The following is a 269888-nucleotide window of genomic DNA, read 5'->3' as shown; positions in this document are numbered from 1 at the left end:
CACATCGGGCTCCTTGCTTGGTGGGGAGCCTGCTTCTCCCTCTGCCTCTGCCTGCCACTCTGTCTGCCTGTGCTCACTCTCGCTTCTCTCTCTATGACAAATAAATAAATAAAATCTTTAAAAAAAAAAAAAGAAGTCGAATTGTGACGAAGACAAAGGTAGAGAGGTTCATAACGGAAAATGATGGGGAAATGAGCACTGCCTCATTTGCACACAGATGAGTCCTTAGATAGTATTAATTCTGAAGATGCAAGGCAAATTGTGCAACAGGTAAAACATGATATGCCTACACTTTTGACAGCAAGAGACTGGAAAAGTGATTGATGGGATGGAAAACCTTTGAGTATGATGCAAGAGACTATGCTTTTAAGTCAGATGCCTTCTTACCTAATCTTAAGTCACATAAGACCAAGTGTTTGTTCTAGAGCTAAAGCTTAGAATGGTAAAATATGTGTTTTGGGCAAAGTGTGGTTCCATGGGTCCACAGCACCAACCAAATATTTATAACATCTGTGAGTTATGAGGCATGAAGTTGCTAAAGGGTTTTTTTTTTTTTTTTCAGCATAACAGTATTCATTATTTTTGCACCACACCCAGTGCTCCATGCAATCCGTGCCCTCTACAATACCCACCACCTGGTGCCCCCAACCTCCCACCCCCCACCCCTTCAAAATTCTCAGATCCTTTTTCAGAGTCCATAGTCTCTCATGGTTCACCTCCCCTTCCAATTTCCCTCAACTCCCTTCTCCTCTCCATCTCCCCTTGTCCTCCATGCTATTTGTTATGCTCCACAAATAAGTGAAACCATATGATAATTGACTCTCTCTGCTTGACTTATTTCACTCAGCAGCTAAAGGGTTCTTAAAACAGTTGAAGAGATTTTCTAAGAGGGAATTACCTACCCTCAATTTCAAAGTGTACAAAACATGTCCATTTTTTGGAAAAGATGCCATGGAACATACAAGAGCAAGGAAGAGAAAAATAGATTTATTTTAAAGTTGTAAAGGGTTACCTATCTCACTCTTTTGTGAAAACTTCATCCTGATACTGTGGGTTAAGCCTCTTATTAAGTTTGAATGTATATAAATATGGCCATAAGTACAGCCATTTGGAATTTAAACCCTTTGTGAGGGGAGGAGGAGCTCCTGTATCTTGGTTCCAGGAAAGCCATGTCCTTACTGGAGGCTTATTTGAGTTATGGTGTCTTTAAGAATACTGATTGTCGGGGGAGCAGGGAAGTGGGGTGTGGTGGAGGCCCATCTGGGTGGCTCAGTCAGTTAAGCATCCAACTCTTGATTTCAGCTCAGGTCATGATCTCAGGTTTTTGGGATCTTGCCCCGCATCAGGTTTCGTGCTGAGGGTGGAGCCTGCTTGGGATTCTCTCTCCCTCCCCCTCCCCCCCAAAAAAAAAGAAAGAGTCTGGTACACACAACCATTTACCAATTGTGTGACTTTGGCCAAGCTACTGAATATCTTAGCCATAGTTTCCCCTTCTGTAAAAAAGGCAATAATAATGGTACCCACACAGGGCTGTTGGGAGGTAAAAACAGTTGTAAGGGTACCTGGTACACAGTTAGATATTATTATCTGAACTCTTGAGGGTGTTAAGGACAGAGCTTGTTTTCAGTTATATTGTGCAAAAGAGGAAAGTGGAAAGAACACATAAAAAAATACAAAAGTGGGGCACCTGGGTGGCTCAGCGGGTTAAGCCTCTGCCTTTGGCTCCAGTCATGATCTCAGGGTCTTGGGATGGAGCCCTGCATGGGCTTTCTGCTCAGCAGGGAGCCTGCTTCCACCCCCCTCCCCTGCCTGCCTCTCTACCTACTTGTGATCTCTGTCAAATAAATAAATAAAATCTTTTTTAAAAATACAAAAGCAAATAAAACAAAACTAGGCACATAAAAATTTTTACAGCACCATATTCCTGGGGAAGGGGCAGTCAGTGATGATATTTTAATCCAGGTTTCCAAAAAAGCAGGACCCAGGGGCGCCTGGGTGGCTCAGTGGGTTAAGCCGCTGCCTTCGGCTCGGGTCATGATCTCGGAGTCCTGGGATCGAGCCCCGCATCGGGCTCTCTGCTCTCTCGGGGAGCCTGCTTCCTCCTCTCTCTCTGCCTGCCTCTCTGCCTGCTTGTGATCTCTCTGTCAAATAAAAAGAAAAAAAAAATCTTAAAAAAAAAAAAAAAAAAGCAGGACCCAAGGTAAAGTCTTATTTGATGGCAGTTCTTTAGAGAGTATAACCCCAGGGAAGCAAGAGTGAGGGGGAAAAGGGAAAAGAAGTAGGAAAGGAGACAGTAAAAAACCCAGAAGATGAGAAACACTGAGCTGGTCACAGCTATGCAAGGGAGAATGCTGGCTGTTCCATCTCACCTGATGTCTCCATAGAGGACTTGGGGGACCATAGTGTTTTGGAACAGAGGAAGGAAGAACAAAGTTTCCTATTTCCCATCAGTCAAAGGTTATTGCAGGAGATATGAACCACCCCCACCCCACCACCCCCATACTTTTGAATCCTGCCTCCTTCTACTCTAGGCAGCTGCCAGGAAAGCCAGATCCCTCAACAGCACTAGCATTATCCATGCATGAGCTGAGCTAGCAAGTGAATGGGAGCCAGTAGCACTTCCCAACTGTGCACCTGCAGCTCAGCAGTGTCTATCACTTCTGGAGCTACAGGGAAGCTCCCTTCCCCCACTGCACCACCACCCCCGCCCCGCCCCGACAAAAAAAAAGTTGGGGTTTCACGGCATTAAGTGAGACTTTATTAAGTCATATTCCAAAGCAGCGTAAGTGACCTGGAGCAAACAGCCTCAGGACATCAAGACCACTACAACCAAGGCTGCTGCTGAGTTCAATAAGCCTCCCTTCAGTGAAGATTGAAATATTCCTTCTGCAATCTAGGACAATTCTGTTGCAGTGCAGTAATGTTCTAGATGGTAATCGTAGCTTTCAACAGAAAACTATGCAAAGGAAATCCAGGGAGGCATATAAACTGGGTTCAATAGAGTGATAATGGCAGAAACATGGGAGGCCCGAGGCATAAAAGGCACTGTGAAGTAAGAGAAGCCCTTCATGCTTTCAAATACTAAAGGCATTTTAGGGGTCAGATACTATAATAGGTGTTATGATGAAAGATAAACAAAATAATCCCTCTGTCCAAGACCTGAGGAGCTCACAGTCATACCACAGTAATAAAAAGGTAGTCCTTTATTTCATTCATTTATTCATGCTTTGTTATTTAATAATTCCTGTCACCAACAAATGCGGGTTCTACAACCTCTCTGTGGTTAAATCATTAAGAAAACAGGTTTGGGGACGCCTGGGTGGCTCAGTTGGTTGGACGACTGCCTTCAGCTCAGGTCATGATCCCGGAGTTCTGGAATTGAGTCCCTCATTGGGCTCCCAGCTCCACGGGGAGTCTGCTTCTACCTCTGACCTTCTCCTTGCTCATGCTCTCTCTCACTGTCTCTCTCTCAAATAAATAAATAAAATCTTTAAAAAAAAAAAAAAGAAAGAAAACAGGTTTGTTTCAAGAAATTATTGCCTTGGATACCTGGCTGGCTCAGTCAGTAGAATGGATGACTCTTAATCTCAGGGTTTTGAGTTGGAGCCCCATGTTGGGTGTAGAGATTACTTAAAAATTTAAAAATCCTTTTAAAAAAGTTCTTGCCTCAAAACATTAATATCAAGTAACTTTATGAATAATTTTATACTTCCCATAATTTACCTCCCAGGAACTGGTAAATACTTTAATATTTACATGAACAATGCTCCAAAATGTGTTTGCAGTGAAGAAGTGGAATAATTACAGGAGAGTTTGTGGGGACAAGTCTTCTGACATGGAAAGGGAGGAAAGCAGAAAGCTTGGAAATGTGGAGGTCCACATCTCTATGTCACATTCTCAGAGGCACATTCTCAGAAGGAAGATGATGATGAGAGTTTAAAGCTGTCTTTAAACTAAACAAATTTGTGTTATTTAGCCAAAATTGATGGACTCTTTACTATGTGCCACAATTTAAAAAAAAAGAAAAGAAAAGAAAGAAAACACGTCCCATGGCATTACATTCTTACTGAGGAAGTTGATGGATGTTATGTGAGATAAATAAGTAAAATAGGTCACGTGTAAAATACTGATAAATGTTAAAGGGGTTAAGAAGGCAAGGAGGGTGGAGGTGACTTTTGAGTAAAGACTTGAACAAAATGAAATAGTTCTATGGTTATCTGGGGAGAGAGGATCCCTGCAAGCAGAAAGGTTTTAGGGAAATGGTGTGTATGACTTGTTCCAGGAATAGGACGAAGGTAAGCATTGCCAGAGTAGACCAAGGGAGAGAATAAAAGAAGCTATAAGAGAAGTCATGGGGACCAGAAAATGGAGGGTGTTACAGGTCATGGTAAGAACTTTAGCTTTTTCCTCAGAATGAGTTCAGAAACCAGTGGAAGCTTTTGGATAGTGTTAATGCCTTCGGACATCCTTTTTCTGCTCTTTCTTTCTTTTTTTTTTTTTTTTTTTTTTAACTTCTTGCTTAAATTCCAGGTAGTTCCCATACAGTGTAATATTAGTTTCAGGTGTACAATATAGTGACTCAACACTTCCATGCAACATCCAGTGCTCATCACAAGTGCCCTCCTTAATCCCACTACCTATTTAGCCCATCCCCCACCCACATCCATGGGCATATTTTGTTATATAGCATCACTCTAGTTGCTTCATAGTGGGAACAGGAACAAGAGTTAGGAGCCTCCTGCAACAGATGGAAGTTTGGGTCAGAAGAGTGACAGAAGTGATGGTTTAAAGTGGTTGAAATTCTTGGTAAATATATTTTTTTAAGATTTTATTTATTTATTTGACAGAGAGAGAAAGAGATCACAAGTAGGTAGAGAGGCAGGTAAAGAGAGAGGAGAAAGCAGGCTCCCCACCAAGCAGAGAGCCAGATTCGGGGCTCAATCCCAGGACCCTGGGATCATGACCTGAGCCGAAGACAGAGGCTTAACTCACTGAGCCACCCAGGTGCCCCGAATTCTTGGTAAATCTTAAAGGTAGAATCAACAGGCTTCATAGGCCAACAAAATACAATGGTGTATTGTACAATGTTGAGAGCAAAATGAAGGATAAGGCTGAAATTTTTGCCAGAAGCAACTGGAAGAATGGAGGTGCCTCCCATGGAGAAGACTGTGTTGGAGGCAGGTAGTAGTGGTGGGAGAGGTTTAGAAGCTCATTTTAGGGTAGGTTCAACTGGAGATGCCATTAGGCATCTGGGTGAAAATATCAGTGAGCAGTGTGGTATACGATCCTGGAGTCCGGAGGAAAAACCCATGCTGGAGACTTCAGTTTAGGAGACACCAATGTATAGATTGAATTTAATGCCACAGGATTATTCACATGTTCTCTAAATGTATCCTTCCTCTATTATTCTTCATGCACTAAACAGGTGCAAATAAAAGGAATAGTACTTATCACAGCAAGGAACAAATTTATAGACTTCACTACCCGTAGAAGTAGTACAAAATAAATATTTAAACAATTCCAAACAAGGAATGTAGTTCAACTGATGATCAAGTGATCCAAAGTGACTTTATTAAGGGGAATTCAGTAGTTCAGGTTTACACAAATTGCACTCCTCACCCAAAGTTTGAGATGTCAGAGTGTACTTCAAAATAGATAAAAGGGGCGCCTGGGTGGCTCAGTGGGTTAAGCCTCTGCCTTCAGCTCAGGTCATGATCTCAGGGTCCTAGGATCGAGCCCTGCATCGGGCTCTCTGCTCGGTGGAGAGCCTGCTTCCCCCTCTCTCTCTGTCTGCCTCTCTGCCTACTTGTGATCTCTGTCTGTCAAATAAATAAATAAAATCTTAAAAAAAAAAAAAAAATAGAAACAAAGTCTTTGAAACCCACCAACCCTGGTATTGGTCTACATTTTTTGCCTTTGATAAACCAAATATGCCTATATTGGTTTGCTAGGGCTGCCATAACGAAGTACCACAGACCAGGTGGCTTAAACAACAAAAATTTGTCATATAATTCTGAAGCTAGATGTCCAAGGTCAAGGTGTCAAGTAGGGTTGGATTTTTCTGAGGCCTGTGAAAGAAGGCTCTGTTCCCCTTGGCTCATAGATGGATATCTCCTCCCTGTCTTCCCTCTTATGCATGTCTGTCTCCAAATGTCACCATTTTTTAAGGACAACAGTCAAATTGAACAACCTCACTTTGACTTGATTACCTCTGTAAAAACCCTATCTCCAAATAAGATCACATTCTGGAGTACTGGGGGTTAGGACTTCAATTTATGAAGCGGGGGGACACAATTTCAGGCCATAAAAAGGCCTATTAAAATAACAAAGCTAAACTTCAAGGTTCTCTTGAAGTTTAAATGAGTAAATACAATATCTGAGATAGTCCTGGCACCTGATAGGCAATCAAATGTAAAGTAGCAGAAAATATGGCATAAAAAGCAATAGTGATCTAAGTATAATCCCTAAAAGAACCTTCTGTTAACATGGTACCAGACATGAATTGGTTATAAAAATAATGAAAATGTCACTTACCCTCAGAGCTAACCAAAAGTTGCCGCTGTAAGTGTGTTAGGTGATCCTAAGATCTGGAAAATGAGTTAGGTCTTAAACTTGACATGATACAGAGTCAAAAGTCCACCCAACAAAAAGAGAGTCTTAATTTTTCTGTGTGCTAATTAAAGCTCTTTGGTTTGCAAAGGACATTAATTAGTAACACACTTTGTGTTACTAATTACACAATTACTAAGTGATTACTAATCAATCAACTGATGGATCACAGTTATTAATTGATTATTAATGCTGGACTCTGTGCTACTTGCAGGGCATCAGAGGTTAAAAAACGGAGAATGCCGGCTCCCAAGCAGCTTTCCTTCTAATAATGGAGACATATGAATAAAGATTTAAAGAAAAGTATGATGATACTGTTGAAAATAAAATGTTCCTTTAGTACAGCCTGCCAGGGAGCTGGGGAAGACTCCTTATAGGAATAATAATTGAGATGGGTTTCAAGGACAGGAAGCTGTTACCAAATCTAGGACTAACTAGAGGGGCACCTGGGTGGTTCAGTCAGTTAAATGTCTTTGGCTCAAGTAATGACCTTAGGGTCCTGGGATTGAGCTTCCTGTCAGGTTCCCTGCTCAGCAGAAAGTTGGTTTCTCCCTCTGCCCCTCCCCCAGCTAATGTACTCTCTCTCAAATAAATAAATAAATAAATGACCTTTTAAAAAAGAGACTAGACAAAAGAGGAAGAAAAAGGCATTCTAATCAAAATAATATCATCTGAACTTTTACTAAATGGATAAAGTAAAATCTTAAAGAAGAGTAAATGTACAGTCTTTGAAGAACAACCATATTTTGCTCAACAATAGCATGTAAATAATTGAATAATAGACCATGGCATTGTATGGCCTCAGACTCATTGTGTGTGTGTGTGTGTGTGTGTGTGTGTGTGTGTGTGTGTGTACATTTTAACATCAAACCACTTCAAAAGCTCTGAGTATACCCTATTATAATTTGAAAGATTTAAACCTAAAAGCAGATTTCTACCTAATGATCACTGTGGTTGGATAGATAGAAAAAAGACGTAGTGATGTACACACAGGAGCAAAAATGGGTGGCAAGGGATCTTTAGAAAAACTAGCAGTGTATTAATTTTTAAGTAAGAGAAAGAAGTAACAATGGCAACAAGTTTTCTGAGAATTTGAGAAGTGATATTAATTCTTTCGTTGCCAGGAAGTTCAAAGTGAAATTGGCTGTGTGATTTTAATAATCATATGGGAACTTAAACCTATATAACAGCTTACTCTCCTTTCCTTTTTCAAATTCCTCTGTTCTATCAAAATGGTGGTTCTCTACATAGAACTCGAGAATGAAAGGGAGAGACAATTGAATTTGAGAGAGAGTTAGCTTGAAATGTCCTTGATATATGCAGATGCAAAAATATAGTAATAATTTCAATCTATGACAGAGCTCCCAGAGCACAGGATGTAGACCTCTCCTCTACCTACACTGACTCTCTGGTACTTTCATCTGCTCTCATGGCTTTCTTTCTTTTTTTTTTTTCTTTTTTCTTTTAATTTATTTATGTGACAGAGAGGGAGAGAGATCACAAGTAGGCAGAGAGACAGGCAGAAAGAGAGGGGGAAGCAGGCTCCTCCCTAAGTAGAGAGCCCATTGTGGGGCTGGATCCCAGGACCCTGAGACCATGACCCGAGCCGCAGACAGAGGCTAAACCTGCTAAGCCACTCAGGCGTGCCTCTTGTGGTTTTCAATGCCATCATCTTTTGAAGACTCCCAAACTCATTTCTCCAGCTCAGAGCTATCTTGTAAACTCTGGACTCATATTGACATCTCCACTTGAATATCTAATTAACATCTCAAATTCACATGTTCAAAAACTATCCTTCTGATATATTCTCCAAAACCAGTTTCTCTTTATAGTCCCCATCTCAGTCAATGACTGAGACCTTTCCTCTCATCCCCACATCTAGTCCCCCAGCAAATCCTCTTGACCTTTGAAATAGAAAAATAATCTGACCACTTTTCACTACCTCTACATCTACTGCTGTGGGCCAAGCAAGTTGAGTGGCCAAGCAAGTTGGGTTACTGCAGTTGCCTCTTGACTGGCTTCCCTATTCTGCCCATGTCCTCCAAAATCTATTCTCAACACATCTGCCAGAGACCATGGTATTTCTCAAACAGCCCATCTTTCTTGGAGCAAAAGCCATAAAATGGCGGCAGGGTCCTGTGTTATTTGACTCCAATTACATTTCTGACCTCTTATCTTATTGCTCTCTTTCTTCTTTAATCTGGAGGAGGCCCAGGGTCTCCCCCATCCTGGAACAAACCAGATACACCGTTGCCTCAGGGCTTTTGCATTTGCTTCTCCTTCTGAAATGTTCTTCCAACAGATAACCACGTTTGCTCCATCTGTCTCCTTCAGCTCTTTGCATAAAGGTCCCCTTCTCAGTGGGGCATTCGTCCGTTGAAGGGCATCTTGGTTCTTTCTACAGTTTGGCGACCGTGGCCATTGCTGCTGTAAACATTGGGGTACAGATGGCCCTTCTTTTCACTACATCTGTATCTTTGGGGTAAATACCCAGTAGTGCAATTGCAGGGTCATAGGGAAGCTCTATTTTTAATTTCTTGAGGAATCTCCACACTGTTCTCCAAAGAGGCTGCACCAACTTGCATTCCCACCAACAGTGTAAGAGGGTTCCCCTTTCTCCACATCCCCTCCAACACATGTTGTTTCCTGTCTTGCTAATTTTGGCCATTCTAACTGGTGTAAGGTGATATATAAAATCTTTTTTAAAAAAAATATGGAGTGCCTGAGTGCCTAAGTCAGTTAAGGGTCTGCCTTAGGCTCAGGTCATGATCTTGGGGTCCTGGGATTGAACCCCAAGTAAGACTCTGCTCAGCGTGAAGTCAGCTTCTCCCTCTCTCTCTCTTTCTCTGCGTGCTTGCTCTCCCTCTCTCTCAAATAAATAAATAAAATCTTGAAAAATAAGTAAAATTTAAAAAAATTACAAAAATTAAAATAGAATAAGTCACAATGAGCCAAAGGGTGGAAACAATCCAAATGTCCATTAACAGATGAAGAGATTTTAAAAAATGCTGTATGTACGTAAAAAGAATATTATTCAGCTTTAAAAAGGAATGAAATTTGACACATGCTACAACATGGTGAAACTGTAAAACATTTTGCTACATGAAACAAGAGGACAAATACTGGGTAATCCATTTAGATGATGTATCTAGAAAAATCAAATTCATAGAGAAAGAAAGTAGAATGGTAGTCACCAGGGTCTGGAGATGGGGAAGTGGGAAGTTACTGTTTCGTAGGTAAAAATTCCATCGGGGATGACAAAGAGCTCTGGAGATGGTTAGTGATGATGTTTGCACAACATTGTGAATGCATCTAATACCACTGAATTATAAACTTCAAAAGAATTCAAACTGGTAGATTTCATTTATGTGTATCTTACCACAAAGAAACCCTCAAAAAAAAATATATATATATAACAAGAGCCTAACAGTGACCCAATAATTCACTTTTAGAAATTACTCTTGTGGCCACCTGGGTGGCTCAGTCAGTTGGGCATCCAACTCTTGATTTTGGCTCAGGTCCTGATGTCAGGTTGATGGGATCAAGCCCTTCACTGGGCTCCTTGCTCCCTGGGGAGTCTTCCTGAGATTTTCTCTCTTCCTCTGCCTCTGCCTCTCCCCCTGTTCATGTTCTAAATAAATATATAAATAAGAAATTACTCTTGTGGAAATAAACCCCAAATTAAGCAACATGTTTATCAGAATGTTATTTGTCATTACAAAACAACTTTTTGGAAACAGAATAATGGTTACATAAATGACGGCAAACTTCTGCTAGAATGGAAGCTCCCAGACTCTGTGTACCAGCCTGCACCCCACTTCATCTCCATCACCTTCCTGTGCTTGGTATAGAGAAAAACACCGCACGGGTAGTGGCCGCATTAATTAATATGGTGAAATGTTTTGTGTAAGAGTATTTAGGAAGAGTTTCATGACATAGGAAGGGGCTTGATATAATACGTTTAAAACGCAGGATAAAACTTGTATATACAATTTGATTTCAACTTTGTAAAACAAGGATGCTTTTTTATGGGAAATAATGAATTCCCTTATTGTTTAAGCCAGTCTGAACTGTGGCTTTTTATCACACCTGAAAGCATCCCAACTGATCCTTGCACCCACACAAAGAGTTCACTCATAAAGAGTTCCTCATGCTTTTCCAAAGCTCATTAAAGACAGACGCAGAAAGTAAAAAAAAGTAATGGTACAATTAATAAAAGCTACCTGACAGCAAGGAAGAAAACGGAAAAAATATTTAAACAAAACATGAAAAACCTATTGCAGTACCATAAAAACACAGCCAGCTGGACCATTTAGAGGAGGATCAGACAGTTTTATAATAGGCTTCATAACTTTTTAAGTTATTCTTATAATAACAGATATCTGTAATAATGATCCTGAGTCACCAATAATGATGCCCTATTTGTGTAATGTATTCTCTTTGAGAGGATGGTGCATTATATAACACAGTTTAGAAGGATTTTCATTAAAATGTTTAAAACATTAAAAGCTCCAGGACTTATATGGGTATATGATATGAAATTCTTCTGGAAAATTCACTTAGATAGAACTCATTTTCCCAATGTTGTTAAAGAGAGATGAAAAGTTTTATTTGACCATCTAAAATTATTGTATTTATATTGCAAATTGGGTTTTCCTAAAATCTGGAGTACCTACTGATCCCTTGGGATGGGAGGGAGGACTTGTTAAAAGTGTAGTTTCCTCAGCCTTTCCTCCAAAGAGTCTAATTTAGTGGGTCTGGAATGGGGTTTAAGTAGTGGCATTTTTAATAGACACCCCAGATGATTTGATCCAGACATTCCAAAACAGTGCAATCAAGCTATAAAGACTTAACTTAGGAATTGCTAGAGCAATCTCTATTTTACCAAGCCTCCAGCTCAGATCATATCAAAGTTTGTTACTTGGCCCAAAAAGAGGCAGATAGCCTCAAGGCTCCTGGGTGGCTCAGTAGGTTAAGCATCTGCCTTCGGTTCAGGTCGCAATCCCAGGGTCCTGGGATGGAGCCCCAGTGTGGGCTCCCTGCTCAGCAGGGAGGCTGCTTCTCCCTCTCCTTCTGTCCTTGGCTCTCCCTGCTTGTGCTCTCTCTGTGTGTGTCAAATAAATAAACAAAATCTTAAAAAAAAAGAAAAAGGTAGATAGCCTCACTTCTTAAATTGAAAGAGAGTACTAACCTATCTAAAACAACCTCCTGCATTTTCAAGGGAGTTGTAGACCATACCTACCCTGACTTTAGTGAATTTTTGTGATTCCATTTTTAGCCTTAAAGAAGTCCTGCTCTGCTATTACTAATATTTAAAGTTTGGGTTAACAATCGACCTTATCCCAGATTTCATATTTAATGTTGATAACAACGTAATCTATGTTATTAATGGCCTCTCATGTCAGTACAACATTTTTCCTTTTTTGTTTTTTTTCCACCAGAGTGCTTCGGCACCACACTTCCCTCCTTTCTCTGACTCCTCAAATTATCTAATCCTACATCTGAAACCTTGGTGGAGGGTGGGTTATTCGTAAGACACTGGGAAAAACATATAATGAGTATAGGGGAGTTTCAACCAAATGTATGGCATGACTAAAACATTTGGGGAGACAGGAATCGACTTGGACATGGCATTGGTATTTTTTAAAAATAAGCATGAAGCTTTAAATGGTGTCATGATACCACTTACATGATGAGCATAAAATAGTCAAACTCTTAGAAGAAGAGAGTAGAGTAGAATGGGGGATGCCAGGGGCTGGGGGAGGGGTAGGCAGGGAGCTATTAGTCAAAGGATGAAGTTTCAGTTATCCAAGATGAGTAAGTCCTAGAGATCTCCTGCACAGCATAGCGGCTGTAGTTAACAATACTGTGTCATATACCAAAGACTTGCTAAGAAGGTAGACATTTTGTTAAGCTTTTTTATCACATCAGCAGCAGCAGCAGCAGCAGCGTCATAAAAGGGCAGGAGCAAACTTTTGGAAGTGATAGATAAGTTTACGGTGTAAATGATGGTGATGACTTCAGGGGTATATACTTATTTCCAAGCCCATCTAGGTATATGTACTAATAATCATGGACAGCTATGTGTATGTTAAAACATTTTTAAAAATGAAAAGCGTCATGTGAACACTTACCAAAAAAAATTTTTTTAGTACAGGAATTATTTTATAACTCAGTGATTTCTATGACATCATGTGTCTGCCAGTGTCAAAAAATTTTTTTCCTGCTTCTTCTCATCCCCTTTTTCTTCTTTATGGCAAGTCTGTGATTGAAATGAACATCTAGATACCCAGATATGGGGGTCTACCTTCATTTTCTAGCCCCGCCTCGGCCTCGGGTATCCCTAAAAATAGGGTTACCCTCTATAAGAATCTGCCTTTTCTGGTACCTGTAAATTCTTTCTTATTTTTCCTGTACCATTTATTCATTTACTGAGAGTCTCCAACATACTATGTTAGGCATAAAAACGTGCAGATAAATAAATATACTCTATCTTTGGTTTGCTCACACCCTAGGGGGTAGAAAACAGACATAGAAGCAAATAATTACAACACACCATAATAAATATTGTAAAAACAGGCTGTTGCATCACAGGAGAAAGAGTGACTAATTCTGCCTGGCCAGTCACAAAAGGCTTCTTGAAGTGGGTAATATATGATCTGGGTTTTGAACAGGTCAGGAAGGAGGTAGGAAGGTAGGAACAGGTAGGAAGCAGGTAGTTCAGGTAGCACATACCCTATGCAGGCATGGAGAGAGGGGAGGGCCTGGAATGCTTGGTAGAACAGGTGGAAGTTGGTGACCAACTGGATATGGGAAATTGAGGGAAGGGTGAGAATTGCAACTGTTTCCAAAATTTCATTCATTCATTCAGTTTAGCACCTACTCTGTGACAAGAGAGTGACGGGATGAAATTTCACGAGGTGAAAAGGCAAGCAGAAGGGGAGAAGCTGATTTGGAGGATGAGATCAGATGTGAACACATTGCCTGCCAGTGTCCTACGTGGCCTCCAGCTCCCTGGCCTGTCATACCCCCAGAAACGTGCCTGGTGAGAGGAGGAGCAGGTCCAGGCTGCCGACAGGGGTAGGAGCCATCAGCATGAGAGGGCCTGGACATCCCCAGACACACAATTTATGGTGCCCAGTGAAAAATAAAAATGTGGGCCCGTTGTTCAAACAGCAGGAAAAGCATGCCATGAAAGTCACGGAATATACTTAAGGCATTAAAGTGCAAGAGTTTCCCTTTCTTCTATAGTCTCTCAACGTGTCATGGAGGTTTTTACTTGCTGTTCAATGTTGTTCTAAATAAATAGAAATTTAAATTTGTTGGAATGAATTTTGCCATGAATCTGTATAGTGTGCAATGCCAGTTCTCAATGTAAACATCAGAACATTTAACTTGGAATCACTACAATTGCACAACGTAATTTCTTGGCTTGAAATTGAGTCACCCTAGAAGGTGACTCAAGCTGGTCAGAAGAAATGAACACAAGCCAGATCCAGAGAAGTTAGAAGGAGGAAGAAGAGTTTCCCCTGCAGCACAGTGTGGTCCCAAAGGATTTGGGGATACTCGTAGGGCGCCTTCAGTGCCGAGCAGGTGTCAGGGCTTCCAGCCCGGGACTGGCAAATCATCCTGCAGTTGGACCGAACTGCTGCTATGTTCCCCCTGTCACTAGTGCCCAGGCCAATGTACCGCACCTCAGACGGGAGCCAGGAAGTCAAATCAGGCATCTCCCCTTTCTACAGGCCAGCTGTCCCAACCCACAGCAGACTGGCAACCCCAAGGGTATCTCAACCTCTGTGCCAGGATGGGCTAGGTATTTGGATCAAGAGTGGTGAGGGGCTGGCCTTATCCAACTGGTCCACTGAAGGATTGGTGCTGCTGGCAACACTGGTGGGGGGTGGGGGGGCAGCCACCACTGTTGGGCCTCGCCCCGAGATGCCACAGGTTAACCTCAACTCTCTTCACACCTTCGCTCAGATCCAGGTCAGGTGAAGAGAAGCAGTCTGGGCAGGGGTAGGGGAGGCACGGTGGGGGGGGGGGGGGGAGGGTGTAAAAGGTCGAAGAGAAGGAGACCAAGAACCCTTCCCAGGGAGGCAGAGGAAGGAGAGATTGTACAGACCTGAGATGCCAAGCCTCTGGGATATGCTCCGTTGTCCCATCAGACTTCACCCACAAGACACACACTCAAAGATATTTTGAGAACTTCAAGACAGCAGCTGCACAGCATTAAAACCCAAGCACGGAGGCTTTCTGAGCGTGGGCTCCTGGGCAACCACATGGCTTGCAAACCCATGGAGCCAGCCGTAGCCTCACGACATCACCCAAGAGGCTGAGAAGACAGAAGAAGGCCAAGGAGGAAGACTAGGGAACCCCAACGTGAGAAATGTGGGTGGGTGGGGGGAGAGCAAATGCAAGGCAGAGATGAACAGGTGGGAGAGAGAGAGAGGTAGGCCCAGAAACTAACAGAACTAGAGAATCTTCTACTAGGAGGCAGATCTGCAGAGATGTTTACTGGTCCCACAAGCATCTCGGAAATCTGAGGCAATATCTAAAAATTAGAAACATTCTCACAAAAACGAAGCTTAAAAAAAAAAAAAACAAATCAAGAGATTTCAACCATGCTGGGTCTATAGGTTTCCGTGGCCAAAATGGAGCCAGAGATGAGCAGCCGCTGGTCCCCTAGAAGGGGCACATGCCCCATCCCCTTCGCCCTCCACTCGTGACAGGGGTCCACTCGTAGGGCCGCACCAGACCCAGTTTTACCCATTACTGTAGGCACACGAGTCGAGAAACCCGGGTCTGTCCTGCTGTGTCCAATGCCGCAGAAAGGGCAAGGGCAAGGGGCCTAAAAATAGGTCACTGGATTGGGCAAGTAGGGAAACACTGTAACCTCTGAATCGGAGCAGTCTGAATGAAGCGGTGGAAGGGAAGCCAGATGGCAGTGGGCTGGGACGTGAATGGGAGGTGATGAAGTGCAGCCGGCAAGGGGAGAGGCTCGTTTTTCTCAGATTTATTTTGTCCTAAAGGAGGGTGATGGAAAAGCAGTTCAAACCCACCTCGCCATCCGTGTTCCTCCCGCATCCTCCTGCCCACGTGCTTTATAACTGAAGAGAGAAGTAAAGCAACATGACTTGGAGGAAGATCTCTGTTTAAAATTTTACATTCTAGAAAAACAAAAACAAAAACAAAAACAAAACAGTTCAAGACCAGCAGTGGAAATTAACTGGGATTTTAGTGTCCCCTGTTAGCACATCATACTCAAAGATCCCAATTATGAGTATTTATTGCTGTCGGCATTGGGGGTTAGGAAAAACAAAACTGAGCTGTTTCAGACTAATTCAGAGGGATTTGTTTTATTTTATTTGTTTAAAGATTTTATTTATTTATTTGAGAGAGCAAGGGAGCACAAGCAGGGAGAGCAGCAGAAGGAGAGGGAGAAGCCGGCTCCCCACTGAGCAGGGAGCCCGAGGTGGGGCCCGATGCCAGGCTCTTGAGATCACGACCTGACCCGAAGTCAATCAGTTAACTGACTTTTTTGTTTTATTTTTTTTGTTTTATTTTTTGTTTTTTGTTTTTTTTGTTTTATTTTTTAAGCTTCCTTAGAATATTCTATCTTAGGGCAACATAATATTTTACAGCAAGTTCAGGAAAAACCCGTTCTGTCTGTATGGCAGAACAACACCGAATTACACATTTAGGCGCTCCTTTAGAAATGGAGAAAACTATTTGACAGCCCTATATATTTTTTTAAATAACAAGTAAACTGTTCACATCCTAAGCCATTGTGTAGAATAAGCAACATTCCTCCTTTCAATTGTTGAATAAACTAATCTTAAAATAAATGATGACATCTGTTTCCACCTACTGCACCGTTGTTTGGATGTTTCACAGGCGTGTTTGCTCATACAGAATGTAATTGAGAAGGCTGATATTTTATCAGGAACATAGTTAGGCTTAGACCAAGCGGGTTCCATATTTTATGAAGTGTCTCAGTTGGTCAAGTATACCCTATCCCCAAAGCAGAACTTACTGGAATTTTGAAAGCTGGGCACCTCTTGCTTGGTGCTATGAGAGGTGCTCTCTTCTGATTTGTTAAAGGATTTCTGTGAGGCGATTTAGGTCAAGGTTTGGAACCCTTGCAAAGTCATCAGATTTTCACCGTGGCTTCCGCGAGCCCGTCAGAGCACAGGAAGCCTGCCTGCTCCCTCCGTGGCCTACTCTTGCCAACGACGTAGAGTGTGGTCTACAAAGTTCACCAGAGGCTTGTGAGAGATGCAGCTCTCAACACTTCCTCGTGTGCGTGGATATGATTTGGTGACTCTGAGTGAATGTCAAGTACATGAGACAGGATACACTTATTTTTAAAAAAAATAACAAGGGGGGGATTGTATAATTCTTCTGTCTGTTTCTAGTGAAGCTATGGAAGGCGACTAGCCTTGATTTAATAAATTGCTGACATTGTTAAGGAAAAGCCCTAGCCTAACTGTAAACCCCGTTAATCTACAAATTTAAGCGTCATTCCCTGATGTTGATAGGTAACTTGAGCCTGCACAAGAGGCTTATACGGTCTACATGAAGTGCAGGCTTGCAGGTCAGGAGGCCAGCTCTGTACACATGACCCCAACAACTGGTCTATCCTAGGCTTGGATGAAGAGGGATGGGGAGCTCATGGGCACATCGATGGGGGTGTGGGAAGGGAAGGGCTCTGTGGTAGGCACAGGAAATGGATGCCAACAGGGCCAAGAGGATGGAAAAATAGGTCATTCTTACTTTCTTACTTCCTCATTCTTCAACTACTCTTTAGCCATTAGAAACCTAGATTCTGTCCCTACAATATCATTGAAATTGATGTCTGCAAATCTCATGGAATTTTCTTCAACATTTATTCTCCTTAACACTTTGCAGGAGGTGACTATTGTGGCAAGTCCCATATTTCACAAAGTCTTCATGAAGGCTCAGAACTCTCTTGGTCCCCCTGCTACCTACTTGCCTGCTACTTTTCTACCTCCTCTCTCTCTCTCACCTCCAACACTTTGTCCTCCTACACACCTGCCCACAGGCATCCTTGTGGGCCTGGCTTCCCTTACTCTCACCCTTAGTTATCTCATCCAGTATTATGTTTTTGGTTCTCTCTTCTATGCAGATGACTATCAAATCATGTTATATAAACCTAGATTCTTTGCCAAGTTGTAGACCAATGCCAATGAGCAGTGTAGAGGAAAGAGCTAGAAAATTGGAATTGAAATCAAACGAGATGACAGGTGAAGATTCATAGTGCTATAGAGGCTGATTCTTTTCTACCTGCCACAGCTTCCAAGTCACTTTAATTCTGTCTCCCCCACTTCTCCTCATACCCCTACCTTTCTCTCAGTGAAACGGGGAGAAATGTGGTGTAACTGTTGATTTCTCCCTTCTCATTCATCTCATCCAACCCAGTCCACAGCTCTCTAAATACTATATTTCTACGAGGGTTTGGATCCTTCCGCTCCTTCCTACTCATCACACTCGCCATTAAACAGAACAGCCTCCTTGAACACAGCTCTAGTGGCAGCACCTGGCTGCAGGCCTCAGTGACTCTCCTCTGTTAATCAAAACCAGGGCAGATTCTTCCACCCCGTCTTTGAGTTCTTCCATGACATACACCTACTATGCCTCCATGGCTTTTCTTCTCACCCCTCTCCTGTTTGATCACCCTGCCCCAGCCAAACTGGACGATTTCTCAAATATCCCTACAAACTCTCTCACCTCTGGGTTTCTCCTCATGGCAGTTCTCCCTTACAGAATGCCTTTCTGTCTTTACCCCTTTTCTTGATTTCAAGGCAAAATAGGTCTGCGTTTGGACAGGAGAATAGAAGCTGCTTTAGGGGAGCACCTGGATGGCTTGGTCGGTTAAGCATCTGACTTCAGCTTCAACGTGGGTCGTGCTCTCGGGGTCCTGGGATCAAGCCCCATGTCACACTCCATGTCCAGCAAGGAGTCTGCTTGCCTCCCTCTCACTCGTGCTCTGTCTCTCTCTCTCAAATAATGGATAAAAACTTAAAAAAAAAAAAGAAGAAGAAGAAGGAGACCACTCTAGGTGTTTCAAACACAGGGAATTCCATGCAGGGAATCAGTTTCAAAGATGCCAGAAGGGTTGGAAGAGCAAAAGGGAGGAGGAAGGGGGTTTTGATGCTGAAGGAACATAAAAGAAGCCACAGCTAAGCACAGTCAGGCTAAAAGCCCTGAATCCACACCTGCTGCTTGTGCTACTCGTCTGTTCTGGATGGGCCAGAGGGCTGCTGCCTGGACCAGGCTGTGGCAGCTGAGATGGGGCATTCTGCTGGGGCCCCCTCTGCTGGAATCCCACTCCCCCATCCCACTCCCACCCCCCACTGCTGCAACTCCAGAAACCCACCTCCTCACTCCCGGAGCCCAAGCAGGACTCTTTGGCTGCCTGTGGATTTCCCTCTGTGCCCAGACGGCAAGAGAGTCTGGGAAATGTCATTTTCAGACACCTGGCCCTGCCTCTCCAGAGCACAATACAGCAGGGCAGGTGGGACAGCGAGGCAACAAGTGAGTACCTGGTGGACAAGGGCCCAATTCTGACGCCAAGTGTTTCCCAAAGGCGTTCTTGACTTTTCTCTTTTCACCTCTTCCCTGGCTCCTCACCCACCCCAGCTAAAAGAAACCTCTCCCTCGTCCTCGTCCAAATTGTATTGGTCTCTTTGGCTCAGTTGAAAGTATATCCTTTGAGGAACCACTGTGTCCCCGGCACTAGGCTAGGTGCTGAAATTACAACCGTGAGTAACACAGTTGACTTGACTTCCACTCCCCTGGGGCTTCATGGAGTCTACAGTATAGCTCGAGAGACAGACAGTGAAACAGGCAATTACAATGTAGCTTGCTAAGCACCAAGATGAGGGGTACGAGAGTCGGAGTCCACAAGAAGGATGTTTAAACAAAACTGGGAGGGCCAGGGAGTGCTTCCAGAGGAAGCCAAAGTCAGAAGCCAAAGAGGTCGGGGTCAGGGGAAAATGCTCTAGATGGAAAGGCATGTACAAAGTCCTGGTGGTGAGACAGGGCAGGTCAGGGGGGAGAACCAGAGTGTACACAGAGCAGCCAGCGCACAGACTGTGAGGTGGACAAATAGAGGGTGATGGGGGAGAGACGGGGCTGGAGGAGGCGATGGGTGTCACATCCTGCAAGGCCTGGAAAGCCACATCAGAGGGTTTGGACTTTATCCTGGCAGCAATGGGAAACTACTGGAGGTTTCCAGTAAGGATGTGACATGATCAGGTATTCTTTAAGGAGAGTTGTGTGGAAATAACCTATAAGCAGAAGTCCCATGGTCCACAGAAGCTGTCACAGCACCAGCTCCCTTTACCAACTGCCCCATCTGTCTCAAGGCGCTTTAGAGACATTTGATCTCCGAAAAGCTCATCTTTCTTGAGAAATCTCATTTTTTTCCTGCCACCCACTGTGTGATTTCACTTATCTGCCATTCCGAAGAAGGCAAAACTAGGACAGAAAGCAAATTGGCAGTTGCCAGGGGCCGGGAGTGGCCACAGAGGTGGCCTACAAAGGGGCACGAGGAAGTTTTTTGTGATGATAGAAATGGTGTTTCATAGGACTGGATGTGTCAGAACTCACGGAAATTGGCACTGACAAAGGAGATTTTTCTGCTTATCAATTGTGTTTCAAAAGCCTGACTGTAAAAGAAAAGAGAGTATCTTTCCTCCCTCCAGAATCTTGCATGGACAATGCCTCCCTGATTTCTCAGTTGTGCTACCTCCTACCTTGGCATTTGGGAAGTCTGATTGCTGGTGTCAATTTTTTCTCTCTTTTTTCTTTTTTGGGAGGGAGAAAGAATCCTAAGCAGGCTCTATGCCCAGCACAGAGTCCAATGCAGAGCTCGAGCTCGAGCTCACGACCCTGAGATCATGACCTGAGCCGAAATCCGTTTAAACAACGAAGCCACTCAGAAACCCTTACTGATTACTGGTGACAATTTAAATCCACCTGTTCCTTGATTCTTCTGTCTCATTGTGAGTGTATAGAAATGCAACTGATGTCTGTGAATTGATTTTATATCCTGCCACTTTGCAGATTCCTGTATGAGTTCTACAATGTGTGGGGGTGGAGTCTTTTGGGTTTTCCATGTGGAGTATCAAGTCATCTGCGAAGAGTGAGAGTTTGAGTTCTTCTTTCATGATCTGGATGATTTTATTTCTTTTTGTTGTCTGACTGCTGAGGTTAGGACTTCTAGTACTATGTTGAACTAGAATGGGGCTAGTGGACATCCCTGTCGTGTTCCTGACCTTAGGGGAAAACTTCTCAGTTTTTCCCTGTTGAGAATGGTATTCGCTGTCGGCTTTTTATATATGGCTTTTATGATATTGAGGTATTTTCCTCAATATCATAAAAGTCATATACAAATAGGACATAAACTGAGGGTTGCTGGAGGGGAGGAAGTGAAGTGATGGGGTAACTGCGTGATGGGCATTAAGGAGGGCAAGTGATGTGATGAACACCGGCTATTACATGCAACTGATGAATCACTGAACTTTACCTCTGAAAGTGATAATCAACTGTAAATTAATTGAATTTAAATAACACAAAATTAAATTTTTAAAAAATTGGAGAAAAAAATCTGTTTGCCAGCAAGGAAAATCTCTCCTTGCTTGTCTCTGTGTGTCTGCAATGATGATTCAGCTCCTCGAGGATGATGGGCAGAACTTCCGTAATTATATTTTGATTGTTTTTCCTGCAGGTAACTCACCACTCACTAATGTTCAGGGAGTATATTTCAAACCAGAGAAGTGATTTCAGTTTTGATGGACTCATCCATAGCCTTTGGACTGACTTCCCTCTGGCTTCTCTGGTGCCCATCCCGCCTTTTCCTCTTCTTTTATTTCATTTGTTTAAGCCTCCCTATGTGCTACTGTACAGATATGAAAGGTTCTAACCAGGCGGCATGCGAAACTAGGTATCAAACAAGAAGACAAAACGACTAATTGTCTCAAATGTGGAAAGTAAAAAGAGGACGAGCATTTCCACCATTTTGGCAGGGAAATGAAGGCAATCGCAGATTCCTGGAGCATTCTCCCTAGTTGGACAAGCAGCAGCCTGAAGCCTGGCAGGGACTGCCAGTGTGTGTTTGCAATGTCAGAAGCCTGTGATTTTAAAAGATATCAGGTTTCTAGAAAAAACAGAAGGCTACCTTTAGAGGATCAGGGAGGGATTTCCCACCCAGAGTGAGGCCCTAGGGTGAAAGGATTATTTTACCATAGTCATTTGCCAAAAATCTGATTTCCCTGAGTTGCACAGAAAGACAAATCACATTTTAAATAATCCAGTTTTATTTTTATCTTATGCCCTGGAAAAATCTGACACGTGGAATTCTTGATTTTAACTGTTAGGTGTTTAACATCACCCGTGGGTTGCCCAGCATGTAGAAATATTTGTTGAAATTACTTTCATTCCAATAAAATGACCAACAGAATAAGAAGATCAGACACTTTGTTTTTGCTAAGCAGCTTGAAGTTGGTATACATTATATACCTGGGATATGTGAGCCTTATCATTTTTATTCCATAGCATTTTGAAACTTAAAGACAGGCAAGAGCAACCCGTTGCCATGGCCAAATCTGGCCCACCACCTGTTTTTGTCAATAAAGTTTTATTGAAACACCACCATTCCCATTTGTTTACATATTGTCTATGGCTGCTTTCCACACAAGAGCAGAGTTGTGTAGTTTGGCAGAGACCACGTGGCCTGAAAAGCCAAAAATATTTATTACTTGACCCTTTACAAAAGTTGGACCACTCCTACTCTAAGAGACATTTCCAGAACCAGTTTTCAGAATCGTCATCTGTCCTGTGCTCAGACATTATTTTTGAAGCTAAGAATGGAAAGGCAGAATCTGTGTTGTGATAATCTCGCTCACTAGTAGAGATATTTTCTTTTTGAATGAAAACTAGGACAAAAGTTAATTAAATTATTGTGTTTTTTTTCTCCTTGAAAACTTCTTAGGCAAAGTTTTCAGTTGGCCTTCTTTGTGAAATATAAAATTTATGCTCATATGTCTATGTATTTTCATGCACCTCTAATGGTAAATAACTTCCAACGTCTTATCAGAAAAAGCAATCACTCCTACACTTTTGTGGGGTTGTTGACATTTTGGGGTACCAACAAACATCTAAAGATCCTTTCTTCACAGTTAGAAATGGACAGATGCACATATATACAAATTTGGGTATAATTTCAAGAGTTCACAGGGGTCTGAAGCCTCCTTGGACCGTCCAGGTGAATTACTTTATGGTAGGATGAGTCTCCACAGACGGAACTCCGGGCACCAGCCACTTTGAGAAGGGGACTGTGGAGGGCATTGGGGTGATCCCGGCAGATGTGAAATATTGCACCTCATAGGCAGTCACTGTGTTTTTCAAAACTGAAGTCTTAAAGGGTGTTTAGGCTACAGATGCACATCCGTGTCCTGGTTCTGTGTGGTCACAGATACAAACAAAAACTTGAGGCATTGTCTGAATTGCAGAAGCTGTCATCTGGTGGTTAGGGGATCTCCAGGAATAGAACACAACTGCCGAGGTCAGAGGGGATAAACGTCCTGGGAATATGCAAACACTGCACAGCTCAGAGAGTTCCATGAGGGCCCCACACTTCATTGCAAGGACCTCTCTCTTATCTCTCAGTTTTGTCTACACATTAGACAAATGTAGAGTGGAAGTTAGTTTTACAGAAACATCTGTTCTGCCGAGGCAGATGTCATGTGCACTTCCTATAACTCAAGTGACTACAGGATCACCAGGCCAAGTTAAAGACAAGAGCCCAGAACTCTCCGGCCAAGTGTCCGCTGGCACGCTGACCCACCACGCTCAAAAGGGCTGGCCAAACATGGGTGTTTATCATTTCCTTGTAAGTATTGTTTATTCATAGGTGGAACAGAGCAGGGGGATTTGCAAGCACTTGCCAAGTGGAATAAACAGCTATGTAAATCTTCCCTCCAAATTAAAATGTGAGATTGTTACTCTTAGGGTCAACTTCTTACCAAAATCTCTTTTGTGGACCATGGCTCCGCTAGGGGTAGGGGTGGGGATGGGAAACCATTACTGGATGAAATGGCCCAAATCACGGAAGCCCTGTTCCTTGAAGCCAGCTCGTGGATGCTTCCTGCAGTGTTGATGAGTGTGGAAGGAGTGCAGAAAGAATCGCCAAAAGCTAAGCTCTTGATAGGCATGCTGAGATCCTGTCCCAGTGGAAAACTCTGGGCTGGCCCTATGTCAGACTACCTTGCTTCCTAGATTAATTCCCAGAGTGCAAAACCCCACCTACCGGGTAATTAGACGCGTTCTTTGTCCACAGGCATCACCAAGTGGACGCCTGGATCCAACATAGCAACAGGTTTTAGTCCTGATGACGTAAAAATAAACAGAAAATCATACCTGTTTCTAATAAATCTTTATCTTGAACATTTGGTGAGTCACTGCTGAGCCTTGATAATTTCTCTGCTAAATGAAAATTGTCTCTGCAGGTAAATGATCAGTTTATCCTTTTTCCTATGAAAGGGAGGGGAAATGGGGTGCCTGGGTGGCTCAGTGGGTTAAAAGCCTCTGCCTTCGGCTCAGGTCACGGTCCCAGGGTCCTGGGATCGAGCCCCACATCGGGCTCTCTGCTCAGCGGGAAGCCTGCTTCCCCCCTCTCTCTCTCTGCCTGCTCTCTGCCTACTCGTGATCTCTGTCTGTCAAATAATTAAATAAAATCTGTAAAAAAAAAAAAAGGGAGGGGAAAATTGGAGAATTTCCCAACTGCACAAAGCACCACCCCCCCACCCCCCTACCCCCCCGACCCCCGCCGCCAATCTTCCTCTCTCTGTGAGACTGCAGATGTGTTACCTGAAAGGAACTGGGTTAGGAGTTAAGAAAGTGGGTGTTGGTTTTACCTCCCCAGTTGCTGAGTGGCCTCAGGCAAATCCTTTAACCCCTCTTGGGCTTGTTTCTTCAACCATAAAAAGATCACTTAGGAGGAGATGATTTTTAAAGAAACTTCCTGCCCTAAAATGTGATTGTGTGAAGTTTGGGAATACCTTGGGATATTCAAAAGAACTTTAACTCCCACAGCGGGAACAGAGTCCCAGGAGAGACATGGCGTGTGTAGTTTAAACAACTGAATTGCAATAAGGCTTCCCATTAAGGCATTTGGTGCGGGCATGTACTTTATAATAACCTTCCCAGGAGCTCATTTAAAGCTCCATTAAAAAGCAAACATATTTTTCAAAATGAGCTCCTTCTAATTACCTGTTATTTGCGTTTTGTGTTTCTTTCCAATCTTGAGTTCTGGGCATCTACAGATGCCCAGGCCAAGTCTGGAGCTCTCCAGAAAGATAATCTGTTTGATAAAAGTTGTATGTATAAATGACCAAAGGAATATAAACTACAAGGATTTGTCCTATTCTCCCTCCCTGTCCTGTTCTTTCTTCCCACTCTTCTGCATCACAGCCTCTACCATTTAAAACAGTAACATAGGGGCACCTGGGTGGCTCAGTCAGTTAAGTGTCCTCCTTCAGCTCAGGTCACAGTCTCCAGGTCCTGGGATTGAGCCCTGCATGGAGCCCCCCACTCAGCAGGGAGTCTGCTTCTCTGCTTCTCTATATCCCCCTCTCCCCAGCTTGTGCTCCCTCATACACTCTCTCAAATAAGTAAAATCTTTAAAACAGTAATGTAAAAGCTAACATTTGCTCAGTGCCTAATTGCCAAACGCTGTTCCAAGGGCTAACGCTAAACACAACACTTAAAATATTCTAAGTCCTTTCCATTTGTTAATTAAGCAAATTCTCCCTAAATCCTGTAAAGTGGGTATTTTTCTTGTCTTATTTACCAACGAGGAAACTGAAGCACACAGGTTAAGGAACTTGGCCAAGGTCACACTGCTATTAAGTGGCAAAAGCAGGATCTGAAGGTGGTCAGGCTCCAGGATCCACACTTTGAACTACTTGACCATAATGCTTTATACTGGGGCATTGTATGTTCGAGAAGCAATGTTCTATAAGAGGAGTTTTTAAAATGTTGTTCCATCAAGTATTTCGCCGTCTAAGCAAAGGCTAATACAGTGATGATTTGGAATGACAAAATAATTTCCATTTGATTCCAATGATTTCAGCCAAAAAGCAACAGTCACAAAATTGTGTGGAACCGCTGCAGGTCTTTCTGTGGTTTCTTTTCATCCCATAGTGCATTTCTGGAGAAACTGCCAGAAGCGTCTACTTTAGACCAAGCCAGAGTTCACAAATCAAACTGCCTCCATTTAAGGCAGATGAGGCTACCGCTTAGGAAGCCGACATTAGTATCTCTGGTCGGTGTACATTAAGTCGGTTTGGGAGCAGTGATTATAATGGGCACTCCTTGCATTCACGCACATAGACCGGTGATTTTCTTTTCCCCGTTTCTGGAAGAGGAACCTGAGCCTCGGAGTGCATGGTAATTCTCCTGGGCGCCCCCTACCTGGTAACAACCAGGACTGAAGAACTCTGACTTGCAGCATGGGGCCATTTCCATCCTACCCCATAAACCCGCAGACATCAAACTTGCTGCCAAACCAGGTCTCAGAGGACTTGTATCCAAGTTCTTTCTTTTAGCAACCCCGTAGATATGTGTCAAGTGGCCTTTGTCCATCTCCAAGCCCAGGGGCATTGTGCGATCCTCAAAAACATGTGCTTGGAGGTAGTGGTGAGTAGGTGGGTGCCCGCCTCACGTTTTTGACCCAAATGGTGGATCTAGTCACTAAGATGAGAGATCTTTTGAATAGTAATACATTTAAAGCTGAGTATTTTAGGGGCACCTGGGTGGCTAAGTCGGTTAAGCATCTGCCTTCCACTCGGGTCAGGATCCTGGGTCCTGGGATGGAGTCCAGCATTGGGCTCTCTGCTGAATGGGGAGCCTGCTTCTCCCTCTGCCTGCCGCTCACCCTGCTTGTGCTCTCCCTCTTTCTCTATGTCAAATAAATAAAATCTTTAAAAAAAAAAAGCTATTTTAATCAAATGCAAATAAAGTATTTTCGGTTTTTCTGTTCGCGATTTATTGTGACAGAACTTGTGGTGGGAAGAGAGTGCTTATAAGCGGTTGTCTGTCTTGATTGACCAGAGTTACAATGGGAAGGTCAAGCTATCCTGGTTAAAGTTAAAAATTAGTTACCGTTCCCCACGATACAGTTGAATAAGCACATTAACAGTTTATAAAAGAGGTTGTGAAATCTTCTAGGGGGAAAAAATATTATGTAACCCATTTGAAAGGGGGAGACTTCCTCACCCCCCCTTCTCAGGAGGGGGCTGAACTGCACGACTGGGCGGTTCATTCCTATTTCATAACTATTATTAGTTCTCCAAAGGGCTTATCTTTTATTGTTAATATCATTTCTCTCTGAGCTGCTTTCTCCACTCTGTAGTCTCCATCTACGTCACCACCCACACCTAGAGCCATTATAAACATGTCCCCAACACCGGGCACTAATCTTCAGTAAGTAGAAATAGCAAGGTCTTTTCTGCCTACCAACAGGGTTATAAACCTTGAAACGTCAGTATGCCAAGCCTTACTGGATTTTGTTGTCATGGTGGTTGAATATCCAGCTGAAGCGTACCTGACAAATCCATGTGGACATTCACTGTAACAATGACTTCCAAAGTGAGTGTTTTTTAAGCTGTATTGAAGAGCATTAAGAAGTATTTAGGATTGTAACAGCCCTGTTATCCTAACAGTCTTCTGATCTAGAATTAAAAAACACAGAAGTAGTGCCATTCCTGTGTGTGTGTGTGTTTTTTTTTTTCCTAAATAAGCTTTAAGCACTATAAGCAGACAGTAAGGGCATTAGTATATATAAGCTTTAAATTGTTTTAAATATCCTCCTTTTCATTATTGCTGTCATTGTTACCTATGTTTTAGGTTGTTGGACAAAATTGCTCTGATACAAGCTTTAAGTGCTTCTTTTGATTCTTTTAGAATCAAAGCTTAAATCAAACCTTAAAGCACAAGCTTTAAATGAGTCTTTGATTCTTTTAGAATGTGAAGTTCTACCAACAATGGGAATGACATTTTCCTTTTATGACAGAAATATGGTCTTCAAATGAAAAATCTTTTTAAAAAGGTCAAGAATTTGTCCTTTATATTCTCTCAGAGGCAATATAGACAGGTGTGAGTGCCAGTTCCATACACGAGCAAGGACACTGTAGCTGATTTATTTAATCCCTTTGCATCTGAGTTTCTTCATTTATAAAATGGACATAACAAAAGAAGTTGCTTCAGAGAGTTGATGAAGATCAATAGGTTGTTTATATCCTTTATAACTCAGTAACATTTTATATGGCTTAGCTATTATTATATCCTGTTACTAACCGTTAATGTTTATTGAGGATTTACTTTGTATGAGGAAGTCCTGTTACAAGTGCTTTACTCATCTTATCTTAATGATACTGTAAAACCCCTATTAAATAGGTACTATTATCTCCGTTTTACAGATGAGAAAAGTGCACAGAGATTTTCAGCAGTTTATCCAATGTCATACAACTATTAAGTGATAAGACTGGGTTTTGACCCCAGAAAGTCTGACTGTAAACCCATTTTAATTAAGTAGTATAACTACACAATAGTACCTCTCAAGTCATTCTGCTTAATTCATGGAGGTTCAATGATACAGAAAATTGTCAGAAAAATTCAAAGCAATGGGCAATGGGTGTTTCCAACCAAAATGCATTCACTAGGGCCTAGAGGTGTTTTTTTTTTTTTTTTTTTTTGCACATATAGAAAATGTCATTGGAAAAATAACTGAATGTCTGATAATGAGGCATTACCTTATCTATCCAGTTACTCCTGAAAGAAAAGAAAAACAATTCCAAACCTTAAGATGGTAAGAGGTAAATCAAGAAAATACAGAATATATTGATACATGTTTGCAAATGACATCCATTAAGGGGTTAATATAAAAAATATATAAAGAACTTGTTTTTTTTTTTTAAAGATTTTATTTATTTATTTGACAGACAGAGATCACAAGTAGGCAGAGAGGCAGGCAGAGAGAGAGGGGGAATCAGCTCCCTGCTGAGCAAAGAGCCTGATGCTGGGCTCAATCCCAGGACCCTGGGATCATGACCTGAGCCAAAGGCAGAGGCTTTAAACCACTGAGCCACCCAGGCACCCCAAAAATATATAAAGAACTTGTACAACTCAACACCAAAACAAAAAAACAATCCAATTAAAAAATAGGAAGAGGAATTGAACAGACATTTTTCCCAAGAGGACATACAGATGGCCAATAGACACATGAAAAGATGCTCAACATCATTCATCATCAGGAAAATGCAAATGGAAACCACAATGAGCTATCACCCCATATCTGTTAGAATGGCTAAAATTGAAAAGACAAGAAGCAAGCATTGGCAAGGATGTGGAAAAAAAGGATACTTTATGCACTGTTGGTAGGAATGTAAATCAGTGAAGCTATTGTGAAAACAGTATGGAGGTTCCTCAAAAAATTAAAAATAGAAATACCATATGATCCAATAATTACACTATTGGGTATTTACCCAGAGAAAATGAAAACACTAATTTGAAAGGAATGTTTAATCCAGCGTTGTTTACAATAGCCAACAAAAACGTCCATCAATAGACAAATGGATAAGGAAAATGTGGTGTACACACACACACAAGAATATTACACAGCCATAAAAAGGATGAGGTTGTGCCATTTGAGACAATATGGATGGAACTAGAGGGTATTATGCTAAGGGAAATAAGAAAGACAAATACCATATGATTTCACTCATAAAAGGAATCTAACAAGATTAATAAACAAACAAAAAGAATCAGAACTATAAATACAGAGAACAAATTGGTGGCTGCTGGGAGGGGGTGTGCAAAATGGGTTAAGGAGAGAGGTAGATACAGGCCTCCAGTAATGGAATGAGTAAGTCATGGGATAAAAGGCAGAATATAAGGAATACAGCCCATGATACCATAATCTTGATGTAATGGGACAGGTGAGAGCTACACTCTTGGTGAATATAGCATAATGTATAAACTTGTCAAATTACTAATTTGTACACCTGAAACTAATATAACACTGTGTGTCAACTATACTGAAATTAAAAAAATATATAAAAATACATAGGATCAGATTAAAAAAAAAAAAGACACCAATACAAATAGCCAACCAACATATGAAAAAAATGTTCATTTTGATTGTAATTAGGACAATAGTAATTTCCAGTGCGTGTGATCATGTGGTGGGACAGCAGAGGAACAGACTCAAACAGCCTCTGCAGGGCAGTTTGGTGACTTGTAGCAAAAGCCTCAAGCAAGCATGTCTCCTACCCAGTAATTCCACTTCCAGGAGTTTATTTCATATAAAGAAATGCATAAATGTGTTCATTTAAATATTATTTATAGTAAAAATTTGGAAACAACCTAATAAGGAATTTATTATACATATGACCATGTAAATTTATCCTGACCATGGATGTGTGCAAAGATTTATCAACATAGATGTTCATGATAGTAAATAGTAAATTTTAAAAAAAGAAGAAAGAAAAAAATGATTCCTGTTAAAAAGGAATTAAATAAATCATAAAGCACCTGCATGATTTGGAAATTATGTTACAGAAGTCCATAAACATGCATATGAAAAGACTCAAAGAACATACACTACAGGTTAACAATCATAATTTCAGAGTTGTAGTACTAAAAGCGAATTTTGCTTTATTTTTTTTATGTTTTCCAGACTCTCTGCGTTAAGTACTTCTATACTTCCATACTGGGGGAAAATAGGAACCTTCTAATAAATGGAAATAAATATTTATTTCAGTGTGAAAAAAAATTCTGGCCCATATGATACAAGATTGTAAACTACAAGCGACAGAAAACCCAGCTCAAACTGCCTTGACAAGAAGGATGTTACTGCTTTTCATACTTCAAGCATGGCTCAATCCAGCCCCCAGATAAAATTGTCAGGACTTGGTCCTTCTCTCACGATCTCTTAAACTTTCTCTCTCTCTCTCTCTTTTTTAAATTGCTTCATTTTCAAGAATGCTCCCTCCATAAACTTTCACATTGCAAATATGATGGTGCAAATATGCCTAAGATGTTTCTATCCTATTCCCCTTGCAAATTCTTCAACTGCCTTTTTCATAAGAGTTAAAATAAAAGTCCTTGATCTTATTTTCATTGGCCATCTTGGGACAGTTTTCTTATCTTTGATCCAATCAAACACTACCATGAATGGAATGCCCTGATTGGTTATGCCCCAGTCACAGGTCCACTGCTGGAGCCAGGAGGTGGGGTCAGCGGGGGTGGCAGGGAGTGAGAGTTGGGGAAGGGTGGTTTTCTAAGACACAGTGGAGTTCCACGTAGAAAAAGAAGAGTGTGCAGGATGCTGGTGAACTGTAACCACAATAACAAAGAAGCAAAAACACATTCACGATGAGATTTCAGTTTCTTTAGATGCTGGTGGTGCGTGGGTAGGAATAGCATTAGCAGCCTTGAATCATTTAGGTCTCTTGTGTTTGCACATGACAGAGAATCCAATTAGACAGGGCTTAATGAAGACAGAGAATTTATTGATTTACATAATTGAGAAGTCCAGAGGTAGGGCTGGCTTCAGGTAAGTCTAAGCCACCAGAGGATCTGGCTCTGACAGTCTCTCCAGTTTTCAAAGTGGTAGCAGTTTTACCTCCAAATTCCACACAAATCTCCTGGCAACTCTGGGCTTTCTCCCCCCAGGGGAACAAATTGCTGCAGCCAGTCCACACCTCACATCCTCACACCACCCCCAGCATGATCCAGGGACAGAGAAGCTGTAGCATTTTTCTATACAGGTCAGGTGATTGTCACTTCTGTCACTGGTCCAAATCAGAAGAGTGGGAAAGAAGGCTTGGTATTAATTCTTCCAGTGTTTGGTAGAATTCACCAGTGAAGCCTCCTTGTCCTAGACTTTTCTTTGTTGTAAGTTTTTGATTACTAATTCAATCTCTTTACTAGTAATAGATCTGTTCAGATTTTCTGTTTCTTCATGATTCAATCTTGGTCAGTTGTATGCTTTTAGGTGTTGGTCCGTTTCTTCAAGATTGTCCAATCTGCTGGCATACAATTGTTTAGTCTCTTACGATTCTTTGTATTTCTGTGGTATTAGTTGTAATGTCTCCTGTTTCATTTCTGATTTTATTTCTTTGAGTCCTTTCTTCTTTCCTTGGTATATCCAGATAAAGGTATTTCGATTTTGTTTATTCTTTCAAAAAAGCAGCTCTTAGTTTCACTGTTTTTTTTTCCCCTATTGTCTTTTAAAACTCTATCTCATTTATAATTTCCATTCTGATCTTCGTTATTTCCTTCCTTCTGCTAACTTTGGTCTTCATTTGTTCTTCTAGTTCCTTGAGGTGTAAAGTTAGGTCATTTATTTGAGCTTTCTCTTTTTCCCTAATGTAAGTGTTCAGCGCTATGAATCATTGGCCCAAATTGGATCACGAGTTCATTCCTGATCAGTCTGTGTGACCTAAGGAATGGGATGCATGGTTGGCTTGAGCCAATTATAGTCCATTCCTGGAGATGGGGGCCAGGTCAATCCCATCCTGATCACCAGTGAGAACAGAAGAACGGTGTATCCCCAAGGAAAATCAAAGGGGGGGGGAGGGGAAGAATCCATGCTGGGGAGGTAGATGGCAAATGTCTACTGCAACTCCTTAGGAGTCTGAACTGTTTTAAACTCTACCTGGTTGTTCATTTTTGAATAGGAAATATTTATTAAAACTATATCCTGCTTGTGGCTTCATGCAGAATATTTCTAACATAATTGGCTAGATGAAGAAGCATACATTGGTTGCAAATCTTCAGGCATATCTCCATTTTAAGCTTTTCAGATGTGCCTGCTGTCATTTAAAGAGGGAGAGAAAATTACATCATCCTGTAAACTGCCCTTCACAGCCCCAGGAAACCTTTCTTCTCTTGGGTTGAAATAACTGAAAAATTGTTTTTATTTTTAATATGTATTTTCATGAAATTTTGTTGAGGGAAACATATGGGGCTTTGAAATGTCAGCACACTGGGAGGAAGGCAGGAAGTGTAAAGAGTTTTGTGCTCCTGTCTCTTTTATTTACAGAGTAGGTTCAAAGTCGTGCAGGGTTAGCGAGAAAAACAAACATAATGATCCCTGCCTGCTTGGGATGACATCTGTCCACCAGGACAGTCACTAGCTTTGGGTTTTGAAGGGTTTTCGGAAGATGGCACAGGATTGGAATGACATGTTTTCATCTCCCGAAGAAAGTTTGCATGAGTCCTTTCAGAACCAACCTCTCCTGTGATAAATAAATGTGCCTCTGCCAGAGAAAGCAACGAGAAGACCTCAGCAACTGACAGCTTAAGAGCGAGGAAAAATAAAAAAATCACCAAGGCTAATGTCATTGCAAATGAGGGACAGCTTTGAAGGTTACACGATTAAAAAATGCTCCGCGCAGACAACAGCAGGGCTGGGCATATGATGTGACTCACTGATCTGTTTTCCCACGTGGCAGCTGCTGCACGAAAATCCCCCATCTTCTCTCTCATGAGTCAACGGAATTCTGCTAAAGGGTCATAAAATGGCAGTGAAAACACGTCTGCTACCAGGGCCCAGGAGATGATGGAAGTGGGGAGAGGGGGTCACCAAGGGAAGGGAAGTGGATGTATCAGAGGCCCGCCCACGTGAAGGATGGCTCCTCTGGAGCCTGGGGCACAACGGCAGATGGGGACAGACACTTCAACACAAGCCCGGGGTGCCCAGCCCTGGCTTCCGGGCTCCCAGCCACGCCTACCGTGCGTGGACTGCTCCTCAAAGACCTAGAGTCTCAGGCAATGAAGGGAAACTTCCTTTTTCGAATCCCGGATTCTTGCCAAGACCATTTTATCTGTTGGATTTTCTTGGTCCAAGACTTGGGTACTGTGAGATTCCATAATCATGGCTGAGTCCCCTCAAAGAAACAATTACCAGCTCTAAGGTTTATAAAGAGCATTTCAAAATCTGAATTCAACCCTGCTCACGTAAATGCCCACAGAGCACAGAATTATCCAGATTTCATTAACTGCTGAATTGATTAGTCATAAAAACGTCATTGTACTGGAAAACCATTTTAAGGTTAGATTTGATTTCACTTCGAAAGAACTTCTGAGTGGACACGATGACCTGATGAAACTCAGAGCTGATTGTAAATTCACTGAGCGCTTATTACCATATGATTTCCAAAGCAAAAATGCAATAGTCTTTTAAAAAATTCTCAGCCAAAATTATGTTTAAAATGGAAGATAGGTGCATTTAACTCAATCTACTAGGATGGAAGGTGGGACCTTTAAGAGAAAGGAGAGTTTGTACTCGAAGGCCCTTCAAACAGTCTGGAACATGCTGAGTGTCTATGCACATGCGTGCTTAAGTCCAAAGGTGCTCTCGGCTGTGAATCATATTAGAGCCCACACATTCCTACACCAAACGCAACAGTTCGGGGCTCAGGGCATGCACAAACCTGAGTAGACACATTCCCACTCATTTAGTAACTAGTCAACAGATATTTTCGTGCCTAGTCTATTACAGGAGGTGTTCTGGGGACCAAGAATTCAGCCACAAAAACAAATAAATCTCTGTACTGATGGGGTTTTCAGTCTAACGGGGCCAAGGACTATCACCAAATAAGTTAAATGTATAGTGTGTGAGGTGGTGGTAAGTGGTAAGGAGAAGGGTAAAGCAGAGAACGCGTATGAAGTTTGCAGTTTTAAACATAGCGGCACGAAAGGACTTCATGGAGAAGGTGTTATTTGAACAGAGCACTGAAATTGGTGAGAAAGAAAGTCGGGCTGCTATGTGAGGGAAAAGCATTCCTGGCAGAGGGAAAGGCAGGTACAGGTTCCCAGAGGCTTGAAATGTTTGGGCAGCCTGAGAAAGAGCAAGAGACCAGCACAGTAACAGAAGCGTCATCAAGGCTGGGACTAGTATTGGATAAGGTCAGAGAGCCGTTTGAGAACCGCACCAGGCTGGGTCTCTGGAGCCATCGTTAGGGGGTTGGACTTTATTCTGAGTGAGATGGGGAGCCATTGGAGGCGACAGTGTGACATGGCCTGATTTAGATATTAACAAGATGACCTGGCTACTGTGTTGGCACAGACTGAAGGTGACAAGCACAGAAGTGGGTTCATCATAGCATCTGCTGTCACTATAGCATGACTGGGGGCTGCTACTGCCATCAGTGTGGTGAGAGACACGGGCAGCTTGGACCAGTGTGAGTGTGGAATGCAGATAAGGAGGACTGAAGAGGGTGGATCTGGTTAGACGTTCAGTTCTTACCTTTTTTGTCTGTGTAGATGCTTCCCTCCTCATTCTCCACTCTCTTCAGGGCGCACAGAAGCAAAACAGAGTCAGGACAGGTGCTTTAGGACCTCAGAAGAATGGGCACACTTTTCAGTCATCCCCGATAATAGGGATTTCATCCTAGCTATCTTGCTGTCCACACACCATCTCTGGTCCCCAGAACCCTCATGGGCTTCTGTCCTGTTCAGAGCAAGGTGCTCACAAACAGGAAAGAAAAAAATTCCAGCTACTCTTGTTTTAGGAACCAGTTAGTTGTTGGGGATTTGTTTTGCCCTTGCTTCCAGCAGCAGGCTCCCAGGGAGCTATCGTCTGAAGAACACTTGACAAGCCAGAGACTCTGATCAGTGTGGCTTCCACACTGGGCCACAGCACTCACTGCTGGGACCCACGGGACTCATCTGAATCTGCTTTGGAGGATGTTTCTTCAAACCATGTTGGGCTTTTTCCCTTTCAATGTTTTATTTTGCTATAATTTCAGACACAGAAAAGTTGCGAGAATATGACAAAGATTTGTCACACATATCCCCCAAACGTTAACATCGACTACATTTGTTTTATACACCCACACACGTTTCTTACCTGAACTTTTTGAGAGTCTTTTGCAGCAAGCATGACCAACTCCTCCCATTTTGCCCAGGACCCTCCTGATTTTAATATTGAAAGTCCTGCCTCCTTTGGTTCCAGGCAAACTGAGACAACTGGTCACCCTAGCTACAGCCATGATGCCCACTTATCTGTAAATACCTCAGCGTGTATGTACTAAAAACAAGGACATAACTAACTATTGTATGGTTAACAAAATCTGGAAATGAACTTTGATACAAAAGCCTCTTCAATCTACAGACGACAAAGTTTTCAGATTTTGCCAATCTTCCCAATCAAGTCTTTTGCAAAAGAGAAAATCCCAGATCATGCATGGCATTCACTTGTCATGTTTCTTTTGTATTCCTTCATCTGGACCAGTTCCTCAGTCTTTGTCTTTTGTGAGGCTAGTATTTGTGAAGAGGATAGGCCAAACATTACGTAGAATGTCCCTCAGCATGGGTTTGTCTGATGTTTTCGCACAATTATATTCAGGTTACTTGTCTTTGTCAGGAATCCCACAAAAGTGAGGCATATGGTGTTGGTTTATCCCAGGAGCAGCTATATTAACTTTGATCACTTGATGGAGGGGGGTTTCTGCCAGGTTTCTCCCCTGTAAACTTGCTATTTTCCCCTTTATAATTAATAAGTAGATTGTAGGGAGACATTTGGAGACTATGGAAGTATCTTGTTTCTCATCAGACCCTCCCATTTGCTTCAAAAGCCATTGATGATTCTTGCCTGAATCATTTTTATGACGTTTGCCCATGGCTGAACTTTATTTTTGAATATTTTAACAGTGGAGAATCTTCAGTAGAAGAGTGCATGGGTTTATGGAGGAGAAAAGTTAGAGATAATTACAGTACAATGTAGCAGGGGATGGCAAGCTACAAGACCCTGGGTAAAAGCTAGCCCAACACCAATTTTGTAAAGTTTTATTGGAACACAGCCATGCCCAACTGCTTCCCTATTGTCTATGACTACTTTCACACCACAGTGGCAGAACTGAGAGACTGTATCAGAGACTATGTGGCTTGAAAAGCCCAGCGTATTCACTACATGGTCCTTATAGAAAATATTTGCTGACCCCTGATAAAAGGGGGAGGCCTCCTCTGAATTGAACTTCAGTTCTGTTTAACTCATAGGTAGGGAGCACTCATCTGCTCTGTAAAGCCCTGAGGGGTGGGTTACAGCAAGTAATGGGTGTTCCTGCCCCGAACCTGGTAAGGTATAAGGCTTCGGCACGTGAGTTACCATACATACTATGGAGGTGTCATGTCATGTCTTACTTAAAAGAAATTAACTCTGCTTTTCTTTTAAAGTATAACTATATATTATCAAGAAGGAAAATTACACCAAGATACAGTGATTAAATACAATTACTATGATTAGCCTGACCCAAATCTTTGCATGTCAAAGTATCGCCAAATCATATAAGAATGTCCTCTTTATTTCTAGCAAATCTTTGATACAACAGAACTCGAGGGATTAAAAGAATTTGAACCGCTTTCAAAATGTGTAACATAAGCGGCCCCTGGGTGGTTCAGTTGGTTAAGTGACAGACTCTAGATTTACGCTCAGGTCATGATCTCGGGGTCAGGAAATGGAGCCCTGAGTCAGGTTCCATGCTCAGCAGGGAGTCTGCCCGAGATTCTTTCTCTCCCTCTGCCCCTCCCCCTACCCCATGCTCGCTCTCTCTTTCAATAAATAAATAAGTCTTTTTAAATAAAAAAGTGTGTAGCATGAAGACAGAATCTGTTTTGGCACTAGATTCAGTAAAGATAAATAAAAAGGGTTATTGGGAGGTTGAAAGTATCAATTAGTCATTTACATGTGAAGTCACTTTTATTTCCAGAATGAGTCTTGTTTACTAGAGCTCCAGGCAAGATTAGGCTAAATTGAGTGTGTTGCTCAGAAGTCTCTGTTTTGCGATAGGAAGAGGAAGTTCTGGAAAATCAATTAAGAACTCAAAGTAACTTAATCTTGTTGATTGTTCCTTTTATGGGGAACACCCATGCCATGTAGTGCTGGAAAGACCAGCTCCTGGAAAAGATCAGGCCCAGCCTATATGATTAGAGAGTTATGTATGTTTCTGGTGAATTTTGTCTAAACACACACACACACACAAATCTAGATTTTTCTAAAGCCAAAGCAACAATTTTTTATTGGTAAAAGCCATCCATAGAAGATTCTTGCTTGAGATAGTGTTGGGATAAGTAGGCAAAAGAGAATCGTCAAAGAGAGTAGGCAAAGTAGGCAAAGAGAGTAGTAGGGGCACCTGTCAGGGTCAGTTGGTAGAGCATGTTGACTCTTGATCTTGGGGTTCTGAGTTTGAACCCCATGCTGGGTGTAGAGATAAAATCTTAAAAAAAAAAAAAGAATTTTCATGACCGATAGAGTTCTTACTAAAGATTATTACTTTATGCTCTAGCGAAGCATGAGACTTTAAAGCAGACAGAGCAGCTCCAAAACTGGATAGGATATTGAAGACTTGGAAGAATATAAAAAGGAAACCCCAAATAATTACAAAATGGCAGAAGATAGAAAAGGAAAAGTGGATTGATTAGTGTAAGACTAAAGCACATGAACTTCTGCCCAAGGCACTCACTGAAGTGGGTGATAGAAATTAAGTTCAGGCAACAAAGAACCACTGAGTCCTGAAATGGACATCTAGGAAGGAGAGAGGGAGAAGAAGACGTGCTCTCCTCTTTCAAGTCTCCTGCGGCCACTTCTGGTGTCACAGAGCATAGGTATCCTTTGCTCTAAACAAATAGTTACAGATTGCATATTTGTTTCCCCCCCACTCCAAATTCTTATTTTCAAAGCCTAACCCCAATGGGATGGTAGTAGGTGAGGCGGCCTTTGTGGAAGGGACTTAGGTTAGATGAGGTCATGAAGGCGGGGCCCTCTTGATGGGACTAAAACCTTTATTTTTTTATTTTTATTTTTAAAAGACTTTACTTATTTGACAGACAGAGATCACAAGTAGGCAAAGAGGCAGGCAGAGAGAGGAGGAAGCAGGCTCCCCACTGAGCAGAGAACCCGATGCGGAGCTTGATCCCAGGACCCTGGGATTATGACCTGAGCCGAAGGCAGAGGCTTTAACCCACTGAGCCACCCAGGCGCCCCAGGACTAAAGCCTTTATACAAGGAGGAGGAGACACAGGCTCTCTCTCTGTGATGTGAAAATGCAAGGAGAAGATGAGGGTCGTCTGCTAACCAAGAAGAGGGCCCTCATCAGATACCGAATCTGCCGACGACACCTTGCTCCGGAACTTTCCAGCCTCTAGAACTGGGAGAAGTAAATGTTGTTTAAGCCACTCCAGTCTGTGATATTTTTGTTATAACAGTCTGAGCTGAGACACAAAGCAAACACTCTTCTATCCAGAAGAGCTGGGGGAGGGGGTAGGTAGAATTTTCAGAATAACTGAATATTCTAGTTTCTTAAGAGTTCTGGAACTCTGTATTTCTTTAGAGTTGCCTAGACATTTTCACGTACAGTGACTGATCTTATTATCACAGCACATCCTAAAATAGGCAGTATCAGCCCTTTTTTGCAGATGGAAAAAACGAAGGACCAGAAAAGTGAAGGAAGGGAGGGTCCCAAATTAGCCAATCCATGAACCAGGGCCTCTTGAGTTCAGATCAGGGCATATCCCAGAGCATTATGAGGACTCTGATTTGTCACTGTATTGGTCCAGTGTGCGGGAGGAAGCAAGTGTTCACTCCAGATGGTTGAAATGGAGAGACTCTAATGAAGGGATTCCTTATAAGGTGTGGGCAAGGTGCAGAGAACAGCATGAAGTGGGTGCATTCAGATGTCTGCAGGACTGAGGAGCTGAAGGAGAAGCGGAGGGGATAGTCTTCCCCAGTGCACAGCATTGGAGCTGCAGATGTGAACTGGGCTGCTGGGCAGGAAGGGCCCAATGACGAACACTAAAGCCAGAAGCAGTGGGAAGAAACACTCCAGCCTCCCTCCCCCAGCCTTCAGTTCTCCAGCCTGTCCTTGCACCAGCCATCAAGTGAGTCAGCCAGAATGAGCTCATCTGCTTAAGTGGCCTCCCTGGGCAGAGGGCAGGATGGTGGAGTGTGGATTTACGAGGGGACAGGAAGAAGGCCCGCAATGAAAAGGGAATAGCCAGCACTCCAACTCCATAAAGGAATACCCTAAAAAACGCTTACTCTAAAATAAGGTTGAACATAATTTATATAGGCTTAGGCCCGTTATCCCTTACCTGAAGCTCCTTGAGTCAGATGCATTCTGGGATTAAAAATATTTTGTATTCTAGACAGATAATAGTGACATAAACTATATATTATATAATGCCCCAAACAGAAACTAGGTCACCGCCTGTCATCAAACACATTCATATGCTTGCAGCAAAAGGCATGACTATGTGCTCTAAGTGAGATAAATGAGTATAAATAACTTCTTAGCCCAGGTTAGTTTTTGCTACCAAATGAATTTTGGAATTGTGGACAAGGGATTATTGCCAGTAGTTTAATGTTCGGCAAGCACCCTAGGATTCTGTGGCTTTTTATTGTCATTATTATGAATGCTGATTGTCTTTCTTTCGCTAGCTTGTTATGTGTATGTATTTTTCGGGATTAAAAAAATGCAAGTTTACCTCATATAGGCTTTTAAAAAAATATTAATTTAAAAATAAAAGAACATGGTGATCCCCTTTGTGAAAGAGTCTCTGGCCTGGAAATGATTCAGGGCAGAATTCAGCTTTAAATAGCAAGCAGCCCGCTCCTTAGAATTTGGCTTTGTCGACAAAAAGTGGAGTGACACACTACTTCTCCTGAGTGGCACTGGGTACTATGTCCTGGATGGGCCCCTGACAGTGAAGAGAACATCACCCCCACTCTATCCCCTCGGACACTCAGCATGCTCTGGAATGCCCACATTAGCAGCACGAGGAATGGTTTCACGGAACTCAGTGGCGATCTTTAGTGGTAACTTTGTTGGCAGGCATTCCTGGTCTCTGAAGCTCTGAAAGACACAGTTCTCAGAACGACTTAACAGGAAGCCTCACCCATGAACAGAGGAAGCTGAGGAAGGAAGGAAAGATGGCAGTGCTGGGGGAGGGGCGGCATAGCGAACAATAAGCAAAGTCACATGGCTTGGGACTTTGTCTACGTGGTCAGAGGAAGCACCCCCATCTGCGCCTTCCTTGCTGCCCCCAACACTCTTCTAGGTACCCGGCTTCTGCTGGCCCAGATCATTTCTCATTTCCCAGGCTGACTCAGACATGTCCCGCCTCAGGATATTGTGTTCTGGAACGTCTCCTCTCCTTGCTCCTCATCCTCCCAAGTCCATTGCCCAGCTATCACTGTCCTTCATGACCTTCAGAGCCAAAGCTCCCCTCTTTGATGGGAAGGAATGACCGCTTCTCTCCATTCTGGCAGTCTGCATGGTCGTTTCGACTTTTCCCATGATGCTCACCCTATTTTACTTTGTGTTGGAGGAATTAATTGTCTTATTCCATTTCTGAAATTAAAAACTTTGTCCACTTACAACTTTTTCCCCATTAATTCATCAAGCATTTATTCAAAACTTCCTCCGTGTAGCTAGGGTGCTTGGCTTCAGACTTTGAAGATAAGTGAGAAAAGGTTCCTGAATCACAGAGCTTATAGTCCAGTGGGAAAAGGTGGGCAATAGGAGAACAGAGGGGTCTGGGAGCATGCAAGAGGGACAGGCTGCCCACTGGGGTGCCTGCTTGTGGGGGGCAGTAGAGGAAGACTGAAGCCTCACAGGCAGCTGGGAAATAGACCAGTGAATGGAGGGGAAGGCTGTTGCTGGCACAGAGAGAGCATGGCACGTCACCAGAGGCCTGAGGATTGAACTATATTCCAAGAACTGCAGGTCACCAAGCATAACTGGTACATGGAGGTCAGGCAGGAGAGGTGAGGCTGGACGGTGAGCAGCGGCCTGATGCTGAAGGGTCTTAGCAACCCTGCCATGGGATTCAGGTTAGTCCGTGGTGGCATCTGAGTGGCCTGGAGGGATGAGGCATCCGGTGAAGTCACAGATCAAGGTATGATCATCTGGCATCTCAGGTTGAGTTCCCACAGAAGCAGATTCTGAAACAAAGATTCAAGTGCAAGCAGGTCAATTGCGAGGTGATCCCAAGAACTGTAGGGGTGTGGGGAAGTGGGAAGGGAAGGTGGCCACCACAGGGAGCATGGACAAGCACGTTGTCGCTGTGAGTGTCTCTGCTCATGCCTCTGAAAAGCTGTAGAATGAGTTTTGGAGTCATTTCACTTGATGCGCAAGGTATTACCCACTGGGGCTCCCCTCAGTCTTTGTTCAAAGGTGGTTCTCAGGGGCCTATGCATCCCAACACTGTGGCCTGCCCTACATGAGGGGCCACGGGCACCTTCAGTCAGAGAGGACCTGGGGGCGCTTGAGGAGGAAGCCACTGGTGTAGATGGATTGTGTCCTATATACGTCTGGTTATCCAGATGAAATAATCTGGACATGCATGGCAGGTCTGGCAGTCAGGGCAGGAGATGGATGGCTCACACAAGGGGGAAGAGAAGAGAGCTGTTGGGTGAAGGCAGACTTGAGGAGGTGTGGGCAGGCGTGGCAGCCACGAGGAGAGGTAAGTGGCCAGGAGTCCCAGCACTCCGAGGCCTGAAGGCGGACCACTGCCTCCTCACCCCTCAGGCGGGACAGCCCCGAGGCTTGTTCTACAACATTGTTTTCCAGAGGTCTGAGCCCAATGTTCACCATAAGCACCATGGATGTCCCCTGTATTGGCCGCTTTTGCTTTCCCGGCCCACTTCCCCGCTCCCCTAACCGGCCCTATTCTATCCAGTTAACCTTCTCGGTGGGAGATGGTGAGAGATGGAATGGAGGAAAAGAGGTCACGCAACAGGAGTGTGATCTTATGGAGAAAATTGCAGCCCTGCGCAGGGACAGCTTGCCAGACAACAAGCTGAGGGCAAAAGCATCACATTCCTTCTCTTGCCCGGGCCCAAGCCGGAGGACGGGGATCTCCAGCGATGTGATGCCTCCCAGAGAAGCATCTCCCAGGGCACAGAGCAGGGAGGCAAATCAAGAAGACCCAACTCCTCTCTCCTGCCAGGATGCAGCCTTTAACCTGCACTATTCCGATTGGTATTTCTGCTGCCAAAGAACTCCTTTCATGGCAAATGCGGCTTTATCTGACCCCACTTTATACCTGTGAACGCCTTGTAATATAATACAGTATCTAAATTACTTTTCATTGACACCATACTTTTTCTTCTTCTTTTTTTTTTTTTAAGATTTTATTTATTTATTTGACAGACAGAGATCACAAGTAGGCAGAGAGAGGGGGAAGCAGAGCCCGATGCAAAGCTCAATCCCAGGACCCTGAGATCACGACCTAAGCCGAAGGCAGAGGCTTTAACCCACTGAGCCACCCAGGAGCCCCGAACCCATACTTCTTTTGCCTCAAAACAACCAGGTCAGCTGGGCAGAGCAGGTGTCAGTGTTCATTTCCTATTGATCCAGGAGTCCAAATCTTATCTTTAGCTTCAAAGTCCAGCATTCGCTCCAGTACACTATGTCCTTCCAGAAGTCAAGGTCGTCAGTGCTCAGCAAGGACCGCACTCTGAGTGTTTGCCATACATCTTTATAATTGTTTAGCTGGTACTCAGTCAGTAACCAAACTTCTCAATTTCTGAAGGTCCCAGTTAGCGTCAACTTTCTTGGTTTGATAACGATCTGACCTAAATTAGACGTGACCTAGGTGGTGCTACAGATGGTCTGTGTGTGCCCTCCACCCACCAAATTCATGTGTTAAAATCCTAACCTCCAGTGTGGTGGTGTTATGAAGTGCTTAGGTCATGAGGGTGGAGCCCTCAAGGGTGGGATTAGTGCCCTTCTAAGGGGCTGCAGAGTCCAGAGATTTCCCTTCCACCATGCAAGGACACAGGGAGTAGACAGGCATCCATGAACGAGGAACGGGGCTCTCACCAGACCTGGAATCTGTCGGCACCTTGATCTTGGACTCCCCAGCCTCCAGAACTGTGTGCAATACATTTCTGTTGTACCTGATCGATGGTATTCTGTCGTGGCGGCCCAGATGGTCTAAGGCAGGAGGGTACATTATCTCTCTTTAACTGTGGAATTTCATGGAAAATCTACTTGGACAGAGGGAGGCCGACAGAACTAAACTTGCTGAATGCCTACTGGGTGCCAGACAATTTGTAAATGCCGTCACTTTACAGATGGAGAAACCGGAGCCCAGAGAGGCTGAGTCACTTGTTCAAGGTTACACAGTTAGTAGGGCAGAGCCAGGAATGCAATCTGTGTCCCACTGACTCCAAATTCCATATGCTTCCATGTTTCAGTAAAGGTTTCCAGAGGATGACGGCTAAGAAAATCAATACTATTTTTTGAAACACGACAAAGAGGGTAAGGAATAATTTTGGGGTCCCCTGTGACACACGCATGATCCTTCTCTTGCAGAAACTCGTCCTTGAGCTGACTGTTGGCAGGCTGGGGACCTGGGCTCCGGAGCCAGATCACTACCATCCCGCTCCGGCTGGTCATTGGTCCTTTATTCACTGTGTAACTTTAGATGAGTTATCCAAACTCCTAGTGCCTCGGTTTCCCCACCCCCGCAAAGTAGGGTCAATAGTATCCTTGCTCCTAGACGTGTAAGGGACATTAAGCAAAGCTCAGGGTGTCTGGTGCAGAGTAACCCGCCAGGAAGATCAGCCATGAGGATGTCTCTGACCCATGACCCGTCCTAGAGAGTGTAGGGGTGGACCTGGAAATGCCGGGAGTCCAGGACCCAGAGAGAGACCCACAAGCGCCAGGACAAACAACCGCCGTTCCCTATGGGTGGAAGCGTCTGCACCCACCAAGCGAGTGGCACATTGAGGGGTGGGCGGGTCTCATCAGAAACATATTTTGGTCTGTGGTTTCCCTGAGGCATTTTTATCTTTCCCAAATGACCCCCTTGGGAAAATGAGGCAGCTCGATATATAAAAATAGCCAGGATGTGAGATAGGAAGTGAGAGGTTTCCCAAGAGAGGGCAGAGCCACGGTGGTAGGAGCTCGGAGTCAGTCCCGCACCTCCACGGGGTGGCCCCTCCTCAGGATTATCCAACCAGCCCAGGGATATGAACGACTTCCTCCTTCCTGGACAGAGACCATTGTCTTGAAGACAGTGGTGGCTCCTCTGTGTTGGTCTGACCTTGGCTGAGGCTGGGCAGTTACCGGGCTCTCCACCTCTACCTCGAGAGGGGGAAGGACTCTGTATCCCTGCTGTGTTTCCCAAGGGAGGGCTTGTCTGCTGAAGCCCCTAAGAAACTCCTGCGATGTTATAGGGAAAAAAAGGGAAGCTTTTGCCTTCTTGTGGAAATCAGAGTTTAGGGGAAGGAGGTGTCTGAATTATTCACTTACTCACCCACCCACCCACCAGTCACTGGGTGTTGTGTTAGTTCCCAGGGCTGCCCTACCGAAGTACAAATTGGGTGGCTTGAAGAACAGGGATTTATTCTGCTACAGTTCTGGATGCCCAAAGGCAAGGGGTCAGCAGGGCCACACACTCCCCGGAAGCTCTAGGGTTCAACCCTCGGTTGCCTCTCCCAGCTTGGGGTACTTGCAAGCAATCTTTGCATCCCCTGGGTCGTGTCTGTGCCACCACTGCTTCTGTCACCCCATAGCCTCCTTCCCTCTGTGTCCAGTCTCTTCACGTGGCCTCTTAAGAGGATGCCAGTCATCAGCTTTACAGCTCGTCTTAATCCAGTATGATCTTGCCTTCTCTAGTGGCATCTGCAGAGGCTCTACATCCAAATAAGACCCCATTCTGAGGTTCTCTGTGCCTTTGAATTTGGGGGAGACATTATTCAACCCAGTTCAGGTGTCTTCTTTATGCCAGATACCCGGCCTGGATATAGAGACGAATAAGTCCCCCCACAATGTCGCAGTCTACAAAAGAGGTAGACACAGAAGCAAGTTATCGGACCCCTCTGCCCTGAATGCGAGCTAATGCTTCACATTTATTGAGCACTTACTAAGGGCCTGCCACAATATACATTTTCTATCAATCAGTGAATGCATGGCTAAAGAACATGTGGGATTTTTATGACAGGAAACATTATTCAGCCAGAAAAAAAAGAAGGAAATCCTGCCATTCGTGGCAACATGGATGGACCTTGAGGGCATGAGGCTCAGTGGAAAAAAGTCAGACAGGGAAGGACAGACACTGTATGGCCTCACTTATTTGTGGAATCTTAAAAAAAAAAAAAAGAATTCAGAAATACAGAGAACAAATTTGCGGTTTTCAGAGGCAGGGGTTTGGGGATGGGGGAAGGAGAGGAAGGGGGTCAAAACTTCCATTTGTCAGATAAGCAAGTCCTGGGGATGCAACATACAGCATGGTGACCACAGTTGAAAACACTGGATTGTATATTTGAAAGTTGCTAGGAATAGATCTTAAAAATTCCAATCATAAGAAAAAAATTTGCAACTATGTGAGGGGATGAATGTTAACTATACTTATTGTGGCTATCATTTTGCAATATATACATAAATCATTACGGTGTACATCTTAGACTAATATAATGTTATATGTCAATTATATCTCAATAAAACCGGGAAAAATGTAAAATTTTGAAAATTAAAAAAAAAAAAGGTGCATTCAAACTCATATCATCCTCCTAGAAGGCCCAGGAGGTGAATACTACTATCCTTTCCGTTTTAGAGATGGGGAAACTGAGCTCCCCAAAAAGCTGTAGGTCGGAGCTCGCTCCCTTGGTTCTGGAAGCCAGGGCACGCCTCCCTGAGGAGCTGGCATGGAGGTAGAGACTGTTGGAGGAGAAAACAGGAGCTCTGGGAAGGCTGGAGGGCAGATGGGGCGAGCAAATGTTCCAAGCAGAGGGAAGAGCCAGCGCCAAGGCCGTGAGTCAGGCACAAGCTTAGCATGTGTGAGAAGGAGGGAGGAGGCGGCTGCCTCACAGAGAACTAACTGCCTGAGAAGCCAGGTGAGCTTAGACAGAGGGGCCCTGGGGCCAGACTTAGTCTTTGTAAGAGTCTCCTGGGCTGTTGCTGGAAAACAGTCCCCAGCAGAGCAGGAGGGGCCGCTGGCTCAGCTCAGAGCAGAGGTCAGGAGGAAGGGCTGGGTTTGGCTTGCTGTTGATAGGACTACTGATGGATGTGAAGAGGGGGAGCCGAGAAATCCCAGCTCACAGCCTGAACATCTCGGGGTGTAAGATGCCGCAAGGAGGTGAGGCTGATGAGGTCGGGCAGGAGTAGTTAGTTGCCTGGGTTTAACATGTGTGTTAGGCATTTGTTGGCATTTGAAGCCAAGGGACTGAATCTGAATGGGGCCTTCCCGGGCCACAGTCGTGTAGTTCCAGGGAACCTGGTTCCCAAACCTAGAGGTCCTGTAGAAAACTTTGGGGGGGGGGGCATGTTGGAAATACAGACTCCTGGGCTTTATCTCAGACACGCTGAGTTCTGATGTAAGAGCGTCCAGGAGTCTGCAGGGTTAGGAGGCCTACTGTCCTTCCGGAGTCAAACTTGCTTTCCTTAAGCACTTCCTCTGGGCCAACACTTTTCAGTCCTTGTTTTTTTAATCTCATAAGAATTCCATGAGATCCTTTCTCCCCTCCCTCCATCACAGATGAGAACCAGAAGGCTGAGAGCATCTCAGTCACTTGCCCTTGTCTCCCAGCAAATGTATTCAAGCGGCTGGGGGACGGGGAGCTGGGCGCCTCAGTCTGTAACCTTGAGTGCATTTCATGAATCTCTTGAATCTTCAGGCCTCTTTCTTTCAACCAAGGGCTTTCTCCAGTGCCTGGGGCTTACTTCAGAAAAGCGGTGTCCGGCTTCTTGTCCCGAGTCTGGCTTAGAACGTTGCAGCCGCCTGTGGATCTCCTCTTTGAGTAAATATTTAAAGCGGATTTAAATTTTTCCTCTTCAACCTTTCTAAATAAAAATAAATCTCGCCCTCTGGACTGTGTCCACTTGCTTCCCGTTTATTTAAGAGCTCCGTTTATCCTGCTGAGTGCCGGTGAAGTGGGGCCCAGGCAAACAGAGGATACCTGTGGTCAAGGAAGGAGAAGAAGGTTCTGCAACCCTGGGCTGATCGCCCCCAGCAACCCCCCCCCCGCCTCCCCCCCGCCCCGCCACCCTCCCCCCCCCCCGCCCCGCCACCCTCCCCCCCCCCCCCCCCCGCCCCGCCACCCTCCCCCCCACCACTCCCCCACCCCCGCAGCTGCTCCTGCACTGGGACGCAGCAAGCAAGCTTGCTACCAGGCTCATTTGCAACCCTTGCATTTGGCTGAGTTGCGCCCGCTCCCCCAGGGGACCAGCTCTGGAGGGAGTCACGTCCCAGGCAGATTCCCGGATACCGAGGTAAATGCTCACGATCTACCGTCAGGGATCACAAGTTGCAAACTTTTTAATGATGAAAAAAATGCTGTTTGTTTTCTTTTTTAGGAGTTAGATCCCCGGGCCCCCAGAGACAAGTCGACAGAATGAGAAAGTAAGTGACCACTGACTTCCATCTGAAATCATTTTAATCCACGGAATTCCAGAAAATTCCACTTTTCCTACTTCAACCGCGCCCCCTCTTCCCTTTGTTTGTAATTTAGTCGCCGTTTCCCAAAGACACGCAGCAGTGAGGATTCTCGTTCAGAAGGCCCTGCAAAATCAAAAATGAAAAAAGAGACATCGTGCCCCTCCCCTCGCCACCCTGTCTGTCCCCCTGGTTCTGCCAGAACTCCACCGGCTTGCCAAGAGCCACCCAGGAACAGATTTCCTGTCTCATCTGCTGCATCTGGTCGTCCACTCCTACTCCCTGTTCATCCCCCCCCAAAAGCACTGCTGGCCACAAACCGGCTGCAGACGCCGAGCTCGCCATGGCGCTGATCCGCGTGGCTGCAGCCGCCCTCGCTTCTGCTTCTTCCGGAAACGCAGAGAAGCAGCCGCCCTCCCTCCACCCAGCCAGGTGACACCGGGCAGCTCTCTGGTGGCAGGGCCACGTCCAAACCCCGCCGCCCAGGAAGCCAAGTCTTTACCGTCTATACACTCGCTCCTCTATTCCATGCCCGAGGCTTACACTTAGCTGGGAATAACCTCACCTCCGGTTCAAGCCACGGGAAAGTCAGGAGGCTTGGGTGGTATTTCAGGCTGAGTAATTGCCTTGCTGGGGTTGGGGTGGAGGGTGGGGTGCTGGCTGAGGGGATAATCCTTTCTGAGCCAGGGTGTCTCTGACTTGAAAACAGAGAAATCTCCCAGACAATAGGTGTTTGTCAGGTGCACTGAAATTGGCTACTAAAAGATAAATCTTTATTTTAACAGATGAGTCCTGTTTATTTTCTTCTTCCCTTACCCCCACCCCACCTTTTCCTTTTTAGTTGGTCTGGAGCATCCTCAATGCCTCCTCAGTGCCCCAGGCAACCTCTGTAGACAACCTACTATTTATCTGTTATGGACCGGATATTTGGGTTTCCCCAAATTCATATGTTGAGGTCCTACCTCCCAGAGTGCTGGGATAGGGAGGCGGGGCCTCTGGGAGGTACTGAGGGCAGAGCCCCCATGGTGGGATTAGTGGCTTTCTAAGAAGAGGAAGAGACCTGGGAATTTCCTCTCCCCTGTCCCGTGAAGATAAAGGCGGCCATCTGCTAGACAGGAAAAGGGCCTTTACCAAGAATGAGATCTACTGACACCTTGAACTGGGACGTCAGCCTCCAGAACTGTCGGAAATAAATGTCTGTTGATGAAAACCAGTCTGTGAGATTCAGTTATAGCAGCTGGAGGAGACCAAGACATTATCCTTTCGCCACTTTTCCTCCATGTTCGTATAATCATCCATAACCATCAAAGAACATCTGTTTAAACACATATATGTTTATCATTGTTTTCTTATTTTTATATTTTTCTGTATCTTGCTGTTTGTTTGTTTTCTCTAGCACCTAATGGGATCCCTCCTAATTCACTCAGGCTAGCTCTAAGTTATCTTTCTGAACAGCCACAAAGTGGAGTAGAACTACAGTTTCTTTAACCATTCTCCTACAGAGAATATTTACTTTGTGTCCAGTTTTTTGTTTGCTTGTTTAATCAACGTTTACAAGGGAGTGCATTTCTGTGAAAATACATCCTTAGGTCTTAAAGCTTTCACTCCTAAGGAATAGATTCCTGGGAGTGCAGATTCTGAGTCAGACATGTATGTATTTTTAATCATAAAAGATGTTGCCACATTTCTTTCAAAAAAGATTGCATTAATACATACTTCCAACCAGAAATGTACTAGAGTCCACACATCCTCTTTAGCAATAGGGATTACGGGTCCCCCATTTTTCCATCTGATCAGTGTAAATAATTGTCTCGTTGTGACTTTACTTCCTATCTCCCTGATCGCCCCTGAATTTGAGCCTCTTTTCATGCATGTGCTGCTCACCTGGAATTGCTTTTCTGTGAATTACCTATTCACATCCTTGGCTCAGTTTTCTGTTGTGCTGTTTATCCCTGACTTACTTGTTTTGTAAGAGTTCTTTGTATGTTATAGCTGTTCACCCCCTGATCTCTGGGTTGCTCCCCAGGCTAGTGTTTATCTATTGACTTAGTTTATAGTGGCTTTTCCAAGCCATAGCTTCTCATTTTTATCTCATCAAGTATGTATGTATGTACTTCATAGCTTCTGAATTTCCAACATTGATTAAAAAGCTCTCACCCACCATAGATTTTACATGTGGTGGTCCAGTATTGTTGTTGTTTTAATTTTTACTTTTAGATCTTCAATCTACCTAGAATTTATTTTGTGTATGGGGTAAGAGAGGAGCCAAGGCGGGGCTTGATCCCAGGACCCTGAGATCATGACTTGAGCTGAAAACAAGAGCCAGAGGCTTAATCAACTGAGCCACCCAGGTGCTCCTCATCTTTATTTAATACCCAATCCTTCCCCACTGATTGAAAAAATCACTTTTTAAAAACAGCTTTATTGATTTTCAACAACATGGATAGAACTAGAGAGCATAATGAAACGCTAGGCCAAATAAGTCGGAGATAGACATACTGATTTCACACATATGTCTAATTTAAGAAACAAAATAAATGAACAAAGAAGAAAAAAAGAGAAACCAACCAAAAAACAGACTCTTAAACCATACAGAACTCTAAACCATGGTAACCCTCAGTTACCAGAGGGGAGATGGATGGGGGTCTGGTTGAAATAGGTGATGGGGGTTAAAGAGTCCATTATCATGATGAAGACTGAGTAATGCATAAAATTGTTGAATCACTACATTGTACACCTGAAACTCATATAACACTGTATGTTAACTATACTGGAATTAAACTTGTAAAACTTAAAAAAAAAACAGTTTTACTGAAGTATAATTTCCACACTATAAAATTCATCCCTCATTAAGTAATTTGAGTAAGTCAACAGAGTTTTGCAACCATCACAATCTAGTTTTAGAACATTTCCGTCACCCCAAAAAGTTTTCTTGTATCTGTTTACTCTCTAGCCTAGGCAAACCACAGATCTGTTTTCTACGGCTATAAATTTGCCTTTTCTAGACAAGAGGAATCACTTTTGTCCTACTTGAAACTATAAATATATGGTTAGGACTCTCTGCTTTGTTCCATTGATTCACTTGTTTATCCTTCAACACACTAGAAATAAGAGCAAAGAATATGAAGAGTTTTTGAAAAGGAAATACAAATGCTCTTTAAAGAGCCTCAACTCACTCCTAATTAGAAGGAAAAAACAAGTACGGACGAAAATTATGCTGAGATACCATTTTTCACCTTTTAAGTTGGCAATAATTCAGAAGTTTGTAACACACCACGTTGGTGAGGTTATGGGCAAACATATTCTCATTCATTTCTGGTAAAAGCATAACCCTTCGGCATAACCCCTACGTAAGGCAGTTTGGCAATATTTCAAATGCATATTTCTGGCAATGGTACTTTTGGTAAATTATTCTAAAGATATATTTAGGAGAAAAGACGTGGATACACACACACACACACACACTCACATTGTAACAGTGCTTATAGTAACAAAACATTAGAAATAACCTGAACAACCAATAACAGGGAACTAGTGAAATAAATGATCATATATCTATACAATGGAAGGTAAAGCATCTAAAAGAGAACAAATAAGCTCTTTTTGTATTACAAATATCTCAGAGATTTAGTAAGTAAAAAACAGGATTCGGAGTGTATGATATGATACCCTTTGTGTAGAAAATGTGGAAAAAAACAAGATTCTCTATTTCTTTCTACCTATTTATCTAAATTCTGGAAGGATATCATATGGTGGGGGGCTAGATGAACCTGGGCAGATGTGGGACAAAGACAGGAGGAAAGTTTTCACTACATATTTTTTCCCCTTAATTTAATTTATATTAATTTTTTGCCTATTCAAAATTTTCTCTTTGCTATCCTCAGGCATTTATCCTTTTGTATACAAGTTTATCCGATTCTCACTTTCTCAATGCTACTGGCCTTGCAATTATAATCGTATTAAATTTATACCTTCATTTTGGGAGGATGGACTTTTACATTATGTTGTCTTCTCAACCAAGACTGTTAAGGATTTTTTCCATTTGTTAAGATTTGGGTTTAGATACTTTGACAAGATGTTATAGTTTGATTTAAATGTCCTTACTTATTAAATTTATTTCTAGAAAAATTTTTAGTTTATTGTGAATGAAACACTTTTCCCATTTTTTTTTCAAGTGCTTACTGTCAGAAGACAGAACATTCACTTCTTTTATTAATTCTAGTAATATTTTATAAGGTTATCTTGGATTTTCCAGGTATATAACCATATCAACAGTTAGTTTAGACACTTCCTACATTTATGTTTTATAGGTCCAAAAGAGCTGGAGATTGGTGATTTCATATGATTCAATATGAATGTTTGTTCTTGGTTTCCATACCTCTTTTGCCTGAAGTTTTTATTAGAAATGGCTGTTAAGGGGTGCCTGGGTGGCTTAGTTGGTTAAACATCTGCCTTTAGCTAAGGTCATGATCCCAGGGTCCTGGTCCTGGGATTGAGCCCTCTGTCCGGCTCCCTGCTCAGCCAGAAAACTACTTCTCCCTCTTCCTCTGCCCCACGCCCCCTGCTCCAGCTCTCTCTCTCTTTCAAATGAATAAATAAAATCTTAAAAAAAAAAAGAAGAAAGATTTGTCCTCTTCTAACATTCCAGTTATGTGAGTGAGTAAATTCCACATTTCTTTAGTAAGTTTGAATTGGGCTTCTGTCACACACCATAGGAGGAAACCTGATAGACACAGCAGGGGGTGAGACTGAAAGGTCTAACCCTCTAAGCACAAGCATGGGGCCCCTGATAACCAGCCCTCATCCTTTGATTACCTAGGGACTTTCCAAAAGCCACCTTTATTGCTCTCATCACTTAGGATATTCCAAGGGTTTCAGGAGTTCTGTGCCAGAAATGGGGACAAAGACAAAATATATATATTTCTTAGTGCAAATCACCATATGGCAGAGAGGATAGATACTTGTACATTAAGACAGATACTGGTCAGAGTAAAAGGAGAAATTTATGTGAATCTTGAAGATTTCAAAGAAATCTTATACTTATGTCAGACTCCTTAGGCCAACGAACTCTTGAATTTCTTGCAACATACAATTTTGATGTAATTGCTCCACCTTAAGGAAAACCCACCCCTGACCCTGTATTCTCCTCTAGCTATGGCCCTTTCATTTGACTTCCTGTATAGCTAAACTCATTCAAAGAGTGTCCACATTTATTGTCTCTACTTCTCTTCCTCCTAGTCTTTCCTGATGGGGTGGCCTTATCCATATTCTGCTCCTATTTTGCTCTTTGCTCAAGTCTCCAGTAGCTTCCATGTGGCTAAATCCAATTGCTAAATCCAATGATCTGCCTTCAGCTTATATGACTAATGCAGAATCTGATGTAGTTTTTCAGCCTGTCCTGGAAACACTCTTCACTTGGCTTCTAGGACCTACTTTCTGCTAATCTCGTCTCCAAGAGTGGGCACGCCTTTTCAGTTTCTTTTGCTTCTTGTTCTCATTTCCAAGACCACTTAGAATATGGGCCCTGTGGTCTTGCCCCTTTGATGTCTTCACTATCTACGTGTTCTGAGTGGTAATCTCAGCCACAGCTTTAAATGACGTCTATATGCTGACAACTTCTAAATTTATGTCCGCAGCCTGGACCTTTCCCTTGAATTCCTATGACATACTTGACATCCTCAGTTGGAAGTCTAATATGCATCTGACTTAACATACCCAGAAAGGAAACTCCTAATCTTTCCACAATAAACCAGTTTCTCTCTTATCTTTTATATTTTTAGGCTTCAAATTACAGATTCTTCTTTTACTCTTTCACACTAATACTCTACATCCAATCAATCAGAAAACGATCTGGGATCTATGTTCAAACTATAGCCAGAGTTTCCACTGGTACCATCCCAGTCTAAGTTTCCATCATCCATCATCTCTTGCTCATATTACTTACTATCTTAGGCTCCTAGCTGGTCTCCTGGCTTCTATTAATGCCCACTCTAGGCCATTTGCCACCCAGCAACCAGAGCAATCATTTCAATACTTGTCTTTGGTTGGAATCCTCCAATGGCTTCCCAGTTCACTAAGGGTAAAAGCCAAACTCCCTCTGATTGTCCTCTGGCCTTCATTCAATCTGGATTCTTCTACTCACTGCATGCCAGCCACACTGGACTCTGTGCTGCCCCTCAAACGGACAAGATGGACCAACCCTCTTGGTCCAAAATTCGTTCTCTGGAATGTTCTTTCTCAGCTCTGTACATAGCTTGCTCCCTCACTTTCTAGGTCTTTGCTTAAATACCACTTTTCATGAGTGCTTCCCTGATCACCTTATTTAAAACGCCATCCTCCTACCCCACTCTCAATATGTATTATTATTCCCCCATAATTAATTCTTTCCTGTTTATCACCATTTAATGCACCATGATTTAATGTATTTATTCACTTATTCTCTATCTTCCTACACTCTAGTGTAAGCTCCATGAGGGCAGAGATTTTTTTGCCTGTTTTGTTAACTGTTGTATCTCCTGATTGACAGCAGGTGATTACAAATGTTATTTGAGGGATGCCTGGGTGGCTCAGTTGGTTAAACGTCCGACTTTTGATTCTGGCTCTCGCCGTGATCTCGGGGTCATGAGATCGAGCCCTGCCTGCATCAGGCTCCATGCTTAGTGTGAAGTATCTTTGAAATTTTCTCTTTCTCCCTTTGCCCCTCCCCACAACTCACATACACTCTCTAAATAAATAAATAAATAAAAGCTTTAAAGAAACCTTATTTAAGGGGCGCCTGGGTGGCTCAGTGGGTTAAAGCCTCTGCCTTCGGCTCAGGTCATGATCTCAGGGTCCTGGGATCGAGCCCCGCATCGGGCTCTCTGCTCGGCGGGGAGCCTGCTTCCTCCTCTCTCTCTCTGCCTGCCTCTCTGCCTACTTGTGATCTCTGTCTGTCAAATAAATAAACAAAATAAAAAAAAAAGAAACCTTATTTGAGTGAATTTAATCAATGATTAAAGAATACATGACACCAGTTTGTTCTCTATCATTTAGCTCTTCTCTAACACATCTGAGGTTCTGTGTGAGAGACAACCAAGGGCCACGCAGGGGTTGGAAGAGAAGAGAGAGGGGAACAAGGATTTTGAGGCAATTATCTTGAGGACAGTGTGCTAGATGGATTTGGGAGTGGGCAGGAAGGCATGGGGAGCAAATGGGGAGCAGGTGGGCTAGTAGGAGCTTTTTGTAATAGTAAAAGTGAAAGAGAACTAAAGCTGATGTTGGGGGTAAAGCCTTTGTGACTGGGACAGAAAGAGCACTGCAAGAGAAATATCAACATCTCAGAGGTGGTTACTACTGAGGCCAGCTCAGTTATGATCCTTCTTTCCTTCCTCCCTCTCTCCCAACCAACCTTCTTCCCTCCTTCTTCCTTTCCCCCTTCCCTCCCTCACTCCTTCCCTCACTCCTTCCTTCTTCAATTCCTTCTTTTCCTTCCTTCCTATTCTATGAGGAATAGAAATTCCTCATAGGAGCAAATTATCTCAATGATTATGTGACTGGGAAAGAGAAGATATTATTTTTGCATAAATACCATATTTGGCTAAAAAAACCTATTTTGTCCAGGCAGTATGTCCTTGAAAAAAGCGGTTGTCTTTTATTTTTCTGCAAGAAACATAGAAATGTACTAATCAATGCCTTGGTTTATTTTTCTATGGTGCCCTTTTTGCCTCCCAAATACAAACTCTACAGCCATATAGTAAAAATGTATTTTTAATATAATCTCAATAATAATCTAAGAAATAAGACTCTGAACCGAGTGGAAGAAATCAGACAGACAAAGGAAAATGCTGTATGATCTCACTTATATGTGGAATCTAAAAAAGCCCCAACAGCAACAACCACAAAACCAAACAAAGAAAAAACCACTCATAGAAAAAGAGATCAGATTTGTGGTTACCAGGAGTAGGAGTGGGGAGAGGGGGAATTGGATGAAGGTGGCCAAGAGGTACAAACTTCCAGTTTTAAGATAAATAAGTATAGCATGGTGACTACGGTGAACTCTGTTGTATAATATATTTGGAAGATGTTAAGAGAGCAGTGCCCGAGAGTTCTCATTGCAAAGAAAGAAAAAGATATTCCCCTCCCCTCTCCTTTTTGGGTATCTGTATGGAATGATGAATATTAACTAAACTTATTGTGGTGATCCCTTCACAATACATGCAAGTCAAACCACTATGCTGCACGTCTTTAAACTATTCAGTGCTGTATCTCAATAAAACTGGGGGGGAAAAGGACTCTGGTCAAGGATCTTTGCAATCCTTAAAGATAATTCTGCCTCTCCCTTTCTCTCGCTCACTATCTATCAACTATCTATCCATCCATCCAAATATCATGATAAGGCAATTATGTTTATAGCACATTTATATATATTCCAGGCACTGTTAGGAACTCTGTATATGTTAATTCATTCAATTCTTGCAAAGACTTTATGAAGTAGACCCACTGTTTTAGAAACCCATCGTAGATTCTCAATATCTTAACAAATACAAGCTGTTTTCACTCAAGTAATAGTCCAGGGCTTATATTTGACAAGTGGCCTTCCACTTGGTGATTCAGGGACCCAGGCTCCTTCCATATGATGGCTCCATCATCCCATCATCCGTTAGGCACCCAGCCAATGGAATAAGACAGAATGTGGAGGAGCCAGGCCCACAATCAGGGCTCCTCACACCCCCTAACATTCCATTTAATAGAGAATTCAATCACACAGCAGACCCAAGGGCAAGGGAGGCTGGGCTGGGCAGAACCCTCTGGCTGTAGGGGAATTGCTGGCACATACCAGTCTGCCAAAGGTGGGCACGATGATGCTATCCTCCACAGGGGAAAACCAAGGTCTAGAATGTCCAGAAACTTGCCTGAAGTTCTACCAGTAACAAGTGCTGGAGCCAGGGCTCAAGCCCATGTCGTTGGCCTCCGGAGTGCGGCTCTTTATCACTGCAAGTAGGATGACCTTCCGCTGAGGTCAGCTCAAAGACACAGCTGCTCAGCGGACAAGGACAAACAACAGCAACAGAAGCAACAGTGTCTCCCAGACCCCAGACTGCTCCCGTTTTCCTGCTCACTCTCCACCTGCTGCTTCCCTGGAGCATAGGGCCAAGAGGGCCAGAACCTCAGCAAGGCGCTTGACCACCAGCGAGGGAGCCTCAGGAGTAGCACATGGCTGCCTGGGGAGGGCAGCGGCTTCCTCACAGGAAGTCGGTCTGGTAGGGGAGGGGCGCACCCGATGGACCAGAGGTGCTGGGGGGCAGAGGGCGCAAAGACTTCTGCAGTAGACTCTCCTGACACAGCTAACTTCTGTCCCTGGGGGCCATGTTCAGGATAACACAGAATGTCCCCTTATCGTAGGCTCTGTCGTGGGGCCAGGGCAGTGGAAGGGCTCTGAGACTACTTCCATCCTCTTCCCTGCTCTCCACCCTTGGAGGGACCTGCAGAGAATCCATGGTGCTCCTTGGGCAGAACAAGGTTACAGGTGATCAAGACCTGCAGGAGATCTTAGAACCCAAAGGAGCTGATGGAAACAATGGGTCCTCTCCTTGCAAAATGTACCTACCCCCCGAATTTTGCAGACTTTACAGACTTCCTGAAGGGGATTCCTGAACGAATGATTCAGATGCGCTGTACTCTGGGCTGTCTAGAGCTCCAGTGTTCCTTCTTTCTTGAAACCAGGGACCCCAGAACCGCTCGCCTTGCCTCTGCTGCCTCCTATGGAAGGAAACCTGGCAGGCACCTTCCAGGTTCCCGTGTCAGCCTCCCTGTGGTCGGCTTGGTGGCGTGAAGCACAGCCTGTCGTCGTCCCCACAACCCTGGGGGCCTCCGGTTGCTGGAACCGCGCCCACAGATCTGTGGGCAGAGGGCCTTCTTCTGCACGCAGCCCTGTGACAACATGAGTCACTGCCGACTGCTCTGATCCACGGGCAGCCTTTCCCCGTCAGAGGACCTTTAGGGGCCTCGTTTCCCTTTGTGCCAGCTCATCTTTAAACATCATTTGCTTCTTAACTGTCAAGGGAGGGTTTGGGGACACAGCAGCCTTCCCGCGCTCCCCCTGGGGATGGAGCGGGGAGCTGATTGTCACTGCCCCGCAGCTGTCCTGGGCACAGGAAGTCCAGAGGCTACTTGTCAGAGGTAAAGGGAACTATAAATATTATAAAAAATGAGAGCCTCCAAGTTCAAAGGAAGTCCGGATGTGGCCAAGGTCGGACTGAGGAAAAGGAAGAAAGCGGGTCCAGAGGGAGCCTTTCTGCTTCCCTTTGAACCTTCAGTATTCCTCACGGACCTCCAGGGAAAAGCCAGAATCCCTTGGCATTTCAAGGTCTCCCTGATTGACTTTCTAACCCTGTGAACCTGTGGCTCCAGTTAGCTTCTCTGAGGGACACTGCCTGTGCCTCCAGCTTTTCTAGGTTCACGTTCTCAGTATGCTGTTCTTCCAACAGATTGTCTCCTTCCCCCTTTCTGTCCACCTCAATCTGTCTTTTCTTAGGTCTGTTTTTAATTCCGTGTCTACCTGAAAACTTTTCTAGACCATTACCACTGGAAATAAACATGGTGGCTCTTCACTGAGCACCCGCCACGTGCCAGTTGCTTCACAAACCTTATCACATTCAATTCCCTCAATTAGCTTGCAAGGCAAGTCTTATCATCTCTATTTTATAGGTGAGGGAATTGGGTTTGACGGGGTTAATTGAATCTCCTGAGGTCATTCCGCTAGTAAGTGACAGAACAGCAGCTCTTGTCCAACTGGCTTCAAAAGCACTCTGTTACTCTGTTGTACTTATGTACCTATGCACGTGTTCATCTATCCATCCCCCCCCCCCACCACTATCCATCCATCCAACTGACCTGCACTTTGTTCTTCCTCAAACACCTACAAGGAGCAAAGCCCCTCTTTCCCTCTTCCAAAGTCCTGTGGCACTCAGTATCTGAACCCCTCCTATGGCAACCCAGTGTGGTACTTCTTCTCTTTTAGTGTAGACTTTATCTTATTAACTAATGCCAAGGCCAGGTACCCCTCATAAAGTCTCCCATAGCACTTTGGGCAGACTGGATACTTACTGACAACTGGCTAATGATTGAACGTTTACTCTGGTTTTATGGGCAGCTGAGAATAGCCATGTTCCCAGATGACCAGGAGCCAGGAGGTTGTGTCTTCAGGTGACCAGGGTCAGGGAAAGCCATTCACGAAAGGTCAAGAGACAAAAATGGGCTCTTGCTGGAGTCCTGAGCCAGAGTGTCCAGGAGCCCAGAAGAACCCTAGTTTTCAAACTCTTTCAAACTCTTTCAAAACCTTCTGACGGGTACACACTTCTGTCAAAAAAAAGTCTGCAGTGAGCATGGAACTTCTGCTTTGAGACTATAATCCCAGGAAATGTAATGTTCAGTTTCATAGATAACCATAATTCTTTTGCTTTCCATCTTGCCTGCCCCTTTATATTATAATGAGATTCTGGTAACTGGACTACGAATCCAAAATACTCTTCAATGGCACGCAAGGTGATATTTTTAAAAGCTCCTGGAGATCCTGGTCCTCTGTAGCACAAGGAAAAGGAAATGATAAAGTAGCAGTTGTCTGAACCTAACTGTGTTCCTGTTTACACAGACATGAATACACAGGCAGTCATTTTAAGTCACTTATAGTCATCCATGCACATAGGCACCATGTGTCTGTGAGTTGACTGAATGCTGCCTCAGTTACGCCCCCTCCCTTGAGCTGGCTTGAGCGCTCTTCTCCCTGGTCCTGGTTCCCCCTCATGCATTAGTCACACTGCACTGCAGCATGATCACGTGTTTACCTGAAGCCTTCCTCCACTAGACTGGGAACTTGGCGAGGGCAATAACCATGTCCTCCTCATCATTATCATGGTGAGAGGCAACATTTTCAGTGCTGACTGTGTGACAGGCATCATGCTGACTGCTCCACCTGTATTATTGGAATCCAACCCAAGCAATCCTATGAAGTAGGTGCTTTTACTGTTCTCAGGGGCCATTTTGGTTTTCTTCAGTCCCAACATGCATAGTTTGGCGAAGTCGAACTTATTGTGAAAGTTCTTTAAACAGAGTGAGCGAGAGAGAAAAAGATTTAGAAGAAATATTTTCCTCCTCTACTGCAAAAGAACTTATCATCCCCGAAACACAAACTTTTTGACCCGAATTGTAAAGATCACCAATACAAAGTCAGAATAATAACTACAGGGGGTACAGAGATAAAAGGCAGACTGGGTGTGAAAGTGACTAAAGGCTGTGTGACCTTGGGCAAGTTCCCTCACCCCTCAGAGCCTCAGTTTTAACATATGTGAAGTGGGGGTGATAAAATGGGTGTTGAGGTGTTCTTGAGTGTAGGCACAGTGCTTACTTAGCATGGCCTGTGACCCAAAGTTGGTGTTTAATAAAGTGTGGCCATTATCATTATTTTCATGATCAATACTCACCCATTAATATCAGAGAGAAATAAAACCTGAGGTTTAGCCTGAATTTATATCAAGGTAGTTTTTAACTCTCTACAAATAGCTAGCTAGCCAATGTTCCTGGAGGAAGAGAACTACTTCTCCCTTCACAAATTCAAAAAGTGCTCAGTATTAAAACATGAACTTGCTAGGGTGCCGGGGTGGGGGGCACTCAGTCCATTAAACAGACAACTCATGATTTCAACTCAAGTCTTGATTTCAGGGTGGTGAGCCCAAGCCCCACATTGGGCTCTGTGCTGAGTATGGAGCCTACTTAAAATAAAGAAGAAGGAAAAAAAAAAAAAAAAGAGTATGAACTTGCCATGCAAGAGATTTAAGGATACTCAAACATGTTATTTTGATCAAGAGTTAAGATCTTTTATGTCTTCAGAAGATTCATGGGACTCATTTTTGATTGGGGTCACCACAAAAATTCCTGTTCTGGGTCAAGACTTAACATGACCGCACAGAACTCTTGCTTGGCAGGAGTTGGAGGCCTTAGAAGTTCTGCAGGTGGGGGGAAGCAGAGGCAGACAGAGCGCCCCTGGGAATGTCTCTTGGGTATATCAGAAGACCAACTTTGGGAACGTCCGTCACAAAGATTTCACTTGTGCTTTAAGTTGCATTTGGGTGGTTTGCCCATTCACTGGCCCAGGCATTTTGCTAGTAGCCTGCAGAGGTAAGAGGGTGGTGAGGCCAGCTCCAGGCTGGGCTCCTGCCAAGTGCCTTGGGCAGTCACTAGACAATTTTGAGCCTGGGAGATAAGCGGCTTATACTACAGTCTGAAATCTCCCTGCCTTTTCTATACTGGGTCTATGGAGCACAAAAGTGCTCACAAAGACACAGCCTCCAGGCTGCTTTACTGGGAGAACCACTTGTGGTTAAAGGACCTGTGGGATTCCCGCCCTGTTGCTGTCAGTCACCGCAGCCTTCGTTACAGCCTGGGCAATGGAGAGGGAAGAGGGTCAGTGGCCCTAACCCCCAGCTTGATGTGAACAAGTTCATGCAGGTTATTTTCTATCCCTGGTGAAGATACTGAAGGAGTTCTTCCTAGGGGTGGAAAACAGGAGAGACAGTTTAGAATGAAAGCAACTGAGCGGCTAAACATTTCGATAAGGTTAACATACACAGCTCTCGGGAGGAAGGAGTGTGAGATTAGCTCTGATCTGGCTCGCAGAGGACCGGTACAGAAGCTTCGGGATGCTTCCTGGGGATGGCAGCCACCAGAAGGCGTGCTCCAGGAGTATTTCTGACACGGACTGAGCCATACCTCTTAGGGGAAGTATGAGGAGCACCCATTTTTCTAAATTAAAAACTGTGGGAGAATGTTCTTTCTCAATTTATTCACCCTGCCTCCATCCTCCTGTCTTATGTCTCTCTCAAATAGCTACTATTTTGACATTGTATTGCCAATCTTTACACTTCAGTTCAAAAAGCATACCCACTTTATTTCTCAGAGATGACAAGTTCTTTCGCATTCAAGGGGAAAAATAGGATTGGTTAATGTCTCTACCAAATTGCCTGTTTTTAAGTGCTTTTTTATCTTGGAAGAAGATGTTCCAATTTGTTCTGATCTTCCTGGTCTATTCAAAACGATCTTCAGGAGGCCTTCAGTCTGAAACCAGATTGTTCCCTGCATGCATTTCAATGGAAGGTGTTTCTCTAATACATGCAAGTCATCATCAGTGACCAGCATCTAGAATCAATCACTCCTCAAGCTCTTAATTAAATCTTCACGTTGGAAACTATGTAGTGAGACTCTTTATTCAAAATGCTAAGAGAAAACATAAGCAGGCCTCATTTCTTACTGTAACAATGCCAGTTTTCCATAATCTGACCTTCACTCGACATCAGTGGACCAGAACCTTTCTTCAAAGCAGTGTATATATTTTTATAACCAAGATGCACCAGATGACGACAGAGGATTATCTTCGGTCATTAAAGATGTTGGAACATTCTTTATTACGGAGGGAAAAAATAGCCTTGTGCTTAGTTATGATTCCTGTTTGCAAAGCTGACAAATAGAGTTGTCTTTTGTTGTTACAAGGTGTGGACTCCAGCTGTAGGATTAGAAGTACATACATTCTTTAGAACCAATATTTAAAAGCAGATTAGATACGTGACTCACACATTCTGCAGTCATGGTTTGCAGAATAGCGAGAGATATGTGTGATCATTACAAATGCAAATATACTCACAAACAAGAAAACGATCTGTATTCTTTTCCTGAGCAAGCTGTATTTATTTTCAAGGGAAACTTAGTGATGCAATGCTTTCAAGATATATGCTATGTTTTATTCTTCCATGCTCTTTTTTTGTTTGTTTTATAAGAAAAGAGTCAATGTTGTTTTTTAATCCATAAGTCTCTCTGGAATATGAATGAAGAAATGATCAGTAACAGGGAAACTGGCATTGCCACAAGAGGCCAACGTCAAAAGAAATTTAGTTTGACAATGAAGCTTTTGGTCACCCCTCCGCCTAGAACATATAGTAAATTTAGGACAAAGATGCACAACTGCAGTTTTGGTGTTTTGCTGGTGACAGCTACTGAGCTTACCTCTCCCCTTTCCCTTTGTGCCCCACATCTGGGCAACCTGATGAGAAAGTGCAGGGACACCATTCCATCTACACCAGTGGGAGGAGCAAACCACCCAAGGCCTGGTCATCCCAGCCTCTCCTCCTACCCACAAGAAAAACCAATGCCATTTGCCTTTCCAAGCTCTCTTGAGCCATTCATGGACCTCTTTAGAAGCCTGCTCTGCACTCCCCTCCTTCCCCCAGAAAGCCTCATAATGGGAGTAATAAATCTCATCCTAACCTCTTGGTGTGCGCGTGTTGCATCACTAGTTTTGACATCGGAACCAAATTTTGGGTGGGAGGAGTCCATCCCACCTCTGCAGGATGATCGTAATAGGATATGATGCCATTAAAAAGTTTTATGTACATACACATAGTAATAATCATACCCGTTAGCAGGAAAAAAAAAACACAGAGAAATATACTGAAACATTAACAGTGATCATCTGGGAGCCGTAGGATATGCGCGTTTTCTTCTTCATATTTCTCTGTGTTTTCTAAAGTTCCTGCTCTAAAGATATGCTTTTTTAGATGTACACAAAAAGCAATGTAGTATGCAACATAGAGCCAAAGGTGTTCTGCCCTAAGAGAGAAGGAAAAGGCTCAAACCATTCTGATCAGTTTTAACTTTACCTAATCCTGAATTATGTATATACAAAATATGAAAATCAAGCCTCACATGATCTGTTCTTCTCCTTCTCTTCGTAAGAAAAAAAGAGGAGGCATAAGTGAAGTTAAGTTCCACTTTTTAGGAAAGTTTTAATCTAATCTTTGAAAATATTTGGATGAAAGTCAGCCTGGGGAAACATAATTCTGCTAAAAACAATTCTTCATCCTCGGGACTCAAGGGCTGAACTGAACTCTTGTAAACCTAGAGCCGTTTAAAAATGTTAATTAAAAATGTATTAACCTTAGCATCTTGGACATGTGTGGTCATTCCTTGTCTCGCAGATTTTCACTCTAGGGGTGGTGGGTCTTGTTCTGTAAATTTCCTATTTGATGGATTGCCGCAGGGAAAACACAGACACTCGTGAATTCCCATGGAAGAGGCATGAATCCCTCCATCCTAAAGCTGAAAGCAGGATGTACAAGGTCACAGGACTAGGTGGGGGCAGGGCTCGTCTTCAAAACCATGCAGATGGATCTGAAATTCCCAACCCCCGTCCCTCTGGGTGATCCAGATGTAGAAGGGGCTAAGCAAACAATGATGTTTTTCACAGGAGCAGTGGTCCGAGAACTTGAGCCTGCACTGCAGTCACCAGAGGGCTTGCTCAGACACAGGTTGCTGGATCCCACCAGCAGGGATTCAGACTCAGTAGATCCAGGACGGTGTCTGAGAACGTGCGTTTCTAACAAGTTCCCAGGAAATGCTGAGGCTCTTTCCCAGCAACCATACTGAAAACCAGCAGGGTGAGAGCAGAAACTTAACTCTGGGGCTTTTGGGGGCAGATGGTTCCAGGCCTGGATCTTAGAGCCCTTAGGGAGCTCCTCTAATTCACTGGATGCGTAAGGCTGCTGGAGGGTTTTAGTGGTCACCCTAAAACTTCCGGTCCTAGAGACAGCCACCTCCACACCCTGGGACATTTCCCTGTTTGTCAGGTGATCTCCTCCAGAGCTGCTTTCTCTTCTGCGGTCTCTTGGTTAATTAGCCACACCCCCACAGGTAAGATTTCATTAGGCCAGTTACTTGTGGAACAGGAAATTTCTTCTTTTATTGTAGCTCTCGAAACAGCTCTATTTAAATAGTACTCCCAAGGGGGTATTATTAGGGTTAGGGAAGTGAAGACAGGGGCTTATGTCTACTTAGACTAGTCATGGGAGACCAGATGCCAATCCCGAGGGGTTGGGTCCAACCCAGATTGCACCTGGATACCTGGCTAGTACCGTGGGTACTAGCTGGGACAAGAGTTTTGGGGAGATTGTTTGAACCTCATCTGAGGAATGAAGTGTTCCCTTGGCCAGGGAACAGTAAGGATTAATTACGCTACTAGCAGAGAGGAAAACATGCTCAGCCTTTGAGCTACATTAACTCTTCTAGGTCCCAGAGTGGCTTTCTCTGAATCCTTAGAAACTGGCAAGAAACGAAATAGAGTCTTTAGAGTCTGGAATATAAAACAGTGCTATTCCACAGGGTCAACACGTTGTGTCCTGATGACTAGTTTTATCTGGCCTGTGGAAAAGGTCTTGTAGGTAGTGCTCAGAAAAATGTCAGTGAACGACCCCCCAGTAAAACACGCAGGATGATCTCAGTGTAGACGCTGATATTTAAAGAATCTCTGACTTGGCTGCCTTTGCAATGGGCACCCTAAGGTCTCCGTTTTTTCCCTCCCCAACCCCATCGTGGTTTTCTTTCTGTCAAACCTAGAGGAAAGTGAGTCAGTTTGCGCTGTATTCGAGGTTAGCTCTGGCCGCCGGGATTCCAGGCAGGTGCTCTGCCACCTCAGGAACCGGGCCAGTGAAGGCTGGCGGGGGAGTCCTCAACCTCCCGGCCTCCAGAGGGAAGCGCTTACTCAGCCCTTGCCTCCCGAGCAACCGCTCTGCTCCGCGGCAGGCGAGCGGATTCGAGTCAGAACTCTGGGCCGCCGAGCACCCAGCCCGGGGCTGCCTCGGGCGCGGCGAGTCCCACACCGCGGGCTGCCGCCCGGAGCTGAAGTCTTGCCAAGGGAGAAAAGCAGGCAGATTATAACCTGGAGCGAGAACGTTTTAAATCCCGCCAAGCTTCAGTCCTCAGACCAAATCTTGCACGTCCTGAGCCGAGCCGGGCCGGGCCGGAAGCCGAATCAAGTCCGGTCGTGCTGTGTCTCAGGCGCCCGTCGCCCGGCGCTCACTCTCCGGCGCGCGTGCCTCGGGGCTCCGGCCTCGGCGTCTGCAGTCTGGACTTGGTGCGAAGGCCAAGGACGCATGCAGGTGCCCCAGGGAGGACCCCAGGGCGGAGGGAGGGAAGGACAGAGCTGGGAAAGCCGGTGAAGGCGCGGGCAGACCGAGAGAAGGGTGGGCTTGCCCGAGCGCCTGCCCCCTCCCGGCCCCCCCGCCGCCCTCTGAGGCCACAGGCGGCCTCGGCCGGTGCGCTCCGTGCGGCCGCTCAGCACTGTGCCAGGTGTCCAGTAACCTGGAAGGCCGTAGAAGAGCCTGCGGCAGCCCCCCTTCTCCCAGAGTTCCTTGTTTCCGGTGCCGCAGGGGTAAGCCGGCCAGGACTGGGCCTTACAGGAGCCGGCCTTGATCCTGTGCTGCTCCTCCTGACGGGGGTTGGTGGAGGAAACCTCCCGGCTACCTGCATTTTACACCAGAAGCTCCTGGACCAGCAGCATCGGTCACCTGGGACTCACTCTCAGCCCCACCATTTACCTACTGAGTCAGCATCTGTCATTTGATGCTCCCAGGTGATTCTGAGGAACATAAAGCCTGATGAGAACTGCCTGAAGCTCAGGTTCCCAAACCTGCATGTACTTCTAGGGAATTTAACTTAATTTTATTTATTTACTTGAGAGAGGCAGTGAGAGCAGGCATGGGCATGGAGGGGGGAGGATAGAGGGAGAAGCAGGCTCCCGACTGAGCGAGTGGCTTGACGTGGGACTCCATCCCGGGACCTGAGCCAAAGGCAGAGGCTTAACAGACTGAGTCCCCCCGGCGCCCCAATTCTGTAGTTATTATAATAGTCAGTAAAGTTTGAGAAACACTGCCTACGGTACCTTCAGATTTTCCTCCTAAACCACTGTTTCTCAAAATTTAATGTGCACAGAAATTCCCAGGAGATCTTGTAAAATTTCAGTAGAACTGAAGAAAAGGATATTCCTCGGTTCTAATGAGCTCCAAAGCTCATTAGATGCTAATGCTGCTGGCCCAAGGACCTTTCTCTTTGAGAAGCAAGTTTTTAAGACATGGGAGAGTGACCACTGGAAAGAAGGCAGTAAAATAAAAACAGGGGAAATCCGACTTTGTGATATCTGGATCTGGGCAGCTAGCTGGGTAGTGTGGGAGAAAGCCCTCAGGATTCATAAATAGACTAGAGTTCTAGCTCTCCCCCTACCATCTGTGGAAACTCGAATAACTTAAGTATTTTTCTGATCATCATTTTCCTTAGTTGAAAAATGGGGATGGGAAGGCCTATTTAATACAGCTATGTCAAGATATCAGGTGACCTACTGTCCTAGGGTTTCCTGTAGGAAAAAACCCAAACAAGGAAACACAATGAACACTAAAAATTATATTTCAAGAAAGCTTTTTTGAAATGATAATAATAATTTGAGAGGAACCTGAGTGGGTTAGTCGGTTAAGCATTTGCCTTTTGCTCAGGTCATGATCTCAGGGTCCTCGGACAGAGCCCCACATCAGGCTCCCTGCTCAGTGGGGAGTTTGCTTCTCCCTCGGCCCCTCACTCTGCTTTGCTGCTCTCTCTCTCATTCTCTCTCTCAAGTAAATAAAATCTTAAAAAAAAAAAAAAAGATTTGAAATTACATATTTCAAAAGATTTGAAACAGCACAACACGAACCTCAGAAGACCCACACAAAACAACCAACATCAAGGCATATTTAATTACTTGGCTTTAAAGAAAGAGAAAAAACCTTTAGAAAATGGAGGCAAAACCAGCAAGTGACCTATAAGATAAAAAAATTTAGATAATCATCTTATTTTGGGGCAGAAGAAAAGAGAGTAACATATTTATGATATTCAAGGAAATAAAATGGGAGCCAAGAATTTTATATCCAGCCAAACTTACTTTCAAGTAAAAAAGGATGCATATAAGCTATAATCACCATGTAGACTTTGGGGATTATTATCCCTCTCATGAGTCCTTCTTGAGAAATCTACTAGAAATTGAAGCTTCAGACAGCTAAAATGATTAGAAAGACACTAGCATAAGTACTGATGGTGAGTATTCAGTATAGTTGCTTATAGAGCCAAGACTAAATATGGGTTATATGGAAGAGAGGTATAGTATGTTCTGATCATGTGCTGACAAGGTAGATTTGGTGCAACTACAAATAATAGTATTAGAATGAGGAGAATACATGACAAAGATATTTAAAATCCCTTTTGTGTTGAGGCAATAGTTCTGTTGTTTTGAGACTATGGTATATGAATTGTTGGATAAAATAAATAAGTGATTATAGATATTTTATCATTTCTTGTGTCCTTGAGAATCATGATTATCAATGTTGAAGAGAGGAGATAGAGATGCAATATAGAAGAGCTAAAATAAAAACACTGTAGTCTGTATTTGAATTGGAAATGTCCTCTAAACACTTGAAAAAGCCTGATAATGATGATTAACCTAGCAATGAATGGCCCTAACAACTAGGTTGTGGCTTTGAAATATTGGGTTCCACTAAAAGATGCCAGAAATTCCTGAAGAATTGGCTGTTTTCAGGTTTGTGGTGGAAGATGCACCAGATGAACCTGGAACATTTTGTCATAACGACAGCAAACTAGCTTTCAGTGAGGACTACAGTAGTGCTGGAAGGATGTAGGAGCCCCTTGAAGGGTCTGTCACTGACCAAAGATGAAGCAATTTGAGCTTCAATCATGACAAAAATTTCAATGGATTGAAACCCATAAAATATCACATTTAAATCTATTATGTTCATAATGATATTTAAAAAACAACTGACCACTTTGAAGAATAATCAAGAAACAACCCATGGCCTTGATAACTGATTAAAAAGAAAGAATCAAGAATTATCTGGGCTATCCTATATGTACAGTGCCAAATTATTTAAATAAAATTCACCATATTAACACACTAAGTGAACAAAACCTTATGATTAAGTCAGTAGATACAAAAAAGGAATTTTTACAAAATTCAGCATTAATTTCTAATAAAAACTGTCTGTAGACTTGGACGAGAAGGTAACTTCTCAACCTGACAAAAGGGATCTATAAAAAGCTTACTGTAGGGCCTCCTGGGAGGCAAAGTCAATCAAGCATCAGACTCTTGGTTTTGACTCAGGTCTGGTCTTAGGATCGTAGGATTGAGCCCACATTGAGCTCTGTGCTCAGTGTGGAGTCTGCTTGAGTTTCTCTCTCCCTCTCCCCTACACATCCCCTACCCCACTTTCTCAGGTAAATAAATAAATCTTAAAAAAAAAAAAAATCACGTACTGTAACACCATACTTAGTGGAGAAATAGTGAATGCTTTCTTCCTAAAGTTAGGAATAGGGTGGGAAGTCCACTCTCACAACTTCTACTCAACATTTTATCTGTAATTTTAGCCACTGTACATAGGCCAGAGAAAGAAATAAAAGATATCCTCACTGGAAAGGAAGAAGTAAAACTGTTCTTATTCATAGATATTATTATTTATGTGGAAAATTATAGGGAATTTACAAAAAGCAGTAGGACTAGTGATGAGTTTAGCAAGGTTTTAGTCTATAAAAATCAATTGTATTTATATGCTAGCAACAATCAAAAATTGAAATTAAAAGTGCTTATAATAGCATCAAAATGTGAAACTTAGAGAAAGCTCTGACAAAGGCTGTCTAAGACTTATACATTGACAACAGAAGCAGAGATATCCTGTGACAACATTGCTGAGTGACAGTTAAAAAGAACTAAAAAAATGGACATATACCATGTTCATGAAATGGAAGAAATATTGTTAAGATATTAATTCTACCCAAATTGATCTTTGGATTCCACAAAATCTCAATCAAAATCCCAGAAGCCTTTTTTTTGTAGAAACTGGCAAACTATAATTCAACAGTGTCAAGGACTGAGCTGGGTTGAGTTGAGAGTGCCCTGAACTCCCAGGTGTCAGAGTAGCTGATTAAGGCAACAAGCCAAAATGAAAGTATAAGCTGAGCCTTTAACCATTACTTCAGGAGTATAACCAAGAGGCTAAACCGGCAAAAGCATCACCTTCTTCTTCCATTTTGTCCCCATGAAACAATTCCCGTTGAAGGTGAGGTATATTGGCAGAGGTCTGGGTTATTGTCTTAATGCTCAGGGAGCCCCAAAGAAAAGTTTCCTGCAGGGGACCAGGAGGGGAAAGAGAAGGAAGAGCTGGAAGTGGAAGAGTACCAAGTATTGAGGCAGAGGGAAAGAAAATGTCTTCAGGTCCTCCTCACTCCCAGCACCCTGAAAAGATTTTGGCAGAGCCCGAGGAGGGCCCCTTTAGAAGACCTCTGATAAAGGGGCTTCCATAAGAAGGCAGCTGGGCTAGAAATGCAGATATATTGAAGACCATGGCCAAGCAGGGGAGCCCAGTCCATGGTGCAATGTCTTTTAGAAGCTGCTCTGTGTTGGCTATGCACCAAGTCTGATATATGGGGGGCAGCTATCCCTCATGGGGCCTAACAGGTAAAGCCTTAGCAATTGCCTATGAAAAAACCCAAAACATGGGTTTTTGACCAGGAGCAACTCCTCAATAAAAGATGCAAACATACCAGAACAGTCAAAACAATTTTGAGAAAGAACACAGTTGGAGAGCTAAAACTGCTTGACATCACATTTATGGGCATAGGTTTTTCATAATATTTCCTATAGCTAGAGCATGTCATTCATTTCTGATTCTGGTAATTTTTTACTTCTTTCTTTTCCTCCTAATCAATTGGGATAGAGGCTTATCAATTTTATTGATCTTGCCCAAGAAGCAGCTTTTTTGTTCTATTGATTTTCTCTATTTTTTTTTTCTATTTCATTGATTCTTGCTGTGATCTTTATTATTTCCCCCTTTCTACCTATTTTTGGTTGAATACTGTTATTTCTTCCCCTAGTTTTTTAATGGAAGCTAAGATCCTTGATTTGGAATCTACTTTTCTAATATAGATTTCTATAGTATTTCACACCAAACACTGTTTTATCTGCATTCTAAAAATTTCCAGATACTCTGTTTTCATTTAGTTCAAGTATGTCTAATTTCCCTCTTCGATTTAGTCTTTGATTCATGGGTTTTTAAGCAATGTGTTAGTTTCCAAATAGTTCAAGTTTTCTCTAGATATCTTTGCTATTGATTTCTATTATAATTCCATTGTCATCAGAGAACACACTATATGGTTGGAGTCCTTCTAAATCTGTGGAGACTTGTTAGCTGGCCCAAGATATATTCTGTATTCCTAAGAGTTCTGTGTGCACTTGAAATGAATGTTCATTTTGCTGTTGTTGGGTAAAATGTTCTAGAAATGTGATTAAAGTTGGTTAACAACATTGTCCTTTTATATCCTTACTGATTTTTCTGCCCACTTTTTCTGTAAATAATTGGTAGAGGAGTGTTGAAATCTCTGACTATAATTTTAGATTTGTCTATTTTCTTTTTTTTAAGGCATTTATTATTTTTTAAAAGATTTTATTTACTTAGAGAGAGAGGGAGAGCACCGAGGGAGAGAGGCAGACCACCCCTGAACAGGGAGCCCAATATGGAGCTCCATCCCAGGACCCTGGGATCATGACCTGAGCAGAAGGCAGATGCTTAATCAACTGATCCACCCAGGCATCCCTAGATTTGTCTGTTTTTCTTAGCATTATCAATTTTGCTTCAGAAACTCTGTTGTGTGCATAAATGTTTGGGACTTTTATGTCTTGATGACTTCACCTTTTCTCCTGGTGATGATCATTGCCCTGAAATCCGATTTGTCTGATATTAATACAGACACTCCAGCTTACTTTTGATTGGTGATAGCAGACTATATCTTTTTTTCATTCTTTTGCTTTTAATATAATTATATTTTCATATTAAAATGGGTTTATTATAAGGACCATGTAGTTAGGTATTGGGTTTGTTTTTATCCAATGTGTAAATCTCTACTTTTTAACTGAAACGTTTGCATTTAAATCTTACATTTAAGGGCGCCTGGGTGGCTCAGTGGGTTAAGCCACTGCCTTCAGCTCGGGTCATGATCTCAGGGTCCTGGGATCGAGTCCCATGTTGGGCTCTCTGCTCAGCGGGGAGCCTGCTTCCCTCTCTCTCTGCCTGCCTCTCTGTCTGCTTGTAATCTCTCTCTGTCAAATAAATAAATAAAATCTTTAAAAAAAAATCTTACATTTAATATAGTTATTAATATGGTTGAGTATTTTGTTATTTTCTATTTTCTCCATCTGTATTTTGTTTCCTTTTCATTCCTTTTCTGCCTTCTTTTGAACTGCATGTTTTTATAATTCCATCTTATCTCCTTTAGCTTATTAATTATATACCTTGGTGGTTTTATTCTAGCAGATGCTTTAGGAATTTTTATATAAGTCTTTAACTTATCACAGTGTACCTTCAAGTGAAGGTGTTTTCACGCCACTCATGTACAGAAACTTACAACATATGTATATTCACATTTCTACCCTACTTGCTGTTGTGCTACATTGTCATATATTTACTTCTACTTCTATATAAACCTCAAGATTTATTATTATTTTTGCTTTACATGATTTATTTTTTATGGTTTATTTATTGATTTATTGACTTACTTAAGTAATCCGTACACCCAACCTGGGGCTTGAACTCATGACCCTGAGTTTGAGTCGTGAGCTCTTCCAACTGAACCAGCCAGGTGCCTACATGGTTTATTTTTAAAATGAATTTAAATACTAAGAAAAAAGTTTTTTTTTTTAAGATTTTATTTGTTTATTTGACATAGAGAGAGAGGGAAAGAGCACACAAGCAGGGGGAGCAGTAGAGGGAGATGGAGAAGCAGGCTCCACACTCAGCAGGGAGCCCAATACAGGGCTCGATTCCAGGACTCTGGGATCATGACCTGGGCCAAAGACAGACACTTAACCAACTGAGCCACCCAGGCACCCCAAGAAAAAAGTTCTTGTGTTTATTCACATAATTATTATTTCCAGGGCTCTTTATTCCTTCTGATGTCATTTTTCTTGTTTGAAGACTCCCTTTACCACTTCTTTTAAGGCATGTCTACTTGGTAAAGAGTACTTTCAGCTTTTCAATGTGTGAAAAAAGAGTCCATTTCCCATTCATTTTTGAGAGATATTTTCACTGGGTAAAGAATTCTAGATTGACAGTATGTTTTCTGCAGCATTTTAAAGATGTTGGTCCACACTCTTCTATTTGGCATGTTTCCAGCAGTAATATGCAGCCATCCTTAACTTTGCTGTTCTGCACAGAATGGGACTTCTTGGGCTGCTTTTAAGATTTTTCTCTTTATCACTGATTTTAACCAAGTTTATGATATGTCTTACAGTTTCTCCAAAGACAGCAAAATACACATTCATTTCAAGTGCACATAGCACTCTTATGAATACAGAATATATTATGGGCCAGCTAACAAGTCTCCACAGATTTCAAAGAACTCCAGTCATATAAAGTATATTCTCAATGACAGTGGAATTATGGTAGAAATCAATAGCAAAGAAACTAGAGGAACCTTGAACTATTTGAAACTAACCCATGAATCAAAGAATAAATCAAAGAGAGAAATTAGATAGTATTTGAACTAAATTAAAATACAGTATCTGGAAATTTTTGGAATGCAGCTAAAAGTGTTTAGAGGGAAATTTATACTGTATGCCCTGTTTGGCACTGACTGGCATTTTATAGATGAAAAAATTAAGGCTTTTAAAGGTTAGGTAATTTTGCCAAGGTTGCAGAGCTAGCAAATGCTGGAGCTAGGTTAATAGAGTATATACAAAAATATAGGATTTTGTGAAAATATTTGCTTTCAAAGTGTGACTATTCCCTCTGTGTCTAGCACAGGAGTTACTAAGATGCATAGTTCCCTGGCACAGGTACAGGAACTCTTCCTGTCTCTTCCCACAATCTCCATCACATGGAATAGATGTCTGTTGTCTGGTGGTTCCTTAAAGGCAGGGAGTCGTTCCTACTCAGCAGATGAGTCCACCGACCTTATCCTGGGGCTGAAGTCTAGGGTTGGCCTTCTGTCCAGGGAAGTTCCTGTTCCTCATACACTGTCCTGTTATTTCTGTACTTTGCCACCAGCCTGGCAATATCAGACCTCTGACAGAGTTGGGTTCTATCAGCCTGTCCACTGATCCAAATGTTTGTTTCCATATATGTATTCATGCCTTCTTATTTGCTTTAGGCTCTCCTACATGAAATAATCATTCAGCCACTTTTCTCCTACACTAGGGGAGGTTGCCCAACAACACAAAAAATTGTGTGCCCCTTTTGAAGGTTAGGCACACAGTTCTTTGAGAGGTGAGAGAAAGAGAAAAACCTGCATGTTTCTCCCTATAGAATCTTACAATTGACGTTCTAATCCCCATTCATTCATTTCTTCATTCATTCTCTCTGTTTCTGGGTCAGTCCATCACTGTACATGCTATGGGTGCAAATTAAGTTGTGTACTAAAGATAATTTGTTGCTTTCTATATTTCATGAATACTTTGCAGTGATTTCATTTATAAAGGAGGGATCCTTTTGTCTAAGCAAAGAAAATAGTTTCTGAATTGAAACAATGAATAGGCAAAAGCCAAAAGAGGGGAGGAGAACTAAATTCACTGCGTGGGGAAAAAAAACGAAAAAAAAAAAAAAAAAAGCTAAGTTACCAAACTAGTGCAGTGCTCTCTCAGAGACAACCACAACTACTGTCTGCAAAGGCAGCTGACTGTAATTAGTGCATGACAACCTTAGGTTGCCACAGGGAGCAGCTGCCCCACCAAGGAGAAATGGTCTGGACCACAGTGGTCAAACTGGTGGCTTAGTCACCTGTGAGAGGACCAGCCCATCCGCACATCCCTATTTATCCCACTCTCCATCAGAATTCCAAGCTTCTCAAGTCATCAATTATCTAAACTTTCCTTTAATTGGACCTAATTCCCACCCCACTTTTTATTTCCCTCCCTGGGAAAGCATTTCCCTTTGTCTCTTGGAATTCCCAATTCACAATGTGAGGTGAATAAACTATTTTCCAACCTCTTCTCTGAAAGTTCCCTTCACCTTTTCACTTAACTAAAAGCAGGCTGTATCCTGGGGACACGGTTTCTTTGCTGCTCTCTCTCAAATGGATTATTTCTTTTCTCTTACATTCACAGTGATTCAGCACCAGGCTTACTTGGCAATGTCAATTTGAGTTTTACTCCCCCTTCCCTCTTGCAAACTCCTTCTGCTCCTTTGAGGCTCATACCATCTGGTCACACCACTCTTCCTCCTCCAAGTTATAGTTACTAACTAGTAGCTTCAGAATCTTTTCTTCTGATTCTCAGAAAAAGTAACTTGCAAGTCTGTTTTCTTCTTCTCCCCTACTTCTGTCATCCTCTTTGGTGACTTCAATATTTATATGAATGATTCATCCAACACACCACAGACTCTTGGTTTCTTGACTTCCTCATATTTTCAATGATGGTTTCCTCTACTCTGTGTCTGCTATCCACCATGCCTTCGATCTTGGCATCAACAAAAATGGCATCAAGTTCAAAATTTCAAATGCAAATATCCCATTCTGGTTACAAACATTATCACTCCAAGTTACTTGCAGAAGTACCCTTCCTTCAAAAATGCTTTCTCTTTTTTTGTATTTACCTTTAATCCTCCCACCCCTCTTTATCCATATCTATCATCACCCCCTAGTTATCCTTCATTTCTCTTCTTTTCTAGCTTACATCCCATAACCCATCATTACAATTTCTTCCTTGCAACCCTTAACTTTCTTATCCATGTGAGTAAGGCTTGAAGGTCCAATGAACAGCACCTGTGTTCCTGTGTGAATTCTGAGTACTTCAGAGATAAAATTAAAAACTAAGCAAATGAAAGCTTATGAAGATGATATATCATCTTTCTTGCTGATAAAATTAATCTCATGGAGTGTGACTTAATTTTGCAGCAACGACAGGTTTTTCAAAACTTATGCACTCAGTGTTGCACTGAACAATGACAGCCACCCCTCCAGCCACCTCCCCTGCCATACTGTGGGATCCAGACTTTCTAAAGCCAGGGTGTAGAGGAGCAGTACAGAATTTATGCTTGCTTTGGGTTGTTGGATCCCAAGAGAAATAGAGAAAGGAATTGGCTTTATATACCCACTCACTGATCCCAACTTCATCAATAATATAATCTACTCCTGGCCACGTGAGGAGGGAGTGAGGAACATTACACCAGTGAACAACAACTACACCGAAGGAAATGTTAAGACTTGGCAATACATTTCCCCCAACACATCTCTTCCTCTCTTACACCTGTCTTAAATTAGTCCAGCTTTGTGGGGTCTTTTCCCTGTCAGTATCAAAGCCAAAAGTTGTCTTCAAAATACTTTTACACATTTTATCTTATTTGATCATTATAAAAACCCCACGAGAGACCCTGGACAGGTAGAATCACCTATATTATAGGTAAGAGAATTGAAACAATGTGAACTTACTATCATATGTCACAGCTGATACAGTAAATCTAATTTATCTGAGAGGAGGTGGATTGATTTCCTGTTCTTGCTTCAACAAATCACCATACACTTAGTGGCTTCAAACAACACATAATTACGATCTTATAGTTCTGGAGGTCAGAAGTCCTAAAACCGAGGTGTCAGCAGGGCTGGGTTCCTCCCAAAGCTGTTGGGGAGAATCCGTTACCTTGCCTTCTCCAGCCACTGAAATGACCTGCATTCCTTCCTCCATTTTCAAAGCCAGTAGCACATCCTCCAATCCTTCCCTGACTCTGACACTCCTGCCTTCCCCTCCTTACATGACAAAGGACCCTTGTAACAAAGTGTCTTTTGTCATGTAAGGTCACATACTCACTGGGTTCAGGGACTGGAACACGAACTTTTTGGGGGGACCATTATTCTTCCTACCACTGGAGGGATGGCATCATTGCTTGCAAAAAGAGGGGTTACTATTTTGTTTACATAAGAAGTTCTGTCTCTTACCATTGTTATTGAGAAAGCGAACATACAAATACATATATATCAACATTGAATGCTCAGCATAATACCTTGTTCTGAGTAAGCATTTAGTATTTGTTGAGTAAATATATACACACCACATTATCTAAGAACAAAGTTTTAAGGATAAACAGTAATTGAAGAAGTAATATAAAAACAATCACCTAATTAACATAAGAAAGACATTGAAAATACTGTAAGTCAATTGCTTAAGTTAAAAGGAATAATTTGAAGAAGCCATTTGGATGATTAGCAGCAAATTTATCTTTACTGTGTATCAGTACGTCTCCTCACCTCATTCTGAATCTGTTTCATTTCCTCCCACTGTTTTATTCTTAAATTGACCAAACTATTACACTGGTATATATTTAAAATATTTATTGCACTTATTCATGAAAGAAGTACATTTAATTTAAAATTAGGTGAGCTGTAAAACTTCTATATCCTATTGGAAATTCTAGTCAGCGAATTAAAAAAGCATATAGATTTGAAAAAAATGTAAAATTGTCTTTATTTATAGATGACATTGTATATGTAGAAAATCTTAGGGAAGCTACAAAAAAGGGTTTTAGGGATGGTAAGTTTATCAAGGTCTCAGGATACAAGGTCAATATTAAAATAGCAATTGTGTTTCTATATATTAACAAACCATTGGGAAGTGAAATTAAAAATAACATTTACAATAGCATAAAAATGTGAAAGAATTAGGGGTATTTTAACAAAATATGTACAAGAGCTCTACATGGAAGACTACAAAATATTACTGAATGGAATTGAAGAAGATGTAACTAAATGGAAAGCTATCTCATGATCATGGATTGGTAGGCTCCGTATTGTTAAGGTATCAATTGTCTCCAACTGATTTATAGATTCAATGCTATCTCAAATATAAAAATCCCAGCATCTTCTAAAAAATTTTTGGTACAAGTGGAAAAGCTGGTTCTAAAAGTTATTTAGAAATGCAAAGAACTTACAATAGCCAAAATAATTTTGATATAGGAAACAAAATTAGAGGATTTGAGACTACCCGATTTCAAGATTTACTCTAAAGTTGCAAAATCAACACGGTGTGGTATTGGAGAAGGATAGATATAAATTGGAACAGAATAGAGTCTAGAAATAAGGCCGCAGATTTATGATCAATTGCTTTTATATAGAGGTGCTGACATAAAAGGGATAGCTTTTTTTTTTTCCAAATAGCAGTGGGACAATTGCATATCTATATGCAGAAAACATGACCCTCAATCCTTAACTCTTGTACCATACATAAAATTAACTTAAAAAAAAAAAAGGATTATGGGCCTAAATATAAGAGCTAAAGCTATAAAGTTTCTAAAAGAAAACATAGGGAAAAAACCTTTGTGACCTTTAGTTATGGGAAAATCTCTTAGCTAGGACACAAAAAACATGAACCATAAAAGAAAAAAGATAACTTGTTTCAGTAAAATTAAAATTTTTGCTCTTTAAAAGACATTTAATAAAATTAAGAGATAAGCTATAGGGTGGGAGAAAATATTACAAGATGTAAGTGTACCTAGAATAAGAAATTCTTACAACTTAAGATAATTAATTAAAAATGGGCAAGATATTTGAACACTTTTAAAAAGATTATGTGTAAATGGCAAATAAGCATGAAAAGATGCTCAACGTCATTAGTAATCAGGGAAATGCAAGGTAAAACCACCTATCAGAATGACCAACATGATAACACCAAGTGTTGGTGAGGATTTAGAGCAATCAGAATGCTTACACACTGCTGGTATGAATGTAAAATGGTAGAACCACTTTAGAAGAGGGTTTAGAGGTTTCTTAGAAAGTTAAATTTATGCTCATGAATGACTCAGTAAGTCTACTCCAATGTATTTATTTACCCAAAAGAAATGAGGATCTACATCCACATAAAGGCTTGCACACAAATTTTTATAGTGGCTGTATCCGTAATACACCAAAGTATGAGAACATGGATGCCCATTAGCAACGATGGATAAACAAACTGTAAGAAATAGTGATAGTAAGAAATAGTGAAACACTGCTCAATAAGAAAAAGAAATGGATAACTAATCACACAACATGGATGAATCTCAGACATTACACTGAGTAAAGAAACCAGACACAAGAGTACCTATATAGGGCGGTTTATAAGCATTTCTAGAAAGGACCAAACTAATTGGGGACAGAGCAGATGAGTGGTTGTCTGATGGGAAACTGAATGGGAAACCAAATGGGAACAGGCTTAAAGAGAATTGTTTCAGATGATGGAAATGTCGTATACGACAAGTGATTGTGGTGGTGGGTGTGATGGTGATGTGGGTCTATACATTTGTTAAACCTCATAGAACTGTACAATTAAAATGGATATTTCACTGTACATAAATTATACCTTAGTAAAATAGACTTAAATGCAAGAAGTTGAGTGAGCTAAGGTGTTTATAAAGTTGTTTATGAAGTGTTTTCTTCTCTCAAGATATTCTTCCCTTTTGGAAGGGAAGATATTCTCCCTGTGGAGGCAACTCCACAAATCAACTTTGTGGGTAAAAGAGCTGTGTGACACTGAACAAGTTAAGTTATTACTCTGAGCAAGTTTCTTTCTCAGTAAAATGAGTGAATTAGGTTAGATAATTTCATCTGTTCATTCAATAAACATTTATTAAAGCCCACTATGGGGCAAGCACAATGCGAGGTTCTAGAGATATAAAGCTGAAAAAGAAACCATTTTGGCCCTTGGGGAGTTATAGTCTAGTGCAAGAAAGACAAGCTAACATGATTATGATATAGCTTATGTATACTTAGGGTATGAGGAGAATTCATAAGAAAGCAGTCTTCCCTGATGATGCAACACCTGAGTTGGATTTTGAGGTACAAGTAAGAGTTCAGTAAAGAGGGAAGAGAAGGCATTCTGAGCAGAGGGTGCTGCATGGGCAAAGGGCCGAAGTCGAGAGACATACTATGTGTTTAAGGTACTTCAGGTGGCTCAGTAGATCTGGAACATAGAATTTATCCTTCTAAGGTCATGGTGTGTCTTGATTGAAAAAAGGTTTAAAAAAAATCCCTCCAGTTTAAGCTGTGTGTAGACAGGAGTTCTGTACCACCTAATGACACCCATGTTGTAGTGAATCATCTAAAATGTAAAATGACTGCACCTTCAGTTAGGATCCTTTCTGTGTCAAAGAGAATCTTTTGGCTCATGTAACACAACACTCCTGGGCAGATTGGTACAATGTGACTGGGGGATCAACAAGGTCAAGAGAGCAGCTTTTCACGTTTTCCATTTTTAGGCTGCAGCTCCAAACACTATATCCTCTCTTTTTTATACCCAGCTTTCCCAAAAGATTAAACCGAAGTCTTATAATCAAGTTTCATCAGTCTTCATTTTTTAGATTTTTGCACTGATCCTGAAGCAATCTCTGTGGCCAAGAGGGATGGTACATGGTGACTGGCTTGAGCAGGACCCAGAGGTCCTGGGGTGAAGTCAGCCTCATCTGAAGCATATGGCACCAGGGGTGGGGGTGGAAATCCCCAAATAAAAAGGGAGACTAGTAGCTACTTAGGAGGAATTATGTTTTAAGAAAAGGAGACCCCCAACAATTTTTAGAACAGACCAGGGGATACAAACACAAATGAACAAATTCTTCTTTCATCCTCCATACTTAGGACCAGTAATGAAAAGTGACTTCAGAATAAGGTGATGGGAGGGCGCCTGGGTGGCTCAGTGGGTTAAGCCTCTGCCTTCGTGATCTCGGGGTCCTGGGATCGAGTCCCACATCGGGCTCTCTGCTCGGCGGGGAGCCTGCTACCTCCTCTCTCTCTCTCTCTCTCTCTCTCTACCTGCCTCTCTGCGTACTTGTCATCTCTCTCTGTCAAGTAAATGAATAAAATCTTAAAAAAAAGAGTAAGGTGATCGGAGAATCAACATGTATACAAAAAACTGTCTCTCAATATTCTAAGCACCCATAGTAGTGGATGAGCAGTTTTAGGAGAGCAAAGAGAAGGGTGTAATTAATTCTAACACACAGACTCCAGGGTGTCTTCACAAGAGAGATTTTTCAGTTGGGCCTTGAAATATGGAAGTCCTTCTCGCAGAGACAGGTGCGTGGCCACAGCTGACTGAAGATGAGCAAGTAACCTGGTGAAACTCAAGTACAGGATAATGGACCAGGGTGGGGGCCTAGGAATAAAAAGCCCCAGCTGTGGAGAATCTGTCATGCTATGCTACGGAGCCCGGACTTTATCCTTGAAGCAGTAGGGTGTTGCTGAATTTTTAAGCATGGAAGTGACAACACCAAGTGTAGTTAGAGAGCTGTAGGAATAGATTAGACACTTCTGAGAGAAGAAGGAAGGAGGTAAGTATAGAGGGAATAAAGGTAAGTTTTGAAGCAGAAGGCTGAGGGAGGTTCAAACCTGATGGTCTTTATTTTGTCTCTGAACTAGGAAGAGAAAGTACCTGCGGAGTTTAAGAGGGTGCTAGGCAGTTAAGACCAGCTGGAAATTTCAGTTAGCCAGAGCACTGCACTACCAAAACATTCTATCAGAAAGATTGTTCAATAAACTCTTCTATCATATAAAGTCATACATATTACATTAGTGGGTGAACTGAATTCCAGAAGAGCGGAATACAATTTGTCTACTAGCCTGTTTTACGGTCAGTGGGAATGCTGCAGATAGAAAGATTACATGAAATCTTACATGGTTAACACGGGTCACTTGGGTTCTCGTGACCACTAGCAGAACATTTGTGGGGGTTTTGGAGGTTGGTAGGAGGTGGCGCAGGAAGACACAGGAGGAAGGAAGCCAAGAGGGGCAGTGTGAGGAGTGCGGTGAGAGGCGGCGGGCGGGTGGGGGGGGGGCGGGTGTGTGGGTGTGTGTGTGTGTGTGTGTGTGCGCGCGCGCGCGCAAAACAGCCCTAGTGCCCTTGATGCACTATTTTAACAAGCAATTAAGAGCAGCACCTGGCCTGGAGGGGTTTGTGATGGCAGCAAGATGTGTAGCAGCTTTGGGATTCAGATTCAGAGCTGCTGGCTGGAGCCACCGGTTTCAAATGAAAGGATCTGCTCTGCCATGTTCCAGGTTTCATTTCTTTATAGTCACAGTCTCAAATTATCAAAAAAAGTCAGACAGATGCAAATGAAATTATGCATTTTTCATATGTATCTTCTACCGCTTGGCCTTAAAATGTCGTATTTAAAATTAATTACCAACAACATCTTAAATTTGTTTGGTGTTTTGCAGTTAAAAAAAATCACTTTCAAATATATTTTCTCATTTAGTCTTACTCCACCTGGAAAGGTAAATAAGAACAAATGCAATAATTTCCTTTTGCCAGCCCCTTACACCCTCCACCCCCTCAGCTGTAGATAAGAGAGATTAAATTATCTAGGGACTCACTGCTAGGACAGAACTCTCAGTCTGGAGTTTTACTACTTGACCACTACATTGGAGCTTTGACAAAAGGTTTATGAATATTCTCTTAAAGAAGCTAACAATGGGTGTATCTGTACACAGTTGACCTTAATCATTTCAAACTCTAACAAGGAAGAAAGTCAAAGGCGTGTGCTTATCTTTGTGATGAATATGCATTTGCATATACCCAATGGCAAAGAGTATGATTATAACTGAATCACTTTCAGAAGCAATGAAATGGGGCTTCTTAAGAATCATTCACTGAGTCATAAATTATTTTGTTTTCAATAAGTACCTGACGAATAAAGCATATAATAAAGATTTTCAAATGAATAATTCTATCAAACTCCATCACACTTGCAGTCTTGTGCTAACCCTCCGACATTACCTAATTTATATATACTCTTTAAATAAGAGTGTCAGGAAATACTTCTGGACAAAACTTAATATAATTCTAGGCATTCAGTAAGAGCATCAATGTCTTGATTTGAAGTTGTGTTGAAACGATCAGCATCTTGAATTTGGACTTTTTTTTCACATTCTGTCATTCCAAATTACAGAAGTGGTAGGTCTTTAGGAAGTGACAGAAAATAAAACCCTTCATTTACAGTAAAGACCAAAATAAGGCTGATGCCCGCCATAATGTCTTCAGTTCTAAAATAAATTTATATCATACCTACTGCTAGTTTCTCAGCTGCTCTGTCCTGGAAGTAAATCTTGTTAAAGCAAGATTCAGCAAAAGCTGATATGCCTTTGATTTTTCATTCCCTTCATTGACTCCGTGGGTGTCCTCTTTGCATACTTCCAAAGTAACAGACTCCGGCAGGGTCAAGTCTTCTAAGCAAGAGGTGGAAGGTTGAGAAGTCTGAAGGGCTCACTCCATAATTTTCTTTTTTCAGAAAGTGATGAAGAAAATACTGTTGGATGGAGACAACTCTCTTTGACCTGCTCCACTGAGACCTTTCAGGGAGAAACAAAGTGGAAAGGGATCTAGAAGATCTCAGTGAGACAAAGTCATTAAGAACACCAAAGTACATTTGAATTCCATTAACTTTTCCAAATCTTCCCACAGTCTACTCCACCCCTGGCTCTGAGTGAAGAGCAATTTACAAGACAAAATGACACATTATCTAGAGATAAATTTACAAACTGACATCAGAAAACTGTCCCAGAGGCTATATTACCTCTTCAAGTTTATTACAGTATCTTTAGTTCTTATTGCATATATTGTTACATGCCTTTTACAAGTCAGGAGTATATATATAGTATGCTCAATTCAGCAGAAGTCATGTCTATTGCTTCTCTCTTGAAAACCAGCAGCATGCAGTGCAATATTTGGTGTGTGGAGTTATTGTTTCAAAAAGTGAAAAACTACTTAGGTTTAACTGAAGAGGGAACATGATCTTTATTGGCTTATATGCAAAGTTTCATTTTGGTTTTATGCAGTTTGCATAGTTCATGATTATTTTCTAATGAAAAACTAGATGTGTTGTCAGTGACCTTGAAGAAGATCAGGTGACAGTAGCAAACAGAAAAATTTGAAGAAGAGGCATAACTTTTAAAGTAGAAAGGTCAGCAAGAACTGCCTGAAACAAAAGAACAAAAAGGATTATTAATATCAGTATTCTAATGGGCAAGGGAAGCCACAACAGAAACACGACTGCAATGTAAGCCTGGCATTGACCCCCTCCTCTAAGTTCTTCATGTGTGTCCTAAATCTGTACAGAAACTACAACCTCCCTTCTCTTTTCTGAACGTATTAATGTCAGAACATGTGCAAAATGCTAAAACATGCAGTAGAAAACAACCTGGACTTTTGTCTTGAGCCTTCTTCAAATATACAAGGTAGCAGGAGTTTATAAGAGGTCTAACATTTCAACTTGCTTCTATAAATAAACGTACATTATGAATCTTGGTCCCGTTATTCTAGTATACGGAGTATCTGGCTTCAGGAAATCATTTGGAGATGGAACTAATGTTTATTCAATTGCAAGATGCATAAACATCCTCTTCCCTTTAAACAAAGAATGTAGGCAGCTATTTTAGGGGTAATATTTAAATTTTTATGTGAGATAACAAATAGACTAATATGGTAAGTCACTATTTAATTGAACTATGTTTCAACTGAAAACATATTGAAAAGAAACCAGCTTTAAAGAATTAACTCATTATTAAAAATAACCAAAAAGGCTTGTATCTTTACTGTATCATCTGAATGCATGCTCTTTAACTCTCTCAAAGTTTTTCTTTGTTCTAGCAGAATACATAATAAGAAAATAATAAGAAGATGCAACCGAAGACCCAATAGTCGCTACTAAAATTACTGGGCATCTTGTTTCCCATAATGGTTATAATGGTTTCCTGTAATAAGCTTGTTTGTGATTCCTTCACATGAAGATTGTCTTCAACTAAGGAATTTTGAATACTTACTATTACTTAGCTTGGAACTTACAGGTTTTAACCGAGTTAAAAAATTAGGTTATGAGTAATGTGTGTCCTATGCATCTGAGACTTAAGGGCCTGAGCCTGGCAATCTCTCAGGAACTATTTCCATCCCCTCCGAGTAAACTTATCCTTACTTCAGCTGCGGCCAGTGATGTCACCTCCATCAGGTTCACTGCTCGGAAAGCAAACACAGCAGCTGCCAGCACTGGAAAAGAATGCACACTATTTCAACAGCCTGACACACTGCCTGCGATGCCCACACCCCACCAGGAGAGCTCAGAACGCACGCTTTACATGACTGCACGCGCGTGTTCTGCACGAAGACCTCGTGAGGACTGGAAGTCGTCTCTAGAGGATGGAGTGCCTGATGGCTAGATAGACCAAAGCCCATAGTTTTGGGAAAAAGGAAAATTCAGTGGTCTTAAAAGACCCATTTTATAAATTGCTTCTTTCCTACCTATCAGTTAAGTCGTAAGTTCTTAAATATAAATAAATAACAAATACAATATAATAAATACAGATAAATAAAGGTTTATTTTGATGCAGGTGTTTCTTACTAATGCAACAGGATTCTGAAGTTATATGAAGACTGTATTTTTAAATTCATCAGATCATGTTTCGTCTGTATGAAGGAGGTGTCCTGATAGACATGTGTAATAAACCTTTTCTAAAAAAAATATTTTTTTAGTATTTTGTTATAGTTACACTTTCATATTCAGCATTGCCTTTCATAGAGTGTCATAAATGGATAGTTCTGTGGGGAGAGCTGCTGTGGACTGATCCTGAAATTTATATTAATGTTGGCTATAGGAAAAAGAAGTTGAAATTTTGAAAAAAAATCATAGGACACCTCACAGGTTAATAATGTACACGGAGTAGAAACCAATATTTGTCATATCCATCAGATGCATGTGACAACATGTAATCCTTACTACATAATCTGCCATAAAACCCCATGTGACGGAATGCATCATACTGAACAGCAAAAGGACCCAAGTAAGAGGTGGGTACCCTGACCCAGAGATGGTGCTGCCTCAAGATAACTCTTGACCTTCCCTTGTTTCTTCTTTTTTATCACCAGTGGTGGTAGTTTCCTCTCTACCCAATAAGTCATTGAAATTTAGGAAATAAATGGTAAGGAATCTTCAAAATTATTAAAAGACTGCCTCCTAAGTATATGGCACAGCTAATGCAAATATATATATATATATATATATATATATAGACACACACACACACACACATATATACACATATATACATATATATGTATTTTAAGTACATTTTTACTATGGGAATAATAATAATAATGCTAATGATAATTTTCACTCCAATTCTATGAGTTAAGTACCACTGCTAGCCCCATTATATTAAGATGGAAATGGAGGCCCAGTGAGTTGGGAGGACATGTTTGGAGTCCCACAGGTAGAAAATAGTAGATTGAAAATTAACCCTGGCTCTGGAGCCTGCGCATCTAACCATTCACTCTGATGACTTTAGTGAGATTGAAGGTAAGTAGTAATGACCCTTCCCTGATATGAAAATTTGGGTGCTCTCCTATGAATTGTCATCTCTGCTATCCTTCAGAATGGTTTTCCAGAGATGGCCTGAAGCACGATGCTATGGTGACTCTGGGCTCTGACAGGTAGGTGGCTGTGCCTGAGGAGTGGAAATCAGCATCCAGACCTCTTAATTTCCCCAGACAGACACTGAGTGCAACCAGACCAGACTGGGAAACATAGGCATTTTTCTAGGGTACAACAGATTTTGGACAGTCTGACAAAAACAAAAACAAAAACAAAAACAAAAACAAAAACAAAAAAAAACAACAACATTGCAATTAGTTAGGAAAACTCTGAGGAAAAAAAAAGATGATAGCAGTAAAACAAAATTTAAAAGGTCAGATCAAGCTGGGATTATTTAATATGTAACAAGGGATACAAGAGATCAGGGACAAAGAATTTACCTTTCAATTGAAAAGGAGAAAACTTAAGTACTTTAAAGTCACTAAGCTTCTAAATTTATAAGAATATCAAAGAAAATAATTTCTGTGGACCAGCAACGTCTTTATAGATTCCTAATATCTGGAATCATTTTGACAATGGGGACATTTGAGAAGCTAAGGACTGTGTGACTGTTACTTCCTTTTTTATGTGTGATTTAAGAGAGTTGGTGAAAGCTTGACAGGATGGCCACATTTTCTGCTGTAGCAGGAAAGAGTTTTACATGGCGGGAAATTGTTTTTCCAAAGGTAGATAAGAGGGAGGAAAAAAAGATCAGTTCACTAATTGACCTCAGCATCCCAAGTGCTTATGTGCTCATAACCTTTATTTATCTTGGTGTCACATCACAGAAGTTCCTTTGCGTCTGCTTCATGTTTGATTTGCCCAGCCCTTCCGCAGAACACGTTTTTTTGTCAAGGAGTAAAAATCCACTTTGTGATATTCTCAGCTGCAATCATGCTTCACAGGAAACACAGAAACTCTCACATTTACCTGTAGTTTTTTAAGCTATTCCCATCATTTTAATTCTAAGCAACTCTATCATAAGCATCAAGACACCTATGCTTTAAACTGTTTTTAAAAAGACCCAATTAATTTAAAATTAAAGCCAGTAATATTTACTAACAATTTAGTATTAAATGCCCCAAAATATCCATTTCAAAAACATCTGAAATAATAAAAACTAATTTGGGTGTACCTACATGAAATGATCTAACCCGTGGCTCCTTATTTGGATTCATGGTAGGGGAGTCCCCACCAGTCTAGTTCCATTTCTAGATGTTCTATAATTCTTCTCTGTTGATTTAAAAAAAGACTCAGGGAAAGGGGATGGGTACAAAAGTGCAGACTGCATTTCTCTACCTATCAGCAGTAACATTTTTATTAATGTATTAAGTCACAGCAGAGTACTAGTTTAGAGCAAATGCGTTATTCAACATTCATTTATTTCTCTCTCACTTGAGAATTTGCTGGGGAGTGGGGTGTGATAAGTCACAAAGTGAGAAGATTTAAACTGAAAGAGGTCTTGAAGTTCTTCCAATTCAACATTTCTTTCCCAGTAGGAAAGCTCTTAACTTTTGGGTGACAGTTAAAAGCCCATTCTAGTTTTGAAAAATCCTAATTATTAGAAGGTACTTTCTTGTACTGAACCCTCTTCTTTAACATGCTCTAATATCTTTTTGCAATGATATAAAAAGCTATACACAACACTCTTCAAAATTTATGACATACCCAGAAGAGGTTTATTTGCTAGAAAGTCTAAAATCCTGTTGCCTGAGAAATGGTAGCAGAAAACAAGGCTTCTTAGCTTGGAGAGTAGAAGCTTTGGGGAAAGGCAAGAGTAGAAAAAACATGATGATGACCATGGTTTAACAGGAGTACATTATAACAAGGTATATTGTCCAGAAGTGAAATGGGCTATGTTGGTAGACAAGGACTCCAACACTGATGAGTTCAAGCAGAGGATGAGAACTGCCTATCAGAAACATCTAAAAGGAGTCATACCTGAGGACTGCTAGGATTCCTCTACCTCTAGATTATAAGTATCACTGCCATTCAGCCAAGAGAAATGAGGGCAGACCCTTCTTTCCTAAGTCATATCTGTGTGGGCTTAAAACCCAATTGAGATAGAAGGATAGTAGGAGTTATTAACATCAGTGAGTGGTATATGTGATTATACCAAGGGTGACATTGATCTTCCTGGCACTTTATTATTACTGTAATTTTCCTTTTTAAAATGCCATACAATTACTCTAGACCTCTCAGCATTCAAGAATATGTTAATATGGTACCTAAAGAATCTTCTGCAAGAAAAGGGTCTTCTTTAATTAAGCACTATTTCCACAAACCCAGCGAGGTGTCTTTACAATGCTATCAGTATAAGGTAAGAAAATGAAGGTCTCACACAGGTTATATAATTTATTCAATATTACACAATTGGAAAAGGTTGGACCCAGCACTCTGCAAACTTTTCTACTCTCCATCCATTATTGTGAAAACCTTGTGCTATTTATCTGAACTTCCTGATAATCCCAATGATTAAAAATAACTGAGCCTATTTTGGATAAGAGAAACAAAGTAATATAATTAACAAGAAATCTGTGCCCTATGTATTATCATACAGTTGTCTTATGTGTATATCTATTGTAAGAAGTACTTAATTATAACTAAAAGATAAATCTGTGGCTTCCTGGAAAAAAAAAAAAAGAAATATTTTTTGGCTTAAGAGAATACCTAAGAGGGGAAACTCAACCACCAGGAGTCAGAGACTGTTAGCAAAAAGGAAAAAGTTGGGGTGCCTGGGTGGCTCAGTGGGTTAAAGCCTCTGCCTTCGGCTCGAGTCATGGTCCCGGGGTCCTGGGGGATCGAGCCCCAAGTCGGGCTCCCTGCTTGGTGGTGAGCCTCCTTCCACCCCTCCCCCTGCCTGCCTCTCTGCCTACTTGTGATCTCCGTCTGTCAAATAAATAAATAAAAAAATCTTAAAAAAAAAAAAAAAGAAGGAAAATGTTTTGAGTTCAGTAGAAGCTGAAGTCCAGGAGAGCTGAGATTTCTACTCTGTAGGGAGGCTCCATGTCAGTGTGGATTTTAGGCAGTGGTTGGGAAGGGGCACAGCCCAGACGCAGAGATATCAGGGAAGCCAGGAACAGAAATGCAGTATACAATCTGCTGCATGGACGTCACAGAGGTATAGAAAGTCCTGGCTCAACTAGAAATGAGGGAGGAGAAATGGACTTTCCTGGGAGCAAAGAAAGAAAGACGAGGAACACACTAGTGTTGGGAAGGTACAGAGAAGTATCTAGATCTTAGAACTTCAGTACTTGTTTTCTAAGGCAGACAAATCTGTTAAATATTTATGAATTAGAAATGACAGATAACTATAGACTCAAACTGCAGTTACAGATGATGAAAGTTAGAAAGGAAAAGGGCTTTATTATAGAAACATGTGTTTTACAAACAAGCACTTATTACCAGCAAGAATTTCCAGAGAGTTGTATCCTAGGATTCTATCCCACAAAAGCAGGAGTTGATCTGTAGCTAAGTATCCAGAGAAAGCTCGAACCATCCACTTAAAGGATATGCGAAGTCTGTAAGCAAAGGAAAAAGAAAATGCATCTTAACAGGGGCTTTTCTTCTTACAAAAAGGCAGTATCAGAAGAGCCAACCAATTCTATTGTTCAGGTAACTTCTCTGTGAGGCTTAGAAATCACCTGATTTTAAATTTCACACGCCTTCTTAAAAGCTGCAGAAGGGTAATGGTGAGAAACCATGAGTCTTCAAATTAATGGTCTCGACATATTAAGAGGAAAAATTTGACCTGCTGTGTTATATAGTTCAGCTTTCAGAAAACTCACTTCTATGTTCTGTTTTCAGGGTCTGAACTCATTAGGTATCAATGAGGTGGTCTGAAGAGTCAAAAGTTCTTAACAGTTTGAATCATGATTATTTGAATTTTTATTCAAAATGCTTGAAAAAGTGCTTGCTAGCTGTACGCTTTTCCAATTCAATGCATTATATGCCTATATTTTTTAGTCAAATGGCTACATAGTATGAATAAAATAAAACAACAGGCAGGAGTCTTTGAAGATAAAGAAAAATAGTTTTAAAACTATAAAGGACCTTAAAACTAGATTTCTGATTTCAAACCCTCCATTTTAATGAGAGGTTATCAGAACTCTGAAAAGTCAACCAGAAAATTCAACTGATTTTGCAAAAAACGACAAACAAACCCCCTGCCAAAACCCAAGAGATATGGGATCCCATTACTTATAAGTAGGTTATGTTATAATAATAATTTCTCTCTGCAATCAGGAAATGAACTCTGTACTATCTATTAGCATCTAAACATCACTCGATTGCCCCTGAGAGGTGCTAGGCAAACTCTTTGCTGGAGCTGTTACAATATTACATAGGTGCTATTTTCTTAAAGCAAGAGAATGGGACCTGGAGATTGCCATTGTTGATGTGGTATTAATTCTCTTAAGACCGAAAAACACCCCTAAGTTTTCAGAAATTCCTCAAGACTAGATAACTATTATTCTAATATAACAAAGTACATGCAGAGAGTAATATTGACAAATTAAACTTTTTGGTTGGTTTTAGAGTATCTGTTTATAAATGCTGAAGAAAGTTTTGGCTACCAGATATTTTAAATTTAAAAAGATCATTTGACTTTTAAGTCTAAGTTATTAATGTCATCTAGTTTCATTTTACTGGATCCCTCATGGTGTGTTATTAGAACAACAGCACCACACACTGTGCTCCACCCATATATAGTACAGAATTAGTTTCTTGGAAATAGTTTATTGAGGTATAATTTATGGGGAGTAAAATTTACCCTTATTAAGGCACAGTTCTATGACTTAAGAACCAAATGGAAACTTTACAACTGAAAAATACAATAACAAAAACAAAACAAAAAACAACCTTCACTGGATAGATCCAATAGCAAAATGGTAATGACAGAGAAAAGAGCCAGTGAATTTGAATATAGATCAACAGAAAGTATCTAATTAGAACCATAGAGTAAAATGGATTGAAAATAAAATGAGTAGAGTTTCAGGGACCTCTGGAATGAGACCACAAGTTTCAACATTTGTATCACTGGAATCCTAGAAGAAAAGGAAAGTAAGTATGGTGCAGAAAAAAATATTTACAGATACATCCTAATTAAACTGCTGAGAACTAAAGACAAAGAGAAAAAACATTTTTCTTGAAATGTTTGGCAGAATTTACCAGTAAAGCCATCCAGGGAGTTTATTTGAAGGTAGAATGTGATTAATTAAAAAATGTATACTGTAAGCCCTAAGACATTGTTATGGACTGAAAGTTTCCTGTCATTCCACCAGCCCCCCATTCATGTTGAAACCTACCCCCCAGGGTGCCTGGGTGGCTCAGTTTGTTGAGTGACCCGCCTTCAGCTCAGGGCATGATCCTGGAGTCTGCTGATAAGTCCTACATGGGGCTCCCTGCTGGGGGGGGGTCTGCTTCTCCCTCAGATCTTCCCCCTCTCATGCTCTCTCTCTCTCATTCTCTCTCTCTCTCTCAAATAAATAAATAAATAAATAAATTAAAAAAACAAAAACAAAAACAAACCCAAACCAAGACCTACCCCCCAGTGTCATGGGGAGTAGTCAAAGAGGGAGGGTCTTTGGGTGGTAAGTGAAATGAGATAGTTAGAGAATGAAGCATTCAGGGTTGGGCTTAGTGCCTTCATAAGAATCATGACAGAGTTAGTTTCTCTTCTCTGCTCTCCACCATGTAAGAATACAATAAGAAGTTGGCAGTCTGCAGCCTAGAAGAGGGTCCTCACTAGAACTCAACCATGCTCTATCACCCTGATCTTAGACTTTCAGTTTTCAGAACTGTGGGAACTGTTTCAGTAGTTTATAAGCTACACAGTTTATGGTAATTTGTTATAGCAGACTGAACTAAGACAGGCATCCATCAAAAAAATGGTTTAAGAAAGGTATAAATAATAATCCAATAGTAGAGATAAAATGGAATAAAAAATACTCAGTTCAAAAGCAGGCAGGAAAAGAGGAAAAATAGAATAAAAAAGACAAATAGGGGCGCCTGGGTGGTTCAGCTGGTTAAGTGTCTGCCTTCAGCTCAGGTCATGATCTCAGGGCCCTGGGAATGAATTTGCTGAACTGGGCTCTCTACTCAGTGCGGAGCCTGCTTCTCCCTTTCCCTCTTCTTGCCGCTCCCCTGCTTGTTCCCTTTCACTCTCTGTGTCAGTAAATAAGTACAATCTTTCAAAAAACAAATAGAAAATGTCTACCAAGATAGATGATATCAATTGCTATTACTTTAATCAATAAAATCAATTATAAATATAAATGGAATAAACACAACAATTAAAAAGACAAATTGCCGTACTGGAAGGCCCAACTATACTTTTGACAAGAAAGCCACTTAGAAAATAAAGAAATCGATAATCAATACACTAAAACCAAAAGGACATATGAATTGTAATTGAAAGAAAGCTGGGATGGCTATATCAAATGCAGTAGATTTATTACTAGGAATAAAAACATTAAATAATGATAAAGGGACCAGTTCTTCTAAAAACAGAGCTTCTAATGCATGAAGTAAAAACATATATAGCAATGAAGGAAGAAATAGACACACTCCCATTAATAACTGGAGACTAACATTTCTTTCTCAATAATTAATAGAGAAAGTAGACAGAAAATTAATAAGTCTATAGAAGGCTTCAATATTATCAAAAACTTGACTATGTTGCCATTTACAGAACATTCTGCTGAACACCAGTAGAATATGAATTCTTTTCAAGCGTACTTGGAATAGTCACCAAGACAGATCATATTCTGGGCCATAAAACAAACTTCAGCACGTTTTAAAAATTGAAATCTCATGAAGCATGTCGTCTAATTACAACATAATTAAAATAGAAATCAATAATAGAAAGGTTTCATAACGTTCCAAATATTTGGAAATTAGACAACACACTTCTATATAACCCATGATCAAAGAGAAAGTCACAAGAGAAATTTAGAAACACTTCAAGGGGCGCCTGGGTGGCTCAGTCAGTTAAGCACCTGACTCTTGATTTTGGCTCAGGTCATGATCTCAGGGTTGTGAGATGGAGCCCTGCAACAGGCTCTGTGCTGGGTGGGGGTGTGGGGGGGGAGTCTGCTTGAAATTCTCTTTCTCTCTCCGCCCACTCCCTATGCCCCTCCCACACACGCTCTCTTTCTCTCGAAAGAAAGGAAGGAAGGAAGGAAGGAAGGAAGAAAAAGAAAGAGAGGAAAAAACATTGTGAATTGAATTAAAATGAAAACACAACATATCAAAATTTGCTGCGTGGAGGTAATGTGGTGCTTTGAAGGCAAATTATAATAATATTCCTTATATTAGAAAAGAAGAAAGGTCTCAAACTAACGATCTTTAACCTTAAACAAGAAAACAAGAGCAAAATCAACCTAAGGCAAACATAAGGAAGGAAATAATAAATATAAAAGCATAAATCAGTGAAATTGAAGACAGAAGAACAATAGAGAAAATCAAAGAAAATCAAAGAAAACCAAAACATGTTTCTTTCAAAGAAGAATAAAATTAATAAAGCTCTAGCCAAACAAGAAAAAAGAGAGAAGATATAAATATCAATCTCAAGAATGAGAGAGGTGTTGTCACTGTGATTCTCTGGATATTAAAAGATTAATTAAGAATATTTAGGGAATATTATGAATAACTTTATGTCCAGAAATATGATAACTTAGATTAAATGAACAAAGTACTAAAGCTTATTCAAGAAGAAACAGATAACCTCAACAGTCTTATTATCTATTGAAGAAATTAAATTCTAATTAAAAACCTTCAACAGCATCAGTTTTAATTCATAAAAGCCTTTGAGAAATTGATTTCTAGCTTGACAATTAAATTTTTACGCTTTCTTCTACATAAGAATTTTAATGTTTGCTGTAAGTCATTGAAATAAATGTGTTCCGTTTTCATGATAAAAGAGTATAAATTGGCCAGAAAAAAAAAATCAGGACTTTAGTTTTAAGCAGTAAACTAAATGTCTTCATCCTAGTAAAGCTTCATTATATACAAATATTCATTGCACAAGAGTAAAACAGAAGCCAATTTACTACGAGTTTAAGAAAAAAAGACTTATGTGCAATATAAAATATTTCTGCCACATTCTTGTTTTTATCATCTTTTTTTTTTTTTAAAGATTTTATTTATTTATTTGACAGAGAGAGAGAGATCACAAGTAGGCAGAGAGGCAGGCAGAGAGAGAGGAGGAAGCAGGCTCCCTGCTGAGCAGAGAGCCCGATGTGGGGCTTGATCCCAGGACCCTGAGATCATGACCTGAGCTGAAGGCAGAGGCTTAACCCACTGAGCCACCCAGGTGCCCCTTGTTTTTATCATCTTAATCATTAACAGAATCTTGTTTTTTAATGGATACAAAGGAAAGAGTATAATCTCAGTATTATCAATGGATGAAATGAGGTATTGTTTTATAAAAGGTATTTCTAAGATCTAAGATATCTGACATTCAAGATCTAAGATGTGCTTTAGAGAAAGTATACATATATGCATAAAATTTTATTTTATTTACATATATATACACACATACATATGTATGTATGTATGTATAAAATCCTTGACTACTGAAACAACCTCATGAGGTAGGAATTCTCTTGATTTTAAAGATGAGGAAGTTGAATTACCTTGATTTAAAGAAAGAAATTCAGACTTAGATGAATTAAATAACTTCATCAGGATTATACGGCTTAGTAGATAGAATTTAAGTCCTGGCCTGTCTTTTAAACTCACCCACTCATCCATCCCTCTATCCATCCATCCATCCATCCATCCACCCACTTGATGTGGATTCAAGTATGGAGAAATCAATACTAAACTACTGTATTTCCTATTAACTATATTTGTGATCTCAAAGAGTTAATGCTCCTTTCAAATATGCCCTGCCAATAGGGGAAACTGGTTTCACAGAGGGGAAGACAGTGACAAAACATTAATAAATCATTTAGAAACGTCTGTTGCCTTAGACATTGTTATTTAAAAAAAAGAGAAGGGACCAATAATATTGAAGCCCAGAGGTACTGTACCTACATGTTCACTGATAACTCATATGGAGATAAAGGAACAAATATTCAAACTTCTGGAACAAGATAATCACAGTGTACAATCATTACTAGGTAACTGATACAGTTTCCTTGAACAAAAAAGCAAACTTTAACCTATATAGCTTTCATTAAGTTGTTCTCTGGTAAACTTAGCCTAAAATGACTTAATTTTAGTATTATCACATTTCTTACATAGTATTTGTGTTAAAAAATTTTTTCTCAATTTTGGCAATACCTTTCCTTTTAAATAGAAATCAGCTCATTTTGGTGATCCTTCTACCAGGCACAAAAATCCCAGCAAATAAGAATTCATTAGGATTTTGGATGTTCTTCTGAGAATTTTTGGCACAACATAGAGCTACACTCTATTACTTGGTAATCTGTGTTTTATTGGAGAAATTGTTAGTTTAATTTCCCTAAAGAATTGTTGTATCTTTACATTGTATGCTTTAAAGTGATATAATAGTACCTTCTGATGTCAATCTATTCTTTAATTAGGAGAGAAAGGCACTCACGGTTGAGCCCCAATTTCTCGTAGATGATAGAAGAGCTGAGGGAGATAGGTCTGAAGAAGAGTTTCAAACAGCAAACAGAGGGACACAATACCCTGGATATAATAAGAAAACACAAGAGAAATACATATTTTAGCATTTAAAAATTAACTCTGACAATAAATTATTCAAATAGAAACGAGGAAAAAATTATCAACATAAATATTTTTATATTGTTGAAAAGTAAAAAAACAGGAAATGCTCTAATGATCTCCAATACTTTGTTTAAAGACACATTTTTTTCCCTCTTACTATTATAGGTATGCTAAGGAGCCTCCTTTTTAACACAATAGGATCCCCATATAACCTGGTGCATAATATTCAGAGAGTCCAAGGAAAACATCATTTTATAGAAAACCTGCTACTCTGTAAGCCCTGTATTATCACTTATGTCCAGCAAACTAGTTTTTTCTGGATGCATTCCAGTTTCCAGGTATTTCTTTGTATTAAGCCCACACCCTTTACTCTCTCCCTCCATAAGTCCCTTCCCTTTCAGCTGCCTCACCCATCCAGAAAAATATTTCCTGCTTTTTTTCACTCTTTCTTTGAAATCTATTCCCAGGGGAAGACTGACCAATGACTGTTTGAAACTTGCATCAGGAAGTTATCAAACAAGAATGCCTGATTACCTTAGTATAAAGCTCTATCTTTCTATCTATATATAAAAATCTACTTTTTATAAGGGCATCATTTGTAGAGGACAAAAAGTAGCCAATTGAAGCAGATGGTTTTTCAAGTGCGTTTATTACTTGACGACTCTGAATAAAGTCTTTCTTGTACCTCAGCATTCCTCAGGGATCTTTGTGAGGAAGTCTGAATCCTCTTTGTGAGTTTCTAAGGAAAAAAAGGGCGGGCATGGTTCCAAATAGTTCAGTCTGGCTACAAGCCAGAAAAGGAGCTGACCGCCTGTAAGTCTATTCCATTGAATAAAGAAAGGGCAAGATGCAGGGCTGGCCCAACCAATTCACTGAAAAAGGACACCTCAGGGTCAGTATGGAGGTAGAGGAGGAGTATACAGGGTTGCTGGATGTCAAGCTTCAGTGCTCTGCACAAGGAAAACACTGTGGGTGTATCCTGGGCAGCCAGTTAAAAAAATTTTTTTAACTCTAAAGCATAAAATGATACAGATATGAGAGTAAGAAATCTGAGACTAAAAATAAGGTTATTAGAAAACAGAATTATTTATATATTTCTGATTACTCTACACTAGAAATTAATATAAGATAAGCACTAACTCAAGTTGTTTCAGAGAATTGGAAACCCCCCAAAGATAATGGGTGGTGCTTCATTTGTTCATTGGAGAAACCCTGGATTTCTGTTACTTGTCAACTTTTACCAGCAATGTAGGAGAGCAAAGGTGGAGACAGAGGGAGGTGGACTAGGAATACACAGGGTTAAACTGTGGGAGATAAAGAAAAGTGATTTAATTTAATAGTAGTGACAGAGTATTCTCTTCAGGGAAATCTGGTAGCCCTGATACATTCCCATTTAGTGTTTTCTTCTGGAGAGTCAGCTGAGTTCACCACAGATGGACCAGAGCAGGCCCAAAGGTGAAAAAGTATAATGAAAGTAAAATACTCTTTTTATTCAGGCTCATGGGTGGAAAAAAAGATGTGATAGAGGACCAGCCAACATAAAATAGATAAAAATGTTTGACTTCTGGGGTGCCTGAGTGGCTCAGTGGGTTAAGACCTCTGCCTTCTTCAGCTCAGGTCATGATCCCAGGGTCCTGGGATTGAGCTCCGCATCGGGCTCTCTGCTTGGTGGGGAGCCTGCTTCCCTTTCTCTCTCTGCCTGCCTCTCTGCCTACTTGTGAACTCTGTCCGTCAAGTAAATAAATAAAATCTTAAGAAAAAAAAAAGTTAGACTCCCAGTAGGTTCCTCTTAGAGGTCAACGGAGCTATCTACTGAACACAAAGAAATTATCTAGTATGGTAACTGATAATTAGTCAAATATGAAGTTGAAAAATAAGTGACAAATAAATGTTGGATTTTCATTAATAGATGACAATCACAACAATAGTAATAAAAACAGCAGTCATTTATTTACTGAACACCCACCATGAGCCAAGTGCCACCCTGGCAGTCTATAGCCCTAGAAAAACATACTAATCTCATCTCCTACATGAGGACATCAGCGTTCAAAGAGGGTAGGCATCCTTGCCAAAGTGAATAATAAAGACATTTTTATATGTTTTTTCAGTTAACAGATAAAAGACAATGTAAGTGCAATTGATAAATGCCCTTTTCTCTCCTAATTATCACCAAAAATATTTAAAAATCAATTTCTTCTTCTCTTTAATTTCACTTAGTCTGTAGAAATATGCTGCTTGACTTTACAAATTAAAATTTGCTGCTTTACAATTTAACTGAGAAGGAGACTTTTCCTTAAGGAAAGAAAACAGATTAGAGTCAAATTTGATCCAATTTTTATGAACTTACAGAAGGATGAGAAGAGATGGAATGGAGTCTGAAGAAAAAACGCACATACATCTCACGGAATATCTGATACAATTTGGAAGGTTCATGGTAGAGAAAACAAAGTGGTGCAACTGAAAGAATAAAGAAATTAATCAATAACATTGCAGAACTATTACAATTTGAGAAAATAAGTTAATGAAACATGAAAGAATAAATATTTTATAGTAATATTCATTCAAAGACAAGTTTAAAATCATATATATTGTTTCTCCATGTTGAAAAGGAAATAAATACACATGTAAAAAGTTCAGTCCTTAAAAATGATAAAGAAAGGGGTAATTAAAAACTACCATAAACCCAACTTAATGGATGACACAGTGAATTACACATAGAGGGATATTACAGTTCAAAGTAACTTTAAAAAACTATGTAAAGTCAAGTCTCTCTTTTTTAAATTGAAATAGTAAGAAAGTGAGACGGAGGTCATTCATTTTCACTTTGTTCCACAAAGGATGCAGAAGGTTTTTCAAAATTTTTTATTTTGGAAGTGAGGTAAGTAAAATAGAAGATAATTTATGGATCCTGGATATCAACCTTTTGTCTGTACTGTCATTTGCAAATATCTTCTCCCATTCCGTGGGTTGCCTCTTTGTTTTCTTGACTGTTTCCTTTGCTGTGCAGAAGCTTTTGATTTTGATGAAGTCCCAAAAGTTTATTTTCGCTTTTGTTTCCTTTGCCTTTGGAGACATATCTTGAAAGAAGATGCTGTGGCTGATATCGAAGGGGTTACTGCCTATGTTCTCTTCTAGGATTCTGATGGATTCCTGTCTCACGTTGAGGTCTTTTATCCATTTTGAGTTTATCTTTGTGTACAGTGTAAGAGAATAGTCAAGTTTCATTCTTCTACATATAGCTGTCCAGTTTTCCCAGCACCATTTATTGAAGAGACTGTCTTTTTTCCACTGTGTATTTTTTCCTGTTTTGTTGAAGATTATTTGACTGTAGAGTTGAGGGTCCATATCTGGGCTCTCTACTCTGTTCCACTGGTCTATGTGTCTGTTTCTATGCCAGTACCATGCTGTCTTGGTGATCACAGCTTTGTAGTAAAGCTTGAAATCAGGTAACGTGATGCCGCCAGTTTTATTTTTGTTTTTCAACATTTCCTTAGTGATTCAGGGTCTCTTCTGGTTCCATACAAATTTTTGGATTATTTGCTCCAGCTCTTTGAAAAATACCGGTGGAATTTTGATCGGAATGGCATTAAAAGTATATATTGCTCTATGCAGTATAGACATTTTAACAATGTTTATTCTTCCGATCCAAGAGCATGGAATGGTCTTCCATCTTTTTGTGTCTTCTTCAATTTTTTTTATGAGTGTTCTGTAGTTCCTCGAGTACAGATCCTTTACCTCTTTGGTTAGGTTTATTCCCAGGTATCTTATGGTTCTTGGTGCTATAGTAAATGGAATCGATTCTCTAATTTCCCTTTCTGTATTTTCATTGTTAGTGTATAAGAAAGCCACTGATTTCTGTACATTGACTTTGTATCCTGCCACGTTACTGAATTGCTGTATGAGTTCTAGTAGTTTGGGAGTGGAGTCTTTTGGGTTTTCCATATAAAGAATCATCCAGGATCTATAAAGAACTCCTCAAACTCAACACACACAAAACAGATAATCATATCAAAAAATGGGCAGAAGATATGAACAGACACTTCTCCAATGAAGACATACAAATGGCTATCAGACACATGAAAAAATGTTCATCATCACTAGCCATCAGGGAGATTCAAATTAAAACCACATTGAGATATCACCTTACACCAGTTAGAATGGCCAAAATTAGCAAGACAGGTAACAACATGTGTTAGAGGGGATGTGGAGAAAGGGGAATGCTCTTCCACTGCTGGTGGGAATATAAGTTGGTGCAGCCACTTTGGAGAACAGTGTGGAGGTTCCTCAAGAAATTAAAAATAGAGCTTCCCTATGACCCTGCAATTGCACTACTGGGTATTTACCCCAAAGATACAGATGTAGTGAAAAGAAGGGCCATCTGTACCCCAATGTTTATAGCAGCAATGGCCATGGTCGCCAAACTGTGGAAAGAACCAAGATGCCCTTCAGCGGACAAATGGATAAGGAAGATGTGGTCCATCTACACTATGGAGTATTATGCCTCCATCAGAAAGGATGAATACCCAACTTTTGTAGCAACATGGACGGGACTGGAAGAGATTATGCTGAGTGAAATAAGTCAAGCAGAGAGAGTCAATTATCATATGGTTTCACTTATTTGTGGAGCATAACAAATAACATGGAGGACAAGGGGAGTTAGAGAGGAGAAGGGAGTTGGGGGAAATTGGAAGGGGAGGTGAACCATGAGAGACTATGGACTCTGAGAAACAATCTGAGGGGTTTGAAGCGGCGGCGGGGTGGGAGGTTGGGGGAACCAGGTGGTGGGTATTAGAGAGGGCACGGATTGCATGGAGCACTGGGTGTGGTGCAAAAACAAGGAATACTGTTATGCTCAAAATAAAAAAAAAATTTAAAAAGATGATTTATGAATAGCATTTAGAATCACGGTCTTCAACTAATTTAATTTGAAAATAAAAATTTTGATTAACAGCTTAGAATAACTGGTCCTTGAGACTGGAGTTATCTCAACATTTGTACAAAGAAGTTTTTATAGGCTTAAAATAAAACAACTCTCAAGCAGAGGATTTATTTCTCTAATGAATGTTGAATTAAGTTTTCCTTTGCACCCAATTCTTGGCAATTAAGCACAGGTGAGTCAACTCAATCAGACATCCCAAAACTGAATGTCAAAAGTCCTCATCTCAGATGCTGATGTGACAACATGATTATTCTGGACTGACATGGTCATGCTTTTCATCTTTTCAAACCTTGAGAATTTTATGCAGCATGAATACATCCATAATGCAGATACATAAAACTGCATTACCTAAATATTAATTTTAAAACACAATGACTTACTGGGTAATTTTAGCTATGACATAAAATGGACAATTTAGAAATTCTCAGGCTCCATAATCCATCAATACCGTCCCTGGCAGTAGGCAGTTAAATTATCAGGGAAAGCAATAAGCCAACTCAACTAACTTCTTCTTCTTCTTCTTCTTTTTTTTTTTTTAAAGATTTTATTTATTTATTTAACAGAGAGAAATCACAAGTAGGCAGAGAGGCAGGCAGAGAGAGAGGAGGAAGCAGGCTCCCCGCTGAGCAGAAAGCCCGATGTGGGGCTTGAACCCAAGGACCTGGGATCATGACCTGAGCTGAAGGCAGCGGCTCAACCCACTGAGCCACCCAGGCGCCCCTCAACTAACTTCTTTTTGAAAAACTGAAAGGAAAAAATGATAAAAATTTTTAACTCTTACAAAAATAAAAATTCAACTATCTGGAATAAATGTCAGTGCACAGTATTATAGATGAGTAAATCATCAAAAGCTAGCATTGCAAGGGCGAGATTTCACTTTTTCTGAAGAAGAAAAGAGAGAGAAATCAATTTTAGGGGAGTAAATAAATACCTACAAAAATAAACTAATTTTATATATAAAGAAAAAAATTTAATTATATACATACACGTTTAAAAACTAACTGGCAAATCTTTCCATTTTAAAACTAACTTTAAAAACTTACTCTACTATCAAAATAAATTGCTATTTGTTAAAATAGCCCAAATTAATGTATTCAACACATTTAAAAAGAGTAATTCATATTCTAGTTGCAACAACCTAAGAAAAAGCAATGTGTCATAAATACATGGCATTATTATGAATTCAAAGTGAAGCTTTGAAATTTACTTACCTTTTTAGGCATTTTTTCCCTTAACTTTGAAAGTTATTGATATGTAAAAACCTATAATCTGAGTCTAAAGATTTTATGGATTCAGTACTCATTAATTATCATTTCCAGTGAAGGAATAAAAGAGATAATTTTAAAATCAGCACTTTTTAAACAAACATGTATAATGCAAACCTTTACAATTGGTTATTATTTAAGATACCACTACTGGTGTGTTGAATTCCCTTATAAAGCTATGAAATGGAAAAGCTTTAGTCCTTTATATGTGACATGTAAGAAATCTACATGAGCTTACTTTTTATTTATAGCACATTTCCCATTTGTTTCTTCCATAAAAATGAATTAGCTCATTATCTTTTTAATCAATTAAATATGGTATCATAGGAATTTCTTTGTGAAATCATCAAACTATACTAATTGGCATAAATGGGAGAGGGGAAGGCCAGTTTAAAAATAAAAAGTTTTGAATCAGTTTTTTAATGAGAGAAGTATTATATAATTATTAAGAAACACAGTAGCTAAAACTGAATTAGTAAAGTATTATGTGGAGTCCTTGAGGATGCTTGGGTGATTATTCTAATATACTAGTTCTGAATAAGTGGTGTTGCTAAGGTGTTTGTGGATGCTTAACATACATTTCTAAAATAGTATAAAGAAACTCTGTATCAAACATTTTGCATCATCTAATTCCTTAGTGAACATTAAACCTTTGCCTATTTAAGTAAGCATGGGAATAAGCAGAGATAGAGTCAATGATGTGTTTTGTTCCCTAAGAATCATTAGATTTAAGCTTTTATAACATCATTAATATCCTCCAAATCTCTCAAGTTCACTTTTTAAAAACTGTTTACTTGAAAAATTCTTACAGTTGGAAATAAAATAGATAACAGGCTAACATTTTTATTATTAGATGTAAAACTTTATATTCTTAACCTTTTTGGGGTTTTCTATTTTAAATTCCTCACATATTTATAAAAGAGAAATGTGCTGAAAGGTGATTATAATTTTACGTATTATGTTATGAAATTTTGGTTGCTCAAGAGAAGAAAGCAGAGTGCCCTGTAATTCAAGCCTGTGATTAACACCGTCAAGGGTAGCATAATGCAATGTTCCTAGGTCTTCTGAACTCCTCCCATTGTCTGCTAGTTTTAAAAAATCTAACCTTCTGTCCTTCACCATTATTGTCTGATGCTGAACACAAAGAGGGGCTTTTACAAAGAAAAATGTTAATGTGTCACTGATTCCTTTTATAAAAGCAAAACATTAAAGTATTTCTGTTTAGTATAAAGGTGGGGAGATAGCAGGTGGGGTGACAACACTCTTCAACATGTTTATATGCGAGGTGTGACAATTTAAAAATTATATCCATTGGAGTATAGAGCATTCTTCCTCTTGCTCATCTTCATTAAGCTTCTTGCATTCCTCATTCAATGACACCTGAGGCTGGAAGGCATGCACTTTTCACATGGTCCCTCGGGATGTGCAAGCCTTCAGTGAAATCTGATGTCTATGTCAGCAGTCTGGAGAAAGCATAGACTCGAACTCCGTCTTGGCCCTCCCTTCACATTCTTTCGGACTTATTATTTGTTTAAAAGACTTAGGAGAATTAATTCGGGAATTTAAGCAACCTCATTTTCCACCCATGAGAACTAAATATTAACATGTATCTCTAGTTTCCATCAGATTAGTACCTGATCAACACAGAAGCACTTTCACAGTATGTTCTGATTTTAATTTATCAAGCAATCATCATCTGAGAAATTATGAGGACACTTTACTTTTAAAATATTTAATAGGAGATATAAACAAATACTAAACTCAATGTTTAAAAATGTTCACGATAACTTGTTAAGTGGGTGGGTGATACGGTATAAAGTGTGATCTTCATGTTTAATTTTCTAAAGTGTGATAAAAAGTGACTATTTTAAAGCCCAACTTACCATACATTGAAAATCCATGGAAAGGGATTACACCTAAAAAAAAAAAAGAAAAAAAAAGTTTCTTTTCAATTAGTATACCCACTGAGTTATTAGGTAAACTTGAGAGGATTAAACTGAAATAGAAAGGTTTCCTATCTTTGCTTCATTTGTTCATGAATGTTAGAAAGATTGAGTGATGGTAACCAACAACAACAAAAATGCTTTTTAATACCTGTATAAAAACAAACTAGAAGTTTTCAAATAAAAAGTCCAGTTAACTTTCTATTGCTAATGCTGAAAAACTAAAACTTTGAATATGTTACAAAAAGAAGACAAAAACAGAATAAAGCATATCACAGAACTAAGTTTAAGAACAAATTGTAATTGTCTCAGAAAGTCAAAAGATTATGTCCTTCCTGAAACAACTTCATCCTGTATATTAGAATCCAATCTGTTAAAAAGATAAGTGGCTGGCTTATACAAACCAGCTGGGTAACCTCAGTAAAGTCACCCACTTCCTGAGTTTTAGTAACTGCTTGTCATGCACAGGAACTAAGACTGTCTCTGAAATATCATCTAACTCTAAAATTCTATGTTTAACAATTATGCTTAGAGCAAACACAGGAAAATTTGTGAGATCTAAAGAAAAGTGGACATAGGAGGATCTTCCAGTTTAAGATTCTTCAGCAACTTAAAGGTTTTTTGCTTCTAGAAACTGAAAAAATTCAAAACCAGATTAGGTTCACATTACAAGTCAACATTCCTAATGTGATAGCCACCAGCTCAAATTCCAAGGAACTCTTAGACTGAGGCCCACAGGACACCTGGGTGGCTCAGGCAGTTAAGAGGCTGCCTTCAGGGACGCCTGGGTGGCTCAGTTGGTTAAGCAGCTGCCTTCGGCTCGGGTCATGATCCCGGCGTCCTGGGATCGAGTCCCGCATCGGGCTCCTTGCTCATTGGGGAGCCTGCTTCTCCCTCTGCCTCTGCCTGCCATTCTGTCTGCCTGTGCTTGCTCTCTCTCCCTCTCTCTCTCTCTGACAAATAGATAAATAAAATCTTTAAAAAAAAAAAAAAAAAAAAAAAAAAAAAAAAAAGAGGCTGCCTTCAGCTCAGGTCATAATCCAGTTCCACATCAGGCTCCTTGCTCAGTGGGAGGCCAGCTTCTCCTTCTGCCTGCTGCTTCCCCTGCTTGTGCACGCTCTCTCTCTCTGACAAATAAATAAAATCTTAAAAAAAAAAGGCTGAGAGCTGAGGGCCCACCCACCATCTTTCTTCAAGTCTCTCTCTCTGCTTGTATCTTTGGTTGAGCATCTTTTTTCTTCTTATGAATGACTATCTTTTCCTACCTTCCCTCTCAGCTACTTAATTTTGTTTCTTTTACTAATTCTAGGCTTTTAGCAAACAATAAAAAAGTCTGTCTTTTCTAACTTTTCTAATAAAATAAAAATAAAATAAAATAAAAACAAAATAAAATTGTTGATGTCTGAAAATAAACTGAGAGGAAAATGAGTTAATAGTAGACATATTTTGATGCTTTACAGAAATGTAAGTACATATTACATCTTTCTAAATACTACATCTCAAAGCAAATGGATATTATACAAAATCCCTATATTCTTACTGCAAAGAAAAGATCTGCTAAGGATAGGAGTACCCTAGTCCAGACAAGATACTTTTAATTAGGAAGCTTATACTGAGTGAATTCATGAACTGCCAGGCAACAAAAAGGGATGCATATATTAAGACGACCTGTGGCCAATTGCACTTCCCCCACATTTTCCCCAAGTTCTGCAATCTACAGCTGCTTTATAAGCAATTAGGTTATAAACTCTTTGAGGCAAGGGGCACAATTCATACTGTGTATTTTATCTTCAGCACCCAGCACAGTATCTTCTAGAAATGAGATATAAATTGATGGAAATTTGAGGATTTATAATCAGGTCTTTTAAATAAGATATTAAAATACAACAGAGAACCAAAATAATGGTTGCCAGGGCAAGAGAGTAGGGAGGGGAACAGGCAAATGGGCAAAGGGGAGTGGGGGAAACAGGTTTCCAGTTATGGAATGAGTAAGTTATGGAGACAAAAGGCACAGTATAGGGAATACAGTCAGTGGTACTGAAGTAGTGCTCTACAGTGACAGGCATCACTATACTTGTGGGTGAGCACAGCATAATGTGAAGACCTATCCAATCAGCATGTTGGCCACCTGAAACTAATGTAACATTGTGTGTCAATGATATGCAAATAAAAAAATTAAAAAGTGAAAAAACATTAAGGTGTAAGATGCATTTACGAATAAGTAACTAACATGTAGGATAAGATGCTCTCAAAAACTCAGTGTTGAAATTAGAAATGGCCAATGAAGTCATACAGACATGAGTATGAATTCTATGTGACTCCAGGCAAATTACTGACACCATCTGAGTCTCTATTTTCATTTTTGAAAATGGAGATAAACAAGACCAACTTCACCAAGTTGTATAAAGCACACGTGAGTTAATGTCCTTAAAGTGCAAGAGTCCAGTATTTAGGACACAGCAGATGCTCCACAACTGCAGCTATTTTACGCTTTCAGAAGGGACAGCACCACTTTTAAGTATCAGCTTAAATCTAAGAAAATCTTTTTTTGGTGAGTATTAGGTAAGATTAACCAGGGCTTACGATTCCAAAAAAAAAGGGTGCATGGTCTGCTCTGTTGAGGAAGGACAAAGTGAAATTCTGGCCAACAAAAGTAGAAGGCATAAGAAGCTGTGACGAATCCATTAACACTCTCGGGCACGTATCGCCTAAAACATTTCTTTGATCTCAGAGGTTGTCATGTTCTTGGCCAGTTTTCCAAAATCCTTTCCTTTGCCTCTCATCACTTCAGCCTTTCAAGGGTCAAGTTTCATACACGTGGCCATCATCCAAGAGTGTACTTCTAACAGGCGTCAGGATGCTTGGGACACCATCTCTTCTCTGGCCTTAGAGTTCTGCAAGTCTGCCATAACTGATTATTTTAAGATACTAGGCTTTGTCTATCTAAAGAAAGTCTAAAATATGAACTGCCTGTCCCATTCAATAGGAATAACTTCATAAAGTAATGGTTTCATGGGCATTTGACATAGCTCAGAATGGTAAGCATGGTCAACAAAAATAAATCTTGAACTAGATAAGATATAAATAGTAAATATGACTCAGAAAATACACCGAATATTAACATGCTTTGCACTTACTAAATATTTTCTCTTCATTTCCTCACTGTCTCTGTTAATACTCAGCATTTATAGTTGTGTCACAGATCTCACCTCTGACTCAATTTGATATCATTCCAAAGTTTTACACTCCTTCATTTGGGATTACTTAGTACAGTTTATTGAATTCATTTCTGGAAATAATAATTTCCCTTGGTTATCCCCATTCTACACATAGTCAACAGGTAAAAGTAGGCATTAGGACAATGGTTACATTGTTTTCTAGCTGTTTCTGTCATTTTTCTGAATTAGAACTTCAGAATATGACCTTGTTACTTTATTTCAGTAATTAAAACTTCCCAAATACTGGAACACAACCATATTTAAAGATCAATCTAAAAATCATACTTTAAATACAATTTTCATTAGGTTTTTGATTTATGTCTCAAGTTACACATCAAATAAATTTTGGATTATGAGATGTTTTTAATTTATTTAATTCATAAAGATGACAAAGTACATTGCTATTTATAGACTTGACACTTGTAAGGGGATTTTTAAAAAGATCTTATTTATTTATTTGACAGAGATCACAAGCAGGCAGAGAGTCAGGCAGAGAGAGAGAGGGGGAAGCAGGCTTCCCGCCGAGCAGAGGGCCCGATGCAGGGCTCCATCCCAGGCCCCTGAGATCATGACCCAAGCCGAAGGCAGAGGCTCAACCCACTGAGCCACCCAGGTGCCCCAACACTTGTAAGAGGATTTAAAATGACATATTTTCACTATGTCTTCCAAGAGCCTTTCCTAATATTTGTTTTGAGGGTTATCCTGTGTACTACAGAATGTTTAACCGCATCCCTGGCCTCTGCTCCTGAGATACTGGTAAAACCCCTCTTTCTTCTGGCTCTGACAACCAAAAATGTCCACAGACATTGGCCAATGTCTCCTGGGGGATGGAAGGCGGGGCATGGAATTACCCTTGGTTGATAACCACTGATTGAGAGTCCCCAAACTCCTCTGCTTAATGTTCACTAGCAACTAATTATTTTCTCTCTTCTTGTAGGAAACAAATGGTATTAGCGAATTGTAGTGTCTGTTTACCAAAGTCTCAAAAATCTATGTGTATTTCTCTTGTTAAGTCTTGTCCCTTTGCTTCTATTTTTGTTCTCCATATTCTTCAATATTCACTCCCTCATTCATTTGCTCTCTCATTCAACGATGTCTACTGAGCAGTGAGTGACTTTATGATATGCACGATTCTTGGTGCTAGATATGTTGGTCCTCAAAAGGTCTGTGTTCTCTTGGAGTTTACATTAGAGTGCTACTTCTATTCCACACAGTAGGTAGGATGATTTCAGAATTGGAGAAGAGATATCACTGAGAATAGTAGAGTAGGGAACTCCAAAACTCTGTCCTTCTGTAAGGTGATGGCTAGAACTGTTAGATCAGCTTTTTTTGAGTTCTGGAATCAATAATAATAATAAACCTCACAATCAAGGAAATGCTTAATAAAAGAAAGAGCAGCTGAATTTTGGAAAGAGAGCACTGTGGTATTTTAATTTATCTATCATCACCCACTGTCCAGTTTGGTGGCAATTAGGAAGATATAGCTCCCCATGTTCCTGAGGCAGTTTGCTGGTCCCAGAGTGGACAATATGGATCTTGAATCAAAAACATGTGGTTGTGTATCCTGATCTGTCTAGTAGCTACCTGAGGGACTGGGCTGAAGTGGCCTACCCATCATCAAAAGCCTGTAAGTGCAATTATACTCGCTACAGCTCCCTGGGGCAGCAAGAACAGATGGGGCAAGCCATAGACAGACTGGCAACCCTGGGAAGGAAGAGGCTAGGGAAGGAAGAGGCTGGAAAAAGCTCCTCTCTATTCAGGGGAATCTAGAAAGGACCTAAGAAGCACTTCAGCTTTCACTTCTGCCAGACTCCTGTGCTCTGTGCAGGGAGGAAGTACAGGCTAAGGTGGAACCACAAATGGCCTGGCCTTGAAAGAATACCTCAACACAGAGCCAGGCTACAAAGCCTGGGGTAATTTTTTTTCTATTTGGTTTCAGATGTTTAAGGAAATCTCTATCAAATTATCAGCTCACCACTAAGCTAACGGAACAGAGACTTCAGTGGGCACTCCCTACAAAAAACACAATCCTGACAAAAGCAGTGTAGAAAAGTCAGCAAACAAATAACTAGTGCGCAACAAACAACAAGAGATTCTGGGGAGGGGAGACAATCCGATTCCTAGTTACCACACTATAATAGTCAAGAGATCTAGTTATCAACAAAAACGTTACCAGGTGTGCAAAGAAATAAGAAAGTATGGCCTAAGGGGATCAAGAGTACACTTAAATCATGACGAACACTGAGTAAGGTATGGAAGTGCTGAACCACCATATTGTACACCTGAACTAATACAACACTGTATGTTAACTAACTGGAATTAAAATTTTTTTTTTTTGGTTTTGTTGGATTTTATTTTATTTTATTTTTTTTCAGCATAACAGTATTCATTGGAATTAAAAATTTTTAAAAAAGGATAGCTCATTCATAGGAAACAAGGAATTAACAGAAATAGTCTCTGAGGAATCAGCCCAGACACTGGACTCACCAGACAAAATTTTCGATCAATTGTCTCCCTAGCTGACCTGGTCCCTAAGTCTCCTACCTCACCTTGTACCAGGTTACGTTTTGCTCACTGTCACCAGTCCCACGGGCCATCTTGTTCTTCAAAGCATCGGGTACATGTCTGTCGTAGGCCCTTCACCAGGCTGTATATTCCTTCTGGAATGTTCTGCCTCTTTGCACAGCCCACTCTGCATATTCTGGTCACTGTTCATATTCTACCTCCTCAGAAGTACTTTTCTGATCACCTGACCTAAAATAGTCATGCCCCCCACTATCAATTTTTGTTCCCCTTTATTGTTCATGTCCTCTCTGAAATTATTTTCATTAGCTATTTATTTACTTATTTATTGTTTGTCTCCCTCAATAGAATGTAAGCTCCTTGATAGCAGGTGCTTCAGGTTATTACTGCAGCTCACCCAGCTAGAATAGAAGAGAAAGCCAGAGCAGGACTAAAGTATTAAATGAATAAAGTTACATAAAGTGAACAAAAACTAAAAACAATAAGTTTATGTAATTCCTGTGAAGAGTCTCCTCAGCTCAGAAATTATGCTCACCAGTTGTTTAGTGAATCTACTACAGAAAAGCCTGTCCACTAACAAGGCCTCAAATGAGGTGAGAGGGTAATGTCCAATGCCACTATGGCCTGTCATTTCAACCCTACGAAAGGTGATACGGGGAGGGAGGTGCCCCTGGGTAAGCACCTGCCTGATCAGGGACGGAGAGCGTGTCAGTGGGCTGTAGGTCAGCCTCTCTGTGTGGACCCTGAGACCAAGAAAGCCAGGCCAATTCTGATGGCAGTGGTGGTAGAGGTGTCTTTAAGATTTTATATTTTTAATTTTCTAGATTTTATCTATTTATTATTTGAGAGAGAGAGAACATGCAGAGAGGAGAGGCAGAGCGAGGGGAAGAAGCAGGCTCTCTGCTGAGGAGGGAGTCTGATTCGGGGTTCGATCCCAGGACCCCGAGATCACGACTTGAGCCAAAGGCGGACACTTAACCAACTGAGCCAACCAGGCACCCCAGAAGTAACCTTAAGATTTTAAAGTATTCCTATCTTTGGCAGAAGAGAGTGAGTAATATAAAATGTTGCTTTGTATTGCCTTGAGTAAAGAATAAAGGGACAGCACACTAACTACTCTTTGTCTCTTCTTATTCTGCAACTTCAGACTCATTGCCCAGAGAGGAGAGTTCTCTTTGATTCTGGTAACATTCTAAAATAACCTGAAAGAAGAAATAATTCTGAATAATTAAGTTTACGGAAAGCTGTAGGTTTACCCTATTTAGCAACAAACTATTTTTATTCTGAATGAATATCTTCCTAGAACCTATTATATACATCTAATTTTTCAATATATTTCAATATATTAGCCCCTTCCTTTTCTTCTGAAAGACACTCTAGCGTACACAGTAACATTTCCCGAGGCAAAAGGGCATGGTGATGGAGAACACTGCAGTCAAAGAGCTTTGGGTTCAAAGTCTGGCTTTGAACCTCACCAGCTGACAAGTTGACATGCTTTGCCTCAGCTTCTTTATCTACAAATAGTGATAATATTAATACATGCATCCAAAGGTACCTGCTCCGTAAGCATTCAGTGAATGAACATAAGCAATGTGCTTAGCACCCTGCCTGGTACACAGTGCTGCTTGGAGAACACTGGCAGCTGCCGCTGTGGCTACTCTTAACTGTTATTACAGCAATATTTTTCCTTGGTGTCTTGAGTTCCTAATAAAAGTCTTAAATTATGATAGTATGCTACACCCCAGTGAGACCTTTTAAAAAGCTTTTACATAAAATGGTCCCAGCCTGATTTTCTGTAGTGCTCTTATGTGCTGGTTTATCGTTTTTCTATTTTCCTTTGTGAAGCCTCTGATTTTCATTTCTACTGTTGCTAGTCATCTTTCCTATCTTTATCGGCCCCTTTCTATGCTTCTAGTTTTGCAGGGCACCATAAATACTGGTAAACCAAGCTTGTTAGGCATGTGTGTGAAGTAAAAGCTAATATATATTTTTTAAGATTTATTTATTTATTTGAGGGAGTACAAGTATAAGCGAGTGAGGGAAGGTGGGGGAAGAGGGAGAGAAACCCCAGCTCAGACCTCAATACAGGGCTCAATCTCACAACCCTGAGATCATGACCTGAGCTGAAACTGAGAGTTGGACACTTAACTGACTATGTTCTAAACTAAGTTGAAAAGCTTTCCTAGGAATGGAGAGAGGAAGAACTTGACTCCATGGACACTTCTTTGGGCTCTTCAGAGGTATTTTTTCCTTTGATTTCCTGATTCTTGGATAAACATAAAAAGTTGTCTGAAAATTAGGTTTCTGAGGAGTTAGAGGTATAACATAAATAAAGGTTAAAGTTAAAAATCCTCTAATTTATTTCAGTTAAATACTCATTAAACCCCTGTGATGACTAGATGCTAGGGGAACAAAAATTAATATGGCCTTATACCTCAAGGGTCTTGCAATCTAGAAAGGAAGATAAAGCATAAAAAATAATGTCAAGATAATATAATAAGAGTTATGAAAGATTTTTACACTGGATACTATGGGAGCCTAAAGAAAGGGTCCTTAACCTAACCTGGGGATGTGGGGAAAGCTTCTGGAAAAGGATTGTGCCTGAGGTGAGCCCTGAGAGCAGGTAAAAAAAAGGCTTCTCCATACTGAGAACAGAGAGGTAATGAGGCAGGAAGCAGCATGGTGCTCTGACAGAGTTCACAGGGCTCTGTGTGTGTGTGTGTGTGTGTGTAGCTAATCATTTGATATTGCTATCATAAAAGAAAAGTGAGATAGGAAAAGGGGAGATACAAAGCTAGGAGTCAGACTGAGTAGAGGCCTGAGTCAAAAGAAGTCCTTGAATGCCAGGCTGCGAGGCTTGGACATTACTTATAAAGAGATGGTAAGCCTGAAGAAAACTTTAAGGAGAAAAATGGCAATTCTGAGATTTTCCTTTTAGATGTAAAACTCAGACAGCACTGTGAACAGTAAAGCAAAGCTAGAAAAGGCTGGAAAAAGACAGACCAGTGAGGTGTCTATTACAATTAATAAGCTAGAGATGGTAAAGCCTGGTTGAGGACAAAGCAGCAGTTATGGTGAAGAAGAGAGAAGGGAGAGGTCCCAGACGCATTTTAAAGATGAAATGGGATGGCTCTGGTGACTTATTAGATGAGGGGATGCAAGACTGAGAGGAGTGAAGGATGACTACCTGGCATTTGGCCTTGAAGGACTGGTTAGATGAGAGTACAACGAACTGAGAGAGAAAAAGCACAGTTTTGTTTTGTTCTTAATTTCATCTTGTTTTTGCCTCTTTTTTTTTTTTTTTTTTTTTTGGAATAGTGGGTAGAGGAAGATAAATGAATGAGTTCGTGTTGAGATATGTTAAGCTTGAGTTAATTATTTTAGAGGTCAGAATTAAAGATGTAAATTTCAGAGTAATGAACAGACAGAACCAAGAAAGTAGGTAAAAAAGCCTGAAGAAAACGTGTGAAAAGAAGGGCAGCAGAATCGGGGTGTGATGGGCCATGGGAAAACACTGGTACTTCAATTAAGAGGGGCAGAAGAGGATGGCTGGTGGAAGAACCTGAGAGGTCACACTGACAGGTGCGTGGAGAGATCAGTGCTGTGAATGCCAAGTATGACTTTCACATGGAGAGGTTGACAAAGAAGCGAAATACACCAGTAGCAACTGCATTTTTTGAGCACCGGCTACTTATTAGTCACTGTGCCCTTTTTATAGATCGTGTCTCTTCTAATCCATGTGCTATCGATGATGCATCTGAAGCTTGGCAAAGTCATATAACTTACCCAAGGTCACAGGGTGAGCTGGCAGAACTGGGATCTGAACCCATATCTGTTGGATTGTAAAGTCCATGTTCTTAACTCTACTGGGGTGGACTTCTTCAGGATGCAACTTAAAATTATCAGAAAGAGGAATGTTCTATATTGCTTTTCCGAAAAGCAGATCTTAAGAAATGTCCAATAATCTCAAAGGAATACTTAATATCTAATGAGGTCATTAAACATTTGATCAGTTTATACAGTCAAAATAGATTATCTTGGTGATATATTTCTTCAAAAATTTTTAAAGATTTTATTATTTGACAGAAAGAGAGTGTGTGAGAGAGCATAGGCAGGGGAGGGGCAGAGGGAGAGGCAGAAGCAGGCCCCCACTGAGCAGAGAGCTTGAGGTAGGTTTTGATCCCAGGACCCTGAGATCATGACTTGGAGTAGAAGGCAGATGCTTAACTAACTGAGCCACCCAGGTGCCCCTTCAAAATCTTTTTATTTCATAAATACCACACTTGTAAAATTATGAGAATAACAAAGTTTAACACCAGGCAATGCACTTAACTGATTTGAGCACTGTTGCAGGGAAATCAAAAGGAAGGCCCTGGGCCTGGGTGCCTCAGTTGGTGAAACATCTGTCTTCGGCTCAGGTCATGATCCTGGAGTCCTAGGATCAAGCCTACATAGGGCTCTCTGCTCAGGGGGGAGTCTGTTTCTTCCTCTGCCTGCCACCCCCACTGCTTGTGCTCTCTGTGTCAAATAAGTAAATGAAATCTTAAAAAACAACAACAACAACAAAAAAACAAACAAACAAAAAGGAAGGCCCTGGATGGACCCAGGCAGTGTCCTGCAGAAGAAAATGAAGCACCCTAGACCTAAGTCTGATCAGTTTTCTCACAAACATCATTACTGGTTTCAAGGATAGCCAGAGAGGGTGTGCACAGGTTAGCACAAACCTACCACAAACATGGGAAAATTCGCTAAAATAGATATTCTTTTTTTTCTTTTCCTTCTTTTCTAAAATAGATATTCTATAAAAGGTTTACTTTAGATAATAAATTATCCATCTCAACATAGACAAGGTCACATTTGTTACAAAAGTTGCAATTTTCCTATTTCCCACTAGAGGAAGCAATGGTATTACTCTTACCATTTGGTGGATAAAAGACTGCATATTCTTCTAGTCCTAGTTTTCCTGTAAGAAAAACCATAGAAGGTTTCAATATGATTAAAATAAATCTTTAAAAAACAACTAATTTTGTGGATGTACTCATAATGGTGTTTTGAAAACTACTAGAGTACCAGCTCCTTTGACTTCGTTTCAGGATATGGAATTAATTTGAAAATCTACCAGCTAATCTTTTGATATTAGCAAATCTTTTCCTCAAAGTCAACAGTATAAACTTAAGTATAAGCAACTGATACAAAGTAATTAAAAGAACAAAAGCTTTCAACTTCCTTAAGAACTTAAGAAGAGAAGCGTCCATTTAGAAGCATAGACTTGTTTTGCTAACTATAAATAATTCTAATCTATTCATTAAAGTAAGTCCTAAGCCTCACAATGCCTCATTAGCTTACATGCCTTTGGAATGTGCTGAAGAGTTAAAAATTAAATGTCTTAAACCATATAGTGGTAATATTTTCTGAATCCTAAAACAGTTTATGTAGTCCAAGAATGAGGCTAAATATTGGGAATCAGGATTGTTTCAGAAAATTAAAGTAATTTCACCATAATCAAACATTTAAAAGTAGTTTTAAAAACTAGCTTTCCCTCAACTCTCAAGGTTCTGAGTTTTTTCCTGCTTTCCACTGAGGATGTTAAAGTAGCTTTTATCTTGACAGTTTTTTTTCCCTCCCCCCTAATACCTTTGAGTCTATTGACTAGTCTCATGCATTCTTGCACTTGGCTTTAAGGTAAGTTTTTAGTGGCAAAAAATTTATTTATTTATTTATTTTTTTTTTTTTGAGAGTGGTGACAGAGAGGAGAAAAGAATAAGGAGTATGAGCAATTTAGGTTAGGGTGGAGATAACAAAGATAACAAAGACTGAGCTTGTGAGTAAGGAAAGATTGGAATAATGAAAAGTGGATGTGTGTGAGAGAGAGGGAGAGATATGGATGGTACAGAGCGCCAGCTGGATATTAAATATAGGGCTAGGTGAAAACCCTTGTAAATTTCTCAGTGGTAAGAGACTGGGAGCATCTGTTGTTCTACTAGAGTGACTCTGGTGGACTTCTGGATGAGGACTGGTCACCAGAAAGACCAAGTAATTATTAGAACCTTGGAATTTTCAGCCCCGTCTGCCATTTTCCAGAGAGGGAGACAAGTGCTGGAAATGAGGTCAATAACTGCTCATGCCTACCCCAGGAAGCCACCATAAAATCCCAGTAATAAGGCATTTCAGAGAGGTTCCAGGTAGGCAGACACACAATCACTGGGAGGATGACACACCACCCTGCCCACAGGAGCAGAAGCGCTGACGCTCAGGACACTCCCAGACCTCGTCCTATGTATGTCTTCATCTGGCTGTTCATCTGTGTCCTTTATCATGCCTTTTTAAAAACTGGCGAATGTACATGTTTCCCTTGGTTCTGTGAGCCCCTCTAGAAAATTAATTGAATTCAAAAAGCAAGTTGTTGAAACACCCCCCGCCCCCAATCTACAGCCAACTGGTCAGAAGGACAGCAGGTTATGTAGACCTGTCCTAGGGCAGGGACTATAGGAATCAGGTTAGACAGACTTGGGAGATACAGATTCTTTCTTTATGGGAACAGCAGAACCATCATACACAATGGGGTTATAAGCGCTCAGTATTGGTGTTCACCACTTAATAAAAAGGAGAAATTGGTAAAAGCTTCCAGCTGAAATCAGATCTGTTGTCAGGTGACAGCAAGATATTGAAATAGCAATATCTTGTAGGCAGCTAGTGATAAAGAAGAGCAGAAAGCCTTCAAATAGAAATTAGAGAGCTAAGAGCATATAATTACATCAAATTTTAAGGGTGGTAGACCATTCCAAGGGAAGGAATAAAGAAGGGAAAAAAGGAAGTAGAAAAAGCAAATTTGTGTGATAAACTCATAATTAGGAGGGAAAAGAAAAGTCAACAGATATGACAAAAACAGCAACGGAGGAGAAAGAGGCAGGAAAAATAAAAGAGGCAACTCTAAGTGCTGCTTCTGGGAACCACTTGCTTGTGATTATGATGAGTTGCTTGCACCCTGATTTGAGTAGGAGTGAAAGCACGGTTACAATAATCTGAGAGAAATCTTAAGTACTTTACAATAAAAAGTTCAACAACACCAACAAATGCTATAAAATGTAACAGGCTTGGTATGACTTTGTAAGTCTTAAAGAATACTCCCTTAATGTAAATAAAATTTTACCTCTTATGTATACAACAACATCAATAAATGCTATAAAATGTAACAGTCTTGGTATGATTTTGTAAGTCTTAGAGAATACTCCCTTTATGTAACTAAAATTTTACCTCTTATGTATGATTTCGGTGGTGAAGCACTGTTGTACGCAAAATGACCCAACACAGATGTGTCCCGGGAAAAACAAAGTAATACCTGGGTACAATAGTGTAAGAAGCAAACAATTAAGCACTGTTTTATAACAGGTAATTTATTGCTATTTCCCGCTTAGGAGGAACAGGGTGGAATCTATGCAGTTCAGTGTGGTGTCTGGAAATGGGAGGAGCGCCGTCTATTGGTAAACCTATGCTAAGTGTTTTAGTGGATGCTAATGTGATTTTTCACTCAAAGTTGACCCAAAGATTTCTCACTGTTAGCCACATAAACCTTGAACAATAGCAGATAATGTATGGTACTAAATTACCATTTGATTCTTTTATTGTTTCCTATCTGGAAATGAGAAACAGCTGGGAGAAATTTAACCCAGTAACAAATGTGTAGCGGGGACCCTAGTTTAACTAGAGTAGCACGGAGTCGTTTGGGAAGTGCAGGAAACTGGACCTAGAGTCTTCACAGGAATGCAGCAGCTGGCAGTTGGGCATGTCAGGGTAGGATGGAAGGCAACCCATGGCATCTAGAAGGGAAGGCAGCTGGAGAACAAGTGGCAGCCCAATACAGGTTAGTAGCTGGTTGTTCTGCCCAGCAGGTGGAGTGTGGTATCTGCCTGGAGATGAAAATAGGAAGGGCAGAAAGTCAGAATCAAGGATATCCTTAGGAGGAACTGGCTTGCTGACATCAGCTTAGAACCTGGGGGCAAAAGGTTGATCCCAAGGTGAACAGTGACAGGAAATCTGGGTCCTGGTATTGGAACACCTGGGATTCAAAAGATATTACTGAGAAAATAATTGGAAATGACAGGAAAAAGGCAGAAGTCCAGTTAATAGAATAGGGGCACAAGGTCAGGGTTGGACTAGCCGCAGGAGCCAAAAGAGAAACTGTAGCTCCAAGGCATATGAACGGGCCCAGCTTTAGGAAAAAAATAGATAAGGAGATTGTACATCAGTGAGGCCCGATGGTGAAATGTATACCAACCACTGCCACTGATTTATTTTTATTGCAGTTTAAAAGATTATACAAGGAATACATGGTTATGGTAAAAATTAGAAGTACAGATCATCAAATACCCCTAAGCCCAGCTGTGTTAACATTCTGATGTATATCCTTTCAGACTGCTCTTATATGTACATCCATTTTTCAAGAATTATGTATGCTATTCTAGAATCCATTTTTCTCAATAATATAAATATTCTCTGCTCATATTTTTAATGTTGCAGAAAATGTGTCACTATATGGATAAACAATAGTTTATTTAACCTGTCTTTTATTGTTGAACATTTAATTATTTCCACTTTTCCGCAGCTGTAACAATGCTGCAATAAACCTCCCTATAGTTAAATATTTATGTACAGCTTTACTTAAATTCCTAAAACTGGACTAGCTGTCTGGTGAAAGCAATGGGCATTTTATTTTATTATTATTATTTTTTAAAGATTTATTTATTTATTTATTTATTTATTTGACAGACAGAGATCACAAGTAGGCAGAGAGGCAGGCAGAGAGAGAAGGGGAAGCAGGCTCCCCGCCGAGCAGAGAGCCTGATGTGGGGCTCGATCCAAGGACCCTGGGATCGTGACCTGAGCCAAAGGCAGAGGCTTTAACCCACTGAGCCACCCAGGCACCCCGCAATGGGCATTTTAAATCTAAACCTTTTGATACACATTGCCAAACTGTCCTCTAGATAGAGTTTGCTTTGTTTTTGTTTTTAATAATTACAGTGATAACATAGTGTATCTTTTCTATTATTCTCATCAAAACAGGTTATCAGGATCTTATAAGTAAAAATAGCATTTTACTTTAATTACTAATAAAGTTGAACACTTTTCCACTTGCATTTCTTTTGCTATTTTCCAGCTCGTCATCTTAGTCCATTTTAAAATTGATGTCTTTAAAATTATTCCTTTAAATTTTTTTTATATGAAGAATTCTAGCCTTTGATCTAATAATATGTTATGAATGGCTTTGCTCAAACAATTTGTTATTTCTGACACAGAGATGTTATTTTTCAAATGCTGAAATCTACCAACACTTCCTTTCATGCTTAGAAAGCTCCTTCCTACATTTAAAATATTATTTTAAAATATAAAATAAAATCTTTATATATTCACCTAGATTATGAAAGTTTTTAGTGTTTTCACCAAATATTTCTGGTTCTTCCCCTTTGGGAATATATATGTCAGCTTGTCTTTTCTGGCCACTTTGGGGTTAAATGTTGCCATGTGATTTGCTCTCTAGTCAATGAAACAGATATGTGTTTTTCGAAAATTTCTAAATGGAAGTTTCAAGAACTAGAGCAATAACCATATTTCCTCTTTCCCTCTTCACAGCAACCATGGTTACAGTAACAGTGGTTACTCCATCAGCCTAGGTTCTGGAGTGAAGATGACACAAAACTAAGTCCCATCCTATCAGGTGGACATGACCATGAGCAAGAAATAACCTGTGTTGTTTTAAGCCACTGAGATTTTGGATTTGTGCGCTATTGCAGTATAATCTAGTGCATCCTGACTAAAACAGGAAATTCTGTCTAGCATTTTTTTTAGTAGCTTAAAACAACAAAAATGTATTCTCTCACAGTCCTAGAGACCAGAGATCCAAAATCAAGGTATTGGTAGGGCCACACTCCCTCTGAAGCTACTGGGGGAAAATCCTCTCTTGTCTCTTTTGTCCAGTTTCTGGTGTCTCCAGGTGTTCCTTGGCTTGAAACTGTACAACTCTAACCTCTGCTTCTGAATTCACACATTCTTCTCTTCTTTCTCCTCTAGGTCTCTCTTTTTTGTTGAAGTATAGTTGACATACAATGTTATATTAGTTTCAGGTGTACAACATGGTGATTTCACAATTCCATACATTATGCAATATTCACCTCGTTAAGTGTACTTACCTTCTATCAGCACACAAAGTTATTATAATACTTTTGACTATAATCCTTATGCTCTACTTTTAATCCCTATGACTTATTTATTATACAAGTGGAGGTTTTCACCTATTTTGCCTATCCTCCCACCTCTCTCTCGTCTGGCAACCACCAGTTTGTTCTCTGTATTTATAACTCTGTTTTTGTTTTTTGTTCATTCATTTGTTTTGTTTTCTTAGGTTCCACATATAAGTGAAATCACATCGTTTTTGTCTCCTCTGCCTGACTTATTTCACTTAGTATAATACCCTCTAGTACCCTGCAGATGACGAGAGTAACAAATGGGTAAAGAGGGTGTGGTATATAAATACATTGGAATATTACTCAGCCATAAACAAGAGTGAAATCTTGCCATTTGTATAGCATTTCTGATAAATTCATTTTGTGGTAAAATCATTACCTATCTGGAATTTATTTTGAAACTGCACTGCTAGAGTTCAAATTAGAATTTGAATTCCACCACTTATTAGCTGTGTGACATTGGGAAGTTACTAGACTTTGTTGTGTTTCAGTTTCCTCACATGCAATATGCATACCATAATATCTACATCAAAGGCTATTGTAGGGATTAACTAATATACATAAAGTGTGTTGAGGTGCCAGAGCAGCATAGTCAGTTGAGTATCTGACTCTTGATTTTGCCTCAGGTCATGATCTCAGGGTCATGATATCAAGTCCCGTGTCAGGGGGACTCTGAAAGTCTTTCTCCCTCTCCTTGACCCCCCCTCCTTGTGCTGTCTCTCACTCTCTCTCTAAAACAAACAAATAAATCTTAAAAAAAAAAGTGTGCAGAACAGTGCCTAGCATATGGTGAATATTATTAAGATGTTAGCTAGTATTACTACTACTATTACTTTAATTTTATTCTATATTCTGTATTTCCCCACCTCCTAGTATGTTTTACTTGGTGTTTGTTTTTATTTATATGGCTCAAGACTATCATGTTTCTTCAAATTTAAATTTTGTTTATCCCCATTTCTGGAAAATTCTCAGCTATTATCTTTTTGGATGATGCCTTTACCCCATTCTCTGTTCACTTCTATTTGACTTCTGTAAGATGTGACTGAGCTACACTTATTTGACCTGCCATATTTCTTAATTACTTTTATTTTGTGCTCCATTCTGAATGATTTCTATAGATGTTATCTTTTAAAATCAGTTCACTAATTCTTTCCTTCTGTTTCTAATATGCCCTGGACACTCTTCTAGGTGCCTGGTGTTTGGGATACAACAAAGGAAACAGACAAATTTAAAACAAAACAAAACAAAACACCTCTCTGTGGAGCTTAATTATGGTGGGGGTAATAAATAGCAAACATAACAAATAATTACATGATATGGTATTTTAGGTTATAGGTGTTATGGAAATACAGTAAAGGGGAAATGGGAAAGGATGGTTGCCATTTAAGAGCAAGGGCTCAGAACTTTCTCATACTGTTGGTGAGAATGCAAGCGGGGGTAGCCACTCTAGAAAATAGTATGGAGGTTGCCCAGAAAGTTGAAAATAGGGCTACCCTATGACCCAGCAATTGCACGACTGGATGTTTACCCCAAAGATACAAATGCAGTCATTTGAAGGGGCATCTGCATCCCAATGTTTATAGCAGCAATGTCCACAATAGCCAAATTATGGAAAGAACCCACCAGGTGTCCATCAACAGATGAATGGATATATATATTATTCATATATATATACACACACATACACACACACACACACATAATCTCCACACAATGGTATACTACTCAGCCATCAAAAGAATGAAATCTTACCATTTGCAATGATGTGGATGGAACTAGAAGGTATTATGATAAGTGAAATAAGTCAATCAGAGAAAGACAGTTATCATATGTTCTCACTGGTGAGTGGAATTTAAGAAACAAAACAGAGGATCTAGGGAACTTGAGGGAAAAATAAAAGAAGACACAACCAGAGAGGGAGACAAACTATAAGAGACTCACAATCATAGTAAATAAACTGAGGGTTGCTCAACGAGACGGGGGTGGAGGGATGGGGTAACTGGGTGATGGACATTAAGGAGGGCAGGTGATGTAAGGAGCACTGGATATTATATAAGACTGATGAATCACAGGCCTGCTGAAATCAGTAATATATTATACATTAATTAAATTTAAATAAAAAATGTCTAAACGTTAAAACAAAACAAAACAAAAACAGAGTGCTCAGGGTAGAAATCATTGAGAAGATAACTTTTTTTTTTAAGTTCAGTTAGCCAACATATAGTATATCATAAGTTTTTGTTGTAGTGTTCAACGATTCATTAGTTGTATGTAGATAACATCTAATCAAAGACTTGAAAGGACTTGAGAAAGTTAACATACAGATATCCAGGGGTAGAGCATTCCAGGCAGAAGAGTCAACAATCAAAAAGCGGCTAAGGCTGGACAATGCCTGATATGTGAGAGGAACGCCGTGAATACAATTGTGGCTGGAGCAGATGAGTGGGAAGAGATACGTGAGAAAAGTAAAGACAGACGGAATTATGCAAGGCATTGCAGGCCACTGTCAGGATACTGGCTTTCATTGTAAGTGAAATGGAGAGCCACTGCAGGCAGGGTTTTCAGCAGAGGAGTATAATGATCTAACTGATATTTTATAAGGATCACTCTAGCCACCATGAAGAAATTGCCATGGGGGTGGGGCAGGGGCAGAAGGATGGAGACCCTTTAGGAAACTACTGATAACAGCTTGGACTAAGCTGGTAGCAGTGTGTGCTGGGCACTGGGATGTGCCACCCCGATTCTCTTTAGGAATAAAGGACTTAGCTGCTAGTGGTGCTGAAGCAGACGATCCTCAACTGCCCTCAGCAGCCAGCTCCTTTCAGGGAATGCCTCTGCTCAAGAGAGCGATTTTGCTCAAGGATCATGCCCCTTTCCTGGAATGGCCTGCATCCAATGACAACTGATACTTGGCAAAAAGGTCTGAACTTCCTGCCCCCATCTCAGGATTAGCTGAGGCTTCCATTTATACTGTATTGCAACTAGACTTCTTCCTCTGCTCAATCCTGCTTTATTCATTGCCATTCTACAGGTGTTGATCGTAAGAGCACTCTGTAATAAATCTTTGGCATGCTAATCTCAATTTGGGTCTCCTTCCCTGGGAACTCATCTTGCAACAGAGTGAAAGTGAGGCGAAAATGGTCAAATTCTAAATATAATGTCCGAAAAATAGGAATCAAGAATAATGCCAAGTGGAAGGATGTTTGATTTGAATAAGTGTAAAATGGGGCTACCATTAACTGAGATAGGGAAAGCTGAGTGGAACAATTTTGGGAGTGATTTCACGGCTTCAGTTTTCAACGTACTGTATTTCAGGTATCTGCAAAATACCTAAATGAGGTATTGAATAGGCAGTTGGAGATACCAGTCTGGAGTATGGGAGAGAAGTCTGGACTCAAGGTATGAATTTAGAAGTTATCAACATACAGATGATAATGAAAGTCACAAGATAGTTGTGCTTTGGTGAAATCAGCAAGTGAGGAGGTATTACTAGAGAAAAGATCAAGAACTGAGACCTGGGACACTTTAACCAAAGATATGAGGGAGAAGGGAAGGAACCAGTCTTGGAGACTGAGGAGTAACCAAGAGAGGTGAATTTCCCATGATGCTAATGCAGGGTCTCTTTAGGACCCCTCTTTAGGACCCCTCATTAGGATGAGTCCCTTTGAGTGCTGGGAAATGCTGGGAGGTGTAGTGTCCTCTAAGTAAGGAGGGCAAGTCAGGATGTGACCAGAAAACATTTCTAAGTATGCATTTCTAGTAAACTGCCTAATTAGATCTCAGAAAAAGGGTACCTGACACTCTTACTGTTCTAATAATTAGTTATGATTTTCCCCCTTGTTCTAAACCATTATGCATGTGCTTACCTAATTACGATTTATTTGTAATATATTTTCTATCTTTAAAGGGTTTCCCAAATTATATAAACTTTAGTTCCCAAAATGCTAGATTTGACTCTGGTGACCAGTAAAGTAAGAGAAGAACCAAAAACAGTGTAGTGTCTTAAAAGCCAAGTGAAGAAAGGGCACAATTAGGTCAAATGCTGTTGAGAGATCAATTAAGAAGAGGACTGGCCATTGGTCATTAGAATTAGTTATTGGGGACCTTCACAACAGCTGTTTCAGCTCAAAAGGTAGAACACCATATACAGTGTTCAGTATCTGACTTTTTTTTAACTTAATAATGAATTTTAGAGATCCTTTCGTACCAGTACATATGAATATATTGCTGCTTTATATAAAGCTATTTCATTTTAAGAGCTGTACTGTATTTCATTATAGATATATACCGTAATTTAATGGGTTAGTCACCAATAAATGAACATTTAAGAAATTTTCAAATTTATGCTATTTCTGGCAGAGCCAAAATAATTTGCCTTTGACTGTGTCATTTTCACATATATATGAATATCTCTGTAGGACAAATACACAGAAATAGAATTGTCCAGAGGATAGTTGCATTGAAAACTGTGATGAATATTTGGTTATGTAGTTACATTCTTTGGTATCTTCTATCCAGAATTTCTTTATATTTATAGTGTGAGTGAACTCAGTCTCTTTGTCATCCAACTCTTTATTTTCCACTGTATATTCTGATTACTTCTCATTTTTAAAAGAGTAAATAATTTTAATATTTTATTGGGTAAACACATATTTAACTAAATTATTTTATTAGTTCTAATAGCTTTCAGTTAATTCCTTTGAATTTTTATGTATCTATACTTGATAATTTTATATTTTTTCTAATATCTGTAACTCTAATTTGTTTTTCTTATCTTGTTCATTGGCTAGAAATTCCAAAATGATTCATGCTCTTTCTTTGCTTTAGTGGGAATATCTCTAGTATTTCAGCCTTAAGTAACATTAACTTATGTTAAGATGGCAAAGGTTGGTTTCACACAAATATTATTTATATGTCATGAAAAAATACTTCCATTCTTTTATATAAAGATTACAGAAAAAAAGGATGTTAAGTGCATAACAGTGTAAATATACTTAACACTACCAAACTGTACAGTTAGAAATGGTTAAGATAGTAAATTTTATGTTGTGTTTTTTATAAAAATGTAATAAAATAGTTGTTATTAAATACAGTTTCAAATGTGTTTTGGGCATCTATTGACATAATCATATCTTTTTTGTTGAGATATAATTAACTCATAGTAATATTATAACAGTTTCAGGTATACAGCATAATGAGTCAATATTTGTATATATTGTAAAATGATCATAATTATATAATTTTTATTTTTAGACCTATAATTGTGATGAATATCTGCCAATAATTTAATAAAATCACTAAGTTCTAAAAAATCCTAAATCTATAAAATTTTATCAAATCAGTAAATAACATTAATCTCTTCTCCTGTCAAACTTTCCTGTACCACCATGGTAGATAAAATAATGCTCCCCCAAGAAACACCCACATCTTAATCTCAACTCGGGGCTTGGTCCCAGGACCCCAAGATCATGACGTGAGCCAAAGGCAGATGCTTAATCGACTGAGCCACCCAGGTGCCCCTTAAGTATTTTTTTTTTTAAGGTTTCTATTTATTTTTTTAAAATTTTTAAATTTTTTATAAACATATATTTTTATCCCCAGGGGTACAGGTCTGTGAATCGCTGGGTTTATACACTTCACAGCACTCACCATAGTACATACCCTCCCCAGTATCTATAACCCCACCCCCCTTCTCCCAACCCCCCTCCCCCCAGCAACCCTCTGTTTTGTGAGATTAAGAGTCACTTATGGTTTGTCTCCCTCCCAATCCCATCTTTCTATTTATTTTTGAGAGAGAAAAAGAGAGAGTGTGTGCGCACAAGTGGGGGGAGGTGTAGAGGGAGAGGAAGAGAGATAATCTCAAGCAGACTCGAAGCTGAGAGTGGAGCCCAACGTGGGGCTCCATCCCACAACCCTGAGATCAGGACCTGAGCTGTCATTAAGAGATGGACGCTCAACTGATTGAACCAGCCAAGTGTCCCAGGAAGGGATTATTCTAGATTATTTTGTTAGGTCCAACATAACCACAAGGATCCTTGTAAATGAAGGAAAGAGGGAACAGGGTCAGAATCAGAGAAATCTGAAGATACTATCTGCTAGCTTTGAAGATGGAGAAAGGGACCATGAGCCAAGAAACACAGGTTTATCCTAAAAGCTGGAAAAGGCAAGGGAATGTATTCTCCTTCAGAGCCGGTAAAAGGAACAGAACTCTGACAACACCTCGATTTTAGCTCACTAAATCTCATTTTAGACTTCTGATAATTCAGAACTGTAAGAAAATATACTTGTTTTAAGCCACTAAATTTGTGGTAATTTGTTACAAAAGCAATAATAAACTAATACAATTAATATAACTAATACAGTAACATGGCTAATATAATAAACCAATGCAACCAATAATAAATTAATATAATTAAAGTAAAATAATGCAAAAGGAAAATATACTTACAAATATCTTTCCAGCATTGCCTGGAAAGAAAACAATTTCTAAAGAAATGTTCATATTAATTCTCCCTTAGCAGCTGGTGGGAACATACTAATGTTAGGAGAAGATCTGTGCTTAAATATAAGCACAGATATAATATAAGCCCTGAGTCTCTGTTGCCCTAGAGAAGACGATATCTGAGACTGCTCTAGAGAGAATCCTGGTGACTGTAAGGTGAAAATGCCAGAGGTGGTATGTCAGACATTATGTTCTGATGGGCCACCCTAGCATACAAGCAAAAATCTGCCAACTTCCATTCTAACCCAGGTTTTTTAGCTTCAGAGATTCCAAATTTGTATCTGTAAGGAAGTAACAGTTCCAGTTGTAAATTTGCTATAAAATTTTGTGATTATATAAAGACAACAATTTCAATTAACCAGACACTAACTAGCAAATTAACTAGGAAGCTTTACTTTGATTACTTACTAATTAAGTGAAAATTGAACTTTATGAGGTAAGGTTATACATGGTAATGATTTACTTTATGTAGGAGAGCTATAAGAAACTGCATTGTGATTCCCAGCTATGGTTTATACAGCAGAATTACATCTAAAATGTCCACATATAGCTACAAAAGATTTACTTGAACCTATAGTTTTCTTTAGTCTCTTGAAAACATACTTATGGTGAATGTTTCTAAGAAATAAGTTATTTATGTAATAAAAAGCACATAAGGAACAATTGATATCAATTGGAAATCACTTTAACTTAGAATTATTACACATTTTTTTTCATTTGCGGCTTTTGCATTTTTATTCAAACCAACTTAGACAATTTCCAACGATAAATTTTCAAAAAAGATTCTTTAAAACGCTCTTCCCTGATTTAAATTTTCATAAATTAAAGGGCAAAATTTACAAGGACTTTGAAACTGGGCAGCCCTAGCTTGGGGTCATGGTAGCTGTACTGAGCTTGGGCTCTGAGCCTCTGCTTCTCCACCGGGAAAAACGGGAATAAACCTGCCTTATGGTTTTCAGGTAATTCTTATGGGTTAGAATAACTAATGACATAACATAATATATAATATTATTACGTATAATATATAGCTAATAACATAACTAATTCTTATGGGTAAGAATTAGTTATGAAATACACAAAGTATCTAGAGCAGATCCTGGAACTTAACAGGCAATGCATAAATAAATGATAAAAGGACTGACAATCTCTCTTGCAATGATTGGAGAAAACTGGGAGAAAAATAAAATACAAAGTCTTTTTCTGGACGAATTTCTTGCTTAGGTATTGGCTCTCATCTTCTTATCACATTCTTTTTTTTTTTTTTTAAGATTTTTATTTATTTATTTGACAGAGAGAGATCACAAGTAGACAGAGAGGCAGGCAGAGAGAGAGAGAGGGAAGCAGGCTCCATGCTGAGCAGAGAGCCCGATGCGGGACTCGATCCCAGGACCCTGAGATCATGACCTGAGCCGAAGGCAGCGGCTTAACCCACTGAGCCACCCAGGCGCCCTTCTTATCACATTCTTTTAGAGAAAAACAAACATTTAGAATCTTTCCCTTCTCTGTCTCGCTGGCTTCCAACCTATACATTCTTTCTGTATGACTAATCTGAATTCCTGGAACCACCAAGCTTGTAACTACCAAAAACCTGAAAATCTGGTCATTCTTGAATCTTACATTTCTCTCAACCTGCATATTTAGCCAGTCACCAAAATCTTCCTTTGATAGTTGCTCTTCCTTCCTTCATTCTCCCCTTCCCTCCCTTCTACCTCCCACAAGTATTTATTGAACACATACTGTGTGGCAGGCACTGGTTAAATTTATTGTATGTCACATGGTAAAAGCAATGGAAAAAATAATGCAGAATGAGGGATAATGCACGCACACATGCACAAGTATGTACTGGGAGGAGTTTGCTACTTAAATTAGGACCTAAAAGTAGTCAGGAAGATGTAGTCAGTACTCGGGTAATAAGGCTTTTGGCAGAAGAACAGCTCCTGGGAGCACAAAGGTAAGCCTGGAGTTTAAGGGAGAGGTCCAGAAAATGGGGAGTTGTTAGTACATAGGTGATATAAAGCTGTGAGAATAGATGAGATCACCAAAGGCAAAGACAAAAAGAAAAAAGAAGCCTGAAGACTTATCCTTGGGGTACTCCAGGATAAGACACTGAGAGGAGGAGAACCCAGCCAGGGGGAATGAGAATGCCAGCTAGTAAGACAGAAGGAAACCAAAAAGCAAAATATCTTGGAAGAAAAGAGAAGAAAGAGAAGAAGACAAGGAGACTGGATGATTAACCAAATGAGAAGAGTAAGATGAGAGATGGAAACTAAACTAATGGGATTCAGCAATATGAAGTCACTTGTGACTTTAGTGGAATACCTGGGCAAAAAAAAAGTAATAAAGAAGGATACAAGAGAGAACAGGAGGATAGAAATTGAAAACAATGCGGATTTTTTTTTTTAAAGACGTTATTTCTTTGAGAGAGAGAGCGAGCACGAGCACAGGCTGCTTGCTTATGACCTGAATCAAAGGCAGACTTGTAACCCACTGAACCACCTAGGTGCCCCAATATCTATGGATCTTTTAAAAGAAGTTTTGCTGAATAAGAAAACAGAGGAATGGGACTGTAGCTGGAAGGAATAGGGATCAAGAAAGATTCTTGTTTCAGGGTGTCTGGGTAGCTCAGTCAGTTAAGTGCCTGACTTCGTTGAGCTCAGGTCATGATCTCAGGGTCCTGGGATTGAGCCCTGTATTGGGCTCTCTGCTCAGTGGGGAGTCTGCATCTTCCTCTACCTCTGCCCCTCCCCCAGCTCATGCTCACTCTGTCTCTCTCAAATAAATCTTTAAAAAAAAGATTTTTGTTTCATTTTATTTTGCTTTGCTTTTTGGATGAGAGGAATAACAGCATATTTGTATACTGAGAGGAGTGACCCAATAGATATGGGAAAATGGACAATTGAAAAACTAACAATTGCACTGTTGTTGAGTATCTCTTTTGAGGTTAGTGGTCATGAACATAAAGCACAGCTGATTATCATGGTTGCATGTTTTTCTCTGGCCACATTCAAAAGCATACTACTGTCACAGAATTGGTAAAGAATTGTATTTAACCAGGGTTAAGGTTTGGTCAGGTCATTACTAATAGACAGTGGGAGGAAGGCAAGGGAGTTGAACATGTATTCAAGAGGAAGTGATTATAATGACTGATAGATCATGGTATTGACATTTCTTTATTTGTCCTCTCTTGTCTATTCACACAAACCTTGCTCTCTAACAGGTGCTCATTAACACTTACCTGAACCACTAGAGCCATTCATTGCCATGCTAATCTCTCCTCACCAGTGACACCAGTCACTGTATGTAAGTGGTTCATGTGCATTTTTGTTTTTCCCATTCTCCTCCTAAATCCTTGCCTTTAAGAACCAGACATTTCTTATAACATTTCTATTCTGAAGTCACCACTAAACTGTACTACGCCTAGAATTTATGTCTACTTTAACTGTATTTGCATGGAACATTACATAGACTTAGAGCATTTATCAAATCATAAGTATGTATTTGCCTTTCCCTTCATTTTCCACTAAAATGTGAACTTAATAAAATCCTTTTATGTGGCACCTAACACAGTGCCTGTATCAGAACACACTCAATATAATATTACATGGATACATGAACAAATGATATATGATTGCCCCTCAGCCTTCCTTAAACTCCATTCAATGGCATTAAAATATCTGTAAGTATAGCATACTCTAATATGTCTGTATGGCTGAGTATATGCTAGATAACCCAAGCATAGGATAGAAGATCTGTCACACAACAGAATGAGTAAATCCCCATGTCTTCCCTTTACTATACGGGGATTCTTCCTTATGGATATTTTATATACTTTGGACCACAAGTTAACTTTTATAGGTTGTCATGATTTACTAGAACTCCAAAATGATTAAATTACCCAATTTACTTCTGTGGAATAAGGAGCATCTTCTGTTTGAACACATTTTAAAGCTGGCAATTTAAAATTTTCAACATCACAAAGTATTTTTAAGAATTTCATGCAAAATAAAAACTAACTAAACTTTGGAATACTAAAAAGTTTACCTATTACTCGAAGCATTATTTGTATAATAGTGTTGTTGCCTATAAAATTTAGGTAACTAGCATGAGACACTTGGGAACAGTGCCTGGTGTTTCCTTATAACATAGGCCCAGATTTCCCCTAAAAAGAAAATCTACTGGAGGTTTTTTCATCTATCTATGGACACAGCAATGACACATGTCATCTAACTTTGTAGTCTAGTCACAAAACTCAATAAATGGCTTAGGACCCTGGGCATGGCCTGAAACATTAAATTCACTTTATTATCATCAACAATTTCCTCACATAGCAGTTATGTAGCTAGGCAGTTCTGCCAAAGGAAAGCCTATAATTAACGATTAAAAAACAAAACAAAACTATGCTTTTTCTCTCTCTCACACACACATACAGGCACATCTATGAATAATTTTTTTTCCCAGAGAAAAATCAGAATTCAATTTCTGATAATATTGTTTTCAATACATATAATTACATATATTTTTACTACATAAAATGAACTTTTCTCTTCTTTAGTCAGACTAATTATAAAATAAATCATTAAAAGGTATAATCATGGAAAGTGTTTCCTTAATAACTATCTGCATAATTCCCCAAGACAAAGCTTATGTATTATAATTATCCTTTTCTTTATTTTATAGGGATAAATATCCACATGAAAGCTTATTTAGTATTATTCCTGAAGTACTAAGAGTAGCAAAAGCCATGAGATCTATGGCTGAAAAGAACTACGTAAAATCTAAAAAAAAATTACAATCAGGACTGGACTATTGATAAGAATAAAAAATAAAAGTTAAAGCACACTCCTACAGTATCACTGTCTGTGATATGATTTAATATCCAATGCTTTACATAAACACCTTAAAACAATTTCAAAACATTTTTAATGTTGTTTTTATCTCCTTAACTAGGACAGAATGTAAGCCCATCAAAGGTAATATAATTTATGTATAATATAGAGATCAATAAAGATCAATAAATAATTACTGATGACTACTCTGCTTTTCTCAGAGAACACATCCATGAAATAATTCTGTTTGTCAGACTTAGAGTCACTTACAACTTTTCCATGTTTGTGTGGGAAAATGAGTATCTTTTTATATCCCCCCTTAGCCATAGGGAGTATGTCCCAAGACCCCCAGTGGATGACAGAAACCACAGGTAGTACAGATCCTGTATACATACACTATGCTTTTTCTTACATATACATACTATGATAAAGTTTAGCTTATAAATTAGGCATAATAAGAGATTAAGAACAATAACTCAAAGAAGAACGATTATAACAATACTCTGTAATGTAAGTTATGTGGATATGGTCTATCTCTTAGAAAAGGTCTTGTACTGTACTCAGCTTTCTTCTTTTTGTGAGTATATGAGATAGTGAAATGTCTACGTGATGAGATGAAGTGAAGGGAATGATGTAGGCATGTGATGGAGCCTCAGGCTACTATTGACCTTCAGACTATACAGCAGAAGGAGGATCATCTGCTTCTGGACCACGGTTGACTATGGGTAACTGAAACCATGGAAAGCAAAACTGTGGATAAGCAGGTACCACTGTAACTTCAAGGGTTAATTCTGGAACTTATTTCAAGAAATTGTTACAACTCTCATTTCAAAGGATACCCTTACTGATTCTGTTCACTGAAGGAAGCAGATTTGTTACCTGGCAAGTCCCTTTTACCACCCCTAAAAAGCTTTTGTAATCGTAACTTGAAACTGACCATCCTCTTCTCCCCAATCACCAAAGGGGATGAAATTGTCAACTTTACACTTTCTCTTTATACTTTACCCACACGCTGAAGTAGAATAGTCAACATGCTATAAATCATGTCATTACTGATCTTTAGTTGATTTTATAATATATATATTCCTGTGTTTAGTGTTGTAACAATTTCATGTTTAGGATCGAAATAATTTGCACAGGAAGGACCAAAAAATTTAACAAGTTAAATTAAAATTTTTGCCAAGCAGTAGATATTTAGTTTGTCTGGTTTCATTTGTTTTATATCTTTAATATTGAGTAACATTAACTGATCTGTTTCCCTTAGGAGTGAGTTCACAAAAAGGATCTATCACATCTAGACCTAAACTCAACTTAAGGAAATCTTTTTTTTTTTTTTTTAATTTTTTTTTTTAAAGATTTTTTTTTATTTATTTATTTGACAGAGAGAGATCACAAGTAGACAGAGAGGCAGGCAGAGAGAGAGAGGGGGGGAAGCAGGCTCCCTGCTGAGCAGAGAGCCCGATGCGGGACTCGATCCCAGAACCCTGAGATCATGACCTGAGCCGAAGGCAGCGGCTTAACCCACTGAGCCACCCAGGCGCCCTCAACTTAAGGAAATCTTGAGCCCTGTATAATGACAGCCAATAATTCCTAAAATTCAGACTTCAGATAAAAGAAGAAATCTTCCTTCTCAACAATGAAAAAAAAAAAATCAAACCGTATCAATGGAAAAACATAAGATGATAAGATAAGCATTTTCATTCAGTATCTACAGCATGGTATGCACTGGGACTAACACTGAGGACCAAAACACTATGGAATTTATATGGGAGAGAAAATCTTAAATAATCAAGCCATAAGAAGAGCTATAAATATAAGGTATGAAAAGTACTACATAGTACTTTAAAAGCACACTTCAGATGGTCATGACCTTGTTGTGTGTGTTTGTGTAGGGAAGTAGGGTTTAAGTCAGGGAAGGTATATGTCAGGAACTGATATTTTAGCTGAGAGCTAAGGGAAAAATAGGAATTTACTTGGTGAAGAGGAGAGGGTAACGTCTTTCACATCAAAGGAACTGTAGATCTGATGGCCCTGGGGCAGAAAGGAACACAGGGAACTTGAGGAGTGAAACAATCAGTAGTTGGAACACACTGGGCCAGGGAGTTCAGGACAGAGGTAAGCAATGCGGCAGGGGAGTGGGCCAGGCATGTAAGGTCATGTAGGCCCCATGAGGGATTCTGGTCTTTTTGGTTTTAGTCACACAAGAGGCATGAATTGATTGGTGTTTTTAAAAGACCACTCTGGGCAATCAGGTAAGAAAAAGAAATAAAAGACATCTGAATAGGCAGAAAAAGAAAAAGTCTTTATTTGTAGATGATCTTGAGACAGGGAAACTGAAGGGACCCCATGAGAAAAAAGAGTTGCTTTATTTTTCTCCCTTTGCTTCTTTTCCGGCTTCTATTCTTACTAGGACCTGCATCCCTGCCCTATGCATGCCTTAATGTATGTCCTCCTCCTAAGGGATGAAGATTTAATGATTTCTTTGGAGGCTTCCAGCATGACAGATACCATCTAAGGAATGACCAGGTGAGGCCGTCATGTGCATATTCCAGACCACTGTCACTGAGCACCTTGACACTAAAACCTTCTGGCTCTAGGGAATAAGTGACTACGATGGACACTCGGACCCTGTCCTTGTTTTGACCACTTCCTGGATGCCTGAGAAGACACGTGTACCAGACTACAATGTCAATAAAAAGCCGGGGCCCCAAACACAGGCTGCCTTGTTTCCTCTCTGAGGCTCCCAGACACTATCTGATCTGCTCACTCTCTACTCTTTCAGTAAACTCTGCTTTTGCCTCCTGCTGGCTCGAGTTTGATTTCCATCCTGTGTGCAGCCAAGGACCCTCTTGGCTGGTCCTATAGGACTCCCTCTGGGTCCTCAGACCCAGCTTGCCTGCATCATCTTGGCGACCACAAAGGGACCCACAGAGGAACATCGGTAACCCCAAATTTAGTCTGCGAAGCACAACTTGTCTTTTGGGAACTGGTAAGTTCCTCCTCTTGGAAACAGAGCTGGTTTAATGCTGATGTATTTTTGTTTCTGTGCTTTTCATTTTCTTCCTTCATTCTCCAGGAGGAAGAAAAACTGGGAAAACTGGTCTGTGAAGCTGCGTTTCTTACTCGCCACTCTCTCTGTGCTCTGAAACTCTTTTTACTCTGGCTTTCAGACAACTTCAAGGCTGTTAGTTGTCATGAGGGACTGAGTCACTCAGCTCTAAAGAAAAGGGACACTTGTTCCTTCCCGCTGAAAGGTGTTCTGAGACAACTAAGGACCAAGGGGAGTATCAGAGATTATTTGAGACAGGTGTGGTCCCATAGAAAAACTTCTGCCCAACCACGGTAATAAATTTTTGGCTCACCCAGGGATGTGCGTGCACACACGCAAACACACACACACACGCAAACACACACACACACACACACACACACACACACACACACACACACACACACACACACACAAGAGTGGTCCTGGTGCCCCCAGTGGTGGGTTTTCAGCTTGTAGGGATGAGACACGTGGCATCTTGTTGGATAAGGGAGGAGAAATGTGGCAAACTAGAATCTTTTGCACCCTTTTGCTCAATATGCCAGACCCTATCACTCCTCTACACCTGTATCTATCCCTCTGAATTTTTGCCTTCTTCACCCACTGTTCACCCCATCATTGAGGAATTACATTGTCTGACCATAGTATTCAGCATTAGCAGGCTTCTCTATCCTTAAGAGATTATCTTTCCTTTTGGTTTCTAGGAAACTCCTTGACTTCTGATTCATTTGGCTGGGGCCACTGTAGCCAATGACTTTCTCCTCTGCCTTAGATCTCTAGCATTCTGAACAATATTATCCTAGAATCTTATCCTCCCTGTGCCCTAATCTGACTCCTTGTTTATGGTCCTAAATGGGAGCAAGAATGAGCATTCCCATAGATTCCCATTTGTTTCTTACACGATTAGGCACAATTTATGCTGAGAAGTTGAAAAAGAAGTTAATATTCTACTGTAATGGGGCTTGGTCCCAGAATCACTTGGGGGACCAAGAAACCCAGCCTGCAAATGGGATTTTGAATTACAGTACCATTTTACAGCTTGATTTATACTGTAAGAGGGAAAGGAAATGGAATGAAGTACCTTCTGGGTTACCTTTAAGGCCCTGTATCAGGACCCCAAAGGACAATGTAGTTTGCATGGCCTGGGTTCCTAAATCAGTGGAGGCACTTGATATCCTGGAACTGATTTTGATGTTTGATCTGACTTGGGGGAAATCTACAGACCTTATCGTCTCATTGCTGCACTTTAGAGGAGGGAATGAGATCATGCATAGTTAAGCCAGTTAATTCAATAAAGTAAGGAAAGAAACTCAAGGAAAGGATGAAAATCCAGCTTTCTTTAGAGGTTCTCTGGTGGAGGCTTTCCAGAAGTATACCAATACAGACGCCAATTCTCCAGAAGAGCAGTTACTGTTCGCTGTGCATTTTATCCTGCAATCTGCAGCAGATATCAGGGGAAAATGACAGAAGGCAAATGGTGGGCCCCAAACTCCTATGAACCAATTATTGGATATGGCTTTTGTTGTCTTTAATAATAGAGACAGGGCAGAGAAGGAGAACAAATTTGTCTAACATAAATACCATGCCCAACTTTTGGCCACAGCACTGGTGATCACTGTATATGGAAACCTGTGAGGCTGGACTTGGGCAAAGGCACACCAGAGGCCCCAGCTCACAAAAGGCTGGGTCTCAATCAATATGCCTTCAGTAAGATGGACAGCCACTGGAAAAAGGATTATCCCCATCTTGGAAGGAAGGTGGGTTCAGTCCCAAAACTTTTGCTGGCCAAAGTTATGGAGGACTGAAGGGGCCTGAGCTCTCCCTATGACTCTTTCTGAACATCTCAACATAATGTACCAGGAGCCTCAGGCCATCTCTGATGGGGAAAGTAAGGATATTGAGTTTTTATTGGACACAGGAGCCATTTACTCTGTCCTGACTCAGCCTAATGGGCTTCTACCCCAGCACTCCTGTAAGGTTACTGGAATAGATGGATGGCCCCAGGTGGAACAATCTACTTGTCCATTAGCTTGTGGCATGGGCTGTCTCTTGTTTTCACATAGCTTTCTCCTGATACCTGAATGCCCTACTCCCTTACTGGGAGCAACTCACTTGTTAAGCCACAAGCTATCATCCAAATAGGACTGACAGACCCAAATGTAGACAAAACAAAGTTTATAATGGTAATTGGCCTAAACCTGCAAGTGGCAAATAACATTTATGTGCCAGACAGTATACCAGCCCATATTACAATCAGAATAATGCCCAGTGTAGGGGAAACAGAAGTTCCCAGGCAAGCCAATAATGTTTTACCCATTGTTATCTCCCCAAGACGATATTTTAAGAATATTCTTAGAATACCTAAAAAGGTATTCAACCTCTAATTAAGAAATTTCTGAAATACGGATTATTAACTTCTTGTCAGTCACCCTGCAATATCCCCATTCCACCAGTTAAGAAGCCAAATGGGAAGTACGGTTTTACCCAGGATTTGAGTGCAATTATTGACGCAGTGATTCCTATTCATCCTATAGTCCTTAACCCTTACACTATACTGACACAAGTTCCTCCAGATGCAAATTAGTTTATGGTATTAGACTTAAAAGATGCTTTCGTTTGCATACCAGAACACCCTGACTCCCATTGCTTTTTGCTTTTGAAAGGACTGATCCTGATACTTGTGAGACCTCCCAGCTGATCTGGCCAGTGCTGCCTCAGGAATTCACGACAGCCCAGATTTGTTTGGGAATGCTTTAAAAAGGGAATGGCGGGGGGAGCAGGGGGATTTACAACTGATTAGTGGAACTCTACTTCAGTATGTGGGTGATATATTGATTGCCAGCCCAACAAAAGAGGGTTCTTAGAACCCAGACTTCTAAGGAGAAGGTTCAATATCTGGGCTATGTCCTCACTCCAGGGGTACAGACACTGGCCCAGAACAGAAAAATCAGCCATACCGAATATTTTAGTACCTCAAGCAAAAAGGCAATTGAGAACCTTCTTAAGTGTGGTAGGCTTTCGTTGCATTTGGATTCCAGCCAAACTCCTTTATAAAGCATTAGAAGGAAGTGATTTAGAACCCCTGGAATGAAATGATGACTGCCACCAAGCCTTCGGAGGTATGAAAGAAAAACTGAGCACTGTTCCTATCTTGGAGCTCCCAAACTGGAAAAACCCTTCACCTCAAATGTGTGAGAAAGGAAAGGAATAGCTTTGTGTGTTCCAGCTCAAAAATTCAGACCCGTTCCTAGGCTAGAAGTTTCTTTCTCTAAACAATTAGTTCTGGTAGCAGAAGGATGGCCAGGATGTTTATGAGCAGTGGCTGTGACTGCCCACCTAGTTGGAGAAGCCAGCATATTTATTCTAGGAAAACATCTGGATATCAGGATTCCACATGAAGTCTAAGGGGTTTTAGAAGCCAAAGGGCACAAATCCTTAAAAGGAGAGAGATTAGTGAGGTATCAGGCCCTCCTCCTTGACACCCCTGATGTAACTAACCCTCCAGGTATGTGGAGGCTTAAACCCAGCTACCCTATTACCTGATGAAGGCAAGCAGGAGCTTCTAACCCACTCCTGTGCAGACATTGAACAACGCATGTATTCAGGAAAGCCTGATTTAAAGGACAACTCTCTGCCCAATCCAGAGGCCGAATGGTTTACAGACGAAGTAGCTTCATGCATGAAGGAACCAGAAAAATTGGATATGCTATTGTCAGCCTACAGGATATAACTGAGGCAAAATCTTTCCCTCCCCATACTTCAGCACAAAAGCCCAAACTGATTGCTTTAATCTGAGCACTACAGCTAGATAAAGGGTTAAAGTTAAATATATATCCTGATTCTAAATATGGCTTCTTTATTTCATGCCCATGCAGCCATCTGGAAAGAAGGGATACTATCAAATTCAAAAAGCTCCCTATGAAACACAAAGAGAAAATTTTAACATTATCAGAGGCTATACAGCTTCCTTGGGAGGGGCAGTTATACATTGTAAAGGACACCAAACACACCAAACCATAACGAGTAGAGGAAATGATTTTGTGGATAGAATAGCAAAAGGGGCAACAAGGAAGAAAGAGCTTGCTACACAGGTTTTAGCTTCCAGAAGGTCCTTTGCAAGAAAGAAACCCAAACTATACTCCCTCTGAGGCTCAATGGGCCTCACAAAAGGGATCTGAAATCGATTGGGATGGTATATATTAAATAACAAATATGTACTCCCCAAGGCACTCCAATGGAGAAGAATTAAGCCTTCTTCTGCCACTCCTGGTGCTGCTTGTGTGCTTGCTCGGTGTGGACCTGGCCCCTCTCTGGTGAAGCGGCAGCTGAGGAGACTCCAGTGCTCGCCATGGCCGAGGAAAAGCCCAAGGAAGAAGTCACGACTGAGAACAGCAATCATATTCACTTGAAGGTGGCGGGGCAGGATGGGTCTATGGTGTACTTTAAGATTAAGAGGCATACACTACTTAGTAAACTGATGAAAGCCTACTGTGAACGACAGGGTCTGTCCATGACGCAGGTCAGGTTCCGATTTGACGGGCACCCGATCAAGGAAACAGACACGCCAGCGCTGCTGGAGATGCAGGATGAAGATATAATCGATGTGTTCCAGCAGCAGACAGGAGGCATCTGCTAAAAAGGGAACTCGCTACTTTATTCCAGGACTCCATTCCTCCTGACCAAGAAGACATTCTCAGTTAGAAAACTGTAATTTGGTACCATTACACCCTGACTACTGCAGTATAGTTTTCTCTATTCTTACATTTTCTCCTGCCCCATTCCCTTTGTGGACACAAAGTAATCAGATATGTGCACAAGCACACTGCCCCTTTTTTTTTTTTTTTTTTTTTAAGCTAAATGGCCAATGGTATGTTTTGATTGACATCAAATGGAGATGGGATAGGGGAAAATACTGGTTCTGTGAGAATACCTCCTCCTTCCATTTATGACATGCTCAGTCAGCTCTTATCTTTATATTCCAGCAAGTTGTTTTGTTTTCACAGTTTAACAAAAAAAGAACAACAAAGACATCTTTGTATGCCTTGTTTGATTGGAGAATTTTAATGTTTTTCATTTAGCATTGTAAAAAAACCAAGGACAATTTTATAACTTTTTTGTATGTAACTGTTACATGTTAAGACGATCTGTCTTTAAGTGGGGATAAATTACTCTAAAAGAAATGAATCCTAGATTGTTTTCTTGTCAAGTCAAGCATCTTGTTGTTTAAATAAACTTCTTGTGTAAAATGAAAAAGAAAAGAAAAGAGAAGGAAAGAAGAGAAAAGAACTAAGTAAATCCAGGACTCCACTCAGAAGTTACCAGAGCATGTGAGATTTGTGTCAGAAATGACCCAAGGTCCTATCCTATGCCTTTCCTCTTAATTAAGTCCGTTCAGTTTAGAAGAACTTACCATGGGGAAGACTGGCTAACTGACTTCACTCAAATGCCGCCTTCTCTGGGATCTAAGTATCTGTTGGTTTATGTGGGTACGCTGACAGGGTAGGTAGGGACCTTCCCTATTAGGACAGACAGGGCTTTAGAGGTTTCTAAGATCTTATTAAAGGAAGTCATACCTAGGTTTGAACTTCTCTGGAGTTTGCAAAGTAATAATGGACCCTCTTTAGCTGTTAAAATAACACAGCAATTATCAGTGACTCAGTGATCATCTGTCTTGGAGGCCTCAATCTTCAGGAGAAGTGGGCAAAATGAACGACATCTTTAAATGGACTTTGGCAAAACTCTGCCAAACTCATGGAACATGGTGTAGGTGTTGCTGATAGCTTTTCTAACAATAAAAGTGGCTCCAAAGGGGAGTCTTAGATTGAACCCCTTTGCAATAACATACGGAAGACCTTTTCTCACTGCAACTTTATGGTTTGCTGAGGAACCCAATCACATTTTAAAATATATTACTAGTCTGGGTAAAGCACTAGTCCCTCCAAAAGTACGGGAATAAAGTACTTCCAAACCCCGCTGAAGACAAACAGTCTGTGCCAATGCCATCAGGGAGCAAGATATCATTAAAAACATGGAGAAAGGGGTCACCAGAAGGTCAGCTCAAACCAAGGTGGGAATGGCCCTAACCACTTTGACTCAGCACCCCCAGAGCAGTACAGCTTAAAGGTATCTTTAGCTGAGTTCACTTGTCCAGAATCAAACCTGTCTCCCCTGAGTCTCTGCAGGAGCCAACTCTGATACTGCCTCCATGGGAAGAAAGGGACACATATGCCTGTGAGCCTGTCAACGAATTAACCTGTCTTTTCAAGAAAATACCTGCTGCAGTGTCTACCTGAAGCTCCTAGCATCCATCCACGCCTGAGAACCTGAGGAAAAGACTAAAATTGCTGCTCTGACGGACCAATAAGTAAGGCTGGATGGTGCTTTTAAAATCTTTCACTTTTCTGAATTTACTCTTTACTTACCTATCTCTAGGGAGAACTACTGGCCCCAATTTATTTTTGCAATGGGCTCAACACTATGCTGACAGTTTACAGAAAAGTTCCTGCTGGATTTGTGGCCTTCTCCCTTTATCCAGCACCTCAGGCCTCCCATGGTGGGTTTCTCCTTTACAAGGCACAGACTGGCAATACTTACACCAATATGTAAAGGATATGGTTTTCCAGCCAGATTCAAGCATATACAGGGACATCTCTATCACTAACAGAAATGTTTCTTGTTGGCCTATGGTAAATGTTACCTGGAATTCTCCAGGCCATAAAAGACCTTTTTCCTACCCCCAGACTGTCAAAATCATGACTGAATATGCCAACTCTAAGATTGAAAATAAGAAAGCATTGTGGGCAACAAGTAAGTCTAATAATATGAGATATACTGAGGATGGTTATTTTCAAGTATGGGATGAATTTATGTGGCTTACTCCTACTATAGGCCAATTAAACCAGAAAGCTCTTTTATGTTGGGAGCAAAGAAATCATTCCTACGATGCCTGGCCTAATAGCACCCGTAAATTAGGATGGCTCCCCCCAGAAGTTTGTACCCATATCATTATTTTACAAGCAACTGATTGGTTTGCTACTGACTGGATGAGACGACCAGGCATCAGATGGTTAGCACCTAATGGAACTCAATGGCTATGTGGCACAAATTTGTGGCCGTGGCTACCCCCTGGATGGATAGGGCGCTGTACCCTGGGCTTTCCCTGGATACAAGGGAAAGTGCGTAAAAAATTACCTATGCCTGCAAATTATCCCCATCTACTCCATCGCTGGACACGGTCAGTCTTCCACTGGTATGATCACCTGTTAGGTATTTTCCTGCCCCAAATAGGAATAGAAGATATAATCTGGCATGTAGAGGCCCTCACAAACTATACCACACATGCCCTTAATGATACTATGCTGGCACTCGGGCTATTAAATTCTGAAGTTACATTAATGAGAAAGGCTGTATTACAAAATAGGATGGCCTTAGACATAATAACAGCAGCTCAAGGAGGAACCTGTGCTATCATTAAGACTGAATGTTGTGTATATATCCCAGATAACTCAGCTAATGTATCTAAACTTTTATCAGACATGCACACCCAAATTAAAGAAATGTCTGACTCCTCTAGTTCCCTCAATGATTGGATTTATTCCTGGTTTAGTGGAAATGGATGGTCTTGGTGGAAAAAACTTCTTTTACTGGTAGTAGTAATAATTCTGCTAGGGCTTTTTCTTTGCTGCGGGAGCTATTGTTGTTGCATGTTCTGCATAAATATGTCAGAAAAATTATCAGAACGGATATTCTCTAGGAGGCGTTCTATTTTAATGATGCGGCCTCATGAACATCTCTGACAATCTACAAGTAGGGACCCTTCATTTAATCGGGATTTTTATGCGTTCCAATAGGCAGGGTCTACAATCCCTTTCAGCCTGAAGAAGCTACAGAAGATGAGACCTTCGCCCTTCAACACCCCTTAAGAATAGGAGTATGAGGGGCTGGGTGGCTTAGTGGTTTAAGGCCTCTGCCTTCGGCTTGGGTCATGATCCCATAGTCCTGGGATCGAGCCCCATATCAGGCTCTCTGCTTGGCGGGGAGCCTGCTTCCTCCTCTCTCTCTTTCTCTTTCTGCCTGCCTCTCTGCCTACTTGTGATCTCTGTTTGTCAAATAAACAAATGAAATCTTTAAAAAAAAAAAAAAAAAAAAGGAAGAATTGGAGTATGAAAATCCCATACCAGGGAATGAGACAGGGAAACCAAAGGGGTCCCATGAGGAGGAGAAAGAAAAAAAAAGTTTTTTTTTTTTCCCCCTTTGCTTCTTTTTCTGGCTTCTATTCTTGCTAGAACCTGCACCCTGCCCTATACATACCTTAATGTATGTCCTCCTTGTAAGGGGCAGAGTTAATGATTTCTCTGGAGTCTTCCAGCGCGACAGATACTATCTAAGGAATGACCAGGTGAGGCCATTATGTGTACATTATAGACCCCTGCCATGAACACCCTGATGCCAAGATACCTGGCTCCAGGGAATAAGTGACTTATGATGGACACCTGAACCCTGTCTTCATTCTGATCAGTTTCTGGATGCCTGAGAAGACACATGCACCACACCACAATCATCAATAAAAATCTCAGATCCCAAGCAAAGACTCCCTTTTTTCATTTCTGAGTCACCATTCTCCATCTGTATCTGTTCCCTCAACCTTCAATAAACTCTGCTTTCACCTCCTTCTGGCTCATGTTTGATTTCCATCCTGTGTGAAGCCAAGGACCAGCTAAGAGGGTCTGAGTCCTCAGACCCAGCCCACCTGCATCAATGTGAACTAATAAACATAAAAATCCTAAAGACGTCACCAACAAGCTGCTAGAACTAACTAATCAACCAATTCAGTAAAGTTGCAGGATATAAAACCAACACCAGGAAACAGCTGCACTTCTTTTTTTAAAATGCGTTTATTTGAGAAAGAGAGAGAGCATAAGAGAGTGGGAGAGGGAGAAGAAGAGGGAGAAAGGAGACTCCTGGCTGAGCAGGGAGCCCAACACAGGACTCAATCCCAGGACCCTGAAATCATGCCCTGAGCTGAAGGTAGACACTTAACCGACTGAGCCACCCAGGTGCCCAACAGTTGCATTTCTATACACTAATAACAAAACAGTTAAAAAAAACCACACACAATAATCCCATTCATAACAACATCCAAAAGAATAAGATACTAAGGAATAAATTTACCCAAGGAGGGAAAGATTTTTTACACTGATAAATTTAAGACTTTGATGAAACAAACTGAAGAAGACACAAATGGAAATGAAAAATCCCTGTTCATGGATCAGTAAAAATAACATTGTTGAAATACTGATAACCCAAAAGCCATCTACAGATACAATGGAATCCCTATCAAAATTCCAGTGGCATTTTTCACAGAAATAGAAAACCTGATCCTAAAACTTTGTATAAAGACGAAGGACCCCGAATAGCTAAGGCAGTCTTGAGAAAGAACAACAAAGCCAGAGGCATTACACTTCCTGATTTCAAACTACACTTCGAAGCTACAGTAATCAAAACATATGGCACTGGCATAAAAACAGACACAGAGACCAATGGAACAGAATCAAAGAGCACAGAAATAAACTCCTGCATATACAGTCAACTCATATTTGACAAGGGAGCTGAGAATACTCAATGCAGAAAGGATAGTACTTCAATAAATGGTGCTGGGAAAACCAAATAATGACATAGAGAAGAATGGAATTAGACCCCTGTTTTACATCACTCACAAAAATAAACTTAAAATGAATTAAAGACTTAAATTTAAGACCTGAACCATAAATCTTCTAGAAGAAAACACAGAGAAAATCTCCTTGACATTGGTCTTGGCAATGGTTTCCTGGATATAATGCCAAAATCACAAGGAACAAAAGCAAAAATAAATAAGTGAGACTCCATCAAACGTGAGTTTGCTTATTTGTTTACTGACTTGGTTGGAACATTTTATTGAAGTTCATTTCTCTCACAGTGTGAAGCCTCTGATGTATGTCAGAGGGCACAGCCTTGCCTATGCAGTCACTCCTCAATAACAAGTTTTAACAGGGCTCTCTCTAATTGTCTCCCTCTCTCTGACCTATCTGCTAAGCTTTCTGCCCCTGCCTGTATCACAACCAGATGTTAAGCTCCACTAACTGCTAGGTGATGCTCTACTGTTTTCAACAATATTCTCGGGCACAAATTGTACCACAGTGTGACACAATTAAATTTTGAATCCTTTACCGAAGTCATTTTTGAAGCCAGTCTTTGACATTTGTTACTCCCCCGGCAAGGCTCTTTCCAGCTGTCTCTCTCTCTGGTCTCTTTGGTAAAGTAGGTGGCTTGTAATTTTAGCTCATTACCCTTATGAAGCTAATTGCTTCCTCTTAATTGCCTATTGGTAAAATCTCCATTGTTTTAAGAAGCCCATTAAGCTTGAACTTTCCCACATTCCATTTTTTTTTTTAAAGATTTTATTTATTTATTTGGGAGAGAGAGAGAGGAGAGAGGTCAGAGGGAGAAGCAGACTCCCTGCTAAGCAGGGAGCCTGATGTGGGACTCGATCCTGGGATTGCAGGATCATGACCTGAGCCAAAGGCAGTTGCTTAACCAATTGAGCCATCAGGTGCCCCCACATTCCATTTAAGGTTAATTCTTTGTGGACAGCTTCATTAGTCTCTTTTCTTATGTCCCTGGACAAAATCTCTTGAGTTACCGCTCTGGAGCTAGGGGTGAGGGCAGTGGCCCACTTCTGATTTCTGAGAAGAGCACTGGTTGGCTACAGTAACTTCTAGTGTTCTCGGCTTGCCTCTTCCAGTGAGGAACTACCACCCTGTAAGCAAACCGGGGTGAGGGAAGGGGGCTCCAGTATTCTCAGCCTATTGAGAGCAGGTAGAGCATTTGCGGCAGATGCCTGCTCCATGAGTGGAGGCTAGGTGGAAGAAGGGGGCTTATGACTTCTTGGCAGCAATATTCTGGAATTTAGCATCTGCAACAAAGAGCTAAAGGATATGTGAAATATTAGCTACGTACACCTTCTGTAGAGCTACTATAGCCCTTGACTGGAAGTTAGAGGGGAAGGGAGCCCCATCTTCTTGGTCACACACAGATGAATTGAAGCTTTTGTCTTGTTGATCTGGGGGTGAGGGGAAGGAGAGAGTGTTATGGCTCAAGTGCCACAGACTATTCTTCCTGGGACTTAGTAGCTTCTCTTGAGCAATTTTCTTTTTTTTTTCTTTCTTTTTGGTTTTTTTTTTCTGATTTGATGTATAACCTTAGGACCATTTTCAGATACTTAAAATGTTTCTGTTTTTAAAATAATTTTCACCAGTTATGGTTTTTCTGCTGGGGATGGTTCCATGCGACTCTTCTAAAAGTGATAACATCCATTCAATTTTTTTAAGTTTAGAGCTAATCAATAAAATAACAATCTATAAATGAAATTCAGAATTTAACTGATTACTAACAATTAGACACTGGGGTATAATACTGGTGCCATAAGTAAATAAACTTTCAGATTTTTGTATTTTCTAAATTTTAATTAATTAACTTTAATTAACTAAATTTTAATTTAATTAACTGACTTTACATTAAAAATAGAATTTTAAAACATTATTTTTTAAACTAAAAAATATAATCACATATGTGAAACCATTAAAATCCTCTTAAATTTGTTTCTAGGTTATTTTAAACTTTAATTTTATCAATGAAGTCTTTGGATTTCAGTTCTTTGAATGAATGATTAATTAAACCTTGAGAGATTCTTTCCTAACTCTTTTTCTTATATAGATGAATACTACTACCACTATTACTAACAGAAATCTGCTAATCCAAACAGCTGGAACTGATTTATATTTAATCAAGCTGAAATTTCTAGTGAAACTAGATATTTATACCATGAAATTTATATTGACACTCAAAATAAAATTATTAATATCTATGTGTGATCTTTTAAAAAAGAATATCATCTAGGCAATTCTTTAGAAATTATACATTTTCTACTTATGATAAAATGTTTTAATTTTAGTAGATATGAAAAAGACTTAGGTAAGGACCAAAACATCTACAACATCAGTACATGAAATGATCAAAGAATAATCAAGACACCTCAAACTGATTTCAAAACATTTAATTATTTACTCAATACTTTTAATAGAAAAGTGTCATGTAAAATGCTTTTTCTAAACATCTTGGGTTCTATTAAGTATGAATTTAATACCCAATTTAAGGCTCTGTGCCTATACCTCTCTTGGTCATAGCAAATATGACCAAAAGAAACAGTCCAAACACTCATTTGAGAACTCTTAATCTCCCACACAATTCCCACACATAAGAACAAATGTTAACCTTATTCTAAACTTAGAATATTTGATAAAAAACCAATATGGCTTAGATTTCAGGAGGATTCAGCTAAAAACAGAGATACCTCCTAAAGTATGCTGAGTTAGAGCACTTAAAATAAGAACATTATATATTTTGATTTTTTGACTTACCTGATACAAATAATCTTCAAATACAAAATAATAATCATCGTTGCTTGCTGTCAACTTCACATCCTATAATTAAAGGTAGAGAGTATAGAAAAGAACCTAAAGGAGTATGTCTATAGTACTATGACATAAATGCATTATCTAGAAATAATACTGTAATGATTTTACTTATGTATGATTATAAATGTGTCAGTTAGATTTCATCACTGCTATAAATTTACTTGACTAATACATGTGACACATTATTGGACCTCAATTGTTCACAACTTTTTAGGTTCCATTACCAATTCCTTATTATTTATTTTAATCTTTATCTTCTTCAATCGGATTTTTTAGTGTCTTAAAGTTGGAAAAGCAGATGTATACCAACAACCAGAAGAAACCATAACAAGTTAGCTCTAAATTACTGTTCCAAAATCATCATCTACTATTCAAGTTCACATTCTTGCCATTACCTTGAAATATAAAACATCTTTCACATGACAGTGATTATTCATTTGCAAGTCATTGTATATTACCCAACGAACAACTGCTACCTTCAAAAAGTCTATAATCACACCAGCAAGAAAACATATGTAGTAGAAATATGGGAACAGTTAGAAAGAAAAATTAAAGAAATCCAAGATAATATTGCACAATCTACAAATTTCAACCAGGGTGTTGAGCAAAGCAGCAATCAAGGGAGGATGAAATGAATCATAGATGATCCTAGAGGGAGTGAACATGTGCTAAGTCTAGAAAAATTTAAAGACACAAATTAAGAGAAAAGAAAGGGGTCAGTCTTCTAAGTCAGAAGATAATACAGGTAGAGATAGAGATCATGCATTCTCAATAGGGATGACATTACCTCCAAGGGGGTGAGAATTAGCTCTCTGAGGCCAAGAAATTTCATTATTACAATGGTTTATAGACTTCTAAATCTTACTCTTTGGTATTATTTTTTTATATTAGAGAAAAATTAATTTTTCTCTTTAGGGAGCTAATAATGAAGAAAAGGTCAAGAAACTCTGGTATAAACTCTCAGGTCATAGTAGGTGGTACAAAACTGTAGAAAGTGTGGACACGAGGCAACTTTGTGGGAAAAAAAAATTCAGTCCAGAGAGAACAATTTAATAATTTAGCTTAGGAAGGGTTTGGTAATGTTCTAAATTTAGTATTGCCTTGTTCCATCCATTCCTTCAACCACTAACATAATTTTGTTTTATTTTCAGTTAAATTAAAAATTAGTCTTTGTCATAGGGAACTTTAATGAAACTTCAAATAATTTTTTTAAATGCCCATTCCTTCAAAAGCTGACTTTAATAACACTTGGAGTTGCTCCAAAAAGATCAGCAAAGCTCAAAACGCTCAACTCAGGAACAACCAGAGACAGATATTTTCCTAAAAATACTCATGCTATATGAACAGTTAGGATGGATTCTACTAACTTACAATTAATTTTTCAAATACAAACTGTTTACCTCTTCCTTTACTGATTGAAACTGAAATTCATCTTGTCAGCAAAGAGAATTCTCATGCTAGCCCTCCCTGGCTTTCTGAACTTCTTTTTTGAATCTTCTTTCGTTTGAATAGAAAAAGCGGTTGAAAGATCTGAAAGCCCTGAAGATCTCTTAGGCTAGTGATAAAATAATCCCCTCAGCATGACTAATTAACCTCAATTAACAATAGTATCTGTGATCCAAACCTACGTAAAACTTCTGAGAGAGTCAAGACTTTGCTTCCTGTAGTGAATAGTGATTTAAAAAGTTTGATTGTGAAGTCAGATTATCTACATTCAAATCTTGACTTTGCTAATTATTATGTGAATTTAGCTAATTAATCTTTCTTTACTTCAGCTCCCTCCATACGTAAAATGGTAAAAGAAGAGGACTTCCTATTTTGCTATAACACGTCATATGTGGCTGGGGGGTAAGGGAACGATCTATGTTATAACATGGAAATTGTGTTGGTTCATATGCAACTTTTCTTTTAATAGGGGTGCCAAAATTGCAAGAGTAGAATTAGAACCTTTGGCAAGAAGGGAAAAATGCCTTTCGCTCAGCGGCTGCACAAGAATGAGCCTTTATAATTGCATTTCAGGAAAATTAAAAATAAATGACCATATGAGGGGCTCCTTCTTCAGAAAGGCACACCCTTGGCCTACACAGCTCCTAGTTGCTGTACTTCCTCTTGTGCCCACCTTAACAGCAGCCCCAGTTCCATTCCATCTGCATTCTGTTAGCATTTCTACTTCGTTATATTTGTACATTTTTAGTAACTCCTGCAGGAGCAGCCTGCTGGAGCTGTCCAATTCATCTTCCAAACTATCAATAATTGTTTTTGTTAGTATTCTGGTTATAAAATTGCAAAAGTTACCACAACGCGATTTTTCCCAGGAGCTCTATTATCTTTAATGTATGATTTTACTGAACGTATGGCTTTTTCTCAGGGGGGAAAAATGCATTCATCTATAAATGATACCTAAATGCTGGTATCTGATACTCTTAAGATAGCTTTCAGGATCAAGGACAATCTCTATGAAGAGTTTGGAACACTGTATGGCACATGGTAGATAGTCACTAAATGCCAATCGTTATTAGCCTTGGTCAAGTTCTACCCATAAAAATCTTCAAGTCTTCAATGTGTTTTCTCTCTCCCATTTTTGAGACCTGAAATAATATGCCCTTCTTCTCTATTTTTCAAGTCCTAAATTAAAAATCCAAGTCTTTTATTAATCTAGAATCAGGCATATCCTATTTCTTTCTTTTTTTTTTAAGATTTTATTTATTTGACAGACAGAGATCACAAGTGGGCAGAGAGGCAGGCAGAGAGAGAGGGGGGGGAAGCAGGCTCCCTGCAGAACAGAGAGCCCAATGCAGGGCTCGATACCAGGACCCTGAGATCATGACCTGAGCTGAAGGCAGAGGCTTAACCCACTGAGCCACCCAGGCGCCCCGGCATATCCTATTTCATGCTTATATTATCTATATTTCAACAGTCAACTCAGTATTAGATGCCTAGAACAAAAACTCAGTGTATCCCTATCATAAAACTTGACACGTGCTTGACCAGATGTCCAAAACTATAAAAAATTTAAAAATAAAAATGAATTCAACACAAGAGAATAAGCAAGTAGCCCCTAAAGAATCATTAGATAAATAAGATAAAAATATTAGTCTAATTTTGACTCTGAAAAATACAGTCTTATTTTTTCAGTTGCATTTTTATTTGGTTTGTGTGGAAAACTTGAATTTATAGGAAAAAGGAATGTTTATCATTAATTTAATAAAAAAATGGGAGTATCAGGAAAGAATCATGAGGACAGTTTCAAAGAGAAGGAGGATAATATTGACTGGAGACTAAATATTTTGAAAATGAAGCTTACCTTTACAGGTACAATGATCACTTAAAATTATTTTTAAGATTAACATGTATTATCATACAAAGTATAGGTCCTATATGTTAAAGACTCACAATGATTGTTTAATGATAATACTGAAGTGAAAAAACTGTGTACACCTTTACTTACTTTATAGATTAGACTGTCCACCAAAAGGTCATGTTGTATTACATTGGTCTTAAGCTGCTCATAATACAAGATATCCTAGATTTAAAAGTAAGACAAACACACAAAATTAAAGGTCAGTCACATTTATAAAGTCAGCCTCAAATTTTAATAAATAATATTCATTAATAGTATCATAAACACTAAGAGGACTTCATTTTATTCACTTCTATATTCTCCATGCCTGGTCAATAGTAGATACTTAATAAATATACCTAATCCTATCACTTAGGATAAGAATTGGGGACCTGGTGGGTATTTAATCAATGTTTGCTAAACTGATTAACTATTATTTAACTTTAATAGCAAATACAGTAATATTTATTAATTATTAGATGCCAGAAACTGTTTTACCCACCATACATGTTAACTCATTTAATCCCATACCAATAAAATAGTTCAGTGATTATTATTCCCGATTGTATTTGAGAAACAGACCCGGAGAAGAAAGCAACTTGCTGTCAAAGGCCACAAAGGTAGTAAGAGTTGATTCCAGGACATCTGGCCTAGAATCTACGCAAAAACCCAAAAGGACACTCTATACTGCTTTCCTAATATCTAAATTATTATAAAATAAAAAGGTTAAAATTCTTAAATCATCCCAGCGAGTAAAAGCAATCACATAGCATATGAAAGAAGTCAGCTTTTTTTTAATATTAGAATATGGTCCCATAACATCATAAAATCTGATTAACAGTATGTAGTGAAAAGATTAGGCTAATTTTTTTTTTTAAGATTTTATTTATTTATTCGCCAGGCAGAGATCACGAGCAGGCAGAGAGGCAGGCAGAGAGAGGAGGACGCAGGCTCCCTGTGAAGCGGAGAGCCCGATGCGGGGCTCGATCCCAGACTCTGGGATCATGAGCTGAGCTGAAGGCAGAGGCTTTAACCCACTGAGCCACCGGGCGCCCCTAGGCTAATGTTTAATTTAATAGATATAAGATATAGAAGACAGAGAGGGAAGATGGAAAGGAGAGAAAAAAGAGGGAAAAGAAAAATAGCGAAGAAGGGAGGGAGAGGGAAGAAGGATTTGAGACTATAATCCAGTTAAGCATCAGGTTAATGTTGGTCAGGGCATTCAAAAAATAGAATGAAGGTAAGAATCAAGTGGATAATAGTTGTCTTAAAGACAGATGGAAATATCATCTCATTGCTTTAGCTGGCCCTTGTGTTTTTCCAATCCCTCCATTTATCTCTCAGGCACTTTTAGCTCTGGTTTCTGCTGATATCCAAACACTGCTTAGCTCTACTACACACCAATCTGTATGATTCTTTCTGAAGACATTTCTTCAGACAAGTAAGAGGTGAGGGACAGGGTCCTTAGGGACAAAGAATATCTGTTGTGGGGGCGCCTGGGTGGCTCAGTGGGTTAAATCCTCTGCTTTCGGCTCAGGTCATGATCCCAGGGTCCTGGGATCGAGTCCCACATCGGGCTTTCTGCTCAGCAGGGAGCCTGCTTCCTCCTCTCTCTCTGCCTGCCTCTCTGCCTGCTTGTGATCTCTGTCAAATAAATAAATAAAATCTTAAAAAAAAAAAAAAGAATATCTGTTGTGAGCAGCTGCTTTAGCAGGATGGTGTCTGACCCTAGGTTTCATGAAATATGATTTCTTAATCTTGAAAGATGTTTAATACACAGTTCTCTGATTTGGGCTAAAATGCTCTTTGCCTAAAGATAATCTGGAGATTTACTGGCTATTTTTAGTCATTTTAATTTTAATAAAAAAGCCTTACTTTGCTCTTATTTATGATGCTTTGATTTCTTAACTAAGGCAAAATTAATTTGTTATTTTATTTAACTTCCACTGTATCTATTGAATCCATTTCTCTCACTAGAATGAAGAACATTCTTAAAGACAGGAACAGTATCTAATTCAAATACCAATCCTCAACAACTGACAAAGAGCCTAGTATTATACTTTAATGTTTTCTAGAGTGGAAAAGCTAGTAAGTCTAGAGTTATGCCTCTTTTAAAAAAAATCAAACAAATTTAAAATCACAAACTGATATGTGACTGTTAAGGAACTAAGACAATCTAAAGCTGGATAAAGAAAAAGGTAACAATCCTTCCTTTTCCCATTCTGCCTTCCCAAAGTAACTAATGTTATTTGCATTGTATTTATAATATTATTAGTAATTTGTATTTTTCCATAGCTTTCTCTATGCTTGTATAAATATATACTTATATGTAGGGGTTTTTATTGTAATTAAAAAAAAAAAGATTATTTATTTGACAGAGAGAGAGAGATCACAAGTAGGCAGAGAGGCAGGTGGAGAGAGAGGGGGAAGCAGGCTTCCTGCTGAGCAGGGAGCCTGATGTGGGGCTTGATCCCAGGACCCTGAGATCATGACCAGAGCCGAAGGCAGAGGCTTAACCCACTGAGCCACCCTGGCACCCCTTGATTGTCATTTTTTAAACATGAACTGGTATCACACTGCACTCATTATTCAGTTTCTCTAAATTAGCTATATAGAAAGATCATCCCTCTAGGTTAATAGGTATACATCTATCTTTCTTCTTAATAGCTATATACACTTCAATATTTTTAAAGCTGTGCCATAGACAGATCACCATTCCATAGACAGATCACCATTTATTTAATCATTCTCTTATAGATGGATACTGAAGTGCTTGTCACTACAAATAACACTGTAATAACTATCCTTATTCACATGTGCTTTTGTATGGGATATACCAGCAAAGGAAGGGTTATAGGCTGAAGGTTAAATATATATCTTTAGCTGGACTACAGTTTGCCTGATCATTTTCCAAAAATCATCAATTCAAATTCCCACCAGCAAAAGTTTACCTGTATCCTCACCACTTTTAACTTTCTCACAGATGGAAAATGGATTCTTTTTTTTTTTTTAAGATTTTATTTATTTGAGAGAGAATGAGAGAGAGAGAGAGAATGAGAGGGGGGAGGGTCAGAAGGAGAAGCAGATTCCCCGCCAAGCAGGGAGCCTGACACGGTATTCAATCCCAGGACTCCAGGATCATGACCTGAGCCGAAGGCAGTAGCTCAACCAGGTGAACCACCCAGGCAAAAAATGAGGTCTTAACTGTTGTTAATTTGCACTTTCCCAAATATCAATAAAGTTGAACATCCTCTCATATGTTTACTGAGTATTTGAATTTATACTTCAAAGATAATGCCTTTTATAACATTTCCCTGTTTTTCTACTAGATTATATTTATTTTGTTATTTTTTGGGGGGCTATTTATAATGAGGATTAACCCTTTGTCATTTGTATTACAAATACTTTTTGTTCAAAACAAAGGGGTGGTTTGATTTTTGTTTATGGTATACACTGACAAATTTTTAAAAAATTCCTTATGGCTTTGGGTTTCCTTCCTAGCCTTAGGTAAGGCATCCTACCACATATTTATACAAATATTTTTCTATTTTTTTCTAAAATTGCCATTTTTTACTTGAATATTTATAATCTTCCTGAAACTTATTTTTATATGTCATAAGCAAAGTCTTCTTTTTCATAAGCATATGTTTTCTTTCAGGAAGATGGTTAATTATCAGCATCACTTATTAAATAAACCATACATTTATAATAATAAACCATACAGCTGAAATAAAACTTTATTACTTCTCTATCGGAAATAGACAAATTCAGCAGGCAAAAAAATCAGTAAAGGATAAAATTGAATACAACACCATTAACTGGATATAGTGGAAATCTATACATTACTTCATCCAACAACAGCAGAATACATATGCTTCTCAAGCTCACATGAACCATTCATCAAGACAGATCAATTCTGGGTCATAAAGCATCCTTAACAAATTTAAAAGAATGAAAATCACACAATGTCTGCTCTCAGAACACAACAGAATTAAACTAGAAATCAGTAACAGAAAGATAATGGAAAATGACTGAATACTTGAACATTAAACAACATATACACATGGGTCAAATAAGAACTCGCAAGAAAAATTTAAAATATTTTCAACTAAATGAAAATGAAAACAACTTAAGAAAATTTGTGGGATTCACTGAAAGTAGTGCTTAAAGATAAATTTGCAAAAGCACCGAATGAATATATTAGAAAACAAGAAAAATCTAAAATCAATATCTAGGTTTCTACCTTAGGAAACTAGAAAAAGAAAAGCAAATTAAATTCAGAGTAAGTAGTAAAAAGCAGTCATAATATTTAGAGCAGAAATAAATGAAATTGAAAACAGAAAGTCAGTAGAGAAAAACTGTCAAAACCAAATTGGTTCTGGGGCACCTGGTTGGCTCAGTCAGGCAAACATCCGACTGTTGGTTTCAGCTCAGGTCATGATCTCACAGTCATGGGATCAAGTCCCATATCGGGCTCTGTGCTCAGTGGGGAGTCTGCTTGAGATTCTCCCCCTCTCCGTCTTTACTCCTCTCCTACTCACACGTGTGCATGAATGTGCTCTCTCTCTCTCAAATAAATACAATCTTAAAAAGAAAAGGGCGCCTGGGTAGCTCAGGGGGTTAAGCCTCTGCCTTCGGCTCAGGTCATGATCTCAGGGTCCTGGGATCAAGTCTTGTGTCGGGCTCTCTGCTCAGCAGGGAGCCTGCTTCCTTCTCTTTCTCTCTGCCTGCCTCTCTGCCTACTTGTGATCTCTTTGTCAAATAAATAAATCAAATCTTTAAAAAAAGAAAAGAAAAGAAAAGCTGGGGGCACCTGGGTGGCTCAGTGGGTTAAAGCCTCTGCCTTCGGCTCAGGTCATGATCCCAGGGTCCTGGGATCGAGCCCCGCATCGGGCTCTCTACTAAGCGGGGAGCCTGCTTCCTCCTCTCTCTCTGCCTGCCTCTCTGCCTACTTGTGATCTCTGTCTGTCAAATAAATAAACAAAATTAAAAAAAAAAAAAAAAAGAATAGCTGGTTCTTTAAAAAGATCAATAAAACTGATGAACCTCTAGCCAGACTAAGAAAAAAAGAGAGAGGACACAAACCACTAATATTGGAAATGAAAGTGGGGACATCACATATAGATCATCACATATAGACATTAAAAGGATAATTAAGGAATACTATAAACAACTGTATAATCACAAATTTGATAACCTAGGTGACATGGACCAATTATATGAAGTACACAATTTTCCAAAATTCACACAAAAAAGAAATAGACAATCTGAATAGGTCTATAACTGTTAAAAGTAATTGGTTCAATAATGGATAAGGTTCCAAAACAGACAACACTAAACCCTGAGGGGTTCACTACCAAACATTTAAGAAAGAAATTCTACCAATCCTTTACAATTTCTGTCAGAAAACAGAAGCAGGGGAATACTTCTTAACTCATTCTGTAAGGTCAGCATTACTCTAATACCAAAAAAAACATAAGAAAAGAAAAACACACCAATATCACTTATGGACATAGAAAAAAAAATCTTCAACAAAATATTAGCAAAACTGAATCCAACAATGTATAAAAAGAATTGCACACCATGACCACTTGGGCTTTACCATGGGTCTATAAAGTTGGTTCAACATTTGAAAGTCAATTAATGTAATCTATCACATCAGTGGATTAAAAAGAAAAATAACATGATTATATCAATAGATAAAGGAAAGCATTTGATAAAATCCAGCACCCACTTATAATAAAAACCCTCATAAATTAGAATCAGAACTTCCTCAACTTGATAAAGAATACCATAAAAAACTTAAAGCTACTGTTAATCCTTATGCTGAGAAACTCAAAGTTTTCCTCCTAAAATTAAGTACAAGGCAAGGGTGTCCCCTCTCACCACCATTTTCAATATCATGATGTAAGTTCTAGCTAGTGCAATAAGACAAGAAAAGGAAATAAAAGGTACACAGATTGACAATGAAGAAATAAAACTGTCTTTGTTTGCAAATGATATGACTGTCTATGTTGAAAATCCCAAAGATTTAACAAAAAAACCCACCTGGAACTAAGAAGAAATTATAGCAAGGTTGCAAGATAAAAAGGTTAATATACAAAAGCCAATCACCTTCCTATACACAAGCAATGAACTAGGGAAATTTCTAAATTAAAAAACACAATATCATATACATAAGTCCCCAAAGAATAACTTCAACTTAGGTATAAACCTAACAAAATATATGAGCTATATGAGCAAATCCACAAAATTCTGATGAATGAAATCAAAGAAAAATTGAATAAGTGGAGAGATAGTCTATGTTCAATATTGTCAAGATTCAAGATATGCATTCTTCCTAACTTGATTTATAGATTCAATGCAATCCCAATCAAAATCCCAGAAAGTAATTTTATGGATATCAACAAACTGATTCTAAAGTTTATATCAAGAGGTAAAACCCAAAATAGCCAACACAGTATCAAAATAGAAGGAAAAGATTTTAAAAGTCTATTTTAAGAGGTAAAAGAGCCAGAATAACCAATATGATACTGAATAACAACAAAGTTAGAGGACTGATGTTACTGAACTTCAAGACTTACTATAAAATTATAGTAATCAAAATGTATAAGCCTGATGATTCACAGACCTGTACCCCTGGGGCAAATAATACATTATATGCTAATAAAAATAATTTAAAAAAAATTATAGTAATCAAGGCAATATGGTATTGGCATAAGAACAGATAATAAATCAATGGGACAAAATACAGACTCCAGAAATAGACCCATATAAATATAGTCAACTGATCCTTGATGAAAGAGCAAAGAAAATATGAAGGAGTGAAAAAAAACTAAAAAACAATCTTTATAAAAAAATAAGTGGACATCCACATATAAAAAAGTTAATCTAGATAAAGACTTTATACCCTTCATAAAAATTAACTCAAAATGGATTACAGACCTAAGTGTAAAGTGCAAAACTGTAAAACTCATAGGAGAAAACCGAGATGACCTTAGGTATGGTGATGCCTTTATAGATACAATATCAAAGACATGATTAATAAAAAGAAAATGGATACGTTTGCTGCATTAAAATTAAACACTTGTGCTCTGCAGAAGACAATGTCAAGAGAATGAGAAAACAAGACACAGACCAGGAGAAAATATTTGTAAAAGATACATCTGATAAGGGCGCTTGCATGGCTCAGTTGTTAAGCATCTCCCTTTGGCTCAGGGCGTGATCCTGGGATCCTGGGATCCAGCCCCACACTGGGTTCCCTGCTTGGCGGAAAGCCTGCTTCTCCCTCTCCCACTCCCCTTGCTTGTGTTCCCTCTCTCACCGTCTTTCTCTCTCTGTCAAATAAATTTTAAAAATTTAAAAAAATGCAACTGATAAAGGACCGTTATCCAAAATACACAAAGAACTCTTAAAACTCAACAATATGAAAACAAACTAAAAAATGGGCTAGAGACCTTTACAGACACCTCAACAAAGAAGATGTACAGATCTCAAACGAGCATATGAAAAGATGCTCCACATCATATGTCATCAGGGAAATGCAAATTAAAACAACAAAATACCACTACACATCTACTGGAATGACCCACACCTGGAACACTGACAATACCAAATGCTGTGGAAATGGAGAAATAGGAACTCATGTTCATTGCTGATTGCAGTGCAGAATGGTACAGGCCCTTTGGAAGACAATTTGGTGGTTTCTTACAAGACTAAATATTCTATTACCATATAATCCAGCAAGTTTTCTCCTTAGTTTTTACACAAAGGAGTTGAAAATTTATGTCCACATAAAACCTTGCACACTCATGTTTATAGCAGCTTTATTCACAGTTGCCAAAAGCTGAAAGCAACCAAGATGTCCTTCAGTAGGTTAATGGATAAACTGTGGTATGTCCAGACAATGGAATATTATTCAGCATTAATAAGAAATGAACCATCAAGTCATGAAAAGACATGGAGGAACTTTAAATGCATATTACTATATGAAAGAAATCAATCTGAAAAGGCTGCATAATATATGATTCCAACTATGTGACATTCTGGAAAAGGAATAATTATGTAAACAGTAAAAAGATAACTGCTAGCATGCTGAAGGGGAAGAGATGAATAGGTGGAGCACAGAGGATTTTTAGGGCAGTGAAAATCCTCTGTATGATAGTATAAGGATAGATCTTGTCATTATACATTTGTCCAAATCCTTAGAATGTACAACACCAAGATGAACCTTAAGGTGAACACTGGATTTTGGGTGATTATGATATGTCAGTATAAAAGTTCATCCATTGTAGCAAATGTACTACTCTGGTGGGGATGTTGATAGCTGGGAGATGATGCATGTGTAGGGCACGGCAGGTATATGAGAGATGTCTGTATCTTCTTATCAGTTTTGCTATGAAACTAAAATTGCTTTAAAAAATAAAATTTAATAATTTTAGTATGAGTGATTTGAGTGCTTTTAATTTATTTTTATATTTTTTATGGATTTATTTACTTATCTTGAAGAGAGAAAGCGCACATGTGCACAAATAAGGGAGGGGCAGAGGGAGAGGAAAAGAATGTCAAGCAGACTCCCTGCAGAGAGCAGAGCCCCACGCAGGGCTTGATTTCACAACCTTGAGATCATAACCAGAGCTGAAACCAAGACTTGGACGCTTAACCACCTGGGTCACTAAGGCACCCCGAGTGATTTCAATTTATTATTATTTATTTAATTTGCTATTTTAAAATCTTGGGTTTACATTTTTATTAACATAAAAAAGTGAAGTAAAATCAAAGAAAATATTTCTTTAGGTAATATATACTGCAAACATATATTCCTAAGTCTATTATTGCCTATAATTCAGAAATTCCCAGAGGGAATTTAATTTTAATTGCTATCCTAAATAGCAATTTGTAATTGTATTTGTAATGCCTTTTATTATAAATTAATAATAAACACACTTCATGACCAATGCTAGAAAGCTAATAAATATTTTAATAAAAGTCCTTAAAATTCTAATTTTAGTAAGTATGCTTCCATAAAGAAATACATCTTTAGAATGCTGCGAATACCTCAACATCTATAACTCTTGACATATAACAGTGCTACTGACAAAAATCGACTTCTAATTCTAGAAGAAAAAAACATGTTGGACAATTTGAATCCTAGAAGGGACCTTGGAAATATCTAGTCTATTTGTCTTATTTGCACATTAAGAAAATGAGATGTGGTCAAGTTAATTGCCTTAGCCAACATTATAGAACTGGCTAGTGAGTGAACTAGTCTTCCTAATTCCAGTCTATGGTATTTGGTTTCAATAACCTTTAGTGTAATTTATCCATATAAAATGAAAGAAAAACATGGGCAGGAGAAATGAAATTATAACATGTGATGGTGATTAAGGGATTATTTTTATATTGATAGTTTAATTTTAGTCTATAAAATACATAAGCATTTATAAAGTGCAATGATTACCAATAATACAACAGGATATTCTTAAAGATTGCGTTGTATAAGCTCTAGTAATATAGATATTTAAGAGTAATAAATTATAATTATAAAAAGCAATCTCTGAAAAACAAAGTAGCTCAAGTTTTTAGTACCAGAGAATATTTAAAGTTTAGTATATATACTTGTTTGGTATTTTATGCAGACTTACACTACCTCTTTAAAGAAAAAAAGGAAGTGTACTTTCAGGAAATGAAAGACCTCAAAGAACATTCCTAACAATTTATATAGTTCATTAAACATCTAGACACAGTACAAGATACTGACATTCACAGATGGTGAAGAAAAAAAAAAATCTCTGTCCTCAGGCACTCAACTTAGAAAGAGTGGCGGCCAAATAGAGTAAGTATGGTACATTTTCCTCTGTCTTTAGGCCTTTGCTCCTGCCCTGGTTATGAAAAGAGAAACAAGTATCTAACTCTAATGGTGATGGAACTGGGAGAAGGCAAGGGAGAGGAGAGAATGTTAGAAAAGCTTCTCAGAAAAGAGGATGGAATAAGCTGTATTTGAAAAATGAGTAGGAGTCTCCAAGCAGACAAAAGTCTGAGTAGGTTTTTTTGCCTGGTGCAAAGAGAAACAACAGAGCATCTCTTGAAGAACCACAAACACATCGAGGTAAAGATTGTGCCTTTTCTTTTAGACATCATGAGTCTGGCATACTTTCCAAACACATATTGGCGGGTTTTTGGTTTGTTTGTTTGTTTTGTTTTGTTTTTGTTTTTAAGATTTTACTTATTTATCTGAGAGAGAGAAGACAAGCAGGGGGAGGAGCAGAGGAAGAGGGGCAAGTAGACTTCCCGCTGAGCAGGGAGCCTGACTCAGGGCTCCATTCCAGGACCCTGAGATCACGACCTGAGCCAAAGGCAGATGCTTAACCAACTGAGCCAACCAGGTGGCCCCACATATTGGAGTTCTGTAGGCAACTGGAAATAAAAGTTTTAGGCTTATGAGAGAGTTTGGTTGAACACAGAGTCAAAGCCATTAGGGAGTAAATGACTTGTGGATGAGACAGTCCAAGAAACATGTACGGAATGAAAAGAGGATCAAAATGGAATTCTTAAAAATACAAGCCCTTAAGGTCTAAAAAAGGAACTCAAATGGGGACGGAAAAAAGGGGAACAAGAAATTGAAGAACTAAGAAAACAGGGCAAAGTAAATTAAAGACCAAGAATATTTCAAGGGCAGAGTAGGCAAGAGTATCAAATGCAGTAGACGTAAAGACTAAAAATGTGTCTACTGTTTCTTGGTGACTTTAGCTAGTGTGGTTACAGTCATGTAGTGGGTGTATGCCAGGACTATGGTAGACTGAGTAATTGATGATTTTAAGGAAGTACATGCCACCATCATAGACTTTTTTTCAGAAGGGTTAGCTATAAAAGTAGAGGAGGCATGAACAGGCGCTAATGCAATTAAGTCTACAGGTTTGGTAGAAGAAATCTGAATGAGTTTCTTAGGATGCTTTCTATTTTCTCTGGGTAGTCGAAGGTGAGGTGTTTTGCTAAGACTCTAAAAAGAAGTGTTGAGGAGAGTGAAGGTCAGAAACAGGCACTGTGAAGACTAATTGAGCTGACGAGGAAAATCTAGGAAGCTCAGGAGTTGTTGTGGACTTGTGTAAGGTTGTGGGGAACTTTATGAACTCACTAAAGAAAATGTTAAATATTTTTTTTAAAGATTTTATTTATTTATTTGACAGACAGAGATCACAAGTAGGCAGAGAGGCAGGCAGAGAGAGAGGAAGGGAAGCAGGCTCCCTGCTGAGCAGAGAGCCCGACGTGGGGTTCGATCCCAGGACCCTGAGATCATGACCTGAGCCTAAGGCAGAGGCTTTAACCCACTGAGCCACCCAGGTGCTCCGAAAATGTTAAATATTAATAGTAGTCCTGGCTATTTTATCAGTAAGGGAGTACCTAGAGCAAAGTATAGAAAAATTTTCTGCATTCTTTAATTTAGCAAATTGAACTTAAGCAAAAAAGTTTAAAATTTGAATAATGTTTATTAAATATAGATATTTTTATATATACCTAGAGATTTGCATAAAAGAAAAAATATAAAAGCAATCCTTTTAAACATATCACATATTTTCTTGATAAGAGAAACTATCAAAGTTAGTAATGTTCTAGTGAAATAAATTAATTATTAGGAACTTAAACCATTATATCCAGTCTTTCTGTTGAGATAAGATTTTTTAAAATATCCTTATGGGTGTGAAATGTGAAATATTCCACTTATCTAACTCCTTAATTATGATGCATTTGTATGTGTAGCTTATTTTAAGTGATTAAAAAGCAACTGAACAAAAAGTTCTGAATCAGTATTCTTATTAAGAAGCAACCATTCTCCCTCTCTTTCCCCCACTTCACCCTCTAATGTATTACCTACAACCATTATTTTGGAACTGTTCCAGTTTGTTGAGGTCATACTTTCACAGCTGAAAACAAGTATAAGTGAAGGAAAGTGTTATATTCAATAAAATCAAAACTGTTTTTCTGATAATATTAATTTCTATTTATAAACTTGCCATTTTACATTTAAAAATTAGGATGACCATTAGCTCCAAAACTCAAGTGTAAAAACTGCCTTTGTATATTATAGTAAACAATCATTATCTAGGATTACTACTTTTATTCTAGAGTGATACTTCTGGAAAAATTCTAAATTTGTTTCTAAATAGCAGCAGTTTGTTTCTCTGGAGAGACAGATTTTATTACTGTAGCTCCTGATTAGGGAACATGGGAGTTCAACTACACCATTAGATCAGAACAAGAGTTACCATCTTTTCTCCAAGTGTTGATACACTCACAAAAAATGCCCAATATATACTCAACATCTATTCTGTAAACTGTTACTTCTAGTGTCACCACAAAAGATCAGCAATATCATTTCTTATTTCAAAACTTCTCTGAAATAAATCACAATGTTTATTCTTTCAAAAAGGAAGAGAATAATTTTTGACAGTGCTGTTCATGAAGGGAGATTTAAAAGACACATATACTACACACAAGCGCACAAGTACATATATAATTTGCAAAAGTCAGAGGTGTAGTTTTTATAATATTAATAATATTTAATTTTCTTAACTGCATTATTATAAATTATAATTAGTTGTAACATAATAAATGCAACATGTAAGTATTATTTTATTACTATCATTAATGGTGATTATTTGTGTCAGGCACTGTGTTAAAAGACTAACATACATCATTTCATTTAACCACCACCACTCTATGATATAAATATTATTTCCTATATATAAGTGTGGGTAAATTGAAGTTTCAAGAAATTTAACTTGCTCAATGGCTCATTTCAAATAAGTTGAGTAAGCTAGGAGTTGAAACCTGGTCCATATGATTCCAAAACCCATGTTTTTAAGGCCGAGGCTAGGGAAGTATTAGTTTGCTATTTATTAAAATCTTTATGTAGATGGATTATTTGATCAATGGGCTTAAAGTAAAAAAAAAAAAAAGAAATTTTTTTTTCAAAAGGAATTAATATCTTCTATAATTTTTCCTTATTGAATCTATTACCAGTCTGTTGGTGATTTCTCTTCATATTCATTTTATTTCCTAAAATAAAACATTCCTATACTTAGAAAAATAATATTCCTATATCATATATCACTTTTTAGAACCATAAAAATAGTAATACGTTTCAAAAGTAACTGTAGGGAGAAAGGGCTCATTTACATGTACTGGGTGGTCCTTCTTTATTTCTCCTTAGTCTAACAACACAGTTCTACCAGATGTCTTCACTGACCTCTACTGGAGGACTCCATTTCTTACAATTTCATTTACTGGTTTTTGTAGCTTTAAGTTTAAAGTATACAACTTATTATCAATAACAAAAACTTCTATGTTAAGCACACAGTGATTAAATTCTGTTAATCTTTTCTTGGAACTCAAAACTACAGTGATTTTGAAAATAAAAAAAGGGAGTGAACACATTAGACTAAGAAACCATAGTAGAGAAAAAGAAAACAAAAGTATTTCTATTTTGAATAATTGGTCACTGAAAAATAAATGTTAATAGCTCAAATTTGGCCCATCCTTTTTCTTCTTACCTCCGGTTGACTGGAAATATTCAAAATGAGAGCCCATAATTCTGCTCTCAGTGCTGTGGGGCTTCCTTGTCTGATATACTGTTGAGCAGCAGCACTGTCTTGTTCTGCTAGAACTGTCAAAAGTATAGAAAAATCTCATTAGAAAATTCATAATTTAAGAAATAACACTGAAATCCTTAATTAAAAATCTTTGAGGAAGTTAACATTTCATCTTTATATCTAACATTACATCATGTCTTGACAACCTTCTTTTACTCTCTGAATTTTGATGTGGCCCTGTTTACAGCCCTATACATGTCAAGCTTTAAATTCCCCACCTCTTACCTAATCTGGTAAAAGTTTTTAATATAGGTATCTGGAAATCACTTTATTTTAACCATAGCTCACATATATATTTATTTATTTATTTATTGGTGGGTACTCTGATTGTCTTCATTTTTTTTTTAAATTTTATTTTTTCAGTGTTCCAGAATTCATTGTTTATGTACCATACCCAGTGCTCCATGCAATAAGTGCCCTTCACAATACCTACCATCGGGCCCTCCCAACTCCAAAACCTCCCCTCCAAAACCCTCAGTTTGTTTCTCAAAGTCCACAGTCTCTCATGGTTTGTCTCCCCTTCCGATTTCCCCCAACTCACTTCTCTCTTTTACCCAATGTCCTCTGTGTTATTCCTTATGCTCCACAAGTAAGTGAAACCATATGATACTTGACTGTCTCTGCTTGACTTATTTCACTCAGCATAATCTCCTCCAGTCCCATCCATGTTGATACAGAATTTGGGTATTCATCCTTTCTGATGGAGGCTTAATACTCCATTGTATATATGAACATATAGTTAATCTTTGTATTCCATGATCAAGTAAAGTCATATTTACACAAAACTCAAATTTCTTATGTATATTCTCTAAGTCATGGATGCTCTAGTATTTGGAAGTAGTATGGTATTTGAAGTATTATGGTTAAGAATTATAAAGGTGATGAGCACTGGGTATCATATGCAACTAATGAATCGCTGAATACTCCATCAGAAACTAATGATATATTATATGTTGGCTAGTTGAACATAATAAAAAAAGGAATTATATAGGATGTAAGATATATATTAGATGATTTCTTAGCTACCTGCCAAAATCAACAGAAAAGAGAGATTTAAATAAAAAGAGGTAGAAAATAAAGGATCTGATAACCTTTAAGAAGGCCAAAAACTATTTGTAAGCAGCCAAGTATACAAAATTAATACATTATCCTGCTTTCATTTTCATTTTTATTTTCTTTAATGGAAATACCAGCTATTAGGTCTGGAAATAAAGGCTCTTCCAAACAAGCAAAACAAAAAAAAGCATATTCCAGACAACTGCTGATATTTATCTAACAAAAAAAAGCATATTCCAGACAACCCCTGATATTTATCTAACATAATGTTTTCTTATTATTTTCTTCTTACTATTTTTTTAAAGATTTTATTTATTTATTCATTGTCAGAGAGGGAGCGAGAGAGAGTGTGCACACAAGCAGGCAGAGTGGCAGGTAGAGGTGGACAGAGAAGCGGGCTCCCAACCGAGGAAGGAGCCCGAGTCGGGACTTGATCCCAGGACCCTGGGATCATGACCTGAGCTGAAGGCAGCAGTTTAACCATCTAAGCTACCCAGGTGTTCCTATTTTCTTCTTAAAAGGGAAAAAAAACTTATACTAAATGAAAATTACTTAACCTAAAGAAATAAAGGGGTCATATAAAATTTAAAAAGCCAAGGCATATTCTTTCATTTATAATTGTGTTTAATGCAAATGTCAAGCATATGAAGGAAAAATGATGAAGTCTGGAATAAATATGATTTTGAAAACTGAACTAGTGAGTTTAGAATACGACAATGCCAATTGCTGTAGAAGGTCCTTGTGACACAAAGACTTATCTGCACTTTGTTTTTCAAAGACAAAACAAGATTTATAAAAACAAGGAAAATAATCTTCAAAGGTGGGGAAAAATTATTCCCCAGAACACTAAGAGCTGCTTTGGTTATTAAGCCTTACCACTGTGAACAGTCATAGAGAAGCATGAAAGTTATAGTTTCTCCTGATGCAGGGGCATATTCCCATTAACACTAATGAGAAGTGTGTGGGCACATCAAAGACAGAGCCTGACTCTTTGATTTTAAAATGAAATTCTGTTGAATGGAATAAGCTAACATTCTTGAAGAATGTGTGTCTGCATTTATTATTTCCTTTTTTAGTGAGCCATCTGTGTACTTCTTTATCTAACATTTATTGATGAAGTGAAAATGATGCATTTCTCCTCTTTATAAAGATTCCCATTATATTAACTACACAACTAAATATTACTCTTTTTAGATTTTTGACTTTTTAGAGATTGAATTTCAGTTGGAGGTACAGAATGCAGACATTTACTTCAGACTATTTCATTTTCAGAAAGTATAAATATAATCAATATCTTACCTTTTTGCCCAATACGTACATGCTCATTTTCAAAAAGTTCTAAAAATGATAAAATAAAATTATTTGACACAAATATGATTAACCATGTTTAGAACAATATTAAGTATATCTTTCTGCTATTGATACTGTTTTAAAGCTAAATGGCTCTATGGAGAACTATAAGAATATATATCTTTATATTAGAAAATCTTTTTTTAAAGTTGTTTAAAGTTTAAGGAAATTAAAAATGAGTTAAGTACATTTAATTAGAAAAAAGGTGATAACTAATTTTCCTTTGTTAAAATAAAACAGTATCTTTTCAGAACAGAAAAATGTCTACTCATCTTGACAGCTTCATTTGCAAAGCCCTACTTTTGCTCTCTAATCTGCCATGACAGCATAGCTTAAAAAAGCCTTAATGCTATTATAGGTAAAATCCCACTATACAAATGCCATTTTAAAAGATTATATTGGAAAAACAAGGACTTACTTTAAAAAAAAAAGTTTTATTTATTTATTCATTTTGAGAGAGATAGAGAGCGAGCGAGCAAGCGCAAGAGAGCAGGGGGAGGGGTGAGGGAGAGGGAGAGAGAAAATCTCAAACAGACTCCATGCTGAGCTCAGAGCCCAATGTGGGGCTGGATCCCATGATTCTGGAGATCATGACCTGAACCAAAGTCAAGAGTCAGGTGCTTAACCAACTGAGCCACCCAGGCACCCCCAAGATTTGCTTTTAAAGTACCAGTCATAATGGGAAAAGACTCAATAAATGAGACCACATTAAAAAAGAAAAAAGTTCTATTCATCAAAAGACACCATTGTGGGGCACCTGGGTGCCTTAGTGGGTTAAAGCCTCTGCCTTTGGCTTAGGTCATGATCCCAGGATCCTGGAATCGAGCCCCACATCGGAGTCTCTGCTTAGCAGGGAGCCTGCTTCCTTCTCTCTCTCTCTCTGCCTGCCTCTCTGCCTACTTGTGATCTCTCTCTGTCAAATAAATAAATAAAATCTTTAAAAACAAACAAAAAAACAAAACAAAAGACACCACTGAGAGTGAAAAGGTAAGTCGCAGAGTGGGGAACTGTATCTGCAATGCATGTACCTGACAAAGGACTTGTATCTAGAACATGTAAAGAACTCCTGGTAAAGACAGACGACTATCTGACAAAATAGGCAAAACATGCGAACAGGTTATTTACAAAAAGAGGAGACCCAAAGGACTACTAAAGTTATGAAAAGAGACTCAACTACATTAGTCATCCAAGAATGTAATTAAAACCATTATGAAATGCATACCCATCACAATGATGAAATGGAAGATGGACAATTTTACATGCAAAGAAAATGGAGTAAATGAACTTTTCATATAAAGGCAGTGGGACTGTAAATAGTGCAGCCACTTGGAAAACTAGAAGCACCTACTAACACAGAATGTATGCACATCCTAGGACAATTAGCAATCTGCTTTTGGGTATACACTTTAATGCATTCATATGTGCCCCAAGGGACATATACTAGAACTTTCATGGCAGCACTACTGGTAATAACCAAATAGTGGGAACAACTCAAATGACCATCAACAGTAGAAATCATCAACTGTATGGTCCCATACCTACAAAGTAAAAAACAGGCAAAACTAACCTACAATGTTAGAAGTCAGGATAGTTGTTACCCGTGAAGGTTGCTAGAGTGTAGAATTGTACCTGGAGGCTTCTGGGATGCTGGTAATACTCTATCTCTTGATCTAGTCAGAGGTTTCACAAGTGTTTTCACTTCATAAAAATTCACTGATCTGTATACTTAGGATCTGTGTCCTTTTCAGTATGTATGTTATACTACTATAATGTTACTCAAAAATTAGAGGAAAAAAAAGATTATGCAACTATGAGAGGGAAAAATTTTAGCTCTTTTCCCCACCCCAGAGAAAATCAGTTTTTCCATTTTCTCTTTCTCTTTCTCCCCACCAGCTGAGAAAGGAGGAACTGTTAATTGGATTTGTTAGATTCTACAACAGTGATTAGTTTACCTCTTCTAATGAATGGGATAACCATGTGTTAAGGGCCATGAACTTACATGTGACTGTCTGGGTAAGTACAGCCTGGGTCCCCTGGCAACCTGGTGACCATCTTGGCACTTGATTCCCTCCTCCCAATTTCTAGCAGTCCTGCTTTGAGGAGTAGAGAATAAAAACAACTGCATCAACTAAAGAGACTATCAGCCTCCTCTAGCAGATGTAGCGTTCCTTCCTCTGCTGTATGTATGTATGTATGTAGGTATATATATATATGCATATGTATGTGTGTGATAATATACATATGTATGTATGTATATACGTAATATGTAATGTATATTATAACAGCAAATACCACACTGATTCTTATCTGAATCTTACTTTCCACTACCTCTTCACCAAGAGTAAATATTATGTCACACCTATGTGTTCACTAGTCTCTGGCCCTTAGCAGGGTCTCATATTTGTTGTGTTACAGTGAATCAAAAAAGAAAGAACTGTATTCTAGATTAAGAAAATAATTAGGCTTTCTAAAGCATAGGTACTACAGGATCTAGAATAATTTTAAGCAATTCTTAAGGGTTATTTCAAAAATGAAAAACATAAATATCATTCAGAGTTATACTATTATTATTTTCTTTTCCTTTTGTTATATGTACGGCTATCACTGGCCATGAACAGAAATACAAGGTATCTGTCTTAGTCTGTTCAGATTACTACAATAAAACACTCACAGACTGGATTATAAACAACAGAAATTTATTTCTTACAGTTGTGGGGCCTGGAAGTCCAAGATCAGGGTACCAGTATGGTTGGGTGCATGCCCTATTCTGGGTTGCAAACTGCTGACTTTTCTCTGTGTCCTCACATGGTGGAAGGGGCTTGAGAGATCTTTCACAAGGGCACTTAATTCATCCGTGAGGGCACCATCCTCCTGACCTAATCATTTGCCTGAGGACCCACCTAATACCATCACCTTGGGGATTAGAACTTCAAAATATTTCAGGACAAAAACATCTAAACCACAGCAATATCTTATTCTGTGAGATATATGATATCTTCTCATAAAATAAAAAGGACTATCAAAGGTCAAGGGGAAGGCAGCATATAATGGCAGACTTTGGAGGCAGACTGTTTAGTTTTGAATCTTGGTTCTAGCACTTACTAGCTTTGTGACCTTGCACAAGTTACTTAACATCTCCACTTCTTCAACTTTAAAATGGTAGTAAAACTTCTATCTCACATGATACTAGAAAATTAAAACCATAATCAAGTATAACTATATACCACCAGAATGACTACAAAGAAGATGGCATACATTAAGCATTAGCAAGGATATAGGACAATTACTTCTACTCTCATACCTTGTTGGTGGAAGTGTAAACTGGTATTATCCTTTTTGAAAATTCTTTAGAAATTATCTACCAAAGCTGAACTTATGCAAACGCCAGAAGAGAATAATCATCTTCCCAGGTATATACTTAACAGAGGTGTATACATACATTCACCAAGAGAAACAAACTAGGATATTCATGGCAGCCTTATTTGTAATAGCCCCAAACTTGAAACTTCCCAAATACTCATCAACAGTAGAATACTATAATGCAAAAAAATTGCTCACAATTACACAGAATATGGGTGAATCTCGCAAACATAATGTGGAACAAAAGAAGTCAAACATCAAAGAGTACATACTATATGCTTTCATTCATACAAAGTTCAAGAATTGGCAAAATTAATCTATTCTGCTAGAGATCAGAATAGTGGTTATCTTTGACAAAGCAAATAAAGATTGAAAGAGGATAGGATGGGGCTTCAGTTTATTGATCTGGGTGGTATTTTAATATGTGTGTCCACTTCATAAAAATTCAATGGGTCATTCTCTTACGATATATGTATTTTTCCTTTTTAATAAAAATATAATCTCTACACGTAACGTGGAGCTCAAACTCATAACCCAGAGATCAAGAGTCACACTCTTTTCCAACTGAGTCAGGCAGGTGCCCCTGTAATTGTCCATATGCATTATATATTAATAAAGTTTTTAAAATGGTAATAGAACATACCTTCTAGAGCTGGGAGTTAAAATTAGACAATACACATGTAACATATAATATGTACTCAATGACTTTATTATATTTGTTATTGTTATTAATAATAAGAAACAGCCAACTTCTTTATTTTACAGAGAAAGAAACAAGTCCAGAAATGTAAAGTGACTTGCCCAAGTCACACAGCTAGCCAGTGGTGGAGGAAAGATTGGCACGATTCCACTACCATATAGGCCTCCATATTTTAAGCCAATTTTTACTTCTTGTTTATTATAGCTAAATACCGATCTGGTCTTTTATGAAAATCACATTTATTTATCCACAAAGAAGAAAAGTTGTGGAAGTTTTCTGTTGGGTTAATATTTAAAAGATACTAATTTTATAGCCCAAGTTTATACAAGGTAGAATATATGTATACAATTAACTTGGTGATACAAATAGTTATGAAGATAGTAACAGCCAGTAAAGGAAAACATGAGTGCTGCCAATGACAGTTTTGCCAACCAAATGATGTAAGTATTTTTATTTATTTATTTGAGAGAGAATGAGTGAGAGAGAGCATGAGAGAGAAGAAGGTCAGAGGGAGAAGCAGGCTCCCCAAGGAGCTGGGAGCCCAATGCGGGACTCGATCCTTAAGTCCGGGATCATGACCTGAGCCGAAGGCAGTCGCTCAACCAACTGAGCCACCCAGGAGCCCAATGATATGAGTACATTTAATGACTTTTCAAAATTAAAGACCTTCAAATTAAAAGACAAAATCTAGTTGAATTCTGATAATAAAAACATACAGAATTCTATTCAATAATTAACAGAAATCAAGGAGAAGCAAAAAGTATGCTTGGTTTTCAGACATTAAAAAGTTACTAGATTAATTTGGAAATGACCAGATAAGCCTTCAACTCGTTCTCATTTAGCATTAATTATATGGTGTATGGGAGAAGCACTTACCAGGAGGCACTTGTGTAGAATCATCTATACCCAGCTGTCCTGTAGTTAAGCCGAGTTCTACAAAGAATTCTTTCTGAAAAATAACATAGAATTAACATACATCTCAGACTTTGCTACACAATATTTAAAAAATCAGTCTCCTCCAAACATCAGCTTAAATAAAAATTACAATGTAAAATGAATCTTTGCTTCATTCAAATATCTTAACAAGAAGAGGTTTTTATTCAACTTTTCAAAAGTAATGCGTTAGTCAGAATTTTGCCTTATTAAGTAATAGATTAATCGGTTAAGTAAGACATGATAATTATACTTTTTTTAAAAAAGATTTTATTTATTTATTTGACAGAGAGAGAAACAGAAGAGATGGGAACACAAGCAGGTGGGAGAGGGAAAAGCAGGCTTCCCGCTGAGCAGGGAGCCCGATGTGGGGCTCGAGCCCAGGACCTCAGGATCATGATGCGAGCTGAAGGTAGACACATAACGACTGAGCCACCCAGGCACCCTGATAATTATACTTTTGAGTAAAGAACTAATAACATTCAAATCTTTCCTAACACACACACACACACACACACACACACACACACATACAGTATATGTAGAACTCAACAATTTTATTTTTTAAATTCATTGCCTAAAATTACCAAAATGATTCTCTACCTGTTTTCTATGGTACTATACTTCACTTCACCTTTAATCAACTAAACACTGCAAATATCCAAAACAACTTAAATTAATTTTTAAGTAAAATTAAACTACCAAGCATTCTGCTAAACTAAGAGCAAATTAGATTTATTCTCCAGACTTCCTCCACTTATCTAGTAATGTCCAGGGAAAGTAAACATGTTTGTCTGTTATTTTTTAAATATACAACAACCTCATATTATTCACATTATGTTTATTCCTTAATTAAATATTTCTATTAATATTTGCCTCAGTGTTTTGTTATTATTCTAATTGCTAAAACCAAACTTCCTTCTCCTTTAAAAGATGAAATTAGTTTTAATCCTTCATAATTATGTATTATTATTTAAGTTAGTGATTTATTTCTGCCCCTCATAAGACAGTTATCCAGCCTAACATGCATAGTCATTTTATTTTTGTATTGATTTTAAGTAACTGATGTTATACTTCAATTTTTAACTAAATTTGAATTTTATATATACTTTCAAAAAGCACTTCAATTTATGTTTCTAATTTTTAACGACTAAAGAGGAAAAGTCCCTTCATACTACGGAAGGGACCTAGATCCGATAAACATGTCGTTATTAGCTTCTGTAACCACAATGGAGAAGGGAATTTTACTTATGCTAAGTCATGTTAAGGTACAGAAACAGAACTCTGAACATTCATTTTCTATCTCACTGCTCTGTACTATTTTTCACTCAATAGCAGTAGACCTGCACCTCAATCTCAGATTTCCTTCAAAACTTACCCAAGATACTAGGCTTTCTGGGATGCCTTCCTTGAAATTATGGGCTAATGGAAACAACTTTCTATGCTACATGTATTACCTTTTATAAACCTCTAGCAAAGAACAGAATCATATCATATTGAAATTATCTTCTTACTGTCCATCTCCCCAGTAACCCGAAGCTCCTGGAAGACAAGGACTGTGTCTTACAAATATTTGTAGCCCCAGTACTTAGCAGTGTGCTAAGTGACATATTGCAGAGGGATCCCAAAAATACTGAGTCACAGTGCTGAGCTCTAGTTTTCAACCTGTTGCCTCTTTGTGACTGAATCGGTAAATACAAATGAGCTGACAATTTCACTTTCGAGTTAAAAATTTTTAGTTTATTAAAAATGCCCTTTTAACATGGATGAGTTTACATAAATAACACTGTGAACTAGGTTTGAAAGCCATCTATTATAGGATCATTTGACTCATGGAGCCTCAGTTCAATACTCACACACACAGACCAGGGTCTCAAATAAACTATGCATCATGGAGTCAGAACCATATCCCCAGGCCACATGACTCAAGGAAAGCGGGAACAACTAGCCCTAGTCACAGCAGGAAGAGAAGGACTAACCATACTCTTAGTGGGGACAGCCACAAGTTTTTTGAAAATTAGCCACAGGCTTTTGGTTCTTCAATAGCTAAGAACGAATCCACATCAACTCCAGGTCTCCCCAGACAGACAGAAGGCATAACTAGTCCCACTCACACACATACTAAACTTTTCATACAGCAGCATCCTTTTCCTGCTTCTTTACCTAGCAAACTCCTTCAAACTAGTCCAAATGGCAGTACCTCTAAGAAGACCTCCTACCACTTCCAGCAGAAGAATCTGCCACTGCCTCTTCTTTATATTTTATATAAACTACTACAAACAGGTCTTCTAATATTTTAAAAAATAACTTCTTAAAAATTAATTTTTTAATTGATTATATTTTTAACAGTAATGATGAACAGTTATATACTACTTACTAAGTGTCAGGTACCAACTATATGTCTTATATTTTAGTTTCTTAGGTCTTCCATTAAAAAAAAAAGTCCCACTTAACCGGGTGGCTTTAAACAGAAATTTATTCTCACAGTTCTAGAGGCTAGAATCAAGGTGTTAACAAGGCCATGCTCTCCCTGAAAACTCTAGGGGAGATCTGTTCTAAGCCTTTCTCTTAGCTTCTGGTCTTGCTGGCAACTTTCAGTGTTCCTTGCCTTATAGATGCCTAACTCCAATCTCTGCTTCTACTGTCTTTAGAAACTCTCCTTGTATGTCTCTCTTCTGTGTCTCTTCTCTTCTTATAAAAACACTGGTCATACTGGATTAGGGCTCACCGTATTTCTGTAAGATATCATCTTAACTTGATTGATCTGCAGTGACCCTATTTCTAAATGAGGTTACATTCACAAGTACTAAAGGTGAGGACTTCAACATATCTTCTTGAGGGACACAATTCAACTCATACTTTACATCTTAACTTGTTGATCTATATAATACTTCTACGAGATGTTATTATCCTTCTTTACAAATAAGAAAACTAAGGCTCAAGGAAACTTGCCCAAGGTCACATAGCCAGTAAGGGGAAGAGCAAAAATTTAAATCCCAATTAGGTGGCTTCAGAATCTAATCACTTAACCATCATGCTATACTGTTTCCACATACAGCAAATAGTTTAAGACATCAAATCAGCTAAAAACATGTAACAACAAAATAGCAGTTCCTTATCTGAAACATTCCTCTGCCATACATATACACACACGTGCACACACAGTCATAACTGGCCACTACTCAGGGATAACTATTTACAGCTTTTTTTTCTGGTATTTACCTCCATATTTCAAGTAACACTTATGGCTACTTTTATCAGTTTCAAATATCTATTGACTTTTTATTGTAAATAAGGATTTTAGCTCAGGTACATTCTCTTTTCCTCCATCATTCCAATATAATTACATATCAATTCTTTATTAAATCCATATTAAGAGTTTGCATTATGACTAAATATCCACTGCTGAGCCAAGCAGTATGTGATAAATGTTTCCTTTTTTGTACTACTTTTTTGTATATGCAGCTCATAATTAAATCCTTTTTTCACATACATAATCTTCTCTAATCATTTATCTCTTCCTGTACCTCCAACAACTCTGAAAAGACCATCCACAATAGAATTTTTTTTTAAATTTTATTTATTTGACACAGAGGTCACAAGTAGGCAGAGAGGCAGGCAGAGAGGGAGAGAGGAAACAGGCTCCCCGCTGAGCAGAGAGCCCGATGCGGGCTCAATCCCAGGACCCTGGGATCATGACCTGAGCTGAAGGCAGAGGCCTTAACCCACTGAGCCACCCAGGTGCCCCACAATATAATTTTGCATGTGGTCAAACTTTTCTTGCAAACACTCATCCTGGAACCCTCGCAGTCTGGAATCCCCGTGCTCTGGCCTTATGCATACCCTTTGCCCTGAAACTTCTTTTCACTCTCATTCTGGAAATTTTTCTTCTCTTAGGTTGGAACCCTGTTTCCTGGGTCCCCTACTTTGCTCTTTTTATGAGCTTGTTTTGGAGGCTTTCTTCCAATAGGTCCCCTAATAAGAGTAAATATTTCAGATCATATACATCTGAAAACATTCACTCCAATCTCATATTTGATTAACCGTTGGCTACATATAGAATTCTTGGCTTGAAATCATTTGGATTGTTAAAGGGATTACTTCGAAATCTCCTCGCTTCCGGTTTTGCTGCTGAGAAGTCAGATGCCACTCTAATTCCTGACACTTTACATGTATTCTTTTTCTCTTCTATAAAATGTTTTTAGAGTCCTCTTTTCAGGGGCCTTTATGTGGGTCTTCTTTCATTCATGGCATTGGAAAGTAGGTAGGCCTTTTCATTCATAGGATTCATTCATAGGAATTGGAGATTCCTATCTTTCAGATCTTAGGATTTTTTTTTTAAGCATTTATTTATTTAGGGGCGCCTGGGTGGCTCAGTGGGTTAGGCTGCTGCCTTCGGCTCAGGTCATGATCTCAGAGTCCTGGGATCGAGCCCCGCATCGGGCTCTCTGCTCAGCAGGGAGCCTGCTTCCTCCTCTCTCTCTGCCTGCCTCTCTGCCTGCTTGTGATCTCTCTGTCAAATAAATAAATAAAATCTCTAAAAAAAAAAAAAAAAAAAAAAAAGAATTTATTTATTTATTTACCAGAGCAAAAACGCGAGAGAGGCAAGCACAAGCAGGGGGAACCGCAGGCAGGGGAGAAGCAGGCTCCCCGCTGAGCAAAGAGCCTGACGTGGGGCTCAATTCTAAGACCTGGGATCATGACCTGAGCCCAAGGCAGCCGCTTAACTGACTGAGCCACCCAGGCACCTGAGGTCTTGGCAATTTTAAGAATTCCCCTACCACTGTTTTCTTTTTCTGGAACTCCTATTAGTCAGATGTTAGTTCTTCTGGATTTATCATCTAGTTTAGAAAAAAAAAATCTTTTCCCTCTTATTTTCATCTCTTTGGCTTTTTGCTTTTGTTTTGTCTTCTGATAGAGATTTCTTCACCTTTGTTTTCAACTCTCCTACCATATTTTTGATTTCTAAATGTTCTTTCTCATTCTCATGTTTTGTTTTGTTGTTTTAATGAAACTCCGTTCTTTTGCAATTCTTGTTTCACGAGTAGTTAACTTCTCTGAGAATATTAATGGTTTAAGTCTCCTGTGGGGAAGAAATGTTTGACAGGCTAACTTCTTTGTCCATGTGAAGATGACCTTGGGTTTACCTTTACCCAGTACTGTTGCCCTGAAAATGTTCTGGATCTCACACACACCATATATACACACAGACACACAAATTACGGCAAGGAATGTCAGCTATATTACTAACCAATGGGCTTTACAAAAAAAAATATGACCCTTGATGGTAAATTACATTTGAAATGGAAGACTCTGAGTGGACTATAAAAATCTATTGGAAAACATAGGCGTTAGCTTTCTGGTGTGGTGTCCCTTGACAGGACTTGGAAGTTATGCTCATGTGCATTATAAGAAACAGTTCCTATCGTGTATGACTTCCCTATGTTGTGCCTATGTAACTGTCACTTCCAATTGCATGCATTACCTGTCAGGGCTGGGAAGTAGCATAGGATTGGCTGTGAGGACACCCAGCGAAGATCTGCATGATATACAGACATGCTGTGTCTTCTGTCCTGTATTATTCTACAAATCTAAGGGAACCTGATGCCAGGTTATGACCTATTGTATCCTTTGAGTGTGAATGTAACTCCAAACCTAAAACAATTACTAGTGCTCATGATAAGTATTCACTCCCTAAACTGCCTATTTTTCTTTTCCTTCTTTCTCTCTTTTTTTTTGGGGGGGGTAGGTGGTTTAATTTTGGTTTCTGCCTTTCAAATTAGAAGATTTCAAATAAATGTCTGGAGATCCTAGGCTGGTCAGTCATATTTAGGAATGAGGCAATTGACTGGAAGCTGTGTCAGCAAGGATGGGGTACAGGATGCAACAGAGGGAGAGAACTGGGCAGGCGCAGTGATGGAGGTAGGGGATGAGGGTATTAGTCTCATCATTTGGTCAACTTTCACTTAATTTCTCTGTTTTCAAAGCAGTGTCTCATAGTTGTACTGCTATAAATCTGAAATCTCTGAATTCTTAGCCTTTCTGATTCTTTCTCTCTCATGAATATGTCTCTGGTCTCCTGTGGGGAAGAAGGAATCACCTGAATGAATATACAACGTGGTAGGAGTCTGGGGGTCTGCTATCTCCTGATATAGACTTTCACACAGTCTCATTTTCAACCCTATGGCTCAGCAACATGTGATGTCTCCACTTCTTGAGCCTTTCTAAAGTTCTGTGGAGAAAATCATGTTGCTTTTTGTATCAGTCAAGTGTCCAGTAAGAAAACAGAAATCATACCAGAAATGTGAACAGGGAAAAACAGAATTAGCAAATGCAAAAAGCAACTATGACTTCTAGACTGATGAAGAGGGAACCAAGAAGGAACTAGGAACTCTGGAAAGGGTTCCCCCTGCCCTCAAGACTGAGATTCAGACTTTTTTTTTTTTTTTTTTATGAAATGCTCACCATGGTAAGTTGTAGTTACCATCTGTTATACAAAGTTATTACACTTCTACTGACTATATTCTCTATACTGTACTTTCCAGCCCATGCTTTATTTATTTTGTAACTGGAAGTTTATACCTCTTAATCCCCTTCACCTATTTTGCCCATCTCCCCACCACTCCCCACTCTGACATCCACTATTTCGTTCTCTATTTATTTCTGTTTTTTTTTTTGTTTGTTTTCTATCTTAGATTCCATGAGATTCAGTCTTCTTTTTTTTAAGATTTTTATTTATTTATTTGAGAGAGAGAGAGAGAGAACAAGCGGTGGGGAGGGGCAGAAGGAAAGGGAGAAGCAGGCTCCTGGTTGAGCAGGGTCCAGGACCCTGAGATCATGACCTGAGCAGAAGGCAGACACTTAACTGACTGAGTCACCCAGGAGTCCCAGATTCAGTCTTTTAAGGAGAGAGAATGGCTACCCCAGTAATGTGCATGGGGGTTTAGTGGGTGGGTGAAGAAACTTGCCAGAGGGCACAATTTGGAGCTGGCTTCTCCATGCTTCTGAACATAGGAACCAGGAAGGTAAAGCTCTTTTTTCCTGTTCAGTCGGTGGTGTCCCCTCCAGAACCCTCTACTGCTAAAGCCTAACATCAAGCCAGTTAGCAGAAGAGGAATGTTTGTAAGATCTAGCTCTAGCATAATAAAGCAGAGCAAAACAAAGAGGTGGAAACAGAGCTGAAAGATAAACTGATTGTTGCCATGCCTCTCATCTGTATCTCCCATCTCCTACAGCGAAGCATTTGGGCTTGACCTTCTTTCATGTTTAAGTCATTTTCCTACCAGCTCTCCAAAGGAAAATATTAACAGTTATAAGCTGTTTCCTAGTTTCACCAATGATGGTATTTATAGTTCTGTGCTCCTTATTGCTTTGGGGAGATTAGCAGAAGAAGGAGTGATAATTTCTTAATTCCACCATCAGGAATTCTCTCCACCTTTCTATAATTGCTCTATTTTAAAACTAACTTCCTCACTAAAATGTGATAGTTTCCAGAGCAAAGACAAGCTCTACCTCATCTTCCCTTCCCTTTATCTCCCTCAGTACCTCATCTTGTTAAGCTTAATAAAGGTTGGTTGAATTGTTAAATGTAAATTGTTAAATGTTGAATTGGTTAAAATGCACATTCCTTAAAATTTTAAAAATTCACAATTTAAAAAAATTTAAAAATTTTTTAAAATTCACAATTGTTTCGGGGCGCCTGGGTGGCTCAGTGGGTTAAGCCACTGCCTTCGGCTCAGGTCATGATCTCAGGGTCCTGGGATCGAGTCCCGCATCGGGCTCTCTGCTCAGCGGGGAGCCTGCTTCCCTCTCTCTCTCTCTCTGCCTCTCCATCTACTTGTGATCTCTCTGTCAAATAAATAAATAAAATCTTTAAAAAAAAAAAAAATTCACAATTGTTTCAATGAGTTTTATTGCCATAGATCACACACCTGAATCCCAACAAGCTGTCTTATAAATCTATGCTGTTGATTAAAATGAGAAAAAAGCAAAAGTATTTATAGGCCCATGAAAGCTCATTTTTAGTCGTACCAGCAAAGCAATTCACTGTCTATATAACATATTGACAATAAAAAAATAAACCTTTCACTTAATTTATTTAATAAGCAGTCTTGTTGCTTTAGATATATGCTGCAATAAATATTTTTCTAATGGCTGTCTTCTAAAATATGTAATATTTTGAAATGCCTATACTTACCAATTCAGGGATGTCTTTTACTTTCAGAGGTACTTGGATTAAGCCCAAATGGGTCCTGAAACTAAGAGAATCACCATTTTCATAATTTGGGTTGCGAAGATTAATTAACACCTTTAAAAACAAATCCAACAAAATAGGTTAGTTTCTTTATAGAATGTTTACACTTACAAAATTGGCAATAATATACTTGGTGTATCACCACAAAATTAAAAACTATTTGGGGTTATGCATATACTTTAATTACGTTCTAAAAAACTATTTAATTGTAATGAAATGTTAAAATACCAGAAACATGCTTTAAATTTAATATTCCAACTGATGATCTGCCATATGAAAGTCTAGAAAGTTAAGAATTTATTTAGAATGAAAAACCTTTTATGCTAATAAAAAATAAAAATTGTTTGATTACAATATTTAACAAGGAAGGTGATAGAAAAATAGAAATTGCTTGATTATAATATTTGCCAGATTTTAGACTCAATTCTAGCCCTTTTAAAAACAGCTATTAACAACATTTTTAGAGAGCTAGGAGACTAATAACTGCAGGGTATTGCCTCTAAACCAAATCCACAAGGAAAAAAAATTCAGAAGTCAAGCTAACAAGAAAGACCATTTATATACTTCTCAAAATTATGCACATAAAAAAAATCTTAGACATTTACATACCTTTTAATCTAGAAATCATACTTCTATAAATATGATTTTGGAAATAATTAAGATGTTTACAAAGATAGTGCAGAAAGAATATCAATGAAGTAGTTTATAGCAGAAAAATATGAAACAGCTTAAACATTCCATTAGAGGGAATTACTTAAATTATAGTTAATTGATAAAATAAAATACAACGTCATTTGCCTCAATTAATACAGGTAAGGTAGGTAATGACATGAAAAAATATTCACAATACATTCAGTTAAAAAATGTATAATAATGTAGTGTTTTTTGCTATGTGATGGTATTAAAAGTAATTTTTTAAAAATTTTCTTCTTATGTATGTTTTCTTATTTTTCCAACAATAACAATACATTTTTGGGAAAGAATAATTATAATTAAGATATATTTTTGAATTGAAACTCTTGAGAAAAAAATAAAAAAATCCAGTGCAATGACATAGATGGAATTAGAGTGTATGATGCTAAGTGAAATTAGTCAGAAAAAGACAAATACCATGAATTCACTCATATGTGGAATTTAAGAAACAAATGATCATAGGGAAAAAAAGAGACACACCAAGAAACACAATCTTAACTATAGAGAACAACCTGATGGTCACCAGAGGGGAAGCGGGTGGGGGACAGGTGAAATAGGTGATGGGATTACGGATGTACTTGTGATGAGCACTGGGTGATGTATGGAAATGTTGGATCACTATATTGTATACCTGAAACTAATATGACACTTTATATTAACTAACTGGAATTTAAATAAAAGCTTAAAAAATAAAAAGCGTCCTGTGAAGGAGATTATGTAACAGAAATGCTATCATATCTGAGGAAGGGATTAATGAACTGATAACTAATCACTGATGAAATGGAATGTGTGATAATGCCAAAACAGTTTCTTAAAATTGCAAACACTAAATTGAAACTAAAAATATCAATGTTATTTGTTAAAAAAATATATAACAAAGAATCAACAGTCTGCTAAATGCAGACTAATACTGAACAATACAACTTTAGCCTAATTACACAAGTAAGGGATTATACTACACAGGAACTTCACAAATGGATAGAAAAGGGAAAGAAATGATGACTATGAGGGTAACAGAAAAGAGAAAATATTAGAAATGCAGTAACTATAAGGATATAATTATAGAAAATGTTTTTTAGTTAAAGAAGCATCTCAGCATGAATAATCAGAGGTCAATTCATCAATAGTCCTGAAAGAAACAGAATGTTATGACTATTAAGGAGAAAACATAAAGATAACCATACAAAAACTACATGAACTTTTGGCCCTTAAGTGCTAGAAAGGGAAAGAGTTTGGGAGAAATCTTTAACAAGCCAAGAGAATTAAGGCAGTTTCTGATCAAACTAACTTCTCCTTAGAGTTATAAGGAGATTACAGGTGGAGAGTCTGGGTGGCTCAGTCAATTACGTGTCCGACTCTTAATTTCAGCTCAGGTCATGATCTCAGGGGGTTGTGAGACTGAATCCCACTTTGGGCTCTGTGCTGAGCACCGAGACTGTTCAAAACTCTCTCTCTCCCTCTCCCTCTGCCCCTTAAATCCCTTCACCTCCCACTTGGTCTTTCTCTCTCTCTCTCTCTCTCTCTCTCAAAAAAAAAAAAAAAAAATGGAGACATCCTACAGTTGACTTTTAAACAACATAGGTTTGAACTGCACGGGTCCACTCAAATGCAGACTTTTTACAGTACAGTACTATAAATGTGTTTTCTTTATGATTTTAATATTTTCTTTCCTCTAGCATATTTTATTGCAAAATTAGAGTATATAACACATATAACACATACAATATATGCTCATTGACTATTATGTTATCAGTAAAATTTCCAATCAACAGTAGACTATCAGTATTTAAGTTTCAGGGGAGTCAAAAGTTTTCTGTGGATTTTCGACTATGCAGGGGATCAGAACCCCTGGGTTGTTCAAGCATCAACCATATGCCATATGTTTTATGCTGGCAAACTAGTATCAGGGGCAGCAGTTCAGAAAAGAAATAAAAATAAATTGTGAAAGATTCATTAATTCTTTTACTCATTCATTCAACACCTATTTATTGAGCAACTATAGTGCTAAGCACTATTCTACCATAGCAGCTGGTTTGTGGTAGCGCTATGCTTATCTCCAGGGACACCTGGATGTCCGGTAGTGACCCTTGGCCACGATGGGATGAAATATACTAACCAGTCATTTATATTGTGCTATTTAATGTCCCCTGGATACAGTCCATATCAGTTTACTTACATTGTTTCTTGAAAATGTACAGATAGCTCGTTTCACCTGATTTACCAGTGGGGCTATAAAAGACCCCTTGGGAAACTTGTGCCTCAACTCCCAAGGCCATTGTATCTCACTTGTATCTTGACATTTCATAACCCAAAGACAAAGCATGTCCTGTGCAATTGAGGAAGAATCCTAGGAGCTCATCTGTAAGTTTGGATCTCTTTGTACTTGTATGTGCTTTCTTTCTCTTGCTGAAACAAAAACCTTCTATGGTTAAATCTTGTGAAGTCTTGTGAGTCTCTTGGATTATCTGACTCTGTAATTGTTGCAGCAGTGCACAAAACAGAAAGAGAAGCTCCTGCCCTTGTGGATCTTCCATTTAATAGGAGAAGGGAGGCAATAGGAGAAGGCAGAAAAAGACAATGTTATATAATGATAATGCTATGAAGAAAAACAAAGTAGGAAAAGGCTAAAGGGAGTTCTAAGCAGGAGGTACAGGGAAGACTTCGCTGAAAAGGTGACATTTAAAGCAAAGAGACAAGGAGTTGAGGGAACATGCAAACAAACATCAGAGGAAAAAGCACTGTGGGCAGAGAAAACAAGGAGCAAAGACCCTCGGATGGGAGGAAAGCTGGGAGAAAGCAAGAAGGCTGAACTAGCTGGAGCAGAACAAATCAGGGAAAAGTTATAGGAGATGAACTCAGAGAGGTAATGGGGTCCCAGATCAAATAGGATGTTTTAAACCACTGTCATGACTTTGGCTTTTAAGTAGAATGAGATGGGAAGCCGCTGGACACGAGAAGAGTGATTTATCTGAATGGTACTTAAAGGGCTTCCTCTGGGAACTGCACTGAGAAGAGATTCTGGGTGGGCAAGGGTGGAGCAGGAAGACCACTAGGAAGCCACTGCAGTGGTCCAGACAAGACACCAGCTTGGATCGTGGAAGTAGGAGGGATAGGATAAGAAATGGGTGGATTCTGAATACATTTTGAAGGTAAAAGTAACAGGATTTGCTGATAGATTACGTGTAAGGTATAAAAGAAAGAGGAGAGTCGAAGAAGGGTCAATTAAAATAATTAGTTCTAACTGGCTACTATAGAGTTGCACTTAATGATCGATGTACCTATCAAATTTAACTAAGCTCATCATCTTCACTAACCTGCTCCTCCTCCTGTATTCTCTCTCTCATGGGAAAGGTACTTCTGCCCAGCTACCCAATCTAGACACTTAAATCATCCTTATCTTTTATTTTTCTCATACTCCCCAAACCTAATCAGGTCCTAAATCCTCCTAAAAATCTCTTGCAAATCTGTTGAACTCTTTCCATTCCCAACGCTGTTCTTTTGCAGCAGATCCTTTTCATGTCTTGCCTAGACTACTAAAACAGGAAAGGACTTAAAAAGGAAAAGATTCACTGAGCATCTGTCTAGGCCAGGCAACAGGATACCTGATTTATAGTTACTGTTTTTTAATCAAAATCTTCCTAATTGATTTTCTTGCCTTTAATCTCTCCACATTCCAATGTATTTTCCAAGAGCTATTTCCAAACACAAATCCGATCATGTCACTACACTGCTTCAGTGAATCTAGGGCTTTATACATGGCAATTCCTCTGCCTGGAGATATTCTTATATCGTCATTTCTTCCTCTTTTACCCTCACTAATATACCTATATTGATCCAATATAACCTACCTCCAGAAAATCCTTTGGTGCATAAACAGGTCTGAAAAGGCTTAAATCTGGAATTAATAAAATAGATTAGAACAAAATTTCAATTAATATAACATATGAATGGTTATTAATAAAAAATGTTAATGACTCATATGTTACAATGCAGCTAGATTAATTCAGACTTGCAGAGTATTGACAATTTGTCATTCATTGTCTTAAGTTTTGGGAACACAAAAATGAAAAGGCAGTCCCTTCCCTTAAGAGCCTAAGATGACATATTCTGAAAGAAATTAAGAGACTCCCCTTCATAAATCTGTAATAAATTTATAACTGAATTGAAAAAACAATGTCAATATAACATAAAAGTTCTATATGAGAATTCTCAAAGTACATAGAACATAAATAATACTTTCTTAGTGAATTCCTCTAGTTGTATTGAACTGTTCTCCCTTTGAAGTTATATAACACACTGCTCCTCTAGTAGGGTACTTATTTCTTGCCCAGTCTCCCACACTTATTTTTAAAGGAGTGGTGGTGGGACGCCTGGGTGGCTCAGTTGGTTAAGTGTCTGCCTTTGGCTCAGGTCATGATCCCAGGTCATGATCCCCAGCAAGGAGCCTGCTTCTCTCTCTGCCTGTCATTCCCCCTGCTTGTGCTCCCTCTCTCTCTACCTCTCTCTGACAAATAAATAAATAAGATCTTTAAAAAAAATAAGGAAATAAAGGAGTGGTAAGGGATTATGTACATGTCTATCTATACAATTATATACATCTGTTTATCATAATAAATGAGATGTAGTTGTCACTCATATGTTTATAAAATTGATTGATTCCACTTTAACATTAAAATAAACCAAAATACTTAAAAACATTTAGAAGTCTCAAAACTTTTCACCATTTAACCTACCTTTAAAGCCTGAAAAATATTTACCTTAATTATGAGTCTAAGAAATCCACTGAAAGATTTAATCTACTTTTCTATAAAGATGTTTTCAAATGCTGCTTTAAAAAAGGATAACTGATTTAAATACTCTCGAAATAATGCAAAACATTGGTCAAAGTTAGGAATTTTTAAATTGCAAAGTAGAAGTTTAAGCAATAAAAGTAGAGGATAGGAATTAGCAGGGAAGGAAAATTGCTCTCTTTCCAAAAGAATTGTTAACATTGTTATTTTGGACCCAGAATTAAGAACGCAATTTGTTTCCTACTCCCACATTTTGAAAAAAGTTGTTCATATACCTGGTTCATCAGTTCCCATTTCATTCCATTTATTGAGAAGTTCTTTCTGTTCTCCAACTGGCCTCTAAAAAAGGTAATTTTAAAATTGGTTTCATTTTGTGAAGTTTAGCAATGCAGCTGAAAAATAAGAACCAATAACTTACCGAAAAGTTTGAATAAGCTACCATAACGTAAGAAAAAAATAATTTTACTACATACAGAGAACTTTTTTGGAATTACTCTTAAATTACTATTATTTAACTATTATATCTAGTCTGAATGGCTCAGGTAGAACGTGATACTAATGAGCCCCCCAAAAAGAAGGTAAATGATCTCTACTGGACAGTAAATTTCACAAAGAAATACTGCTCCTCAGCCACATACTCCATCTCTTACCCCATCTAGCAAACTCAGAAAGGCATCGTAAGGGGGACTGGCAAAGACAGTGTGACTCCGAGTCAGTAGCATCATCTTCCTATATGAAAGACAGTATATTGCCCAATACTATATACTTTGACTTTATATGGAGAACTTTATAGTTCTCCATATAAATATATCTGCTTTTTATACCATCCTTCTGGTGCCTTCAGTGACTTGTCCTTGGGTATTACGCAAAGTTCATCCACTATATCCTGTCCCACAACAAGGAATGAATAGCAGGTAGGGAGAATAAAGTGAAGAGAAACTTGTGTTTTCCTATTCAGGAGCCGTCAGAAAGAATCTTGAGCATTCCTCAGGTGGCTTTTCTTTTCCTCTTTATCTCTCCCCGCTCAAAACCCATAGTGACATGTAGGCAGCCATGGACTCAGCTAGAGGCGAGGCATCAAACCAGGCCCTGACTCGTGCCTCCTGAATATCAGTTGAGTTGCGCTTGTGAAAGAGCCTGAGCTATGGACCCTAAGACTCGCTGACGTGACTGCCTGCACGTATTAAGAGGCAAAACTGGGTTGTACATTTAACTGTTACAAGATTACCCTGTACTTGCACGGATTATAAATTGTACCATTGTAAGCTCGTGAATTGCTAGTTAAAGATTAGCTAAGTAGACAAAAGTTACTCGCGTCAGAAGATCCGCTACCAGCACTTGGGAAATGGGTTTCGTAAAAGCTTAAGGGGTTTCATGTGAATGTTACGTGTGTATGAAGAATCAACCGAAAATAGATCCTTCCTTATAATTGTTTCTGTTAGCTATATAATGCCTCACAGCCTTGAATAAAATTGGCACTGCTTGGACATCATCCACTGTGTCCCTCCTGTCCTCATTTCTTTACAAGTCTTATTCTCTCTCCATTCTCTTACCCTCTCGACCCTGCTCATGTCGTCGCACCGGCCGTGACAGTGACAGATAAATGTTGAGAATTAGATCTAATAATACTATTATTAGAACTAAATAGTTCAACAGAGAGATGACAAATCATCATTCCATTCTCTATGTTAATACTGAAAGATGGTACCATACTGGCTATGACAAGATGATAGTATGCCTCAACCCCATCTCCGATTCAAAAAATATGGTTATTGTGCTAATTAGCCAAAAGTAAGGAGACCAAAGGTAAGTAAAATTCTTAAAGACCATTTATAACACTTATAAACTTTATAGCCAGATTTTTAAATAATCTATATGTAGATTATATATTGTATTTTTATTTATTCTCAAGATATGTTCATTACAAAAAACATTACAATATATGTAATAGAAATCTATATAGAATATACCCACGTAAGTGGCCTTTTACAGATTTTTGTTTCAATATAAACTGGTATACTGGTTAAAAAAAAAACAACTGCCTAACAGTTACACCTTTATGGTACTCCTAGTATTTGATTCACAATAAAATACTTAAATGTTAAAATTACCTTTCGTGCCAATGGGATACTCAGTTCAGTGCACATGCTATTTAAACTCTTCAAAATTCTTTTTTCCCAACTTCCCTGAAATATAAAAAAAATAACTTATTATTGTTTCTGGTTAATAATACCAAAACTAATTTTTTTAAAATTAAAGATATTATGAGTTATATAGAAATGGTGAGGTTGGTTGAGATTGGTTAACTTCATTCATTAGTCCACTCAACAAATATTGATTACTGCCTACTATGTGCCAGATACTACCTTTAGTGCTGTGAACTAAGCCATGAACAGAAGGTCCCAGTCTTCATAAAACTTATGTTCTAAGGGGAAGGATGGTAATGAGGTTAGAAAAAAAAAAATCAACAACTCATATTATAAGAAAAAATAACAGGTAATAAAAAGGTAAATTACTTTTAAGCATTTTGTAAATGTTTGACACTCAGAAATCCCATTAATAACCTAGTAAAAAATGAAATTTTATAGGAATTATTATATTGTGATTTTTCCAAACAAGACATTTCAGTCCTAAATACTTCACTATGCATGTTCTAATAAGAACCTTCTCCTACAATAATAACCACAATACTGCTATCACACCTAAGAAAACTAGTGTTAATATTTCACACCATCTAATATCTAGTCCACCATCAAACTATTCCAGTTGTCCCCAAAATATCTTTTATAGTTTTTAAAATCCATAATCCATTAAAAATGCATGCATTACATTACATTTCGTTATTATGTCACTTTCCATGTAGCTGAATCTAGAGTCTCTTTGTTCTTTTCTCTTTCATGATATTGACTTTATTGAGGAGTCCAGGCCAGTTATCTTTTAGAATGTGTTACAATATGGATTTGTCTTATTGGGTTTTTTGCAGCATTGATTACCTTCTTCTCTAGCCCCCATATCTTTTTTAAGCTTGAAATAATAAGTTCTTTTTAATAGCCAGTCATAAACTGATTACCCAGGTATACCATGTTTTAGTAAATTATTCTTTTTAACAACAAGCTAAAATGTCATAATTTTTTTTTTTGGTCTTTTTACTAAAACATGCCTAGAGGCCACTTCCGGCTCACTGAAACCAAAATAAAATAATACCAAAGCTTCAAAATTTAGATCAAGAGAAGAGAACTATATATAACAGCATTGATAATGGACAGTTATATCCAGGCAATAAAAGTAGAATAATAATAATAATAGCTCCTTTATGTGGTTGTTATAAAGCTTAAAGATGTGAAGTGCCTGGAACAGTGACATAATGATGATGATAATAATAATCATTCAATAATCGATAGCTTTTACTATAGCTATTATTGTTCACAGCTTCCTCTTTAACAGACATATTTAAATACATTACCCTCTTTATCTGGAATATACTCTCCATGTTCTACTCCAATCCCCAACATATTTTTTCCTATTATCTGAATAAATCTTATTCACTTCTCAGGTCTTCATCTCTATTAAGATTTCTCTTCCTGGTTCCTCACCCCAGATAGCAGTAGGTGCATTTGCTTATAGTCTCTCACAGCACCCCTTCCTTCACCTATCATGCACATAACCACACTTTGTCTAGCACATAATAGATGCTCAATGATTGAATTGATTTCTACTCTAAGTAATGTTGCAAGCATTTTAAAAAAAATTTGATACAACAGCCTAAGCAATGAATGAACAAAAAAGCATTTATCTGTAGGAGAAATATATAGCTGTGTGAAACGTATAAGCCTTAGTTCACTAAATATTTAGAAACAGATTTTCAGGAGTAAAAGAATAGTCTTCATAAATTATATGAAATGCTGACAAAACTAATCCCATTTACTGGTTTATTTTCAATTCTCTCTCTCTCTCTCTCTCTCTCTCTGTCTCTTTTTTTTTTTTTTACTGTAAATACTTCTCTTAAATCCGAGACCTAAATAAAACACATTTGAGCACCTTATTCATGATCAATGAATTAACAATTATATATTGTTAGTTATAACAGTATAACCTTCTTCCACCCCCAATGTCCTATCCTCAATTTATCTGAATAAATCTTATTCAACTTTCAAGTCTCAGCTTAAATATCATCTCTTCTAATAAGCCTTCTGTCACTTGCTTCCCCCACTTCAGACTGTGGGGGAAGGAAATACAAGAAAGCTTATTTTGGGGGAAAAAAAGGAATTTTAATTCAGTCATTGCTATAAAAATAAAATTTGCATAAAGATTAAAAATCTAGTCTCTGGGGCACCTTGGTGGCTCAGTCGGTAAAGTGTCTGCCTTCAGCCCAGGTCATGATCCCAGGGTCCTGGGCTCAAGTCCCACATTGGGCTCCCTGCTCATCAGGGAGTGTGCTTCTCCCTCTCCCTTTGCCCCTCCACACTGCTTGTGCTCACTCTCTCTCTTACTCTCTCTCTCAAATAAACAAATAAAATCTTTTAAAGAATAAAAAAATGAAAAAGTCCAATTCCTGAATTCGTATCACTTATCCTATTATATAAAGAAAAACTTAACTGAAATGGTTTAAGTTAGTGAAATCGTGACTTCCCTGTTTCCAGAAGTACTCAAGCAAAGGGACATGAACTTCAGAGGTTGAATGAGATAAACTTGGGTCCACTTCAACTCCAGTCATAGATAACTTTTTTCAGGTTCTATCTGTAGAAGTGCCTAAACAAGCCCAAAGTCTCAAAAATAAATGCTTAAAAAAAAAGTCCTATGCTATTTATTTAAATTAAAATGTTAATATATATTTAGCACACATAGAAAAAGTGGAAGTGGCAAATAAACTATTGAGAAATGACAGTGCACTAATGCAAGATACAAAGAAAATAATGGTTTCTACCCAAAAGACATGAAATAAAGCTTTAAAATGCTACTTAAAAGAAAAATGAATGGCCTTTTACATTTAAAATGTTTAATAGGAAGACATTACCTTTTACCCAAACCCACATCCTCCCCAAATGAAATTACTGTTGCCTTCAAATCACTTTCCCTAATAATTGCAATCTATGGTATTAAGTCAAAGGATATCAAGAGTTTTATAAATAAGGTAATTTCTAAGCCATGAGATGCAAAAAAATTACAAAAGAATCACAATTGTATTGAAAACTCTAATTGGGTATTATCTATTGCCTTGCTACTTTTTTTTTTATAACTTTTGGGACTTCATCAAGATCAAAAGCTTCTGCACAGCAAAGGAAACAGTCAACAAAACAAAGAAGCAACCCACAGAATGGGAGAAGAGATTTGAAAATGACACTACAGGCAAAGGGGTGATATCCAAGATCTGTAAAGAACTCCTCAAACTCAACACACACAAAACAGATAATCATGCCAAAAAATGGGCAGAAGGCATGAATAGACACTTCTCCAAGGAAGACAAGCAAATGGCTAACAGACACATGAAAAAATTGTTCATCATCATTAGCCATCAGGGAGATTCAATTCAAAACCACATTGAGATACAACCTTACACCAGTTAGAATTGCCAAAATTAACAAGATAGTAAACAACATGTGTTGGAGAGGATGTGGAGAAAGGGGACCCCTCTTACACTGTTGGTGGCAATGCAAGTTGGTACAGTCATCTTGGAAAACAGTGTAGAGATTCCTTAAGAAATTAAAAATAGAGCTACTCTATGACCCTGCAATTGCACTACTGGGTATTTACCCCAAAGATAGAGATGTAGTGAAAAGAAGGTCCATCTGTACCCCAATGTTCATAGCAGCCAATGGCCACAGTCACCAAACTGTGGAAAGAACCAAGATGCCCTTCAACAGACGAATGGATAAAGAAGATATGGTCCATATATACAATGGAGTAATATGCCTCCATCAGAAAGGATGAATACCCAAATTTTGTATCAACATGGATGGGACTGGAAGAGATTATGCTGAGTGAAATAAGTCAAGCAGAGAGAGTCAATTATTATATGGTTTCACTTACTTGTGGAGCATAAGGAATAACACAGAGGACACTGGGAGATGGAGAAGAGAAGTGAGTTGGGGGAAATAGGAGGGGGAGACAAACCATGAGAGAATCTGAGAAACAAACTGAGGGTTTTGGAGGGGAGGGAGGTGGGGGCTGGGTGAGCTTGGTGGTGGGTACTATGGAGGGCATGCATTGCATGAAAGGGAAAAAAAAAAAACAATGAAAGTAAGTAAGTCTTTAAAAGCCATATAATTTAGTGTGTAAAAATTTTGAAATTATAAAATTAAAAAATGACTTCCTTCACACTGAAAAAAATAAAGCAAAATATTTATAACCCTGCTATCTAAAGGAAAAAGATTTTAGTAATTCTCTGACTATAAAAGTAATACATTTTTTCAAGATAATTTGGAAAAAAGAATAATATGTCAAGAATAGAATAATAAATAAGTATCCATAAATTTCTATCAGCCGAAATAAACCATTGTTAATATTTTGTTCTCTTCTTTCATTTGTTCTATGCATGTGTGTGTACAGCTGAGATATACACCTGTGTATACATATTTAATTAGAGTGGAATTAAATTGTTTTATATTTTGCTTTTTCCATTTAAAATTATATTATATACATTTTCCTATTTCATTATATTCTTTCAAAAGTAACATTTTTTTTTTTTTATTTGACAGACAGATCACAAGTAGGCAGAGAGGCAGGCAGAGAGAGAGGGGGAAGCAGGCTCCCTGCTGAGCAGAGAGCCCGATGCGGGGCTCGATCCCAGGACCCTGAGATCATGACCTGAGCTGAAGGCAGAGGCTTTAACCCACTGAGCCACCCAGGCGCCCCTCTTTTAAATTTTTAAATATTATCATGAACATAAATTTCTGCATTTCCCCGATTCTTCCCTTTAGATAAGGTTCTAGAAATGGAATTACTAGGAAAAAGGGTGTGAATATTTTCTGAGAGGGAACAATTTTCTATTTTTTGTTTATTCAATTCATCCGTCATTCCATCATTTAAAAAAAAAAAAAAAAAAGGTATCTACTGAGCATCTGCCAAGAGGCAGGCACTGTGCCAGAAGCTGAAGATACAGTTCTGAAAGGAGACAGTGATCCTGCTTCACAGAGATGGCAGAATCTAGAAGATAGTATAGACAACCCAGTATTGTGGGAAGAGGTCTAGGGAGCCTCCTGTATGGAGGATTGGAGACAAAGAAAAAGTACCTGAGAATCTGAGATCTCAGGGTCAGAAAGCCTTCCTACAGAAACCATCATGTAACCTGACACCTGAGAATGTGCAGAAGTTAGCCAGAATGTGTGAGATTTGTGGGGAGGCAGTTTCAGGTAGAAGCAACAGCATGAGCGGCAGTTCTCCTGCTGGAACTACTGAAGGAAGTCAAGTATGATTAGATAGAGGTAGATGTGGTGGAAGTATGCAGGGGAGTAAGGAGGGGAAGGAACAATGTGAGGACACAAGAGATAAGACTTGAGTAGTAAAGAGGAGCAAGATAATTTATAGTTTTTCTAAGGAAAAATAAGAAGTTGCAGTTGTGTCCTAAAAGTCTGGGAAGTTTTGGGTTTTTAAAAAAGATTTTATTTATTTATTTAAGACAGAAAGCATGCTTGCACTTGAGCTTGAGCAGGGTGAGCAGCAGAAGGTGGGGTGGGGGGAGAGAATCTCAAGCAGATTCCCTACCGAGTGTGGAGCCCTATGCAGGGCTTGATATCAGACCATGAGATCAGCACTGGAGCCAAAACAAGATCAGACCCTTAACCCACTGAGCCATCCAGAAACCCCCTAAAAGTCTGGAAAGTTTTAAGAAATGGAGTAACAAAACAGAAGGTAGAAAGATCAATTAGGAAAAGGATGAGAATTGAAGTCATATAAAACTTTTCATTTTTAAGGTTACTGGATTGACAGAGAACTGCACAAATTCAACCACATAGCATATTTTGAATTTGTCTGAGCATTTCTGGAGTGGATAAAGAAACAGGCTGAATATCATCAGGTAGTACAGATTCTAAAGCCAGACTGTCCAGGTTGAAATTCCAACTCTTCCATCTACTAGTTTTGTGAAACTGGACCGATCTAAGATCCTAAGAGTAACACATCTCGCAGCCTTGTCACGAACGTTAAATGAGTAAATAATTGTAAAGCGCTAGAATGGTACGTGGCACATAATTAGAGCGCTATGTGCTCACTAGTACTATTTCACAAGAAAATAGTACTTAAGGATATTGAGAATTAAGTATAAGGATAATTATACTTAATCACACACTGTATATCAGTTTCTTCAAATACTGCTTTTCTAAAAGGTGTAGCAAAATAGTTCTCAAATTATTTACATGGAAATAGGGTTTCACAGTCACATCAGTCTGAACAACACTGAATTAAATAAAATTAAACAGCTTCTTTATTGCAGAACATCTCAGAGCCCTTAACATGCCAAAATAAATTGTATGCAACAAAATTAAGGAGTATTGAACTAAAACCCGAAGTATAAAATAAACATCCATGAGCCCACAGTTATATAATAAATAAATGGGGGGGGGGAGGGAGGCGACTCTTCCATGCAGAAACACCAAATAATTTCTGCACAGACTTCCACCTCACGGAGATGGAACATAAATGTCTCACCTTACATGTGAACCATAAATAGTGACTTCCTCCAAAGAGTACAGTATACAAGGGGGTGGGGACCGAAAAGTGACTTTGCAGTGGGGCAGCCCCACAAATACTACCCAAGGCAGTAGAGCCAGGTCAGCAACAACAGTGCCAACCATGTCAACAGTATAAACCCTGATGTGATATGAGGAACATAAAGGGCACTTTCTATCTGTGGTCCTCCTCCAAAAACCTCCCCCTGCAGTCTAATCATGAGAAAAACATCAGACAAATTCCAATAGGGGGATATTCTACAAAATACCTGACCAGTACTTCCCAAAACTGTCAAGGTCATCAAAAACAAGGAAAGTCTGAGAAACTGTCATAGCCAACAAGAGCCTAAGGAGACATAACAAAGACATGACAAACAAATGTAATATGGTATCCTGGAACAGAAAAAGGAAGGTTAAAACTAAGGAAATACAAATAAAGTATGACCATTAGCTAATAGGGGAGACTAGGTGTGGAATCTATTGGAACTCTATAATATCTTCTTAATTCTGTAAATCTAAAACTCTTATAAAAAATCAAGTCTATTAAAAAATCATAAAGTAAGTTGTGATTCTAGGAGTGAAAGGAACAGCACAGGGAATATAGTCAACGGTACCGCAACAGCAGTGTATGATGACAGATGGCAGCTACGCTTCTGGTGAGCATCGTGATGTGCATAGAGTCATCAAATCACTATGGGATACACCCGAAACTATGCTCAACACCTGAAACTAATGTAACATTGTGTGTCAATTATACTTCAATAAAAAATAAATACAAATAAAAACCATGAATTTTTAATCAATTAATTAATTAATTAATTAAACTGTATTCACCAAGAGGAAGGCGGTATGGGCCTCAATTTCCAAACTCATTTGTCCATCGAACCCTTTTTTGTGGAGCATCTCTCAGGGCTAGTATTCAGCAGAAAACCCTCTGGGAAATGCTGATGCACTATAAGAAACCTCTTTCCCTCATCAACCCAGAAAACTGAACACCAATCTAGCTTGCCAAAACCTGTAGAAAGTTGATTTACATCCAACTCTGAAGACACAAGAGCAGAGAAAAGTTCAAATAACTCATGAAACTTTAATAGAAAAAAAAAAAATCAATTTTTTCCAGGCTCCAGTTCCAATATATTTTCTGCTGACTTGTTTAATGAATAAAAGTAGAAGGAAATACTGATTTTTTTTAAAGTTCTTTTTGATTGTAAAGAGCAAAGAACAACTTAATAAGGAACCACCTATGCCCACGTCCTCCCTAGTGCTCCTACAGAATGTTTTAGCCAGCTCCCCCATAGCACATAGTACTTTCTACCTTACGCTCCAACTATTTATGCCCACGTCTTCTTTCAATGATTAAACCATGAGTTACCCATAGGCAGAATCTTTATCTAATTTCTTTCTTTCTTTTAAGATTTACTTATTCATTTGAGATAAAGAGGGAGAGACGGAGAGCGAGCTGAGGGGAAGGGCAGAGGGAGGCAGAGAGAGAAACCTAAGCGGACTTGACACTGAGCATGGAGCACAGCATGGGGCTCAATCTCACAACCCTAAGATCATGACTTGAACTGAAACCAAGATTTGGATGCTTAACCGACTGTGCCACCCAAGTGCCTTATATCTAGTTTATTTCTGAATCTTCATAGCACATAGTAGAGTGTCTTTTAGCAGGCATTCAGTAAAGATCTTTTAAATGAATATCACAATAATTGGTAGAAGAGATGACAAGCACCTTTACTATTAATTTGACATAAACTTCCCAAGTTTTTGCTACTTAAAGGTCAGTATGCTAGATGTAATGGGTATACAAAAATGTTTTTAAATTGTTACTGCTTCCAAGAGGCTTATAACAAAAGCCAAAAAGATGTACATAGAAATTGTTCTAACAGAACACAATTTGTGATAAGAACTGTAAAATGACAGTGTGCTACAAGAGTCTAAAAGAGGGAGAGGTCCTTTTCAATGGGGATGATAACTATCACAGAGAAGAATGTCCTCTGAGCTGACCCTCACAAATTAGATGGATTTTCATAATGCTAAGCAGGCAGAAAGAGCTTTCTGGGACAAGAAAAAGAAATGAGGAAAGTGTTAAAAGATGCAAGAGGAAAAGGCAAAATGATTCACTTGGAAGGGCACACAGAACAGTTATAAGAAAGTAGAGACTAATAAAGTGGAAGGGGAAGCTAGGGACAAACAGTAAAATTCTTAAATGTTGAGCTTTGGAGTAGGAACTTGTTAGGCATTGGTAGTCACTGAAGAGTTGGGAGAAGGTAGTGAGATACATTATAAGGTTTCACCTGCTTGTACCTAAAATTAATTATAGTAAGAGTATATATGATGATGGGGAGGGAGACAAGTTGAAAATCAGGAGGTGTAAGAATAAGACAAGGATGTGAATTAACGTTTGAAACAAAGCTAGCACTCGTCCTCCTCATCATCTCTGTGATCACCATGGTAGTGGTCTTGATGATAAAAAGGAAGAAGAGGCTATAAGACTATGGGAAGAAATAATTTGTAGAACTTAATGACTATTTGGATATAGAAAACAGAGATCAAAGATATTTCAAGTCTAAATTACTATAGTAATGATAAATTAATAGAAATAGAAGGTCAGAAAGAGATGCTCATCTTAGGAACAACGTAATAAATTCAGTTTTAGACAAGTTGATTTTGACCTCACAGAAGAAATGCACAGTAGATAGTTGATTATAGAGGGTTAGAGGCAAAAAAGATGTGGCAGCAAAGAAGAGGGAAGCTGTGGAAATCTGAATGAGATGACCTGAATGTTCTTAATAAACTAAGTGGCAAATATTAAAAGCATTTAAACATTTAAAATGAGAGAGAAGTAGAATTAGGGGCTACACCAGCATGAAAAATTCTGGGAAAATCTAACCGGAAAGAAGGTAAGGCATGACGAATAATAAAATAATTGACAAGCAGCGAAATGAATCCACTGAAGGACAAATAAATGGATTTGGAACTAAACTGATGGTAAATACACAATTCATGTGACTTTCCTAAGTAATTCCACAGTTAGGGAGAAGAAAGCAGATGACAGAAGGAGCCATAGGCTGGGGACTGGAAAGGCAGACAGAACAGAAGTCAAACGGGGCAAGAGGCGATGAGGTGCAAGGGGGCACACTGATGGAGTGATACTTACGCCATTCAGACTAATGAGCTTTTGTGCAAAGAGGAGAGAACGGTCTATACAACAGGGAGCTTAAGAACTAGATGACTCTGCGAGAACAAGTAAAAGAAGATAGGCAGACACTAACTGGTAGAGGACGTATTTAGTGTGACTACAGTTAAAGAATCAATTATTTCAACAAATCGTGTTCCACGGGCTAAGCACTGTACCGGATGCCGAGAATTAAAAAACACAATCCCTGCCCTTAAAGAATGAAAAATGTGGTACGGGGATTGACAAGGTTCCTGTAAAAAGACAAGTGGCAAACATTTTAGACTTTGCAGGTCTTAAGGTATCTATGCAACTACTAAACTCTGACATTGTTGTGTGAAAGCACCCACTGACAATGTGTAAATAAATGAACAAGACTATTTTCCAATAAAATATATTTTATTAATTCCTATAATTTTCATGGGTCACAGATACTATTATTCTGCGGGCTTTTCAGCCAGTTGAAAATGTAAAAGGAAACAGTCTTAGCTTGCCAGCTGTACAAAAATGGGCGGCAGGGCAGATCTGGCCCAGGGGCTGTGGTGTACCAACCCAAGTTAGTGGGTAAGTCTGGAAAGAAAAGAGAGGAGTAGCATAATATATACACAATACATATACTTACCCATCATACGTGTTCTCAGCAACTGCAGTGGGCTTGAAGAATGGACCTATTATTTACCTCTACCACTTCTTTTCCATCATGATAGGAAAACAACTTTAGTAACTTCTTTCTCACACTTAATATGCTAAAACTGATACTTTCTCCAAACCCTTTGGAAATTTTCAAATTTCACCAAAAAAATATTCATACCCAACCTTTTTACTTTTTTGAGTTTATATCTTTATAACAAAAGAGCAAACTATCTTTTCACACATGTATCATTTAATGATTAAGCTTCATGACTTATCAACTGTCTGATTGCTAGACCTAAAGGTACCACCCAGAGATAAGAATATATTACATATTTCCTCAAATATCTTCACGTTATTGCTTCCTTTCACCATCTGATTTTGAGAGCTTTTTAAATGAAAATAAAAGTTGAGAAATAAAAGAGCTGCCTCACATCCACTGCTTGAATGATGATAACTCAAAGCAGCAGATTATTTCCCAGGAGCGAAACGAACCACTACGATAACTGAGGTTGAGTTGAGTGATGGGTTCATGGAAGTTCTTTGGGATATATTTGAAATTTTTCATGATAATCTCTGAGACTATGATCGAGAAAGGTCCACTTTGTGGTGCCCATTAAACACCTTGACAGTGGCAGAGAGTCACACTCAGTGCCTTGAGGAAGGGTCACAGAGGCTACCTCAGAGGCTACCTTATAGGCTACCTCATAGGCAGGTGCACGAGGCCCTGCTGAGGTGAAAAACAGTCTAGAGGTCAAGGGCATGTGACAGAACGTGTTTCTATTTTAACAGTTCTTTACAGTTTTCTGTGTAAAATCATTTCATTTTTAAAGTGAATTTTAGTTGTTTCAGCCCATTTTAGACAGCAGGTTCATTTAAGTTCCATGACAGAATACAGTTAGTAAATAGCAGCCTGCTGTGAGAACAAACCAATTTCAAATACAGTATCAGTATCATTGGCTTCAAAAGCCAATATTTCAAAGGAAGAGTGAATCAGTTCATTCCCATCTCATTCTTTTACTGTCACAGAGCATGAGAAATAAATGGTCACATAATACTTTTATCACATTTACAATTTTAGGCCAGTATGGAACATTATTTTTTCTCCTTCTACTCAACATTTTCAGGATAACTGTAGTTATGTACGTGTGCTTCTTGGTTACTGAAAGTAAAAAGGAAGAGCATGTAAATACTATTCAGATTGCTGGAGTGGGTCCTACCCAGGCTACTATACAATGAATAATATATACTCCTCATGTCCATAAGGATCTTCCATTCTGTATTATATAACTTGGCATGGAAAATAAAATTAAAATGAACGATAGCCAACCTGAGCTTTCCTCATGTAAACCAAAGGTTCTTTCAGATGTTCAGGAGGTGCAGCAGGGTGACTAGGTAAAGGAAACCTATGGACAAAAAGAGGCAGCTAAATATTGTGCATTACCTTGATAACTAATTAATTTTCTTTGTTAGAAATTACTTACCTCTGTGGTCCATGTCATAAGTGAACTAGAATATCTGTTAGCAATATTGTGTCACAATTGCACAGCAACATTATAAAGCATTCTTATCCTACTAGTATTGTAGTTTTAGATTAGAAATTTAATCACTTGTTAAAAGTTGAATTGCACAATAATCTGAATTCATAATTTGAGGTAATTTTAAAATCACTGAGCTTTGTAAATGCTCATGTAAAAATTGTCAGAGCTGTTACTTTTAGCATAAAAATATTGTAACATTTAGAGGAATTTTTTAAGGCTGAAAAAAAATCCATGAACTTACTAACATATCAACTGTTTTCATTTCTCCCAATTTCCTTTTCAATATGATTATATATTTTTTACATAGTTGAAATGATAATATAAATACTATCTTTCAAAAGAGCCATGTTCTAATATATAATCCATGAATTTAATAAAATTTTAAAATGTTAATGTCTTATGGATTCTGTTTTCTATGTAACTTCATATTCATATTCAAAATATATTGTTTTTATTAAGAAAACATTTATTCAACAAATATTTGAGCCATTCTAGGTACTAAGTATACAGTGGCAATCGAGACAATATCCCCTGTTCTCATATACCCAACATTCTAGTGAAGAAAGACAGTCAATAATTATAAAAAGAAACAAATTAATATAACAATATCAGATAGTAATACATGCCATGAGGAAATGAGAGTGGGGTAATGAAATAGAAGTGATTTGGAAGGGAAGGTGTCTACGGGAGCTAATACTTGAACTAAGACATAAGTGAGAAGGAGCCAACCATACAAAGATCTAGGGGAAGATCATTCCAGGCAAGAACATTTCAGGCAAGACCCTGAGTTAGGAACATTTAGAATGTTTAAAAATCAGAAAAAGCCAGAATGGTTGGAATATAATGATTGAGACACAGAGTGACATGAAATCACAGAAAGCACAATGGGAAAACATAACAGTTCAACAGTTACTTAGAGATTCCAGTCTCTTTCATAGGAACAAATAACTCCTATAGAAATTAGTCTTAACACTTGTACCTACAGCAAAGCAACCATGTTCCAATACTCAAGAACCATACACTGAATTTTCGAGAAATGTCTCATCCAAAGTGGGACACCAACACATAAAGTGTTTATGATATACCCAGCTTAATTATACTTATCCCAGGACTTAAGAATAAAATGCTCAAACGTCCAAAGGAAACACATCTGGAATAGAAAAAGCAACTTGTTCAATCCAATCTCTAAAACAGTTTCACTAACTAATTATTTCTAGCTAATTGTTTTTTCCACTAAAATCTATACTCCATGTATCTAAATAAATCATCTTTCCCCATTCACAAATGAAAAAAATACTGAACCTCAGTTTTCTCTTCTGTAAAATGGTTGTAATAAAAAATTCCACAATCATAGATTGTTGTGAAGATAACATTCCATAAGGCAATGTATTTAAAGTGCTTAGCACAGTGCTTACATAAATATGATTTAATCATGTAAATTACCTATTAAATATTAACTATTAACATAACAATAATTAAATAAGCTTGACCCCATGATCCCAAGATCATGACCTGAGGCAAAACCAAGAGTCAGTCACTTAACAGACTGAACCACCCAGGAGCTCCAATTAAGTAGTCAATATGAAGGGGAAGAACTAACCTAGCCTACAATTACAGTTTCAGGTAAATAATAGAATACAAAATTTTTTCTCTCTCTTTTAAACAAGAATTGGACAAAAATCTTTGTCATGTTTTCTAAAATGAAGTTAACAATTTTCATGTATCATCTGTATAGTTCATGTGTTTACACCTTTATTAGGTAAGAGCATATTTTTTTTACTTAACCTAGTGAATTCTTCTACTCTACTTTTTGCGTTCTTCACTTGTCCATCTAATGATTTCTGCCAATGAAAAATGCAACACAATATACTAAGTCCACTTTATTCTTCAGATTTATGTTAGTGGAAACACTTCTTCTCCACCCTGGATGTGTCCTTCCCTGTGAAAAGAGCTCCATTACTGTAACATTCTTGGCCTCTCTCTAGGGCTTTACTTGTTATACCACAGAAGAGGTATAGTGCCTTATCCAACTTTTAAATTTTGGGATAATAAACTGACCATGCTCACCAATGTTATCTAACTAGAAAGTAAGTCTATTTAATTCTGGAGTTCAGTTAAAGGACTCATTTTGCTTTTGCATTAAGCTATGTCCTCTTATCTAGTCTTCACCAGTAATAAAAGTATAATTTTGATCACCCATTTGCCTTTATGTTTTATCTTATTTCTCAATTTCTGCAGAACCCAAGTGAGTAAAAAAGGTATTACTTACTCCTTCAAAAATCCCAACAACTTATTAAAAAATATTTATTTAATGTCTATTGTTAGGATACTGAAAATAAGACAATGAATGAAATATTGTCCTTCCCATCAAGTAAAAAGGCACTCACTGTTCACTCACAGAACAATTTTCAGGAATGGATTAGACAAAAATAGCAATCACCAGTAATATCTCCTCAGATGAGAATTCACTGTTTGTAATTACACAGAACCAGATGCTTTTATTCCACCAGTACTGGACATAAAGACAAAGTTACAAGCTTTCTGTGTAATAGGCAAAGAGATAAATCACTATGTTCATATTAGTTTAAGTAACCTGTGCCATCTCTATACACACTGTACATTTAAGACCTTACTTATCATGATAAACATCTATTCCTTGGTGACTAGTACCAGGGGTATGGTCACAGTCAACTTCCATTAACAGATAGCACTTAAATATAGTATTATTTAAGAATTTGTAAAGCTGTTGGGAAAATGGTGATAAGCAAAGAAGTAAATACTAGTTTTTAAAATGTGGGTCTAAGCACAGGTCCACAGGCCTTCATCTGAGTCTCTTTATTTTTAAAAACAATCTTGATAAACTGGGTTATCTTGTTTCCTAGTTAACAGCAGATTAGAAGGGGCAATTATAAACAGAAGTATTAGAATCTAGAGAATGCTAGAGACATAAGTACATTGATAGCAGTAAAAAAAGAAAAGAAAAGAAAAGAAAAAGACATAAGAACTCCATTAGACTATAAGCTCCATGAAGGTAGGAATTGATTTCTTGTTCTATACTATATTCCCAGTGCCTAGCATAGTGCTAGCACATGGTAGGTGCTCAATGAATAAGTGATGAATAATGGGATATTGAATAAACTATAAAAGCTAACTCTAGATCTTTATTCTTTATAATAACAAATAGTTATATACACCTCAACACACTCTGAGTGCAAGTCCACATTAACAAAAACATTGATTTTTCCTAATGACACCAATTTTGGGAAAAAAAAAGGGTATCATATTTTATATTTAGAATGGTGCTTTATAAAGATAGAAAAAGAGTAATATCCAAAATGGCAATAATAAAAAGAATATTGATAAGCTTCAGTTATCTGAAATATTAGCTTAATTCCCTTACTATACTAGATAAATGAATTGTTAATATAAAAATATTGGTGTAAAAAACAACACTTATTAATTATTCATTCTCAGGCAAGACTTTGATTTTTAAATGTATTAACTTACATGAAATGTTATATAAATACTAATGAAAAATAACAATATAATGAGTGTACATAGCAATACTATATTCATTACTTACAAAGTAAATACAGCTAAACATAACAGTATCTCAAAATACGTAGGAAAAACTCACACACTCAGTTCACTATAAACAGCATTCTGAAGTTTCTTCTCCCAACCTATTTTTTAAAAAAGAATAAAATATATGAACATATTAGTTTTAAAAATAAGCATACAACATAATTAAATTTATCTCACTAAGACTCTAACATTATATTCATTTGTGGAAGAACTTTATCAATTGCCAATTGCTGTGTGTTATTAAGGAATTATTTCCTATACATTCACTCTGTTGGCAAATACTGAGTACAAAGTTATCAGTATGACACTATTATTTAGGTAAAACTATTGCACCATTTTCTCAAGATGGGAGAAATCCTTCTTCCATTGCTAAGGTACCCAATGAATACCAAAACAGTGCTGGCTACTGTACTACCAGTCTATCAGGAATGTACCAAGGAAGGGCAAGAAACAGCCAGGCACTTGACAAAGACTGATCATAAGCAATATAGTTACAACTAACTAGTCAATAAACTCCTAAAGAACAAAAACATCACTATGGGTATTGGAGAGGGCACGGATTGCATGGAGCACTGGGTGTGGTGCAAAAACAATGACTACTGTTATGCTGAAAATAAATTAAAAAATTAAAACAAACAAACAAACAAACAAAAAAACATTACTATGAGGTACCATCAGACCAGTGAGCTTGGCTGCTAACTACTTGAACTTTTCTGGGTAAGTAAACCACTTAACATCTCAATTTCCATGTGCAAAGGTTAGAATAGGGAACTTTTTCTTGTTCTAAAAGAAATCAGGATTTTCTTTTCTTTGAAAGGATAGAAAAGAGGAGGGGGAAAAAAGTATAGAAGGGAAAGAAGTATAGAAGAAAAAGAAGCCACAAATGAAAATAGAGAGGGCATGGGGTGCCTGGGTGGCTCAGTGGGCTAAAGCCTCTGCCTTTGGCTTAGGTCATAATTCCAGGGTCCTCGGGGAGCTTCCCTTCCTCTCTCTCTCTCTGCCTATTTGTGATCTCTGTCTGTCAAATAAATAAATAAAATCTTAAAAAAAAAAAGTAAAAGAGGAAGTGCTTAGCGAGGGGTCTCTTCATACATTCAGGATGTATTTTTATCAGGAAGTAAGCAGCATTCAGAACTGATTACTTTAATGCAGTGATTCCCACAGTGTTCCTGGATTTTTGCAGCATTTTATTGAAATATCTGAAAGTTCTAATTCTCCTCAAACAGAAACCTATCCAGCCACTGTTTCACAATTTTGAATAAGTAATTGGAAGTTTAAGGATAAAATATTCCCTCCAAATAAAGTATTTTCTTATTTTGCCTTAAGGAATTAGGGTGGGGGAGCAACTTACAAACCTGATATTTTAAAGAATTCCTTAATATCTTCTTTTAGTGACTGAAGTTTAATCTCAGGTCTCTGAAGACTGGCCTAATTTTAGAAAGAAGAAGAAAAAGAAGAAAGGAAAAGACAGAGGTCAAAAGGAAGCCATTGGGTTATTTGATATGAAGGAAAATTTTTAAAAAGGAGTGTCTAAATGTGCATACAATTTTAAAAATTCCTTTTTGAAACCAGAGCACTTTAGAATTATCTAGAATAGCTCTTAAGAGAGAAAACTTTTTCCACCTACTCTTAAAATACAGGATCTGTGATGGTACACTGCAGTCTAATACTTAACATTTTTACCTAGGATTTTTACCTTTGTGAATACTTAACATCTATTTTTCTAATAGGAAAAATACTTAAATTTTATAAATTCTCTTAATATTATATCAAACATATATGGTAGCATTTATACCTAATGACCAAAAACCCAGTTGCCTCCCTTATAAATAGATCTTCAAAAAGTGTCTTCCTCAATGTAAATGTCTTGCTCAATGCAAACCTTCATTTGCTATGCATACTTATGGAAAACACATAAAACTATTAGTTCACTAATGTCTCCTTTATCTTCAAGTGCATGCTTCCTATTCTGTTGGTTTTTCACACTGTAATTTTAACAAAAAGTAGTAATTTCTCCCATTTATAATGTCTTTGATTATTTTCAAAGTGTTGCTCTTTTACCTAGTTCTTTTTATCAAATTCTAAAAGTCTATTCCTTAAGAAGGTATTAATATTAGAATAATTCATGATTAGCATTTTAAACCTAAGAAATAAAAAACTGATCTTATCTTCCACTCATACTTTGTTCCTTCTCTTCTATTTCTTAATCCTCATCTATGAAATCACCATGCACCAGATCTTCTAAGTCAGAAATTTCAGTTATTCTTGATTCCACTTTAACTCCACAAAGATTCAATCCCTTTCTGGGAAGATGGCATTGGAAGCAGTGAGTTATTTTTTGGTTTGGGTGGGTTTTGGGGTTTTGTTTTGTTTTGTTTTGTTTGTTTTGTTTTTTCATCTCCCTGATTTCCACATAGAAACAGACCAAGCAACTCAATAGGAAAACCCAAATCCCGTGGAAAATATTTACAAAACTTGATGATAAAACTTAAAATACAAACAGTTGGGGACAAACCAACAGCTACAGACCTGTATGGTATTAGCATTTGTGTAGGAAAAAGCAGAAGGAAGCAATGGGATATGTGATGGATGTGAAAACAGCAAGACCCCCAAAATAGCCAACACTGTTTTCACTGGAACATATCAAAGGCCAATTTTAGAACAGGAGCTAAAACTGAGAGGGGTTTTTGCCTAAGTGAATAAAGCAGATGAGGTCTGAAAAGACTGTGGCAGCCTAGCACCTATGAATTCTTGACACTGGCCAACCAGCACCCCTTTCCAGACAAGGCCATACTGAGGAGAAAATACTGATAGAGTAATAAAAATTGAGGATGACAGAGAACCAATGTATTACCTTGAAAATCAATAAATAAAGGAAAAGGCATGTATCTTATCTTTCCTATAGAAACTGCATCACAGGATAACTAAATAATAGATAAGGGGAAATGTCTCTTGATAAAAGTACTCCAGATAATAACTAAAACAGATGTAATGAATATAAACATTTTACAGCCCCTAATAAATTACTAATTCTAGGCATTGAGCAGAAACAGCTGTTAATAATGCAAAAAACAACCAGATATTATGTGCTTCTTAATGAACTTAACAAACACTCCACTGCTAATAGTTATGGCCAAAAGAATGACACCTCAGTCTGATCAAGCCCCTAGTCCAGCTGTCAATTTACAAGTCATACAAAGGACAGAGGACCATGTTAAGCTGCACCATGAGGGTACAATCAGAAAAATCCACAATAACAAGTTGTTCTAAAGGTCAAATGGCTCTCTTCTTCAGCTCATTAAGTATAAGGAAAACAAAGGGAAGGAGAAAACCTATAGATTCAAAAAGATATCAAAATAAACTTCTTGGGGCACCTGGGTGGCTCACTGGGTTAAAGCCTCTGCTTTTCGGCTCGGGTCATGATCCCAGGGTCCTGGGATCAAGCCCCACGTCGGGCTCTCTGCTCAGCGGGGAGCCTGCTTCCCCCTCTCTCTCTGCCTGCCTCTCTGCCTACTTGTGATTTCTGTCTATCAAATAAATAAATAAAATTAAAAAAAAATAAACTTCTTTAGCCATTCCTGGGTGGCTCAGTCGGTTAAGCAACTGACTCTTGGTTTAGCTCAGGTCATGATCTCAGAGTCACAGGATTCATCCCACGCCAGGCTTCACGTTCAGTCAGCTTGAGATTCTTTTCCCTTCCTTCTCCTTCCCCTCTGCTCCTCCTCTAGCTCACACAAGCCCTCTCAATCTCAAATAAATAAATAAATTTTAAAAAAAAAGTTTAAAAATAAAAATGTTTAAACTTTTTAAATTGGCAAGATCAAGTTAGATCTTGATCCCCTTGTGAGGGATCTACATTTGGTAAATAAAACTACCAAATTCAGGAAAGTGATTACCACAAAGATGAGACTGCTTGGGAGAGAGGAGTTTGTGATTGTGATGGGGTGGAGCAAACTGAGGGATCTGTGTGGCTGGCAAAGTTTCTTTTTTTTTTTTTTTTTTTACCAGAGTGGTTGTTACAAGTTCATTCATCTTATAACTGATTACATTATAGGTTTGTTTTATACAGTTTCTGTGTTTTATTTTAGGATAAAAAGCATCAAAAAAGAAAAAGAAAAATATGTTTCCCAATTTATTCCTTCTCTCCATTTTAAAGTCTCACACTTAAGCCTAAGTCCTCATCATTTCTCATTTGGATCACTGTAACAGCTTCCAAACCATGTCTTGCCAGTTCATTCAAATTGCAGTTACTCCCCACCTGGCATTTTTACACTCCCTTAGTCTACCTTCTTTCCTAGTATTTATTACCTCCTTATATGCCATATGATTAATGTATTTACTATATTTATTGGTATATTGTCTGTCATCCTAAATTATAAGTGATAAGCTCCACTAAAACAGATATCTTTGTCTTTCTGTTCACTGTTATAGCTCAAGTTCTTAGAATAGTTACTTTCACATAGTAGGTTATCAATAAATGTTTATTGAATAAATGAACAAATTTCTCCATTTATTAATCCATCCTCTGCCATTTTCTTCCTAAAACATAAGGCTTTCTTAACTGCAAATCTCCATAGCATAAATAAGAAATCTAAATTTTTCAACAGGGCACACTTGGCCCTTCACAATGTAGACCAGTTTCTCTCTCCAAATTCATCAGCTGCTCTTCCACGAAACTAACTATATCTTCTCTTTTCTCACACTTTCTCTCCCCAAGACACCCTGCTCTCTAGTCATAGTGAACTACATTCAATTATCCCCCAACTGTTACATATTTTAAGGTTTCCAGGCTTTTGTTCATGTTGCTCTTCAGATGCAAGTGCTCCCTCACCACCCTGACAAATACCTACTAGTTTCCAAGACACCTCTCAAATTGGTATTTGATTTATCCTTTATCAATTTGTTCCTATTACTTCCCCACAAAGGTAGTACAGTTCGTTCTTCTGTTACAGCACTCATCAGATTATATTGTAATTTCCAGCTTACCTATTTTTCTTTTTGACTCTTAAATTCAAAGGACCATGATTTCATTTTTGTATCTCAAGTATTAACTCAGTATTAACTGTTGCTTGGCAAAATTATATTGATCAAATCACATTCTATCCTTTTTATCTGGTTTTCACCCAAATAAACAAGGAACTTTATACAAGTTATTTTTAATTAAGGAGACTGGTTTTCAGTCTGTTATCCCTAGGATTTTAAAAGTTGCAAAACCTTGCTCATTATTCGAAAATATCAAAGCAAAAGGAAATAGGCTTTCTTTTACAAGTGTGTATTTGGAAATGACTCTAAGGCAGCAAAATTAAAAGAATTTTAAGAGAAAAAAATGGTTACTCCTTCTAAACATTTTCAGTATTTTAAGATTGCTAGACCTCCTAAATATAATTTTTAATCAAAGGCAAACCAAATTCATAATCATCAACATAATTATAAAAATCTTGAGAAATTTGGGGTGCCTGGGCAGTTCAGTTGGTTGGGCATCCAACCCTGATTTCAACTCAGGTCATGATCTCAGGGTCATGGGATTGAGCCCCATATCAGGCTCTGCACTGAGCATGGAGCCTGCTTGAGATTCTCTCTCTCCCTCTCTCTCTGCCTCATACCCCCACTCACACTCTCTTAAAAAAAAAAATTGACAAATTTGAAAATCAAAAACAGGCCAGTGACAGGAAGACAACATGGTAAGGCAGTTTTCATACATGTTTTAGCAGCATAACTATTTTTTCAAATGAAATCTGAACCCAATTAAAAACCTCACTATAAAAAAAAACCCTACTATATGAAACACATTGAAAGTGATACTAATAGACAATGAAAATGAGTATTCTCTCATTGCTAAGCTATAATTATGTTAGAAATCTGTAGATTTATTATGATATAGTTTCAATATCCAGTTTGTTTTTGTATTTTGTTTTGGTTGCTCAACATAAATAGTCTTAATACACAGAGATAAATGGTTGCACTTTTAATAGCCTTCTTGGCAATCTCAGCACACTCCCAAATTAAACTGCTGCAGGAACTCAAAAGAAGAGTACTTGGAAATATTTATTTTGAACACAAATCACTGAAGGGGCGCCTCGGTGGCTCAGTCGGTTAATCGGTTAAGCATCCACCTCTTGATTTCAGCTTAGGTCATGCTCTCAGAATTGTGGGACTGAGCCCTGTGTCAGTCCCCACATTCAGCTTGGAGTCTATTTGAGATTCTTTCTCTCCCTTTCCCTCTGCCTCTCCTCCCAATCACTCTCTAAATAAATAAATAAATAAAATCTTTTTAAAAAGAAAACAAATCATTGATATTAGTTTTCATAAATACAAAAATCAGATGCAGAGCTTCTTAGGCTTATGATTGCAGAACTACACATATCATGATATTACTACCATATGACGTGTCACTGGCTCACTAGTCCCACAATGTGGCAGTACACCAGGAAGGGAGACTCTGTTGAGCAGATGCACCTTCACTCTGCCTACTACCTGAAGCAATATCCTCACCTACACAATGAACCATGAGTGCACATCTGCAAATCCAAATATATTGAAAGATCAGTGCAGAATTATATCCTTCTTCATCGATGACACATTTATAAGTGTCTCTAATATATGAAGAGGATGAAAGGAACAGGTTTTTTCCCTGGGACTTATCTAGAGACAAGTTAATTTGGAAGCACAACAGTGGATTATGAAGTATTTAATATAGTAACAATGCATTTGAAAGAGTGGTGTTTCTTAATATACTTTTTAAATTAAGAATTTTTAAATAAATAGGACATTTTCTGAGTCCTTGGGTATAACAAAGCAAAATTTTAAAACTATTTGGGACTAAATGAGGATAGGATTTGGCATCAGAAGACCCTGAATTATCTCTCAACTTGATCAAGTAATTTAACCTCCCTGTATCTCAGTGTTCCTTACTTTTTTAACAGGGAAAGTAATACCTGAACTAGGTTATTGTGAGTCTTAAATAAAAAATTTTTCAAAGTTATTTTTAGTTGGGAAGTGCAGTGTAAATTAAAGTTGTGTTATAAAATATGAGATATCCAGATGACAATGGACTAAATGTAAAAGACTAGCAGAGGGAGTAACTAGAGATAGAGGTTTTTTAAACATTACAACAAAATTTAACACTTTCTTTAAACAAAACACCTCTAACTCACTATAAGAGCTGGTAAAAATATGATAAAAAATAAAATCCAGGGGTGGCTGGGTGGCTCAGTTGGTTAAGCATCTGCCTTCAGCTCAGGTCATGATCCCAGAGTCCTGGGATCAAGCCCCTGACCCCCAAGAGCTCTGCTCAGTGTGGATCCTGCTTCTCCCTCTCCCTCTGCCCGCAACCCCCCCGCACTGTTTGTACTCTCTCTCTCTCTGTCAAATAAATAAAATCTTAAAAAAAAAAAAAATATATATATATATATATATATATATGAGATCCAGCAAGCATGTACATTACCCTGCATATATTCATCACCCATTTATTTATGTTGACATTTCTGACATCCTTCACCATTCTGCACTCTAAAAACACATGACCGTCCCTGCCCCTGACACACACACATGAATTCAGTTTCTTTCTACTTCTACCAGAATAGTCTTAATCCAAGCATTAGCCACTAGCAATCTTAAATTTCTAAACTTCGTAAGTAAAGGAAACGAGAAGCAAAGTGGCTGATGTTGTGGCTGAGTCCAAGAAGCTGGGAGGTAACCTGAGACTAAATATTCCATGAAGTACAACCAGGGCCTAGCATGTCTAAAAAGGTGGTTCCAAGGATCATTTAACTCCCTTTAAAGACGTCCCATGCTCCCCACTTCTCACGATGCCTTCATGCAAATCCTGGACTTCATCTTTCTGTGTCTGAAGACTCACAGAATTTCAGGATTAAATGAAGCTACAGAGTTCTTCTAGGTCAGCTAACCACTTAATAAAACTCTTCTCCAAGTGGTTTTTCTAGCTTAGAAACTCTAACTTAGAAACTCTAAACTAGGGCAAGACTTAAGATGGCTGAGAAACAAGGAAACCCTGGGCTGTCTTCATCCCTCAAACACAGCTGGACCAACATCAAATCATTTTGAACAACTAGGAAATTAATCTGAAGATTAAGAAAATAATCTGTACAATTAGAGGGAGATGAAAGGTTCAGAGATGCGAATTGGGGGAGAGAAAAGCCATGGTGCCATAGAGGGAAGAGAGCCCTTTACATGGAGAGAAGTCACAGAAAGAGGGGAAGAGAACAGCAGGTAGGGTTCCTGCAAGATGCTGTGGGTGGGGATTCCTTGGGTCGCAGAGGGAGAGAACATGGTCCTTCCTGGAGTACATCTGGAAGAGTGTATCTTGCCTCTCCAAGGACAAAAGGCCCACCAGGTGCCACTGAGTAGCTGTTGAACAAGCTGGGACAAAGGTGCACTTAGAAGGCAGATAACTTGATCACCGTTTTTCTCAGTGCTTCACCATAGACTCCAGGCACCAGTGTGGACCTGCAACTGCTTTTCTGAGACAGAGAAGTGCCAGGCACAGTGCTGTGAGGCTCTCCTCCTTTAAGACTTGGAGTTTTGAATCCCAGCCACACTCCAAAGATAAAACATAGGAGAACAATGGCTTGGGCACAGACAGATTGAGGGCAGGAATCTGACAGAAGCCTGGGACCTTAGGGGAGGGGAGGGCAGATTGTTTGCCTTTCTATGAGGGCCTTCTGAACAACCACACCCCTGAATTCCCCTCCCTGGGGAAGAAAGAACAAGGTGATGCCATTTTCCCCACCACACCCCACCCTGCCCACCAGCACTATCAGACTTCAGAGAGAAACACAGTGCCCCTGGTGGAGGCTGGAGTTGCTTACAGCAAACCTCAGTCCCCTGTGCCTGGCAGGGGCATCTTTACCAGGGCAGGTCTGACTGCGAGCCAATGCAGTGCGTCTCTCCCCCAGAGGACCAACACAGGCCCTTTGCAAGTACCAAATCAAATGAGCATAGAGTGTTCTAAAGCATCAGTTTCAGTTCTGGTGGAAATAGGACCAGGTTTTTTTTTTTTTCCCCTCCCCTTTTTTCTTTGGAATCAGGCTTACAGGTTTTGTTCATTTGTTCGTATGTTGCTTTGTTTCCTTTTCTCATTTTTTGGATCAGGCTGTTTTTTCTTTTTCTTTTTTTTTTCCTATCCTTTTTTTCTTTTTTCTTTGGAATCAGGCTTATAGTATTTTGTCTGCTTTTTGTTTGTTTTTATTTTTGTTGTTATTCCTTTTCCTTTTCTCTTTTCTTACATCAGGGTTTGTTTGTTTGTTTTCAGGCTTATCTTAACAAACAAATCAAAGCACACCTAGTTAAAAGTCCAAAGACCCCTCACAGCAAGCAAGGAGGACTGACCTATGGGAAAGAGAAGCCATAATACAACAGCAGAGTGCATACAGAAAAACTTCCTGAAGTGCCAGGCCCTGGACAGTGTATGACCCCCTTCTTAATACCGTACTCTCAGGAGCAGGAAACATAACAAGCTTTCATAATATGCAAAAGACATAATCTAGACATAATGACAAAATGGAGAAATTCTCCCCAAAGGAAAGATCAAGAAGAAATCATAGCCAAAGATTTGCTCAAAACAAATATAAGCAATATACCTGAATAAGAATTTAGAACAACACTCATAAGAATACTAGCAATACTAACCAGGCTTGAAAGAAGCATAAAAGACATCAGAGAAACCCTTGCTGAGGAGATAAAAGACCTAAAAGCTAGTCAAGCTGAACTAAAAAATACTATAACTAGATGCAAAACTGACTGGACGTAATCATAACAAGGATAGAAGAAGCAGAGGAATGAACAGGTGATACAGAAGATAAAATGATGGAAAATAATGAGGTTGAAAAGAAGAGGGGGAAAAAAAACCTATTATATCCTGAATACAGACTTAGAGAACTCAGTGATTCCACAAAGCACAATAATATCCATATCATAGGAGTCCCAGAAGAAGAAGAGTAGGGGACAGGGGCAGAAGGTTTGTTTGAGTAAATTATAGCTGAAAACTTCCCTAATCTAGGGAAGGAAACAGGCATTCAAGTCCAAGAGGCATACAGAAGCCCCCTCAAAATCAACAAAAACAGGTCAACACCAAGACATATCATAGTGAAACTTGGAAAATACAAAGATAAAGAGAGAATTCTGAAAGCAGCTAGGGACAAAAGGTCCTTAACCTACAAGGGCAGACACACAATGTTAGCAGCAGACCTGTCCACAAAAACTTGACAGGCCAGAAAGAAGTGGCATGATATTCAACGTGGTAAATGGGAAAACTGTGCAGCCAAGAATACTATATCCAACAAGGCTGTCATTCAGAATGGAAGGAGAGATAGAGTTTCCAAGACAAGCAAAAACTAAAGGAGTTCATGAACACTAAACCAGCTTTGCAAGAAATATTAAGGGGATGCTTTGAGCAGGAAACAAAGACCAAAAGCAACAAATATTAGAAAGAAATGCAGACAATCTACACAAACAGTGACTTTATAGGTAATACAATGGTATTAAATTCATTCTATCAATAATTACTCTGAATGTAAATGGACTAAATGCTCCAGTCAAAGAACATGGGGTGTCAGAATCAATAAAAAACAAGATGCAGGGCGCCTGGGTGGCTCAGTGGGTTAAGCTGCTGCCTTCGGCTCAGGTCATGATCTCAGGGTCCTGGGATCGAGTCCCGCATCGGGCTCTCTGCTCAGCAGGGAGCCTGCTTCCTCCTCTCTCTCTGCCTGCCTCTCCATCTACTTGTGATCTCTCTCTGTCAAATAAATAAATAAAATCTTTTAAAAAAAATAAATAAAACAAGATGCATCCACATGCTGCTTACAAAAGACTCACTTTAGACCCAAAGACACCTCCAGATTGAAAGTGAGGGGGTAGAGAACCATCTATCATGTTAATGGACATCAAAAGAAAGCTGGAGTAGCCATACTTATATCAGACAAACTAGATTTTAAAACAAAGACTGTAATAAGAGATGAAGAAGGGCACCATATCATAATAAAGTGGTCTATCCAACAAGAAGATCTAACAACTACAAATATTTACGTCCCCAACTTGGGAGCAACCAAATATATAAATCAATTAATGACAAACTTAAAGAAACAGATTGATAATAATACAATAATAGTAAGGGACTTTACCACCCCACTCACAGCAATGGACAAGTCATCTAAGCAGAAGATCAACAAAGAAACAATGGCTTTGAATGACACACTGGACCAGATGGACTTAACAGATATATTCAGAGTATTTCATCCTAAAGCAGCAGAATCCACATTCTTTTTGAGTGCACATGGAACAATCTCCAGGATGGATCACATATTGGGTCACAAATCAGGCCTCAACCAGTACAAAAAGATTGAGATTATTTCATGCATATTTTCAGACCACAACACTATAAAACTTGAAGTCATAGAAAATTTGGAAAGACCACAAATACACAGAGGTCAAAAAACATCCTACTAAAGAATGAATGGGTTAACCAGGAAATTAAAAAGAAATTAAAAAATACATGGAAGCAAATGAAAATGAAAACATGACAGTCCAAAACCTTTGGAATACAGTAAAGGCAGTCATAGTGGTAAGTATATAGCAATACAGGCCTTCCTCAAGAATCAAGGAAAGTCTCAAATATACAACTCAATCTTACACCTAAAGGAGCTGGAGAGAGAACAGCAAATAAAGCCTAATATCAGCCAGAGAAGAGTAATCATTAAGATTAGAACAGAAATAGTGATACAGAAATTTAAAAAGAGAGAGAAAGAGAACAGATGAATGAAACTAGGAGCTGGTTCCTTGAAAGAATTAACAAAATTGACAAACCACAAGCCAGACTTAAAAAAAGAAAAGAGGAAGAACCCAAAGAAAATCATGAATAGAAGAAGAGAGATTACAACCAATACCAAAGAAATACAAACAATTATAAGAGAATGAGCAATTATATACCAACAAATTGGGCAATCTGGAAGACATGAATAAATTATTTGGATAAACTACAAAAATTGAAGCAGGAAGAAATAGAAACCTGAACACATCCATAATCAGCAAAGTAACTGAATCAGTAATAAAAGATTTCCCAACAAACAAGAGTCCAGGGCCAAAGGGCTTCCCACAGGAATTCTACCACATAGTTAAAGAAGAATTAATACCTCTTCTTCTGAAGTTATTTAAAAAAATAGTAATAATAGAAAAGGAAGGAAAACTTCCAAACTCATTCTATGAGGCCAGTATTACCTTGTTCCCCAAACCAAAGACCCCACTAAAAAAGGAGACTTATAGACCAATTTCCCTGAAGAACATGGATGCAAAATCATCATCATCATCCTGTTAATGTACTCTTGAATTCAATTAACAAGAGACCAGTTAACTGAATTCAAGAATATACTAACAGGATTATTTACCATGATCAAATGGGCTGTATTCCTGGGCTGCAGAGGTGGTTCAGTATTTGCAAATCAATTAATGTGACACATCACATAAATAAAAGGAAGTTTAAGAACCATATGATCCTCTCAAAAGATACAGAAAACACATTTGGCAAAATACAGCATCTTTTCTTGATAAGAACCATCAAGAAAGTAGGGATAGAAGGAATATACCTCAACACCACAAAGGCCATATATGAAAGAAACACAGCTAATACCATCCTCAATGAGGACAAACTGAGAGCTTTCTGTCTAAAGTAAGGAACATGAGAGGGATGTCCATTCTCACCACTGTTGTTCAACACAGTGCTAGAAGACCTAGCCTCAGCAATCAGACAACAAAAAGAAATAAAAGGCATCCAACTGGCAAGAAAGAAGTCAAACATTTACTCTTTGCAGATGATGTGATAATCAATGTAGAAAACCTGAAGGACTCCACCAAAAAAATTGCTAGAACTCACACAGGAATTCAGCAAAGTCATAGTATATAAAATCAACATACAGAAATCTGTTGTATTTCTATGCACCAATAATGAAGCAGCAGAAAGAGAAACCAAGGTATTAATCCCACTTACAACTGCACCAAAACCCATAAGATACCTAAGAATAAACCTAACCAAAGAAGTAAAAGATATGTACTCTGAAAACTACAGAACAATTATGAAAGAAATTAAAGATACGAAGAAATGGAAAAACATTTCATGCTCATGGATTGGAAGAACAAATATTGTTAAAAACTATACTATCCAAACAATCTACACATTCTATGCAATCCCTATCAAAATAACACCAGCATTTTTTATAGAGCTAGAAAAAAAAATTATAAAATTTGTATGGAAACAGAAAAGACTCTGAATAGTCAAAGGAGTGTTGAAAAAGAAAACCAAAACTGGTGGCCTCCAATCCTGGACTTCAAGCTCTATCACAAATCTGTAATTGGTACTGGCACAAAAACACATAAATCAATGGAACAGAATAGATAATCCAGAAATGGTAACCCACAGCTCTATGGTGAACTAATCTTCGACAAAACAGGAAAGAATATCCAATGGAAAAAAGACAGTCTCTTCAACAAATCGTGTTGGAAAAACTGGACAGTAATATCTGAAGAATGAAAATGGACCACTTTCTTAAACCAGACACAAAAATATACTCAAATGGATGAAAGACCTAAATGTAAGACAAGAAACCATCAAAATCCTAGAGAATAACACAGGCAGCAACTTCTTTGACCTTGATTGTAGCAACTTCTTTCTATATGTATCTCCAGAGGCAAGGGAAACAAAAGCAAAAATGAACAACTGGAACTTCATCAAGATAAAAAACTTCTGCACAGTGAAGGAAACAATCAACAAAACTAAAAGGCAGCCAATGGGATGGGACAAGATATTTGCAAATGACATATAGGATAAAAGGCTACTATCCAAAATCTATAAAGAACTTATCAAATTCAATACCTAAAAAAAAGAACAATAATACAGTTAAGAAATGGGCAGAAAACAGGAATAGACAGTTCTCCAAAGAAGACAAATAAAGGGCTAACAGACACATAAAAAAATGCTCAATCCCCCCGCGAATATCATTCTCAATGGAGAAAAACCGAGAGCTTTTCCACTAAGGTCAGGAACATGGCAGGGATGTCCATTATCACCACTGCTATTCAACATAGTACTAGAAGTCCTAGCCTCAGCAATCAGACAACAAAAGGAAATTAAAGGCATCCAAATCGGCAAAGAAGAAGTCAAACTATCACTCTTTGCAGATGATATGATACTATATGTGGAAAACCCAAAAGACTCCACTCCAAAACTGCTAGAACTTGTACAGGAATTCAGTAAAGTGTCAGGATATAAAGTCAATGCACAGAAATCAGTTGCATTTCTCTACACCAACAAGACAGAAGAAAGAGAAATTAAGGAGTCAATCCCATTTACAATTGCACCCAAAACCATAAGTTACCTAGGAATAAACCTAACCAAAGAGGTAAAGAATCTATACTCAGAAAACTATAAAGTATTCATGAAAGAAATTGAGGAAGACACAAAGAAATGGAAAAATGTTCCATGTTCATGGATTGGAAGAACAAATATTGTGAAAATGTCTATGCTATCTAAAGTAATCTACACATTTAATGCAATCCCTATCAAAGTCCCATCCATTTTTTTTCAAAGAAATGGAACAAATAATCCTAAAATTTATATGGAACCAGAAAAGACCTCAAATAGCCAGAGGATTACTGAAAAAGAAAGTCAAAGTTGGTGGCATCACAATTCCAGACTTCAAGCTCTATTACAATGCTGTCATCGTCAAGATAGTATGGTACTGGCACAAAAACAGACACATAGATCAATGGAACAGAATAGAGAGCCCAGAAATAGACCCTCAACTAATCTTTAACAAAGCAGGAAAGAATGTCCAATGGAAAAAGGACAGCCTCTTCAACAAATGGTGTTGGGAAAATTGGACAGCCACATGCAGAACAATGAAACTGGACCATTTCCTTACATCACACATGAAAATAGACTCAAAATGGATGAAGGACCTCAATGTGAGAAAGGAATCCATCAAAATCCTTGAGGAGAACACAGGCAGCAACCTCTTCGACCTCAGCCGCAGCAGTTTCTTCCTAGGAACATCGCCAAAGGCAAGGGAAGCAAAGGAAGCAAGTCATTCAAAAATGAACTATTGGGACTTCATCAAGATCAAAAGCTTTTGCACAGCAAAAGAAATAGTTAACAAAACCAAAAGACAACTGACAGAATGGGAGAAAATATTTGCAAATGACATATCAGATAAAGGGCTAGTATCCAAAATCTATAAAGAACTTATTAAACTCAACACCCAAAGAACAAGCAATCCAATCAAGAAATGGGCAGAGGAGATGAACAGACATTTCTGCAAAGAAGACATCCAGATGGCCAACAGACACTTGAAAAAGTGCTCCACATCACTCGGCATCAGGGAAATACAAATCAAAACCACAATGAGATACCACCTCACACCAGTCAGAATGGCTAAAATTAACAAGTCAGTAAATGACAGATGCTGGTGAGGATGCAGAGAAAGGGGAAACTTCCTACACTGTTGGTGAGAATGCAAGCTGGTGCAACCACTCTGGAAAACAGCATGGAGGTTCCTCAAAAAGTTGAAAATAGAGCTACCCTACGACCCAGCAATTGCACTGCTGGGTATTTACCCTAAAGATACAAATGTAGTGATCCAAAGGGGCACGTGCACCCGAATATTTATAGCAGCAATGTCCACAACAGCCAAACTATGGAAAGAACCCAGATGTCCATCAACAGATGAATGGATAAAGAAGATGTGGTGCATATATATATATATGCACCATTCATATTATTATTATTATTATGAATATATTCATATTATTCAGCCATCAAAAAGAATGAATCTTGCCATTGGCAATAATGTGAATGCAACTAGATTGTATTATGCTAAACAAAATGCTAAGCAGCGAAAGACAAATACTATATGATTTCACTCATATATGGAATTTAAGAAACAAAATGAATGAATATAGGGGAAGGGGAAGAAAATAAAATAAGGTAAAAACAGAGAGGGAGGCAAACCATAAGAGACTTTTACCTATAGAGAACAAAGTGAGGGTTGCTGGAAGAGAGGTAGGTGGGTGTTGGGCTAAATGGGTCATGGATATTAAGGAGAGCACATGTTATGGTGAGCACTGGATGTTATATGTAAGTATGTAAGTGATGAATCACTAACTTCTACTCCTGAAACCAACCAAACAAGAAAGAAAAGAAAAAACACCCAATGAAACTCTAAACCAGCTTTCTAGTTTAGAAACTCACTACATCCCTACCTTAGCCAGTTCCATCTTTGAATTATTACCTTAGAAAATTATTATGAGCTAAAATTGATTCCTCATACCATCCGCCACCATCACACCCCCCCACAACACACACACACAATGTCACAAAATATAAACCTAATCCCTTTTCTATAGGAAACCTTCAAATATTCAAAGAAAGCTACTGAGTCTTCTCTAAAAGCTTCTTTTCTCAAGGTGACATATATTTCCATATTCTCCCAAGTTGTCTTCATATGACAGATTCTTCATACCACCCTTCCCATTCTTCTATAAGCAACTTGTCTGCTACCATAGTAACTTCCTAACAGATCTCTCTGCTTCACTCCTTTCACTAGACCACTGATTCTCAAACTTTTAACCCTCAGGACCCTCACTCTTAAAAATTGAGGATATAAGAGTACTTCCTTTATGTGGATTGTATCTACTGATATTTACAGCATTAGAAATTAGAACAGAAAAAAAACCTATTTGTTTATTAGTATGGAATCCCCCCCCCCAAATTAGAAACTGAATTATCTCATGATCCAGCACTTTCAATTCTAAGTACATACTTGAACATATATTTATACACTCATGTTCATAGCAGTATTGTTCACAATAAGTGCAATGTGGAAGCAACCCAAGTGTCCACAAACAAATGAACAGGTAAGCAAAATGTGATATGTGCACACAATGAAATACCACTCTCCCCTTAAAAAGGAAGAAAATCTTGACACATCTACAACATGGATGAACCTTGAGAGCATTATGCTAAGTGAAACAAGCCTGTCACACAAAGACAAATCCTATATGATTTCACTTATATGAGGTACATAGAAAAGTCAAATTTAAATTCAAAAATTCAAATTCAAATTCAAAAAGTAGAATGCTGGTTGCAAGCAGCTATGGGGAAGGTTGGAATGGAGAGTTAGTATTTAATGGGTACACAGTTCTAATTTGTGATGAAAAAGTACTGGAGATGGATGGTTATTGATGGCTGCGCAACAATGTGAATGTACTGAATGCCACTGAACTGTACACTTAAAAATGGTAAAAATGGTAAACATAACACTTTAGCCCATTATATATTAGCCTAAATATTTTTTAAGATTTTATTTATTTATTTTAGAGGGAGAGAGAGAGCACAAGCCAGGGGAGGGGCAAAGGGAGAAGGAGAAGCAAACTCCCCGCTGACCAGGGACCCCCAATGTGGGACTCAATCCCAGGACACCTGAGCCAAAGGTAGATGTTTAACTGACTGAGTCACCCAGGCACCCCTGCCCTAAATAATTTTATTTCAAAGAACTGTATTTTCAGATACAAAAATAGTGAGAAAAGAGGCACTGTTTTACATTTCTGCAAATCTCTGATGTTTGGCTTAACTGAAGACAGCCTGGAAACTTCAATCTGCTGTGATATTCCATTTGCAGCACTAGGTTATTTTGATTGATGTATATGACAAAAATCAGTGTCACACAGATATGTAATTGGAAAAGGGAAGGGTATTTTAATATCTTTTTCAGATATTGTAGATACTCTCCTGTGATAGTATATCAAAATTTGACTAAAAGTTCCCTAAAAATTAGTTGCACAATAGTATCTGAACCTCAGTAAAGTTTTCATGCTTTATTACATAAACATGTATCACTCTACCTTGCACTCTGAATCAATCTTCTACCTATACATGATTTCACAACATTATACACTGATCATTTTGAATATATTAAGTGATGCACCTCTCTCTCTGCCTGCCTCTCTGCCTGCTTGTGATCTCTCTCTGTCAAATAAATAAATAAATAAATCTAAAACAAACAAACAAAAAAAAAAAACCCTTTAAGTGATGCAGTGGACACAATTCATTAAATAATATAAAAAAGTAACATTCTTTAACATCACGATAAATGTCATCAGAAAAGTCTTTAAAGGGGCACCTGGGTGGTTCAGACAGTTGAGTGGTTGCCTTCAGCTTGGGTTGTGATCCCAGGGTCCTGGGATCAAGCCTGCATCAGGCTCCCTGCTCGGTGGAGAGCCTGTTTCTCCCTCTCCCTTGGTCTGCTTCTCTGCCTACTTGTGCTCTCAATCTCTCTGTCAAATAAATAAATAAATAAAATCTTTTTAAAAAAAGAAAAGTCTTTAAGTATTAAGGAGCCATCAAATTCACAGTAGTGATTTCAAGTTTTCCAGAATCTAAGTGTCTTTCATCTCTGTACCCCAAGAATCAGCACAAAAACTATCACATAGTAAGTACTTCATAAACATGTTCTCAATGAATCCATTTGCACTAAAGATTCCTTAGACCTACAGCTGCAAAACCCCATGGAAAACACAAGATGATTGGCCTAGTTTTCTGGCATTTTTAGTCCAGACATGAAGATACCTAATATAAAATAATAATAATGCTACCATAAGAAAAAAAATGTTACAACAGAGGTATCATCCTTAGAGACAGAAACAATTAATTCTAACTGAAGAACTGGAAAAGGGGAACAAAAGAGTATAGGCTAAGTAAAGAGACTGAGTAAAGGCCTGGGGATGTTCTTGTACACTGTCACTTTGTGGAATAGCAAAAGTTCCAAGAGAATGCAGGAAAGAATAAAGTGGAAGATGAAGCTGGAACACTCTCTCCTATTCCCATCTATTGAACTCACCAGATTTCTTTACAAAATCCTTCATGTCTTCACCCTCCTCAAAATACCTCAATACCTACAGAATAAAAGAAAATTCATTCTGGCATTTATGATCTTCTAAAAACCTAGTACTACCCAACATACATAATCTTATCTTTTGTTGGGAAGAAAAAAATCTTCCTCTAGCCTTTTTTTTTTTTTTTTTTAAGATTTTATTTATTTGACAGAGAAAGACACAGTGAGACAGGAAACACAAGCAGGGGGAGTGGGAGAGGGAGAAGCAGGCTTCTTGCTGAGCAGGGAGCCTGACTCAGGGCTCGATCCCAGGACCCTGGGATCATGACCTAAGCCAAAGGCAGACACTTAACAACTGCGCCACCCGGCACCCCTCCAGAGATTCTTCCAGCTGGTCTAAGAATTAAGTTGACAATAAACAGATTAACAGGAGAAAATAAAATTTAATTTCATTCATATGGGAATCCCACATAAAAGGTTCAAAATAGAAAGGTAAAATGAGGTGTATGTGCCATCCTGAGCTAAAGAATGGGGTAGAAGCCTGGGACTTCAAAGGGAAGGAAGGTAATTATAGAGCAGTAAGAACAGCAGATGTTTCATAATTAGATGTTTGCCCTGCCATATAGATGGGTCACTCAGATAAAATTTATCTCTGGTAATAATTCTTATTCTGGGAAACACCTAATTTAGATTCTAGGTAGTTAAGTGCAAAAGTTTCTTTTGAGGCTGCAGGATCTTGATTGCCTTCAGCTCAAAACAGTCCACATACGAAAGTGGTACGTTTTGGGGAGACTTGTTCTGAACTCCTTCACTCTTAAGAAGTGCCCTATAATATAACAGAAACCTTCTGCTTAACCTTCTTACTGTTCCTATATTGGGAATTCACTCCAGTCTTCCCACCTTAAGTGCTAACCAAGCTTTCTCTACCCCTATCTGTGTCCTTTCACTATATCTATATCCTAGTATATGCCTTTGAATTTACATTCTTCTTTCAATAATTAATTGAACACTTCCTATGTGCCAGTTGCTAAGTATAAAAAGAAAAATAAGACATGATTCTCCCTCACTCTTGAGGAACCTACAATGTATTGAGGGACATAAAAAGCTGGGGTGCTGGCTATTTCAGTCAGTAGAGCATGTGACTCAAGATCCAGGGGTCATAAATTTGAGCCCCACATTAGGTGTAGAGATTACTTAAAAAAAAAAAAAAAAGCTAAGAAAAAGTGTGACAAATAACTGCTCTTTCCTGCATCAATCCACATTCTTCTCATTAACATTACTGTTAATGAGAAATTGTCTAATTTTTCCCATCACCACCACATAAGAGAGGCTCAATTAAAACATGCTGAATTGGGTATCTCCATTCCTTCCTAATATTTTGGTTCTTTATGAAATGGTAGACCAAATCTGTTTCTGTAATCCAAGTAGTCCCAGTGGATATGCATTGTAGGCAGGAATGAGTTTTAGTTACAAATTGGAAATTTGGGCTCTGTACAAGCTGACCATGCCTAATACTCAGTCTATGTTGTATAATTCAAACCCTGCTCTGGTTTCTCTCACCTGAAGATAGATTCCTCTCTGGTTTTCTTTTGCTGACATCCCAAAGCTGACCCACTTTTCTGCCAGCATTGTCTGTCTTATCCCTCTAATTCCACATCTTACTTCTTAGCCTCCTTTCATAATATACTTTATGCCTGAGCCTGTCTTCAGTTCACATTTAGTAATCTATCTTTTCTCTCTTGTTTCAGCTTGGCCTTACCTAATTCAAAAACCCTATTTGACCTTCTCTAAGCAAGTCAGTCCTGAAATAAAATGCAAAAAGACATACTTACTTATTCAAAGTAAACCCATATTTTAATAGTTATCTTGCCTACCACCCCCCGCCCCCAGTACATAAATTCTATGGAAAAAAAGGCTTCTTATTTTGAAATGCTATATACAATAATTCATTTCCACACTGTTGTTAGAAGATGGGAGAGAGTCAGTAAAGTATCCCCCAAATTGAGATGGTACTTTGATAGTACAACTGCTCTGGAAAACAGTATGGAGGTTTCTCAGAAAGTTAAAAATTGGGTTACCCTACAATCCAGCAATTGCACTACTAGGTATTTACCCAAGGATACAAACATACTGATCCAAAGGGACACATGCACCCTGACATTTAGAGCAGCATTATCAACAATAGCCAAATTATTGAAAGAGCCCAAATGTCCATTGATTGATTCATGGATAAAGAAGATGTGGTACATATATACAACGGAATATTACTCAGCCATCAAAAAGAATGAAATCTTGACATCTGCAATGATGTAGATAGAGCTAGAGTGCATCATGCTAAGCGAAATGAGTCAGTCAAAGAAAGACAAATACCATATGATTTCATTTGCATGTGGAATTTAAGAAACAAAACAGAGTAACAGAGGGGATGGAGAAAAAAAAAGACAGAGGAAGGCAAACCATAAGAGACTTTTAACTTTAGAGAACAAATTGTGGGTTGCTGGAGGGGAGATGGATGGGGGATGGGCCAAATGGGTGATGGGTATAAAGGACAGCACTTACTGTGATGAGTACTGGGTGTTATAGGTAAGTGATGAATCACTAAATTTCATTTCTGAAACCAATATTATACTATATGTTAATTAACTAAAATGTAAATAAAGACTTGGTATCAAATCAATCAATCAATCAATAAAAGAGAGATAGAAGGCACTTTGAGACAAGAAAATGGAACTCCATACAAGTTACATAGAGTTTTACCAGGTAACTTACTGATGGGGGTGGCAGGCAGATGACAATTCAGGCACCATATAGCTATTCTCCACAAAGTCTAGACCTTTGTCCACAGATTTTATAGTGTGACAGAATGTGCAGAAGGGCAGAAGGGCACTATAGTGAGATCAAAGGGTCTGCATGCACTCATAGGCTTTGCATGCACCTAATTAACAGCTAACCTTGAATTAGATCTTGTGGTACCACCTGTGCATCAGAAAGGAGAAAGACTTTTATCTTTAATGGATTCATGGGAGGTCAAAGCAAGCTTCTCCCCATCTTAGCCATGGTGGGCATTTCTAAGTTATGTATATTAATCTCCAAAGAACCAGAAACACACAGCTCCAAGAAAGATCATCCAGTGAACATGAACAAAATGAAGGGACAAAGATGGAGTCAGTATTGTGAGCATTCCTACAATTGTCTTACTTTCCAATATTGAACACAATAAAAGCCATGACAGATACAGGTAAGAAAGACACAGTCCTTGGATCACACCAAACACAGTCAGAGTCCCTGAATTATTAATTTTATATCAACTGCAGTAGTCCAATCTAAAGCTTAATAATATATATGCCAAATCCTACCCTAGAGAGAAAAAAAAAAAGAAGAAGATGGAAGTTCTACTCATGGCACAGGCCTTTCAATATCAATATATATTCTAAGGCACCTGCATGGCTCAGTCAGTTAAGCATCTGCCTTCTGCTCAGATCATGGTCCCAGGGTCCCGGGATCAAGCCTCACTCTGGGTTCCCTGCTCAGGGGGAAGCCTGCTTCTCCCTCTCGCTCTGCCCTTGCCCCCTGCTTGTGCCCTCTCTCTCTCTCTCTCTCAAATAAATAAAACCTTTAAAAATATATACATGTTCTATCTATGTCTTACAGAAAATAGTTAATTAAAATTTATTTAAATCCATTAAATTTTCATTTCCTTAAAATAAATGATAAATGAATGTCAGTTTCTTCTCTTTTTATGATCTCTAAATTCCTTACACACGTATACATTTCTAATAATGATAAATGAAAAAACAATATTTGAAATATAATTTCTTAAGTTTTTTAGTAGGGACATTAGCACTGAGATGCTCTGGGGTTCTAGATTTATGACAACATCCTATCGATTATATTATTCCTTCTCTCTCCAAAGCTTATCTTCTTTCAGGTTCCTTCCTTTCACAATTCTATTATTATTATAATAACAATCAGAGCAACAGGATTTATTAAACACTTAATGGAATGCAAATAACATTTGAGGTTTTACACAACATCCATTTTAAATACAATAATGAATGATACAAAATAACAATGCTGATCTCTGTGCTAAACATCAAATTTAGATTAGGTTATCAAGCTATTGTCTAGAGGATGAACAAGCAAATTCGATTTTAAGAGTAAGTTGACTTCATAACAAAGTAACTCAAGAAAACTCAGAAATAAAAAAAAAAACACCCCTTTCCAGAAACACAAAATTCCATGTTATCCACTAAGATCTTGATAATTAAACTTAAATCTACAAAAGGATATATTAAAATACAGTTTAATTATACTATTAAAAAAGGAGTGCTGGGGCACCTGGGTGGCTCAGTGGTTTAAGTGCCTGCCTTTGGCTCAGGTCATGATCCCAGAGTCCTGGGATTGAGCCCCACATTGGGCTCCTTGCTCAGCAGGGAGCCTGCTTCTCCCTCTGCCTGCTGCTCCCCTCCTGCTTGTTCTGTCTCTCTGAAAAATAAATAAATAAAATCTTTAAAAAAAAATTGCTAATGGTGGGGGAAAAGTCTAGATGTCATTTACATTTCTCTTTGAAATATTCTGTGTGATTTTAGTTTTCTAATTAAGTTGAACCAATACTGCTCTAGCATTTTCACAGTATACCCAAACAGACAAAATGAAGATAGTACAGAAAAATGCTGGTGGCAGGAAACTGCCCTCATGATTAAAATCGTAAAGGCATGTAACAAATAGCCAGTTGTTTAAAATTATGTTACTAAAACTGACTATAGAGTTGGCTTTTAAGAGTTAGCTTATTTCTATTAAATGTCTTCATTAGTGGATATAAGCTAAGGCAAAGTTGTCAACACATTTTTTCAGGTTCAAGTTTGTATTAATATTAAAAGATCTATAATTATATACTTCTAAAGTATCAATCTGTAATATTATGGGTCTTTTACTTTAGGTATCTTAAGAATCAGCCAAATATTAGTTGAGTTCCTATGTAATCATCTCCTTACCCTGCTGTATCTTTCTTTCTCTTTTCTTGCCCTAATTTTTATTATATCAAAGCAATTAGCTGATGTTATATTGCAGACACATTATCCTTTACTTGAAATTCTCTAAAAGCCAACGTTTTTTTCATAACTGAATAGGTGGCATAATCGGTCCTGACTTGACTCATTCGGCAGCAAAATCTGATCTGACCTGAATTGACATGAGACTTTTTATAGTCCTTATTTATCACAATTAATGTGAAAATTCATACATTTTGTTGCAGAATATTAATTTGTATAATTACAAGGTACTATAAGACCATGGTAGGGATATTAAGTAACACAGAATATGCATAAATTAACCTTCTAAAATTTGAAAAAAATCTGAATTCCAAAAACATACCTGGCCCCCAGATTTTAGATAAGGGATTACGGGCCTATTTTACCTGTAATACTATCATCTCTCCATGATGACAGAACTTTATTTTATTTGCTATTGTATCTCCTGGCAGTAGAACTGCGCCTGACATATACTAAATGTTCAATAAATACTTGCTGAATAATCAAATAAATAATCATATTTAATTAATGTAAGTGGAGTTCAAAATAGAAAGCAACAAAAATACTTCCTGAGGGCAGTAATCTCCAAATAAGGTTATATTATACACATGTCTTTAATCTCTTACTTGCAATTCTGAAATACAAAAAGCTTTAAAAATAAAAAGTTTTGTCATTGTTGCTTACTATCTGGAACTTTTAAGATTTTTTTTATAAATTGAGAAATAGCTATTAAGTTATTAGATCTCAAGTTTGAAAAAAAAAGAAATATTTAAAGGAAAAAAACCTTTTCAAAGAAAAGCAGAGTCCCACATAAGACTTTGAATGGTTAGGATGCTTTCTGTAATCTTATATCACCTAGTTGAGTATCTGGCACATAGTAGATATACCACGTATGTCATTACAATCAACATTAAAGAAGAAACTGGATTTATTCCATTTAATAAATACATGTTGAGCACCTGGCTCATATCAGTCATTTTGGTAGGTGTAAAATACAGCAGCTCAGTGAAGACATACACTCTTCCTGCTTTCATGAAACATATACTTTAATGGGGAAAGCAGACATTTAAAAAATAAATACAGGCATGATAAATATTACAAAAAGAAAGTTCCAGGTACTATGGGCCACTAAATTGGGAGATTATAGAAGACCTACAGAGCTTAAATGGTCTTGGCTGAAATAGTAGAGTAGGTATGATCAAGGATTTTGACCATTTTTCTAAGGGCCATTAGAAGCCTCAAGGTTTTAAGCAATCTTGTTTGGACTTTGAAGGATACCTCAGCTCCCATTCACTAAGCACTTACAATGTGCCAGGCATATTATCTTCTTCAGTCCTCACAAAATGGGACTTACATTTACAAGCTGATAAAAGAACTGGTGGCTGATCAGGACCCCTGAATAGAACTAGCAAAGCCAAGGCGGGGAGGGGTAGGGAATCAACTATCTGAAGGTAGAAGAGAATTGCTGAGACAACAAGAACTACAGTAACAGAAATGGAAAAATATTCATAGATGAACTGCTGTCTATAGCCATGTTTTCCCTGGAATCATTATTGAGCACGGACAAGAGGCTGAGAATCAATACAAACCCAACATAAAGCAGGGCTACCAACAGTGGACAGAGAAATAAGGACAGCTTTGGCAAACAGCTGGAGGTCTTAAGCACATGGCTGGTTTTGTCCCCAAGAATTTTTTTGAATATTAGAATTCTTTGAAGTAGAAAGTTAAAAATCTAAGAAGGAAACCTGTGAAAAAGTCATTTTAGCAGTCTGAAAAGAGAAAAATTAGAGTTTGGGACCCACAGAGGAAAGGACCTCTAGAATACATCAAATTCTTATTTGAAAACTTTGGAGAGCCAGGAAAGAACTAGAGGAAGATTGGCCTAAGAGGCTAAAACTCAGCCTCAACCCAGAGCATTCCCTAATTGGATTACAGTAACCAGTGACAAGAGTATCTTCCCAGTGGAGAGGGAACCCTCAATAAAGTAAGATATCATCTATAAGCTATACAGTTTTTCACACACAATGTCTAGCATCAAATAAAAATTTACTAGTCATGCTGACAGTAAAAATCAGATAGACAAAAGCTAAGAGAAAATAACACCACAGAAACAGATCTACATGTGATCCAGATATTGGTGTTAACTAACAAGGACTTTAAAATAATTACGAGCTATATGTTTTTTGAAAAAAGAGGAAAAAATGATCTGTTCTACTGTTCTTTTGGTTTCTATTTCATTGATTTCTGCTCTGATCTTTATTAATTCTTTTCTCCTGCTGGGTTTAGGCTTTATTTGCTATTCTTTCTCCAGCTCCTTCAGGTGTAAGATTAGGTTGTATATTTGAGACCTTTCTTGTTTCTTGAGAAAGGCTTGTATTGCTATATACTTCCCTCTTAACACTGCATTTATACATCCCAAAGGTTTTGAACAGTTGTGTTTTCATTTTCATTTGTTTCCATGAGTTTTTAAAATTCTCCTTTAATTTCCTGGTTGAACCATTCATTCTTCAGTAAGATGCTCTTTAGCCTCCATGTATTTGAGCTCTTTCCAACTTTCCTCTTGTGATTGAGTTACAGTTTCAAAGCATTGTAGTCTGAAAATATATAGGGAATAATCCCAATCTTTGGTACCAGTTGAGACCTGATTTGTAACCCAGTATGTGTTCTCTTCTGGAGAATGTTCCATGTGCACTCAAAGAAGGTATATTCTATTGCTTTAGGATGGAACACTCTGAATATATCTGTGAGGTCCATCTGGTCCAATGTCATTTAAAGCCCTTGTTTCCTTGTTGGTCTTCTGTTTAAATGATCTGTCCACTGCAGTGAGTGGGGAGTTAAAAGTTCCCTACTCCTATTTTATTAATATCAATGTGCTTATTTAACTTTGTTATTAATTGGTTTATATAATTGGCTGCTTCCATGTTAGGGGCATAAATATTTACATTTGTTAGATCTTCTTGTTGGATAAACCTTTTAATTACGACATAGTATCCTTCCTCATATTTAAGTACAGTCTTTGATTTAAAGTCTGGTTTGTCTGAAATAAGGATTGCTGCCCCAGCTTTCTTTTGATGTCCATTAACATGATAAATGGTTTTCAAACACCCCACCCCATTTTCCATCTGGGGGTGTCTCTGGGTCTAAACTGAGACCCTTGCAGACAGCACATCAATGGGTCTTACGTTTTTATCCAATCTGATACCCTGTGTCTTGATTGAGGCATGAGCCCATTTTCATTGAGTAAATATTAAAAGATACAAATTTAGTGCCATTGTATTACCTGTAAAGTCATTATTGTTTCTGTATGTTGTCTCTGTTCCTTTCTAATCTATGTTACTTTTGGGCTCTCCACTTAAAAGATCTCCTTTAATATTTCTAACAGGACTGGTTTAGTGATTACGAATTTGTTTAGTTCCTGTTTGTCCTGGAAGCTTTTTATCTCTCCTTCTATTTTGAATGACAGCTCTGCTGGATAAAGTATTCTCGGCTGCATGTTTTTCTCATTTAGCTCCCTGAATATACGATGCCTGTCCTTTCTGGCCTGCCAGGTCTCTGTGGATAGGTCTGCTGCCAGTCTAATGTTTCTACCCTTGTAGGTTACAGACCTCTTGTCCTGAGCCACTTTCAGGACTTTTTCTTTGTCTCTAAGATTTGCAAGTTTCACTACTATATGTCAAGGTGTTGACCTATATTTATTGATTTTGAGGGGGAATTCTCTGTGGCTCCTTGTGACTTGAACACCTGTTTCCCCCTCCTGATTAGGGAAGCTCTCTGCTATAATTTGCTTTAATTTACCTTCTTCTTCTTTCTTCCCTCTTCTGGAATCCCAATTATTCTAATATTGTTTTGCTTTATGGTATCACTTATCTCTCAAATTCTCCCCTCAGGATACTGTAATTGTTTATCTCTTTTTTTTTTCTCAGCTCCTTTGTTCTCTATCACTTTGTCTTCTATATCACTAATTCTCTCTTCTGCCTCATTTATCCTAGCAGTTACAGCCTCCATTTTTTATTGCATCTCCTTAATAGCCTTTTAAAATTTTGACTTGATTAGATTTTAGTTCTTTTATTTCTCCAGAAAGGGTTTCTCTAGTGTCATCTATGCTTTTTTCAAGCCCAGATAGTATCTTTATAATCAGTATTCTGAACTTTAGTTCTGACATCTTACTCATATCCATAGTGATTAGATTCCTGGCAATCAGTACTGCCTCTTGTTCTCTTTTTTGAGGTGAGTTTTTCAATCTTATCATTCTTTCATAAAGTAGTTGCTTTTCTATTTGTAGAGCTGCAGCTATTCTTTTCTTAGATCTCCAGTTGAGTTCATAAGTATTCAGAATGATCTGATAAGTATCTAGCTGAATTCCTGGGACCAAATGAAACTAAGATTTCCTACTCATCTGCCATCATAGAAAATCTCTCTCTTGAGGGATTTAAATTACACATAAAAGGCATGGCAAAAATAATGAAGGGAAAAAGTCATAAATGAGTAAAATGTTCTAAGTTCTAGCATTAGCTAACAGGGAAATAGTAAAGTGATCATTTATATGAGACTATAATTAATCAAGAATTAATTCTGTGACCTCTAGGGTAGCGATTTAAAGAATAGTAAAACAATGTGTAACTATCACATTAATGGAGAGAAAAATAAATAATAAAATATTTGAATAATATCTGAATAATCAAAACAAAAGAGGGAAAACAGAATATGAAGCAAATGGATCAAATTAAAAAAAATATTAAGACCAATAATACAAACTAAATCAGTAACATATAAATACAAAACTAATGTCAGCAAACTCATTAAATACAAATAGACTAAATAATACAATTATAAGACTATGGCTACGGGACGCCTGGGTGGCTCAGTTGGTTAAGCAGCTGCCTTCGGCTCAGGTCATGATCCCAGCGTCCTGGGATCGAGTCCCACATCGGGCTCCTTGCTCAGCAGGGAGCCTGCTTCTCCCTCTGCCTCTGACTGCCACTCTGTCTGCCTGTGCTCGCTCTCTCTCCCTCTCTCTCTCTGACAAATAAATAAATAAAATCTTTAAAAAAAAATAAGACTATGGCTATTAGACTGGATTTTAAAAACAGCTATTAGATGCTAGAGTTTTCAAGAGACACACTTTACATGCAGTAACAGTAGAGTGAAAATAAAAGTATAGGAAAAGTCATACCATGCAACCACTAACTAAAAAAAGCTGGCGTAATTATACTAATATCAGACAAAACAGACTCTATGGCAAGAGACTCACTAGAAATAAAGAATGACATTTCATAATGATTAAGGGTTTAAGCTATCAAGAAGATAACACAATGTAAATCTTACACAACCAATAAATTAGCCTTACAATATAGAAAGCAAAAAATTGAGAGTATTAAAGAAATAGACAAATATATAATCACGGTGGGAGATTTTAACCTATTTCTTACAATTGCTAATAAAACAAGCAAAAAAAAAAAAACAAGTCAATGAGATTATAAGAAAGTTAAACAGCATAATTAACAAGTGGACCTCAGAGGCATATGGAGATAAACCTAACCCAAGAGTGACAGTACACACATTCTTTAGAAGTGCACATGAAACATTCAGCAAAACTGATTATGCACTGGGTTATAAAGCAAGCCCCTAAAATTTCTAAAATATTTAATCAATCAGAGGACGTTCTCGGACAACACTAAAATTAAGCTGTATATCGGTAACAAAAATAGAATATCTGAATTGCATAGAAATTAAGCAATATACTTCATAATAACCCTTGCATCAAATTAAAAATCACAAAAAATATTAGGAAATATTTTGAATGAAAATATGACTCATTAAAACTATGGGGATACCATTAAAATAGTGCTTAGTGGGGAAAGTATAACCTTAAATGCATATTTTAATTTTTTTTTCTTTTGCATATTTTAGAAATGAAGAAAGGTTTCAAATCTTTGATGTAAACTTCCATTTGAAGAAACTAAAAACAAAACAAAACAAAAAAACAGTTAATCAATCCTAAGGAATGTAGGAAGCAATTAATAAAGATATGATCAAAAATTAAGGCAAAATCATCAAAGCCTAAACTACTTTTTTAATGAGATTAATAATATTGAGAGACCCTTAGCAAAACTGTCCAAACAAACACACCACACAGGCACACATATGAATTACCATTATCAGAAACTGTAATCAAATTTTCAGACATTAAAAAAATATGTTTATTATAAACAACTTTAGGCCACTGATTTATATCATTTAAATGGAATAAAAAAATTCCTTGAAAAACACAACTTATTAAAAGTCACAATAAAAGGGGCGCCTGGGTGGCTCAGTGGGTTAAAGCCTCTGCCTTTGGCTCAGGTCATGATCTCAACGTCCTGGGATCGAGCTCCGCATCGGGCTTTCTGCTCAGTAGGGAGCCTGCTTCCTCTTCTCTCTCTGCCTGCCTCTCTACCTACTTGTGATCTCTCTCTCTGTCAAATTAATAAATAAAATCTTAAAAAAAAAAAGTCACAATAAAAGAAATACAAGATCTTAATATTCCTATATCTATTAAATTTAATGTTATTAAAAATCTTGCCAACACAATATTAAAGAATAAGAACAAAGTTGGAGGATTGATACCACCCAACTTCAACCTATTATAAAGCTACTGAAATCACAGTGTGGTAATGGTGAAAGAATGGACAAACAGATTAATGGAATAGAATAGAGACCCAGAAATACCAACACAAATACAGTCAACTGATCTTTGACAAAGGAGCAAAGACAACTCCATGGAGCAAAGATAGCCTATTCAACAAGTCAACAAATCGTATTCAAAAAACTTGACATTCACATGCAAAAAAAAAAAAAAAAATCTAGATACACACCTCATGCCCTTCACAAAAATTAACTCAAAATGGATCAAGGATCTAAATTTAAAGCCCAGAACTACAAGACTTCTACAAAAAGATAACATAAGAGAAAACCTAAGTGACTTTGGGATTAGCAATTAATGTTTAGACACAACACCAGAAGCACAATCCATAAAAGAAAAACAATGATAAGATGGACTCCACTAAACGTTAAAAACTTCTTTGCAAAAGATATTGTTAAGAGAATGAAAAGACTAGCCACAGATTGGGATAAAATATTTGTACAAAACACAGCTGATTGAAAAACAAAACAAAACAAAACAAAACAAAAATAAAAAATGTGTACCCAAATTGTACGACAAACTCTTAAAACAATAAGAACATACAATCTAAAAATGGGCAAAAGATCCAAACAGACACCCACCAAAGAAGATATATAGATGGCGAATAAACACCTGAAATGATGCTCAGTATCATATGTCATTAAAGAATTGTAAATTAGGGATGCCTGTGTGGCTCAGTTGGTTAAACACCTGCCTTCAGCTCAGGTCATGATTCCAAGGTTCTGGGATCGAGTCCCACATCTGGCTTCCTGCTCAGCAGGGAGTCTGCTTCTCCCTCTGCCTGTGCGCCACCTGCTTGTGTATGCTCTCTCTCTGACAAATAAATAAATAAAATCTTAAAAAAAAAGAACTGAAAATTAAAACAACAGTGAGAATATCACAAAACATCTGTTAAAATGGCTAAAATCTAATGTACTGATAACACCAACTGTTGATGAGGACGTGGGGCAACAGAAACTCATTCACCGGTAAAGGAAATGGAATATGGTATAGCCACATTGGAAGATAAGTCGTCAGCTTCTAACAAAGTTAATCAGTCTTACCATACAAGCAGTCATGCTCCTTGGTATTTTATTTTAACACAAACATTTAAACAGGAATGTTTTAGCCGTTTTATTCGTAACTGCCAAAACTTGGAAGCAACCAAGATGTCCTTCAATAGGTGAATGTACAAATGACCTGTGATACATCCACACAATAGAATATTATTCCAAAAAAAAAAAAGCTATCAAGTCACAAAGAGACATCGAGGAACTCAATGCATATTACTAAGTGAAAGAAGCCAGTTTAAACTGCCACGTACTGCATGAGCCCAACTATATGACATTCTTCAAGGTGAAACTATGGAGACAGAAAAGTCAGTGGTTGCCAGAGGCTTGGGAGGAATGGAGGGAGGGATGAGTAGGTGAGGCACAGAGGATTTTTAGGGCAGTAAAACTATTCTGTAAGATACTGAAATAGCAAATATATGACATTACACATTTGTAAAAACCACTAGAACAGTACAACACAAAAAGTGATTCCTGATGTAAACTATGGATTTTATTTAATAATTATGTATCGATTGATTCACCAATTATTAGAAAGTACCACATTACTGCAAGATGTTAATAATAGGAAAACTGTATACAAGAGAAAAGGAAATATATTGGAACTCTGTACCTTTTGCTCAATTTTGCCGTAAACCTAAAGCCATTCTTAAAAAATGAAGTCTGCTAATAAAAGAGAAAAAAAAAAACCTTCTGAAAAGAAAATCTAAGACACACAGTTTATTGGAAAATTCTTCCAAAAATCTAAGAAATAAATAACACAATCTCATAACACTCTTCAGCAAACAGAAAATAAAAAAGGAGGAACCATTTCTCTACTCATTTTATCAGGCCAGCATAACCTTGATAATAAAGCCTTTCAAAGACATTATAAGAAAGAAAAATTACAGACCAATTTTTCTCATGGACATAGATGCAATCCTTTAACACTTGTTATTGGAGTTCTACTAATATATAGGATGCAGAAAGCCAGTACAAGAATGTCTCTCCCACCCTAACGAGAAAAAAAAAAAAAAAAAAAGGTATACTCTACCAAATCTTATTTTGTTCTTGAACCATCAGAAAACTGAAGTTGTAGACAATCAAGTGAATTAAATTTCAAAAAAAATAACAAGCCTCTCCAAGGACAGAAGGGATGCCAAACTATCTCACCTTTGGCAAAGCAGAGGAGGAAAAAAGCAAAAAAGAAGAAATCAGTTAAAATTTTAACTGTAGTATGTATGTGGGCTAACATTTCAACTTAAAATAACTAAAAGCTCAAAACACATGGGGGTGGTGGGCACCTTCGGCTCAGGTCATGATCTCAGGGTCCTGGGATCGAGCCCCGCATCGGGCTCTCTGCTCAGCAGGGAGCCTGCTTCCCTCTCCCCCTCTATCTGCCTCTCTGCCTACTTGTGCACTCTCTCTCTCTCTCTCTCGTCAAACAAATAAAATAAATCTTAAAAAAAAAAAATAACCAAACACATGGGGAATTATACTCACATTCATTCTCTTTTCCATGGGTCTCTAGCTGGTGCTCATCCAAAAGAATGGGGGCAAAGCCAGGAACTGCAGAGAGCCCTCTTTTGTGGCACAGGTGCACAAGAAGGGATAAACTGCCACTCTAGGACAGGCATAAAACCATGCTACCTTGCCTAACTTTCCACTGATTTAAGGAAAAGGCCTTAAACTTCTGAGAGAGGGCTCAGGAAACTTCCCACTCTGAAGACAAGGCAATAATTAATTGTTTCTGGGGGTGAGATGGATTAAAAAATGATCTTCCTCATGGGAATTTAAGAAAGACTTTCCTAGGCCCAGGATCCTACACCAGTAGGATCTACACCAGATCCTACAAAGACAAGGTAAGCCAGCACTAGTGAGGATCAGGAATCTCTCTTTCACCCAACATCAGCAACAAATACAAGGCAGAGTTGGGTGCCAAGGGGAGAAGAGAAAGGAATGCTGAGAAAGACCCACTCCCAAGGCACATGGACTAAGATAGGACCCGTAGAATAGAGAATGCCTGTACCTACCATGAGCTTAGGACCTATAAACAAACAGCATTCTACTGCTGAGGAAAAGATTAAGAGAAGGAAGAGAGACTTCTCTCTGTGGCAGAGGCAAACAGAGGCAGACGAAAGCACAGGATGTAGAAAAAACACTGAGAAAAACCTTCCAGTCTTCCAGGGCCCTTTCTAAGCACAAAGTTACAGCAGCCCACCAACTTTGAAGCCTATGGTACACTGAAGCTAATCACCGTAATAACAAAACTCAAGCCTAGCCTGATCCCCAACTATACTGCCTGAAGCTTCCATACTTAGTCAGCCTCCACACTCAAACAAAATTGCCCCTCTACTTGACTACTTTAACTGACATTTGTAGAATATCAAGAGCGGAATGTTCATTCTTTTCAAATGCACACAGAACATTCAACAAGATAAACAAACTGAATAGCCCTGCATATATTTTTTTACTTAAACTTTTTATAAAAAAGTTTCCCACCAAGAAAACTCCAGGCCCCAGTGACCTTACTAGGAAGTCTACCAAGTATTTAAGAAGGAAATAATATTAATTCTATACAAATTCTTCCACAAAATAGAAAGGAGGGAACACTTCCCAACTCAACTTATGAGATCAGCATTACCTGATAACAAAATTAGATGAAGATGTTAAAGCTACAAACTAATATTTTTCATGAAAATATTCACATAATCTTCAACAAAATACTAGCAGATCAAATCAAGAAATATATATATAAAGGATGATGCATCAAAACCAGTGGAATCTATCACAGGAATGCAAAATTGGTTCAACATTCAAAACCAATCAATATTATTTGCCATATCAACATATTAAAAAAGAAAAATCACATGAGCATCTCTACAGATGCAAGAAAAGTATCTAACAAAATCCAACATCCATTCATAATAAAACTCTCAAAAAACAAGGAATAAAAGGGAGCTCCTCAACCTAATAGAACACATCTAAACACCACTGCAGTAGAGACACTAGGTAGTGTGACAAGGCAAAGAAAAGAAAAGAAAGAAAGGAAGGAAGGAAGGAAGGAGATGAGAGAAAGGGAAAGGAAAGAAAAGGCATACAGATTGGAAGGAAGAAATAAAACTATCTTTATTCACATATGACATATGTTCTTAGAAAATCCTATGCAGGGACGCCTGGGTGGCTCAGTTGGTTAAGCAGCTGCCTTCGGCTCAGGTCATGATCCTAGTGTCCTGGGATCGAGTCCCACATCGGGCTCCTTGCTCCGCGGGGAGCCTGCTTCTTCCTCTGCCTCTGCCTGCCTTTCTGTCTGCCTATGCTCGCTCTCTGACAAATAAATAAAATCTTTATAAAAAAAAAAAAGAAAGAAAGAAAATCCTATGCAATCTACAAAAAGTGGTACTATAACTAATAAGTAAGTTTAGTGAGGCACAGGATACAAGGTAAATATACAAATATCAATCATATTTCTGCATACTAACAACAAACAATTGGAAAATGAAATGAGAAAAAATCAGCATTTATAATAGCATCAAAAAATATTTAGGGGAGGGGCACCTGGGTGGCTCAGTGGGTTAAAACCTCTGCCTTCGGCTCAGGTCATGATCTCAGGGTCCTGGGATCGAGCCCCACATCGGGCTCTCTGCTCAGCAGGGAGCCTGCTTCCTCCTCTCTCTCTGCCTGCCTCTCTGCCTACTTGTGATCTCTGTCTGTCAAATAAATAAATAAAATCTTTTTAAAAAAATATTTAGGGGAAAATCTAAACAAAATATTTGCAAGATTTATATACTGAACTATAAAACACTGACAAGAAAAAAAACAAAATAGAAATAAAGAGATAAAATATGTTTATAGGCAGAAAATTCAACACTGTTTACATGTCAATGTTCCCAAAATTGATCCACATATTCAACATAATCCCAATCTAAATCCCAGCAAACTTTTTGTAGTAATTTACAAGATGACTCTAAACTTTAATATGGAAAAGCAAAGGATGTAGAATAGTCAAAACAATTTTGAAAAAAAGGAACAAAGTTGGAAAACTAATTATCTGATTTCAAGACTTTCTATAAAGTTACAAAAGTCAAAACAAATAGATCAGTGGAGCAGAGCAAAGAGCCAGAAATAGGGGTGGGTGTGTGTGTGTGTGTGTGTGTGTGTGCATGTGTGTGTTCTAAATCAATTTTCAACAAAGGTACCAACAAAATTAGTGGAGAAAGGATAGGTGTCTCAACATAGAGGTACTGGAAACAGGTGTGGTACTGCACATCAATCTATCTACATCAAAAAATTAACTTGAAATGGATCACAAACCTAAATGTAAAATCTGAAACTATAAAAATTCTAGAATGAAACATAGGAGAAACTTTTTGAGACTTTGGGTCAGGCAAAGATTTGTAGGTAGGGCACAAAAAAACACAAATCATAAATGAAGAAACAGATTAAAAAATGGCATCAAAATAAAAAAAAATTTGCTCTTTGAAAGATCTAGTTAAGGAAAGGGAAAGATATGCCACCTATTGGCAGAAAATATCTGCAAGATGCATGTCTGATAAAAGACTTGTGTCATATATAAAGTATCCTTACAATTAAACAATAAGAGAACACAATTTTTTTAATGGGCAAAAGATTTGCACAAACTACTTGACCAAAGAAGATATTAATCTATGGTAAGATGCTCAGTATCGTTACTCATACAGGAAATGTAATCAAAGCCACGATGGGATATCATAGTCCTACCAGAGGAATGTAATTAATAAATAAAAATTAATAAATAAATACCAAGCACTAACTAGGATGCAGAGCAACTGAAACTCTCAAAATTGCTGGGAGAAAGGCAAAATAATACAGCCACTTTGGAAAAGTTTGGCAGATTCTCATACCATTAAACATACACTTACCATATAACTCAGCAATTCCCACCTAGATATTTATCCAAAAGAAAACAAATATTCAAGCAAAGAACCTGTATCAAAATGTATATGTCAGTTTTATTCATAATCTCTGTAACTGGAAACAACCCATAGCTGTAACGGAAAATACCTAGCAACCAATGAATGGATAAACAAATCATAGTACATCGAAACATGAAATACTACTCAGCAGTAAAAAGAAACAGAACTAGCGAAATACCAACAATACGATTACATCTCAAAAACATTATGCTAAGTGACAGAAGCCAGACACGAAAATTCACATACGGTACGATCCCGTTGACATGACATTCACACAAAAAGGCAAAGACCAACCTCTGCATCCCAAGAAACCTAGCACCTTGGGAAAATACTCCGTGAACGCTGGATGGGGAGAAAGAGGAAGAAATCACTGCGGGGAGGACAGAGGGCAAGAAGGTGACGGACTAACGGTGAGCACAAAAAAAGCACCTGGGGGCCAAACGCCCTCCAGACGAAAAATGTGGGGGAAGGCGTGGCCCCATCCGTCTCTACTGATTCTAGAAGCTTAAAAAATTAGACCCTGGAAAGGACTATGGTCTCAATGAACAGCCTCAGCATTCTCTGGCCTAAAGAAAGGCGGGGTGCGCCCCACCCTTCTTTAAAAATCGACTACCCCACGCGCGAGGCTGAGCAAGTGCAGCCTGCACCCGCAAGGGAAGCTTTTCCGCGCCCAGGAGCGGAGCAGGGGAGACCAGGAGCCGGCTCCCGCCTGGGTTAGCGTGTTGCAGGCGGAGTGCAGGCATCCCCGCGGCCCCGCCCGACCCCGTCCCTTCCCGCTCGGCCTCACTCACCCAGGCCTGCCGTTCCAACTGAGCGTATAAATTGGAGCCCTTGAGCTTTTGGACTATCTGGGCAATAATGAGAGACAAATCCGACTCCTCCTGCAACATTTCCGCTGCCCTAGCCCGCCAAGCCGCGGGGACAGCTGGCGCGGGGAGAACGGGCTACGGGGTCTCACTCGGGGCCAGTGACACTTCTCCGGGACCTTCTTACGCTGGGACTCCTCCAGCGGGCGTTACCAGGCAACTGCCGGGCCGTGAGTCCGTTCCTCTCTGGTCCCCCCGGCGGCTGAAGGTCCCAGCGCCTGAGTTCCGCTGGCGGAAAAAAAAAGACCTCGTTAGGAGTAGCTTTTCATTCCATTGTTCCTGCTTGGTTTACATCGAAAAGGCACAAGAAGAGCTCTTTTCTCCAGAACTGCAGTGCGTCTAATGGGGAAGGCGAACTCAAGAGTCGTGTATTTTTGTGTTTTATCATAATGGAGCATGCCTTCCCCACCTTTGAATCTCTGCAGAAACAGGACTGTGCACACAGTTACACGGGAAATTATTGCCAAGAATTATCCGGCTCTGACACTAGCTGTGTATACATGGGTGGGGTGCTTACATCTCAGAACTCAGTTTCTATCTCTGTAAAATAACACCAGTTCACAATGTTGTGATGATTAGCTGAGGTAACAATTGTGAAGGTGGCTAACTCTGTATGTAACAATTCATTTTTTATTTCCACGTCTCCTGTTTCTATTCTCTGGGGTCTTATGCCAGGAATAAATAGACATCTTCTCCTCAAACAGCTACAACTTAACCAAGAGGGATTTCTTTATTAATAGGCTTTCTGTGAGCCTTGGCAATTCAAGGATGACTAAGACACTGTCCCAGTCCAAAGGATGTACCATCTAGATGCCTCTTCTTCTATGTATTTATCCATTCAATCATTATTCAAAATTCATTCCGCTTCCAAAAAGAAAAGTCATTCAGCTTTCAACTTACTGAGCATTTACATACAAGAAACTGTATGGGCACAAAGGTAAATAAAACATGGTTCTTGTCTTCAAATAAACATATCAAAGGTTTTTAATAGAACTAGAAGAAACAGATTTAGCTAATTGAATGGCATTCCCAAAGGCAACTAGAAAAATCTCTGTGGAATAATATAAACATTAGAATAATTTCACCAATATAATCAAGAATTAATTTCAAGTGTGAGTATGTATATATTTTAAGCAAAGCAAAGGTAAAATTCCAAGAAAACAAACCAAGATTACTGCAAAAATTACTCTAGCTTAACTACATTAAACTTTAATTTAATATTGAACCAGATCCTCTGATTCAATAGGCTTCTTGTAAGACCTGTTAATCTGTTTTCTGTCAAGTTCCAAGGAGATTGTGATGCTGGCAGTTCAGGAACTACACTCTGAACACCAAAGGAATAAAGCTGGTACATGATAGAAATTCTAAAGAACTGGACCTTTGGCACCCATGCACAACACCTTGGCACTCAAACACCACTGTTCAGAATAGTTCAATGGTAAATACAGATTCCAAATAACCTTATTTGGTCATGTTTGTTTATTAAAAACAACTTTGGAAAGAGGCAGGCATGGGGAAAATAGTACTTAAAGTCAATTAATGATAGACTCCACAAAACAGGTAGTTTCTCTACAAAACATTTCCCCCACAATTCAGAATTTCTGCAAGTTGTAGATGAGTAAATCTCCTCAACCCTTTACAGCTTCTCCATCCCCAACACCCCCTCCATGAATCTCCAGCACAAATCTCACTTAGAAAAAAAAAGGGAAACTATGGAGAGAGTTCTTTTTGAGATTGGAACGGGGAAAGTGATTAATAACTAAAGAGATAAGAATGCTTAGGTTGAAGAGGGTCATAAAGCCTAGGGAGAAAAGAAGATGAAACTGTAGAGTGGAAGGAAGCCATGGTACCTGGAGTCAGAAAACAACTTCACTTATTCTCTGCTATGTACCCTTGGGTCTCTTCCCTTCTCAGAGTTTCAGCTTTTTTGTCTGTAAACAAGAGGATAAAATAATGACCTGAGGGGCACTCTGGGGAAGGATGTAGTTAGTGTTAAAATATTTTTTAAAGTATCAATAAATGAATTATTAAAAATTGTAGCAACATGTGTGAAAATGCCCAGCACAATTTTTTGTACAGACAGAAGCTTTAAGAAGTTTTTTTTTCCCCTGAGGAGAAAACAATTTGCAGTCTTACAGAAACAATTGAGAAGTTTGGATTTGATTCTGAAGATATGCCCAGGCAAAAAAAAAAAAATCTTAATCCTAATAGTAAAGATTTGTTTCCTACACTCATAGAAGAGGATGTGTTAGGTTATAATTCAATTCTAGAATGTCCTCTGTTCTCTTTTTCCAATACAATTTAGCAAAACTTTTCAGAACACCTGCTCTGTGCTAAGAAAGGCAAGGAATACAAAGATGAGTAAGAAAGGGTCCTTTCTTCTAAGACATTCTCAATCTCAAAGGGATGGTGAGATCAGTCCACAAAGAGCTGAAATGTTAGACAGGCCACTTTAGACTCCCACATGTGTATCTGGAAATTTTATTACTCTAAAGTCATTGTCCAGTAAGAAGCAAAAGATGCAGATTTCCATCTCCATCTCACCAGCACAACTTTGCCTTGGAAATCCTTAGTCTACTCAGAGTAGGGGGGAATTGGGAAAACACTCTATTTCTGACATTTTAGAGTGAACCATGACCCAACCTAAGAGATGAATAGCAAAAGGAATCCAGTGTCATCTGAGTAGCTAAAACCTTATGAACAGAAACAAAAGTAAAATAAATACAGAGAGAATTCTCCTCAAAATCCCCTCAAATTCGAAGCAAACTCACTTTTGGGCCAAGAGGTGTAAGGTTCTGGGCTCAATCCTGCCCTTTTTCAGATCTGCTCTGCTTTGATCTATTTTATATATAATATTGTGTCAGACTTCACTGTGGTGAAGGGGAAGGGAGGAAACCACTAACCAGTGGCCTCACATGAGCAAAGATGAGGAGCACATCCAAAACACTGTGTGAGCTCAACACAAAACTGAGGCTTGCATAAACTCCACAATCTGCAATGAAATATGTTCAGCTGTTGTTTTAGGAGACATTGCTATTAGCATGTTGTATCTGCAGAATAGATAGAATTGTGTGTTGTCAGGAATTCACTTAAATAAATAGAAAAGTATTTTTGTGTGTGTTCTATGTACCACAAATGTCACAGGCCTCCTTGTCTTTGGGAACAAATGAGCTCATTGTGGTACCAGTTACCTGTCACTGGATTGTTAGCGACCATATGCTAGCACAGAATCTCAGGCTCCTCTTCCAAGCCTCTTCCTGTTACTTCTGGGAGTCCTCAGAAAGTGGCACGTGTGTGCTGAGGAGCAAATCTGGCTGTGATCTGCTCTGCCTGCTTTGGTGGTATCTAAGGTCTCACAGCTACTGTCCAAGGTGCTGCTTTTTGGTGCTCCCAAACCTGCAAAACCCCAGAGATGCTTAAATCCCAAGTCTCACAAAACCCCTCAAAACCAAAGCCCCTTACAGTTCTGCTTGCCACCTCTCATTGCAAGGTGGTCAGATCTCCTTTCTGAACCCACGCTGAATATCAGGCCATGCTACTGGATGAGAGCAGATTTTGCTACCCCAAAATATGTCTCTTTGACATAAAGATTACTTTGAGCTAAGGCCATTTACAACCCAGGAGATTCACAAAAAGTTCTTTATTCAACTTCTTAGATTGATATTGGAAAGGGGACCTGTACCAGGAAGAAAGCTAGTACTAGAGACATCGTTTTCACTAAGAAATTTATCTGCGTAAGAAGTTGTCTGCAAAAGTTGTCACCTTTGTTTCCCAGGCATCTTCTTTGCCTTCCTGTGAATAACATTCTCCCCTTTGTATACCAAAACCTCTACCCTTTTCCTTAGCTCAGGATGTTATATTTTTTAAAAACTGTCCTTTGAGTCTTCATATATCTCCCCTATCCATTAAATTTTGTTTGTTTTCCTCCTGTTAATCTTACTTATACCAATTTAATCATTAGACAAGCCAAAGAGTCTAGAATGAAAAAGGGAAAATTTTTCTGCCCTACACTATACTCCATTTCTCCATCTTTCCTGCTTCTGGCCCCAGGCACTTATGTGTAAATGGGGAGGATTGGGCTATTGGTTCCATAACACTCTCAGGGACTGTGTTGGTTTCATGTTAAATATAAAACTCATGAGAAAAATCCAAATAACAGTGGTTTAAATCATAGGATATTTATTACTACCAACAAGTCTAAAGGAATGTACAAAAGCTGTCCACAACATCATCAAAAATCTAAGCTCTTTCCATTCTGCCCTCCTTAGCATGTTGGCCTTCACTATTCAGCTTACTGTCTTAAGTTTGAAATACGACATTCTTCCACCACTGCCTGCAAAGGGAGGCAAGAAGAAGACAAAATAAAGGAGTTCTTGATGACTTTGTATGTCTCTTCTTCTCCTGAGGAAAGATTATTTTTCCAAGAAGCCCCCAAAAAGACTTTCCCATGCATCTTATTGCCCAAAGCTGAGTCACCTGACCCACCTGTATCCACAAGAGAGTGGCGAGAAATGATCTGGTATTTTATCCTCAATCCTGGGAGAAAGATGTAGGAGAGGAATGGGTTGTTGATTCTACCATATTTCCAAAACAACTTCAGGTCTCAGACTGGCATTGTGATATGAACGCTTGTAGCCGAGCATTCCTGACTGACATTCAGGCCAATTGGACCACAAATAAAGTAGAGCTGAGCAACAGCCAGATCATTTATTATCCACAAAATTGTTTGTATGAAGTTCAGAGTCTGGAATCTAAATTATAGTATTTATTGATGTGACATTTTCTCAGTATTATGGTGAAGCTAAAAATAAATAAGGTTGACCCATTTGCAAAATAAGATGTATAAGTAAAAGATGGTGTGACAAGAACAGAATATTTGCAAGTGTTATTACTTTTAAAAAAGACAAAATTGATGACTTGTGAAGAAAACAGCTTGTTCATAAATAACTTTCGTGAATTCCTCCCTACCTCTAGAATTCACTCTACTGGAATTCTAGGTTATTCTCTCTGGTTGTACAAGCAGAAGTGAGCACTGGAAATAACCTATTCTCTAATACAACCTGTACTTCTTGGAGCAAAAGAGGCTTACTATTGCAAAGTGAAGGATGGCCTAGTTTTTCCAGATACTTCCTCTAGGTTTCAGATAACACAGTAGAGCAGGATCTTCTTGACTCATTTTCTCTTCATTTCTCTAATCATTGCTTTGCTTTCTCACCTGTCCCAGCCAAACTACATACCCCCCACACACACACTTCCATTCCACAATGCTTCCTTTTTAATTATCCTTTCTTGTTTTGTACAGCCTTTACTCCATTGCCTCCTAGGAAACTTATATACCATCTGCCATCTTTTTTTCTTTCCAGTTTTTTTGAAGACAGCAACATGTACAAGGCAATGTATGTATATATTTCTATTCATATACATATATATGTATATCATATATATGTATATGAATGAATATATATGTATATGAATATGAATACATACAAGGCAATGTATGTATATATTTCTATTCATATACATATATATGTATATGAATATGTATATGTATATGAATATATATGTAAATGAATGTGTATATGTATATGTATATGAATATATACATATATATATGTATATGAATAGAACAACTACAATATTAAGTACTCGAGATCAAATTGAAAGTCGCAGTGGGGCCTGTCTCTGTCTATTAGGGAAGGAAAAATTGTCCATATGGTTGCATACGGGAATTAGGATTAAGTTATAGACCTAGAAAGAAGATCAAAACCTATCTGTCACAAGCTTAGTCATCTAGGAGCAGCATCAGTGAGGAGCAGAGGATGGAACTCTAGTGCATCACCAGCAACCCCACTGCAGATGCTTGTTAACAGGAGGGATCTTAGGGAAGGGGCCGATGGGTCTGTTACCAGGACTTAAACCCAAGACAAGCTCTGTGCATTGCAAAGAGCAAAACCATGGGCTCTGGAACAAAGTGGGTGTTGACAAGGGTCTTGCCAAAGAGAAGCCTTTCAAGTGGGAAACAGGGAAAAAGGAGGACTTGGCATGGTGCCACCATTTTTTCCTCTTGGGTCTCAGTGCCTTTCACAGAACTTCCACCCGCCATCTTGGGACAGAGTATCTAAAGATTCGCACACAGGAGCCACTGTGAGGAGGGTCTAGGGAAGAATTTGCCATTTTCAGTGAAAAACAAAAGGCAGTTACTAATTATGATGACCGTGTACTTTGGATCTGAACTTGCTGCATCCTTTCTTATAGCAAAACACCAGCTACTTAAGAAATAAGAATGTTTAGTTAATTCATAAAATAGATAAGAAGAAAAGCCTTATTCTTCTGTTCCTGGTTTGTCCCTGCTGAATGGACTCCACTCTTAGGAAATGGCCTCTTGAGGTGATCCAGAGTCCCTAGCAGAGTCCCTCTTGGGTATCATCTGGGTCCAGAGTGGTCCATTCTGGTGGGTCCCAGATGTTATTTCCTCCAGAGTCCCAAAACAATACAAAGTTTAATTCATAGAACTAAGCATGAAATATGTCAAATAGCGCTTCTGTTAAGGGATAGGGAAAGTGGCAGAATCAAATTCAGCCCCAAGGAGGAAGGGAGGGGAGGCTGTGATTCATCACTGGTATTTTAGTCACACTCTTGTGTGCACGCATGTGTGTGTGTGTGTGTGTGTGTGTGTGTGTGTGTGTGTTTGTGGTGTGTGTGACTTAATATCTAAACACACTGGAAACATTTTAAAAGAATATCTTTGACACATCACATCAAATAAGTACTTCCAGCTCAAATGACTCATGTGCTGGAACAACTTCACTTGACAATACAAATAAAGCAGATAGGAAACGTGGATGGTGGAAGAACTCGTTTTAAGGTATTCAATATATGAGTAAAGATGTAGAGTTTTTTAAAATAAATTCTAAGAATTACAAATTTTAAGAATTACTTTTTATATTCCTGCAACACATACTGTCAGAATTAGAACAAACCTGGGAAGTAAAAAATTTTATTTCCTTTTGACAAGAGTGAAATTTGTTCTTTACAGAGTAAAATTAAAAGAATTGTTTCACATCACAAAATAAGATAGAGGCAGAGTTCCAAGTTCACACCCAAATTTTCTAATAATTCCGCTCATGCTTTCTCATGATTCCTGGATATTTACCTTTGGTGCCTATGGTTTGTTGCTGACATCCTTTTCTATATTTCGTCCTTCCTTCCCTCCCTTCTTTCTTTCCTTCTCTCCTTCCTTCCTTCCTTCCTTCCTCTTTCTCTCTCTCTTCTCCAGAGCTGCAGAGTTATTTTCTCTAAGTTTTTCAGATTAAGAAAATGAGACTTGAAAAAAAAAACAAGAAAATAAGACTTGAATGTTAGATAACTTATCAAAATTCACAATGAAGTTCATAATAACAGAGCTTGGATTTGAACCCAACTTCTTTTATATCACATCCCTCTCTGGGATAAATGAGGGTAATTTTTGCCTCAAAAATGTTTAGGTCCTATTATTGCCCTATAAGCCCAACTAGTAAAACTAGTGGTACAAATGATAACTTCAGAAGTTTTCAGAAATCCTCTCTTTTAATAATGATAAATTTAAATTTGGGAACTTCTAGTGACTAAAGAGTTTACAAAGTTTAAAAGGGGATAACATTTCCTTTTATTCATTGTGCATTTCTGCACATCTTTATAAGAAGTTCTTATGAACATCTTCCAATGTCTTCCTCTACAATATTAATTTCTAGGCATTAGGAGAATAATAAGGTTTTATTAAATCTTAGAGATGCAATCTTGAAAATGTAAGAAACATAATTAGTAAGAAAAAAAGAATGTGGGACTCTGCAGCTAAATAATACTATTTTGATCTATTCTTCTTGAAAATGTATGATGTTTTTCTAATAATAAATGGAGGGACCTAAGGTTCAGTTTGCTATTCTTCACTTCAAAGATAATAATAATATTCAGGGAATTATTAGTTTTGTATCTGAGAGCAATTACTCCTTCAAGCTATTGCTTGATTTAAATAGGTTTTATTAGACTTTGAAGTTTGTTGCACCTACCCTAGAGACTATTGTTTCGCTAGAAAGATTTTTGTTAGCCCAAACCTTTTCTTTAGTAACTAAATGACCTGATCACAGAGACTGTGATATTGTTGTTGCTGTTGTTTTGTTTTAAGATTTATTTATTTATTTGAGAGAAAAAGAGAGGAGGGGGTAGGGTCAGAGTGAGAGTGAGAATTTCAAGAAAACTCCCTGCTGAGTGTAGATCTCCATGTGGGGCTTGATCAAAGGAACATGAGCTCATGACCTGAGGTGAGATAAAGAGTTGGACACTTAACTGACTGAATCTCCCAGGCTCCCCAACACTGGGATATTGTTATGTTTTTAAAAATTACTTGGAGGAATCTGATTTAAATTTAAATGAGACTCACCTTAGGCTCTTCTGAGAAGAGAGAATTCATGCAGAAGAATGTAGTGGTCATGAGCTTGGGGGTCTAAGTCCCTTGGTTCTTGGGTTTAGGAACTAAAATCTACTTATGAACTGTGTGATCTTGGGTACTTTTCCAAGGCTCTTTAGTCCTTGGTTTTCCCATCTAAAAAAATGGGGATAATGCCACTTCCTACTTCATAAGGTCAATATGAGAATAAAAAGAGTCACTGGGTATCACGTGCTTTGAAGATGCCTGGTCCCTAATAGGTCTGAGAGAATTTTAATCCAGAACTTCTCAAACTTTAGTGGTTATTAGAATCTCATAAGAAACTTGGTAAAAATAAAAATCTTATTTTTTCTTGGTGAGTCTGGGCCTTCCTGTTCATTATTGGGTTCTAGGTAATGATGATACACATCAAAGACAAAGAACCACCAGTTTAGGCAACAATGATAAGAGTTTGTTCATCTACTACATACGCCAGGCATTGTGCTCAATGCTAAAGACACAAAGAAGAATGCATCAATCCAGGTTCAGTTGCAAAAACCAGACACTGCTCTAGCTTTCTTAAGCAGAAAGAGATTTTATACAGATCATTAAATACTTATGACATAGCAAGAGAGTCTTGAGGAGGTACTTCTAGACCAGGGTTCCACAAATGACTCTCAGAACATTGTCGAGGTGGCCTCACCAAGGCGGCTGTTACTTCTGCCACAGTCGGGGGTCGGGGAGAGAATCAGATGATCCCATTCAGGGGGTGCCTGAATAGCTCAGTTGGTTAAATGCCTGACATTTGATTTTGGTCCATGTCATGCTCTCAGGGTTGTGAGATCAAACCCTGTGTTGGACTCCGTGTACAGTGTGGAGCCTCCTTAAGATCTTAAGATTCTCTCTCTCCCTCTTCCTCTGGCCCTCTTCCTCCCTCTCCTTCTCAAAGAAGAGGAAGAGGAAGAAGGAGGGAGAAGGGAGGAGAACAGGGGGCTGGGGAGGAGGAGGACGGGGGGGAGGTGGAGGTGAAGATCATCCTATTCAGGAGCTGTTGAGTTTGAGGATAAATTGCTTTAGCTGCCATCTGACAATCAAGAGTCTACCTCGATCACCACAATAACTGCCTCACAACCTCCTTCCAACTAGGACTGTACACTAGCATGCTGCTACAGAGCAACCCAGCACTTCATGACTGTGCCTGTCCCAGCAACACCCACAGCAGCCTGAAGATGGCCTCACTTCCACCTTCCAGCTTTCCCTTGAGAGCATCTAATCAGTGAGACTAATTTACATTTGAGATGAAGGAGACTATTTTAAGCTCTCTGGTCTCTACAGTAAAGGAGGACACACTGGAAGGAAGTTGGAAGGGATGCTGAATGCCAATCTTCCAGTTTCATCATAGATAAATATATTCATTGGCTAAAGCAGCCATAACAAAATACTCAAATACTAGACTGGGTAACTTAAATAAAAGAAGTCTATTTTGCAAGGTTCTGGAGGCTAGAAGTCCAAGATCAAGGTGTTGACATGTTTGGTTTCTCCTTAGGCATCTCTCCTTGGCTTCTGAATGGCTACTGCTCCCTTTGTCCTCACCTGGCCTTTCATCTATAAGTGTGCATCTCTAGTGTCTCTTCCTCTTCTTTTTTTTTTTTTTAATTTTTATTTATTCATTTGACAGACAGAGATCACAAGTAGGCAGAGAGGCAGGCAGAGAGAGAGGAGGAAGCAGGCTCCCTGCCAAGCAGAGAGCCCGATGTGGGGCTCGATCCCAGGACCCTGAGATCATGACCTGAGCCGAAGGCAGAGGCTTAACCCACTGGGCCACCCAGGTGCCCCTCTCTTCCTCTTCTTATAAGGACACCAGCCCTGTTGGGTTAGGGCCTCACCTTTGTGACTTCATTTAGTCTTAATTACTTCTTTAGAGGCCCTATTTCCAAATACAGTCACACTAGGAGTTAGGACTTCAACTTATGAATTGAGGGGGGAAGAAGGCACATCTCAGTCCAAAACAGTAACTTTGGCAGGACTCTTCCTTAAAAGAATTTCATCTAAGAGAAAAGGTTATGAACACAGCTACACATGTTAAGAGCCACAACAGAAGTAGATAGAGATTATGGTAAAAATACAGCACAGGACGGAGGTGACCTTTGATGATGGGTTGCATGTGTCTGTACAGAGCTTATAACTAGAATCCTTATGTGTATTAATTCTCTTTTTCCATTTCAGAGGTAGAGTTCTAATGCAAATTCCAATGCCCAATAATAAGGGGAAAAGATGGTACAAAATGTTTCCTGTAGGAGATTGCTGACATTCTGTACATATCTCTACTCCTTTGACTTCAGGAGCAACCTGGTGCCTAATAAGACAGTTTTGCTCATTAGCAAGTGGCTAAGTACCCTGATTTAAAATACAAAATAAAATACAAAATAAAAGGTGACAGTTTTTAACACTAAGAAGCAGGTTGAGCGCTAAGACCTTTATATGTTTATTTCCTTTAAGCCTCATTTCAAAATCATCTAGGCTTTCCAGGATTTGAATCTGGGCTGTCTCCAATGACTGGTTTCTTATTTATGGTGTTAAGAACCAAGATTCTCTGCCTTTCTTATTCATCCAGGATTCTAATCCCTGAGGATCACTGCAGGGAGCATCCCAACCGTGCAGTTCAAACCTTCCACTTAATACTTTACCTACCTTTCTTTCTTTGCCAAATTTATTTTGCTTTTTAATCTTTTAGCCTTCTTTTGAATTTTACCCATAAAATCATTTAAATTATTTAATAATAATTAATAATCATTTCACTTTATTCTTTATTTTCCAAACATCTGGCTCTGTTTGCTTTATTTAGTCTTGTTCTGTAGTCATTCCTAACTGTTTCCAATTTCTCTATTTGTCTTAGAGGAGTTTCTCCTTTGCACAGCAACTTGGAAATTAGTTTTCATTCCAAAGGAAAAGAAAAGATATAATTAAAGCCATCTGCCTTCAGTTTTTGACTCATTTAACTAATACATACTCCATGTCTCTCATGTGTCAGGCTCCATCCTAGGCCCTGGAGATCCAGCAAGGAACTAGATCATCAAGAAAACTAACCTTACAATGCTCACACCCCATAGAGGAAATGGACAAGAAAAGAAAGGATAATCACATTTCCAAAAAACAAAACAGTGTGATGGGTGGAGGTGTCCGAATGTGGACTGGGTGGTCAGAAAAGGCATCTCAGATGTGGTGACATTTGACAAGGCTGACACAGGGTACTTAGCCATTGACGTCAAATTCTATTCATCACCCAAATAATTAACACACACTTGAAGGTAATTATCACTTCTGTGGAAGAAGTAAAAAACAAAGGAAACAAAGCCCAAGCTGCTAGTGGTTAGATGTTTGGTAGCTGTAATCAGTAAAACTTCTGAAGACTCATGAAATGCTGTAGCTAAGAACAGACCTCTCTCATTTGATACAATCTCTTATTTTTGTGTGTGTGTTTTTCTCCCATTTTCTAGGCACTAGGAATTTCTTCACTGAACTCGTAGATGACTGTGAATCCTTGAAACTGCAAGTTATGTGAACATGTGTTTTCTTTTTTTTTTTAAATTTTATTTTTTATAAACATATATTTTTATCCCCAGGGGTACAGGTCTGCGAATCGCCAGGTTTACACACTTCACAGCACTCACCATAGCACATACCCTCCCCAATGTCCATAACCCCACCCCCCCTCCCAACCCCCCCCCCCCCCATCAACCCTCAGTTTGTTTTGTGAGATTAAGAGTCACTTATGGTTTGTCTCCCTCCCAATCCCATCTTGTTACATTTATTCTTCTCCTACCCCCTTAACCCCCCATGTTGCATCTCCTCTCCCTCATATCAGGGAGATCATATGATAGTTGTCTTTCTCCGATTGACTTATTTCGCTAAGCATGATACCCTCTAGTTCCATCCACGTCGTTGCAAATGGCAAGATTTCATTTCTTTGGATGGCTGCAGAGTATTCCATTGTGTATATATACCACATCTTCTTTATCCATTCGTCTGTTGATGGACATCTAGGTTCTTTCCATAGTTTGGCTATTGTAGACATTGCTGCTATAAACATTCGGGTGCACGTGCCCTTCGGATCACTACGTTTGTATCTTTAGGGTAAATACCCAGCAGTGCAATTGCTGGGTCATAGGGTAGTTCTATTTTCAACTTTTTGAGGAACCTCCATGCTGTTTTCCAGAGTGGTTGCACCAGCTTGCATTCCCACCAACAGTGTAAGAGGGTTCCCCTTTCTCCGCATCCTCGCCAGCATCTGTCATTTCCTGACTTGTTAATTTTAGCCATTCTGACTGGTGTGAGGTGATATCTCATGGTGGTTTTGATTTGTATTTCCCTGATGCCGAGTGATATGGAGCACTTTTTCATGTGTCTGTTGGCCATCTGGATGTCTTCTTTGCAGAAATGTCTGTTCATGTCCTCTGCCCATTTCTTCATTGGATTATTCGTTCTTTGGGTGTTGAGTTTGCTAAGTTCTTTATAGATTTTGGACACTAGCCCTTTATCTGATATGTCATTTGCAAATATCTTCTCCCATTCTGTCAGTTGTCTTTTGGTCTTGTTCACTGTTTCCTTTGCTGTGCAAAAGCTTTTGATCTTGATAAAATCCCAAGAGTTCATTTTTGCCCTTGCTTCCCTTGCCTTTGGTGATGTTCCTAGGAAGATGTTGCTGCGGCTGAGGTCGAAGAGGTTGCTGCCTGTGTTCTCCTCAAGGATTTTGATGGATTCCTTTCTCACATTGAGATCCTTCATCCATTTTGAGTCTATTTTCATGTGTGGTGTAAGGAAATGATCCAATTTCATTTTTCTGCATGTGGCTGTCCAATTTTCCCAACACCATTTATTGAAGAGGCTGTCTTTTGTCCATTGGACATTCTTTCCTGCTTTGTCGAAGATGAGTTGACCATGGAGTTGAGGGTCTATTTCTGGGCTCTCTATTCTGTTCCATTGATCTATGTGTCTGTTTTTGTGCCAGTACCATGCTGTCTTGATGATGACAGCTTTGTAATAGAGCTTGAAGTCCGGAATTGTGATGCCACCAACTTTGGCTTTCTTTTTCAATATTCCTTTGGCTATTCGAGGTCTTTTCTGGTTCCATATAAATTTTAGGATTATTTGTTCCATTACTTTGAAAAAAATGGATGGTACTTTGATAGGAATTGCATTAAATGTATAGATTGCTTTAGGTAGCATAGACATTTTCACAATATTTATTCTTCCAATCCAGGAGCATGGAACATTTTTCCATTTCTTTGTGTCTTCCTCAATTTCTTTCATGAGTACTTTATAGTTTTCTGTGTATAGATTCTTAGTCTCTTTGGTTAGGTTTATTCCTAGGTATCTTATAGTTTTGGGTGCACTTGTAAATGGGATGGACTCCTTAATTTCTCTTTCTTCTGTCTTGTTGTTGGTGTAGAGAAATGCAACTGATTTCTGTGCATTGATTTTATATCCTGACACTTTACTGAATTCCTGTACAAGTTCTAGCAGTATTGGAGTGGAGTCTTTTGGGTTTTCCACATATAGTATCATATCATCTGCGAAGAGTGATAGTTTGACTTCTTCTTTGCCGATTTGGATGCCTTTAATTTCCTTTTGTTGTCTGATTGCTGAGGCTAGGACTTCTAGTACTATGTTGAATAGCAGTGGTGATAACGGACATCCCTGCCGTGTTCCTGACCTTAGCGGAAAAGCTTTCAGTTTTTCTCCATTGAGAATGATATTTGCGGTGGGTTTTTCATAGATGGCTTTGATAATATTGAGGTATGTGCCCTCTATCCCTACACTTTGAAGAGTTTTGATCAGGAAGGGATGCTGTACTTTGTCAAATGCTTTTTCAGCATCTATGGAGAGTATCATATGGTTCTTGTTCTTTCTTTTATTAATGTGTTGTATCACATTGATTGATTTGCGGATGTTGAACCAGCCTTGCAGCCCTGGAATAAATCCCACTTGGTCGTGGTGAATAATCCTTTTAACGTACTGTTGAATCCTATTGGCTAGTATTTTGGCGAGAATTTTTGCATCTGTGTTCATCAAGGATATTGGTCTGTAGTTCTCTTTTTTGTTGGGATCCTTGTCTGGTTTGGGGATCAAGGTGATGCTGGCCTCATAAAATGAGTTTGGAAGTTTTCCTTCTATTTCTATTTTTTGGAACAGTTTCAGGAGAATAGGAATTAGTTCTTCTTTAAATGTTTGGTAGAATTCCCCCGGGAAGCCGTCTGGCCCTGGGCTTTTGTTTGTTTGGAGATTTTTGATGACTGTTTCAATCTCCTTACTGGTTATGGGTCTGTTCAGGCTTTCTATTTCTTCCTGGTTCAGTTGTGGTAGTTTATATGTCTCTAGGAATGCATCCATTTCTTCCAGATTGTCAAATTTGTTGGCGTAGAGTTGCTCATAGTATGTTCTTATAATTGTATTTCTTTGGTGTTCGTTGTGATCTCTCCTCTTTCATTCATGATTTTATTTATTTGGGTCCTCTCTCTTTTCTTTTTGATAAGTCTGGCCAGGGGTTTATCAATCTTATTAATTCTTTCAAAGAACCAGCTCCTAGTTTCGTTGATTTGTTCTATTGTTTTTTTTGGTTTCTATTTCATTGATTTCTGCTCTAATCTTTATGATTTCTCTTCTCCTGCTGGGTTTAGGGTTTCTTTCTTGTTCTTTCTCCAGCTCCTTTAGGTGTAGGGTTAGGTTGTGTACCTGAGACCTTTCTTGTTTCTTGAGAAAGGCTTGTACCGCTATATATTTTCCTCTCAGGACTGCCTTTGTTGTGTCCCACAGATTCTGAACCGTTGTGTTTTCATTATCATTTGTTTCCATGAATTTTTTCAATTCTTCTTTAATTTCCTGGTTGACCCATTCATTCTTTAGAAGGATGCTGTTTAGTCTCCATGTATTTGGGTTCTTTCCAAATTTCCTCTTGTTATTGAGTTCTAGCTTTAGAGCATTGTGGTCTGAAAATATGCAGGGAATGATTCCAATCTTTTGATACCGGTTGAGACTTGATTTAGGACCAAGAATGTGATCTATTCTGGAGAATGTTCCATGTGCACTAGAGAAGAATGTGTATTCTGTTGCTTTGGGATGAAATGTTCTGAATATATCTGTGATGTCCATCTGGTCCAGTGTGTCATTTAAGGCCTTGATTTCCTTGTTGATCTTTTGCTTGGATGATCTGTCCATTTCAGTGAGGGGAGTGTTAAAGTCCCCTACTATTATTGTATTCTTGTCGATGTGTTTCTTTGATTTTGTTATTAATTGGTTTATATAGTTGGCTGCTCCCACGTTAGGGGCATAGATATTTAAAATTGTTAGATCTTCTTGTTGGACAGTTCCTTTGAGTATGATATAGTGTCCTTCCTCATCTCTTATTATAGTCTTTGGCTTAAAATCTAATTGATCTGATATAAGGATTGCCACTCCTGCTTTCTTCTGATGTCCATTAGCATGGTAAATTCTTTTCCACCCCCTCACTTTAAACCTGGAGGTGTCTTCGGGTTTAAGATGAGTTTCTTGTAGGCAACATATAGATGGGTTTTGTTTTTTTTTATCCATTCTGATACCCTGTGTCTTTTGATTGGGGCATTTAGCCCATTAACATTCAGGGTAAGTATTGAGAGATATGAATTTAGTGCCATTGTATTGCCTGTAAGGTGACTGTTATTGTATATTGTCTCTGTTTCTTCCTGATCTACTACTTTTAGGGTCTCTCTTTGCTTAGAGAACCCCTTTCAATATTTCCTGTAGAGCTGGTTTGGTATTTGCAAATTCTTTGTTTGTCCTGGAAGCTTTTAATCTCTCCTTCTATTTTCAATGATAGCCTAGCTGGATATAGTATTCTTGGCTGCATGTTTTTCTCGTTTAGTACTCTGAATATATCATGCCAGCTCTTTCTGGCCTGCCAGGTCTCTGTGGATAAGTCTGCTGCCAATCTAATATTTTTACCATTGTACGTTACAGACTTCTTTTCCTGGGCTGCTTTCAGGATCTTTTCTTTGTCACTAAGACTTGTCCATTTTACTATTAGGTGACGGGGTGTGGACCTATTCTTATTGATTTTGAGGGGGGGGTTCTCTGAACCTCCTGGATTTTGATGCTTGTTCCCTTTGCCATATTGGGGAAATTCTCTCCAATATCTCTCCAACCTACCTTCTGCTCCCCTCTCTGTTTTCTCTTCTTCTGGAATCCCAATTATTCTAATGTTGTTTCATCTTATGGTGTCACTTATCTCTCGAATTCTCCCCTTGTGGTCCAGTAGCTGTTTGTCCCTCTTTTGCTCAGCTTCTTTATTCTCTGTCATTTGGTCTTCTATATCACTAATTCTTTCTTCTGCTTCATTTATCCTAGCAGTGAGAACCTCCATTTTTTATTGCACCTCATTAATAGCTTTTTTGATTTCAACTTGGTTAGATTTTAGTTCTTTTATTTCTCCAGAAAGGGCTTTTATATCTCCCGAGAGGGTTGCTTTAATATCTTCCATGCCTTTTTCAAGCCCGGCTAGAACCTTGAGAATCGTCATTCTGAACTCTATATCTGACATATTACCAATGTCTGTATTGATTAGGTCCCTAGCCTTTGGTACTGCCTCTTGTTATTTTTTTTGTTGTGAATTTTTCCGCCTTGTCATTTTGTCCAGATAAGAGTATATGAAGGAGCAAGTAAACTACTAAAAGGGTGGCAATAACCCCAGGAAAATATGCTTTAGCCAAATCAGAAGAGATCCCAAATCGTGAGGGGGAAGAAAGAGGATAAAAAGGGGTTCAGAAAGAAAAAAAAAAAGAAACTATTAAAAAAAGAAATCTGAGAAAAAATATAAAAATTAGTATATATATATATTATATAAACTATTTAAAAAACGTTAAAAAAGAAAACGGTAAAAGTTAAAAAAATTTAGCAGAAGAAGAGAAAAAAAATTGAAAAAGAAAAAAAAATTAAATTAACTGTAAGGCTAAAGAATCATGGGGAGAAAGCCATGAGTTCCATGCTTTGCTTTCTTCTCCTCTGGAATTCCGCCGCTCTCCTTGGTATTGAAACTGCACTTCTTGGTAGGTGAACTTGGTCCTGGCCGGGTTTCTCGTTGATCTTCTGGGGGAGGGGCCTGTTGTAGTGATTCTCAAGCGTCTTTGCCCCAAGTGGAGTTGCACCGTCCTTACCCGGGGCCGGGCTGAGTAATCCGCTCGGGTTTGCTGGGTTTGCTTTCGGGAGCTTTTGTTCCCTGAGCGCTTTCCGTAGAGTTCTGGAAGACGGGAATGAAGATGGCGGCCTCCCAGTCTCTGGCCCGGAGGAGCCGAGAGCCCGGGGCCCCACTCCTCAGTGCTCCCTCAGAGAACAGCGCCCAATTACTCCCATCACCCTGGCCTCTGGCCGCGCTCCGAGCTGACCGAGCCTGCGACTGGTTCAAGGTAACCCCGAGTTTAGAGCTTACTCCTCGGCTCTGTCTCTGTAGCTGGCTTCCCCGTTCTAATACCGGTAAGCTCTGCAACACTCAGACACCCCCTATCCTTCTGTGACCCTGTGGGACCTGAGGCCGTGCTGACCCCGCCTGGGCTTCACCCCAGTTAAGCCTCTGGAGCGATGTCCCTCAGCGGAACAGACTTTTAAAAGTCCTGATTTTGTGCTCCGTTGCTCCGCCGCTCGCCAGGAGCCGGCCCCTCCCACCGCGGTCTATCTTCCAGTCGCTTTGGATTCACTTCTCCACCAGTCCTACCTTTCAGATAGTGGTTGATTTTCTGTTTCTAGAATTGCTGTTCTTCTTCTCTTCAATCTCCCGTTGGATTTGTAGGTGTTTGCAATCTTTAGATAAGCTATTTAGCTGATCTCCCGCTACCTGAAGTAGTCTCAGCCTGCTACTTCTCCGCCATCTTGAATCCTCCCCTCTACATGTGTTTTCTTAATAGTAATCAGTGGCACTAAGGACTTAGCATTCCAGAAACCCTGCCATTCTACTGAAATATCTCCAACAATTTTTAAAAAATATTTATTTAGGGGCGCTTGGGTGGCTCAGTGGGTTAAGCCACTGCCTTCAGCTCAGGTCATGATCCCAGGTCCTGGGTTCAAGCCCCACATTGGGCTTTCCACTCAGCAGGGAGCCTGCTTCCTCCTCTCTCTCTGCCTGCCTCTCTGACTACTTGTGATTTCCCTCTGTCAAATAAATAAATAAAATCTTTAAAAATAATAATAATAATAAAATATTTATTTATTTATTTGAGAGAGAGAGAGCACAGGGGGAGTGGAGGGGCAGAGGGAGAGAGAGAATCCCAAGCAGACTCCCCACTGAGTGTGAGCCTGATGCGGGGCTCCATCCCAGGACCCCAAGATCATGACCTGAGCCAAAATTAAGAGTCAGCTGCTCAATGGACTGAGCCACCCAGGTGCCTTATTGATCATGTACATTTAAAAAACACCATGGTTAAGCTAACAGTGTGCAGGCTTCTGATTACAAAGTTGCATGGTTCACTTCAATCTTTTCTCTTACATGGTATTTTTCTTTCAGCGAGTTTTTGAGCATTTGAGTTGTGCATTGCACACCCAACTAAGCTATGTTCTTTCATCAAGCCCATAATCATCCAGATTGGTGCCTTAAATTTCCAATTATATTCTAGGTAGAAACAAATCGCTCCTTGATGCTACTACAGGTTTGAATTTGACTGTGTCCATTACTGAAAATCTGGATGATAAAAACTCAGGTTAGAGAGTATGATTCTAAGCCAAGTAAGTCAGTCAGAGAAAGACAAATATCATATGTTTTCACTCATATGTGGATTTTAAGAAATAAAACAAATGAACGTGGTGGAGGGTGAGGGAAGAGAGGAAAACCAAGGAAACAGACTTAACTATAGAGAACGAACTGATGGTCACCAGATGGGAGGTTGGTGGGAGACAGGTGAAACAGGTGATGGAGATTAAGGATGGTACTGGTCATGAGCACTGGTGTTGTATGGAAGTGTTGAATTCGCTGTATTGTATGCCTGAATATTACACTGTATGTTAACAAACTGGAATTTAAATAAAAGGTTGGGGGAAAAAAAAAAACAAAACCTCAGACAGCCATTTAATGCTTGCAAATAGCTATCTATTTGTCATTATGTAGTCAAAATACCCAGACAGTTGACTGTTGGGTTTTGTTTTTTGTGTCTTGTTTTTTTTTAATATTCCAGATGATTCAGTGTAGATGCAGCCAAGGAAATCTTTGAATCATAAATGCCCAATTTTCATGGCAGATTACAAATTTCTACAACCAGCATGACTCATCAGTCTTTTCTCAGAAAGAACAGTTCCTCCAAGGACAGGATTTTTGTTTCTCAGTCAATTTTCCCAGAAATTTTTTAATGCTAATCTTAAATGTAACCTTTGTTCTTTAAGATGAGCTTCTGAATTTTAAGCACAAAATCGAACTACTAAATGAGGAAAACATAGAACAAACAGCCAATTCAGATCTTATTGACTTTATCACTCAGTTACACATTTTCCTTCCTCATAAGGCCAAGCAAAACAAAAGAGAGCTGAATGGAAAAATCAAACCCTTAGAGGCTCACACATCATCTGTGAATATTTCTTGTGATCTCAGGAAGGCTGGGAGAAGAATAACTTTGTCTCTCCTCTCCTCTTCCAGAATTTGATCTACAACAAAGGAATCATACCAGTCACTATTCTCTAGGTTTGAAGTATATGGGATATGCATCTTTCTGGAGCTACAAGAGAATTCTGGGCTTGTAAAATCATGCCATGTGGCATGGTGAGCAGAGACCTGGACATAGATTCAGAGGATATAGGCTCTCAGTCTGGTTCTGCTACAAATTAAGTGTGTGGCTCTTTGGATCTTAGTGTCGCATCTGAAAACATGATGTGGCTAACCAACAAGATCCTTCAAAACCTATGTTGATATAAAGCTAAAGGAATCCAGTGGCTCAACAATTTTAAGGAAGGACATCTTTGGTACTGTGATGAAAGAATCCAGTATTAAAAAGAATCTGTTGACTTTTCTAGTATTCTACTATACATTAAATTCCATGAATATACAATTAGAAGAGTTTAATGCAAGTAATAATTATTAATCTAGGGATAAGTGGTAATGATTATACCAGATCAAAACAACGATTTTGATAAGCACAGGAATAGTAACATCTCCTACTGCTCAAATACAGTTGAGTTAGGTCTATGCGACGACAACAACAACACAAAGAACCCCAAGCATACTGTGTGTGGCCAGTGTCTAAATAACAAGAACACGCTTCAAGATATTTTCCTGATCAATTCAATGTTTAGTCTTCATATTATCAGCTCCTTGTTTACCAAAGCATTTGGATCTTCTGGCTTTAACTAATCAGTATGATTTAGACTTCCTTGTTTTCAATTTTCTTATCTATAAGATAAGCGATTTGGCCAATAAAACTCGAAGATGCTTTCAATCTCTAAAATTCTGAGAGTCTATATTTTGAGGTCTCTAAAATTCTGAGAGTCTATTTTGGGGCAGGTTGAAAATCTGTTCTAATTAACTAAATTCAACTGGTCTAAGAAATGTATGATATCAGATATACAGACTCAGAGAAAGGCATATCTTACCAGAGAACAAAATGACTTCCTAAATAGTTTCATTGCAGAGATATCAAAAAGGACACTGCAAGTCCTATGCCCTCCCTTCCCCCAGAAAATCTCTCCTGATGCCTGATTTATAAAATTACAGATTCATCTAAGACCTTATCTTCTGGTAAAATACAAATGCCTTCAGAAAGTTCACGCATTAAATATTATCAGTCATTTTTACCTTTGTTTGAATGATTTTTTTTCCAATTTGACCCTGCCTTGTTCCATAAAGGATTTGAAGCAGCTTACTGGAAATGAATTGATCAGATTTGATGAAAGCCCATGGGGACCAGGAGGGAATGCAAGAAGGAGGGTGCCACCAACAAGAAAAGTTTTATGTAAATTGTAAATTGCAGTGTTGCAAAAATATTAGAAATTATTATTAAGAAAGGAAGAATCTGGATGGCTAAAGTTCATTTCCCAATGATTCAGTCTATTATTTCAACAGGTCAAATTATTCTCCATCCTTCTTATGAGGCTTAATGTTCTTTGTCTAATTCTTTGGACAGTCTGTTAGAAAAAGAAATACATTCGTAATTTGCTCTTTACCTTGCTCATGTTGCTTTCCCATTTCCTGAATGGCATAAAATTCTGTTAGCCACTGTGCTGTCTGGGAGCACTATTTGCAGTCTCATGATCTATTTTCTGGAAATGCAAAGATCCTTTCTCTGTCTTTGCATAAATAGGTGTCTATTAAGCTCAGGAAGGAAAAAATGACTAATTTTAAATGGCTCTCTCAATGTTGCCAGAGCTGATTATAGCAAAATGAATAGTTCTAGCATAAGATGGCAAAGAAAACCAGAGCCCATTTTCAGAGATAAAATCTTTAACCAAACATGTCATTTCTGTATTTTATTGTACAGATTATATTTTGTTTAGGTCACAAAGATAATAGAGCTTCGAAAAAAGAAAGCTTTAAACCCTGAGAATTAGACTGAAAATAACTTGCCTTCCTGGAAAATACCAGCCCATGAAGGAGATCTACTACAGGATCAGAGACCAAGAAAGAGAAGCAGGCCTTTTGAGCTAGCCTTTCTAACCCCACTCGTACATTCAGGACACCTGGGTGGCTCAGTCATTAAGCATCTGCCTTCAGATCAGGTCATGATTCCAGGGTCCTGGGATAGAACTTTGCATTGGGCTTTCTGCTCAGCAGGGAGCCAGTTTCTCACACTACCTGTTCCCCTCCACCCAACTCGTGTTCTCTCTAGCTCTCTCTCTCTCTCTTTCAAATGAATAAATAAAATCTTGAAAAACAAAACAAAACAAAAAACCCAAAAAACTAGGACTTTCAAAAACAACCACATATATAGGAGAAACTGGAAAATCACCACACATGCCCAGGAAAAAGCTTAGATTCAGAAAAAAACTAACAATGCCTTAAGTTTACTCCTCAGGCTGATCCTTGGCACAGAAATAGCTTACAACAGTCAAAACAAAGCCAATCAGAACAAAACCCAGCAAAACCTAGCAATGGGGAACAATCTGACTTCATTTGACTCAAATGCTCAGTTTTCAATAAGAAAATCATAAGGCATATGAAAATATAGGAAAATATGACCCACTCATAGGGAAAAATAAACCAAAACACTGTCTCCAAGAAAAACCTGACAGATGTATTGGACAAAGAGTTGAAAATGACTATCTTAAAGATGCTCAAAGGCAAAAGAAAGATGTAAGGAAAATCAAGAAAATGATGTATGAACAATATGTAAATATCAATAAAGAAAGACAAAACTAAGATAAATGATAAATGATAGATAGATAGATTGATTGATTCTGGAGCTATAAAGTATAATAACTAAAATAAAGAATTCACTAAAAGAATCCAAAGGCAGCTTTGAGGAGACAGAAGAAAGAAACAGCCAACCTAAAGATAGGAGAATGGAAATTAGAAAGATAGAAAGATTTTAGGACGAAAAAGTTAGAAGGAAAGATAGATAAAACATTTTAGAAAAGTAAACAGAACCTAAGAGACTTGTGGGATATCATCAAGGAGAAGAAGAAAGGGAAATAGGCAGAGAGAATATTTTCAGAAACAAGGGCCAAAACTCCCCAAATTTAATGGAAAGCATGATTGTAAACAATCAAGATACTCAACAAACTTCAAGTAGAATAAACTCAGAAGGACCCCCACTGAAATGTATAGTAATCAAACAGTTGAAAGACAACAAATCTTTAAAGTAGCAAGAAAGAAGTAACTCATCACATACAAGGATCCTCAATAATATTATGAGCAGATTTCTCATCAGAAACTTAGGAGGCCAGAAGACAGTGGGCTGATATATTTAAAGTGCTAAAACAAACAAACAAAAAAAACCTGTCCATCTATATTTGGCAAAACTGTCCTTCAAAAGTGAAGGAGAACTCGAGACATTTCCAGATAAACAAGCTGAGGGAACTCATTACTTCTAGACCTTTCCTGCAAGAAATGCGAAAGAAAATTTTGCAGGTTGAAAGGACACTAGACTTCAACTGGAAGTTGCATAAAGAAATAAAGTTAGAGTAAAAATAAATACATGAGCAACTATAAAAACTAGTATTATTATAACTTTGGTTTGTGACTCACATTTTGTTCTCTACATAACTTAAGAGCCTAATTTATTTAAAAACAAAACAATTGGGTGCCTTGGTGGCTCAGTCAGTTAAGAATCTGCCTTCGGCTCAGGTCGTGATCCCAGCATCCTGCCATCCAGCCCCACACTGGGCTCCTTGCTCAGCGGGGAGCCTGCTTCTCCCTTCTGCCTGCTGTTCCCCCTGCTTGCTCTTTTTCTTTCTCTCTCTCAATTGCTCACTCTGGGTCAAATAAATACATAAAATCTTAAAAAAATTATTAGTTTATGTTTTTGGAAACACAATGTACATAGATGCAGTTTTGTGACATCAGCAACCAAAAGCTTTGGGAAGGGAACTGTAAAGAGGCAGAATTTTGTATGTTATTGAAATTAAGCTGGCATAAAGTCAAATTAGAGTGCTATAACTTTAGGATATTAAATGATATCCCCATGGTAACCACAAAGAAAACAGCTATAGGATATGCACAATAGGAAATGAGAAGGGAATTAAACATTTCATTACCAAAAAAATCAACTAAACACAAAAAGTCAGTAAACACAATAATGTGGGAAATAAGGAACGAAAAAAGCTATAAGGCACATAGAAAACAAACAGTAAAATAACAGAATTAAGTAACTCATCAGTAATTAATTTAATGTAAATTGATTAAATTCTCTAATCAAAAGACAAAGATTGGTAGTGTGGATTAAAAAAAACATCATCCAATTATATGCTGTCTACAAGAGACTAACTTTATTTTTTTATAGTTCTTTTTTTCCCCAAGTTTTTTTTTTTAATTCCAGCTAGTTAACATACAGGGAAATATTCATTTCAGGTGTAGAACTTAGTGATTCATCACTTACATAAAATACCCTCCTTAATCCCCATCACCTATTTAACCCATCTCCCCCACTGATCTCCCCTCCAGTAACCATCAGTTTGTTCTGTATAGTTAAGAGTCTGTGTCTTGGTTTGCCTCTCTTTTTTCCTCCTCTCTTCATTTGTTTTGTTTCTTAAATTCCACCTATGAGTGAAATCATATGGTATTTATCTTTCTCCGACTGACTTATTTCAGTTGGCACAATACTACCCAGCTCCATCCATGTCATTGTAAATTGCAAGATTTCATTCTTTTTTTGACTGAGTAACATTCCATTGTATACATACATACCACATCTTCTTTATCCATTCATCGGTCATGGACATTTTGACTCTTTCCATAATTTGACTACTATTGGTAAAGTTGCTGTGAACAATGGGGTGTATATGCGTCTCTTTGAATCAATATTTTTGTATACTTCAGAGATATCTTGTATACTTAGGAGAGCAATTGATGGATTGTAGGGTAGTTCTAGTTTTAAATTTTTGAGGAAACTCCTTTCCAGAATGTCTGTACCAGCTTCATTCCCACCAAAAGTGTAAGAAGATTCCCCTTTCCCACATACTCACCAATATCTGTTGTTTCCTGTGTTGTTAATTTTAGCCATTCTGACTGGTATGAGGTGATATCTCATTATAGTTTCAATTTGTATTTCCCTGATGATGAGTGATGTTGAGCATCTTTTCATATATCTGTTGGCCATCTGTCTTCTTTGGAAAAATGAAGAAATTCACTTTAGGTCCAAAGACACAAACAGGTTGAAACTGAAAAGATTGAGGGGTGCCTGAATGGCTCAGTCAGTTAAGCAGCCAACTCTTGATTTTGGCTTAGGTTTGCTGATCTCAGGGTTGTGAGATCAAACCCTGTGGCAGGCGCTATGCTCAGTAGGAAGTCTGCTTGAGATTCTCTCCCTCTGCTCCTCCCCGTGATCATTCTCTCTCCCTCTCTATCAGAAACTGAGAAGATTGGAAAAGAAATTCCATGCAAACAATCAAAAACAACAGGGGTGGCTATAATAAGGTCAGACAAACTAGACTTCAAGTCAGAAGAGGTTATAAGAGACAAAGAAGGACATTATGTATTAGTAAAAGTTTTAATACAACATTTACACACTTAATAACAGACCATCAAAATATATGAAGCAGGGGTGCCTGGGTGGCTCAGTGGGTTAAGCCGCTGCCTTCGGCTCTGGTCGTGATCTCAGGGTCCTGGGATCGAGCCCCGCATCGGGCTCTCTGCTCAGCAGGGAGCCTGCTTCCTCCTCTCTCTCTACCTGCCTCTCTGCCTGCTTGTGATCTCTCTCTGTCAAATAAATAAATAAATCTTTAAAAATATATATATGAAGCAAAAACTAACAATTGAAAGAAGAAATAGACAATTCTACAGTGATAGAGACTTCAGTATCTCAATCCCAATAATGGATTGAACAACCAGACAGAAGATATGTAAGGATATAGGGGACTTGAACAACACAATAAACAAACTAGCTCTAACAGACATATATAGGATAGTATACCCATCAAAAACAAAATGCCCTTTTTTTCCAAGTGCACATAGGATATTTTCGAGAACAGACCATATACTAGACAACAAATTAAGTCTCAATAGACTGAAAAAGATAGATACACAAAATATATTCTCTGACCACAACAGGATGAAGTTAGATATCATTTAACAGAAGGAAAATTAGAAATTCAGAAATTTGTCAGAATTAAACAACATACTCTTAAACAACCAATGGATCCAAGAAGAAATCACAAAGGAAGTTAGAAAATACTTAGAGGTGAATGAAAATAAAAACACAATATACCAAAACGTATGGGACATAAAGAAAGCAGCGCTAGGGGGAGGTTATTTTTAGATTTAGACACTTACATTAAAAAAGGAGAAAGATCTCAAATCAACAACTGAACTAGAAAAAAAGAACAAATTAAACAAAAGCTAAAATGAAAGGAAATGATAAAGATTAGAGGAGAATAAACAAAATAGAGAAAAACAATAGAGAAAATCAATTAAATAAAAAATTGTTTTTTTGGAAAAAATCAGCAAAATTGACAAAACTTTAGTTAGATGGACTTAAAAAAAGAGAGAATACCTAAATTACTAAAGTTGGAAATGAAAGTGAGACATTACTACTAATTCTACAGGAATGAAAAAGGAAATCTTGTGCATTTTTGGTGGGAATGTAAAATAACACAGCTACTGTGGAAAACAGTGTGACAGTTCCTAAAACAGTTAAAAATTTAATTACCATATAATCCAGTAATTCTACTTCTGGGTATATACCCTAAAGAATTGAAAGCAGAGTCTGGAAGATATATTTGTATACCTGTGTTCATAGCAGCATTATTCACTATAGTTAAAACATGGAAGCAACCCAGGTGTCCATTGATGAATAAATGGGGCATTCTGACATGCTACAACACAAATGAATCTTGAAGATGATACGGTAAGTGAAATAAACTAGGCAGAAAAAAGGCAAATGTTATTATGACTCCCCTTATGTTTCTTAAGGGTGAGGTCCTTAGGGTAGTCAAAACCACACAGGCAGAATAGAATGGTGGTTGTTGGAGATCAAGGAGAGGGCATGGGGAGTTACAATATAACAGGTGTATATACAGTGTTTAGTTTTGCAAGATGAAATAAGTCCCAGAGAGGGATGGAATTGGATAGTGGTGATAGTTGCACAACAATATGAATGTTTTGAACTGCACATTTAAAAATGACTGAGATACTAAATTTTGTGTTATGTTTATTTACCACCAAAAAAAAAAGAAAAAAAAAAGATTGCTTACAGAGTGCCTAGGTGCCGCAGTTGGTTAAACCGCTGCCTTTGGCTCAGGTCATGATCTCAGGATCCTGGGATTGAGCCACACATCAGCCTCCCTACTCAGTGGGGAGTCTGCTTCTCCATCTCCTTAAACCCCATTCCCCTGGCTCATGATCTCTCTCTCTCTCTCAAATAAATGGATAAAATCTTTTTAAAAAATTATTTATTACGTGATTTTAAAATAGGAACAACAAACCCATTACATATTGGACTGCATTTTCAGAAACAAAAATTAGTGAGAAAAAGGACATTATTTTAGATTTCTGCACATCTCTTCAATGTCTGTCTTAATAGAAGACAGCCAAATTCTTTAATCTGCTGGGGAGTTAAATTTGTGGTGCTATGTTATTTGTGGGTGATGAAAAAAATCCATTTTCACACAGATAGGTAACTGGAAAAGGGAGGTGTGCTTTTATATATCCTTTTCAGCTATTGTGAATGTTCTCCTTTGATAATACACCAAGTCACATTAAAACAAACAAAAAAATCAAGTAGGCAAAACATGGAAGAGCCCCACCACTTTTCAGCAATATTTGAGATAATGTGATATCAATCTAGTACTCTTCAACATTTCATTAAATTGGATGATAAATATTTAGAATGCTTATATGAAATGTTTATTTGTTTGTTTGTTTGTACGTAAGATTTTATTTATTTATTTGACCAAGAGAGAAAGAACACAAGCAGGGGGAGAAGCAGACAGAAAGAGAGGGAGAAGCAGGCTCGCCATGGAACAGCGAACCGAATGGGGGGCTTGATCCCAGGACCCTGAGATTGTCACCTAAGTTGAAGGCAGACGCCCAACCAATTGAGCACCCAGGCACCCCACATGTGAGATGTCTTAAGGCTGAAACCCAAAAGCCACACACCACCAGTGGAAACACTTGTTCTTCCCATGGTGGTGAAAATGGCCAAAACAATATATCGAAAGCAATATAGTTAAAAACAAATACATATTTATCTGTCAGAAGATACTGTCCGGAGTTTTATTTTTAAAAACCGCTAGGGGTGCCTGGGTGGCTCAGTCAGTTGAATATCTCACTTTTGATTTTGGCTCAGGTCCAGATGTCAGGGTCATGAAGTCAAGCCCCAGGGCGGGCTCCCCAAATAGCAAGGAGTCTGCTTGAGATTCTCATTTCTTTTCCCTCTGCACCTCCCCTCACCTGCACCTCCACCTTCTCTCTCTCTATCAAATAATCATTACAACAACAACAAAAAAAGCTGTTGCAAAACTGAATCAATATCAGTATATGTCAAGCAGTTTGGGAAGTTTGTTATTCTGTTGGAGGAAACAGATGTTGCAGGCATGCTTCAACATGACAGTTTTCAGGGTTGGGTGTCACTCATGAACAGAGGAAGGATTTTTGTATATCCATGAGAACCTCAAAGGAAATGTGTCCAGTAGAATTCAATGGGGAATGCTTTCCATTGAAAAAACAAAAACAAAAACAAAAACAAAAAAAGTTTTAGCTTTGTTAAAACCCATGTGAGTATAACTCCTGATGGGGCAAGAGCCTTGATAACTCACATGGGACATTCCAGGGGAAAAGTTACAAAGGTAACACCCACTGCGGTGAAGTTTGTATAATATGTTTTAGAGAGATGAGAAGTGGCCACAAAAATCTTAGGAACATGTGGTGAACTGAAAGACTGATCCCAATTCTTCATTTCCCTGCTAGGAAGGTATATTTTAATACTCCTGACACAAATTCGTGGTGGCAGACTGTTCTTTCCACTCCTGACTTTGGGTTTACTGCGTGACTCGTTTTGACCAAGGGGATATTAGAGGCTGTTGCACTAACCAATCATGAGCCGAGGCTTACAATGCAGTAGCCAATCCCTGCTCACATGCGATTACCACGGGAAGACCATTCCCGGCTGCCCATCTCCCGTGGGCTCTGTAGTAAGACGAATGCGGCAGCCGAGAGCCAAGCTCAGTGACCCACAGTATGAAGCAGAGCCTTCTTGGACCTGCAAGCAGGAAGAAATGCTCTGCCCTAGGCCATAGGTCCTCCACTTGTTTGCCAGTACAGCAACAGCAGATAACATGGTACCCCACGGAAAAGCAGTAATCTCAAGGTAAAATCATTGCCAAACTTAAAGATGATATTACAAAAATTAGAAACATTACAAATCGGCTGACCTTTCCTGTGATGAGCAGTAAATGTCACTAGAATGCTAACTACCACATGTTTAGTAGATTTAATCTCATCTCAAGGTAAAGCTAATTTTTAATGATGAGTAAAAAAAAAGTCTTTGTTTTAAAAAATATATTTATGCTATGGAAGGATCAATTCAAAACTGGTGCTGGAAGTGTAGTATTTCAGATGCTGCTCCGCATGACTTTTGTTTGTTCCCTGTAGAAGCAGCCAAATGTGCGCACTTGAGAAACCTGGAAACT

At 38.7% G+C, this 269888-nt stretch overlaps 2 protein-coding genes and 1 long non-coding RNA gene across 10 annotated transcripts; 2 read left to right on the top strand and 1 right to left on the bottom strand.

Moving 5' to 3' along the window:
- The first annotated feature begins 27103 nt into the window (after positions 1–27103).
- Positions 27104–48339, top strand: LOC125093610 (uncharacterized). 2 transcript variants are annotated; one of them, XR_007125295.1, is made up of 3 exons: positions 27104–27279; positions 48000–48045; positions 48155–48339. It is a non-coding gene; the product is annotated as an uncharacterized LOC125093610 (long non-coding RNA). The 2 variants fall into 2 exon arrangements; XR_007125296.1 differs by lacking the exon at positions 27104–27279 and adding an exon at positions 47775–47915.
- A 35124-nt stretch (positions 48340–83463) lies between these two features.
- On the bottom strand, positions 83464–240365 carry TBC1D19 (TBC1 domain family member 19). Of its 7 annotated transcripts, none has more exons than XM_047719061.1 (22): positions 240131–240249; positions 239634–239681; positions 204104–204176; positions 202747–202846; positions 198953–199028; positions 187263–187337; positions 185427–185490; positions 184210–184256; positions 179612–179722; positions 171358–171430; positions 166371–166409; positions 163917–164029; positions 150475–150549; positions 146970–147032; positions 117154–117238; positions 114818–114862; positions 104099–104131; positions 98359–98468; positions 95881–95972; positions 89718–89833; positions 84882–84952; positions 83464–83888 (listed from the first exon to the last, which is right to left on the bottom strand). In XM_047719061.1, the coding sequence occupies exons 5-22, from the start codon at positions 198965–198967 to the stop codon at positions 83814–83816; spliced, it is 1302 nt and encodes a 433-aa protein (XP_047575017.1). In that variant the 5' UTR covers positions 198968–199028; positions 202747–202846; positions 204104–204176; positions 239634–239681; positions 240131–240249; the 3' UTR covers positions 83464–83813. The 7 variants fall into 7 exon arrangements, with proteins under 7 accessions (XP_047575017.1, XP_047575015.1, XP_047575013.1 ...); XM_047719059.1 differs by having other exon boundaries at positions 202801–202846; XM_047719057.1 differs by lacking the exon at positions 239634–239681 and having other exon boundaries at positions 202801–202846; positions 240131–240363.
- Positions 138863–139150, top strand: LOC125093609 (small ubiquitin-related modifier 2-like). The gene has a single exon (XM_047719064.1). The coding sequence runs from the start codon at positions 138863–138865 to the stop codon at positions 139148–139150; it is 288 nt and encodes a 95-aa protein (XP_047575020.1).
- Positions 240366–269888: the final 29523 nt, after the last annotated feature.

Source organism: Lutra lutra, chromosome 2, assembly GCF_902655055.1.
Source record: "Lutra lutra chromosome 2, mLutLut1.2, whole genome shotgun sequence".
Taxonomy (NCBI): domain Eukaryota; kingdom Metazoa; phylum Chordata; class Mammalia; order Carnivora; family Mustelidae; genus Lutra; species Lutra lutra.
This window is presented reverse-complemented; position numbering and strand designations above follow the sequence as displayed.

What these genes read in the sequence shown, in the direction of transcription:
- LOC125093609 (XM_047719064.1), top strand. Translation starts at nt 138,863, where the DNA reads ATGGCCGAGGAAAAGCCCAAGGAAGAAGTCACGACTGAGAACAGCAAT.
- TBC1D19 (XM_047719057.1), bottom strand. Translation starts at nt 240,229, where the DNA reads ATGTTGCAGGAGGAGTCGGATTTGTCTCTCATTATTGCCCAGATAGTC. An exon ending in ACCGAAATCATACATAAGAG is followed by an intron (nt 114,863 to 117,153) that starts GTAAAATTTTAG and finishes TTTTTCTTACAG; the next exon opens with GAAAACTAGGACTAGAAGAA. An exon ending in CCATGGATTTTCAATGTATG is followed by an intron (nt 98,469 to 104,098) that starts GTAAGTTGGGCT and finishes TTATTCTTTCAG; the next exon opens with TTGCACCACTTTGTTTTCTC.